At 43.9% G+C, this 288,358-nt stretch overlaps 2 protein-coding genes across 4 annotated transcripts; one reads left to right on the top strand and one right to left on the bottom strand.

The window, feature by feature from the left end:
* Positions 1 to 34,136: 34,136 nt before the first annotated feature.
* SQD2 (sulfoquinovosyldiacylglycerol 2) lies at positions 34,137 to 46,783 on the top strand. Of its 2 annotated transcripts, XM_087396128.1 has the most exons (11): positions 34,137 to 36,086; positions 36,799 to 36,865; positions 36,956 to 37,026; positions 41,990 to 42,107; positions 42,230 to 42,303; positions 42,476 to 42,531; positions 44,672 to 44,755; positions 44,846 to 44,933; positions 45,642 to 45,719; positions 45,826 to 45,882; positions 46,056 to 46,783. In XM_087396128.1, the coding sequence occupies exons 1-11, from the start codon at positions 35,647 to 35,649 to the stop codon at positions 46,546 to 46,548; spliced, it is 1,626 nt and encodes a 541-aa protein (XP_087252254.1). In that variant the 5' UTR covers positions 34,137 to 35,646; the 3' UTR covers positions 46,549 to 46,783. The 2 variants fall into 2 exon arrangements, with proteins under 2 accessions (XP_087252254.1, XP_087252253.1); XM_087396127.1 differs by having other exon boundaries at positions 44,672 to 44,933.
* Positions 46,784 to 74,856: 28,073 nt separating this feature from the next.
* On the bottom strand, positions 74,857 to 273,848 carry ATXR2 (histone-lysine N-methyltransferase ATXR2). Of its 2 annotated transcripts, none has more exons than XM_087396398.1 (15): positions 273,501 to 273,848; positions 271,131 to 271,209; positions 225,684 to 225,769; positions 190,426 to 190,829; positions 190,017 to 190,129; positions 187,797 to 187,858; positions 187,265 to 187,413; positions 186,978 to 187,065; positions 168,547 to 168,595; positions 168,317 to 168,371; positions 154,293 to 154,362; positions 154,136 to 154,205; positions 131,832 to 131,908; positions 86,798 to 86,854; positions 74,857 to 75,268 (listed from the first exon to the last, which is right to left on the bottom strand). In XM_087396398.1, the coding sequence occupies exons 1-15, from the start codon at positions 273,606 to 273,608 to the stop codon at positions 75,158 to 75,160; spliced, it is 1,578 nt and encodes a 525-aa protein (XP_087252524.1). In that variant the 5' UTR covers positions 273,609 to 273,848; the 3' UTR covers positions 74,857 to 75,157. The 2 variants fall into 2 exon arrangements, with proteins under 2 accessions (XP_087252524.1, XP_087252525.1); XM_087396399.1 differs by having other exon boundaries at positions 187,827 to 187,858.
* Positions 273,849 to 288,358: the final 14,510 nt, after the last annotated feature.

Below are 288,358 nucleotides of genomic sequence, written 5' to 3'. Positions count from 1 at the left end.
TTTATTTTCGTGGGAATTTTCGATCACAAAGAACATAGGTAGTGGCTAGCTATGTTTGACATGCAATCTAAAAACAAATAGGTACTTTCAATGCAATCACCACACCAAACTTTAAATAACCCATTTCAAACTAATAGCTATGAGAAGAAAGTTTCCCTCAAGTCAATCAATGCCATCCCAACAACCATGACATTACAATGCATCCTCAAATGTAATGTCAGAAGATCACCTAACATTGATGCGGGAGTCAAGAAGAGCCCATGTAGTATGTGGCAACTTGATGATGTAAAACCAATTAATTCTCCACATCAACGAGCGCGATGCACTCCAAAATCTGATTAAAAAATAAGTCGTATCCACAACAAAGACATAAAAGGGAAGAATGCCCTATCCCAAGACATTAAAGGACATAGATATGGCTATTTCTCTAAAGCAGTGACATCCACATTGATGCAATAATTTTGTCTCTTTTTTAATTTTGCCTCCATGTGCCTAGACATATTTTCTATAGAACAAGGCAAACCACTATTGTAACTATCCTTTTGTAGTGCATGTAAAATAAATTGTAATTCAAAAGAAGGGATCTTCACCTGTCTCCATCAAGTACCCATGCCCCACAAACGCATGCGGTCATGAACATGGGAACACCATGTCTCCCAATTTGCAACTCCGTCTCCCATCTATGAGTGGTAGAAAAGATCAATAGCAACCATCAGGAGTCATCCAACATGACCACATTTAGTCTGAGCACTGCCTCAAGCATATGACCCACTTATTCCGATTAGGCAAGCCATCGAAACCCTCCATTGGCATGCCAATGGGCACGTTCAAAAGAATTACATCTGCGCTATAAGGGGTTTGATGCCTCTCGATATTCTTCCATCGTTTTCGCATGCAAGGCCAAGAAATCTTTAATAGAGTTAATTTGTTTTGATTTCTTCTTTTTTCACAATGCATCGAACAATCCCACAACATCAACACAAATTACAATAGACCCAACAATTGTACTTTGTGATATTTCAAAGAAAAAATTCTTCTCGTTTGAAAGCTCAACCCTTCGCAAATGATGCAACTTCTCTAGTGTCATTCTAAAACCTATGGCTTCAAAAGTATTTGTTGTCACCAATTGGAACCACGCGAAAGCTTGCTCATATTATTAGTATGGTAACATCTAACAATCTTCTCAATCTTATGCTATGAATCATCAGCTATTTCTCCCTTCCTAATGCCCTTCTTCCTTTCAGCCAAGAGATCGTTTTCTATCTCTTAATGCTACCCTAGTTTCTTATGTGGTTCATATAACAGTTTACCACTCAAGTCCATGAAATCCCAATATATATGCATTCTTTTAACATGGGATTTCATGGATTTGAGTGGTAAACTATTATATGAACCACATAATAAACAAAAAGAGTGTGGAATAGGGCCGACCTAGAATAGAGTCTGTGTCAACATGTAAACGGGTGAGAGGGTACCAAGGCAATCCACCATGCCTTTTTAGCTTTGCATCTCTAGCAACTCTAACCTGCACAGTGAAATGAAACAAATGCATTCATGCTTAGAGATAACTCCAACCAATACGCTACATTGAGCAAGTTTTGGTTTGAACTTAAAGTCTCCTTGAAGTTCTATAGTGTAGTATATGGTGTAGAGTGTATAATTGAAGTTTTAATTTTCCATGAGTGCTCTAGAGTAAACTTAAGAGTCATTCATCTCACTGGATTTCCTAATGAATTACAAAATATCCTTCAACTCCATTTTGACAAATGCCTCTTCATATAATCTTTTACAAACAAACATAAAATAAACCAATTATAAATTGTAATTCAAAAGAAGGGATCTTCACCTATCTCCATCAAGTACCCATGCCCCACAAATGCATTTCACCTTCTCTTTAGGAGTCTTCATGACTAGTGGACTAAGTTTCTTGTCCCACTCGCCTTGAAGCTCAGCAAGAGGAGGTCTTTCAGAAGTCGGCCCAACTAATTCTAGGCCTATTAGGAGGGAGTACCCTCATAGTTGGAGTAGCAGGTGTAGCTATTAGCGTTACAAAGGCTGATGATTCCTTGGCAATCAGTGAGGGTAATCATGCAAAGTGCAGTGCCTCCACATTAGTAGTCCAGTCGTCTCAACAACTCATGAGGATAGCATGCACTTCATATTCTTAGGAGCCTATTAGAGTGGCACACCACTCGTTGATCAGGAGTTCGCAATAGTAGCATGGTGGGATGATTGGCCACAATAGTTTGGCTTCTAATTTCTGGCAGAAGAAGTTCTCAGGAGTTTTTACTGACCCGTTGTCTTATCTTAGCAGAGCATTCGTTCCTCAGTAGCTACCATCATCCAAACTTCAAGTAAAAGGAAATATCGCATGCACCCTTGCACTAGGGTGCATTGTGACACACAGTCAGACCCAAGATATTTTGTCATATGCCATAACCCCTTTGTGAGTCCTATACGTGTGTGTGTGTGTGCACGTGTACATGTGTGCACGTGTACATGTGTGCTTACACATGTGCGAGTGCGTGTGCATGTGCGTGTGTGTTTATGCATGTATGTGTGCGTGAGCATGTGCATGTGCACGTGCATGTGTGTGCGTGTGCATGCATGCATGCATGCGTGCGTGTGTGTATGTGCATGTGAAGACTCGACAAAACCTAGTTTCATAGTGAAATGAAAACAATTTTGGTAATAGAAACAAAATAGGAAATTACTATGAGACATTACCAAAAATCGAGAGGAGCACAATTTGCAAAAGACTTATAGAATGCATGACTGTACAAACAAGTTCTACTTTGATAAGTTGTCACAAGCATCACTTTTATTGAAGAGGGGAGTCTACATACCTGCCACCATCAAACAAGAAAAAATGATAAGAACCATATTTGAACTTAGTTGGGAAGACAAGTGTCATAAACACCCCTCCCTTGTTATCGGTATTACACAAAAAATAGTTGCTCATGCTATATACTTATAAAGCTAATTTTTTATATTATGCTTTAAGTGTAAATATAACTAGGGTAAGTTTAAGGAAAAGTAAAGAAATGGTTATGTAAGGTGGTGTGTGAATGTAAAGCAAGGGAGAAATTAAGGATTAGAGCAATAAATGTAATTTTAAGGATTAGAGTAATAAAGTAAGGATTAGAGCAATAAATGTAATTTTAAGATTTAGAGCATCAGGGAATAAGAATTTATAAGAAAGATGAGCTTAAAGGAATATGGAGAGATAGAGAACAATTAGGGGGAAATAGGAAATTAGGATAAGAATTAAAGAAAAAAGGGGGGAAATTGGGAGAATAGGAAAAATCTAGAAGAAATTAGAGAAAAAAAGAAAAAAATAGGAAGAAATAGGGAACAATTAGGGCAAAATAGAAAAATGATAAAATAAAAGAAATTTTGAAAGAAAGGGGGGGGAAAGAGGAAAATAAAAATTTAGGAAAAAAAAGGGAGAGGAGAAGTTTGAGAGAGTTGAACTTAGGGAATTTGGGAAAAAGAGAGAGGAGTGATTAGTGAGAGGAGGAAATAGGGAAATTGGAAGAACTAAGGGGAAATTGAGAGAGAGAGAAAGAGAGAGAGAGAGAGAGTAGGAAGACAAAACATATAGAAATATTAAAAAAAGAAAATTAGACAAAATAGGTAGAAAATAATAGGAAATTTTGAAAAAACATGAAAAAACAAGAAAATTTTAGGAATATTTTAGGAGGAAACATAGAGAAATAAAAAAAAGAGAAAATTAGACAAAATAGGGAGAAAAGAATAGGAAATTTTAAAAAAACAAGAAAATTTTAGGAGAAAAATTTTTTATATTTAAAAATAGGCTTTAGATTATGAAAAAAAGGGGGGCGGGGGGGGGGGGTTGAGAAAGTGTGTGAGGGAAATTAGAAGAAAGAGAGGGGAAGGGTAGAGAGTGTGAGAGGAAGTTTTATTTGAAGAGAGAGAGAGAGGCGAGAGGTAGTTAAAAAAGTTTTACCAAAGGGGGAACAAGGGAAATAATGTAAGTTGCATGAAAAAAAGGAAGAAAAGGATTGTGTGGAAAGAGAGGGGAAGGGTAGAGAGTGTGAGAGGAAGTTTTATTTGAAGAGAGAGAGAGAGGCGAGAGGTAGTTAAAAAAGTTTTACCAAAGGGGGAACAAGGGAAAGAATGTAAGTTGCATGGAAAAAAGAAAGAAAAGGATTGTGTGTATGTGTGTGTGTGTGTGTGTACCCACCTTTGCCCCAGTAGGGTTACACCACACTAGGTGAGACAGTAGGTCATCACCTAGTGTGATGACCCACTGTCCACCCGAAAGAGACAGAAGTATCTATAAGCCCAATTTAAGAATTGAGAGAGAGAGAAGTGAGGGGGAAGGGAGAGGTTTCAGTGAGGGTTTCAAAAGTAAAAGGAAAGGTTATAGAGTGAAGCTTTAGATGATAGTAATGCCAAGGAAGGGAAAGGAAACAAGGGAATGAAAAACGGGGAAAGTGGTCTATTTTGAGAAGTGTTTGGATACAAGAGTAATTGAAGATGTGAAACTCAAATGCTTGCTGAGAGAGGGGTTTTGACATTTTGTGAGTAAATTCTATTACAAGTTTGCGAGTTTTTCAAGAATTTTTATGTGTGAATTTTATAGCTCGTGGCTAGTTATAATTCTTACATATCACCATGCAAGTATAAATAATAATAAAACCAGGCAATATATTTCTTAAACATAGGAAACACTCAATGGAAACCATGGAGCTAGTTCTATTAGAGGACAAGATCTCATCATAAATACCTCGAATCAATAGCTCACCATTAAGCTACAAAGGCAAGCAAGCATTAGCCAATCATCCTTCCATTCGTACATTTGTTGAACCAAGCATAAATAGCTAGAAACAATAGCTCACCGGCGAGCTAGAAAGACAAGGTGCCAAAAACTTTTTTCCTAGATGGCATTTTGGAGTTTCATCTAAAGGTACCCATGTTTGCAGTCGTTTTCAAGGTTTTTGGGCTTTTTGAGCTCATTTCTCATGTCAAAGAGATAAAATTGTGGACGCATCAAAAGTTTTGTTTTGTTCCAAGGAATTATACCCCTCTAGCAACATAGTTCAAGTTTTGTTTTGTTCCAAGGAATTTGTACCAATGGAGCCAAGTACCGATGGTCATCCATAGGTAAATATTTGAACATCAGTAATTTCTAGTTTTGTGGGAGATGTGTCTATTTGTATTCAGTCCTCTGCATGTAAGAATACAAGTATAACATTATTTTAAATTTCTCCAAATGCTAAATGAATAGTTCTGCTTAAATTTTCCCATTAAGAAAAACATTATGGTTGAGTCAAATCAATCCTTGTTGTAGCTAGAGATCTAGGTCATTTATAAGAGTTCTACACCATACGTTCTTTAATGCCATGCCATACTCGCAAAATGCCAAGCCCCTTGAGAGAGGAAGTGTTGCTCTAGTGAGCAATGAATTGAGTCAAAGAGGCAAAGAGCCATAATGACTTAAATGTACTATGTGCAACTGTCCAGAGTTACAAGGGAAACATGATTGTGTGTGTGAAGACTCGACAAAACCCTATTTCATAGTGAAATGAAAACAATTTTATTAATAGAAACAAAAGAGAAAACTGTCATGAGACATTACAAAAAACCGAGAGGAGCACAATTTGCAAAAGACTTATAGAATGCATGATTGTACAGACAAGTTCTACTTTGATAAGTCATCACAAGCATTACTTTTATTGAAAAGGGGAGTCTACATACCTGCCACATGATCCAACAAGAAAAAATGATAAGAACCATATTTTAACTTAGTTGGGAAGACGTGTCATTAACACCCTTCCCTTGTTATCATGATCACAATAAAAATAGTTGCTCATGCGATAGACTTGTAAAGCTAATTTTTGTTATTATGGTTTAAGTGTAAAAATAATTGGAGTGAGTTTACGGAAAAGTAAATAAATGGTTATGTAAGGCGAAAAAACTTAGTGTATTTAGGTGTGTGAACGTAAATGAGAAGGAGGAGGGGAGAAGTTAAGGATTAGAGCAATAAATATAATTTTAAGATTTAGAGCATAAGGGAAGGAGAATTTATATGAAAGAGGAGCTTAAAGGAATTTCAAAGGTAATTAAAGATAGATTTTTAAGAATTTTAAAAAAGAAGAAAATTAAAGAAAGAATTTTAAAGAAGGAATTTCAAACAAGGGAAAATTAGAAAATTTGGGAAGAATTAGGGAAAATAGAAAGGATTTGAAGGAATTAGGAAAAAAAAAAAGCAATTTGGAGAAACAACAATTAGGGGGAAATAGGAAATTAGGATAAGAATTAAAGAAAAAAGGGGGGAAATTGGGAGAATAGGAAAAATCTTGAAGAAATTAGAGAAAAAAAGGAAAAAATAGGAAGAAATAGGGAACAATTAGGGAAAAATAGGAAATTATAATAAAATAAAAGAAATCAGGAAAAAAAGGGGGGGAAGAGGAAAAGCAAAACTTAGGAAAAAATAGGGAGGGACAGGAAAAATAGGGAGAGGAGATGTTTGAGAGAGTTGAGCTTAGGGAATTTAGGAAAAAGAGGAGTGATTAGTGAGAGGAGAAAATAGGGAAATTATAAGAACTAAGGGGAAGTTGAGAGAGAGAGAGAGAGAGATTAGGAAGAGGAAACATACAGAAATATTAAAAAGAGAAAATTAGACAAAATAGGGAGAAAAATACTAGGAAAATTATAGAAAATTTTAGAAAAATTAGGGAAATTTTAGAAAGATTTTATTAAAAATAGAAAAATAGGAAAATTTTAGGAGAAAAAATATTTTTATTTTAAAATAGGCTTTAGATTAGGAGGAAAAGGGGGGGGGGGAAAGTTGAGAAAGGGTGTGTGGGAAATTATAAGAAAGAGAAGTGAAGGGTAGAGAGTGTGGGAGGAAGTTTTATTTGAAGAGAGAGAGAGAGGGGAGAGGTAGTTTAAAAAGTTTTACCAAAGGGGTAACAAGGGAAAGAATGTAAGTTGTATGGAAAAAAGGAAGAAAAGGATCGTGTGTGTGTGTGTGTATCTTATACTGAGATCTTCTCGTGATGTATTTTTCCACATCCCATTTTGGGATAGTGACTCTGTAATATAAAGTAACACAATTTTCACCAAACAAAAAAAATTTGTGTGTATCTAGTCCAGGCACGAGGTACATGGGTCCATTTCTATTTCCCAAAGTAAGAAGCCATGATGGAGCAATTTGGGCTGGTAGGTCAAAGTGTATCCACCTAGCAGTGGGTTCAAAATAGCAAAATATCACATGCACCAGTGCTAGGCACATGTTGTAGTAACACGTGACTATACTGTCACGTATTTATAGCATATATTAGAGTATTTGGGTAAGGATTCAGGGCCTTTTGTGGGCTTTCCCCAGCAACCCAACCAAGCCTTAGATGCATCACCCTTGGTCAACATGTGTTGTTGACTAGGCCATGTCAACCAGTCAAGTCGATTGGCCCGACATATAGGTTGGTCAACCAGTTGGTTGTTTCTAGGCCTATAAAAGGGGCCTTTGCTGCCCCTTATTTGGCATTCAATTCCAAGCCTACCAGTAGCATCTTAGCCCCTTATGCAGCCCTCTACTCTAGAAATCTAACGTACAATAGTAGGTTCCATCCATACAAATCACGATCCAAGGAGATGGTGACCCAACAAAACTTTCAGCCTGGTGTTGTCAAAGTTTGGCATTCTATTTCGGCAGTGTAGCTCCATCTCCCACAGTAATATTTTTGTAAAAAACATTTTTGCCAGAAAAATTGGAGCTTGGTGAAGTCCTAATAAGCATCTCTTTTATTGAAGAGGAGAGTCTGCATACCTGCCACGATCTAACAAAGAAAACATGGTAAGAACCAGCTTAACTTTAATTGGGAAGATAGGTGCCATAAAAACCCCTCCCTTGTTATCAAGGTCACAATAAAATAGTGGCTTATACACAAACTTAAATAGCTCAATCTAGACTTTAAAGGTGAAAAAAAAAATAGGGAGTGTTTGTGAGATAGAAGAAAGAGGAATTAGAAAAAATAGGAAAACGGAAAATTAAGAAATTAAGTGGATGCAAAAGAAAAAGGAGAATAGTGTGTGTGTGTGTGTGTGTGTGTGTGTGTGTGAGAGAGAGAGAGAGAGAGAGAGAGAGAGAGAGAGAGAGAGATGGACCATCTCTCAATTGCAATAGAAGATTTGATTTGTGCCTTGAGAAAGACTTTTGAAATGCCTTTTATTTTCTAAAGAGGATTCATCTAATTTAGAAATGCATTATTCTCAACATCAATCGAGAAATGAATATCCACTTTTCTCTTACCTTGAGCAGTCACTCTAGTTCCATATATTTTTCACCTACATTAATAATATAAATAATACAAGAAATCAAATTCTAAATAGAAAACAATAGGGCAGAATGCTTATATTTAATGCCTAAATCGATACATGCATTGTCATCTTCCTAAGATTATCTACGTGCAAAAACTAGATTCATGTTTACCCATTTAGGATTAATACAATTAATCTCTTTTCTTCTTTTCAAAGATCTAGCTGGCCAACTTGGAACCTTCAGTCTTGGGTAGATTGGACCAAAAACCATGAAGATCACAAGTATTAGCATCTCTCCAAGAAATCCAATTCTAAATAGCAAATAAAAAGATAGAACACTTATCTTTGATGCTCGATTTGAGGGATTCCTTGTCATATTCATGAGCTTAAATTCTTGCAAAAGATTATTCCTAATTACTCTTTAGGATCAATACAATCAATCTCTTTTATTGTTTTCACATCGGGCTGGTCAAATCTCAAAGAAATGGGCTCAATTTTTAATTAATGAGTTCTTATTCATGATACTTCATTTAGATCACATGTGTGAAGCTAAAGAATTGGTAACCAGGGTTGGATTAATGCACGCCTCTACTCCTAGATGTTAAAAGATATATAGTTTGTTATCACTCAAAAAAAAATATAGTATGTTGGGCAACATCTTTCGTGCACTACAAGATTTGTAGCTTATGGAATACCAAATTTGCACATTGCTAGCGAGGCTACAAACACTGATGATCATCCTATTTTTGTGATTACATAGCTAGGTGGTGGCATGGACATGAGAGAGATTCTCTTCCATGTATTGGAATCCACAGACAAAGGACCGCTGCTCTAATACCATTTGTTGCAAAAGTATAGGAGAGCCAAAAGAATTCTCCCTCTAATGGGGCAGATTAGCCATGTGTATGGGACATGTATTTTTGCAACAATAGACTCCTCTATATGCGTGGTTACATTGGGAATCGAGAGAATGCAAGGGCTCCAAGGCACATGCAAACCATTTCAGTAGCCTTGGTCCATGACCTACCATTCAAATGCACCTATCCATCTCATTTTCTTCCTTTCAAAAGCTCTCATGAGCACATTAGGAAGGCACCCCATTTGTATGTGTCAGGAGGGACTCAATCTATCCCACAAATTAATTGGCCACCTCACCTTGTCCCACTCGCCAGTTTGTAAAAAAGCTAACTTACACACGTTATGCTCTCCAAATGCCAACTGATCTGTGGGTTTGATAAGCCCAAAGACTACCCTCATTAGCCCATCCAAGGTTGGGATTTATAAGCCCCATGTATACACCTTGGTTGGGCTCCCATGTTCCCCAACATCGGCCAATTTTATTCCACTATGCTAGCCTTTGTCCACATCCCGTATTGGTTGATCCTCTTCATTGGATCTCCATGCTCTATTGTAGATCTGCAAGCCTCTCTAGTTGGATTTTGTTGCCTATGTGGCAACCCATCTTTGAAGCCTCTACTCCAACACAACCTCTCACTCTTTAGACCTACATTAACCCAAAGCCATATCCTACCACATGCATCCTTGCACTAGGGTGCATTGTGACACACAGTTAGACCCAAGATATATTGTCATATGCCATGACTCCTTTGTAAGCTCTAGTCTAGGGATGAGCCACATACGAGCTATGTGGGTCCATTCCTATTTCCCAAAGTCACATGCCACATTGAAGTAGTTTGGGTCACCAAGGCAAAGTGTTGCGAGGTATCCACCTAAAAACAAATTCAAAAGAGGGGAATGTCACATGTACCAATGCCAGGCATAGGTGGCAGTGACACTTAGCTATACTATAAGTATTTGTTTCATGGGGAATGTTGCGAGGTATCCACCTAGAAACAATTCAATAGAGGGGAATGTCACATGTACCAGTGCCAGGCACAAGTGGTAGTGACACTTGGTTGTACTATCTGGCATTTGCAGCATGTATTAGAGTATTTGGGCAAGGGTTTAAGGCTTTTTAAGAACTTTCTAGGAGCCCAAGCAAGCCTCAATTGGGTCTCCTTTGGTTAGCATGTGATGTTGACTAGGTCGAGTCAGTTAACCTGACCAGTCAAGTCAATTGACCCAACCTACAAGTTACTCAACCAGTCGATCATTTCCATGCCTACTATAAAAGGGGCCTTTGTTTCCCCTTATTTAGCATGTAGTTCCTATCCTCCAACCATAGCATCTCATCCCCTTGTATAACCCTCATTATGCTCAAGAAATCCGCCATTCACTAGCAGGTATTAGCGGTACACATATTGCAACCCAACAGGGATGAGCTAATAATGCCATTCATTCATAACTCCAAGGTGCAACTCTTTGCCCTCTTCACTAGTGCACTCATAAAATATGCATCTTGGAGAGATGCTACATATGCTAAGTCCTCACAAAGCTAATTTCATTGATCATCCTTTTGGGTCTAGGTGACAATAGGAGGCCCGCTACATAGGTGGAAATAGAAGTCCCCATATTAGAGTGTCAGGCCCTAGGTGAAAATACACCTCCAAGAGTCCACACTCATGAATTATCTTAGGTGAATAGGGATCCCCCTATCTGCACCCCATCATTCACAGTAGTAGGTGTACCGCGAGGTTGGTTAGTCAGCTTCAGACATGATCCTCCACACTATTAAGCAACTCCACTAAACACATCCTTCATTGATATGTCCCGTACACACTCTTAGAAATGTCAAGGAAATGTCCAAAAAGTCAGGAAGCACTCCAGAATGGCTAAATAGGAAAAAACGATGCATTAAATTTAATGCAACAAACTCACTGGGTTATTAACACAACGGGTCACCGAATTGCTAAGGAAATGCACGGAGGGATAGTAGCCGCTAACACCATGCAAAGTGGGTTATTGATAAGGTAATACATGGGCCTTGTCAAGGTGGCACACAGTAGGTTAGCTAATGCAGTGCACACCAGGTTAATTTTCTATAAAACTTGGGCAAAAAATATGTTGCATTAAAGTTTGTAACAAAACTGAATCATAATTCCCCCAAGAATTCTCCAGTTGTCAAATCTAGCTTCCAAGCTACCCAACCTACCTTCTAGCTCCTCATCTTGCATTTCCTATATGAGCTCGACTGCTGAAAGCTCTAATGACTCTCAAGAGACCTCTTTGCCATCCACCATTCCTTTTGGCCGAATGGAGTCTAGCCACACCCATGTCGACACTCCCTGCCTCTCCAACCCATCCACCACTGTAGTGAATCCAACATCCCCTCTCTCTACCATGTCATCTACTCTCCCGACCTCTGTGGTCATGTCAGATAGGACTAGCTTGTAGAGGAGACCCAATTCCATCCCCATCCAAAGAGTCCGGCCAAGCCTCAACGTCCCGCCTAGCCAAGAGAAGAACAGACACACCGTCTATTCCCCTCTATATGGAGCATTCCATCACAATCGCCAACACATCCCCACTAGGCCACCAATGGCTCAACACTCTCAATGGCCTCTCCATTCACTCCTCCTTCTGCTCTAAGACAAATCTTGATTTTCATGTCTCCTATCATAGCTACACTTGCTATTAGGCTTTCCATGATCCCGAGGTCAAGCCCTCTTTGGGAGTTGTTGAACTAATGCCCTTGGTTGACCATCTCCCTTGATATCTGGACTTAAATTTGGTCACACAGTTTATTGACAACAACAATAATTTTACCAAGGTTACATTCTTCACTGATGATCTTAGCATCACCCATCATTTTCAACTCAGCATCGATGCCATCAAGGTAGTATTCGGATTCCCTATGATGACCAACGAGCCCTTCATGAAACTCCACAATTTGGAGTAGAAGCTAGCCCGATTGGTCAATTGGGATGGTAGATGCCACAAGGGAGGAATTCCATTTGATGACATCAAGGACCTAGCATATGTCAAGCCGACACACGTGTTGCGGTTCCTTACAAAGGTGGAGATGTCAAACCACCATAATGTGGTAGTGGCCAATTTTCTCCTCTAATCCTCAAGCCCGTACAATTCAAAACAAGCCCCAACTTGGGAATCCAATGCTATTTATGCCTTTGATCAAGAATATTATGAAGCCCAATCATTGGCCCACTGATCATTATAGGGTGGCACACCGTATAGCAAGGAGGATACCGCCAATCCCAGCTCTAGTAAGCTCAACGGCCAAAGTAGAAGAGTGCCACTACAGGCAGCAGGGGGAAGCAAGGGCTGCCTCTATTTGGGCACAACATAAGTTGGAGAGGGCCAAACGAAAGACCATGAGAATAGTTTAACAAGGTCTTACAATGCCTCTTACGGCACCGCAAGTGGTCACCCCCTCTATCATGGCCACACAAGTGTCAAAGCAGAACCAAGGGAAAGCTCAAGAATAGCAGTAAGAGCAACAACACAAGGTAGGGTAGTCAAGGCCATAGGAGCCACTCTATGATGATCTCTTCAACTTCAATGACCCGGTTGGCCATAATACTCAGTCTCATCAATTGCTCCCTTACCTATTTAAGAAAATTGCTTCAAACACACATTTCATTAATTTTGGACTCGAATGTCTATATTATCATTCCCAGATGGAAAGTCGACTTTATGAAATGATCCCTTCCAAACCAAAAGTTTATTTTATGGCACTATCCTTTCCACATAAAAAGTTTCTTTACTCAATCCTTTTGCACTAAAAATTGAAAAATTAGGAGATTTTGCAAGTTTTCAGAAGTGCAAAAAATGAAAATTGTAAAATTCATGGTCCATGCATGACATTAATTTACCATAAGAGTCCTCTAAAATCTTCAAGATATCATAATGATATTGATAAGCACCTTTTGACAGTTTCAAAACTCTAAAATCTAGAGTCATTGGACATTGCACATGCACGCATGACACAAACATGCATTTGGTTTATCATTGGAAGGCCATTGGTACATATGATGGGATGGGTGCACTGCATTTGTCCACGTGGCATTTCAATGGAAGACCATTTGTACATATGGCGACACTGCCCTTGTTGACATAGCAAGGACATGTCGGCGGGGCTTTTAGCTCATATGTGTTGGTGTAGGATTCATGCTACGGTTAATGAAGGGGAGGGAACGCAAAAGAGAGAGAAATTGAGGGGGAAAGGAAGGGGAAAGGAAAGGGGAGGGGGAAGGGAAGGGAAGGGAAGGGAAGGGGAAGGGAAGGGAAGGGAAGGAAGGGGGAAGGGAAGAGAGAGAGAGAGAGAGAGAGAGAGAGAGAGAGAGGGGGGGGGGAGGAAGGAAGGGGAGGGGAGGGGGAAGAGAAGGAAGAATGAAAAGAAGGGGAGGGGAGGGGGAAGTGAAGGAAGGGTGAAGAGAAGAGAAGGGGAGGGTGAGGAAGGCAGAAGGGGAGAGGAAGGGGAGGGGGAGGGGGAGGGGGAGGGGAAGGGGAAGGGGGGGGGAGGAAGGGGAGGGGAGGGGGAAGAGAAGGGAAGGGGGGGGGAGGAAGGGGAGGGGAGGGGAGCAGAGGGGTGAGGAAGGGAGGGAAAGGTGGATGGAGAGGAGGGGAAGGGAGGTAAGGAAGGGAGGGGGAAGGGGAAGGGGAAGAGAAAAGGGGGGGGGACATGGCCGAGGCCGGCGGGGGTGAGAGGGGAGAGGAAGGGAGCAGAGGGGGAGAAAGAGGAGGGAGGGGAGAGAGAGGGAAGGGGAAGGGGGGGAGAGAAAGAGAGGGGAAGGGGGAGAGGGGAGGGAGGGTCCGTGGCCATGGCCATGGCTGCACAATCCCCCTTTTCCCTTCCCCCTTATAATTTCTTGCATGGCCATGGTCCCTTTGCAGGCACATGATTTTGTATTTTGGAAGGGAAGGGGAGCAAACATAGAAAAACAAAGGGAAGGAGAAGAAAAGGGAGAGGGAGAAGGGAGGGAGAGGGAGAGGGGAGAGGGAGAAGAGAGAAGAATAGAGAGGGAGAGGGAGAGGGAGAAGAGAGAAGAATAGAGAGGGAGGGGGGAGAGGAGGGGAGGGGAGGGGGAGAAAGAGGAGGGCAAGGAGAGAGAGAGAGAGAGAGAGAGAGAGAGAGAGAGAGAGAGAGAGAGAGAGAGAGAGAGAGGGAGAGAGAGAGAGAGAGAGAGAGAGAGAGAGAGAGAGAGAGAGAGAGAGAGAGAGAGAGAGAGAGAGAGAGAGAGAGAGAGAGAGAGAGAGAAAGAGAGAGAGGGGGGGGGAGGCGGAGATGGGGGGAATGGCCATGGCCATGGCTGCACACTCGCTCTTTCCACTTCCCCCTTATAACTTCTTGCAAGACCACGGCCGTGATCGCTTTTTTTGTGAGCAGCCGCCGTAGCCGCACAATTTGTGTTTTGGAAGGGAAGGGGGAGGAAAATTAGAAAATGAAGGGAAGAAGAAGAAAAGGGAGAAGGGAGGGCGAGGGGGAGGAAAAATAGAAAACGAAGGGAAGAAGAAGAAAAGGGAGAAGGGAGGGGAGGGGGAGGGGGAGGAAAAATAGAAAACGAAGGGAAGAAGAAGAAAAGGGAGAAGGGAGGGGGAGGGAGAGGGGGAGGGAGAGGGAGAGGAAGAGGGAAAAGAGAGAAGAAGAGAGAGGGTGAGGGGAGAGGAAGAAGAGGAAAGAGAGAGGGAGAGGGGGCGATGAAGGGGAAAGCAAAGCAGGGAGAGGGGAGGGAAGAAGGAGGGGAAGTCGCCTTTGGGTTATGGGAGGTCAATGTATAAGCCACCAAACCCTAAAAATTTCAAAGTTCTCTTTCTTTTCCCTCTCCCTCTCCCTCCCTAGAATTCAAACTTCCCCCTCTCCCTTTCCTTTCTTAGAATTCAAACTTCCCGTTCCTCTCCCCTCTCCCCTCCCCTCCCCTCCCCCTCCCCCCCCTCTCCTTCTGCCCCTCCCCCCTTCCCCCTCTCCCCCTCACCTCTCTCTCTCCCTCTCCCTCTCCCTCTCCCTCTCCCTCTCTCTCTCCTCCTCCCCTCCCCTCCCCTCCCCTCCCCTAGCTTTCCTATCCTTCTCTTCCTCCCCTCTCCTCCTCTTCTTCCATTCCTCTTCCATCCATTCCCTTTTTCCCCTACCTTTCCACAACCGTTGGCTACCTTATTTTTAAACAAAACAATAAACAATCCATTTGCGGCCTTGGATTATAGTCACTCTTCTCTTTCAATGGCCACAAACCTTTGCACATGCACATCAAGACCACCTATATTGAGGTATGTGCAAAGTATCATTACCATCAGATATGGTTTACATAATCAAACTTGTAGTAGACCATGTTTTTTACAAAGTCTGATGCATAATGGTAAAAAAACACCCTTTGAGTTGTGTTATTCAAATGTACACTCTTACCTATCTTGAGACACTTATAAAGGATTGTTGCCATCGAAGATGGTTTGCATTGTGGAAATCGCATTACACCATATTTTTTCACCAATTCTCATGCACAATGGTCAAAAAACACGCTCCAGGTTCATTTATTCGAACGCGCACATATCCGATAGCCACAATACTTTTTAAATGTGTCAATACCACCTACTTTAAGGTGCGTGCAAAGTATCATGTTCATCAAATATGCTTTGCATGTTCGAATAACACACATCAGATACTATTTTTTTACGGTTGTGCATAACACTTGGTGAAAAAACGGGGTTTGTGGTGACTTTGACCATCCAAAGCATAATCAATTGGCATGATACTTTGTATGCGCCTCATCTTAGGCAAGATTGATGCACATGCAAAGTATCATTCCCATCGGCTATGTGCACATACGAATAAAACACCTCAATGCGTGTTTTTAGATGGGTGTGCATAACACTTGGTGAAAAACGAGATTTGTGGCGACTTTGACCATCCAAATCATATCCGATGGGAATGATACTTGGCACTCACACCTCAATGTAGGTGGAATTGATTCACGTGCAAACTATTGTTCCCATCGGGTATGTGCGCATATGAATCACACACATAAGAGCGTGTTTTTTTATGGTTGTGCACAACACCTAGTGAAAAATGGGGTTTGTGGCAACTTTGACCATCCAAAGCATGTATGATGAGCATGATAATTGTAACTTGTCTCAATATAGGTGGTATTGACATGCATGCAAAGTATTGTTCCCATCGGGTATGTGCGCATTCAAATAACACACCTTAGAGCGTGTTTTTCACACGGTTGTGCATAAGACTTGGTGGAAAATGGGGTTTGTGTGGCGAGTTCGAGCATACAAGGCATATCTAATTTGCACATGCTTCAAAATAGCTGGTATTTATGCATGTGCAAATCATCCTTCCCATTGGGTATATGCGCATTCAAATAACACAAGTTAGAGCATGTTTTTTGAGGGGTGTGCATAACACTTGATGAAAAACGGGGTTTATGGTGACTTTGACCATCCAAATCATATGCGAGGGACATGATACTTTCCACACATCTAACCATAGGCGATATTAAATTGTGAAAATTATTGTGGCCATCGGGTATGTGTGCATTTGAATAACACACCTAGGAGCATGTTTTTTTATAGTTATGCACAACACTTGCTGAAAAACAAGGTTTATGGCAACTTTGACCATCCAAAGCATATATGATGGGCAAGACATTTTGCTTGAACCTCAAAATAGGTCATATTCATGCATGTACAAAGTATCATGTGCATCGGCTATGTGTGCCTATGAATAACACACCTCAAAGCGTGTTTTTTGACAGTTGTGCCTAACACTGTGAAAAACACGGTTGATGGCAGCTTCGACCATCCAAATCATATCCAATGGGAACAATACTTTGCATATGCCTCAAAATATGTGTTATTCACATGTGAAAAGTATCATGTCCTTCGGGTATGTGTGCATTCAAATAATACACCTCAGAGTCTATTTCTTGACAAGTGTACATAACACTTGGTGAAAAACGGGGTTTGCGATGATTTCGACCATCCAAAGCATATCCAATGGGCACAATAATTTGCATGCACCTCAAAATATGTGGAATTGATGCACATAGAAATTATATTTCTCATAAATTATGTGTGCATTCAAATGGCACACTTTAGAGTGTGTTTTTTGATAATTGTGCATAACACTTGGTGAAAAACGGGGTTTATGGTGGCAACTTTGACCATCCAAATCATATACAATGGGCATGATACTTGGCACACATATCAACATATATGTTATTGATGCATGTGCAAAGTATTGTGTCCATCGATTATGTGCACATTCTAACAATACACCTCAGAGCGTGTTTTTCACACAGTTGTACATAAGACTCTCTTGAAAAACGAGGTTTGTGGTGCGTTCGACCATTAAAAGCATATCCAATGGGAATGATACTTTGCACATGCCTCAAAATAGGTGGTATTCATATGCTTGCAAAGTATCCTTCCCACTGGGTATGTGCGCATTCGAATAACACACCACAGAGCATGTTTTTTATAATACTTGGTGAAAAATGGACTTTATGGCAATGTCAACCATTGAAAGCATATTTGATGGATACGATAATTTGTATGCATATATAAATAGGTGATATTTATGCATGTTAAAGTATCGTGCCCATCGGGTATGTGCGCTTTTGAATAACACACCTCGGAGCTTGCTTTTTGACGGTTGGGCATTACACTTGGTGAAAAACAAGGTTTATGGCGACTTCAACCATCCAAATTATATTTGATGGGGAGCATAATTTGCATGAACCTCAAAATATGTGGAATTCATGCATGTGCAAAATTTTTAGTCCATCAGGTATCTGTGCCTATGAATAACACACCTCAAAGCGTGGTTTTTATGGTTGTGCATAACACTTGTTGAAAAATGGGGTTTATGGTGACTTTGATCATGCAAATCATATCTGATGGACACAATACTTTGCATGTGCATCAATATATGTGGTATTAACACACGTGCAAATTATGGTGCCCATTGGGTATGTGCACGTTCAAATAACACACCTCAAATACTATTTTTTGACAGGTGTGCATAACACTTGGTGAAAAATGGTGTTTGTGGTGACTTTGACCATCCAAAGCATATCTAATGGGCACAATACTTGGCATGCATTTCAACATATATGGAATTGATGCATGTAAAAAGTATCATTTCCATTGGGTAGGTTCACATTTGAATAACACACCTCATAGCGTGTTTTTTTATGGTTGTGAAAAACACTTGGTGAAAAGCAAGGTTTATGCCAACTTTGACCATCCAAGGCATATTTGATGGACACAATACCTAGCACGCATCTCAGCATAGGTGTTATTGATGCATGTGCAAAGTATATTTTTGATTGGTTATGTGTGCATTTAAATAACATACCTCAGGGCGTTTTTTTTAATGGGTGTGCATAACACTTGGTGAAAAACAGGGTTTATGGTGACTTTGACCATCCAAAGCATATATGGGGCCAGGGCCTTAAGAAGGATAGAGCCCGAAAACTGATTAAGAACGCAGCCCCATATCAACTGATAGCGGACCAACTATACCACATGGGCAAGGATGGCATCTTGTGAAGATGCGTGTGCGAACACGAATACATCGATGTGCTTGAACAAGCCACTCAAGAATCACAGTGGTCATTTTGCCACTGATGTTACAACACATAAAGTGTTGCAAGTTGGTCTTTGGTGGCTGACACTCTTTGGAGATGCAGCCGAATTCATCAAACATTGTGACCCCTGCCAACGTATCCAAATCCCACACAAGGCAAACACGATGCCCTTGACCAAAATCCTGATCGATCAACCCTTCGAAAAATGGGGTATCAATTTCATTGGTCCCATAAGCCCAACAGCTAAGGGGACCGGGGCCAGATACATCATCTTGGCCACCTATTACTTCACCAAGTGGGTAGAAGGAAGAGCCACAGTGAAGGCCAATGCGAGATCCACCGCCAAATTCTTATATGAACAAGTCATTACGCGGTTCGGATGTCCATTGGAGTTAGTCAACGACCGAGGAACTCACTTCCTCAACAAAACGATAGCAATCTTGACTAGTGAGTTTATGATCATACATAGGAAGTCAACACCATAATACCCTAGGGCAAATGGCTTGGCCAAGGGCTCCAACAAAACATGTTGTAAGATCATCACCTGTATGGTAGAAACCAGTCGTATTGACTGGGAGAATAGCATTATGGGCCTACAGGACCTCCAACAAAGTGGCCACGTACTATACCCCCTTTAGACTAGCCTTCTAGGTGGAGGCAGTAATGCCAATGGAGGATGTAGTGCCTAGCCTCCATCTTGCTGTTAAGGAAAGACTCACAGAGAATGCACTACTAGAATGGCTAGTCGACCTCAAAAAGTTAAAAGAGACAAGGTTGCATGTAGCCTACATATTCTCCTTCTCCCTTCTCCTTCTCCATCTTCTTCCCTTCTCCCCTCTCCTCTCCCCTCTCTCCCTTCCCTCTTTCTCTCTTAGAGACACATTGCAACAATCCGGAGGCCACTTAAGTGACACATGCGGATGACTCGTGCCTTGCATTGCTCCCACAAGGAGTAGCTCAGAGTGGAGGCTCCATCGACATATCTTCAGCATCCCCACAACATGTGAGTCACCATCGAGACCCACATAAATACTCAGACATATTGAAACATGACTATCAACCCAAAAGGAGAGCTCATAACATGTTCTTCAACCAACCATTGGATTCCCCTTGACTCCTTCACTCCCATGAGGGCACCACCTCCTTCTAGGATGACTCTTATACCTTGGAATCCTCCCCTGAATGCAACGCTTCCCATGTTGTCATCACTTGAGTTGATGCCATGTGTCCCTTATGGACCTTATGCCCTCCTTTAGGCCTTTGCATTGCACTCCATCTTATTGCCTAGGCCTAGTAGGATTGTCCCTAGAACTTGACCTTATAGTCTTCCTTAGATGCAAGCATTGTCGATCCCTATGGTTTCTTGCCTCACCATAACCGAGTTGTGGCCTCCTTTACAATTTCCAAGAGAAGTCACTAAAAATCAAAAGATTATGGTTAAGCTACAAGACTCATATTACAACCTCAAACCTAGAAAAGTTCCCCAAAATCAAGGATTTCCTAATCTAATATAATATAAAATCAAAGGGTCATCCACTCAAGCCCCAACCTACCAATTAGTGTATTTAGAGTAGCAAAAACCCCTATATTGTCAAGACCTATACGTGAGTGAAAAGGGAGACATCCACAAAAATTTCCTAAAAATTAAGTTGCACGCACACAAGAGTGCCATAACCTGAAAAAATGGACTCAATACCTATACTCAAGCACATTTATGACTAAAGACCTACTTGGATATAATCAAGACTAAGCTATGCCATATAAAGAATTTGGGAAACCCCTATGCAAGATAGGGAGCTCAATCCACAAAACTTTTCATAAGCAAGCCTAAAACATCAAAATGGAATACGAATTTTAGCATCTGAGTGCCCTCTCTTATTCCTTCAAGAGTGCTGACCATGTGACCTACTCTCCAAATCTCGATTACATTCTCCCTTTCCCTCTATTCACATAATATCCCACTAGTTCATGTCTTTCTGCCTCAAGTTCTTTCAACTTGATGACTATTGCTTCTTTGACAATCAAGTGAATGTATGCTTTGGGTTCCCCTAGCATACATTATGCCATGTTTAGTATTAATCCATAGCAACTCCCATGTAGGATAATAACAATTTGCACTCATTTTTGTGGACTATGCTTGCAAGTTTGGCTACAGGGTCATTTCTAACTGATGTTGATACAACCAATCTCCATGAACATTGCATTTTCAATTGCTTGTGGTTGCATACCTCTGAGAAATAATCATCTTTTGGTGATGCATGAAATCCCTTGTCTTCTACTACTCCCCAATTCATTAGTCTTATTAGTGGAGTACTCATCCTATTAGTGGAGTATTTGTCTTTATCTCTAATAGTACCATCTAGTATTGTGATATGTTGCCACAGAGACAGGACTCCACAACCTAAGAGATGCTAGGTCAACCCCCTTGCATTGTACTAACAACAACCTTGCTCTCCATTTTGAAATGATCTCTGATATGCTTAAAGTATCAAGGTATTCCATGCATTTTGGGGCACATTCGCTTTATCTCATCATGTATCTAAAAGTATCTCTCCTTTGAGAGGTATTGGAGCTATTGCATGGTGGTTAAGGGTCTCCATACTCTAACACACACGTGCATGTGCGTGCACGCATGCACATGCACACACACACACTTACACATGCACACACACATGCACACGCATGAACCCACATTGGCTTACTTGATAGCTTTCCCTTCGATAATTTGGCCCATTGTGTGTTCAAAGAATCCCTTTGGAAATTCCGTTTTTTACTCTTTATCATCCATTGACATTACTATTGCTATGGTCATGGCATTAATGGTGGCTATCATCCTCTAGGATGGTGCTCTTTGCCATGGTTATTTGCACCTCTTTCCTATGAATGGAAATGGAGACTATCTCATCTCTCCAATTGTGCACTACTTGGGATCCCTTTAGCAATGGCATTTCTAATAGAATAGGCTATCCTTACTCATTTCCCATCTTTACCATGATAAATGTCACCCTCAAGTAAGCACTATTGATACTTATTCTCACATCTTTAAACATATCTGTCAGCATCATCAACCTCTAATTTGCCATGCAAATCTTGGAAGATGATGGCTTTAAGTTCTTGGGCTTGAGTAGTTATTGATGTGAATGTCAAGGCCTCCATCAATGAGGACTCCTTTCATTGTGTGATTTGAAGTATTTACATTGATCACAGGTGCTTCTTTGTCTAAGATTTCCATTGATATCCCTACTATAAGTTGTTCACAAATTGGGGGATTTTGGAAGAACTTCATCCCAGTGGTGGGATCCCACCATTCATTGGTAGCCACGAAGTTTATTAGACTTCTTGTGCACCTCTTCCACTTAAATAGAGACAAGCTCCTTATCTAAAGCTTAAAGGAAAAATGAAGAGCTCTTTAGGCACACAAGTTTAGAAGGAAGTAAAGAAGCAAGTTGAAAGGTAGCTCAAATCAAAGAAAATAAGGATTTGAGGACTACCAATACAACTAGAATGTAGCAGAAGATAGTGGGAGTGAGACCTTTGAAAAACTCAACAAATCTCTAGTAGGCATTGAGTGGGGAGATGCAAATTTTGACATTGGACAAGAAGGAGCTCACAAAATTATCACTTTCAAAACGAGAGGCGAAACATGAACTCTTAGGTAGTCTAACAATTTTAGAGGACTTCTAGTGTCAATTTGAAAGGACTTCTAGTGTCAATTGCAGAGAAACTCACAAAAACTTAGCTAAAGAAACAGCCTCAGAGCTTGCAAAGGTGAAGGCGACTAGAAGCAAAGAGGAATAGGCTATCTATTGAGATGGCAAGGCATTGATCAAGGACTTCAAAGGAAATTCAACAGACCTTGAGTCTATAACTAATGTATGATCTTCATTTGCTTTCTCTTTTTTTGTTTTGGTTTCTCAAATGTACTGGTGGAACCAGTTGTAATTGAAACTATATGTGATTATCTATCTTTTGAGACATGATATAAAACCCTTTTTTAGACTTGCATGGAAGGCAAGTGATAGTAGAATTCATTGCCAATGTTGGCCACCAAATTGTGCCATGGACTCACTCCACTTGGTTCACTCAAACATCAATGGGCCAATACCACAAGGTCGCTTGTCGAGTCTATGTGCTTCCTCACTTTCATTTATGGATGCAACTGGCCGACATGGATGTACATTCTATCAAAGAAGTCTCAGCCTTTGACAAGTTCAAGGAATGGAGAGCAAGGTGGAGTATGATATTGGGATGAATTTTAGGATACTTCATATTAATAGAGGAGAGAGTTTGATAAGCATTATAGAGAAATAAAAATCAAATAGCCGTGAATCATAGCTAGGTCATCCCAACAAAATGGGGTGGAGTGGAAAGAAAAATTAGGGTGATAGGGAGGTTGCACATGCTAAAAGGGAAGCCCCTTCAATGTTCATTTGAGAAAATGGCTTTCAATGCAACTGTACACATCCTAAACTAGAGGAATTGAAGCAAAGGCACCTAGGGAAGCATATTTTAAAAAGAAGCCCATCATGAACGATCTTCTTTGGATACACATACATAGGGATACCCAGACTAAGCTAGTTCTAAGGAGCCAAAATTTTATCTCCATTGGATATAGAAGAGAGTGCAAGGCCTACCAGTTGTTTGACCCAATGACAAAAAAAGTGGTGATCAATTGGGATGTATTCTTTAATAAGACAAGCTCCTCCCTCCCTACATAGGGAGTAATCCAAGATTATATTCCAATATAGAACCAAACTAAGTTCCACTGCCAAAAAATTATATATGAGATACGAAAACCTTGAGTAAAGGACAAATTATGCTAGAAAGAGAGAAAATTTGCAATAGAGAAGCGAAGCTTGCTATGGTATGCAAACATACTTGAAGGCTTTGAGAATGCTAAACTTTTGGAGACTAATTTAAGGTGGTACAATGGTTAAGGAAATCTTGTAATATATCTCAAATGAACTATGGTTTGATGGCCCATAACAAGATGACCTAGGAATCAAGATCCTTTGATGAGGAGGGAAAATGTCATCTACCAGTGCATAGCTTCCACATAGCACACATGGAATCATTTGTTTTTTTATGCCAATGGGAAATTTGGGCATAGAGCATAGAAGCGCTAGAGGCTAGCTTTTCTATATCTCCTTTGAGAGAGGATCCAAGGATGGCTAGGCATTGCCGCTACATCCTTTTTTGGTATTGGTACCATATGCGGAATGGTGGCTTGACCTTCTCTCTATCTTAATGTTCTTTTAAATCAACAGATATTACATATTGTTGACAATTAGTTGAGGGTATACAACATCTAGCCAATAACTAGCCCAATATTGTGTTCTCTATTAGATTGCTCAATTCATTTACATTTGCATGTTGGATACCATTGAATACGAAATCACCTACCAAAGTGTAATTATGGGTATTGTGATGGACATGTAGTGATGGTCCAATTCTAGATATTACTTTGTGCTAGGTGTTAGGGCCATCTCATGGCTCAATAAGAAAGCACTTCATAGTTGCACTATCTTAAAGAGAGGGAAAGTACCGATAAGCCTCATGAAATTCTTTATGGTTCAATAGGATTCTAGAAGACATGAAGGTTTTCCAAAGTGATGGAGTGAAGATCTACTATGATAGAGTTGCATTGTGATCATGAGTGATGCATGTGCTCCATGCTATGATGAAGCATTTCGGGACTCAGTACCACTTCATTCATCAAGGACCTAATCAAGAATGATTTGATAGAGTTGATCTACTACCCAACATAGGAAAATTCATTTGATAGTATTATCAAGGATTTGTCTCATGAGCAAATGGAGCATCTCATTCAAGCTTTGGCCACATTGAGTCAATGAGAGGAGGTTTATAGATCACTAACTCACATGTGAGTGTTTCATTATCAGTGCCTCACTTGTGAGCCCCCATATGAGGAAGACAATGTGGTAGATGATAGACCAAATTCTGATTTCTTAGCAAAGACACCTTTAATTAGGTAGATTAGGCTTGTTTTGGAAGGCAAGGTGCCCAAAATGGAGATGGAGGACATATAATTTTTCATCTATCCTAGAGATTGATTAAGAGTAGTTCAAGTATGACTATTAAGGTGTAAGTTATGGGAAATCACCTTCACTACAGGAGGAAAATCAGGCAGCACCAATCATGGAATAGAGCCACCATTGAATCCTAGGTTGCCAAGGATGTGAACTCACTTGATAAATAGTCACACACGTGTGAGCCTATGGTGAGACGAGGCAATATAACATAGTTCTCAATTGAGCCTAGAGCCAAGGAGTTGTAGAGGCATAATGTAGTTGCATAGAAGGAGATACAACCGAAGCATGGAGTAGTGAGGCTTAGCAGCATAGTGAAGTCGTTGTCAAGTCAAGCCCAACCAAGATAAATGTTGTTAATGATTTAACATAGTTTCATAGTGAAGCCAATCCTAGATGAATGGCAGAGCAATGTAACATAGTCACAAAACATAGCCTAGCTGAGACAAAGGTTGAAGCAATGTAATGAAGTTACACAATAGGAGGCAAAGGCAACAAAAGGGTGAAGGATTTGCATAGTGATGGCAAGATTAGAAGCCTAAATGCTAAAGAAATGTAAGAAATTTGAATTGTAGGGGCAAGTTGCAAGGTCAGTCGAAGCAACAAAGAGCTACAAATCAAGCGAGCATACGAATCCCATTAAAGCCCTCACAAGATCCACCCTCCCTTGAGTATCATACTTGTGACCAAAATGCTATTGAGCATTTTGGCAAGATCAAAAGGATTGAAGCTCCTTGATGGGCTATGTGTAATCAAGGAATGGCTTGGTGTGATCTCCCATAATGAATTTGGTTTGATCTTTTGTAGTGAATTTGGCAAGCTTGGTTTTGCATTTTTGTCCAAGTTGACATAAGGCTAGAGAGAGGCTCTCATTCTATTATGTACCCAATATGTACCCAAATTGAAAGAGTTTACACCACTGGGGATGGGAGATTGGTATTGAGCTCTTCAACATGCAACTTGTCGTTGGCTGTCTCCTAATTAGCAGTAACCTTGTAAAATTATGCACAAACTTATCGAATAGGCTCATAGCAATTGGAAACATAATCCAATGGGATTACTTCATTGACCATGCGAGCAAAATTGGTCATTATTACTCTCTAGGAAGATGGCCAAGGAGGCATATGACTAAGCTTCACTTGGATGCTTTCTTTTTTAGGGACTAATGACAATTTCCAGCTTTCCTTCTCAGAATTGCTAAGCTCAAGGGGCCTTGCAAGGATCCCCAAGGATAAAACCTAAGGTTCCCTTGTTCATCGACCGCTATTCTTGTGTATTGTTAGAGCTTCCACCTCTAACCCTTGGGGGCTTCTGCATAGCCCAATTATCCTAACTCATTAGTCTCTAGAGATCATTGCACCCAAATGTGATCTTCGCCCTAAGGCACCACTTGTACCATCTCCATTTTGAGTGCATTATGAAGATACTTGCGTAATTAGCAAAGGACACTTTTGATGGCATAATTAGGTCCATACATTTCTACATGGTAATTATAATTCTCCAATATGTGCTCTTAGCCAATCTCCACTTTAGGGTTCAAAGCTTTGATCACATTCTTCAATCTAAAAGAGTTCCACAAAAATCTTGCATAGTGGTTTGGCTATCATTTCATACTTAGAATGAACCTTCTATAATATCTTACATGCCCCACAAAGACTTGTAAATCTTTTCCATTCATTGGATGTGGTAACTAGCATAATTTTGACTATGTCCATGTTTATGGAAATGCAATGTCTTGACACTACATGGACAAGACAACACCATGTGTCACCAAAAATTGTCATTTCATTGAATTTAATGACATATCATGTTATTTAGACTTCTTTAATACTCCATCTAAGCATTTGGTGTTCCTTTTTTAATTTGAGTGTATGCATAGGTAATCTAGGAATAACAAATATGGGATCTCTAACCGTATGTCTTTTCATTATGGAGTAGTTGTAGAGCCACATTGTAGTGGATAAATGCATATGAGGACTACTCGTATAGTGGCCACTTATAAAATCTTTGCCCATGTCTATTTCTTGGTAAATGCAATACCATTTTCTCACTTTGGTGTCTTCTTAATTTGTCATGAGCATCTTGGTTGACAATCATTAGTTTTGTGACTAAGGCAAATACTTGGAGACTTAGGAGAAGGTAATGGTAGATCTAAAGGCACACAAACTTCTTACAAGACATGATTGGGGTGGCATGTTTGGATGATACACAACCTATTTTGTACCTAGATTTTGAATTGTCTATGCCCATCATGGTCATTGAGCATGGGCATCTTGATTTGGATGATTGTTTTACATGGATCTTAAAATATGCTAGCTAAACTTAGCAACTTCAAATTATACATTGTTGTGTTTCTTGTATGTGTTATATTGATCTAGATACCTGAGTGGAGTAGTAGAACGTTTATATGGGTGAAAGAAGATCATATTTTATACAAAATGATGCCTAACAACCTACATAATTACTACTTGTGACTCGAACTAGTGTTTCAACGAGATAGCATTGAGGGAACAAATGCAAACCTAATTTTGACAGGAAATTGTGGACTAAACGAGTGAAGTAACTTTGTGAGAAATCATTCAAGTATCCATTGTCGTTAACATAAATTTCATGTGAAGTGATATTTCACAAGACCAAAGCATCCAAAAAATTCATTTTCCTTTCTTCGTTTCTTTGATTTTATCGTGGCTTTTGTCTAACCTAGGTATGGTCATCGTGAAAATTTGGTTTGTTCTCTTTTAGTAATTGCTTTAGTGTCATTTTAAGGCTTTGTTTCTTTGCTTGGTCATCTTTGTTGTGACCGACGTTAGTTATGGTCAGGCATTTGCTAGATTTGTGCATGTTATCTTTGCAATTATGGTATATGGTGGTTATATGTGTTTTGTTTAACCTGGTTATGGTCATCACGGGAAGTTGGAGTGTTGTATTTAGGGTCATTCTAAGGATTTTTTTCTTTGCTTCGTCATCTTTGTTGTGAGCTATGTCAGTTACAGTTAGGCATATGCTAGCTTTGTGCACACTATCTTTGCAATTATGGTATATGGTGGCTCTATGCGTTTTGTCTCTAACTTGGGTATGGTCATCATGGGAAGTTGGTGTGTTCTCTTTTAGTAGTTGCTTTAGTGTCATTCTAAGGCTTTGTTTCTTTGCTTGGTCATCTTTGTTGTGAGCTGTGTCTGTTATATGGTTAGGCATATGCTAGCTTTGTGCATGTTATCTTTGCAATTATGTGCAATCTTCAAGCTTCCTTTTTTTGGGAACCACCATCATCTAATATTAGATATATTTTTCACCAACGATAGTAAGTTATTTTTCCGCTTTTCGAGGCTTGGTCTATGAGTATATGAAGAGTTCATTGGTTTCATTGTCGATCTATTATTGGCTTGTTATGCTGATTCTATTGGCATGCCATTTATTTGCTTTGTGTGGTAGTAGCATTCCTTTTTTGCGTTGATTGTTCTTTCTTCAAGGCTTGATTAGTGGGTCCATGAGTAGCTAATTGTAATAGGGTGAAGCGGTTGATTGGTAGTGGGCTTGGTATGTTAGTTTGTTCGGTGTGTTAGTAGTATCTTTTGTGTGTTAATAGTATTTGCATGGGATGTTTAGATTGGATTGGTTATATGATCATTTCTTTTGTATTATTGTCTTAGTTTGGTGTGAGAATATATGTTGGTCTAACAATGGCATATTACTAGGTGTATTGGTGGTCATTGGGATTGGTGTTATGTGAGTGTAAGTTGTTTTTGTGTTCATGCGGTGGAGCTAGGGTTGTTGTGTGGCAGCTTAGGCTAGTTCTCAGCGGCTATGCTTCTTTTTAAAATAATAGATTATTTTGCCTACGTTTAGAGAAGAGGATTGCTATTGTGAGGGAGTATTTAGATTAGGTGAAATTGATTATGGAATCTGCTATGCTCCATCTGATGCAAAAATTGGTGCGGTTGGTGTGAGGAGGTGCCAATTCTTTCACCTTTGAATGTGTGCCAATGTGTTTTTTATGCAAAAGTTGGTGCAGTTGGTATGAGCAGGTGCCAATTCTTTCTCCTTTGAATGTGTGCCAAGGTGTTTTTTATGTAATCCACTCTTGATTGAACATCTAGACCCTCCCACTTAGTGTCACAAAGAAACAAAAAGAGGAAATGCAAGCTACCTTACCAAATATAGATAAGTGGGACAGCCCCATGAGGTTGACATGAACGATGAGCTAGGCAGGTTGGACTTCAAATTGAGAGCAAGTCCTTGTTGAGGGTTAGAAAAGAAGTGGTACTTCAGGATTTCCTCGTAGAATTTTGCCAGAGGAAACTACACTTGTGGCCAAAACAATTTGACCTTCATTCCATTGATTCACTTTGGTAGTTCATTCACTTCTAAGTACTTTAGCATGATGGCCCCATTGTTGAAGAATTTTCTGATCCAATATGGACCTATCCATGCACGATGTAGACTTCATTTCATCACACCTAGTGGGGCACTGTGCACTTATACAAGCATTCTATCTTGGGGTTCATTTCTTGATGTGGTGGCGATGCCATGCCTTCCTCCTTCACTAGTTAACACCTTGTGTCCAAGCCATGTCCTTAGCCTCAATTCTCGAATTTTGACTTCTTGTCCAATCTTTTCAGAATGGCTTGTTCTTGGCTATTTGTGTGTTGTATAGACACCTTGAGCTTTGGCACAAGAAATTCCACTGGTGTGATTTCCTTGAGACCAAATGCCAACAATAATGGAGTATGCTTAATGTGGCCTTGAATTCCATTTGGTAGGCCTATAGTATCCCAATTCTTTCAATACTCATTCAGAGAATCATTTTCAGCACCGTGTCCATTGCTTTGTACTCTTGAAAAGTACTTTGGGTTCCTTGAGGAAACCATTGGTGAGATCTTCATTGATCTAGACCAAATTTGGTGCTTCACTTGATCCCACATTGATTTCTCTAATTGCTTGGTGTCTCGTGATTTGTCCACTATTATTGGCTCACTTGACTGATTTGGTTCACTCATTGCTCTTGGATTTTTATTTGTCCATCTTTCATGGACCATTTTGGAAGTTCCATGTGGATCTCTTTGGCTTCTGTTAGCCTTTTGATTACCACTCGCATAGCATCAACAATCATAGCAACAAGAACAATGTTGAGTGCGAGTAGCTTTTCCTAAATGCCCAGGACATAGGACTCTTTCACCTTCAGGCATTCAAGTTTACAATTTATCTAGATTGTGTGATTACCCATTGGTTTCTGCATGTCCTTCCCATCTTAAGAAATTGTGAGGGTCTCTCCTCACCTAATTGTGGAGGACCTTGGCACCCTTCAACCATGAGCACCCTTCAACCATGATTGTCCCAATAGCATCAAATACCCTTCTTGGATTTCCATCTTAACCACGACAACGTGACCATGAAGTAGTCTCCACTAATCTTGATGTGGACATCCTTGGAGCATGCTTATAGGCATCATGAATCTTTGATATGTTATACAAATTTACGGCTGAATCAAGCTCTTCAAATTTATCCACTTTTGCACTTCATCACAGATTATGTATATTGCTATGCCTCCATCAAGGAGCGCTCCCCTAACTATGTGATTCTAAAGTTTGATGTCAATCATGGTAGTTGTTCATTTTAGATTGCCATTTTGGTTTGCTATGAGGGGTGTAGCTATAGATTGTTGGCCAATGAGTGCACTTTGAAAGAATTTTGCATAGTTGGGAACGTTTCTATCAATTGGTTGATGGAGACACATCTAATAGGACCCAAGGTGAGTTGATCTATTTTTTCTCCAATGATCCTTTAGATTGGGTTTAGATTAATGGTCCTTTAGATTGGGTTAGATTAATACTCTCTCCAAAAATTGTTCCCCCCCTCCATTCATTCATTCATATTATCCCATTGGTTGGTCATTCAATGGCTGTTAACATGACAAGTCCTCTTTGGTTAGGGGTCCTTTTTGTTTTGAGGTCATCCTTGTTTCCTTTACCATTTTCTTTTCTTTTTGTCTAGTAAAGCCCTCACTTTGCTTGCTTCTTTTGCTCATCTAGAACACTCCTTGTGATCTTGTAACAATATTTGGAAATACCTATGTCAATACCACACTTGCTTGTAGTGGGAAATCATCTTGATCGCATGTCTATTGAGCAAATGTTACAATACCTTCCCAAACAACACTCATTTGCCACATGACTATCTACTTTGTACATGTGGCACTATGCCTCACCATTTTTTGGAACACCTATAATTTCTATTTCTTTAGAATCCACCTTCTCAACCTTTGTGTCTATATTGATCACCACTTTATCAGTATCTTCTTCGTCTTGATGTCCACTTCTAGAATTAGCACTTTCTTCTTTTCTCAGGGAACGGGCGTGGTCAATCACCACAAATTGTAAGATAATACTTTCATTAAAGGAAGGGGAATTGCTTATTTGCAGATGCATGTGCCATTTTCTTACAAGAAGGGGTTCAAAAAATACTTACCAATATAATTATGGTTTGTACATGTGTGGAAGGGGCTTTTAAACTCCAAATTAAACATGAATATGTATGGAAGAGGGACAAACAAAAAATATGAAAATGTGAATTTAGGGGTATTTTAAATATGCACTTGCTTGCACTTTTTTTAAAAGCTTTTAGAGAAAGATGAGTAAGTCGAAACATCGAGCGACTGTGTTCGAGCGATGATCATGAGGAACTTGACTAAAACTATAGTAGCAATCGATTTTTACTTATTGATCACCTTATGACCATGATGCTAACTAATCATGGATCACCTTCATATGACCATATACCTCTAGGATGGAGGGAGGAAACCAAGGACCCACAAACTCTATTTGATAAAAATCCATGGTCATAAGAAAACGTAGAGTTTGATAAGGTCTACCTATGAAACAAAGACAAGTACAAAAATTCCTAAAATCTATAGAATTTTGACGCTTTAACATGAGAAATGGCTCCATTCATATCCTTCCAATCATTTTGACTAAAACATGACCATATTTGAAGTCCTATCACCCAAGTTATGGCCAAAATAAAATTGGCAGGAGGAGCCTCCCAAGAGGCCGCGATATCGCGGCCTTCAGGGAGGCTCCTCCTTGAAAATGGCAATGGCACAAGAAAATTTTGTCGGATTTTGTCTTGCACATACCTTGAGCCCTTTCTTCCACTCCTCCTTCCTTGACTCTTGAAAAACCATTGCCAAACATTACATTTTGAAATTGTTGTTTGTATGTAAGACAACCGATTACTCACAATATCATGGGTAGGACAACCCCATAAAAGTAAGTAGTGCAAACATAACCATTATACTAGAATTTCAAAATTTACAAAAGTCCTTACTTGAACCACCGCCTCACTCAAATGCAGTCGCTCAAATTTTGATAATCCTCGAGAAAGACCACCCCAAGCTTCTTTTTTTGGCGTTCCATGTTCCCCTTATCAATTGAAATTACTCTATTAATCCATTTATTGTACATTCTTTTTGAGTAAGTTATCTCCATGTTGCGTGAGGCCACTCATCAACTAGGATCACAATGCCATCTTGTCTTTTGCATTGTCAAGCTAATTGGTCAGCTCCCTCATTCATGCTGCATATAATTCACCAATTCGCCTTTCTATTTGTTGAGGTCAATTAAGATTTAGCAATACATATTTCTTGCCAAATTTGTGTTGGAACCTTGTGTAATTCAGCGGTGACTCCACCTGTTGAGGCGATCTTGGAGGGATGCTGAGAGAACTCTCCACCGCCTACCACTCCTTCTGGGAGCAACGCAAGCACATTTAGTTCAAGATTGTCATGCCAATGGCTTCTGGAATTGTAGCAATATGAATCCTCAAGAGAAGAAAGGGGGAGAAAGAGGAGGGAAAGAGGAACGAAAGAGGGGGGAAGGAGAGGGAAGAGGGGAGGAGATGCATGAAGCAAGAAGGGGGTGAGAGGCATTCACAAAGGCAAGAGCAAGAGAAACATTGACAACACTTCTTGGAAAAGAAGGAGATATTCTATTTCTCAAACTTGCATACAAATAGCTAAAGACCAAAGTCAAACTTTCTAGCTTTTATACATAGCACCTTTTGCAGGGAGGGCCAACCCTACTCCTCCTCACCACTCTCCTATTTCTAATGTTACAAGCACTTGGACCATGTTCCAAGGTGAAATTCCATTCTCATCCTAACCTTCTCTCTGCTCTATCTCATGGGGTTAACATGCCCCCTTCCTAAAGTTGATCCACCTTGATCAACTAATGTGAAGTAGCCTGGTGGTCTACATAGATTAGACGAGGGAGTGGAGGTCAAAAGTCATTGTGGGATGTGGCAGAAAGGAAACTGGGGATCCCAAAAATGCATGTCATGCATGTCCTAGAAGGTACAAATATGGTGTGCATGAAGATTACGGATGCAAATGTACATGTAGATGACTTGCTTGCCTTCATCCAAGTTAAAGATGAGCTCATGATGGATATTAAGTTGAAGTTATTTGAGTGTTGGCCACTGCTCTAGAATGTCCCTCAACAAAATGATCAAGAGGCGGAAGAAATGGATCAAGGCGACCACCACTAGACTAGGGACTTCTGCATACTTATCAATATAATCCTTCATTTGTGTAGTGAGGCCTTAGGCGGTAGTGACTGGAGGGAAATTTAAGCGGGGGAAAATTGTATATTACGTTAGGATCATTCTCCCGCATTTGTCTGAAGAGGTTCCATTTCCACTAGTGAGGCACATGCATATAAGTGGGATGTATGTGGTAGGAGCGGCACACATTGTAGTAGCTGGCCCAATACTCCAGCTTCTTCAATAAAGGGATCCACCATCCAGGCTATAACCCGACATCTACATCAATACGAGACACTCCGTGGGAACCTGGGTCCATGTAACCTCCTCGATCTTTGGGCTTGTTGGTGGCCTACCACTTTTGGAAGGTACGCTCAATAATGCCGTTAAGGCTTGGACATAATGTCACCAACTTTAAGATCAAAGCTTTGGAGCTGCCTTTCCATAGGATTAAGTTACTCAGGTCCTCAAATGGTCAACACTTGTGGAGGGCACGGTACCACTTCAGCTCATGTGCTAGAATCTCATGTTCTTGGTCCTCTCCATCCATTGGGAAGTGGTTTGGCTTTGTGGAAGGCTGATGTTGGAGCCTTGTAATCACATGGTTGGAATACACTTGGTGTTGCCACCTGTTATATTTCTACTCCTATCATTCTTATTATCCAATGGCAGTCAAGTTATGACCTGGAGAGGACAATCCATGCAAGCATGTCCCACGCATGCGTGTGTGAGGTACCCTAAGAGTTATGAACAACTTAAAAGAAGAGAAAATCAACATGGGAGAGTGTATCCAAAGGGCCACTACATGCGTCTACTCTGATGCTGTTTAGGCACCCAGCATATGCCAAACAACTTTTCTGCCCATGTGCAAGCCCAGAATATGCTCTGTCTCCACGGATGCCCAAAAATTTGCACGAGTTTTGCTGGACTCTTGTATTTTTAACGCGTGCAAATCTCATGTCGGTTAATCTGGTCCACTGATCGTGAAAACTCCACCTCAAATCTCTCTCTCTCTCTCAAAACCGCTTTGCCAAAGATGCTAAGACTGCAACCCCTTGAAGTGTATACCTTGAGGACGACCCCTTGAAACCAGACGGGTGAATACCAGAGGGGAGAGAGAGAGGTCTGGACGGATGGTAGAGGTGGGGGATTGGAATCAAATGGGATCATGAGGAAGAATCCACGAAAGGGACAGAGAATATGCGAATCAACTGAAAAGAAACCAGAGGAAGAGAGAAGGGTGCTAAGAATATGCCACAGATGCTAAGCTGCATATCAAAACAGAGAAATTGGAATTGCTAGGGATGCTGAAAGAGCAAGTTAATGCAATTGAAGTGAGCCAAAATTGGAAGCAAGAGGTTGGAGTGAAAAATTGCAGATTGGTTGGTGGGTGAGAGATGGGAGGAGGAGATCTGGGAGAAGATTGGCAGAGAAGTAAAATTATCTTGATCCTATTTTATCAATTGAGTTTTTTGCCCACAATCTTTGGGGCTCTCTTGCTACAAACCGAGCTCTACCGAGCTCTGCTGTCTCCTCTCTTCTTGGGTTTGAGCTTCTGATTTTTGGCCCTTTTTGCAGCTCTTGATTTTGAAGCTTCTGCTGAGTTTGCATCATATTTTAGGGGCTCCTCCTTGCAACCTTTCACTACCCTATTGCTTCTGCTTTCTTGCTGAGGATGCTCTTGTTGTTGGGTTTTTGAGCTTCTGATTTCGACCCTGGCAGCTGTTTGATTTGGAACCTGCTGCAGAGATTGAAAACCATCTTTGGGGCTGCCCACGAGCTCTCCTTGCGTTGTGTTGCTTGGTTGCCCGGTGCTTTCTTGCTGAGGCTCTTGTGGTGAATTTGGGCTGTGAATTTGAACCTTGTGCAGAGATTGAATCATCATTGGGGCTCCCCTGCAAACCAAGCACTGCACCAGTTATCCGGATTTGCGTTGTGTTGGTTGGCCTCTCCTCGTTGCTGAGGCTCCATTGGTGGGTTTGAGCTTGTGATTTTGGCCCTTGGCAGCTGTTGATTTGAACCTTCTGCAGAGACGGAATCATCTTTTGGGCTCCTTTGTGCAAACTGAGCTACTTCTTCACTGCACGAGCTATTGTTTGTTTCGTTGTGAATTGGTTGGCCTCTGAGGCTCCTCTGTTGTTGGGTTTGAGCTTCTGACTTGGCTTTAGCACCTGTTGATTTGATCCTCACAAAGAGATTGAATCTCCGGCAGAAAGGTGGTTTCTGCCTCAATCTATCTGTTCCATCTCGTCAACCCACAGCAGCAACATCCAAGGCACGTAAAGTCGGCAGAGCTCGCAAGTTGCAGCTTTGGATCTCCCTCAATGGCATTCCTTTCCCCCCCTCCCCTTTCTTCCTCTCCCCCCTCAGCCTCCCTCTCCCCCTCCTCTTTCATTCCTCCCAGCCCCTGCCTCGCCCTCCGCTTCCCTCAGTCCTTCAATTTCTCCTTCACTGCCCCTGCACGTGAGGATTACCCTGACGACCTTGGCCGCCCTGCAGCTTCGCAAATCGTTGGGCGATCCCCGTCTTGGGCCGTCCGTCGGGCCTCTCTAGATCTAGCGGCCTGTACACACAGAGAGAGATTCCTGGGCGGCGACGCTGTTAAAGGTTTACGGAAGAACTCGCTTTCATGGAGGAGTACGAAAATGGAAATGTTGTGTTCAAGCTCGAGCACAGCTCCGGTGCCTCTGGAAACGCCCTATCACGACAATGTAGCCCATAAGCCGCGGAGAATCGCCCTATTCGTGGAGCCCTCTCCATTTGCGTACGTCCGTCTCCTTAAAAGTTGCAACTATTCTCCCTGTTATCATTTCCTTTGTAATTAGGCGGCTCTGGCGAGCTCTTCGTAATGCTTATATATTTTTTCACGCCTGGAATAGACTCAAGAAAATAGGGGTCCCTTTCTAATTTATTGCAGGGAACTAGATACATTCCTTACAATTTTGATCGTAATCTTGCCATCACTTATTCACTCTCGTATTGCCGAGTACTTACTTGGAAATTGAGCATTACGCTGAGCACAATTGGAGTCCTACTTCCTACTCACAATCTCTGAACCCAAAAATGGCTTTTGTTTCCCTGTTGTTCCCCTACCAGAGCTCTCATTGACCAAAAACATGTTCTTTTACTATCTACACCGTTCAAAGTTAATGTGGCTTTAACCTTTTGTTTCAAATTTGAACTTAAAAGTAGTTTAGGCTTGGCATTGAGAAGATGAAGTTAGATTTCTAGCCATATATTTCAGGAGGTTAGGATCAATGTGTTATTGTGCCTATGATGAGTATGTATGGGTAAGCATAATTAATGTACGATCTTTTTTTGTGGTTGGCGGCAACAAAGCAAAGTTGTATAAATGTTCGATCATTTCTAATCTGGACACCCTTTCTATGATGAGTATGTAGGGATAGGCATACTTAATGTTACTTAATGTACAATCTTTTCTATTGTGGAAATAATTTGACGTTCTTTTCATGCAGTTATGTTTCAGGTTACAAGAACCGGTTTCAAAACTTTATCAAGTATTTGAAGGAGATGGGAGATGAGGCAAGGACCAGATTTGGCAACTTCAGCATGTTTAATTTGTCTTATGCTCGGTAGATTTTGTTTGACAAGGTCTATTGCTTGCCACTACAGGTTATCGTGGTTACAACACATGAAGGGGCACCTGATCACTTTTATGGAGCAAAGGTTGTCGCTTCATGGAGGTAAATTTGAAGCCATATGTCGATTGTAGTATTGTAGTGAAATCATAAGGTCAAACTGCTACTTATGGACTGGAGAGAGTTTTGTAAATTTTGAATTGAAGTGGCTGAATGAATTGGTAATTTTGCTAACTTGGGTCTCATTTTAGCCATTCGCCTACCTGCCTCCGGTCATTCTTATACTAGCAACGAATGCTCAATGTAATTGTACAAAACCTTAATTTTCTTTTAGATAAAACATTTTTCCTACAGAAGTTAACTATGAAGCTTCAATCTAATTGACAATGTCAAAATAAATATCCTAGGAGCTATTCTACAAGGAAGTAATAAACTTTTGGTAGGGTGACGTCTCCTCCAAATTCTTGAAGTAGTAGTAAGAACAATGTTTTGTGTTGTGAGGACATGGTGTAATTGTATTCATATGTGCATATATGTACCCCCCCTCCTCTCTCTCTCTCTCTCTCTCTCCACACACACAAACACAGCTGAATTTGTAGTGTGGGTTTATAGTCTGTGCAATATCTTATTCCATCCCCTTATTTTGGCATCTTAAACGATTTGTGGGAGTATTTTTTGAATAACAAATCAGCCTTTTTTTTTGGGGCAGATACTTGTGCCCCTAGAGCTGTGTGATTTTCTAGCTACCATTATGAATTTAATCATGGTAAGTTTCCTTTTTACCACCTTGGCCCTCCTATCCCTTCGCCCTATATTCAAGAGAATAGTACAACCCTCAAAATACAAAGACAGCTAGCCTTAAGCACGAGTGCATCTTCCACTTTTGGCACTACCACTCAGTCTTCTACTACCGCTCCCACGAAGGATCAGAATTCCTCCAATTTTGCTCCTTACAGTAATCACTAATAGTAACCATCAATTTACAAAACCCTTCTCCTTTAGTGCTAGCCTTTGTCACAGCTGAATCTGCCCTTCACCTCCGGAATGTCAACAGAAACTCAGTACAAAGACCTTTGTATAAAATGGGTACTCAAGTATGTGTCGGTGTATGGATTTTTATGTATGAGAGCCTATGTTCATACTATGTTCTACACCCACTGTTCGGGGCTGATGACGTCAGTGGGGATGTTATAATAGTTAGTCCCTGCAATGCATGTTGGACTATATGGTTTCAACCTCGTCATGAGATTGAAGCTTCACTATGTGTTGTATTTTTACTGGATGAGTTTGGGCATGTTCCTGGATTCATCTAGATATATAAACTACGAAATCCTTATTGCTAGGTGAGAGATATTAAATGTATCTCTTCATTCCGTCTAAGAAGTACACAAATATCATTCACCCACTAACAACTTAGTTCTTGCATTCTTGTCTTAAGTCTGACCCGTTGCTATCCTGTTTGCAGTTTGATTAGTTGAACTTACCTCCAAGACGGAGTTTTAGGTTGAAAGCAGATTATTTGGATAGTTCCTTTAGCCTAAAGGAACTGAAATTTTGTTTGCAACACAGCTTAAGGCAAAGCTAACATGTCTTCTATGAGTCTATCATTGGAAATCTATTTTTTTGGTGGAAAATTCCATTTGCATATAATATTATATGTATTATTATACATGGTGTTTAAATAAGTAACCATATTTTTAGGTTTCATGTAGATGATTAATTTATTTGAGAATAATAGGGCTGAATGAAAGCTGCTTTTTTGTTGTGGCTGAAGCTCTCAAGGAGAAGTTCAATGATTTGCCAAATAACAACGTGTAAAAATCAGACCCAACATGATGGTTTACTTTTGAGTGCGTTACATGGATACGGTAAGGAGGTGTGTGGTCCTTGTACTCACGTGTTGGACTCGATTTACCTTTTCATAGTCAACATTTCTTAAGTCTGGATGGATATAGTGAGGGTTACTCATGATTTGATGGGCATGGAGTAGTCTAGAATATGTATCTCAACAAGATTTTGCCATTGGTTGCCATTGGTGGCAAGTTTTATATAGTACACATGTTAGGGCAGCCTTAATATTATTTTATGGAAGAGAAGGGAAAATTGGGGTTGATATTCTAAATAATTGAAGTTGGAGTATCTAATGTTGTCACATGTCTTTGTGTGTTGGGCTAGTTTCTTTGTGGTTAGTCTATTCCAAGGATAAGAGAAGAAAGAATTGAGAGTGATTAAAGTTCAACCCCCATCATCAAAGTTTGGTGACCTTTTGAGAGAATTGAGGAGAGTTCAACTAAAGTCAGCCTTAGGTTTACCAAAGATTGAATTTGGTAAAGGTATGTTGGGGACATCACATGTAGTGATGGTAGTTCCTATGGTGTGGTTCTTGGATATTTCATTTTGGAAAGAGAAGCCAACAAGTGAAGCCAAGAGTGGGTGTACATCTTCATTACTTAGCAATAAGATCTTTTGACCATTGGTAAATTTAGCATTGTGGGGCTGAATAGGATTAAGTTAAGCATGCTTGTCTCATAGGTAGTAGTGGACATGCAAGTTTCACCTTGTGAAGTTTTCGTCCATGTTGTGGCCTGTCGATATTGCTATAAGTTCCATCTTATGGCAATAAATACAAAATACAAAAAAAAGTCTTAGATAGGATATCCCTTTGTCTCAAGAAAGAACTGATACCAATGTAGCAGGCGATAGACTATCCTCACTCTCTCTCCTGCTCACTAATTGCAAACTGCAAGATGATGCACTCAGTTTGAAGCTCTGATACAAATGTAGCGGGAGATAGACTATCCTCATTCTCTCTCTAGTTGACTAATTGCAAAGTGCAAGATGATGCAGTCAATACATAAAGTGTTGCTGTCAACAATTGGTATTTCTCCCAAGAAATAAACAAGAGTCTTTATCAGATTGACTATGGTAAAAGAAAATTGACTTTGGTTCACTAGAATAAGTTTTGCTGCTTTTACTTTTGCTTTGCATTTGTAAAAGAGAATTGTGGGGACGCCCACAAGGGACTAGGATTAGTCCAAGAACTAGGAATGCATGCATTTCGCTAACCTTTAAAGGGTTAAGGTTTGTGTTTGTGTAGGACTTGGAAGAGTGACAAAAGGCTTAAAAAGTTGGAGCAAGTGGCAAAACGTAGGTCCCACAAGGCTAAACGCAATCGGTAGATGATGCCATCAACGAAGATCCCACGGGGTTCAAAAAAAGGCTTAAAAAGTGGCCCCACGGTGGGCAAAAAGCAAGAAAGTCTATTCTTATAAAAAGTAGCTATTAAAAGCGGGTCTAGCTTTTTGCTAGCCCAAGTCTATGAAAGAAGGGTCTCAGGGCTCCCAGATCATTCAAGAGTTGTACTCAGCTTCATGCTCTTTTCAGAGCCTGTTGTACAATGTAATATTTCATTGCAATAAAGACCTTCAGGGGGGGTCTAACCCTTATTTCTGGGCCCTAGTGTTGCGCGTGCTGCGTCTCCTTCTTCTCTCCCTATGTTCTATTGCGAAGAATCTTTGAGATAAGTGCTGCAATTCTGATTTTCAGATTTCAGTTTGTGTTCTCCAATATCTATTGCAAAGCAATTCTGATTTTCAGATTTCAGTTTGTGTACTCCAATATCTATTGCGAAGTTCTTGTAAAATATTGCAAAAATATTGCGTGGAAGTAGCAATCTCTGTTCTTTCTCTCCCTCTCTCAGTTTGTTTTGATTCCTAGAAGAAATCTGTTGCTGCTCTTTCCTGATATCTGTGAAATTCGAAATCTATCGTGGTGATTATTTGCTGCGAATTGAGGATCCAAGCTGCGTTTCTATAAGAACTGATTCGTTTTTAGGGTTTTTGGTCCGGTTTTAGGTGCTGTGGATGTGAGTGAGAGAATCAGAGGGAGAGATTATGACTGAAATGTATGAGTGCCCAAAGGGCTGAATACAACTGTATGGAGGGGCTGAAGCCCTCAAATGCAAAACTGGAAAGAAACTAGACTACCTAGAGGAGGTGAATCCTCACTAGATCCTTGAAGAGGCTGAGGCTACCCTAACGGTCTACTGCGGCGAGGCCTAGGTGTTGCTTCACTGAAGGCTAGAAGGCCTGAGGTGGGATGAGAAATGAAGGCCAAGGGGCTGCATTTTATAGGCCCCCTTGGGCCTCCAAACTGACCGACCAGCAGCCTGTTGCTGACCGACCAGCTGCTCCCTATTCACCGATCCCTGCTGGTGGTCCAACCTGCTGACGTGGTAGTCGGCTGTGCCGCCACGTGGCAGCCTGCGACTAGACCTGTGCTGCTGCCGACATCTGCATCTTGCTGTCTGATTGCGTGACTGTCCAGTTGAATGAAGAAGAATTTGGATTACTTTTTTATTAGCCTTCTCCTTTAGTGGTAGCCTTTGTCACGGCTGAGTCTTTCCTTCAATCTAGAGTGTTGATAGAAATTCAATATGAAGACTTTTGTACGAACGGCTAAAGTGTGTGTGGGTGTGTGGACGTGTATGTGTGAGAACTGTTGTTAATATTATGGTCTTCACCCACCATTGGACGCTAATGACCTCTGTGGGGATTAGGAGTTTATGGTCTTCAACTGTTGTGAGATTGGATCTGTACTATTTGCTGTGTTATTAGAGGACAAGTTCCAGCATGTTCCTGGATTCAAATATAAGCGTAGCTTTACTTACTACATTATGTTTATTTTACATTTTTCTCATTTACTCATAATTGTGTCTAAAGTTGCTTACAGACTCCTTTGCTTTGTAAAGATTCAATATGTTCTAGTCTTATGAAGGTCTATGTTCTTGGATTCATGCAAATATGTGTATTCTTGTTGTTTCTTTTAAAGAGAAAAGAGTTTTCTATCAGTGCTTTGAAAAACCAACTATACAAGTTAGCAATCTGCATGGCGCTAAATGAAAGGATAAACTGTTGTCTGTCAACCAGCCTGTTTTCAAAAGAACTGAGCTCTCTGCATAAGGAATCTCTGAAACAGGGGCCAACAACCAGGGTGGGAGACTATACATCATGCGAAGAGAGAGAGAGAGAGAGAGAGAGAGAGAGATCCTAAATTTGCGTGTTTGCAGCTTTCCTTGTCCTTGGTACACAGTAGTCCCTCTTTCTTTGGCTTTGAGTCCTCGCATCATCATGGAGATAGCTAAATTCAAGCCTGATATCATACATGCTTCATCTCCTGGCATTATGGTAAATATATTTTGGCAGTTTTCTCTACTTTTCTTTAGTAGTTACTTGAATTTGGTTTTGAATGGGTTTGCTGGATTGTGTTTCTTGAAATCTAACTAGAAGGAAGAATGTATCTTTTCAAGGTGATTGGTGCTCTTATTATTGCGAAGCTTCTTCGCGTGCCGTTGGTTCTATCATATCATACACATGTTCCATTGTATGTATAATCTCCTTATGTTTAGGCTGAAGCCCTAAATTTATTTGTAATTTTCCCAAGTGCACACGAATAGTCTTTTCTTGCTTGAAAGGTTTAAGTCTCAAACTGTATTGATGTTTTTCGCTCGTCATTTGCTTGTAAACGTTTTTTTTGGCTCATTTTATTTTTGTAGGTACATTCCTAAATATACCTTCAGTTGGTTGGTGAAACCAATGTGGTTGATAATAAGTGAGTGGCCCTTGCACAAATTTAAGTTCTTAGTCTCTTCTGTTATGGGTTTCTGGGGGTTGATAATCAACGGGGATAATCCTTAGTCCTAATGGTCTGGAAGTAAGAAAATTCTCATATTGAGGGAAAAAATAAGAAAGCCTCCGATGAATCCTTTCTAGTTGTAAATGCTCTCATATTTTCATTTTGGTTGGGTGTCAATTGTTAGGAGTGCCAGTTACTGTCTCAAAGATCATTCAGGTTTCTCTTTTGTAGGCAATCGTGGTGTCTCTTTTTCTTTCACAATCTCTTGTCGTGTGAGCTTAATTCAATTCGTATTGTAAGGTTGTATTAAAATAGGGCCTTTTTCCACTAGGAGTTAGCAAGGACATTTAAGATTGTTATGAGGGTATTAACAGAGGTGCGCATTCCAACTGTCAAGTCTCTTAACAGTACGTAAAAAGTGCTTGAAAATTTAATTCTCTTGAAATATGTACTTTAAAGAGTTTCTGTGGAAAGAAACAGGCCGGAATATAAAAAATAAGGCTTAAGCTATTCGTGGGCAGTGGGAATGCTACTTCAAGCAAGATTTAAGCTTAAAGAAGGAACTTCACAGTAAAAAGTGGATCATTTTAAGCGGGTAAAGATCTGAATAATTGTTAAGAGCAGTTTGTGCATAGCGGTGGTACCAATGTTTATAGAATGATGTTGTGAAGGCAATTTTAATGCAACTGAACAAGTTGTATTAAGCTTACTAACATACCATAAGTAGGTGGGAAAGGGCCAATAACAGTAGTTCAAAGGATGAGCGGCCCAGCTATCTGACCATGTTTAGGTGACCTGCACTTCCTTCCCTTTAAGCCATTTTCTGGGACCGGTATGATGTCATAGAAACTGCCCACTATTACTGCAGATGTTTTCAAAGCTAAAATATTGATACGATTTTTGAAGTTGCTAGCATGAGGCATTGTTGGGTTGGAATTCGATGTGGAATTTGCGGAAATTCCTTGATTTGACTGACAGAAGGAATGGAATTTCTGTTCATCATGAGGAGTAGCCCAGGTGATCAAGAACTTCATGGTGGGAACATGTAGGAGATGAGGGTGTTCTTGGAAGATACCTTTTGGAAGTTTATGAATGTGTTTTTGCTAGATGTAAGATGACTGTAGCATTTCTAGGGCAAAAGATTGTACAGAGGCTGGACCTAGCAAACCTCTTGCATAAATTGAAGACTAGACAGAATACTCAAACAATACATCAATGCATTCATTTTATTGTATGACTCCCTCATTCCAATCAAGTTCACGTTCATGGTTCTTTTATCTTATGTGTATGTCATGGATGAAATTGATGGTCGAAGCTTTCTGATTGTGAATTTGAGAATAAGGGTGGCATCTGTAAGCCTCTATGTTGGAACTTCAATGTGCTTACCAGTTTTTTAAATTATAGCGTACTTTCTTTTGCCTTACCTTTGGAAAGTGAAGCTGTTGTAGATGAAATCCATGGTGATTGGGACTCGTGCATGTACTGGCTTTATTAAATGTAGGATGCTATGTCAATCAGTGGCATATAGACATATCTTGTTTGGCATGTAGTCCACATGTCATTTTGATTAGTCTTCTTCTTTAGTGCTAGCTTGTGTTACGGCTGAGTCTGCCCTTCACCTCTGGAGTGTTGACAGAAACTCAGTACGAAGACCTTGTATAAATGGACACTCAAGTATGTGTGGGTGTGTGGATTTGTATGCATGAGCATATGTTTATACTATGGTCTACATCCACTGTTGGGCGTTGTTGATGTCTCTGGGGATGTCATAGTAGCTAGTCCCTACTATGCATGATGAAGGGTTTTCAACCTTATGAGTTATTATCAGGAGATTGAAACTGCACTATGTATTGTATTTTTAGAGGATTTTGGGCATGTTCCTGGATTCATCTAGATATATAGCTGTTCGACCTAGCAACAGTATGGATGAATCTGTACACGGGCATTGATTGTATCCCTTAGCTCATATTAACTTTCGGTTCAATGAGCTTTAAATGTGTATTTGATCTCTGTTCGATGTGTATCTTTCTGCTATCTTGACCCCACCCCTCGTTCTGTTTAGGTTTTGGATTTCGTGTCTCAATCTAATGAGTGTTTTTTAATGAAATCTCTCCAGAGATTTTGCACAGAGCCGCAGATCTTACACTTGTCACATCACATGTGCTTGGGAGGGAGCTCCAAGCTGCAGGAGCTGCTGCTGGTAGGTTGGAAGGACATGTTCTAAGCCTTATTTGGAATTTTAACGTCTCACAAGATGTAGATTTCTCAAACATTCAGAAGTTTTGTACAGCTTACAAGATTCGGGTATGGCGAAAGGGCGTTGATTCTGATAGCTTCCACCCACGATTCAAGTCTCCTGAGATGAGAGCTCGTCTCACGTAAGGCCTTTGTCTTGTTTTTGTCTGCTTCAGAGTCACTCATCACCTCAGATTTAATGATTTGATTGCAATAGCCCTTTTTACCAATGGACCAAACGGCTGGATATTCTTTTGTTCTTTCGTTTCAAGGCAAAGAGTATAAATAGGAAGAAGCTGACGAAAAACTCTCATTTGGTATATGATTTGTTAACAAATAGGAAAGGTTGATTCACGGTTACAAGTAGGGGGAACAGGAACATGTGAAGTTTGCCTTCATTAATGTAAAAATCAGCATAGTGATTTTTGAAGGAAACATGAATGGTAAACTGGGGGCTAGATGATCCGTCAGCTTTGGGTATGGGTTTGGTGCAAAGGCATCTTGAATCCCGAAATGGCCTTTTTGTTATTTTGGTGTACTGCAAAGTCCTCTCTTGTGTTACCTGGCATTATCCTTGCACCCTCTCTATCTCCCCATGTCTTCCAGGTTTATGTGCTGTGCGCTGGCTGTGAAGCACCTGGCCTAGTCAATAAAGTAATTGAAAATGATTTTCTCAAAGTATTAATCCACATCCGCCAATTTTCTTAAATTAATGCATTTTGGCATTTCTGGTTGAGAATTGAATAATTTCTGATCACCTTTTTCCTATTTTGACTAGTGAGTGTGAGAGTTCCTTAGGCTCATAGCTGTTTTGGCTCTTCAACCTCAAATGTGTTGAATGAATTTTTCAGGGAAGGGGAAGTTGACAGACCACTTATAGTACATGTTGGGCGCCTAGGTGCAGAGAAGAGTCTTGAATTTCTGAAGAAGTGAGTAACCTTTATATTCAACTCTTTACTGATTGAGGGCTGGTAATGCGATAGATTCGTGTCAAACATATTTTCATGTTTTGAAATATGATTGATGGATTTCCAGAGTAATGGAAAAGATGCCTGATGCTCGGCTTGCATTTGTTGGTGATGGTCCATGGAGGTAAGGAGTATGGTTCATGTTGCATTCAATCTTTTCTTCCTTTCATGTTAGGACAGAAAACCCCCTTGCTTTTCCTAGTGCACTTTTCAGGCTCAAGTTGAGCCCTGTTTCTGGTCAGGCTTCTGTCACATTGTTTGATTCTGATTTCTTTTTTGTTTGTGCTTTGGAAATAGGCTAGAGTTGGAGAAATTATTTGAAGGGATGCCTGTTGTATTTACTGGCATGCTTCATGGGACAGAGCTGTCACAAGCATATGCAAGTGGAGATGTTTTCATCACACCTTCAGAATCAGAAACTTTGGGGCTAGTTGTCCTCGAGGCTATGGCATCTGGGGTTCCTGTAGTTGCGGCTCGAGCAGGTGGAATTCCAGACATAATTCCAATCAGCCAGGAAGGAGAAACAGGTTTTCTTTTTACTCCAGGTGATCTTGATGATTGTGTCAGTAAAGTGAACGCTATACTGGCATCAAGCGAACTTCGCCACAAAATTGGAGCTGCTGGTCGTGCGGAGGTGGAAAAGCATGATTGGAGAGCAGCCACAAAACATATAAGAAATGTGGAGTATAATGCAGCAATCTGGTTTTGGCAGAAGAGACGACATCAGCTTTCTCGATGGCTCGCATGGTTTTTGAGGCGCAATCCTGTGCGGGCACTAGAGTCTTCCTAATTTTGGGCCTGTATTTGTGATAGTGAGCCATGTAGTATAATTATACATGAAAAACCGGAGTGATCTATATTGGTCCATCTGCCCTTGCATCTATAGATAGACAGATGTGGGTGCTTTATTGTCATGATTGGTACATGCCACGTCTCATGAGATGTGCTGATTAATTTTGCAGCCAAACATTGAACTGCTATCTCTCCATTTTCCATATGTATTTTATTGAATGGGGCACTCTTTTAGGGTGATGTAAATGCAAGCTTGAAGGCGTGAACAATGATGTTTTGCAAGATCTCATTTTTTCCATAATGAGTACAGATTTGGGTGGCCATACCAATTCCAAGAATCTCAGACTAGTGTCTTGTATGGGATGGCTTGTACTTGTAAGTGCACCTTCCTCCTGGATTTTGCAGGAGATGAACTTCTGTATTACGTGGACCACTTCTTCGATGTTCTCAATTTCTTGGTCTTCCTCCGCTGGTCTATCTAATATGGTCTTTTCTCTTGGACCCTCTATGTTGACTACCTCCATTTCTGCCGCTGGATTTGGATCCTTCTTCTGCGGGGAGTTCTAGGCCAGAATGGTCATGGAGAGGATTATGTATGGGGGTTTCTTGTGGCAGAGGTCTTGGTGCTGTGATTTGGAGCTTGTTCAACTGTGGGATACTTTTGGACTTTCACCTACCATTGTTATTGTCTTTACACTATACCCTGTCATATTGAAGATCATGCACAAGATTCGAACAGGCCTATGTTCATCTAGGGAATTTACTTGTGTGCATTTAGTATTTTGTGTGTGCCTGATGCACCATATTCTTATATATGCAATCCCTGTTGATATATTGTATTTAGCGTTCAGGTGTCTACTATAACCCTTATTGAGAATGGTGGTCTATTATGCAATTTCTTGAATAAAATACTCTTTGATGCATGTATGCTATGCTTTGAGATCCCAGAAATTTAAACTGAAACCTAAGTTATTAATTGTGCATTCTATTGTGATTGTGCTCAGTAACCTTTGAATGTTTGTGGAACAAATCCCCATGTCCACTTATGCGAGTTTTGTTATATTTAAAGATGTAGTACACCCAAATCTTTAGAGCGGCTGGTGATAAAGGCTGAGGTTTGGTTGTATCATTTGAATACTAGATTGAAACAGTTGACGATGTCCGATTCACATCAGTGATCGTGTGCTTTAGAAAAACTTTAATTTGTAAGATTAGATATATTCTAGTCTTATGAAGGTACATGTATACTAACGACCTTGTTCAATCCCCTTAACCTTGAGATTACATCAAACCATACTCTAGTCTTCTTTCTCTGTCATGGGATGATAGAGCGTAGCCTTGTTGATGATGTAATCAAGAGAGATGTTGTCAATCTTGAAAGCTCTCTTTGGATAGCTAAAGTTTTCATATGGGAATTATCCTCTATTACTCTCAATTTCGTAGTCATTATCAATTATATCAAATAGTTCCTGCTGCAAAAAGCAATAAATTCTCCTTCCAGTGTATCAAATGCTTTGCTATTCAATGGTGTTAATGAGAACAATTGGTGCCAAATCATCAATGGACTATTGTTTAGTGATGTTAGATCATGAAAAGGCCGGTCACCTAACGGTACCAACTCAACGAGTGGCTCAATTTACTATCGATGGATTGCACAAGAGTGGTGCGATGGATACGAGGTCTTCTAAGTGTTGCTCTGATTGGAGAGTGTGTCTATGTTGATGAACAGCTTTTGCATCAAGATCGCGGGCCGATCGAGCAATCGTTGTACATGTGGCAAATGAATTAAATACATGCACAATTTGGTTTGGAGCCATCATCCAAGCTTCCAAACAAAAGAGGTTATTGTAGAAGCCGTCATTGCCTATCCCCTTCTCTCTCTGCCCACACACGTGCACCACTCATGTGGCACCACCTGGCAATCCTTCTTGTGGTCTCTGCGTTTTCCATGCCTCATGTCCTTTTGTCAACTGCAAGTATGGGACTCGCAGAGTCGCACCGCCTTGATGACATGGTGACACAGGGTGAGACTGATGATGTGGCAATGCGGACAGGAGTCTATACTATGGGCAGTGTGGGGCTAGTGGAGGCAATATTTATGACCAAAACGTCCTCTATATACTGTCAGCACATAATAGTGACTCTGCACTACACTGCCACGACTCTTTCTCTGCTGTATGACTCTCCTACTATCTGCTGTGCGGACTAGACAATTGTACTGAGTTGGAGGAACTGCAGTTCCTTATGTGTGATGGAAACTCATAGTTCGGTGACTGCACCCTCGCAGCCCTCATAAGGGCAAAATAGATAAGCTATGGGCATTGATGGGAGCCCTCAAAAGGGAAAAAACTATAAGCAAAGGGCCTCATAAAGGCTATGTGCATGCACTCCTCCTCTGGCGTTGCTGTGTGCATAACCTTGCCTGTAATGTTTGCCTTGCTTTTGACGTTTTCTACCCCATAGAAACTGTGTGCATGCGCCCCTCCGGCGATGCTGTGTGCAGAAACTCGCCTTTAATGTTTGCGTTGCCTTTAAGGTTTTCAATGGAACCGCCCTTTGCATCATAATTATCTACCTTGCCATCACCTGTGTTACAAAGATGCAAAGAAAGAACTAAAATGGATCAACATACGAGTTCATAACCATATAGTACATAGATGATGTAGTAGGCATTTTGAGTGACTAATGACTCGGCGGGTGTACGTGATCTTTAGTGCTGAGGTCTCCCCGATTTATTTCTAGGTCGTAGAGATTCCATCCTTGAACCCCAGAAGTGCTCGATGCAATCGTTAATAGCATCATGATTCCTATCGAGAGGAGCCAGGGGCAACACACACTAAGTAGTGCTACCATTCAGTGATGAGAAACTGATCGTTACAATTAGCTTGAGATGATCATGATGCAAAATTTCGGCTGTAATAGGCAAATCTTGAGTCTCTTGAAGGCAAAATAAAAGGGTCGAGGGGCTCCCAGGAGGCGCGCGGCCTCCTGTGAGCCCGCTCGATCCATTTTGCTTGGCCTTCAAGAGACCCGCGATTTGCCCTTAAAGGGCCTAATGCATGCTGAAGAGGTTAGGTCAGAAACAAACATTATATGCTATTAGACACGAGCTTTATTTAGGTATGTCCTACAAGGCTACAGAAGCGGGTTCTAAGGCGATTGTTTGGGCATATGTGAAACACAAAAAAAAAGGAGAGAAGGGCTTCATAGGAGGCCGTGATATTGCGGCCTGCTGTGAGGCCCCTCTACCCTTTTTTTGGGGTCTTTAGCGGGACCTTATTTTGCCATTCAAAGGGCCTTAGGATTTCACTTCAAAGGGTGTTTCAAAGACTTTTTCAATATGTAAAAAATATTGCAAATGCTCTAGATTCTCCTTGTCTTGCGCTGTTCTATATGAGAACCTCGAGCATTACTTTTGGTTGAGGTCATTATGACAAGCATAAAACTACCATGGAGAACTGAAATGGTCTTAGTGTGGGTTCGAAAATGATGGCCATGAGACTACATGGCAGTTTTCATATTTGAATGAAGTATCCCACCCAAGGATAGATAAGCTATGGGCATTCAAGAGAGCTCTCATAAGGGCAAACAGAAAGCAAAGAGGACTCCAAGGAGGCTGCGATATCGCGGCCTCTTTGGAGGCTCTTCCTGCCAATTTTAATTCGGCCATAACTTCATCAATAGTATGGTCATGTTTGTAGTCAAAATGATTGGAATGATATGAATGAAGCCATTTTTCAGGTTAAAGTGTGAAAATTCTACAAGTTTGAAATACTTATCTTTGTTTCATGAGAGCTAGACGAGATCAAACTCTATATTTTCTTACGACCATGGATTCTTCTCATATAGAGTTTGTGGGTCCTTGACCAAAGATTTTCATAAGCCAAAATAGATAAGCTAAGGGCATTGAAGGGAGCCCTTATAAGGGCAAAAGAAATAGGCAAAGGGGGCTTCAAGGAGGCCACGATGTTGTGTTCCTCTTGCCAATTTTAATTTGGCCATAACTTCATTGATAGGACTTCAAATATGGTCATGTTTGTAGTCGAAACAATTGGAATGATATGAATGAAGCCAATTTTAGATGTTAGAGAGTGAAAATTTGACAAGTTTAGAAAGTTTTGTTTAAAATATTTATCTTTGTTTAAAATCCTACGCTACCGATTGCTGTTGTTGCATCAGCAACTCCAATGGGCATTCTTCCATTACCGTTTGGGCATTGCTTCAGCTTCCATAAGGGCCAAAAAAATAGGTAAAGGGGGATTTTTCTAGGGGGCCGCGATATCGTGGCCTCTTGGGAGCCCCCTTTACCTATTGTTTTGGCCCCTAAGGAGGCTGAAGCAACGTCCCTATGGAGTCATTGTCACTATTTAGTAATTAGTCATAATTAGTAGGGTCCATACAACTAGTAGTAGTCATTGTTTACTATTTAGTAATTATAGGGGTCCATCTAGTTGGTTAACTAGGTAACACGATAGAAACTAGTTAGTACATTGTCAACTTGTTAGTTATAGTTAACTAGTTTACTGACTAGTTACAAGTTAGTTGGCACATTGTTAGCTCATTAATTAGAGTCAAATAGTTATTTCCAAGTTATGTGTTAGTAAAGGCTAAGTCAGAGCGTTAGTTAGAGTAAGTTAGTAAACACTAAGTGTTTAGCATGAGAAGGAAGCATAAGCCTCAACTCCTGTGTCTTTCTATCTATCCTCGTACTACCCACCCATGTTCCAAACTCCCTCATGCATGTTGTAGAGGAGCAGATCAGGAGCAAAATTCTTTGGAGTAAATGGACATGAGCTTTGTTTAGGGAATGTACCACAAGTCAACTGGTGTTAATGATTCATTACGTGTATGAAAGTGCTTGCAGTGTACATTTTTTCGCATGTAGGAAAGACAGAAAACATGGCAAAGAGGGCTCACACACCGATGCATGTGCTCTTCCGGCGTTGCTGTGTGCAGAACCTTGCCTTTAATGTTTTCACCCACAAAAGAATAAAAATTGTGAAATGCCAAGGGTTCCATGGCCTTACATATGTTTTGACGGTCGAAGCTAGAGTGGTTGCAAGCTCATAAAGTCTCGGAAGGTTGAGGGACAACTAGATTGTAGAAGGGGGATCACCAACGGGGATATATATATATATATATATATATAGAGAGAGAGAGAGAGAGAGATGTAGGTGTGTGATATCCACTACTATGAAATGAGACAATGAGAAAGATAAAGAATACTTCAAGACACACACACACACACACACACATGCACGTGCGCACGGTCACTTCACAATGTGGTATTAGAGTAGATTGATTGAGTCTTTTAGTTGATGTAAGGAGGCTTTTTTATTGACCGGCCTTCAAAATGTAGGGCATCCCTACTCCGAGGAGTTTATCTCTAGTAGTTTGCAATCAATTGTAAAGGATAAATTTTTGTGGTCACGTTTGAAAGGCTTTGCTTTAGATAATCTAGTTTTGATCCCAGCAAGCTTATGTTTCTTTGCTCTCTGATAAAGAGCTGTGTGATTCCATGTCAAACTAGCAAATAGCTCATAGTAAGTTTCATGTCATGTTGTGTCATTAATAAGAATATGTTTGTGGAGGACATGTTGAAGAGATACCAAAATCTATTAGAGAAGAATGCAAAGGCTGTCACGTTTTAAATACAATCCAAAGACAAAAGAAGAAAGGATTTCTTGGAGGTCACAAATGGTTGAAAGCCAGTGGGGGGACTCAATATGTCCCCCTGTTGGATGCGTCAATTTTACGAGCAAAAACCTGTGAGCAAGTTTATCTGAGCGTGTTTTTCAAGAGATTTATAAAATTGTATTTCTTTAGGAAACATGGTTTTTACACTTTTATTTTCACTAGAACTAAATCCCTTTATCATAAAAATATACAGAATTGTCACTCATTTTATTTTACATAACATAAATTTTCTTCTTCATAGACATCCTTTGTACCTCCGTTATTACCTAACAAAAGTGTTGAAAAATAATTCCTTTAAGAAACATCCCTCATAATCACTCTCAATGTAATAATATTAAACATATATAATTACTTCTTAAACACATTTATATTAATATGACGAGAGCTTTCTAGTGTTTTAATATCATAAATAACAAGATATTTATGGATATGTTTCTAAAAAGGTTTAAATTACTATAAATAACTATTAACTTGATCTTATATATCACTCTCACAAAATATATGTAATATTTAATACTATGTATGCAAGATTTTCCAAAATATAACCCCGTAGATGTGCTTAAATGGGGTTTTCCGATCAATTTGAGTGGCTAAATGACTATATTTGGACATTGGATGTGAAAGCTATGCCACTTTTAAAAGTGCTATCCATGGTAGTTTCGCCAGCGAAACTATCTTGGAAGGCCGACTTCAAAGGGGTTTTGCTGGCGAAACTACCTTGATGGCTTACTTCAATGAGGTTTCTTTGGATAAACCCTTTCATGAGGCTAGGTTGAGAGAGGGTTTTGAATGTCATCCCCTATTAAGTAAAAGTTGTAAGAAGGATCATAAGGGAATTTTCATAGAGAAGTCTACTCTACATGTGGGTTTCTTCAAAAGCCATACCATTATGTTACTCACCATTCCCAAAGATTCCTATAAAGATTTGTGTATAAAATAGGCATTGCTATAATACTTTGCATATTTCCAAGTGAAACTATGTTTTGTTCCGATCTATTTTTGCCATATTTTTACATAGTTGGAAGCTTTTTTTTTCCTTCGCTCGGAAAATGCTCGTCCCTCTATTGTCAATAGGTACCATTTTCTTATTGGAGAGGAATTGTCTCGGAAGCTAAGAAAGCAAGAGTATCCTAGAAGCATCTTGCCAATTCATCCCTAAAAATTGATTGCACTAGGAATACAAAGATATTAAACACTAGAGATTGGAGTTTGGTCTCATAAGAAACTAGATTCATTGGCTATAATGTGCGACAAATAAAGCAAAGTGTAGCTAGTGCCCCAATTCCCACTCCACAATACACCTCAAGAACTTCTTGCATAGTAGGATTAGGTACAGACTAAATGTTTATGACAATAGCTATATAAATAGAAATTACCCATGTTGGCAATGTACCATATGTTACAAAAAATTCACGCAAAATGCACTAGGTGATTTGCTATTATAGCTTCATTTACCTGTGCTATTACAGTGGTTTCCTCCTCAGCTACGACTGTTGAATTTCTCTCTAGATTAGAGGTAGATGGCAAAGACTCTAATATTTCTGTTGAATTTTGCATCGATTGAGCAAATGATGGATAAAGAAGGTGCTCACTGCTCTTTAATAGATATGGTTGTTTCATCAAGGAGTTTCATCGAAAGATGAGTTGCGCTATAAGAACATCAAACATGTGAATTTAAAGCCATGCATAAAAAGGGGATTGTACATGATTTTCCTTGATTTGGGCACAAACTTTGAGCATGTATGTGAGTTTGGCCACTTTGATAAGCACTCACAGTTTCCATTTCCAAAGAGGGGGAGAGAGCAAATATCCATTGGGAATAGTGATTTTGACATATGGGGACACTAACTGTGAGAGAATGTTACACCCTTAAGATCATGCTACTACATGACATAGGATGACTTCAATAGGATGACATGGTGTATTTCATAAAGGCAAACAATGGTGCCTTTGACAATTTTCGTGAGTACAAGAGAATGGTAGGGAATGAGTTGGGATGCTACATAAGATGTCTGCATATGTGGAGGGGGAGAGTGCCTCTTGCATGAGTTTGGTGCATACTTGAGAGAGCATGCGATAAGAAAACACGTGACATGTAGGTATACACCATAGCAAAATGGAGTCAAGAGAAAGAATCATGTCATTATGGAAATTGCCTATGCCATGATGAAATACTGTGCTCAAAGAAAACAATGCATACATAAAGTTCTACAGGAATCATGCATGATCAAATATTACAAAATGAGTTGCATTTATCACAATAAAGAGAATTTATGGCACACAGGGCATGCAGATGGTCCATGATGCTAATTGGAGTATCAGAAGAATAGTGCCATATGGTACTATGGCATGCTTTGGGTTCATCCTTGTGACAAATACTCAATGTGGAGTACTCATAAATCCATTGAGTAGAAGCTGCTCAAAATTTCCAAATTTAATAGGAAAAGGTTACATTTTATTAATGAAAAATTCACAGATAAGGTATGTTACAATAGGACTTGAACGCATGCAACATATATATATATATATATATATATATATGTATATAAATATGTACATACAAAAAATATATATATATATATACACATACATACATACATACATACATACATACATACATACATACATATATATATATATATATATATGTATGTATATATATATATATGTATGTATATATATATATATGTATGTATATATATATATATGTATGTATATATATATATATGTATGTATATATATATATATGTATGTATATATATATATATGTATGTATATATATATATATGTATGTATATATATATATATGTATGTATATATATATATATGTATGTATATATATATATATATATGTATATATATACATATATATATATATATATACATACATATATAAATATATATACATACATATATATCTCTACATACATACATACATACATACATATATATATATATATATATATCTATATCTATATCTATATATATATATATATATATATATAGATATATATATACATACATACATACATACACATACATACATACATACATACATGTATATATGTATGTACACACACACACACACATTCTCCTATTTTCCAATGTTAGGGTGGACATGCTAGGTTTTATACATAGTGGCCCCTCGATGGTTTTTAAATACATCTATAGCCCGTACATCGATTGTGGATCAATCTATCCTTGGCATGCTGGTCATTCAACTAGACTATGAAATTTTTTTATCAGTAGTTTCATTAAAAAACATGAAAAGGATCAGTTGCAGAAAGCAGGCTTTATGGTTGAGGAGAATGAAAGTTTGCAACAAGTACCCTTCCAAACATATAGCAATGATTCATGTTTGGCCTAATCATTGCGATAATATAATAGTAGAGTGGAGATTTAAGTTGAGTAAAGCCTTTCAAGAGAGGATTCAAAAGGCTCAGTGCTTGAATACTCACGTGATCCAAGAGAAAAGACCGAGTACAAATGAAATGCATCTTTATCATGTTTTTCACTATATTCAAACATATAGGTAATTTGAGTAAAAGAAATGCTTATTCAGTATTTCAAGGGTACTACATCAATAATAAAAGAAAGGAATGCATGCTACTTTTGCAGCATAAATCTTGTATTGGATTGTGAAAATCACCAAGAGACCTTGCTCAAACTGCCACCTCGCTCGAACGCAGTCCCTCAAATTCTGGTAATCCCCAATAAACTGTATTGGATACAATATGTGCATATATTAAAATCCAAGTGTTAAAGCAACATGTGTTGTACAAATTAAAATGCATGGGACAAAGTGCATGAAAAAAACCCCCAACAAAAACCACCTCCCTACTCAAAAGAGTCTAGGGATCTAACACTTATCTAGCTCTTGTGCCTTGTGAGAACTGGGGCAAGGAATACCCCACAGGTCAGGCCTTAGCATGGGGCTACTTATAAGAGAGGAGAGTAGCCTTTACTACTATCAATTATTTGCATATTACTGGCGAGTGAATTTTGCATTGAATTTTACCTTTGGTATTATTATTATAACCATAGGTAATATGAACTTTCATGAAGGTTTATTGCTTATTACTAAAAGTATTACCATCTAAGTACTAGTTGTCAGCTAGCTACTACTACTAACCAAATAGCTACTACTTAGATACTAGTTGCCAACTAAGTATGTCTTACTATGGTAGTTGCCAAGTCGGTACTAGTTGCCAGGTAGTTACTAGTTGCCATCTAGGTACCTCTTACTAGTTACCATCCAAGCACAAGTTGTCAGTTCGCTACTACTAACCAAATAGCTACTACTTAGATAGATACTAGTTTCCATGTAGTTACTAGTTGCCAACTAGGTGCTACTTACCATCTAAGTACTAATTGTCAACTAGCTACTACTAACCAAATAGCTATAACTTAGGTAGATACTAGTTTCCAAGAAGTTACTAGTTGCTGACTAGGTAGTTCTTACTATGTAGGTACTACTATGAGTTACTAGCTACCATTTAGCTACTAGTTCTCACTTAGGTACTAATTACTAGTTGTTGCTAGCTAGCGACAAGTTACCAGCTAGACACCAACTACAATCTAGCTACTAGTTGCTAGCTAGTTATGAGTAACATGCTAGACACTACCTAGTTATGAGTAACCTGCTAGACACTAGCTACCATGTAGCTACACCATCTAGCTTGTTGATGGTCTTTTTACTACCCCTTGGTTTGACTGCTAACCCTGTGTCCAACTTGGTGTGAGTCCTCGAATGAATAGGAAGATGCCCTCTCTTGCAATCCTGAGGTTGCTCTGCCAGGCTTTCCTACGTCACAAGGGATGAAAAAATAAGTGCCAATGGAAACACTAAGAACAGAGTTTGTGCTATGTGTGAGAAATCATATGGAGATGGGTGGTTAAATAATCAAACAGTATTGCTTAAGGAATGCAAATAACAATATGGCAACACAAACACACTTGTATTATTCTATAAGATCTACTTGAAATAAAAATGGCCATAATTATAAAACCAGCACTGTAGCACTCCTCACTCTCGCTCACCTTCGGCTTGAGGCACAAGACTCTATGAAAATATAATCTCTACTCAATCCTCCTAGCCTATTCACAACAAAACAATACTAGAGCTAGCACAAGAAAGAGTTTGTTACAATCTACTAGCAATTCCTATATACTACAATCTCAAACTCAGACTTAGGCAATTGAGCTATGCCGCCTCCTATTGGTTCCTTCAAATAACTATGATTGGTGTAAAAAAAAGCTATAATTGGCTCATCGATGCTCCTAGATTTTTCTCTTCCTAGTAACTTGGACATGCATTGACTGGCCATCGGTGTTGCCCAAATCCCCAATCCTACTTGTCTGTGTGGTCTTAACCCTACTTATCTATGTGCCCTTTGGTGTCGGCCGGAATCCCACTCATACTTGTCTGACCTATGACCTGAGTCGTGTTAGCTCAAATTTAACATTCACCTCCACCTAATGTGTGATGTGTCCTCACAGCTCTTTGGGCATTCGAACAAGTTGTTTCTTGAACATTGGTGGTCCACTAGTGGATCGTGGATTCTAAGGCCCAAAGTTGATTCTCCTCCATTTGAGTGCCAGGATTTGTTGCTACAGAGCCATCGGGGGTCATCTAATGAAAGTTGGAGCAAAGGATGTATATAGAGCCCCATAAGTGTTGATGAGCATTGCTTGTCAGTGAGGCTCAAGTTCTCTTGGCAGAGGTGATGGTGGTGTGGGTCGATGTGATGGCCATGGGTGGAGGTCACTAATATTAATAAGCACTTTCTCATGATATTTGTGCCATGATTCAATCCATTCCCACACTATCTAGTGTAACTCTAATCACTACCTGACCCTATTCTCAAAATGTGGCTAGTAGTGTAGCACATTGGATGGAGGCTCCACCCATTTCTCAATTGAAGTCTACACACCATCAAAATATGATTGTACATGGTGGTAGCCTTGGTGTAGGTAGTTGAGAAACTATTCAAGAAGTCGCAGCTACTGAGAGAAATAGGTAGGGAGATTGGCCATTGTAGGAAGAGGTATTTTTATGAGTTGATTTGATATCTTATCATGCTTGGTCACAAAAGCTTCCTGCTACCTAGTGTCATTGTCCTTCACTACTGCTAAGTCAAAAGCATTAATTTCCCACTTGTACTCATGGCTGGTTTATAGTATTGAAATAATATGGGGGTGAAGTTTACATACATTTGTAAAAAATGCACACCTTGGAAAGCAATTAATCTCTAGGGGACTGAGACTCAAGATCCAAGAGGAGTTCTTGTGTTGTGGTATGCTCTTCTGGGTCAGATCCCACGCTTTGATAATTGCTTCCCTCGACTAAAATCTTTGCTCTTGTGACTAGAATAGTTGTGGTTGCACTTGATTGGTCCATTGGCTTTGTTCCTTATTCTTGTGCACCTTGTCTAGTAGCATCCTCATCATCATCATGATCTTTTTGTCTTGGTGGGATGCTCAGATGCTCTAGGAGCCTTTCAAGCTGGTGGATCAATTCCTAAATCTATTTCAATGATGCCACCTAATGGCGAAGGGTGGCATTCTCCTAGTTTCTCCATTGTACCTCAGCAATAGTAGTATCAAGAGATCAAAGCCGCTCATCCTATTGCACCATCATATAAAGTTGGGATTCAATGGTCTGCTGAGCGATCCAAGGTGACCCCATAGCTTCTTGATACTGATGGGTCAATGCCATGTGCTCATGAATAAATCTTCATGAGCCAATTTCAAACTATACAACTTTGCATTGGTCCACCTCTCATGTTCATGAGCTTATAGTTCATAAAAGAGCTCTCGAAGCTCTAGCTAGTACCTTCTAGCTAGTTGGTACCGAGTAGCCACCTAGTAGCTAGCTAATACCTAGTAGCTAGTTGGTACCTAGTAGCTAACTATCACCAAGTTGGTGCCTAGTAACTAGCTATTACCTAGTAGCAAGTTGGTACCTAGTAGCTAGACGGTAGCTAGGGTCTAGCTAGTTGATACCTAGTAGTTAGTTGTTGGTAGCTAGCCATTACCTAGTAGCTAGTTGGTACTTAGTAGATAGTTGGTATCTAGTAGCTATTTGGTAGCCAGGTAGCTAGCAATTAGCAACTAGGTGCCTAGTACCTAGTTGGTACCTAGCTAGCAATTAGCAACTAGGTGCCTAGTACCTAGTTGGTACCTAGCTAGCAATTAGCTAGTTGGTGCCTAGCTCTAGCAATTAGCAACTAGGTGCCTAGTACCTAGTTGGTACCTAGTAGCTATTTGGAAACTAGCCTAATAGCTAGCAATTATTAACTACCTAGTGGTTAGTAGCCACCCAACTAGTAGCTATCTAGTAATCTGTAGTATGGGCTCTTCCCATATGGCCTTATTGTGGAGTATAGGATAAGCCCCTTGATATATCCTGCTTGTGGATTATATTGTTAATTGGCTAATGGGTAAAAAAGGGGTTTCTTATGGTGGTTGGACACATGGGTTTGTGGCATATCAATCCCATAAGTGAAGTGGGAATATTGGTGCCTTGAATAAAGAGAAGATTATAGCCCCCTTCTCATGTCCCTGCAGCCCTATTAGGAGTGGAAGAGGGCTTCACATGGCTATGGGGTGGGGGAGTGGATTCCTTGTACCTTGTGTCCTCCTACCATGTAGCACTCTATGGGTTTATTGAGTTGGTATTAGAAAAGGTGACATCATTTGTTTAGCATCTGCTCTATTTGTAGGAGGAGGCGACTTGTGTAGATTGTTTGTTGGTAGTGGACTATGATTGCACGTGACAGTGTCGTGATCTGTGTGGTAGCATAAATGTAATGCTTTTAATGGCAACTTGCATGCACCGATGGCTGGATACCTTTATTTGGTGGCGACAGTTCTTTGTATGCACTTTGGGAGGAATCAGTTGTGCCCTTGTAGCATCTGATTTTGGATGATTGCATGAAATTGAGAGACATTTATCTCCATTTCACACATAAGACCAAAGCACATGATATGGTTGGGGTATTTGCATGATAGCATGCAAACACCCACCATATCATCATCCCTAAGTCTAAGGCCGCACCCAACATACTCATGTGTTATAATGAACAATGGGAGCCAGTAGGTAGGAACCTTGGGAACAATTGGGATGACTAATACATGCTGCTTGGTTTTTACAAATGAAGTATGCATGATGAAAAATCCACTTGTGATTGAATTATTTTCATCTCTAGTTCATGTAACTACAATTGCTCCTTTAAATTCAAGCATATATTAAAGACCACACTAGGATTTAACTTTATATAAAAAAAAGAAAATGTTGAAAGTTTACTTGTGCATCAATAAATTCTCTCTCAAGGTCATTGGAAAGGTTGCCCTCGGTCATATTTCTATTAACACTTTGCAACACTATCATCAATAGTGTCTTCAAGGATTTTTTTCAAGTCTTGCAATCTTTAGATTCACACTATCCACAGCCATGAACATGCCCTCCCTTAGATGAAGCATGCGTTTAGCCTCCTCCATAAGCATAGTTTACTTTTTACATTCTTCAATTTGCTATCATTATCAAACTTTCTTGTCAGCCAAGAGCAATTGTGCATTCTTTGTGTTTAGAGGTGCTTGTTCATCAGCCTTAGAATATAGCCAAAAATGTGTACCACTATCTAACACATTGCTAGGTGTTGTCCATGAACTCAAATTTGTTCCTCTAGATAGACCTTGTTGGTCAGGACTATCTTCATCCATAGAGATTCCATTGGCAATAGTCCAACTCTGTAATTTGTTCTCCAACTTAGATTTTTTGATTGAGGCCTTCACACACTTGGTTTATGCCATAAGCTATACCATTTGATCGATCTGGGCATCTCTTTTACGATACCGATATGCAAAGCCCCTTGAAAATGCAAGGCCTCTCTATAGATGGTCCACTCTTGATAAACTTTGGAGTGCCATCACATCTTTGTACACTTCTTTATGCACCATTTTAAGGCATTACTCACCATGGAGGTCCTCTTTTATTCTACCAAATGGCTTTTAGTGTAGAATTTGCACATGGGGTGCATGAAACTAGGACATGACTCTCATACAATATAATAAAAAAATAAGAGGTCTAGTTCATATGCCTATTTTGATGACAATAGCACCAACAAGTTTTGACATGCACTGAGCTAAAAGTTGAATTTGATTTTACAAATTTTGAAGTTTTGTTCATGTCATGTTTGCAATGGCAATAGGTTTATGTTCAATAGTTCAAGAAATGAGAGGCTAACGTACAATGGCACAGTAAATTTGATCACCAAGCCATACAAAAATCATGAAAAGAGTGAAGCTGATCTACTAACATGTTAGACTCATTCACTTAGGCATTTATTCCTGCTGAGGGTGACCTCTCCACCCACGTGGGCTTCACCCTAGGAGGGTTAGTACACCCATAGTAAAGGGAGGTTATAGTACGGAGTAGTGGATAATTTTAAAACTATAGGGACAGTTATAACTGTCCCTAATAGCCAGTAGTAGTGGACTTATCCAACCACATTATGTTTTGGACTATTTACTGTTTCTGACTATTACTCGACTGAAGTCGGATGATGTTATAAGCTCATATTCACCTCTTGTATGGTTGTTGTTGTTGTTGTGATCTGCTAGAATACAAACTAATAGTACCATTTCTACTGTGTACACAACAATCTCAATTCTTTTTATGTCTTGAGTTATCTTTGCATCTTTCCAACATTAGTCAGATGTATGACCCTAGCACTACCATTGCTAAGTGTGGATATGTGAGGTTGTTTTCTAGCTTTTTGGAGACACCATTAACACTATTGGTGATCCTCTACTGTGTTGCTGCTACATAGCAATTCTGCAAAAAAAAAGCAAACAGTAAGATCTACAAAGCCACACAAAAAATAGATTAGCAGATGCAACAACTTCCACAAAATCAAGCATACAATGAAGCATTGTCACATCGACAACTTCGCGCAAAGAAGAAGGCTACAAAACCACGTTCAACAAAACAAATCTCTCAAAAGCACTTGAAGGCGGGGACTACAGTCAAAATTCCTTCAAGGCTTCTATTATTGACTTCATTCAAGGAAAATCAGTTGGATAGCTGCCACACACTTTGGACAAGTGCATCACTATGACGAGTGGGGTGCCTAAGAAGCTGTAGCTCGAAATCTGCAATCAGCACTAAGCAGAGCCTAGTTCGATTCCTGTCCAACAATACAAGAAAGAAACAAGCGGACCGACATCCTACTACGCACAAAGCACAAGCAACTACTGAAGACCGAAAGTTCGAGAAAGTGCTAGTAGATTACTCATGAAAATGCACTAGATGCAACTCTACAGTAGCCAAAGATTAAGGTGCTGTATTTTTCTCTTACATGGCGAGTACCTTGGTCCATGTCAGATAACTCTCAAGCCCAAACTTCGCCTCGCTAAATTGGCTACACCTACTTCACTAGAAACCGTGCAAGCACATAGACGGATAATCAAGAGGATATTTTCCACGATCCCGATTACACATTGAGTGGAACCAGTTCTTCCAACAATTCTGTGCATAGCATAGAAATAAATGAAGTACAGCTCGAACTTACCCAATTGGTGGTGCAATCACCTACTAAAGAATTAATCATGAGAATTATTGTGAGAAATTTTGCACCATAATTATTTGTACGAGCTCAAAGGAAACTCAACTTCAATCCACTGCCTCCAACTCCAAAAAGACGACAACAAGTTCCACCTCAAAGACAACAATAGCACAGCCAAGGATGTAGAATCCCTTGGTGAAATCAGCTAAATTCATAGGCAAGAAAGGACAAGATCTCGAAAAGTTCAAGACAAGATGGGCTGCAAGCGAATTCGGACAATTGCCGGACCTCATAAAAAAGGAGCATTTTGCAGCAACAACATTTAATGGTAAGGCAATGAATTGGCTTATGCAATACAGTGTAGCTCATTTTCAATATTGAAAACTGCCTTTTTAAGTCGTTTTCGTAAAGAAAAAACTCTAGAAGACATACTTAAGAAGCTTCAAAATATGAAGCAAAAGCATCTGTTAGTTGAAGACTATGCACAGATGTTAAAAATCTGAACAGGATGTTGACAAACAATAAACAACCCACTGATGAGCAGTTGGGAGATTATTTTTGTAAAGGACTCAACAAGGAATTACAAACAACATTAGCTGGTAAAGATCAGCTTGGGGGAGTAAATGATTTCAACAACATGGTTGATGCTACACAAAGAGCAGAAAGAAGACTTGGCACTAAGTCAAGATCCAAAAAACAAAAGAAGAAAAGACATTCCAACTCTGACACAAATTCTGAGACAGAAATAGATACTGATGCAAAGGAAGAAGAAAGTGATGCAACAGCAGATGACACATCAGATAAAGAGAGTGATGAGGAAGAGACCTCCAAGAAAAAGAAAAGACAAAGCAAGGACAAAGACAAATCAAAAGGCAATAAGAAAATAGACAAGCTCTTTAAGTTAGAGCAAATGATGAAAGAACAATTGGAAACTTTAAAGACACCCCCACCTCCACCTCCACCAAAATTTTTTTGTGCATTTTGTGGGAAGGACAATCATGAGAAAGAAAGATGCTGGTATAATCCAAATTATAGGGGAAGAGTTCCTCCTCATGTACAAAACTCAAACAACCAAGTTGCACCAGTGGCAGCCAATCAGATTGCAATAGGCAACCAAGGACAACAAAGACTCAACAATCCACAACAAAGAAGACCCAATCAGTAGAATTGGGAGAATCGACAAGGGCAAAACTAGAATATAAACCATGCACATACTGTGGCATGGAAGGACATAGACAGCGTCCTCAGTGTGAACTTTGGTGCAAGCACTGAGGAGAAAGAGGAATCCCCATTATCAACTAGAATGCACATGGTAATAAGAATCAACAATAGCAGGCCACCACCAGGCGTTCACATGGTGTACTTGGATTCTATAAATGAGGATTACAAGCAATAAACTCAAAAAAGTCAAAGTAATATACAAGCACTGGCAATGACCAGATCTAAAGGTACAAAGCCCACATGCCCGGCCTTGGAGATGCACAAGAATGACAACAATGCCAATCAACTGGCCCAATCAGGCACAGGTCAAAAAGCAAGCTCTACAGTAAATACTAGAGAATAATGCAGCATCAAAAGCACGAAGATCACTACTCCAGGTAAGGCTAAGCTTGACCTCAGACAAGTCCACACACAGTCCAACAGTCTTCCGACAGAAGATGTCCGACATCAGGCTACAACTATTCGACTTCAGCATAACAACGTATAATTTAACAAGACCCCAAATACACAAATAAGAGTACAAGCCTCCCCCAACCAGAAATATATTCCAAAAGACAAACAAGAGAGGGGGACGAGCATTTTCTGAGCGAAATCTTCCGAGCGTCCGAGCGAAGGGAAAAAAAAGCTTCCAACTATGCATAAATATGGCAAAAATCGATCAGAAGAAAACATAGTTTCACTTAGAAATATGCAAAGTATTATAGCAATGCCTATTTTATACAAAAATCTTTAGGTGAATCTGTAGGAATGGTGAGAGCATAATGGGATGGCTTTTGAAGAAACCCACATGTAGAGTAGACTTCTCTATGAAAATTCCCTTATGATCCTTCTTACAACTTTTACTTAATAGGGGGTGACATTGAAAACCCTCTCTCAACCTATCTTCATGAAAGAGTTTCTTCAAAGAAAACTCATTGAAGCAAGCCATCCAGGCAGTTTCGCCAGCGAAACCCCTTTGAAGCAAGTCTCCCAAGGTAGTTTCGCTGGCGAAACTACCTTGGACAGCACTTTTAAAAGTGACATAACTTTCATATCCAATGTCCAAATATAGTCATTCAACCACTCAAATTGATCGGAACACCCCATTTGAGCACATCTATGGAGTTATATTTTGGAAAATCTTTCATATATAGTATTAAATATTACATGTATTTTATGAGAGTGATATATAAGCCCAAGTTAATACTTATTTATAGTAATTTAAACTTCTTTAGAAACATGTCCATAAATATGCTATAAAAACACTAAAAAGATATTGCCATATGATATAAATGTGTTAGTAAGTAATTATATATGCATAGTATTATTACATTGAGAGTGATTATGAGGAATGTTTCTTAAAGGAATCAACACTTTTTTAAGGTAATAACAGGGGTACAAAGGGATGTCTCTAAATAAGAAAATTATGTTGTGTAAAAATGAATGAGTGACTAGTCTGTATATTTTTATGATAAAGGGATCTAGCTCTAGTGAAAATAAAAGTGTAAAAACCATGTTTCCTAAAGAAAAACATTTTTAAAAATCTCTTGAAAAACACGCTCGGATAAACCTGCTCATAGGTTTTTGCTCGTAAAATTGACGCATCCACAAGAGAGTTGTTGGCCAACATAGAAGCAAAATACTGGTGACCAAATCAAGATAACACAAATTAAAGAGGAACAGATAGTTCCAATTCTAGACACCATGCTCAAAAACAGAAGTCAGCTACAACAGAAGGACAAGCAGGAATAGGAAGATCCCACACTCTTCTTTCAAGAGATTTTGGAGTCCAAAGTACAAATAAAATTGGATCTACTTCTGAATCTTGTTCTAGCTTTTAAGCATCGATTATGTCAGAATTTGCATTTTATAGATAATCCTCTACCCACAAATTAGCCATAGAGTAATGATCAAGAGGAAACCCCCGACATCTACACATCCAGTATTGAAGATGTGGATTATCAAGTCCCACTCATAGATGTGGATTATAGAAGGCAAAGGATCCCTGAGGTACTAATTGATGAGGGTCAGGAGTGAACATCCTCTTTGAGGATCTCTTAAAATTTTTTTTATTGCAATGAACTTGCACCAGCACCATTTAAGGTCAGAATGGCTGACCAAAGGAGGATACAACCTCTTGGAATACTATGAGGACATGAAATTACTATTATGGGACTCTCCTTCACAGTTACCTTTGTGGTACTCTGGATGGAGGAAAGAGATTGTGCATATTCCATGTTATTGGGAAGACTGTGGTTGAGAGCTACCAAAGTGATACAAGACTGGAGATCAGAAAGAATTACAACCACGAAAGGCAAAAAGAAGTTCAAAAACAATCTCTCTTCAAGGAGAAGCTTCCCAAAACAAGCTTAGCCACTACAAGCAGAGGGTATTAATATGATAGCAGAATTTGAGGAGGATGAAGAAGAAAGTTTCCTTAGGAGAAATCCTACAGTTTCCCTATCTGTGAAATTGATGTAATCAAAATTATTAATCAATAGACGTGCTCAAATCAACAAATAGCGCCATCCAACCTACATCCGACCATGGTAGAGCAGAACACAGTCGGAACCAGATCCTATCAGCATCAGCATCCAAAGTGACAAGCAAGCCCACCCAGATGACCCACTACATGAGGATACTCAAAAATCAGTTGTACAGGCCATCCTAGAAGCTGAAGCTCACTTTGAAGAACATATGTAAAAGAGTGCTAGAGTCTGACAAGATGACTTGGAGGAAATAAACCTTGGAGACCCCCACAACCCAAAAACAGTTTTCATAAGTATAGATCTTCCTCCACCTTTCAAAATGGCTTCAAAAGACTTATTGATAGAGTATGAGGATGTCTTTGCTTGGCATTATACTGATATGAAAGGAGTAGACCCCAAGTTCTATTAGCACATAATCAACCTAAAGCAAGATGTTGTACTAGTGATACAGGGAAGATACAGAATGAATCCCAAGTATGCCAAACAAGTTAAAGAGGAAATTGATGAGCTATTGAGAGTTGGTTTTATTTATCCTCTCATACATGTTACGTGGCTTTCACCTGTTGTGATTGTGTCCGAAAAGAATGGAAAACTCAGAATATGTGTGGACTACAAAAAGCTCAATGTTGCCACCATTACTGATCCTTTCCCTCTACCATTTTGTGATTCTTTACTAGATGCTGTAGTAGGACATGAAATCTATAGTTTTGTTGATGGTTTCAATGGGCATAACCAGATCAGAATGGCACTTGAAGATAAAGACAAGACAACATTTGTTACTGAATGGGAAGTGTTTGCTTCAAATCTGATGACATTTGGTCTTAAGAATGCTCCTCCAACATTTCAAAAATACATTCAGGAGGTATTTGCTGAATATCTTACCTCTTTCATGAAAGTTTTCCTTGATGATTTTTCAGTATTTGGAAAGAAAGTGAAGCATTTACAACACTTGAGCTTATGCTTTGCCAAGTGTAGAATGGATTGTCTAAGCTTAAACCCAACCAAATGTGCATTTGCTCTATAAGTAGAGGAATTCTACTAGGGCATATCATCTCCCAAGATCGAATGGAAATAGATCCAAACAAAGTTTCAACCATTCAACACGCTAAACCACCCAAGAATATTAAGCAGCTTCAAAGATTTATAGGGAAAATTAAATGGCAATGCAGATTTCTTAGATACCTTGCTGACATATGCTATCCTCTCACCAAATTAACAGGGGAAACAGAGCCATACATTTGGGGTGATGCTCAACAATATGCTGAAGAAAATGTTGATGATAGATCCTATGGGCATTAGAAGAGCGGCCCAAGAACTTGGGATACTTTTCTGTCATGATTGGTTGAAAACACACTGTGGATATGAGAAACACATGGGTAGAACTGAAGTGGATGGGGGCGGGACCGAGATAGCTCGCCCAGTATTTGGGACAAAATACAGACAAGTGCTAGAAAAGACTGTCTTTCAAAACAGCGTTGTTGCTGGCTTGCTCGAAATCGAGAGACTCAACTAAATCAATAGAACGACGTCATTCATGACAAAGATAACGTGCTTTTCGCGCAGACATAAACCATATGAGTTCTTAGAACATTTGTTGTTGCCAAAGTGTTACCGGAAGGAACCTTTGTTAACTAGAAACATATTGACATCAATGGTTACACACACAGCCACGAGCTGAAAACGCAGCAAATGAGTTGGGGCGAAACAAAGCATCCAGGGCAAGTCAGAACACAAACAAACATAAAAACTAGAAAAGTATATAGCATAAAGTAGACAGAATGATGGAAGAAGAGCCAAAATTTTAGCTGATGAAGAATGCTATACTTATGGTGAGAGTGCAACTACTCAACATTCGGATCAATGGAAGAATCGTCAAATCGGGAAATTTGACTTCCTCCTTGGAAGATTTTACTCCATTGGACACCTGTGCATGGGAAACTGGCGCGAAGAATAGCAGTGAACCCACTATGCCCCCTCTATGAGACTGCGGTGGAATCAATGCTGCATCTTTTCTAGAGTTGCCCCGTTTCTCACCAAGTGTGGAGAAAGCTTGAGGGAGCCTTCAAATCATCGGGGATGTTGACTGGCCTGAAATTGTTCTGTGGCCAAAGTTTTGCCAAGGGTCTTGTAGGGGACTACCCCCCCCCTTTTTTGGCGCTTTATCGCCCCTTTAATACCAAAGCCGACATTTAAAAAAAAAATCCATCTGGATCAATTGAGCAGAATACTTTTAACAACCTCTGTACAACTGGGTGATAAGCTCTTTAAATCCACCTTTCCTGCCATTAGTCGTGTGACGATGTAGAGCGACTAAACTAAGAGATGTTTAAACTAATGACAACTAAAACGCTAAAGGTACTAGTGTATTTAACTGCCTGGTTTGATTATGTGCATGGCCATGGCTCCAACTACTGTCGCATTACAAGAGACGGCGGACCTTCTAGAGTCAGGTGGATTGAAACAATAACAAGTTACAACCTTCATATTGACCAACTTTGGCGAAATCGAGAGCGAATTAATGTATTGTGACATCGAGAGGGAGGCAGAGAGGGAGTGTAAATTAATTAATAGATTTTTGCATAACAGCGATTACGACTATTGGGATCCACAATACAAATAGTGAAACAAGGAATGGGAATGCCTACATTGCCGTCATTGAGAGAAGATGAATATGCTATATCACAAAGACACTTGACAACCCTGTAATACTAGAGATGGGGACGCATTCTTGTGGATAGGAACAATGGTCCCTATCATCCAAACTATCAAGAATCCTCTGCCATAGCTTTGCTTAAGAGCATGGAATCTGCTTTGCCATTTCAAAGATTCTTTATTGCTTTTTTTAACAACCTAGTGGTTAGGAGAGCAAATGCTATGAGATGGATGCTTACCATGGCAAGGGAGGGCTAGTAAAGTATACTAGAGAGGGTTCGTACACAGGTGCCCTAGATTATTGGGTCTGTGAGAAGATGAACAAATTTTCTCAAAAAACTTGAAAAAATAGTATTTGGAGTTAGTGTTTTGAGGATATCAATTAATCCTTATTCATGCATGAAGAACTATTGTGTTACCATGGTGGGTTACCTAAGCTCAACACTAATATTATACATTCACAGCAAGGGCTGTTATCGAGGAGGATAGACACCAACACCATAACCTTTTTCGCTTTTTGGGTTTCAAGGAGCATTTAGAACAAACACTAAAGCACACTTTTACACACAAACTTTCAAACATATGATTCATGACAATGTGATTTGGGTAAGTCATGGATTCATATGAGCAAGTAATGGGCTAAGTCACAAGCTGGGGTAATATTAGGGTAAAACAAGGGCATCCCTTGTTGCCCTTCTCGTTTGGAGTGTACATTGACAATTGGGGGGAATCCTTGTTAGCTTCAAGGAATGATCTAGATTATTATCTTTGCCAATGATATAGTGCTCATTTCTCGAACCACAAAGGGTTACAAATTATGCTTGCAAGCCTTACATGCCATTTGTAAGAGCAAAGCTCGAAGTTCAACATTAGTAACCATCTTTAACACAAACTCCCCAAGTTTATAGGGAGGGCCCTCCAATTTGAAGTTGAACGAGCATATATAGTCATTGCCATGACTCATCATGACACCGACACACACTTTAGAGGCAACTATTTCCCTTAAATGCAAACCTAATCCCTCCTTTTGGATTTTCTAGTTTCGATAATTGTTTGTATCACACATTTTTCTAGTCATGGACATAGTAAACCAATGAGTAGGGGACTCCAAAATGATATTTTTCAGAAAAGTCGTATCACTTGAAAAAAAAAGCTATTTGCTAGAAAAGACGGTTCACTTGAGAACTAATGTTTGCCTGTTGAACGGGCTTTATGCTTGCCAAACGGGCTTTATGCCTGCCTAATGAGATTTATGCCTATCAGTGAAAGGATCGTTTATGCCTATCAGTGAAAGGATCGTTGTTTTACTGAGACTGTAAAAGGAAAAAAAAGTTAAATAAAGCAAAAAAAAAGTAAAGTTGCCATCAACACTTTGCATAAAACTACTAGTCTAGGAGATATCATTTATAAAGCTTTCATTGTTTTAGTTATTTTAAGTTATCTTTACTAAGCTATGCACGGCTTCTAGAGGAACATCAAAGTGATTCATTTAAAACTATAAAGATAGCTTTGTTGACAAATTTTTTATCTTTTAAGAAAAAAAAGGTGAGCCTAGCGTTCAAAACAACAACAATGGGCCCAAATAAATCAATCGATAACATCTTGCTCAAACAAAACTTCATTTGTGTCATGCATTATAGTTACACACCAAGTGATTATTTATTTGACGCAGTCATGTACCCATTGAAAAACGGGATGCACGATATATACCTTACACAAATGAGTGTCTCGATATCACGTGGTGATCTTTGGGGGGATAGATTTTCCATTGCATGGCTTTCAAAGTTCTTTCAAAGATAAATTCAAGTGCGATCATCTACAATCAAAAAGATATGTATGCAGTGTGACAATGAAAACGTATCGACCCCATTACGGATGACAGTTCTATACACCCTTACTGCTTTGAGCCAATTGTTGAAACGACAACTCAATTTGATGATGAAGTTGTAATTCTTGTAGCAACTACAGACCTAGATCTCGCACCTAGTGTTGAAAACCAACACTCAATCGTTGAAATGACAACTCAATTTGATGATGAAGTTGTAATTCTTGTAGCAACTACAGACCCATATCTCGCACCTCGTGCTGAAAACCAACACTCAATCGACGTCGTCTTGCGTTATCAACATAGTCCCAATGATTGTTTATTCGATACAATAAAGTACTTAGTCGATACTATTGGACTCTAATATTATCGATGTTGCTTCATCCTGAATTCTTACAATATTTCTCTCTAGATGCAAATAAGATTCAAAATCAGTTGTAGAATGCCACATGGGATGCAAGGTCAAAGAATGACATTTCATATGGTTGTATCCATGACATAATATTATTTAGGTTGCAACCAAGGTTGAGTTATGAGCTCTTGTGAGCATAGTCTTATTCATGTATTCGGTGGGATTCAATTCTTAAAAGGCCCAAATCTTTGCACATCACTTAGGCAATAATAAAATACTAGACATTTGCAAGGAGAATCGGGTCTTGATGGACCCTGTCGTGTCTCATGTTTATATTTTTTTAATTCTTTTTTTTTCTCCTTATGATCTATTTTCATTAACGGTAGAATCCAAGTTCGAGTTTAAGGTTGTAGTTATGTGCTCCATGACAAAAAGAGGAACTTTGAAATATAGAGAGCTATCAGTGACAATAAGCAAGTCTCTCAAGGTTAAGTAGAGGCTGCTTTGAACTTTGAAGTAACCTTGTCATTTTTCAATTCCATGGATGCAGAAATTATCTTTAAAGTTCTTTTAGATAGAGCCTCATAAGCCGAAAGCCAGTGCAAACATGCACTCTTGTTTGAGTAGTCTATCCTCTCTCTCTCCCTCTCCACCATGTGCCTTCATGTGGTATTAGAGCCTCGCCATGCTCATAGCCATCCCTCCTTCCTTCATTTCTTCCCCTCTTCTTAGCCTCTACACCGAATTTGGAAGTTGTTGTCCACGCAGTTCTTTCTCCATCTGCTTCTCACCATTTTGGAGAAGGCATTTTCTCTTTCTATCCTGCACATCTCTAAGGAGCCGAGAAGATCATGTTGGAGGTCGTACTCGTTGAGGAAGAATCTGTGATGCTAGTGGCGCAGGTGTTCAGGTCGCCAGCATAGTGATCTCCTTTACTGTAGCCGAGCACAACTAGCAACATGGTAAAGCAACGATTTGCTATGGAAAACAAGGAGTGGAGAAGATGTCCAGAGATTGAAAAGCTATTTTCAAACGGCATTCAAGTGTGGGAACGATGCAACAGACGTCAATGAGCAGTTCACTGTTTCTCGTCGCCTCCAATCACTGTTTGTGATCCGTTTAGACTGCCTATAGCTCCACACCCATCTCCCACAATGAGCAGTTGTGCAACGTCGAACAACTTCTAGCCGCCAGTCAACCGGCAAGATCACGAAGAGCTTTTGATCACAAAGAACTTCATGAGCACGCAGATCACGAAGAACTTCTGATCTCCCTGACCTTCCCAGATGCGACCATCATTCATCTTTAAATGCGTCTAGAAACAACCGCCCTTGCCCGTAGAATGATTTCCTGCCCTACATAGTCCCCGTAATCCTAAAAGACGCCATCTATAATTTTTGCTCTGAGTTTTATATTTATTGGGTGATATCATGCTCTGAGGGTTCTTGAGTGCTGTAGGAATACTCTGATACAAGAAATTTTAACAAGCCCCAAAACATTTTGAACCCCTATTTTCTACTAAACCCTAATTTTTAAATTTTAGGGCAATTCTGCGTTTTGCATCCCTTGAGCTGTATTGAAGTCTCCTGCATATAGACATTTGGGGATTTCATAAAAATTTTGTAATTTCATCACTATATTGTACATTCATTTGGGAATTTTGTCCCTCTTGGGCATATTTGCCCAAATTTGAAGTCTCCAACCCAACCTCGGTAATTCAACATTTTCAATTTTTTGAGTCATGGGTTGATTGCCCGTGGTAATTGCTCCCATGGCCAACATCGACATATCTTTAGGACATTCTCACCATGATCTTCATCGACACATAATTGACATGAGGGATGTGCACACGTGTGCAAGCAGCTACTCGGGGAACATCTCTCATTTCGAGAGATATACATTTTTTATTTTGTGTGACTGTTTAAAGGTACTCTGCCCTAGGATGTCCCCCAAAATGAATGCAAATAAATTATGTGTGCTGAGTCAATAAAGGTTCTCTGCCTTGGATAGTCCTCCTAAAATGATTTATGGGATTTCTATGGTGTGTGGCTCCATGTCCCTCATTAGTCTGTGAAGCCAAGAGGGGGATGTACTACGAGAGCCATATATTAGGCCTGGCATGTGAGTTCCAAGATGTTGGTGCATTGGTCTCCTAGACCTCTGAGTTGGTCATACATCCATGCATGATGAGCCTCTGAGCCATGCCACTTGAGTCTCTGAGTCTATACCACGCTTACTAGTTGCCGCCGAGCCATGCTCACTTGCCTCTGAGTTAGCATGAGAGCCATGTCTACTTCTAGACCGTCATTGCACAATTCGACGACCGTCATTGCACAATTCGATGACCGTCATTCTCATGTTATTGGTTCTATTCTAGTAGTCAGTCACCTTTTCTCTATGGAAGGGGTGTTAGATTGGAGTCAAGTTGAGTCAGTTTTGGTATGTTCTAGGAAGTCTTAGTGTGAGTTTTATAATACTAGATGTCTAGGAGTGCCACGTGTCATATTGGGAGTTATCCCATATACATTTGGTACTAAGTGTGTGTGTGCCTATCCTATAAAGGCATTATACTTTCACTCGTCAAATGAATAAGTATCAAGCCTTTTTGGTCATGTAAGTTCCTTTTGGTTCATTGTTCTTGCTATTTCATTTCCATTCCATTGTCTTTATTTGAGTATCATTCTCTCTCCTTAGCCTACCCTCTCTCTCTCTCTCCCTCTCCATTACGTGCCTTCAAAATGATCTTCAGAAACTATCAAATCCTTTTTATACTAAATCCAATGTCCCTTAGTATGAGCCAACAAATGGCAAAAAGTAGAGTGCCCATCCCAATAACATCCAACTTATGCATGACGACGTGGTTTTCAACCATCCATCCCATCTGATCTGTCAAAAGTCTTGGGTTTTTGACTACCGATTGTTAATTTGTTATTCCATTGCCCACTAAGAGAGGCTGTCATGATGGAGGAACACATCAGCTTAGTTGTAAGAGTTGCTAGTAGCCACATTTTACTCATATCCTTAAGGGCACATGACAAACGTCTAGGCAATTTTCAAGCAGCTGGAAAGTTGTGTGATACTCTATTTGCAAAACTATGTAAGATTTCTTGTTAAGAGGTCCCATGTTGCTTTGAGTGGCATCATTCCATTCTTTCTTGAATAATTACCATGGAGAGTTTTTTGGTTCGTTTATCGTGTTCACAACAATCATGTTGAGTTTTTTGGATTGCTGCAAAAATCATTTGGGTCGAGCTGTACAAGCACTGTTTGGTTGTTTTTCAAATGCCTTCTGTTGATTTGGGAAGAGACTAGCTAGGCCATCCCAACAAGCTGCCTTTTTTATGTTCTCTCTTACATCTTCTCTCCACCTGCTCCATGATAACTTGCCATCTTATCATTTGTGGACATAATTTAGTTCATTTTAGCATATTCCATGACAACATATGCCAGTGCTATCTCATTGCAACATGGTCATATATATTCATTTCACAAATTGGATACAGTCAGCATTTACAACATTTGCAAAGGTCTCAACACAAATAACGCTAAACAATTTTCCCCCGCTTTATTTGAGGAAATTTTGTTGACACATATGAAGGAAATTACTTTGTTCTCCACTTGATTTTTCCTTATTTACATCCTATCTTAAGGACAAGACATTCTCAATAACAGGTGCATTGCTTATCCCATAGTGTCACCCACTTTTGGGTTTGTAAATCAATGATCCTGTGCTACAACTACTTTGTGAAACTTGTGTTCCATTTTAATGATAAAGATATATCAGACACAATCCTCATCACTCTTCCATTTTGATCGTAAAGACATTAAACACGTTCTTCCTCACACTTGCAGCACTGGCACTTGAAACCATAGTCTTCCAGCATTGCCTGCCTTTCTTCCACTGGAGAACTTTCATCAATGTATGAGATTGTTATCTGGGAAAAATATTTGGCCAAAGAAAAACAGCAAAGCAACAATGTTCAGACTTATTGAGAGGAGTCTTCCAACAGCATCTATTGACACAGCAGTTTTCTAACAGTAGGAGAATACACCTATCATACCTTGAAGCACACACCAAGAATCATTAAACGATGCAGGAGGAAATGCATGCCATCTAGTCCCAGCATGCATTGCTCAATAATTTAAAAAAACAAATATGAGAGATAACAAAGAAGAAAGAGTCACTAGTTTCACCCTTCCTTCCCCTGAAAATTTTATATATAGAATGGCTTTATATCAATATATATATATGGATTGGAATGCCCACACAAGCTAGGAAGGAGGGACACCTCCTCTGCTGGTCAACAAAGAAGAACAGAATAATATGATAGTGGGAGCCTCTGTTATTAATTAAATAGATGCACATAAAAAAACAATGATGGCCGCTATAGCAGTCCAAGCCTGGTCCTGTGCGCAACTGCATGCCCAACTGTAGCAGATATCATTTATTTTACATGAGATCAAGTGGAGAGGAGGACAAGAAGTAGCAAGAGCAAGCAGGAACAGAGATCAGATAATATAATTGATGTCCACTGGAGAGACCCAACAAGATCTCTGGGGTAGGCGTAAAACTTCATTAATGCAATTACAATAAACAGCTCTAAAACTAGCTAGGCAAAGCTACCTCAAAGGTTCCCACAAACAGGACATGCATGACTGTTGTCTGTGGACATGTCTGAGTAAATTTCATGCCACTTTTGGGACCCATCTCCGGTATTCCATCAGATACACGCGATAGGAGCCCATTTGTTTTTTGGATTGTCCAAAGAGGCGATGCAATCTGCTCAGTGTGAGGACCTCAAACATTGCTTTTCTCTTTGAAGTGCTAGTATGCTTTGCAATTGTAACAGGCCCTCACTTTTTGCATGGAATCTTATTCCATATTGTTTCATTTTCAGCTGAATCACACTTCGAGTGTCTTGTGCGTGTTATCTGTACAGGATCTCACACCCCTAGCCGCTTATCTGCTTCCAATGCATGCAGTGGTCATTTTCAGCTTCACTGATATCACTTTTCCATGATTTATACACCATGAGACTACACCATCCTACTATAGTTATGGCATCTTTCACGATGGTAGTCACAGTTGAGACTTCATATGTATTGCACAGCAAGTCACATTGTGATAGGATGTTGGGACCTATTGCATCGGGTGGACTCCATTGCCACTGGAGTTATTTTACCACCCGTAGGGTTATCTAGGTTCGTTGGGCTTGGTATATTACTTACCCGACCACCCTCCAACTATAAACATCGACCTATTAACATCCTTGCAAGATTGGGATGCTCCGCACATCCCACATAGTTTCCATACTCATTCATATTGGGTCCTGTGGTGAGCCTTGGTGGGCAGGGGGATAATGCCGCGTTTTTACAAGGACAAAGTGAGACAACGTAGATTTTAAACCTGATTTGGACATAATCTCTGAAACCAACAATCTTTGAGTGTATTCATTGTTCATCTAATCACTCACCTAGCCGTTGGTTTCAGGGTGGGTTAAAGAGGAGTCTAACCTGACATATGGCCCTAGCAAGCCTATACCTAGATGAATCTAGGAATTTTCCCGAACTCATCCTCTAAAAACACAACATAGTGCAGTTTCAATCTCATGATAGTCACTCACAAGGTTAAAAACCATAAACTCCATCATGCATAGCACGGACTAGCTACTATGACATTCCCACTAACGTCATCAACGCCCAACAGTGGGTGTAGACCATAGTATAAAAATATGCTCTCACACATACAAATCCACACACCCACACATACTTGAGCATCCATTTATACAAAGTCTTCGTACTTAGTTTCTGTAGGCACTCTGGAGGTGAAGGGCAGACTCAGCCATGACAAAGGCTAGCACTAAAGGAGAAGGCTAATCAAAAGGTAGTTCAAAATCTCTTCATTCAAGCTACAACTGCTTGTGAAGTCTAAATGTTTTCATTTTAGTCTCTCCCCAACGAGCATCTAAATCTAAATCTAGCTGATAGGGCAACGCACCATTTAAGATAGAAAGAATTATCACAATACCAACAGGCTGCAACTTGGACGAAAACTTCACAAGGTGAAATTTGCATGTCTGCTAATACGGCAGAAGCATATACCTAGATGAATCTAGGAACATTCCCAAACTCATCCTCTAAAAACACAACATAGTGCAGTTTCAATCTCATGATAGTCACTCACAAGGTTGAAAACCATAACTCCATCATGCATAGCAAGCACTAGCTACTATGACATCACTGACGTCATCAGCGCTCAACAATGGGTGTAGATCATAGTATAAAAATATGCTCTCAGACATACAAATCCATACACCCACACATACTTGAGCATCCATTTATACAAAGTCTTCATACTGAGTTTTTGCCGGCACTCTCTGGAGGTGAAGGGTAGACTTAGCCATGACAAAGGCTAGCACTAAAGGAGAAGGCTAATCAAAAGATAGTCCAAAATCTCTTCATTCAAGCTACAACTACTTGTGAAGTCTAAACGTTTTCATTTTAGTCTCTTCCCAACGAGCATCTAAATCTAAATCTAGTTGATAGGGCAACGCACCATTTAAGATAGAAAGAATTATCACAATACCAGCAAGCCGCAACTTGGACGAAATTTATCTAACAACATTCTCAATTCCCGGTGTTCAAACACACTTAATTCATTCTTGTTAATTACCGAAACAACAAATGAAGAAAGTGGAATCAAAACACACTGATAGACATCATAATGAGAATTGTTTAATATATTCCGAAGGTGCATCGCAGATACAATAGGCCCCTGAGAAGGGGGATTTGATCACATTGAATACAAAATTGGGTGTCCTTATCTACAAAAGAAAGCGTATGCTCCGTCCATCCGATCTGAATATTGTGGGTTTTAAACCACTCTATCCCGATCAACAAGACTACATGCTCCAGATGCATAACATAACATGTAAGAGCTCCCGTGTAGGCCTGAATCCGGATAGGAAGCGCTTCAACCTTGCGATCCCAAAACTGCTTCCCAGTTGGAAGCTGCACCTCATAGGTGTGGTCGCTAGGTACTGTGGACAGCCCCATCTTCTGCACAAATTTGTAATTAACAAAATTGTGAGAGCTGCCCGGATCAAAGAGAATGTGAACCTGTTGGTCCCTAACTTCTCCATAAACTCGGAAAAGATCATGGGAACCAAACAACGAAGTATTGAAAGTACAATTACAAGAAAGGGGGCAGGTAATGACATTTACTGAAATACCTGTCATCGTGACTTGGTTTGCTCCCTTGGCTGCGGTACGTGGACCCGCCTGGAGCTTCGGTCCTAGCACCAACTTTTGGTTCTTCCGCTTAGGACACTCATTCTTTGTGTGGCCCCGCTCCTCGCAATAGAAGCATCACCCCTCTTTCTTGAGCCTCAGAGTGCGAAGGAAACGGGCTCTACCATTCTTTGCTAGAGTTAAGCTTTTCCTGGAGGTGTTGTCCGTAGACTTCGTCTCCGTAATACCAGTCGTATGCTGAAAGAACTTGCGTTTGTTCTTTCCACTCGTATCGGTAACTGTGGTTGCCTTGGTACTGGCCATGGTATCATCATATATGCGTGCATATGTCATGGCCTCCTGCAACGTTGTGCACTTGTTGTTCTTTATCTGCAACTTGTAGGAGTCTGGCAAACCATCCACGAAGAAACCTAACAAGGTCACTGGATCCATTTTAGTGGCCCTGGTTTGCAGATCCCTAAATCTTTGAAGATAAACTTCAAAGGTCAAGTTTAATTTTGACATATCGAGGGCCTTGAGCTTGCCAACGATATCGTAATCATCCTCCTTCTTTAGGAACTCCTTCCTGAAGATGCCCTCAAAATCTGTCCATGTATCAGGCTTAGGCTGGAGTTCTTTCCACCATAGCAAGGCTTTACCTGACATAAACCCTGCTGCAAGCTGAATCTTTTTCTCATCTGGATAGGGGTGGAATTGGAAGTGTACCTGCCACTTGTGCAACCAAGTGTCAACCTCTTTTATAGACTCGGGCCCTGGCGCCAAAAATAGCGAAGACCTATAAATAGTTCGTACCCTTGCCACTCAACCCGAGAATCAAGCCTGCTAGCTCTAAGCCTCCCCAGGCTAACCTGAGCTAGTTCTGTGTACCTAGTACACGTCAGATACCAATCCGTGCACATGACAATCTTTTTCCCTGATACCATGGTTTTACAGTTGAGGACACGGAATCGCCCATCATGTGCCCTTCTTTCTGCTGATGCTCCACTTTTCAGGGCTCCAAAGGGAGTACAGGGCCATCCCTCCTTCCATTGGTCGCACTTTTGGCACAGTGATGGAGTCTCCACCAGATATAACCACCTCGATCATGGCAGATGACAAGGTTTCTACACTCAAGATGTGGTTGTCGAGAGCCCAGAGTCCCTTCCGAACGAGATCTACCCCAAGACCTTGACGAGGGAGAGCTTCAACAGAGGATTGAGGTCTAAGGGTAACCAAGGAAATGCCCATGATGTAGACAAATGGGCCACTTTGCATGTGATTGCCCCAGAGGGGTGAGACACCCCCCCCCCCGACTCAATAGAGACAATAGAGGAGCCTTAGGTGGATAAGGCTCAGCGTCCTCGCAGGCAGCAGAGTAGCAAAAGTCCAATACCCCTTGGGTGAAGCCCTCCAAGGGGAAGTGGACCAAGGTATACAAGAAGCCAAGCAAGAAGGCCGCGAGAAACTACAGGTAGCACACTAGACTTTGAGAGAAGGCACAAGCAGAGCGAGAGGCAGCTTCCCAGTTTCATGAGGAGCAGTTGGGGAGCACCTTCTAACATCATTCCAGACCCCAAAGGATAAGACCTTCAATTTTCCATGAACTTTACCCATGGTAGAGGCCCAAAGCACCCACATGCAACTTGCACAAGAGCATGACACAAGGGTTCCCGCCAATTCTATGGCCGTTGCACCTCGGTCTGCCTTTCCCCTCATTTAGGGACATGAGTTCAAGCACCCAAGCACCTGCATGGCAGCAAGACCAAAGTTTTTGCTACATCTGTGCGGTTGATGCCCCTCCCGTCCGCCCTCCCCTCCCCCCCCCCTCTCTCCTGCTCCCCACACTCCGCCCGCTCCCCTTGCAACAACAATCACCCTCACAACCTACCCCCCACCATCTACCTCTCCCCTTCTCCGTATTACAGTAGGTCTGGCCAATTCTTCCACTCCTCGTGTTTCCCCCAGCCTTAGGCCTCATCCCCGGCCTTCTTTCCCACTCCCTAGGCTACAACTTCCTCCTCCCGCTCACAACCCAATCCCCCCCCCCTCTTTGCAACAAATACCCTCCTCGAAGGCGGCAAGGAAAGGGGGCTTGTTCTCCCATCTTCAAGTTCGAGGCCCCATCCTAGGCTTGGACCGCAGAATTACCTAGAGATTCTAGATGCGTATCCTATGGCTCTAGAGATGACCATGTTGATCCTACATCCCGGAAAGGGGGATACATTGATGCGGTTGGTTCCCGCACTCGCCCTCTCTAGGGTTTTCGTTTTGCTTCCATAGGGAAGGGGCAGTGGACCCATTCTTTGTTTGATTATATGATGAAAGAGTAGATGTATGGCTTGATGGACGAGTGGATGGGCCCACAGAGGGTGTTCCCGACTGCATACAAATATTGCCCAAAAGGGCTCTACTTTGCATCCCCAGCCCTCCCTGGGACTGGAAGCATGCACCACAACCTCGAACTTCTATGTTTGTGACGGGGCCTTGGAAGGAGAGTCTATGTGGTGGCATACCAAGGGCATGACAGGCGTTATGCCAACCTTTCGAGCATCATGAAGGAGATGTTTGTCCCAAACCTGTCAATGCATTGCTGGAGCATCCAGTATGTCACTTGTGTGAGCTGCTCCTTTAGCTCCAAACGGATCACTCCTACTGGCATGCCTATGCGCGGTCTCTTTGTAGTAAAACCAAGCTGAAAGATAGATGAATCACCATGGAGGACACTAGATTTTTTGAAAGGCCCTCCTCACACAAAAAGGCTCCCCCCTAATGAGGAGCCTTATTAGAATTTGAAGATGCTTGTCTGGGGGGACTCATCTGCGTCAGCAATCCCACTTGCAGGGAGGAGTTCAAGAGGCAGCTGCTCATGTGGCACCTAAAGGTCTAGGATCCAGAGGACACGTGCTAGGGCAGCTGATACATATCGGCTGGGAATAGTGGGACAGTAGCCCAACAAGATCCTTTGGGGTTTGGAGACATCTTGTTGTAACAGAGGCTAGAGTGCAAGCACTCTCACATTTGAGGGGAGCAAGTATACGGATGGTAGAGATCATAGTTGCCAGACGTTTGGAAACGCGTTTTCAAACGTTTGAAAACGTTTGGAAAATTTTCCAAACATGTTTCGATTCAAAATTTTCCCCAGGTGCCTGTTTTACCAAAAATCATATGCCTACTATATAAGTACACATTCCTAGGACCTAAAATGCATGATTTCATGCACTAATGGCACCCAGACCACTGAGGAACATAGAGGAAAACATTTCAGCAATCGAATATGTTCATACACTTAGAAGTGAGCCCGGGAAGGCATTTTCCAACAAAGCGTGATGGCGATAGCTCCTTTGACTGTTTTGATTAAAAATAGGGCAAAAAATTGACCTTAGGGCCTTTTGCCCCAAAAACCACTGCCAAAAAAACATGTTTTTTATTTCCAAACGTTTGGCAACGTTTGAAAACGTTTCAAAAAAAAAAAAACGTGTTTCATTGCAACTTTGGCAAAGATTGACAATGCAATCGATGTGGCAGAGGATAGGGTACTGCTAACGTGGCAATCTGGATAAGGTGCCATGTGGCAATTTTTGGCGGTGCCACGTGTTGATGTCTTGGTGGAGATTAGATCCACCAGAATCTAGAAAAGATTCCATCGAGGCTACTGGAATCTATGGAGATGCCGATAGAATTTGAGGATTCCATCGATGGATCTTTTCTCCTCTGTCGTTGCACGTAGAGGTCGATGACACTGTCAGCCGCTTTGAATTAGTTGATCGGCCAGCATGCAACAGAGGTAGCCAAATTTCAGCAGGAGCTCACTCAATTGTAGGACTTGTTGTCTTCATCAGATTCTTGGGTAGCTGAATTGGAAGTGAAGCTTTCAGCCATGGAGGAGGAGTTTACAGAGCTTCGGACACAGCTAACCACCCTTCAGACTTCTCATTCCACTTTGCAATTGCAACATGATCATTACTACTGGCGATACCACCGGTATAAGACAAAGTCCCAAGCGACTCGTGGTGGGAGGGTTGCGCAGTACCTAGACCCCCCATTATTCGTCTGGACAGAGTTCCTGAGAACAAGGGCACCTCTCAGGATTCAATTTCTACTACAGTCTCGTGGATATTACCGTCGCAGATACTACACAGTAGGGTCAGGGGGCCTCTTGCAAGCTAAGACGGAGAGGGAACATGGGGACGATGAAGCCTTGGATGGGATGGAGTGGCAGAGGATGAGGGTAGTGGGCCATCTGGCCAAGGTTTGGACTATTGACTCGAACACAATCTTATCAGGTTGGGAGGGAGCACATTGGTGTTTGGCTTTGGCAGGGCCAACCTCTTCAGGATATCCAATGGGACCTAGGTGAGTACTTTTGGCCTGCTCAAGTAGGACACTCAGACTAAGTGGAGGAGGTGCCCTTTTTCTCATACACGACCTGCATTAGCAGACACATTCAGTTAGAAGAAGTAGCCTTGACCCCCATGAGGGAAAGCCATTGGGTTGAGCAAGATGTTCCCCTATGGACTCGCTTGAGGCCATGGAAGATATCATTCTTCTACTCGATGGTGGCACATGGAGGCTGGCCCATCGTCCCTTGGTTGGAGCATGCAAGTGGATGGAAGATGTCTTTGCTATATAGACAGAGTTTTGAGACGATCTTGAATTGCCTTTGGGGTTGTCTAGTAGTGAAAAGGATATGGACAACTTTCAGGATTGTGGTCAGCACACAGAGGATGCAACATGAATTCACATGGGTGTATGTGTGCCACTTAGCCAGAGAAGTTCCGGCCTTATTGGAGGGTGATCACTGATCCGGGCGTGTGGCACACTTATGCATGCTCCCTATATGATGTCACGAGGCAGACACCGCCAGACATGCCCTCTATGCCCAGGCCCACTACTTGTCATCTATTCACTACACAGAATGTGTAGGTTGCACTTCGTCGGCTCCACAACCGAAAAGCACAGGATCACGAAGGCCTTCAGACAGAGAACTTCGCACATGGGCTCCTGAGGTTGTAGCACCGATCCTTGCACATATGTTTAACCTTGCAGTTTGTCACGGCTTCCCACCAGCATGGAGTACCACCACTATCGTACCGATACACAAAGCAGGAGACCTCATCGACACCGGGAACTATCGCACGCTTATGATTGCCAACACACTGGCCAAGATCTATGGATCGGTACTAGAGAGAGAGATTAGTAGTCATACAGCGGCACGGGGGCAGCGAGCACTAGGGCAGGCAAGATTCAGGAGGCATCACTCTACTCTAGACCACATTTTCACCCTGAGGGCTATCGTTGAGGAGGCGAGGTTCACGCATCAGAGAGTCTACACATGCTTCGTAGACTTTCGAAAGGCCTTTGACACTGTTCCACGATCCTGCATGATCAGGAGACTACAGGAGATACAGAACCCAGAGATGCTGACCATATCATGCCTTCTCTTCTATGTTCCTGTTGTAGAAGGGTGAGGTCATCATCCAAGTAGATCTTGGTCCCCTTCAAGGATGCTCGCATGCTCATAAGGTTGGACCTATCAATTGCAGTCCGGAGTTTCAGCACTAGTCTTGTTTGTATCTCCGTCTTCCTGACCCTCCAAGCTATCTCACATGTGAGGTTGACTCCCATCTTGGCAAATAGGGCTTGAGCATCTGCCATTGGGGTGTCTCCCACTGTGAAACATCTAACTAGAACATTCATTGCTTTACTGGCCCGTCTCTTCTCTTCCTCTAGTGTCTCAGAAATGAGTTCTTTTTTGGGAGCTGCTGATCCCTTTTTAACAACTTCTGTCCATTCAATCATCACTTCTTTCCCCTTGTTGATCTGTTGTGCAAAGTCAGCATGCTTACCATTCATGGTAGTCTGCATGGCCTCCATCTCTTTCTTAAGAGCTGCATTTTCTGCTTTGAGCTCATCCATAACTTTGCAGCCACCATCCGATGTTATTTGTTTGCCCTTCATTTGTTGTAGCTCAAGGTGTGTAATTGGTCTTGTAACCTGGTCTTCTCATTTTCCCATTCTGCTCTGTCCTTCTCCCATTCTTCTTTCTTGGCCTTTTCAGCTATCCTTAGGGGATATTGACCGAGGCGAGGCATCACCCTTGACATAGCTCATCGGATCCAGAGATCGAGGAGACCACGTCCTCCACCACCACGGGAGACATCCCAACAAATGCAAATACATGAGCTCTTTGCATCTCATCAAAGAGCCATCATGGAGCCTGAATACGTGGAGCCGGTTCATGCACTTGGGACTCTAGCTCTGAGCACTCGATATCTTCATGCCACTCTCATGCTATTTTGCTACTTTTTTTTGCTATTTTGTACTAGTATAGCATTTTAGTACTTAGCAAGGGCCTTAGTCAGCCCTTTGCCCCGGCCCATGATCGTGCACGCATACCTCTTTAAGTCAAGTTTTCTCCTAGTTTCATCAAAGCCATAAACAAAAAGAATCTAGAGAGAACACACTCATAAATTATCAATGACAGTGAGGAATTTTATGCTAGTTGTTAAAGAGAGCGTATGTATTTACCCTTGCAAGTCAAGACTCATAAGCAACTAAGTGAAGCAATAACTTGATCTTTGCTTCCCAAGCATGTCCATTGTTGCTTGTTACTCTTGCATGCCTCACACATGTCGTGTGAGTTATAAATCGCTAAGAGAAGAAGTGAGGTAGTATTGAAGTGTCCAAACCTCCTGTGCTGGAACTTTCCGAGAAATTCGAGTGTTGGAACAGGAACGTTCCGAGAAGGGGGAACAGGGGAATGGGAACTAGAATGCCATGTCATCCATGACACGTCATCATATGACATAAAACTATGTTAGAAAATAGAATGCCATGTCATCCATGACACGTCATCATATGACATAAAACTATGTTAGAAAATGAAATAAACTTACATTTTATAGCTTTAAACTTTCTATATAAGCTCTTAAATACTCATTTGAAACTTTCAAAGAGCCAAAAAAAACAAAAGGACGTTCTGGGGCCATCTGACCTGCTTCTTGGAACGGCGTTCCAGACGTTCCCAAGGTCGAAACGCCATTCCCTGGTAACTATGCTTTGAGTTGACCTTGATTGTTGACCTCATGCTCACGTTGACATCGTTATTCATTAGATTGATAGAGAGGAGCCAATCCAGATTAGTCATGTGTCTTGGAGTACCACCTTGCTTGAGCCACTAGCTGGATCTCCTCTATGGAGATGTAGAGCTTATTTGTCCTAACAATGAAAGCTCCTCTATTGAACAAGATTCCTCTGCTTTGTCTTGGACTCTTTCTTGGGCTTGAGAGTATCCTTTCTTTATTACTTCTTTCTATTAACATTGGCATGATTATCGATTTTGTTGCAATTAAATATTTACATTTTTGGCTTTCGAGATAGAAGAAGCTGAAGCATATATCCTCAACAATTATCCCTTGCACATCTTCTTTGAAGCTCCTTTTGGATCAACATAGCTTCTTAAACATGAGCGGGTGGTTTGCCACCCTATAGTACTATTATCACAAACTGTTCATAGCTCCATGTAACAACGTTGAGATCCATCAATGCCAGCGCTTTCGTATTTTGAACTTAATGGAGGCCAGCCAATGGATAATGAATGATCCTAAATGTTTTCAATGAATTCACCATAAATTCATGTTCCACCAAATCACGCAACAGGCCTCAACTGGCAAAGAACATACACACAGTCTAGTTACATCTTGAAAATGAGGTCCATATTTGTCCTTGTTAAGGTCATTCACCTAAATGACTAGTGCATTCATCTAAATCTCCTCTTCACAAGAAATTGGGGGACTTATGGAGCAGCTTGACTCCATCTGACAAGGAGGAACACCTCCAAGCCTGCTCTGTTCGAACTAAACTCCCTCTTATGATACTCTTCACTCGTCAAATTAAAACATGCCTCCAAGAAAGCTAGGAAGAGATTTTTATGAGTGCCAATCATGGCAAAAAAATCGCAAAGCAAAAGAAATGGAGACAACTTTCTTTGTGGAGTCGAGTTATAAGGTCACCTTTGGGCATCCTATTTGTGACTTGGAAAAAACATTCCATCTATAGTCAGACGGTGGTTCTCAGAAGACACTAGAAGCAAGAGAAACAATATGCATGACCAAACAAGCCCAAACAAAGAGGACTGAATACTCGTTAGAAATATGAAATTCATACTTATGTTAATTGAGAGAAAAATGGAGATATGCAGAGCATGCACAAGGACCTCAAGAATGTCAACCTACCTGCTCACCCTTTTTTATAGGTCTAGTCGCAAGTAGCACAGCTTGTCCATCTTTATCCTAAAATCAGAAAACCAAACTTAAAAGCTCAAAGACACCTCACAAAAATTAATTAACAAATGTTAACATTTGTTGAAATATCTAGAAATCCACCTCTCGAAATTGATATCTTGAAAAAACCACCAGCAAGTACTAGCTTGACTTTACACTAAAAAGTTTTCACTCAATGGTCATTTCTTCCTACTGTAAAGAACTGTTAAATAGACCATGTAAGGACTCTTTTATGGTATGAGAGGTGCACTCTCAACTTCAACACAATAACAGATCGAACAATCACATACTTCATTTCAGCTGTGTTTACCATTCAATGAAATATATGCCTCTTCCATAAACTTTCTACGAGTTTGTAGTGAGTTATATCTATCTTCAAAAGCAATATGACAACATCTTCTCGAATAATTTCATACTGAGAACGTCTCTGTACTTAAGTTCTGCTGTATTTACCACTCCATAAATTTGATACATCTCATAAAAATCACAAAACATCTTGTCACCTCCATAAAGCTTCTAAAAGTTTGTACTTATTTTTTGAAACAATATGACAAAACAATTTTCAAAATAAGTGTATATACTTGGGACATCTTTGTAACTTTATGATCTAATAACAATGATAAAATATTGTGCTATGACTTCAGTTTCGTATTCCTTCATCATATTATCGCTGTACAAATTCTCGTCTTCCCTTATTTCAGTACGATAAATATGATTCAAATATGAATTTCCTTTTTCAATAAATCAAGAAACAACTTATTGCTCCATCTCCTCTCCTTCTCATCTGGCCTCCAAGTTAACCACAGTTTGGGGCGATGGCAAGCTTTGGCTTGCTTTCTGCTTGACTCCCCCGGTTCTCCTTCCTCTCTTCCACCTCCCTCATAGTTGAGTAATGAGGTGGCACTTGTAACACCAAAGATCAACAGATAAGGGAAATACGGTGGCATCTCTTGGCTACTAGGAGTACGGCTTTGGTCTCAATGCCTATTTCTCCACGTTTTAAAAGGAGCTTGTTTGTGGCTGGCCATTTCATCTGGTATCCTTGGTTGTGGGGCTATGACATTTGCTTTCAGATTCTCCTAGTGAATGGTCTGACGTCCAAGCTTCGCAGATGCTGCTCAAGTGGGTACCAATGGCAAGTTGGCATTGTCTCTCTTTTCTGTGCACTTTGTCCCATAGGCCCACGAGGTCTCCTGTGGACGTTAATAGATCTTTCTTTCTTTCTTTCTTTCTTTCTCAGTTTGCTTTTGGTTTTAACAGTTTGTCATTGGTTCAAGTTTGGGCATGTTTATTGTTGTCATCATTTCTATAGGAAGAATAGGCCCCTTGTCCGCTCTAATTTCTACTTTGGCATGGTATGGACTCCTTACATGTGTGGTTAGCTTGCTTTGGTTGCTTCTTTCGCAGCACCTTGGCTCAGTATATGCGTGGATCATATCTTCGGCTCTCCAATGGCTGCATACAAGTGTTATTCAAGCAGCGTATGGGCTCATAGGTTCCAGAGATCCAATTTGCATTTTCATCTGTTTCCTAATGTATGTTTGTCTTCTCAGGTGGTTGTTCATAATATGCTCAACAGTTTTCACTAAAGGTGGTTTCAGCAAGCAACTCATGCAGTCGGTCTACAGGGGATTCACTATTTGTGCAGATTCCATTTGAGCTTTGTGCTCCATCTTATTCTGCATCAGGTTGCTCACCTGCGGCCCACCCTTGGTCTAAATATAGTTGTGGGTGGGTTTCCAGTTAAGGCACCCTTAGATGCTTTATGCAGTTTGCATGCCCTGGTGGAGGGTTGTCTCATCCAAGAAGAACTTGTGTTACAGCACCACCATGTACCAAGTGGATGGGGATTCAAATTTTTATTTAATCTTAACAGAAAACCTCATTTAACAACTAATAAGCATCAATAAACAAATACATCTTAGATCTCTAGAATATTTTCACAAACGAAGAAATATAACCCTACATAACAAATTGCAATACTCTTCACACACCTTGAGTCATACATAAATTTCATCAATTGATCATGGTTAACACACACACACACACACACACACACAAACTTTTTTTAAGTGGAACTTTTTATGTTTTATATTACACATTGGCGTCCCCTAAATGGGGAGCTCAAAAGTACATCAGCTGAAGATCTCACTATATGACAAATATAACTCATAGTCTATGTAATTGGTTTGCACACAATCAAAAAAGATTGCTGCAGGGAGCATCTGAAAAAAGAGAAAGTAGAAATAGGATCACCAAAGACTCTATGATTTCTATTCTTCCATAGAGTCCAGAGTGCCTAGTAACAACCCAAGTGAAGAATAAGTCAAACCCCTCTCTACATGGGTGAATCCCAAAAAGCCATAAATGCTTCCCGCAGGTAGCAGAAGGAAAGCTAGCTCTCAAACGCTGCTGTAGAAGTCTCAAGAAATTACAAGTGTGTGGAAAGGAGATGGGGCATAGATTCCCGTGGAGCCATATATCTGTGACAAACAACTGGAGCAATATGTCTTCGTGTCAAGAGCTGTCCAGATGGAAGAACCCCTAGCATCACCCGCCACAAGAAAACCTGCTATCGAAGAGGAACTTTGGAAGTCCAAAGCAGCCGTAATCTCTTCCGCCACCACTTTGCTCAGTGATTGATGTGCCAGAGTCGATTTGCCTTAGCTGAAGCCCAAGGTGGGGAGAACAAAACTTTATACAAGGAAGATGTCGTAATGTGAGATAGGCTCAAGGGATGGGCCGATGAACCTGGGAATGAAGAGTCCAATCATCAAGCCTATCATGACGCTCAAGTGATGGGAATGGCAAAAAGGGTCGAAGCATTAGAGCAATCTTTTGCCACAGGACGATAATGCATGCCTAAGCCATATTGTCTCACACTTAAAGGAAAAGATATCATGGTACCATCAGTATGAATCACATCAGCCACAAAGTAGCTCCCATTGAAACTAATAGAGTAGGAACGTCTGGGTTCCTGCAAAGCCAAAGGAGGGTCAAAGGCTTTTGTCTTCCAATCAAATAACATTTTGGAGACCAAAGGACGATCTTTGATCTTGCCATCAATACAGCCAAGATTAAAATCCCCCTGAGTTGGCTACCAATAACCAAAAGTAGAGGTGTCAATTTGCAAAAGAAAATAAGGCATCATTGCAGCCCACGGTCGATCTCCTTGCATAAATTGCAGCATCATTTTCCGCTTATGAGCAAGCATGTACACGTGAATGTTGAGAATATTTAAACCCCATGCATTTTTGGCGAGCAGAGACGTTGCACAGAAAGCAATCTCAAACTTTTCCGGCCATGTTTAGACCGCCAAAAAGTTTCCATAATCGCTTACATAAAGTATGTAAGATCTCCCTTACTAAACATGATCAATGGCAGGTAAAACTGAATGTATGCCACCAAAATAGATTGAACTATTCTTAAGTGAGCATGCAACAGCCAAGTTGCTAATTTCCAGTATTCAAGGTTTTTCTTCTATTTTGCAAGCGACCATAGCCCGACTTCCATGAATTTCCAATCCATGCAACATGTCTGTAGCCACAAGATAATCCATGTATTGCAGCATTGGGATGCACTGGCTATGGCTGACAGTGCACTAAGTGGACATCCTTGGCAAACCGAACAACGAAGAGTCCAATTTTCACAAATATCCCAAGACAATATACAAGCAACTTTACTATCATTCTACAACCAGTAAATAACATGCTGCATTTTTGTGCCAAAACCCAAAGCATCCATGGTCTGTGAGATGAAATCCCATTGAACTGTATTAAAAGCGTTGGTCTGTGAGCCTTCTTCTTGGGCACTCTTGGTCCGCCGGTAGGTGATAGAGCCCTGCTCTCTTCAGAATGTACCACGTACTCCCTTCAAAGCTTCTCATGTTTCAGTGGACACCTCTTGGGAGATTTTGGCTAGCATTTCCTCTTGGCACATTTGGAGAGCCAGATGTACTGAGGCCTTGGATGGCACCCAGATACACCCATCACAGGTGTTCACGGGTATTTGGACTGACACGGTTCACACTTTGACAGCCATATGGGCTAGCATGCAGGGCTCTTCACAGGCAGCCTCTTCTAGAAGGACTATATTTCTTCGAGTTTGGAGGGGTTCTCCCTTTTTCTCGGAGGTTTCTACCGGATTGAGATGGCACTATCAGCCTCAATCCTTTCTTTTTGGCTCTTGAGCTTTTCATGCATTGCATGATGTATCCCGTATGGAGCTTGCTCTAACGGTTTTTCTTTAATACTTAATAGAAGTCTCTTTTTGCCAAAAAAAAAAAAAAAGGCATTGGCAATGTCAACTTGCAACAAAAGCATATCCTGCTTCCTGTATCTTGCATATTATATCCCAACATAGGCATTTGCAATATTATCAGTGATATGCCTGGGAGGAACAAACCCATATTGAGCAAGATGAAGGCATTATGGTTATGATCTTATAAATAATTGGTATGAGACTGATAGGTCTCCAATCAGCCAATAAAGACCATTGTTGGTTTTGCCAAGCACCATTGATCATATGTAATAAAGTAGACTTGAGGAGATCCCAATATGCGAGGAAAAATTCAACAGTGAGACCATCCCATCCTAGGGATTTCCATCCACAGGATTTTATTGCATCAAATTACTCCCTTTCACTAAAAGGTTCCTCTAGCTCCAAAGCCTATGTGGGAGAAATGATGGGAAAGTCTGTCGTCGTGTAGACACAACTTCTTGCGAAGGGAGATCTGCATGCCCAAACTGTCAAGCAAAGTGACACATGTTATAGCAAATTGTGATCAAGAGGAAGTCCAAAAACCACTAGGCATAAGGACTCGGTAGATACTTGCAGACTACCACTTGTGACGTAGGCTTTTAAAAAACTGTTTTAAAGCTTTATCCAAAAAAACCGTTTTCTTGCTCATGTCTCCCATTTAGTAATTTTTGTATGATCATTGCATTGTAGCCTGGCATAAAGACATGTTTTCTTCCAAAGATAAAGGGCGAAAATTACTAAGCTCAGTCAATGTTTGGCAAGGGTTTTTGGCCTGAGCAACAGTGTCTCTCAAACTTTTCATGTAATTCTTACCATAATCACAAATGATTGCTTGCATTCTAGCAACAAAAGCATCCCATGCATAATCAATATCAATATGACTAAGATGTGAAAGAGGCTTAATGGATTATGGAATCATAAACCATCGCCTTGTATGCATCATGCTCCAAGTAACTATTATTGATAATAAGAGGCCTTCTTTGTGACAATCTGCCAACCGGCATTTAATGAAGAGATATCCTCAACAACCATAAAGGGGCATGATCCGAATGCGTAAAAGCATAGTCAACCCACCATTTGCAAGTGACATTGTCATAATGTTATGGATTAACCCTATACCAACGATCCAGGAGAGCCTGATAAGAGGACTGTGCATTATGTTGGAAAGTATAGCCTGGCAACATGGGCTGTAATTCCTTCCAAAGATCAACAAGACTGAGCTGAAGCAATCACACACACACATACACCCCCTTTTTTTAGTGAAAACTTTGAATTCTTTATATCACAAGATAGCTATCCCAGAAAAAAATTGGTAAGCCGAAAGATTACTTCAACAGAAAATCTCCATGTAGGACGAATATACATCCTGATCTATGCAGTGAGTTTGAAAACAATCAAAGAGCGATTGCTCCAAAGAACGACGGAAGAAAACAAAAGTAGAAAAAACTGGATCATCGAAGACTCTGTGGTTTCTAGCTTTCCAAGGAAGTCCAGAGTGCCCAATAGCAAACCCAAGTAAAGAACAACTCAAAATCCGGCCGTCAACGATAGATCCCAAATAGCCAAAAAACCTTGCCAAAAGAAGCCTGAGAAAATCTCATTCTCAATCTGTGACGAAGGATGCCCACACACACACACACACACATTTCTTTTTTTTAGTGAAAAAATTGAATGCTTTATATTACAAGATAGCTATCCCAGAAAAAACTGGTAAGCCGAAAGATCACATCAAGAGAAAATCTCCATGTAGGACAAATATACATCCTGATCTATGCAATGAGTTTGCAGACAATCGAAGAGCGATAGCTACAAAGAACGACAGAAGAAAACAAAAGTAGAAAGAATACACAAACACACACACACACACACATTTTTTTAGTGAAAACTTTTGATTGATTATATTACAAGAGTAGCGATCTCAAATTGAGGCAACTGAAATTACATCAGCTGAAAATCTTAGTGTATGCTAGATATACATCATGATCTATGCAGCGCGTTTGCAAACAATCAAAGAAAGATTGCTGCAGAGAACGCTTAAAAAAGCCAAAGAAGGAAAATATAGGATCACCAAAGACTTTACAGTTCTTGTCTGTCCATAAAGTTCAGAGTGCCCAATAGTGAACCCAAACAAAGAAAAGATGAAACTCCGGTCTGGGTGTATGAAAACCAAAGAGCCAGAAAGATTTTCCAAAAGGAATAGTCGGGAATCTCGCTCGCAAGCGCTGCCGAAGAAGATCAATGAGCTCACGAGAACATGGACAAAACCAAAATAAATGAGGCATAGTCTCCTGAGAACTCAAATATTTGTGGTAACAAGCAGGAGCAATGTGTCTACGAGCCTATTCTGAAGTTCCAACCGAGGTACCGGCAAGAATGGTTGAAGCATTTCTGAAATTTGATGCCATAAAGGACGATAATGTGCTCCCAAACCATATTTGCTAGCAGCCATAGAAAAAGATAAAAGAGTGCCATCATCCTGAAGTACATCCGCCACAGAGGAAATGCCTTTGAAAGATAGAAAGTAAGAACGCTTGGGTTCTTGTATAGCCAAAGGAGGGTGAAATACTTTGGACCAATAAATATTCTCAGCGCTGAAGGAATTTCCTGACAAAGAATTCCTGCCATTCCATTCCAGGTGGGATAAAATATGCTTCCAATCAAGAAGCAAACGAGAGACAAAAGGACAGCCTCTGATCTTGCCTTGAATAGAGCCAAATAGGAAATCCCACTGTGTTGGCTGCCAATGCCCAAAAGCAGAAGTATCAATATGCAACAAAAGAGAGCGGATCATGAAAGCCCAAGGCTGATCCCCTTGCATGAATTGCAACATCATTTTCCCCCTGTGAGCAAGTATATGCATTTGAATATTGAGTATGTTCAAACCCCCGTGCATCCTTGGAGAGCAGAGACGATGCATAGAGAGTAATCTGAGACTTTTCTTACCATTTTTTGAACACCAGAAATCTCCATGATAGCAGACATAAAGGAAACCAGATTTGCCTTAGTGAACATGATGAGAGGCAAATAGAATTGTACGTATGCTATCAAAATGGATTGCGTTATTCACAAACGAACATATAATGGCCAAGTTGCAAGCTTCCAATATTCAAGTTTTGCCCTTGACTTTATAAGCACCCAATCAATTTGTTGAGAACGAGTAAGCCCCCAACCTAGAGGATAGCCAGGATGTCGAATCAGTTCAGAAGTTGGAACAATTTCCCCAGGCTACAAAAGACTATGCCAGTCTTTAGCATGCAACGGCAATAATTTTGATTTCTCGAAATTGACACGAAGACCAGCAACCAAACCATATGTAGAAAGAGCCTGCATAATCATGGAGAGATCGTTGCGAGTATTTTTTGGGGTAAAGAAAGAATCATCAGCATATGCTTGGGCGATCACGCTACGGCTGCCAGGAATTTCCAATCCATGCAACATGCCAGTGTCCAAAAGGTGGTCCATATATTGAAGCATTGGATGAGTGGCTATGGCAAAAAGTAAAGCATTGAGGGGACATCCTTGCCGAACAGAACAACTAAGAGTCCAGGTTGTAGAAATATCCCCTGAAAGTATGCATGCAGCTTTACTATCTTGATATAACCAATTGATAACTTGCTGCATTTTTGGGCCAAATCCCAAGGCCTACATAGTTGATGAAATAAAATCCCACTTAACAGTATCAAAAGCTTTGGCAATATCAACTTGCAATAGCAAAACATCCTGTTGCATATATGTGGCATATTCGATTCCAACATAAGCATTAGCAATGTTATATGTCATTTGTAAATGACTGACATAAGCGTGATAGGTCTCCAATCAGCCAAAGATTCACAAATTTGCTTTTTTGAAAGGAGTTTAACAAGACCTCGCTTCCATGTGTTTGGCATTTTCTGATTTTGCCAAGCAGAGTTCACCATATGCAGCAATGTATGCTTCAATAGAGGCCAATATTCTATAAAAAACTCAACTGTAAGACCATCCCATCCTGGAGATTTTCATCTACCATAGGATTTGATTGCATCTGACAATTCCCTCTCAGTAAAAGGTTCCTCCAATTCCAAAGCTTGAGTAGTGGAAATAATAGGAGAAACATGCTGTAAAAGTAAATTTCTGGCAGACAAACCTGCTACGAGAGAGGATCTGCAGAGCCAAACTGCTGAGAGAAATGATGTACACAAACAGAAGCAAGCTGTGACCGTGATGTAGTCCATGAACCATCAGGCAAAAGCAACCTGTAAATGTTTGTTTTTAATCTCTTCTGATGCAAGCTTTTAAAAAATTGTTTGGAAGAGCAACCTTTATCTGTAAAGGCTCTTTGTCTTGCTCTAGTCTCCCATTTAGCCAGTTTCCTGTGATCATTGATTTGAAGACAATGTTTACAATGACAATGGACGAAGATGACTAAGTTTAGTGAGGTCTTGACAAGTTAATTTGACATGAGCGACAGTTTCCCTCAGAGTCTTCATGTAAGACTTGCCATAACCTCTATCTACAGCTTGCATTTTAGAAACAAAAGAATCCCATGCATTATCAATATCAAAGTGGCTCTGAGAAGATAGAGAGTGAGATGCTTCAGTAACCATGGCCTTGAAAGCAACATGTTGCAAATAGCTATTGTTCATAATCAGATGTCGCCTTTGAGGCAGTCTGTCATCTGGCATATCATAAAAAGATAACCTCAACCATAAAGGTGCATGATGTGAATGCACAAAGGCATAGTCAATCCACATTTTGCATGTGAAATCATCATTTTGTTGCAAAGCTACACTACATCAACGATCCAAACGTGCCTAATAAGAGGAAAGGGCATTATGTTGGAAAGTGTATCCTGGTGACAAAGGCTGCAATTCCTTCCAAAGATCTACCAAATCAAGGTGCATTAGTAATTGAGACCATGCATGCCTTTCACGGGTTAACATATGAGTATGTCCTGATGTATTGTCACCTTGTTGCAGAGCATTATTGAAATCCCCACAAATAAAGGCATGATATCTCCATGGATATTGCTGCATGGCATCCCAAATTGCAGATCTATTCCGAGAAGATGGAGGTGCATAGAAAGAAGCAAATTCAAACACCTTGCCTTGAATGATGCATTGAAGAATAATCCATCTGCCTTGATTGTCATTTAAAGCAATAGCTGGCTGAAGCTCATGCTTGATCAGAAAGACTACTCCTGAGAAAGAGTGCTCCCCAGCATAAAAGATATCATAGCAACAGTAATGACCTATCTTTCCTACATAGACATGTTGATTGTGTTCTTGGAGTGCCACTATATCAGGCTGAAATCTATTGATATACAGCCACACAGATTTCCATTTCCTACTGTCACACATCCCCTGAACATTAAAAGTAAAGCATTTGATATGAGCAGTCATATTTACAGATATTTATAGGAGAATAACAGCTATGTACAGCAGCAACTTTCAGGATATCAACCCTGCATTTCTACCTTACGGTCAAGGCCTCTTCCCAAAGAAGAAACATCTGTCTAAGGAGTAGACAGCAAAATACACACACACACACACTTTTTTTTTTTTTTGGGTGAAACTAAAAACATTATATTATGAAACATCCACTTTACAACAGGGCAGTGCTCAAGAAAAGAGCCAATGCCCTATCCATCAAAAACAGTAAAAGAAAAGCTGAATGCAAGAAACATTCAAATCTTCCTCATGCAAGGCATCATATAAGGACTGTTGCAATGAGGCCCGGAAGAACTCATAAGGGTGCTGAAGAGATGAATTGAGAAATGCATGATTTCGCTGAAGCTAGAGGGTCCATAAGGCCCAGTATTTGATCCAATGAAAGAAAAGAGAATACTGTGACAAAGAAGCTGATAATCTGCCAACGTCCAGAAAAATCTCGAGAACCTGTGTGCTGGAAATCTGAGAGATAAAAAATAGGAGATCTTGTCCAGAAGGTCTCTGGAATTTGAACAAAACCACAATAAGTGCTGAATACTCTCAGGAGTATGATGACATCGTGGACAAAGAGGAGAGGCAATCCTTCTTTGAGCCAATTTCACTCCCACTGGAAAAATACCAACAATACATCTCCAAAAAAAGAGTCTCTGCTTTAATGGCATTTTCAACTTCCATATCAATTTCAATTTTCCTTTCCACCAAGTTAAAGACTTATTCACATGCCAAAGAGCGTTTGCATGATGAGCAATCCATGGAAGAGGTAAAATCAATCGATAAGCCTATATGGAAGTCAATAGATGCAAAGGGTGAGAAGATAATCCTAGACTTCGAGACTGAAGATGCCAATCTTGAAGCCTGTTTCTTACTTCCAAAGATGGAATCAGAACAAAAGGGAGTAAGAGATCTGCAATAATTTTCCATATGGGTCTATGATGCATCCCAAGATTGTATTTTTGACATGCTACCGGAAAAGAGAGAATACGCCCCTGAGTATCTACCACATCATCAATGAACCGGATGCCCAACTTCATGAGACTGTAAGCTCTGATTGGTTGTTGTATAGCAAGAGAAGAGTAAAAAACAGCACTCCAGTGAAGGCTTTCCAATCAAAGAGATGAAGCAATAGAAGCAGGATGGGGAGACCATTTGATGCGAGAGAGCACCTGCTTCCAATCCTGAATCAAGGCAGTAGAAAATGGGCAACCACGTATTTTACCTTGAAACTTGCCAAGTACTACTTCCCATGGATTAATTAGCCAATGCCCATAAGCATTTGTGTGCATCTGGCCACACAAAAATGCCAGCATAATAGCCCATGGCTGCTCTTGCTAGAAAAAAACCCTAAGCATAGTGATCTTTCTTGCCAACACATGAAATTTGATGTTTAGATTATTCAAACCTCCATGCATTCTTAGAGAGCAAAGCAGGTCCATTTTGAGCAATCTCAAAGCTTTTTCGTGAAGCTTAGTTTTCCAAAAAATCTCCATGGCTTGAGACATAAAAGAAGAGAGATCTCGAGATGACCAATGTAATAAAGACAGGTAAAACTGGACATAAGCTAAAACAATGGACTGGACAAAACATGCAAAGGCCAAGTGGAGATCTTCCGATATTCTAATTTGTCCTGAATTTTATTGAATACCCAAGACATTTGTTGTTTATTTCTGATTTTCCAGCCAATTGGATAACCCAAATGTCTTACTATGTTCTCCGGAGGAATAATATGACCTGGCCAAAGGAGAGCATGCTAGTTACAATGCTTGAGAGGCAAGAGTTTTGATTTCTGAAAATAAATAATTAGACCAGCTGCCAACCCAAAATCAGAAAGGGTATCCATCAATAAGCGAAGCTCTAGAGGACAATTCTTTGGCATGAAGAAAGAATCATCTACATAAGCCTGTGCAATGAAAGGCCGCGAGCCAGGAATCTGAAGCCCCACTAGCTGTCCAGTATCAACCAGATGATCCATATAAAGAAGCAAAGGATGTGAAGCAATAGCATAGAGCAAAGAGACCGTCCCAGAGTCCAAGACTCAGACAAATGATTCCCTATAAAACATTGAGCAATGGAATCTGAGTAAAGCCAATAAATGACATCAACTATCTTTGGCACAAAACCAAGTCTAGTCATGATTTGAGAGACATAATCCCACTGTACGGTATCAAATGCCTTTGCCACATCCACCTGCATGACCAATACATCTTAATCTGAATATTTGGCATATTCCATTGCGATGAGAGTATTGGAGATATTATCATGTATATTCCTTCTTGGAACAAAACCATATTGCCTGGGATGAAGACCATCATGAAGAATATCCTTTATCCGAAGAACCAACATTTTAGCAATAAGTTTATATATAATAGGCATCAAAGTGATTGGCCTCCAATCAGCCATAGTCTCACATAGGAGTTTTTTGGGCACAAGCTTGACCAGACCATGCTTCCAAGCTGAAGGAAGATGTTGATGCTGCCAGGCTACATTAATGAGCTTCAAGATTGGACCCTTCAATTCAGCCCAGAAGGCTACAAAAAATTCAACCGACAAACCTTCCCAACCAGGGGATTTATGTTTACCGCAATGTTTGAGAGCATCATCCAATTCAATATCTGAAAAAGACACTTCCAACAATGAAGCTTTTGGCAAAGAAACAATAGGGGTAACAAGATCAATAAATTTACTCCGAGCTAATTCAACCTGAGGAGTAGGAGAAGATGGTTGAGAAAAAAGCATCTGAAAATGCTCCAAACATTGTTTTTCAGGGTGAGATAAAGTTTGGGTCCAAATACCATCTGATGTTTTGGTTCTCATGATAGATTGACTTTGTCGATATGCATGTAGATTCCAAAAAAAAGATTTTGAGGAACAGCCCTTATCTAGCATAGGATTAACTCTAGCCCTTGTTTGCCATTTGGAAAGCTTGCGTTTATCATTAGCATCAATTATGGAGGAAGCACAAGACAATGAACTCTGTTCAGAAGCAGAAAGGGACCTTTGATGGCTAATCTGTACCAAGGACTGCTTGTGTGATTTTGCCCACTGAATATGATGCCTGGTTTCTGCCATGTACCATCTTTCATATTCCTTGATGACATTTTGAATGCGGTGTACAATAGAGTTCCAAGCAAAATCAATATCCTCCTAAGCATGAGATAACAATGGCTTGCAAGCCAATCGAATCATTTGTTGGAATTTTTCATGAGAAAGATATAATTGATTGACCTGTAAGTGTCTGACTGAAGAGAGCTGCATATCATCCAGAGGCATGCCAAATGAAAAGTTTAGCCAAAGTGAAGAGTGATCAGATAGTTGTTGAGAATAGTCAGTCCACATTTGACATGTATAATCCTCATATTGCTGAGCATGAATAAGATACAATCTATCAAGCCTAGCCCAATATTCTGTAAAAGCATTATGATGATATGTAAATCCCAAAACTGAAGGGTGAGTTGCTGTCCATAAATCTGCGGCACGAAGTGATGAAATCATATGTTCCCATTGCTGAATTTCAGAGGGCAGCGTATGGGAATTATGTGTGGTATTGTCCTTCCAGCTAGGAGAACTATTGAAATCACCACAAAGTATAGCATTTGTGGACCAAGGATATTGTTTTATGGAATCCCACATTCAAGCTCTACAAGCTGAAGTTTGAGAAGCATACAAGGAACCAATTTCAAAAATCTCTCCATTGATCATGCATTGGATAATCATCCATCGGCCACATAGATCATTATATGCTACACATGGCTGCAAATCATGTCTGGCTAGAATGCACACCCCAGAGAATTGATCAGAGCCTGCATAAAATATATCATATCCTGAAAAGAACCCATGTTGGCCAGCAAAAGAATGCTGATTATGCTCTTGCGGACACACAACATCTGGATGAGTTTTATTTATATAGTGCCAAAGGAGCCTCCAATTATTCTGGTTGCAGAGGCCCTGTATATTGTAAGAAACACATTTAAGAGAAGCACGCATGAAAATATGTACAAGAAATGAGTAGTCCTCAGAAAGAAAAGGAGGCATCATGCCTTTGCCATTGCCTCAGGGTCTTGCTGACCCTCAGAATCCAATTCCCTGACCAAATCATCTTCTTCACAAAGCGGAATACCCTTCTTGACTGCATTAACCCATGCCTTTGAGATGGGGCTGTTAGAAGAGGTTGATGGTTGACCAGGAGAAGGAGCAGAAGCATCCCAATTCCGAGATTGGAGAGGTCTTTGTTTGAGAGGCACTGTCTTCTTTGCAGTCTGCCAACCCTCATGAGAAGATGAATTATTTTCCACTTGCTTGCCCTTTCCTTTATCCTTGTTTTGAGCTGAAATGACTGGACTCCCTGTATGAACTTAAGGCTTTGCTCCTTTGACTTCTATCTTTTCCACATAAGTCTTCTGACCTCCTTTATTACATGGCGGGGGAATGGCAGCTGGACGAGGAGGATGAAGTATAGAGGGACACTCAGAAGCTAGGTGTCCAAACTTGTGACAAGAGAAACAAGCTCGAACAAAAATTCCCTATTTCAAAGTGAAATATTTCTTTCCCAAATTAACACCCTCAATCTCAACAGCAATAGAAGGAGGGGTTGGTCTATCAGTATCCCATAAGATGCAAAAGCGATTTTTATTACCTGTGGGACGAGGGAAACAGATCACTTGTCCCAATGTCATGGCTAAACTAGGAAGCTCCGTTCTCATGTAATCCGGGAAATCAACCACTTCAACCCATACAAGGCAATGGTGCTTGATGAGATTCTGATAATCTTTTTTAGGAGACCAAGGCATGATGCACCATCTGACAGCCAAAAAATAAAGGGGACATTTCCAGCATCTTTTGTTTTGTCAAGGCATCCAAGAGATGAACTTCATAAAATCCTCGAGAGGCAAAATAAACTCCTTCCACATAGTGGCCACCTAAGAGGGAATTCACCCATTGGCCCACATCATTAGCTGAAGGTATTTTTCCTGGGAAAAAGATGATGACTGCAGTCTGAGAGAGCTTCTTCAGAGGATGCACAAGAGAAGGCAACTTCATTTTGTAAGTGAGTTCCGGAGCAGGTAGCATCCATTCTCTTCTACTTTGTTGAAATTCCTCATTCAACATGTCAAACACATAGGAAGCATCTTCAGATGAAGGGGCTATGGGGGGGAGATTCTCCCTTGACTGTCTTTTGGGTTCTGGAGAGAGCGCTCTTTTTACATAATACTTATTTGTTTCTGTCATTGAAGCTAGTAGATTCAATAGAAAGATTCGAAACTAAAATTGCAGGTAGGTAACAAGCCATGAAATTGAGGGGGGTGAGGGCCAAGATGAAATACAATGACTGGACAAAAAATTCTGTTGGGGCAGATAGCAAGCAGAAAAGGAATAGACAAGTGAAGCATGAAGCAAGCGAGAGAGGGAGCGACCAAACAGTACGCGAACTAGATAGGTTGGGTTGAAGCCAAAATAAGAACGGCAACGTTGTAGCAACTGGGCACGGGACCTGGACAAAAGGGTACGAGACCTGGACAAGAGGGCAGGAGAACTTGTTGCGACTAAAATCCTTGCAGGGAAATTGTCTCACACACAACTTACACTAATCCTACACACTTACAGAGTGAGCAAAACTGAGAAGAAACTAAAAACGAGGTGCTGAAGGTGGCTTTAGAGAGCACGCAGGATTGCAAGCAGTGACAAAGTGTCCCGCGAGCAGAGGTAAGGGCTCCGCACAGGCTGCAGACAGTCCAAAGCGAAGGTGGAGCAGGTCGCCTCGCTTACGTACACACCTGTGTGCAGCTCTCTCGCACTCACACTTGCGCGCAGCTCTCTTCTGCTCCACACACACCGCACCTGGGGCAAAACACACACAGACACACACGAAATGTACACACACACACACACACACACACGCACGCACACCCCCCCCCCCCCCCAAAATCATCATCATCACCATATATCTGTGATGCTACATTCAACCCGCTACTAATCCTGCTTATTCATCATTTCTTTGCAACCTTCGTTGGGGTATTCAGGCTACATGAGGTGAACACAGATCTAATCTCCCTCCTTGTACAGCCTCGTCCTCGTAGCTTTTCACTCCTGGTTTATCCAGATCTTTTGCGAGTGCGGTCACAGATTTTGCTCAGTACCCAGACAGGCGTGAGGATTGGGAGATCCTAGCAGCCGAGATCGAGCAAGATTATCAGTCACCCACGCGGACAGGCATCTCGTCGCAGATTCTTCCTCTCCTTCTCACCTATTCCAGGAGCAGAGTCAGGACGGCTCAGTCCTTTTCAGCTCTTCTGACTCCTAGACTTGACCCTAGGATGGTTGATAGAGATCTGCCCCTTGAGTTTTGGCCCTTTTTGGCTCGAGGGGTTATCACAGACTCCCTCACTCGATTGGAACTTCTACCGGTGTTTTGCCGACGGTCAGAGGACGTAGAGGAGTACTTGGGATCTATTACTCTCTCCAGAGAGGGGCACGTTCTTCGTTTCTCCACAGGTAGCTTTCGATCTCGGGGGAGCGAAAGCTGGTCAGCTGAGTTACTTGACAGCGAGATTGCTGGACAGCTCATGAGCATGACTCAGTTTTCATCGGTTCACCGTATTGTCGGCTCACAGATTCATTCTTGCCCTAGGACTCTTCAACCTGGCTTCAATGGCAGGGCCTTTCTGTTTCTGTTCTTTGAGGTTCAGGGAGACTTTGATTTGCCTAGGAGTGCTGGTTGGTGCCAGAATACTATTCCCTTGGATGGAGCCATTTTACATGAGTTGGGGCAGATTTGGAGTTTCTGACTTTGGATTGTGCCGTCAGAGAGAGAGTTTTGTGCAGTTGCCACTGGCACGCCCTCACTTCCATCCAATGTCTAGGTTGTCCATCATTTCTTGGAATGTGAGAGGACTGAACGGCCGCAGATTTACCTCAGATGCAGATGGTTGTAGATTAAGAGTTCCTAGATTGCAGTTGCTTTAGGGACTCCCTTCGGTTTATTTCCTCAGGGTCCCCTCCAGACATTGTGCTTATCCAGGAGCATAAGCTCTCCCAGGACAGGATTGACAGATGCAGATCCTTACTCAGAGGACAGAGCCGGATATATTGGAGCCCATCGGATGGCACGAGGGGAGGAGTTTGCATTTCAGTTTCAGCTAGGTGGGCCTCAGAGATCACCCAAGAGGGTACACTAGTGGAGAGCAGAGCATGCTATGTTATTCTTCAGATTGAGAGCACAGCAGTTGGTGTTCTCAATGTGTATGCTCCCACGGATCCAGCCCACAGACGTGCTTTTTGGAGATAGCTCAGAGAGTCCCTTCCTCAGGCAGACACCTGGATTGTTGGAGGAGATTTCAACATGGTTGAATTCTCTGAAGACAAGTCGGGTCAGACAGAGGGTGGCCTTTCTGATAGGGAGAGAGTGGAGTGGGATAGTTTTGTTTTGCATGCTGGACTTCATGATGCAGCTCGATTGGACGACTTTCGTCAACTTGGCTGACAGTCTTCAGTTCTCTTGGTTTGGGGTTTTTCATGGCTCTCTTTCTTTGGTCAGACTTGACAGGTTTTATGTTGGCCAATGGGGCCAGGCCAGAGGAGGACAGATTGGGATCCGCCCGAGTTAAGTTTTATCTGACCATGCTCCAGTCCTATTACAGATTCTTCCTACCTCTCGATTGGAGAGCACAGGCTCTATGAGAGTTCCGGACTTTGTTTTTCAGGACACAGAGTTCGTGGAACGGTTGAGAGGGGCTTGGTTGTCAGAGGACACTCCTGTGGATCAGGGCTGGTTGATGTGGGTAGAGGGGGCTTTGGCTAGAGTCAGCATGGCCTGCCAGTTGAGGGCAAAAGAGGAGAAGGAAAAACTCAGAATTAGAGATCGGAACGCAAGAGCGGAGGTATCCAGACTTCAGAGATTGATTCAGAGTTTTCCTCATTCTCTTTTCATCAAAGGGCAGCTTTCAGAGGCTCAGGAGAGACTAGAGGAGATTCAGGGCAGGAGGGCCCACTTCAGGTTTTACTCCCAGCAGACTTTCTGGATTCACAAGGGGGATAGATGCTCTAGAAAGTTCTTCATGGCAGTGGGTCAGAGATACTCTTTGGACAGTCTTCATAGACTTGTGGATGAGGCCGGGTCTCTTCAGACGGACCCTCACCGTCTTGTTGAGATCACTTTTGATTTCTATTCCACTCTTTATACCGCCGATCCAGTCACCGAGGAGATGATCAGAGCCAGAGAGGAGATTTGGAGCCATGTCCCTCTGATGGTCTCAAACAGGATGAGTCATGTTTTGGATAGCCCACTATCACTTCTGGAGATCACGGACGCGTTACATGAGCTGCCCAGAGACGGGTGCCCGAGGGAGGACGGTTTGTCGCCACTTCTTTTTACAGCTCTTTGGGATACGATTGGGCCTCATCTACTCTCTGCCTTTTCAGAGGCTCTCGATACAGGATCTTTGGGCAAGACATTATGCACAGGTATGATTTGTCTCATCCCGAAAGGGGGACACAAGATAGTCCTACGTAATTGGAGACCCATTACACTTCTAGGGATAGCCTACAAGATCCTAGCGAAGACCTTGGCTCTTCGCCTAAAGCCTATGCTATCAGATATCATCAGAGCTACTCAGACAGGATTTGTCCAAGATCAGAGTATCTTGGATAACATCTTCACTTTTTGGGAGGCCACTCACTGGGCGAAGGAGAGTCAGTAGGAGATTGCAGTTCTTCTTCTCGATTTTGAGAAGGCTTATGATAGGGTGGACTGGGGTTTCTTGGAGGGCACTATGAGAAGGCTAGGCTTCAGTGATAGATGGATTTCTTGGGTCTCCTCACTTTACTCCCACTCTTCTAGCAGGATGGTGGTCTGTGGAGGCAGAAGACCGGCTTTTCAGCTATCCAGATCGGTACGACAGGGATGCCCGCTTGCACCTTACCTTTTCCTTTTCGTAGCGGAGGCTATGGGATACTTTATGCAGGCTACCAGTCATGGCACTTTGGGCCTTCATCTGCCTATCCGGCAGGAGCAGGAGCTTCTGGACACTGAGTTTGCTGACGACACGGCGCTGACAGTCAGAGGAGATGCATATAGTCTTGCTACTGCTGCGGATTCAATTGACAAGTTCTGCCTAGCCTCAGGGGGACTTGTCAATTGGAACAAATCAAAAGGCATCTGGACTGGAGCTCAGCAGGATACCCCAGCATGGGGAGGAGACAGAGACTTCGTATGAATTCCCAGAGGCACCTCCACGAGATATCTAGGCTTCCAGGTTGGCATTGAGGTGTCCCCAACGCAGCAGTTTGCCCCAGTTCTTGAGAGCATCCGGAGAAAGCTAGCCTACTGGAGTACGGCTAGACTTTCTTTGGCCGGAAGAGCGCTAGTACTCAACTAGGTTCTACTAGCGACTATGTGGTACGTTGCGTCATGTTGGTGCTTTCATGTTGACTCGATCCGTCAGGTGAGGAGATTGCTCCGGAATTTTCTGTGGAGTGGTGGCGACGGTTCTGAGGACACTAGGGCCAGGGTTTCATGGGATACTATCACTTTACCCTCCTCGCAGGGAGGACTTGGGGTTCTTAATCCTAAGATGCACAGCAGAGCCCTTTTAGTCAAACTTCTTGTTAGAGGTTTGACTCCAGGAGATCAGCCGTGGAAGCAGTTCCTACTGCATGGGATTCACCAGTGCACCCCCAGAGCAGCAGGCCAGTGGGCAGGTAGAGTCAGTTGGATCTTCCTGACGGACCAACATTCTCAGCCTTCCTCACCACTTGTGAAAAGGCTTATTCAGATTTGGGATCATTTTCGACAGCACCTCATCAGAGCAGTTCCCTCTCCAGAGAGGAAATTGCCCGACAGCCACTTTATCATAACCCCCTGGTTCGGTATCAGGGATCTTCCCCTGGTACAAAACTTAGGACTCCCTTGGCCAGATGGCATGCTCAAGGGGTTGTGACAGTTGGAGATTGGTTCAGGGGAGGTGTGGAGATGTCAGAGGAGGAGATCAGAGATAGACACGGACCACTTGGACAGATTGCTGCCACCAGATTACTAATCATGAGAGCTATTCCTCAGGAGTGGAGGGATATGCTTACAGATCCAGCCTATGTTCATCCCATCTCTACTTGGTTAGGTTGTTTTAGTGAGGCAAGGCTATGCATTGGAGTTCGTTTAGGATCGGCACCGTTTACTTATTTTGAGACGGACTCCTCTCATAGATTGTATCCCACTTAGCCCCTGGATCGACAGGAGGTCAGGGTCATTGGTTGCCTCTTCCAGGTTGACCATTGTAGAGGATCCTAGATGGAGACTTTGGATTTTTCAGGGTCGACCTCTTGCGGAGCTCGACTAGGACCCAGGTGAGTGGGCGTGGCTTGCTCTGGTGGCAGGCGTTCGTCCACTTTCCTTTTTCCAGTAGTCGACAAGGGCAGGTTACAGGCTTCAGCAGAGAGACTCTCATCACCTACCATCTGCCTCGCAGCATTGGCACACACAGGGACTTACTGCAGAGCTCTTGCTGAGCTACTGGACTCACTTTGGGGGCATCAGTAGAGCCAGGAAAGTCTCCTACTTTCTTTGGCTCACTATACATAGGGGTATACCTGTGGGTACTTGGCTTCAGCAGATGGGTAGACCCTCCTTGTGTATGCGTTGTCAGCTTGCACAGGAATCTAGTAAGCATTGTTTATGGAGCTGCCCCAGATATGAGTGGTATGGACATGTATCTTCAGGTTGTTCTCATATGTTACATCCCTTTCTGATGACATGGGGCGCTGCCCTTTGGGGGAGAGGATCTGGAGCCTTTGCTCTCTTTGAGTCAGAGCCAGGAGATCATGGTTTCTTCATGCAGTGTCGCCAGAGACGGGGTCCCACAGAGGTCAGCATCATGGAGCCGCAGGATTTACTTTTGGTACCTGTACCAGCTCACGATTCCATGCCTACTTCACCTACAGGGTCAGCCTGGGAGGTGATTTCCAGCATTACCCTATGGCGGATATGGTGTTCGCGATGTTCTTTTGTCCTTGGGGGCCATTTATGCACGGAGGCTGACACTCTCGCTTCCATTTGTGCGGAGATTATCTTCACTCTCAGGAGTCAATGGGAGCGGTGTACAGGCACCTCTTTGGCAGCTCGTGGGAGACTGTTATCCTTCATGAGGACATGGGACTGCTCATTATTTTTTCATTTGACCCCTTTTGGGATGTCGTGGCATTTTAGACCACCACCATGGCTTTTTTGCCACATTGTTGAGGCTAGGGATAGAGTACTTTCTCTCCCACCTGTTGTATGATTCGTTTTGAATGGAATATATCACTTTTATATTTTACAAAAAAAAATCTAATCTCCTGCAATACAACTGCCACAGAAAATGTACATTCTTCATCGATAAAGCTTCTTTATATAGTCATTGGTAGGGCCTTGCAAATTGGCCAGTTGGCCTCCAACTTACGTTATTTCTGAAAATACGTCTGACAATGCACAAACACTAGTGCTTGTACCTTAGCTAATCTCTACTTGTCCTGCATATCCCCTCTTGAGCTAGAGATGGAAACTCTTAAAAAAAAATGAGTGCTTGTAAGGGCCACCAACAGGTGCTATACACCATCAATAGGTATGAAATTCATCATTACTCTATTCTTTGTACAATCAATATGATGAATCAAAAAGGCCCTATCCAAATTTTTTGTGGGCTTACTATGTTTCAAGAATCCCAAATTTGATTCAGTTTTCATGATTTGGATGGGCGCACTGCCCGATGACAGGTGGCAAAGCTGTGACAAAATGCTACGTAGTGACAGGTGGTTAGGCTAGAGATTGCGTTGAATGAAGTAGGATAGAGCTGCACCTTGTAGTCATGCCCAAGACTGCGCTACTTGAAGCAGGGTTGAGCTCTGTGGTGTTCAGAATGATAGATTGTGTGTCCTCAAAGCTCTAGGCACTCAGCATTGGCCAAGCACATTCTCCTATACATCCTTGATGCCGTCCCTTCCATCTTCTTCACCATCGATCTCTCCGTACCTAGGCGAAGAAACCAGTACCACAGTCAAAATTTGGAGCTTTAATCCTTCACTGGAGAGAACACAAGATTGGAAAGACACTTTGTATATTCGAGAGCTTCTCGAATTGAAATGTGACGGTTTTGAAGAAGCACGAGAGGTTTGCAGGTAAGAAAGATGCTGTGCCGATCCAAAGAGAGTAGTGCAAACACTATGTGCGCATCTATCTAGTCTATTCTTTACATAGACTAATCCCATACCTGATGATGTGGTAGGTACGTGGAGGCTCGGGGGAGGAGAAGGAGATTTGCAAGGAGCATTGTGGAGGTTCGAGAGGGAGTGGAGGTTCGAGAGAAGCTGAAAGGCAGAGGGACCATATGCCATGCAGTCGAAGAGAGTACGTTGTCACGAGAGTGACACATGGCACCCATCAAGGGGACAGGCAGTGGGCTGAATGCCATGTGTCCACTCGGGCTGCTCAGCATGCAAATTTAGGGGGACGGAGTGAACGCTGGCACAGAAGGGACATTACAAAAAATTTGGACTCAAAAAGGGACCCTTTGGAGAATTACTAAAATATTAAAGGCTTGGATAAGCAAATATGGTATCCATGAAGGAGATTATGCCATATGGACTTCTTTGTAATAGAGGCTCCCCAAATCTAGTTGAAATTTTAGTTTTTTTTCAAAATACCGCAAAAAATGTCATTGGTGCTTCATAATAAAAAATTATCTTTGGCAAGCCTGCCCTGACCATGTCAAGTCTCCTTGTTTTCCTCCCATGGCAAACTATCGCCTAGCTAGAACTAAGCTCACATTTTCCATTTGGTTCAACCATTTGGCCCAAACTTTGACTTCCTAACCAACTCTCTCCCAATTCTCTCTCTTCCAAAACGTTTCAAACATTCATTCCCGCTCACATTTTCCATTTGGTTCAACCATTTGGCCCAAACTTTGACTTCCTAACCAACTCTCTCCCAATTCTCTCTCTTCCAAAACGTTTCAAACATTCATTCCCAAGTCTCCTTGTTTTCCTCCCATGGCAAACTATCCCCTAGCTAGAACTAAGCTCACATTTTCCATTTGGTTCAACCATTTGGCCCAAACTTTGACTTCCTAACCAACTCTCTCCCAATTCTCTCTCTTCCAAAACGTTTCAAACATTCATTCCCGCCACTTTCTAGCAGTTGGTTTCAAAATATCTTCATTCCACTCTTGATTAGTCATTCTCTCTCCTCTTTACTTATGTTTTTCTTTCACATTCAAAAATCTCTCAGAGAAACTTTTGCCCAAGCTCTGTTCATCCCTCTTCTCTTCCATTCATTCTCTATTTATTTCACTCTCTCTTAGAAACTAAAGTTGCGACCTAAATCTGCTTGGAAGGAGTGAGAAAAACAGGTGTTCTCTCATTTTCGGTTCTTTCCCTACCTTTTTGGAGTATAGAGAGTCAACTCCTGAAGTTACGACCTAAATCTGCTTGGAAGGAGTGAGAAAAACGGGTGTTTTATCATTTTCGGCTCTTTCTCTACCTTTTTGGAGTATAGAGAGTCAACTCCAGAAGAAGGAACACATACTTTCTAGGTAATTAAGTGATTTCATCTTGAAAGTTTTGTCAATATTAAGTAGATACGTTTTTGTATCAGACTTTGTCTATATGTTTGTTACAAAAGACAAGGAAGAGGGAGAGATTGAGGTAGATGATATTTAAAACTATAAGACTATTTTTGACATTTTTTTCTTCACTAGTATAGGAGGGATAGATAGAGGAAGGGGGGGAGAGAGAGAGAGATAGATAGAGAGAGAGAGAGAGAGAGAGAGAGAGAGATTATTTCGAACTGCTATGTTTTCTTCGGCCAGTCACTTGTCCGTCGCTAAACCGTTCAGGCCATCCGTCGCTAGCCAATCGCTCCTCGCTGCTCTCTCTCATCCGGTCTGCTCACATCTGTCCTCAGCTTGTCCATTCCTCTCTCTCTGCCCATGCTATTGTTCACCCGTCATAGTCTGCATCATAACCCCACCATTGGTAGTGCCACCTTAGCCTTAGCTCTAGCCACTCTTGTTGGCGACTGCTACGGCCTTAGCTGCTATTCCGCCTCCCCCTAGCCACCTCGACTAGTTGCTAGGCACTGCTCCGCCAAGCCGCCTCTACCACCGACAGCGCCACCTCCTTGCCCCCTTCCTCCACCACCTCCAACATGGCCCTGCCGCCTCTGTCTAGCCCTACCACTTGCATGGTCAACGCTACCTACTGTCCTTACACCATGTGGGCCGTGAAGAACCACCCCTCCAAGCCATGAAGCTCGTCGTCTCAGCCCCGCTCTCGGAATTGGCTGTTTGTTTAGTTAGTTTAGGTTTAGTTAGTGGGGTTTGGGTTGAGTTAATGGGATTAGGTAAGATCAAGTTAAAGCACAGTTAGGTTTGACTAAGTACTGGTGATCTAAGTGTGCGAACTACCTCAGGTCAATTGTAGGTGACTTAGGGGGAGAGGGGAGAAAAAAAAAAAGCCTCCTCATGAGGGATTACAGCCCCTAGATGGTATTGCTTCACGTACCTGCAAAAAAAGAAAGAGCTTAAAATCAGCGCCAAAGCATGGGAAAAGAAGAGCGAGAGAATGACAAAGACAAAGGGAGAAACAAGAAAGAGGACAAGATTCCAAAGCAACTGAATATAGAGGACGTGAATACACGTGTCAACAAGAGCGGCCTAGGAGTGGACAACAAAGAGCAATAATGAAGAACGCTACATCATCCATTTCGGCGATATCATCATTGTCACCATCCTCATCAACATCCACCTCAGGGTCATCGACTTCGACTTCGACTTCAACTTCGACATCCACATCGATCGGTACATCGACTACAATTGTTACTCTAGGTTCACCACCTACGTAACAGTCTCTGGATACCCTTGCTAGCGTACATTACTCTTTCTCTTCCCTCTCACCCCTCCCTGTTAGCTAGCCCTCCTTTCAGTACTCTACTGAAGTCACCTCATCATTGGTATCCCTCTCTCTAGCACACCTGCCTCACCGCCATCAAGAGCCACCCACACTGGGACACAATATCCCTCACCTTCTCTTTCATACGTCCCTCTCAGTCAGCCACCCTCATACAAGACATCATACAGATAAGGGAGAAGGTGACCACCTTGAGGTCAGCCCTTGTAGGTACTACATGGACGACTCTAGAGGCTTAAATTGCCACTATGCAGTCTACCATTGCAGAGATGACCAAGTCGGTAGATGTGGCAAAGCGGAAACCTGCAAAGGCAACCGTTTCAGCCACCCTCTTGGAGCTGCAGCAGAGGGCCAGTAAGGCCCTCAACATCAAAGTTCGTGGTATTCCCCGCACAAATTCCATTCTCGTGGGTGACACGATTACCTTTGTGACCACCACCTTGGGAGTCTCAGAGCATGGGATCGAGGGGACCTGGCGCGTAGGGAGAGATCCTAACCGAGAGCAACCCCTTGTCATACACTTCCGTGAAACCGAGGCATGATTGGCAGCACTCCGACGTAGACACGCCTTGCGTGACCACCCTACGATATCCATGGATGAGGACTTGACACCCTTGCAAGTCGAGGAGAGGCAGGTTCTCTTACAGCAGCGGGATGTGGCCCGCAAGGAGGGGAAGTGGGCTGTGGTTTGAGACGGCCGACTTACGACAGGCCCCCGTAGGGCACCCACCCGCTCTTCCACATAGGGAGGCGGGGTCTATGAGACCCAGGATACCGCGTCCCTTTCATGTACCATCTGGAACTGCAATGGTACCTTGTGGTCTGATCCAAGGAACTTCTCAGAATCCTTTACAGAAGGAGACATAGTCGCTTACACAAAGACAAACCAGAGCCCAGAGCGCCCATTGGCAATCGTCATCTGTAAAGAACCATACTTTTTGAGAATGCAAATGTGTGCAATGCATGCAAAACTTGAATGCCAATTGGCCCTTTAATGGGAACGAGCGTCCTCGTGAGAGTACTTGTTTCTAATTTGACCTACATGCAAGGTGGGAGAGAGAGCGGATGAATGCAATGTGGGAGACCTGCTTGAATGGGCAGAAGTCCTCTTCTGGATCCTCTCTTCTTTCTCATGCGTACGCTTCTCTTTTACTTCTGCATTTACATCTCTTCATAATCTGCAAATAATCTTCTCTTGGTAGTACACGATCTCTTCTGAATTAGAACTTAAATCTCATCTTCAAGTTCTGGTTCCTCTTGATGCTGAATATTCAAAATGCAGAAGTACCACTGCAGTGCCTCTTCAATATCTCTTCATACTCAGAATTCTCTTCTGAATACCAAGCTGCTGAAATCTCTTTATAGTAACCTGCTCCATAAGTTGAAACATATTCTCAACAAACTGGTCAGAATTCAAAAGATGTTCTCTCACCCAAATGTGTTATTGAACTAGGTAGACCTTGGCTATAGATGATTTTACGATGGAGATCTACTTAGTCTATAGAAACTATAGACCTTCAATCTCTTTTTCCAACTCTTCTATTTCAGCCCTATTCCTCCTATCAGACGCTCTACACGGATTTTTCTCCGTCTATACTCTATAATGAATACGCCTACTCTCTATTCAGTTCACACATCCATACACCAGTGTTGGTTGAATGGATAGCATTTACTCTTGGTTCTATGTTCACCGTGGAGTGTTGGGATGAGGAGGTAGAAGCCTCACCCTCTGCTTGGATGCATTGCCTTTTCCTTTTACAGAATTTGTTTTGGCAATTATGGCTAATAGAGTAGGACATTTATGCCATGGATGCCCTAGCTCATGTTTCTTACATCCGAAACATTTACCCTCCTTAATTAGCTTTTTCTTCTCATCGTCAGTCATGGAAGGAAATGGTATCCATCCAGGACGTGATTGGCTGTTAACATTTTGTACAATAGCTTTCTTCTTTCCTTTGTTGAGGTCTTTCAAGGTGGTTGAGTTGAACATCTCAACCTCATATCTCCAAATTAGTATGCTAATCAATGGGATTAGTCAAGAGAAGGATGTTCGTTCAAATGGCTCTGAAATCAGAGACATATTGAGTGAGATAGGAAGGAAAAAGGGTTATGTTAAGTTATAGGTCAATGCCTAGGGCAAAAGAGGATTAGAATAATTAAAGTGTAGGAAGAGGGGTCAAGGAACCTTAGAAACCCTAGTACCTAAGGTCTAAAGGTTAACCTAGGTTTTAGGGAGAATTGAAGGGGCACATTTATGAGATGTGACCATTCGTATGGTCACATCCCATCTTCCACCCCTTCTATTGGAAGGAGGCTCCTGTCTCATAGGAAGAATAGTACCGACACATAGGATAGGTCCTACACATGTAGGTAGGTCAGCCTAGAGTAGGAAATGAATAGGATAGGGAAAGAAATACCCACCATAGAGGTCACGGGGGCGCTTACAACAGCTTCAAAGCTGTAGGAGGGCCTGTAAATCAGCCATAGAGTTGTAGGATGAAGGGAAATTAGAGATTTAGAGATGAACCCGGAAAATCGGTTCATTACATTTGGTATCAGAGCTACTTTCCAAGCAAAGCAAAGAGGAGATCACATGTGGATCACCCAAGTATTTATCTGCAAAAGGGAAAGACATAGCAAGGCCTTCACTGATTAAATGCGATGAGGGAGTGGGCATTGAGTTTCAAAGGCTAGGAGAGTTGGACGTTGGACAGTGTTCGATCAAGCACAAAGGTTCAAACATGAAGAAGTCATGCCCACTCAAGCTTGTCTAAAGTAGGACGATACAACATATTTTTCGACTGTTGCAACAGCAAAAATTAGATCGAGACCATGACCGAGATCATCGCAAATGGAACTAGAAAGTGCAAAAGGGAAAGACATAGCAAGGCCTTCACTGATTAAATGCGATGAGGGAGTGGGCATTGAGTTTCAAAGGCTAGGAGAGTTGGACGTTGGACAGTGTTCGATCAAGCACAAAGGTTCGAACATGAAGAAGTCGTGCCCCCTCAAGCTTGTCTAAAGTAGGACGATACAACATATTTTTTGACTGTTGCAACGGCAAGAATTAAATCGAGACCATGACCGAGATCATTGCAAATGGAACTAGAAAGCATGAAGCCAGTGACACTGAGATACGCAACCAGATGAGGTCCAAATCGAGGTGGATGCTACACGTAACGGCATACAAGGCCTTTGAGAGGGTTAATGCAGCCGGAGTGCCTTCCCTTGAATATAACAAAGAAATCAAGTGTTGGGGGCTCAGTCCACGAAGCTGCCCTATATGTATTTCCGTACACCACACGTTCCACTAGACCTCCACCTCTTGGTTTTGTGCCTTGCAATAGTTGGTACGATGACGAGTGTAAGGATTTTCGCAAACAGCTCCGACTCGAGGACAAATTGAAACGACCAACATAACTAGCAACCGAAGTGTAACACAAAAATACAGTCTCTCCTTTTAATCACAGGCGATCGCACTCAGATAATCCTCCCAACCAATCTTCGTCATAACGAGCTCAACACTCAGTCATACATTAATTCTCCTGCAAGCTGTACAGAAAGCCCACAAATCCCTAGATGGTTCTACATGCCACATGTCACATTCCTAGGGCCATCCTTAGGTGTACCATTTACCCCTCTCTTGGACTATCACTTAATTCCATTTGCCCTTTGGCAATTACACATTTGGTGCACCTAGGCCCCTGACCTTAGAACCATCTAGTCAGCGCCAGTTCACCCTCACCAAGGACCTCGACATTGATTCCTTTAACCATATACTTGAAGCGCTATAAAATAAAATATAACAATTGGCCCTCTAAAGGAAAATAATTACCGACCCTTCCAAGGTCATGTTATCTCAGCTTGACCATAACATTCCTTCTCTCTTCAGGCATCAGCGTCCTCGATGATAAAATCTAGGAAAGCTCTCCACATCTGGTATACGGATTCCCAAGTAGCATCAGATAGAGGTAGACCATGCCATCCAACCAACACCATGGGTATCTTCCGATTGAGTACTTGCATTGTTCCTCGGTCCAAGATTCTTGTTGGTTTGCGTCTTGCGTTATCCTCTATCTCCTGAAACAAAACAACACCCTCGATTAGTGAGTCACCTGCGTGCAAAACCTTCTTTAAACGAGAAACATGAAACATTGGGTACCTTACAACCCTGTGGTAATTCTAATTTATAGGCCCCCATCTATTATTTTTAGAATTAACCATGGCCCACAATTTCAGGTGATAACTTAGCACACTCTCTTGCAATCAAAGACTTGGAGTGTGAAGGAATTTTGAGAAAAAATCTCTCCTTTCTTATCCGCATACACCTTAGCTCTATCCATAGCCTGGCGGATATTAGCTCTCGCAAGTGCTAGCATCTCCCGCATCTGAACCACAAAGTTCGCGGCACTAGGCACTTTTTGAGGTATTCCAACTGTAGTTGGATTTCCTGGTCTATAACTATAGTTCAGTTCAAACGGGCTTATCCCTTTAGAGGAATATTTTCTATCATTGTAGGCAAATTCTAATAGTGGCAACTACTTGTCCCACGTATGTTGCCTAAATGAAACGTATGCTCTAAGCATATCCTCTAAAGTCTGGTTGACTAATTCTGTTTGACCATCCATTTATGGATGATCCCCACTACTCAGTCCTTAGCGTCTCAAACATTGCAGTCCAAAAATGACAGGTAAATTTAACATCCATGTCTGACACTATGCATCTCGGTAATCCATGCAGACAAAATATATGTTAATAAACAAATCCGCCACTTGCGGGGTACTAACAAACTCTCTAGTCGGAATGAATTGAGCCATCTTAGTAAGACGATCAACCACCACAAGGATATAATCATATCCACCCTGTGTCATAGGAAGACCTACAATAAAGTCCATGGAAATGCTCTCCCACCTACCTAGTGGTATTTCCAAGGAATGTAAAAGTCCGAGTGGCTTCACCCGTTTTGCCTTACTTGACACGAAAAACATGTTACATATTCATGAATATGTTTTTTATATTTTCACAAGATCATACGTCTTCTTGACTCCTGGATGTCCCGCAGATGGGCTATCATGGCACTATTGAATGACTCTCTAACTCAGATCATTCTGATTAGGTACTACAACCTTGCCGTTTCTTTTCAGCAAACCATCCCTTATGGTATATTTTGCATAAATTTGACCTTTTCTGGATGCAAGGTCGATCTTTTGAGTTTCTCTAATCTCAGCTATTACAGCACTTTCTAGTACTGTGAAACTCGTATTATGCATAATGCGTCACAATGCATCATCAACTTTATTAACCTTCCCTCTTCGGTACCAAATCGTTAAGTTAAACTCCTACATGAGCTCTACTTACCTAGCTTGGCAGCCTCTCAAGTCAGGTTGTTTACAAAAATGTTTCAGAGTATCATGATCAACATCAACATAAAACTCTGATCCATACAAATAATGTCTCCATGTTTTGAAAGCATGGACAACGGCATACAACTTTAATTCATGAGTTGGCCAATCTCGTTGAGAGGGAGAAAGTTTCTTGCTTTCAAAGGCTATTGGCCTTCCCTCTTAGAGAAGAACTACTACTACTGCAATGCCACTTGCATCGGTTTTAATGAAAAAAGGTTTTTTTTTTTTTTTGCAAAAAGAGACTTCTATTAAGTATTAAAGAAAAACCGTTAGAGCAAGCTCCATACGGGATACATCATGCAATGCACGAAAAGCTCAAGAGCCAAAAAGAAAGGATTGAGGCTAAAAGTGCCATCTCAATCCGGTAGAAGCCTCCGAGAAAAAGGGAGAACCCCTCCAAACTCGAAGAAAAATAGTCCTTCTAGAAGAGGCTGCCCGTGAAGAACCCTGCATGCTAGCCCATATGGCTATCAAAGTGTGAACCGTGTCAATCCAAATACCCGTGAACACCTGTAATGGGTGTATCTGGGTGCCATCCAAGGCCTCAGTACATCTGGCTCTCCAAATGTGCCAAGAGGAAATGCTAGCCAAAATCTCCCAAGAGGTGTCCACTGAAACATGAGAAGCTCTGAAAGGAGTAAGTGGTACATCCTGTAGAGAGCAGGGCTCTATCATCTGCCGGCGGACCGAGAGTGCCCAAGAAGAAGGCTCACCCTCATATAACACCTGGGGCCCGGTAAGAGATAACCATGCGACCGAGCCCCAAGTCATGAAGAAAGGGGATGTGTGAAAGATGCTGAGTATCCGAGCAACCCCTTTCCAAACAGTCCTCGCCTGACTGCAGTCCCAAAGGCAATGTCGCACTGACTCCTCTGCAGAGTGACAACGAGGACAAGTGGGATCAGCCCCAAAACGTGATCTCCACAGGTTCACTGCAATCCCTCCATGAATAGAAAGCCAAAAGAAAAGAGTGATCTTTCTATTTCTGAGGGATTTCCAGAGCCTCCTCCAGAAATTTCTACGCAAGTCTGCGGTGATGAAGAAGCTTTCCCAATGGGGGGTTCTGGAGGGAATCCAACCCCTACTGTTCAGCTGAAACCTCCTGGCATTACCAACCGTGAAACGAAAGAAGGGAATCCCCCTCTCTCGGTGCCCATGATCTATCCATTCCCACTCTCCTGGGTCCCACTGCAAGCACCTGATAGGTGCACCTCCATATAACCACAACCTCCAGGATCCCAAGGCCAAGAGCAGAGGGTCGGGGTCTAAGTACCACTGCAGGCCCGCTCCAAGGTCCACAAAACCAGCAATCCTGACAGGCTGAAAGGCAACCTCAAGAAGAATGCCATCCCTGGATGTAGAAAGTAAACCTCCATCCCCAACATCAAATACCAGAGCGTCTTCCCCGAGACCTCGGAGAGCGATCACCTGTAAAGGAACTGATGTCCGCGAAAAAGCTCCCATCCAAGTGGTGGAAGTAATAGGCAGCTCAACTGTCCATTCCACCGGGATGGCTGCATCTATCTGCTGAATCCTGCGTGCTACCCCTCTGAGGTGACTCACGGACTGCAGTCTCTGATCCACAGGTAGCCTGATAAAAGATTTCCAAGTGCCTACTGTGTAGGCGGGGCCTCTCTCCCATTTAGACCACTGCATGTAATGGGAAGTGCCCAATGGTCTGGCATGCTCGTCAAGAATACTATCATTCCAAATGATCGGCTGCCTATCAATCTCTTCGACGGTAGAAGGAGGAATCCTTCGAAGAGTGTTCCTGAAGCTCCCCCAAGCTTTCAGGATGGCAGTCATGAGAGGAGAGGCAGGAGATCTGAGAGGGGCTGATGTGAAAATCCAGCGAGGGCTGTCTACCCAATCATCTCCCAAGGTTGGTGTGCAAGCCTGAATGCATCCAAAAAAGAAATCCTTCCAAGGTTCCTGCCCAGGCATGAGTCCCCTCACCACCACCTTACAAAGCAATGCCCTGCACTGCAAGTCCGGGTCAATGACATTAAGGCCCCCTTCACATGTAGGGAGAATAATGGTCTCCCAGGCCACCCTTGCTGCAACATCTGCTGTGCCATCAAGTCCACTCCATAAAAAATTCCTGACTGGTCTGATGAGCTGAGTGATGCAATCCCTAGATCGGCACCAGCAAGAACACACGAACCAGGAGGTGGCCAAGAGAACCTGATTCACTACCACAACTCTAGATGCAAGGTCGAGTTTGGCAGAGCTCCAGAATAGGAGCTTTTTCCTTATACTTTCTAGTACTGGGGCAAACTGCTGTGCTGGAGAGATGTCCAATCCTACCTGGCATCCCAAATACCTGATAGGAACACCCCTCTGAACCCAGGAAAAACCAATGTCAACACCCCAGGCTGGAGTGTCCTCATCACTGATCCAAAAGCCAAAGGATTTATGCCAGTTAATGTGTGCCCCTGCAGCTGAGCAAAAAATATCCAAGGCTGTCCGGAAAGAAACAAGTGACTGCAAGGAGGCCTGAATAAAAATAGCAGTGTCATCAGCCAACTCACAGTCAAAAAGCTCCTGCTCCTGTCTCAAGGGCAGTCTCAGCCCAAAAAGCTCAGCCTGAGATCTAAGGAAGATACTCATAGCTTCTGCCACAAAAAGAAAGAGGAAGGGGGCTAAAGGGCATCCCTGACGAACAGATCTGGAAATCTGAAACCTGTCACCCCTTACCCCACCAATCAAAACCTGGCTGTGGGCTGATCTGTAAAGGGAGGCCACACCTCTGATCCAAGCATCTGAAAATCCAAACCGTAAAAGAGTGCCCTCAAGAAAACCCCAATCTACTCTGTCATAGGCTTTCTCGAAGTCCAAGAGTAAAACTGCTAGCCTCTGCCCACTCTGCATAGCCCACTCTGTGGCTTCCCAAAAGGAAAAGATATTATCAAAAATGCTCCTGCCATGCACAAAGCCTGTCTGAGTATCATGGATCAGGTCTGGAAGAAGGGGCTGTAGTCGGACGCTGATCGCCTTGGCAAGGATTTTGTAAAGTGTGCCCAAAAGAGTGATGGGTCTCCAATGGGATACAAAATTCCTGTTGCCACCTTTCGGGATAAGGTGAATGAGTCCCTCGGTCAATGAGTCAGGCATCTCACCCGAGTCCCAAATGCCCTGCAGGGCTGAAGTAATATGATCACCTATCATATCCCAAAAGGCTATAAAAAAAGGAGGAGTAAGACCATCAGAACCAGGGCATTTGCCCTTATGAAGGGCAGAAAGAGCAGCCTTGAATTCTGTGTTGGTAAAGCGTGCATCAAGTGAGCATAACATCTCTGGGGTGACCAACACAGGTAAACTCTGCCAAACTTCACCTCTAGCCGCCTCTCTGGCCTGTGAGTTCGGATCTGCGGAAAGAAGGGAGGTATAAAAATCTGTCGCTAAATGCATGACGGTTTCCGGATGGGACTGCAAAACGCCGTCAGAGTCAATAAGCTGCCTGACACTCTCTCTACTATGTCTGGGGCCAAGTGTAGAGAAAAAATGTTTATTGACTCTCCCTCCCATTTGTATCCAAAAGGACTCCCGTGCATGGAAGGCATACTCTGCTCTCTGATCAAGCAAGGTCTGCAAGTGAGCCCTTGCGGCAGCAAGGCGCTCCTGTACCCAAGCATCTGATGGTCGTTTCTGCTCCTCCCTCTGAAGGGCTGCCAACTGCCGGCGGATACCGATCTCTCGCCTGAGTACCTCATCTCGTCGAGCACTAGCAACTGAGTGATAGAAGTCGCTGATACTGTCAAGTGCTGTGGCCACATGTGAAGGACCGGCCACCCCCCCCTGCATATGAGAAACCCAGATCTCCAACACTACCTCTGTGAGAGTCTCATCCATGTATAAGGCGTCTGGGATCCTGATACTGTGAGACCGTCCTCTCAGATGAGGCTCTGAAATGGACAAAATTACCGGAAAATGGTCTGAAGTGGAAACACCGGGTGCAATGCAAACTGTCCCCCCTCTATCAAGAGCCCAGTCATCCACATAGAATCTGTCAATCCGAGCATGGATAGGCATCTGCACCCTATGGTTCGACCATGAAAACAAAAGTGACTGAGACTGAACAAGAAATGCATCATCTGACCAAGCATCTCTGCCACTAAACCTGAACAAGAAGGCATCCCAGGCTGCTCTCTCAAGGGAGTGGATACCACCTTCTCTGCCCCCTTTCTTATCAGAAGGTGCCTCAACCATGTTGAAGTCACCTCCAATAATCCAAGAATCCGCAATGTCAGCCCACGAGAGCAACTCTTTCCAAAACAAAACACGGTCCCCTCTGTTGTTTGGAGCATAAAGGTTGAGGAAACCAACCTTACATCCGTCAATCAGAAGTAAAACCCACTGTGCCCTGGAGGGGGTTATGGTACCGTGTCCAATGACCAGAGGGAGAATAGAGTCTGAAACTGAAATGCATGTACCTCCTCTGGTTCCCAAGGCAGGAAGCCAAAAAGTCCGGCCTGAAAGCAGCTTACCTGACTTGGAGCAATCTCTGAAATCCAGTTTGTGTTCCTGAAGAAAAAGAATGTCTAGGGAACCACCTGAAACACCTGGATGGAGCTGATTCCTGATCAGCTGTCTGCGACGGCGATGAGGGATGCCGCCCAATCCCTGTATATTCCAACTGGCTATCCTCATCGGCGGGAGGAAGTGGGTTGGAATATCTTACCCGACCTGGTGGCGGAAACAGAAGCCTCTACCGGAGCAGACCTCCTGCCATACACACGAGGTCCGAGGGGAGGAAAATCCACAGGTGAGAGAGAGAATGATCTCTCAACAGGGATGCCGATAACTGGCTCTCCAAAAGTAGAGGGTACAAAATCATCATCTGGGAGGCAAGGGAGGTCCTCCAAAGCGGAAAAAGAGTTCCGCTGAGCCAGTCCTGGGGAGGGGGTACGAAGGATTCCTACCGAAGCAGGAAGAGAATGTAAAACCCCCTTCCCTCTGTCGAAAGAGGGAGGCACCTGTACTGGATCCTGATCAACAAGTGGTGCAGACGAGGTGCCAACTACCTGCGCTGCTGAGGAAGGTACAGCCTGATCCAAGGGTGGAGTCGAACAAGGCTCCTGAACAGTAGTCTCCTCCTGAGGCTCCAAGGGGGTAGCCTCCGAAGAGGTGGAGGAGTGAACTAGAGTAGAGGGCCTAGCCGCGACCGGAACCCACCGTGGGCCAGAGGTGGGGTGGGGTGCTGAAGGGACTCGAGTAGCCCTAGGAGAGGGGGGAGCCCGAGTCTGAGGCCGTATCTGTGGAGCGGTCGGTCCTGCTCCAGCTCTCTGTCGTAAGCGAGTACGAGCTGGTTGCTTTGTGGGCCTCTTTTTCTTCTTTGGGCAATCTTTGGCGAAGTGCCCCGAGGATCTGCAAATCCTGCACTGGTCCTGCCGACCTGCAACCTCAAATCTCTGGCGGAAAAAAGACCCATCAGGTCGCTGTAGCATGATATGATCATCTGAAATACTGGGGTCCTGGACAATGACCCTAACCCTGGGTACCCCGTCCATCCTGACCGCCTCAGCAGCCGAAGAGGGCTCGCCAGGGAGAGGGGGGATCTCTGCCACCACACCAAACCTCTCGCCAATAACTGAAAGAAGCCGGTGATAGACTGAGGGAAGACCAGGGAACCTGATGAAAACAGAAACTCCCTGCTTGTCCTCTTCAACCGGGTCAAATCCCAGTTGAAAAGGAAACAAAAAGATCCTCCTGTAGCCTAGAAGTAGAAACCCGGCCTGTAGCAGGTCTCTCGTGACGTCCGGGGAATCTAGGCACACCTGAAAGAAACCCCGTCCCAACAAACGAACATCCTTGAGGTGGGGGGCGAGGTCCTGAGGAAGCGCTGACAGCATCCAATCTCTAGCTTGTGACCTGGAGGGGTGTGAGCCATGAATGCGTGCGAAGAAAGTCGTGGAACACTCATGTTCGAAATCCTTTTGCAACTGCTGTAGCTCGTCTTTTGAAAAAATTACAGTTCTCGCGGCCGGTGTGAGCGGAGACGGATTGACTGAATGGGAACCCATTCGTCAATCGAGGTGTGTTGGCCGATTCAAACACAAAAATAAAAACTCCGTCCGCTTTCCTGAATCCCAGGAGACCCCTATAAGAAAATAGGGGTAATCCAGAAGAAGGAGAGGATGAAGGAGAAGGGAGAGAGAAGAAGAAACGAAGCGAGGAGAAGGGAAGGGGAAGGAGAAGGGAGGAGAAGCAGCAGCAGGCTGCAGCCGGGGGGAAGCAGCAGCAGGAGCGGGGGGGGAGCAGCAGCCTGCAGCGGGGGGGGAGCAGCAGCAGGTGCGGGGGGGGAGCAGCAGGCTGCTGCGCAGGGGGAGCAGCAGCAGGCGCGGGGGGGGAGCAGCAGGCTGCTGCGCAGGGGTAGCAGCAGCAGGCGCGGGGGGGGAGGAGCAGCAGGCTGCTGCGCAAGGAGAGCAGCAGCAGGCGCGGGGGGAGGCTGCTGCGCAGGGGGTGCAGCAGCAGGCGCGCGGGGGGGGGGGGAGGCTGCAGCGCAGGGGGGGAGGCTGCAGCGCGGGGGAAGGGGCAGAGTAGGGGAGAGGGCAGGTAGGAAGGGGCAGCGAGGAAGGAGGGGAGGGGGTAGCGAGGAGAAGCAGCAGGGAGCGGGGAGAGAGGCAGCAGGGAGCGGGGAGAGGAGCAGCAGCAGGGAGGAGGAGCAGCAGGAGGGAAGGGAGGGGACAGCGAGGAGGGGAGCAGGAGGAGCAGCAAGAGCAGCAGAGAGCGGGGAGAGCAGCAGCGAGGAGAGCAGCAGTGAGGAGGGGAGCAGGAGGAGCGGGGAGCAGCAGCAGCGTAGGGAAAAAAGGTTTTTGGGGATCAACTATTTTTAACACTAGTCCTGAGACCACAACTTGTTTTATGGCGTTAAAACTTTCTTGTTGATTCTGTCCCCATATAAAATGTACTTTATCTGAGGTTAGATTAGTCAATGGTGATACTATCTCGAAATATCCTTTGATATGCCTTCAATAAAATTGGACAAATACCAAGAATGGTCGCTAAAAGTGATCAAACTCTGAGGGATAGGCCAAGTCAGTATCGCAACCACTTTCATTGGATCCATTTCCATCCCCTCAGGAGTAATAATGAACCCTAAATATTCAATTCTCACCATGCACAGCACAATTTTCTTTTCATTTACATACAGATTGGTTTTCCTCAAAGTACTGAACACTATTCTTAAGTGTTCGTGATGAGATCATATGGGCTGTTATGGCACTCTATGAGAGAGTCTCAGGGCGATTTTGGACACGTGCTGGATGGACAGAGAAGATCATGAGCATCATTGGGGTCAAACAACACAGCAACGGGATATACAACCTTTAACGATACGGAGTTAATTAAGATGAAGGGGCCAGTAGGCAATCATGACGTCATTGTGTTGTTTGACTCAGCGTCAACGCACAATGTAATTAACTCCATGCTTGTAAAGAGGCTGAAATTAAAGACTAGCCCATCTGACTATGCATGTACAGTCAGGATGGTAGATGGAAGTTCAACTGAAGTATGGGACCAAAGAGTTACTCAGTTGGAACTTCGAATTCAGGACTATGCAGAGAAGCTTGGTTTTCGAAATAACAAAGCTTGCTCACGTAGATATAGCCCTCAGTAAGGCTTGGCATTCTAGGAAGAATCCAACCATAGATTGGAAAAGAAAATTTATCAATTCAAAATGAATGATGTGTTGTATGTCTTACGAGGTGAAAAGGGTACACCTCAGGGACCATTGGTTTCTATAATGGAAGTTCTAAAAACTCAAGAAGAGTTTTTGTTTCTTTGTACAGCATCGGTAGAGCCGACATTGATGTTGCCCAAGATGGGAAGATGGCCAAGCTCCTGATCAAATAGCATAAGAGTTCTCTGACTGTTGTAGGGATGAGTTGCCCTATGAGTTACTTCCAAAGTGGAATGTTCAACATAAGATTGAACTAATCCCGCGGGAAGAACCTGTAAATAGATCTCCATATAGGTTAAGTTTTACAAAAGAAGCGGAGGTGCAAAGACAACTGGAAGAATACCTCAAGCTGGGGTAGATCCAGCCCAGTTTCTCTCCTTTTGCTTCGCCAGTGATATTGAAGAAAAGAAAGATAATACTTTTCGCCTTTGTATAGATTACAGAGCACTGAATAATATCATTGTTAAGCATAGGTATCCGATGGCTCGGATCGGCGACTTGCTAGATGCATTACATAGAGCCATAATTTCAAGCAAGATAGATCTTAAGTGTGGCTACCATCAGATCCGTATTAGAGCCGAGGATGTGCATAAGACCGCTTTTAGAAGCAGAAGTATTTGGTCATACCCCAACATCTACAAGCGTCTGATGAGGCAAGCTCGTGGGACCGTGTCAAAGGTTTTATGGAAATCCACAAAGCAACATTATACTCTCTACTTCTGTGATTTGGCCTCCTCTATGACACCCCTGAGTGCAATTACGTGATCCATGGTCCCATGGTCGTGCCGAAATCTTGCCTTGCCTTCGGCTTTAAGTCCCTTCATCTCTGCAAACTTGTGTTTAGTATTGATGCATAGATCTTGGACATGACATGCCCAATCATAATGGTCCTGTAGTTTTTCGGGATCATGGGATCTCTTGCCTTGTGAATGGTGTGATAGTATTAAGGGTCCACGTGTGTGGGAAGCCAAGGCAAACTGCGTCATTGAAAAGCTTTGCTAAGATCAAGGCTAGGACAACAATCCCATATGCGATAAACTCAGTCCATAGCCCCTCGTGATCTTTTACTTGGCCATTGTGGAGCTTCAATGCCGCATCCTTGACACCGCCGCGGGTGAATAGAGTACAAGTGGTAGGGCGCTACAACTTGCAGGAGAATTAACGTATGACTGAGTATTGAGCTCGCTATCACGAAGATTGGTTGGGAGGATTATCTGAGTGCCATCTCCCGTGATTAAAAGGCGAAACAATATTTCTGCATTTCACTTCGATGGCTAATTATGTTGGTCGTTTCATTTGGTATCAGAGCGCAGGTTGTGTGATGATCGTTGTGATTTGGTGGATAAAATAGCAGAAGGATGGAGTGGCATCCACTACTTGGGAGGGGTTCAAGCAAGAATTTAGAAAACACTTCTTACCTAGTGACGAAGCATCCCGAGCTTGGGATCAGTATAGAAACCTTCATCAGAGAAATTTATCAGTGGCTGAATACACTGATAAGTTTAGAGAAAGTGTAATGAAAGTTTATGAACCCCTACCTTAGTCGGTGCAGTTACAAGATTTTATCTTCAGATTGAACGATCGGATCACGATGGAAGTTCGGGCTCAGTATGCGAACACGCTAGATGAAGCAATTGCCATAGCCTTTGTGAACCAACCTTCTCGAGAATGCAAATGTGTGCAATGCATGCATAATTTGAATGCCAATTTGCCCTTCAATGGGAAAGAGCGCCCTCGTGAGAGTACTTGTTTCTATTTCGACCTACATGCAAGGTTGGAGAGAGATGGCGAATGCAATATGGTAAAGAGAATGCTACGTGAGAGTCACAATGAAAGGGTGATAGCCTTTCATTATTGTCCCTTTAAATCACTCAAGTTTCGTCTTCCCATTTACGCCTATCCTTATCCTATGACCCATTCATCGACCATTCAATGCACCTTAATGCACCCTTCCCTTCCTATTGCCCCTAGGACCTAGATAGGTGTATGCACATTTTTATTAATAGAATAAGTGTCACATGTCCAAACTCGATGCCGTTTGAAGCAGTGGCTCCAGCTCGACTAGTCCTATCTACTGAGATGATCACCGCCATAACAAATGGGTCAGTGTCCATCATAAATACAAATACATGTTACACCTTTGGCGCATAATATATAATAATGTTTTAATGTCTACTAATCATAGATTAGTGAATTCTCTTGTCATGACACTCCCTCCTAATACCAAAGTAAAGGTTTGCAGTCTATCTAACGTCCAACGAGGAACCCTTATATATTATGACCACCATGGTTCAATTATGCCTATAGTCTCAAATTTCTTCAAGACACCTCGAAGTACTTTAGGTATCTACCCTCCTAAGGCCCGGGATACCCAAGGAGAGACGCCTATACACATTATGTGATCGGCAGGAGGTGGAGTCGGAGGAGCACTTTGCATTCAAATGCCCTGTGTACCACGAGATCCGCGGTCGATACCATTGCCTTTTTAGGGCCGGCTTTGGGCCACTATCCAGACTTCTCTCATACCCAGACTCGGGATGCCTCGCTGCCTTCATCCATGAGGCGGTCTACCACAGGGCGCACTTACTCAAGACGCAGAGGCAGTCTTCAGGCACATGGCCCGACAGAGCAAGATCACGGAGTTCTTCCAATCAGATCACATGAGCCTCGCAGCCATTGATAGCAGGCGCAGCAGAGATCCAAATCGTGAGACATGCCGCACTTGTCAGCGGACGGACATGCAGATCACATTGAGCAGCCTCCCAGCCATGTTCAAGCCTGCAACACGACCCGTAGGAGTTACAATAGCCTAGGTCAGGAGCACATTCATTGCCCGGAGACCAAGATAGGGAGCACCTACAGATAGTCGCAAGCACTCCATCACTGGCTACACATCAGTACATCTCCACGATTGTGGGGGTGCATTGCATTAACCAGAGCCAACCAGCCATGATGGTGATTCAAAGAGGGAAACCCGACCTCTCAGTGGCTTGCAAATAGGTGTGAGAGTGCACGGCTAGACCTCTAGACCATTGAGATCCACAAGGCAAACTTCTCTTATCACTCCTCTAGGGCATGTTGGTCCCAATAGGGGCACAAGACTACCAGGCAGTTTTTTAAAACCACTGGCCAGCACTCAGGACTCAATTACAATGTTTGCATGATGAGACCAACCAAATCCACTTCGACCCTCACTAGAGACGACCTTCCATCGACAATTATTCATGTCTAAGGAGGAGCCCTCGGAGGTCCTTGCAACTAGGGAGACAGTCTAGACACACACTCCATCAATGCTCTCCCCAATCATGAGCCAAAAGGTGGATGCCTTGTACAAAGGTGGATGGATGCCCAATCATGAGCCAAAAGGTGGATGCCTCGTACAAAGATGAGAAGCTCTTGAATGTCCTTAAGGCTCTCCTACCACAAAAGGAATCGACTGCCAGTACATCCATACTCCCTTGCGGTTGGCCTTCTAAGAGATCTTGTTCACCCCCCCTAATAAGTCAGTCGGGGCTGGATTTGTTCAATCTTGAAAGGGGGAGACTGCTCAAACACTCAACGGTGGCACCCAATCACCTTTCTAGATAGTGCCTACAACATATGTTCAGGAACATAGTATCCTCGACAATACCTTCACCTTTTGGGATGCAATGGATTGGGCTCGAGAGGAGTCTCAGCCTATCAAAGTCCTCCTCTCGGATTTCCAGAAGGTTTGCGACAAGGTGGAGTGGCCTTTTTTGAAGAGCACCATGTGGAGGATGGGTTTCTTAGACAAATGGATTCTAGGGGTGTCTATCCTGTATACTTAGCATCATGCGACCCAAATGCTTATTAAAGGTCATGCGGGGGAGGCTGTTTCTCTTTCTTGCTCCATGCGCTAGGGCTGCCCTCTTGATGCATTCCTATTCCTTTTTGTGGCAAAGGCTCCGAGATATTTTCTATGCTCTCAAGCAGAGGGATGTGCCTCGTGATTCGAGAAGGGGAGTTACTTGACTCAAAGTTGGCAGAAGACGCATCAATTTCTTGGAAGGCACAATAGCGAGTCTAGAAAGAAAGAAAGAAAGTCATATTAACATCCGTGGGGGGCCTCACGGGCCTATGGGACAAAATGCAAAATGTCAAAATGAATTGCAACATCTGGATAAACTAGAGAGTCAAGGAGTGCACATGGCATCTCAGCTCGAGGTTATTATAGCATATATCTAAATTCTAGTCCTATCATAAAATGGCCTTAGTACATTAGCTTGAGGGAGTCTAGTGAGCCCTTGAGATGCACTCTCTGGCATCCAAAGCTAGGATCAACTGGACCAAATCCATCAACTTCCTTAACAGTGACTGAGAAGATTTAAAAGATCGCTCTCAGTTTCCACTGGATCCCGCGTGGTCACACAGCGAGGCACTAAGATTATCAGGTGGGCATTGGCATTTCAGCTGAGCAACAGATACCCCTTGTGCAGGAGAGTGTACAATGCAAGCTACCGTATTGGAGCTCAGCCAAATTCTCCTTAGCAGGGCGGCTCTCATGGCCAATCAAATCCTCCCATCCACAGCTTGGTACATACCCTCCTACTAGTTTCCACAAGGGTTTCCTGGGGCAAGTTAGGCGCTTGGTTCGTAACTTACACTAGAGCCAGGATCGCTTGGTAGATGGTGATCCTATCTCACACGGAGGGGGGACTTGGCATCATTGAGCTAGAGATGCAAAGCACCCCAGGTCATTGGTTGGGTGCATTAGGACAATGGCTTGGCTAGTTCATTCAGAGCATGGAGTTGACTCCCCCGTGAGACAGAGACATTTGCGAGAGCCCTCTCGCACTTGAGAGGGACGATCATGAGGACACTAGAGATAGGTGATGTCATCCCCGAGTCTTGAAGGGTATACTTACCAAGAGCCACCACTCCCTTAAGCTAGTATGGCAGCTCTTTAGGATAGAGGTGCCCTTGAGTATTTAGTATATGCATAGAGACCTTATTGCCTTCCTCCGCATGATTACCAAGTGTGCCTCTGAGGTTTTCTACAGCCAGAGATAGAGGGAGACCTAGAGTCGGGATGGGGACCTAGAGATATTTGAGTGGCAGCAAATCAGAGCAGAGAGTCGTCTAGGCAAGAGAGTTTTCTACAGAGTGTTCCTGGGAGGTTTTCTACAGCTAGAGATAGAGGGAGACCTCGAGTTGGGATAGCGCCCTAGAGATACGTGAGTGGCAGCGAATTAGAGTAGAGGGTCATCTGGGCAAGAGATGGGGCAAGAGATGGTCCATCAACCCTACACCATCCACTTTGGGAAAGGACACATGTCAAGTTGGTGGCTTTGGTTATGGGAGGGCTGTCGCCTTTCGAGAGGTTTAGGGGATCCGAGACTGGTTCTAGCCTTTGAAAATGGGGCACTCATAGACAATTACAAAGGTGCCTCTTTTTCTCATACACTGCACATATCAGTCGATATCCTCAGCTAAAGGCAGCTGCCTATACCCCTTCAAACTCCAGAGAGTGGCACTGGGTAGAGCAACATCCGCCTCAGGAGGTGATTTCCATATTTTGGTCGCGGTTATGGTGGACAAGCCTTCAGCCACAGAAGATTACATATTTCTTTTGGAATGTCCATTGGCCCATGGTTGGAGCAAATGCGACTAGATGGGAGGAGCCTCCAATGTGTAAATAGAGACATCAGACGATCCCGCACTGAGTTTGCAGCTGCCCATAGCATAGAGGATCTGGATTGGAGCCCTTTGGATCGTGGCTAGGATGCAGAGGATGCAAAGGAGCTTCACTTGGGGCATGGCAGCCTTGCTGACAGAAGGGGGTCATGCCTTCTTGATCGAGACGTTTACGGTAGCCTATAGGATTCAGGGACAGATGGTGCTCCGGATTGAGGTTCAGAATGTGTCTCCTTCCCGCTAGTGGCCAGTATCCTCTCCAGAGGCCAATATTTGGGACACGATGTCCAACATTACTGCTTGGAACATTTGGGTCACCTGTTGGATGGGTGGCCAACAAGTCCCCCAATCATCCTCACTGCCATTTGGCAAGAGATCATCTACACATGGGAGCAATGGACAATAGGATCTAAGGCAAGTGGCACACACGTTTTTGCTAGGCTTGGCCTGTAGGTGTCTTCTACAGTTTCGTGGAGCGAGGTATTCACTGGTTGTAGAATTCTCCAACCTGGTTGTTGGCCCCTATTTCAAAGATTCCCTAGGCAGTGAACCGGGTCCTCTATGAAAAGTCTGGTATTTTCTTATTTGCATGGCTTCCGTGATTAGCGCCACACAGACAGCTGGTTTGTATGTTTGGTTTTTTTCAAAAACTTAACAGAAAGTTTCTTTTCTCTGGGAAAATTTTGAAAAATATTTGGGCACAGCGGCAGGTTGCCTCAATCCTTCAGTGGATGGAGCACCAAACTTGTTGCCCTTGCAAACAAATCTGTAGCCCATGTATTGTGCGGCAGAGCTACCATTCTCTCCCTGGTCACGAGATAATTGGAAAACACTAAAGATCTTGGATCATGCCCTCTACATATACCGCTATGCATGTTAATTAAAGAGCCCATGCTCAAGTCTAATCAACGAGTGTGGACCTGCCAGACCAGGACACTGCTACTGATCACATGGCAAATTTAGGTTATTGATCTGAGGGAGTTTACTCTAAGACACAGAGACAAGGGCTTCAAACTGAGGCTACCGGAAGCAGACAGTATGGTAGAATGACCAGTAGCTTTCCCATCTTCCTACAAGGAAATGGTAGCAGTCACTAGGAATTGAAGTTCAGTTCTAGGCTAGCAAGAAGGCAACAGGAGAATTGGTGACTAAGAAATGGCAGAGATAGTACAGCCTGCCTCATGATGCAACATGACAAGAATAAAACTTACCTCCAATGTGTCCATATCAAAAGGGAGGAGTGTGCAATGAAAATGTAACAGGAATGGCAACCAGAAGGGGAAGATGAGTGTATGACTACTAGCAAATAATTGAAAACCCTCATTGAAAACCATTCTCTACCAGAAAAATGCATTCACGTTCTCAACAGTTGAACAAAATATCACCTAACACATTATTTGATGCAAAAAATGACAAGCCCAGTTGAACAAACATTTGCAAGAGAATTTGGTAAACCCATTACTGCTGCAAACAAAAACTTGCGAAGAATCATCTCTCTACTTTGTGATTCTTGTACTCCTGTTGCCAGCCGCTAGTCTAGATCATCATATCAACAGAACATACTACATGATGACAGAATTAAATCAACACACAAGCATGTTCTTTGGTTTGAACTCCTTAATGCAAAGACTCACCTCGTCCCTCTTAAAGGCTTTGACATTTGGACAGCACGAATGATTTATGCAACTTTGTAAGGGAAAGAAAGCTGTCCCTGAAACAAAGTGGCAAGAAAAATTCCAGATAAATTCACTTAGAAAAGTATGCCCCTCCAAGAAGGCAATTAAACCATACAAATAATTGAAAGTCTCCAACACAATGGATAAATACCACCATTGCTCGACTCGTATGATTTATAATGATTCACAATAAAACAAATGTGGATGATGAATAATTTACTTGAAATGCAATTTTTAAATTCTAGCCATAACTTCAAATCTAACATGACAAAAATGCGATTTTTTCTCAATTGTCACATGAACCAAATGCTCATATAAAAAGTAAGATTAATCTTTTACTTGGTTTTACTACTAAATCAGATTTATGCCACATAATGTGTGCTGTTTGGCTGCCAAATCGAAAAAACAAAAAAGGGACATGTTTGACATTTAGAACTATATTTCTTCAAATAAAACTTGGAGCTAAGGTTTTTACCATTTTTGTATAGAGTTGGAGCTAAGTTCAATTTGCTAGATACAACTTTATAAGACTAGATTAAATCCAACATTACAAATCGACAAGCTTCCCTGAAGAACAAAACTAAAAGGGAAAGAAACATGCACGTGCACACCCGTGCACCCGCAACACACATTACACACACAATTTTTTTTTGGGGGTGAAATCTATCACGCTTTATATTACAATGAGCAGTTCCCAAACAAGGGGCTGACAATTACAAGATCAGAAAATCTCATTATAAGATAAGAAAAGAGTATGATCTATCTGACGAGCACGTAGGCAATCAAAGAAAGATTGCCTCAATGACGCCCGGAAGAAGTAAAACTTGGAGGAAGTGGGATCTCAAAAGACTCTATGATTACGGTCTTTCCAGAACACACACAGTTTTTTTTTTGTGAAACTAATAACATTATATTATGAAACATCCATTTTACAACAAGGCAGTGCTCCAAAAAAGAGCCAATGCCCTATCCATCAGAAACAGTAAAAGAAAATCTAAATGCAAGAGACATCCAAATCCTCCTCATGCAAGGCATCATCTAAGGACTGCCGCAATGAGGCCCGGAACAACTCATAAGGGTGCTGAGGAGATGAATTCAAAAATGCATGATTTTGATGAAGCCAGAGGGTCCATAATGCCCAGTATCTGATCCAATGGAAGAAAATAGAATACTGGGACAAAGAAGCTGATAAGCTGCCAAACATCCAGATAAACCTCGAGAACCTGTGTGCTGGAAATCTGAGAGATAAAAAATAGGGGATCTTGTCCAGAAGGTCTCTGGAATATGAACAAAACCACAATAAGTGCTGAATACTCTCAGGAGTATGATGACATCTTGGACAAAGAGGAGAGGCAATCCTTCTTTGAGCCAATTTCACTCCCACTGGAAAAATTCCAACAATGCATCTCCAGAAAAAGAGTCTCTGCTTTAATGGCATTTTCAACTTCCATATCAATTTCAATTTTGCTTTCCACCAAGATAAAGACTTATTCAGATGCCAAAGAGAATTTGCATTAATAGCAATCCATGGAGGAGGTAAAATCAATCTATAAGCCTGTATGGAAGTCAATAAATGCAAAGGTTGAGAGGATAAGCCTAGACTTGAAGACTGAAGATGCCAATCTTGAAGCCTGTCTCTTACTTCCAATGGTGGAATCGGAACAAAAGGGAGTAAGAGATCTGCAATAACTTTCCATATGGACCTATGATGCATCCCAAAATCGTATTGTTGACAACCTGCCGGAAAAGAGAGAATATGCCCATGAATATCTACCACATCATCAATGATCCGGATGCCGAACTTCATGAGATTGTAAACCCTGATTGGTTGTTGTACAGCAAGAGGAGAGCAAAAAACAGCACTCCAGTAAAGGCTTTCTAGTCGAAGAGATGAAGCTATAGAAGCAGGATGGTGAGACCATTTGATACGAGAGAGCACTTGCTTCCAATCTTAAATCAAGGCAATAGAAAATGGACAACCAGGTATTTTACCTTGAAACTTGCCAAGTACTACTTCCCATGTATCAAAACAAGCCAATGCCCATAAGCATTTATGCGCATCTGACACACATAGTTTATTAGAGTCTTTGAAAGACTGAAGAGTCTACAAGACTAAAAAGACCAGATACAATGACCTGAATGGGTGGAGCCTCTAAGCGGGTATTTGCACGAAAATCCGTACAGTCGTACGGACTGTACGGACAGATTTATGTGCGAGTGTGCGGACGGGAACAGGCAGCTAGTACAGAATCCGTACAGTTGTACGGGCTATACAGACGACAAGTCGCAATGGAGCTGTATAGACAAACAGGAGTTGCAGCTTGGCAATGGAGCTGAAATGCGGGAGCTGGAGGAGAAGAGCAAGGAGCAGGGAGCAACTCCGGGAAGGAAGTGCTCTGATACCAAATGTGAGAAAATGCAAGAGAGCAAGAGTGAGCAAGATGGAGAGTGAGCTAAACTTAGTTCACTCCCAAAGTGTACTGAACTGTAGTGTCTGAAGTGAGAGTACAAAGAGAGAGATAAGACCCTATCTAATCACTAACCGTAGTTAGAGATTAGACCGTGGTTAGGGGAAAAAACCTCTAAGAGGAAAAAGTGCCCCTAACTCACTCATTACATTACATCAGCCACTGCCTAGAATATAATAATAATTCTAACACCACATACAGCCATCAATGAGCATCTGACTAGAGCTCCCTGCATGCAAGGCCGAGATCCTGTTGATCCATCTATCTGAAAAACGTAGTCTCTAAATGGTGCCCTCCAAGAAAGACCACTTCACCCTATCATAAGCATCTCAAAATCCAAGAGAAGGACATCAAGAGGCTAAGACTCCTCCTAGGCCCCCAATCCAATGTCTCTCAAAAAGTGAAGATATTGTCCAGGATGTTACGCTCCTAAACAACCCCTATTTGCATGTCATCGATGATGTCCACTAGACAAGGCCGCCAGCAGCAACCGCAAACTCAAAATCTTGGACAAGATCTTGTATGCGGTGTCCAATAGAGTGATCGGTCTCCACTGGTGCAGATCCATGCTATTGCCCACCTTTGGAATCAAACAAATCCATCCGCGATTCAAAGACTCCCAAAGGAAGCCGGAGTCAAAAATCTCATGAAAAGCTAGGCGAAGGGGGTTGAGGGCTCCCAAAATCTCCTCGTCTGTGAAAGGCATCTCCAATTGTCTCCTCATGCTCTGAGAAACCATTATCGGAATGTGGATCCAAACCGAGTGCCGAGTTGCAAATACACGGGGTGACTCCTCGCCTGAAACAAACTCCTATATAGAAATATGTTGTCATCTCTAAGATGTCCTTGGAGTCCAAGTGCATCTAACCGCTCAACTCCTCACACTCCACAATTGCGTCCCGCAGACCTAGGTCTTGTAGTCTGATAGAACCGCTTGGTCATCCTATCACCCTGATGTACCCACCACGCCCCTGGCTGAGTGGTAGGAAAACTCAGCTCGATGTATCTTTGTGTCCTAGCGATCAAGCCGGATGCACTTATGTCCATCTGCTAACCAATGCAAGCCTAGGTCCTACTCCTGTCATCAAGTTATAAATATTCTGAGTAAAATACAAAGTTAACCTTTTATTTGACCATGGTCACAGAGTTCTTCATTTGTTTTGCCAAGACCAAAGAGTTTCTCTATTTGATCACAGATTTACTTCGGTCAAGGAGTCTAAGATTCGACCAAGGAGGATTGATTTCGGTCAACCAGAGTATTTGTGCTTAATACAATCAGAGAGATTTCACTAGGGTTAACTATTTTGACCTCGGTCAAGGTTCTTAACCACGGTCAAAGAGGGTTGACCAACCAAAGTGCTTCTATTTTGTGTGCACCAGTGGGAACGCCCACCGAGATTAGGACTAGTCTAGAGATTTTACTTGCATGCAAGAGCTAACAATTAATAGGTGCCATGGTTATATGCTACAATTGATTGTTGCAGGTACAAGAGAAAGGTAGATTGCCCTACTTTTAAGGGGCTAAGGCTGCCTACAAGGAGTTTTCAATAGCATGTAACCAACCGCTTGGAAGGCTCTACAGCTATCAATTCATTGGCATGTAACTAGTAGGTAGCTAGGGATTTGACACGTGGCAATTGCCATGTTGGGAATTTCCATCTCCTTGTAGTTTTCTTCTAGCCTGTGGATCCTGTGACAGCCAACCACGAGCTGAGAAGCTTTGTACTCAGATCTCCTTCATTGAATAAAATATATTTTGCGAGTTTGGGTTTGGGGGGGTTTCCAGCCTGTTGGTTCTGGGGCCTAGTGTGTCTGAGGGAGAATATATATATATACATATGTGTATATATATATATATATATATATATATATATGTATGTATATATATATATATACGTATACATACATACATACATACATACATACATACATATATACATATACATATATGTATGTATGTATGTATGTATGTATGTATGTATACGTATATATATATATATACATACATATATATATATATATATATATATATACATATACATATATATATATGTGTGTGTGTGTGTGTGTGTGTGTGTGTGTGTGTGTGTGTGTGTAGAGAGAGAGAGAGAGAAAGAAAAAGAAAGATATATTAACGTCTGCAAGAGGCCTCGCGGGCCTATGAGACAAAGTGCAAATCCAAGAAGTACCTCATACAAGCCACGGAGGGCCGACACAAAGGGTTCACTAAGACCCTTGCTAAGAACTGAAAACTGAAAGCAAAAGGTAAAATGCTAGCATGCTCATCTAGTGAGCAAAATACTAGAGTAGCAAAGTAACACAAGCGTGTCAGGCGCTCAGGGCTAGCACTCCTAGTACGTGCTCAGGTTCCATATATCTAGGTAACCTGGTGGCACTCTAATGAGATGCGAGAAGCTCTTGTATCTGTGTTTGTCGAGCTGCATCGCAACGTGGGGGAGGGTGTGGTCTCCTCGATCTCTGGATCCGGTGGACTACGTCAAGGGTGATGCCTCGTCTCTGGCGGTCTCCTCTGAGAAGGGATGAGATAGATCGGACCTCGATCGTGCGTACTCTAGGCTCTCTCTGTGTCGCACGTGGAGTGTGTGTCACTCGTCTGGCCGCATCGCGGTGGACAGTCCTACTACTGATCCACGATGCTCTCATCTCATCAAGCTCCTCTCCCTCAGCTACACTGGCAGCTAACTCCGATGCATAGAAGTCTATAACAAAAGTCTATGATCTGTCGATGGTGACCTATGGCATCAGTCCATGCTGCTCTCTGGCCTGTTGCATCAGTGTGTCTCTCTGTCGGCGCATCTCAAGCAGGTAGAGCCCAACATAGACCTGATCGTAAAAATGTATCAATGGTGTGAGTGAACCAAAGCCATGTCCCTCCTGAAAGAGGCAATGATATTGTCCCCGGCTCTCATAGTAGACTAGGCAGACACACAGAAAACGCTCCTCTGTCTCGATCTCCCCCATCTCGCATAGTGTGCAAGTCCTCTACTCTCTGGGTATGCCTCCAGCTCTCCCTACCTCAATCCGTAGCTGATGTAATGAGACTCGTAACTGACCAATGGCGATCCTCAGTGCATGTGAAACTCTCCTGTCCTCAAGATACTGAGGTCTAATGACAACATCGTGCTTTAAGATCCTCAAGAAGTGATCATGGTAGAACTAGATCTTGGTGGAGAGCTCCAACCGTATGACACGGTTGATCTCATCTCGTGGGATCATCTCGGGTGGTGCATCCAGACTGTACTGAAGGAGGGAAGTCTGTCCATTTGAATGCCGTGACTACCAAAACATGTGGATATCCATGCATACCATGCCGTATCAACACCACTCTCTGCTAGTCGCCTAGAGGACTCTAGTTCTAACCGGTAGTCTCCACTAGGGTAAGGCCCAAACTCTGTGTAGAAACGTCACTGTTTGAAAGATGGCATCAACCTAGAGAGGGGTAATGGCGAACTCTGCCTGTATAATCTGATGGGGGGCTGAGGGTTTACTCCGAATCATCCTAGATCCCATGGTCACCTACAGTCTCTCAAATCTCTTCCACTCCGTCGCTGAAATATCACTCCCCCAGAAAGAAAGAAAGGAAGAAAGTCATATTAACATCTGCAGGAGACCTCATAGGTCTATGGGACAAAGTACAAAGACTTACAACATCTAGATAAGCCTAAGGGTCAAGGAGTGCGTATGGCATCTCAGCTCGATTATTATATCACACAGATACATACTAGGACTATAAAACTAATAGAAGTGGCCTTCATAACATCAGTTTAAGAGTGAGAGTATTTAGGTTAGATTTGAAATCTCTAATTAATGTTGTTCCATCTCGATATACAGCCCATTTTCCAGCTTTACGTGCATCCTTCAGTTTGGTGAGCTCGACACTCCTTTGCTTGAGCTGAGTTAAGGTGACTTCCTTAGAGATCCAAATCCTTGTGCCCTTCAACTTTACATGCATCCTTCATTTTGGTGAGCTCGACACTCCTCTACTTGAGCTGAGTTAAGGTGACTTCCTCAAAGATCCAAATCCTTGTGCCCTTCAACTTTACGTGCCATTTTCCAGCTTTACGCGCATCCTTCATTTTGGTGAGCTCGACACTCCTCTGATTGAGCTGAGTTAAGGTGACTTCCTCAGAGATCCAAATCCTTGTGCCCTTCAACTTGTTTGTCTAACGAAGAATCTTAATTCTCCTTGCTCTCTCCTTGAAAAACACTTGTACTTGCATTCCTGTTTGGGGGACACAAACCTCACGTGCTGAGAGAGAGAGAGAGAGAGATTTTACATTTATGGAGGTCTCGTTAAGGAATTTGATTGTCGGTTTTGTTGGCATTCATGTAAAAAAATGACGACCAGTGGCAAAGAGAGTAATTTGTTTGTCGTTCGCATAAGGAATTTCGTTTTGCATTGGTATCAAACCTTGGCACAATTTCTTTCTCAAGAAGCGATAAAACAAGATCAGATAATTCCATGGCTAGTCTAGTATACAGTGGTGGTGAGTTCAAAGGAGAAACAAGATCCGAACGCAGAAAGAAGGGGCCGCGTCTCATCAAATAATTCCATGACTGAGTAGATGCAAAGGGATCTACGACCCAAATCATGAGTAGAGATTGCCTCTTGTGAACAGACAAACTCACCTTGGTAGGACGACGTCGAAGCTAAACAAGGCGAGTTGACTTTATTTCAACAATGTCGGTGCCAGTGGTGAGAGTTTTCTACCAGCGCCTCACCTATGTGCTAAGCTAAGGCATCGCGAATCCTTAAGGAGCACGCTGAATGGATTTTTTTGTGCGACTGATATCTTTTTGTATCGGATGAAAATGCCATGTAGAGCATATGTAAGAGCACTCATGCATAGGAGAGAATAGCACTAATAGATGCACATGTAACTATCGTGGACAGGCTAGAAGATAGTAGCTAGAAAATAGCATGACCGTGGCCTCCTCTATTTTTTGAGATGATTTTTGTATTGAACATATATGCGCTTTTATGGAGAACCCTTATTGCAGCAAATGATGACGAAGACCTTGTAAAAAAATAAAGAATGTGGAAAGCTGTGAGAAAAATGGAAGCAAGAGCAAGAGTGATCAAGAAGAGAGTGAGCTAAACGTAGTTCACTCCCAAAGTGTACTGAATGAAGTACAATGAAAGAGATGAGGGGTTTTGTCTAAGTGACAAAACCCTATCTAATCACTAACCATCGTTAGAGATTAGACTATGGTTAGGGGAAAAAACCTCTAAGAGGAAAAAGTGCCCCTAACCCACTTACTACATTACATTGGCCACCACTGCCTAGAATATAATAATAATTCTAACACCCCCCTGCAGTGCCAATGTGGTGTACAAGGTAGTGATCAATCACCAAAAGGAGATAAGTTTAGGGCACTGCGAAGTGCCTCAAACTTCTCACATGGAAGTGCTTTGGTGAAGATGTCTGCAACATTGTCATGTGTTGACGCATCCTGCATGCAACTTCTCTCTGACATAATGATAATGAACCTAAATGTACTTCGTGTGAGCATGAAACAGAGGATTCTTTGCCACTCCTATAGCACTCTCACTATCAATGAGAATTGAAGGAGGACCCTCCAATAAGAGACGAAGATCAACGAACAAACATCACAGCCAAACACACTCAACTGTCACTGTGAAAGCTGCCATGTACCACAGTTATGCTCAAACGCGTTTCATGTTAGAAAACAGAAGGAAAGAATCACTCTAACCTCCAGCCAAGACCTCTCCCACTCTAGCAACACTCAACTCAGATAACTGATCACAGATACAATACTCACTCAGAGAAAACTTAGGCAGAGAGAGAATATATTCATCCACCGGATGGTGGGCAGAAAACTGGCTCCAGGAGAGCAATACAAAACTCAGCCAAGTGCTGAGACAAACTCCAGGAATTCTCTCTGTCAGAAGATGCCAAATCTGAGTGCACAGCACAGCCCAAATCAGAGGCTTTCTGTCCTGCACTGGATGACTGAAATGAAGGGAAGTGTGGGCCTTTTATAGGCACTGCCCAGGCCTGTTGGTCTGACCGACCAGCAGGGTCGGTTCCCTGACTGGGGACCGACCAGGGTCGGCCCTGGTCGGTGGCCCTGGTTGGACCGACTGGTCCTGCAACAGGGCCCTATAAAAGGGCGCCCTGTGCAGCCAGTCCTTTGCCTCTAGGAAGGCATGGAGCCCCCCCAAAATGCTGCTGTTTGCTGAGTCTCTCTTTTCCCATCCCATCTTGCCCTCACTGCCCCTTGTCCCCACAAAACGGGGGCTCACAGGTGGGAACAGTGAGTCTCTAACACCCCCCCTCAATGTCACAACTGTGGGCCAATCCCCATGCGTTTGATGAGGTGCTCCATCTGTTCTCGAGGGAGTGCCTTCGTGAAAAGGTCGGACAAATTGTCGGCGGTCGGGCAGTAGATAAGCTCGATCACGTCGTCGATGATGAGCTCTCGAACAAAATGATAATGAACTTCGATGTGTTTGGTCCGCGCATGGTACACTGAATTCTTTGCAATAGCTATGCAACTCTGATTGTCGCATATCAGCACTGTCGCATTCTCCTGACACACATCCATGTCCTCCAAAATCCACCGCAACCACAATGTTTCACAAGCGGCTGTACACGCGGCTCTGTACTCTGCCTCTGTAGATGAAAGGGATACTGTGGGTTGCTTCTTACTTAGCCAAGAGATGGCTCCAGATGCAAGTAAGAAACAATATCATGTCGTCGACCTTCTGGTGTCCACATCACCTGCCCAATCACTGTCACAGAACCCGCCTAGTTCAATGCCTTTGGTGTAGCTGATCCCAAAGGTGCAAGTACCCTTCAGATACCTCAGCACACGTAAACCTGCATTCCAATGATTCTTCCTGGGAGAAGCAGAAAACTGACATAACCTTATCGTGCATACTGATGGTGGTAGTGATCTGTTGCCCAAGGTTCTTACCCATCTGGGTGATAGCTGTATCGTGCATAGCCATAGCAGTGGTAAGCTGCTGCCCCAACTGCTGACCCATCTGCTGAAAAGCCCCCTGAAGCATCGAGGCCAATGCATCTAGAAACTGTGTGTCGGTAGGCATAGCAGAAACTGGCTGTGAAGGAGATGCACCCTTTGGGACCGGCATCTGCTCCTGCTGAGCAACATCGTCACCGTGCTGAGATGACTCATCCGACCGGGGTGCACATTTGGGTGCCATGAGTGACACGAGGAAAATGTGCCAAGTGTCGAAGGCTCGATGTAGAGGCTCGAGAGGTGTCAGTAAAGAGGCTCAAATGCAGTCGTTGAAGAGGTTCGAAGGAAACTCGGTGAAGAGGCTGGAAACGGGGCTCAAAATGAGCCACGAAGGTGGCTTAGAAAGGCCCAGAATAGGGCTGTAGGAGTACCCTAAAAGAGGGCTTTTTTTTTTTTTTTTTTTTTTGGGAGCTTAGGACAACTGAGACACCTAGGGTAGTCTCATCTAAACCAAACTGACTAAACCCAACCTTATCCAATCACTAACCTAACTAGACCTAACCAGACCTAAACTAACCTAACCAACCAAACCCAAATAGCTAACCAACCCCCCCTAAACCCTAGCTAACGGACGACGATGCCACGAACGGTGTGGAGAGAAAGGGCGACGCTCACGGACGACGATGCCACGAGCAAGATGCCACGGACGGTGTGGAGAGAAAGGGCGTCGCTCACGGACGGCGATGCCACGAGCAAGATGCCACGGACGGTGTGGAGAGAAAGGGCAACGCTCACGGACGGCGATGCCACGAGCAAGATGCCACCGAGGTCGAGATGCCACGGGCGACGACTTGCAGCTTGGGCCTGCTGGGTTTGCAGGGCTGCTTCGTTACGGGACGCCTGCAAAGGAAAAGGGGCAACGAAAAGCTGAGTAGTGCATGAGCGTCGTGGACTCTTCTCGGCTCCCAGCCTGGTCGTGGGCTTGTGGAATATGCGAGGATAGGCTTAGATAGGCACGTAGCAACGAGTATCGGTGGCCTTGCGTCTGTCAGCCGACGAGCTGGTGGTACCTTGCTGCGTCTGGCAGCCTACGAGCTGATTGTACCTTGCTGCATCTGTAGACGTCTCAACGTACTGATTGCTTTAAGGCACGGTTGGGGAAGCCAACGGAAGCAAGGTGCCAGAGAGCGGTGCTCTGATACCAATGTAGTGAAGGGGGAAGGGGCAGATTTGGAGATGGGGAGAGAATAGCAGAAGGAAGGGAGAAGAAGGGGAAGGAGAGAGGAAGAGAGAGAAGAATGAGGGAATAGAGAGAGGGAGAGAGAGTGTGTGAGCGTAGGCAGCAGGTAGCAGGAGGGAGAGTAGATAGGATTAGATGTCACATCAAAAAGTCCCTTACAATCCTTTTGGGTTGACTTATATAGTCCCCCACAGTTCCCACATTTCCCCTACTATTCTCCCATCTATTTCCCCCTTAAAATCCTTCTTTTTCCCACCTTCATTACAATCACATGTCTGTACTGAGTTAGGGAATATGGGGATTACACCTCGCGGCGTAGCAAGCTACCATGGATAGCTCTATCCTCTTCTATGGCACTTGCAGCAGGAGGGGACCAAAGGTGCTGGTATGCACGTACAGAGAGATGGTTTGAGCGACTAGGGCTTCACATGGATAGACTACCTCCCTTCCAGTACAGCATGGATGCTCCGTTTTCTCCCCTCCTATCACACGAGGTCAACCAGGTTATCCGTGAGGATCTACTACAACTACACGCATTTCGGACCTGGTTGGGACCGAGTGAACTCCCAGTGAAGCTTAGCTTCTACAGAGATCACTTCTTACATATCACAGCGGAGAATTTCATTGACTTACGAGGATACACGCAGATTCACCTACCCCTCTCGCCGAGGGTCTCTCTTGGGCAGTTCTGGGTCTCTTCACACAGACTTCGCATCGAGAGTGGTAGAGCAGAGCGACTACCTAGGGAGAGGCGCATATGCACACTGTGTGACATGCAGGAGGTTGAGACAGAGGAGCATTTCATCTTCAGGTGTCCTGTTTACTATGAGATTCAAGGGCGTTTCCACTGTCTCTTCAGGGATAGCTATGGGATTTTGGCCCATTTCCTCTCCTACCTAGACCAGCGGTGTTTGGCAGGTTTCATTCATGAGGCACTTAGACTCTGCGAGAGGATACTCCGAGCAAGGAGACAGGAGTAGACTTCTTCCTCGGCTGATCCCTCTCAGAGCTCTATCATAGAGTTCTTTTAGCTAGATCACATGGACCCCCACGCGACGAGGCCTCGACATGACCATGACACGGAGCGTGTGACCCGATAGCTCAGACAGAGGATCGACACACACATCGCACTTGGGGACATCTCCTCCTTGTTTAGAATCGGAGCCTGACCGACGAGGGTTACAGTAGCCTACCAATCTCTACCGTGGCCTACCCATGATTAGTGGAAAGGCTTCCATTCTAGTTGGCATAATGTGACAATCAATCTTTACATCAACACAAAAAACTGTCACATCCAAATCATTCAAAATCCCCAAACATCTTACCTTCACATGATTTGCTAACCAAATCTTGTACCCTGATACTCCATTTAGGTCAAAGCCTAGCTATTCGACACATGATTGTGTAATTACGCACACCTCAGCTCCACCATCAACATAAGCTTCCCCTATGGATTTTCCTTTATGCCAAGCATCATTTATAGGGCAAATGTCATGCAATTCTTCCAAGGTTTGAACCCTTACCGTCTTCTTCCTCTCCTGCTTAGGTGGGTTGACTAGTCTCTTCCATTCTCTAGTCGATGGCAAAGCTGACCATATGAAATGTCCACTTTCTTACTTATCAAATCCTTTTGGAGAGAGTAATTTTCCCGAGCTCCCCCAAGCGGTAAATCCCCTATTTGGAAATGCCTTCGTGGTCTTGACCTCTTTTTGCTTGAAGCAGAATCCCCTTCCTTCTGTTTCCCCCACTTCGCATCACCATGTCCATTTTCTGGTTGTTTTTTCTCTTGCCCTTTTAACCGGCATCACTTCAAGATCTTCTAAATGTATTGGAGAAACATCGGCCTGCTTCTCATCTATCTTTCCCTTCCTTTTTCCTCAAGTGTCAAACCACTTGTTCCAGGTATTCCCTTTATCTCTATTCCAAAATCATTTCCGCGATGATTTAAATTGCTCGTGGAGGCTTATCACAATTTGGACTAGTATGGCCCCAATCCCCACAATTATAACAACGATAGGTTTCAAACCTCCTTTGATCTCCTCTACCTGCTCCTGGATCCTGTCTATTCCCTAGATTATAGTATGGTAGCCTGGGTCCTCTGCCTTCCTCTTCCATCTCCACCCAACTGATTCAGACTGAGATTTTTGAACAAGTCCACCACCTCATGCATTTCTTTACGAACGTATCATCCTTAGTATTCTTTGTTTCTTCCTGCGAGACAAAGGTGTTTGCAGAATGTTGTTCCTCTCTCCTAGGCAATTGTTGCACTCCCATGCCCATCTGCTCCATTCTAATCATCTTCCACTCTTTTTCCTTTGCCAAATCAACAGCTTTCTGAAAACTAGGTACAGGTTTGAGTTCCAACTTCATCCGCAGAGGGCCTCTAAGTCTAGCAACGAACTTCTTCTTTTTTAGCATGGAGGGTTTTTGCTAATCCCTAGTGACACACACCAGCGATCCACAGGTGGCTGAAGTCCTGAATATATGCATCAAGGGGACCCTTTTGCACGAAATTTGGTATTTCATGCCACGGCTTTTCCAAATCTTCTACCCTCCTGTAGTGATGTAGAAAGGCATCCCTTGCTAATTCAAACGTTACCTCTACTGGTGGGCTGTTTGCCGCTTGGGTGGCTTCATAGGCATGAAACCCTCTCCTGGCTTCATCTTGCACACAATATGTAAAGATCCATAACGTGAAGGCTGGGTCTTGTTGATTCTTGATCAAACAAGTCATTTCCAACTGTTCCATAAAATTTTCGGCATCTTGCTGATTCTTGATCAAACGTTACCTCTACTGGTGGGCTCTTTGCCCGCTTGGGTGGCTTCATAGGCATGAAACCATCTCTTGGCTTCATCTTGCACACAATATGTAAAGATCCGTAACGTGAAGGCTGGGTCTTGCTGATTCTTGATCAAACAAGTCATTTCCAACTGTTCCATAAAATTTTCAGCATTTTCGCCCGACGTCCCATGAAACAATGGGAAGTCTTGAGCCATAACTTCTAATGATCGACGACCAATGATTCGGGTCTTTTAAACTGAAGGTCCGGCCCCGATCCTGCGAGGTGGCACAAAAAACGTGATGAGATTGGAAGAGCTAGCTAGAAATGCCTTTATAGCTGGGACAACAGTCATGTTTGCAAACACATCGAGAAAAAATGCAATCACGATTCCCAACACAAACTCAAATCACCATAAACTGGAAACACTATATGCTGATAATTGCAAATAATTGCTATGAAATACAAAGATGACCAGAATATAGAACAATCACAACCTTCAAAAAATCATAATCTCGTAGATAGAACCCCTTGTAGGATCAAAAAGACTTGTCACCAAAATGATCGACTCGATGCCCTGGAGCTCAGATGGAACCTTGGATATTGCTTCCAATGTTCTTCTTCTTCCCTCTTTAGATTATTTTGTAGCCAGCATCTCGTAAGTTCATGAATAACCCTGCCAACAACCTCGAACCCCTGCCTAGCAGATTTTCGTGATCATATGTGATCCATAGCAAAAATCCTCCGAAACAAACTGTTCTACTATCCTTCGTACTATGCTCATGGGAGGTCGCTGCTGATTATCTTGTGTGTAGCTGCCTTCAATTCAGCACTCACTGGCCAGACATCCCCTTCTTTTTCATCTGGGCATGCCTCTAAAAAGAGTAAGAGATCCCATCAGAAGAGCAAGAAAAGGAAGAAAAAGAGTAACAAGTCTTCTCCCTCCTCCAGTTCCTCTACTACTTCAAGCCCTCTTCTTGTAGTTCCAATTCTTCATCTTCCCCTGAGCCTATACGGTCCGAAGCAAGCTGCAGAAAAGGCTTTTGAGCCTCAGGAGTTCAGTTTGTCACGTATAATGGCTAGTATGGCTACACAAAAAAGGCCATGCAGTTCATTAGACGATTCGATGCAGCTTTTGGCTCTGAGAACTTATGAATCATTAAGTTAACAATGGTTAGTTTTCATTTGACTAGGACAGCTAGTGCATGGTGGAGTGCATAGGCCACAAATGGCTCAGCTCTAAAAGATTGGAAGGGCTTCAAGAAAGCCTTTTACAAGCAGTTCATGCCAAAGCAATTCATAGACCATATCCTCCTTAGCTAGAAGAGCTTGCATATGAAAGCAGGAGACACAGTAAAGACCTATGAGCAAAATTTTGGGATGCTTATTTGCAGATTTCTCCTTTCAAGAAGGTCTCTAAAAAGACTCAACTCACGAAGTACATGGCTTGCCTTCCTCAGATACAAGCTATGGTTAACACCCAACACATTAAAGGCATACAAGACATAATGCATTCAGCCTTTGTGGCTAGTCTCAAACTCCGATAGTCAACACATATTCTAAGTTTGCCGGTCTCTCTTTTGGGTACAATGACAATTCCACTGACCCAATCGGAGTAATCCACTGGGTAGATTAATCCTGCTTGCTCCATTTTCTGTATATCTGTTTGGACTGCCTTGCCGTAGTTGGGATTCATGCGGTATGGACCTTTAATCACAGGGTCTGCATCGGGATATAAGTCGATGCTATGCTCCATGAAATCAGCGGGCACCCCCTTCAGATCCTTGTAGGACCAAGCAAAAACATCCACAAATTCTTTAAAAAGGTCGGTGACTGCAGCTAGAAGATAGTCATGTTCCCAGACCCAAGTGGCTAACTTCAAATGCCTGGGTTGGTCCTCACTTCCAATGTTGAGATACCGCCAGTTCCGTGCCTCATCAACAGGGGCAATGCATTGGGATGTTGAGGTACTTGGTTCACCCATTCTCAGTCCTGTATGTGCTGGAGTATCTTCAAGGGGAAAGTCCCCCTCCACTTCTCTCAACCAAGATGAGGGGTAAGTAACTGGGGGGTTCTCAGGCATTGACTGAGATGTAGAATCAGTAGATGTTGCAGATGTTGTGTGCCTTCAATGCCTCGGTGACTGTTTCAGCATGCCCCGGTAAGGTAAGCCTTCCACCTCATAAGTGGTTTCCGGAAGGTCTTGAATTGAGGGGTGGTCGGCTTCTGATAAGAAAAGGTCAAGCAAAGTGAGATCGGCCATGTCCTCATCTCTGTATCCGGTATGCACCCTGGGTCCGCCCAAGACCTCAAGCTGTTGGTGGTGATTCTCCTCAAGTTCAGCAATGTCTATATCACTTTCTTCTAAATCACTATCATCATCAGTCTCGTCTTCATTAGTGTTCCTGTTTTCTCTATCACCATCATTGCACTTAGCAGCACCATGGTTGTACACCGTAGTACCATGGTTGTGCACCGTAATACCATGATTGTACTCTGAAGTACCATTGGTGGGTTGTGCCCTACTAGCCTCGTCCCTAGTAGATCCTTCATTGTATCCTATAGTATTGTCAGCATCATTTTGACCAATGTCCTCCATGTCGGCCACTGGACGATCCTCAATGTTTACTGCAGTACCATCATTGTCCTCAGTACGATCTGTGGTGTCCACTGTAGTACCCCTAGTGACCATTCTCTTATACATGTGTGGACTATTGCAAAGTCCAAAGGGCATCCTTTCATAAACTAGTTCAGCCAGACCCTGTCGTTCTGGGTGGATTTCTGATACTGCAAGTAGGTGTTCTTCTTGATCTTCTTGTTGGCATAGTTCCACCATGTTGACCGCTAATGAGCCCAGGGCTCCCATCCAATCCAAAATGACAGCCTCCTCGTCTTCTTGATCAGCCCGATCCAACAAGTAGGTCAAACTTTCAAATCCTTCTAGGGTTGTCTCCTCATTGATACCTTGGTCACCACCCCTGGGCCAGTCCCCACAGGCCCAATGCTCCTCTTCGACTCCGGCTTGTTCTTCAAAATCCTCCTCTCCTAGTTCTATTGGTATGTGCCTTGCCTACCCTGTGACCATATCTATTTCGAGGGATGTCGATCCCAGGGGCAATCGAACTTCATCAGTTGACCAATCCTGAATGGCTTTTGAAGACCGCAACCATGGCCGACCAAGAAGTAGAGGGTAAGTTTGTTCATTTTCGGTCATATCAAGGACAACAAAATTGGAGAGAAAAGTTACTCCGCCAATCTTCATGTGAACACCTTGGACTGCACCCATTGGTTTTACTCTGCGTTGATCAGCCATGCGTACCTGAAAGTGAACATCACTTGTCAACTTCAACCCTAGTTTTTGGAGTGTACCTTTTGGCATAATGTTCACAGCCGCCCCACCATCGAGGAAGACGTCCTTCAGCTCCACTCCATGGATCTCCACGGTGAGCTTGGGGCTTTGTTCACAAGTGAGGGCAGCGTAGGCAGAGAAGTGGTCCGGTGTAGACCCATGCTGAGCTGGTAATGTCTCTGGTGGTGGCTCACTCGGAGTAGATCCCTTGTGTCGACCTCCTGGGAGGCGATTCAGAAATGTAATAGTCTGATGCTTGATTTGGGGGGACAATAGACAAAGTTGTCGTAGAGTGAGGTTGGGTTTGAAATTCATAAGATCTTCAAACAAGGAGTAGTGGTGGACACTAGCATTAGCCTTTTGCAACTTCATCCTCCTAGCCTCTGGCCGAGGGTCGAAGCTTACACGAGGATGTGGATGTAGGTCTGAACTGTGAGTCATTGTCTCCAGTGGTTTCTCTTCCATTACTCCTTTCCCTTTTTCCTGGGCAGAACTAGGTCTTGTCCCCATAGCCTCTTCTCTGTTGAGTGCTGTTGGGGACAAAGTGGGTGGACCTACTCGTGCCTCCTTATCCCGGTACTGTCCGAGGGTTGTCACTTCTGTTGCAAACCTCACAGTTCTGGACTTGCGGGATGGAAGCTGAGGTGTGCTACCTTCATCTTCAGAACTTGTTTGAAGATCTCTCGTGACACCCTTTACTACCTCCTGATACCTCAAAGGCATAGAGTGATCCCCCGAGGATGAGGCACTCCCAGAGTTAGTGGTTGACCTTAATGGCTGTGGGCCCTTCGAGTTGGTTTCTGAATCACTATCAGAAGCCAGCATGGGTGGTCTATTCCTGGGCGTACTGTGTACCTTGGAGGAGGAGAATGACCTCGGTGGGGGAACACTTGTCGAACTCATTGGTGCTGAGGTCTCCGGTGCTGACTCTGTGTCACCCTTACATTTGTCACCTTTTGTATGTGACCGTGTCACAGCGCCCAACACTACGCCAATCAAATGGGGATTGTTGCCCTCCCCCGCCACTACTACATCAACCATATTCACTTGGGATGCGGGTTCCACTCTTCTATTGGGACAATCTCTGGTGTAGTGGTCGTTTGTGTTGCATTGTGTACAAGAGGGTCCCCCGAACGGCTGTGTACAATCATCTTGGTAGTGGCCGTACTCACCACATCTGTAACACATGATGGGTCTTCTAAAGTTTGTACCTCTGCCTGCACCTCCGCGTCCACCTCTGAAACCACCCCTTCGACCGCGTTGATAAGAGGGTCCATAGCCACCTCCTGACATAGGTGGTTGGTACGGGGCATAGTATGACTGAGGATAGAAATAAGGGGAACCAATTGAATTGGGGGCAGGAGCTTGGAGCAAAGGGGGAGTCGGAAGCAATGGAGGTGGCATGACAGGAGGAGGAGGTGGCTCAGATGCTCGTGCAAGAGGGGGAGCAGAAGATACTTCTGCTGGACCAGAAGTTATGGGTACCGTTCTGTTGACTGCAGCAACTAGAGGTTCCCCCGAGGTATACTCTGGAAGAAGCTTCCTTAATCCTTTGAGGTACCTACACTCAGAGGCATCATGTCCATGGATCTCACAAAATGTACAAAATGAGGTAGAAGTAGGTACCTTTCGCTTGGAGGGGCACTCCCAGTAACCATGGTTAGAACCCTTGCATTCGGTGCACCAAAGGCCACTTCGAATTTGGGCCTCAAAGGACGATTGGCCATCCACCTTTATTCTATCTTTCAGGCCTTCTTTGATTTCTTCTAACTCCTTCTTGAGTTGCTGCCATGCGGATGATCCCTCCTCTCTTGGGAGTTGGGTGGTCGTATTCGTTGATGAGGCAAAGCTTAACTGTGACCGTTCCATCTTGACAGCTTCTTTTAGGAAGTCTTGAAGTGAGGCATGTTCAGGGAGTTTATCCACCAACCTTATAGCAATGGAAGGGGGTAATGCTTTCAAAAACCATCCCTTCATAACAGCATCATTAGGTGGCACAGACATCTTTGCCGCCAAGACCCTCATCCTTGTGTACATCTCAGAGATGCTTTCTCCAGGCTTCATGGTGTCAGTGGACAACTCTTGGACAATCATGTGTTCGAATTTTTCCAACTTGAAAGTGCGTAAGAATTCCTCCCTTAGGTCTGTCCACGTCTGGAAGTGGTCCGGAGGAAATTGACTGTACCATACATCCGCTGCATCCTCCAATGACGAAGGAAAGATGTGAAGGAACGCATGCTCATTCTCCACACCTTTAGCTTTACATGCTGTGAGGAACTTCCTCACATGAGCTTCCGCATCCTCATGGAGGTGGCCTTTGAACTTTTGAGTCTTCACGTGGACCTTGTTGAGTAGCTCAAGAAGTCTAGCTCTGTCTGGGGGACTGAGAACGGCCATCCCCACCCGAGAGGTTGGAGAAGATGCAAGAGTTGGAGGGAGTCCCGATGGGGCTGTAATGAGTGTTGGTGTTCCCAAGGAGGAGACCACCCCGACAACTCCTCCTGTGGAGGACCACAATGGGGAAGTCACTACTGGTGTAGTCATAGAGGGAGTGTACCCAGATGGTAGCGCGTAAGTGGGGGGTCTCGGTGTCGCAGAGGGAAGGGGTGAGAACATGGAAGATGTGGGGGTGAAAGAGGATGGGAGAGCATTTGGGAAAGAGAGGGACGGAGCTGAAGTCATGGATGAGTAGGCAGAAGGGAAGGAAGGAGGTGGTGGAAAAGGCAACACCGGTGTGGATGGAAAGGGAGATGAAACCATCATGGCAGGTAAAGGCATGGCCGGAGCAAGAGTACCCCCCAATGGAATAGATGTAGAAGAAGGATTAGCCAGGAGCCCGGAGCTATGCATAACAGATGAGGTAGCAGCTTGTCCACACGAGGTTGAGGCGGGAGCAGATGGAGTCACCACTCCGGTAGAAGAGGTGGTTGATGAAGACATCGTTGCACGAAGAGAAGAGGGGCTTCCTTGACCTTGATGAGTCCCTGAGGAGCCCTCGTCCTTAGTACCCTCTTCTTTCACCTGTTCTCCGCTTTGCACTTCTTCTTCTCCGGAGTCCGGATCTGACCACCAGGGTTCCTGTTGATCCAAGTCAATGAGAGTGTCGATGAAGTTACTTGCTCTGGCTACTGCCCCAGTGGGCTCACTTTGTGCTCGAGTTGAGGGCTTCGCAAACTTACGTCGCACGTAATACTTCTTGTACCTAGTTTGGTCTGCCGGAAGTCTTTTCTCCACTCTCCTCAAGTACCTCCTAGTTCTCTCACTAGCTCTTTCAAAGGTTTCAGAACTACTCGGCATAAGACCTCTCTCTAGGACCTTAGATCACCACTTCACTTGTGCTACTCAATACCAGCAGAGTCCCACCGTGATCGCCATAAACTGTTTGGGGGGGAGGGGTTCCTATCCTTCCGGAAGTGTTACCGGAGGCCAAAGGCCACTGGCGTGAGAAGCATGAGTTTTGCAATGCTCTAATGCAATGGATCGTGCAGAGCGCACGGTGCAGTAGTGTGCGAGTGTCGTATGCTATACTGCAGTGGACAACGACGTACGAGTGCACTATGCTAAATGACAATCACCGGTGAACTCCACAACATAAGCAAAATAAGAAAATCCTACACTGGTGAACAATCCCCATATCCGGAAGAGACAAGCGAGATGAGAAAGTGACCGAGTTGGCCAATGTACATATCACTGGACGTGTCCCCAGGTCACAAGTCGCAAGTCACAAGAATACACAAGTCGCAAATCAGCAGAATACACAGGTCTATCCCCATAGTAGACAAAAGGTGCACACAAGTCTCTCCACATTCTCTCCTTGGCGAGCTCGTAGCTCTAGCCTCTATCTCTCCTCACTCTCCTCTCTTTCGCTCCCCTCTCGAATGCCGAATGCCCCCATGCCCAATGCGAATGCCTCCTCTTCTCTCTCCCTTCTCCTTCATCCTCATCCCCCGCCTTGGAGGGTCCCTTCTTCGCTGAGAATTCCCCTCTTTCTTCCCATTGGTCATCCTCTTATCTCCTTAGCTGTTGAGGATAGCCGTTGCGCCGCTGGCTCTCTTGATGGCTTCGGCGACTTCCTGACTCCCTGACTCGCCAGCCTGATGGTGTAAATTCTCCATGTGCAGGTGAGCTGGTTCACCGCACCTCTTGATGGCTTCGGCGACTTTCTGACTCCCTGACTCGCCAGCCCGATGGTGTAAATTCTCCATGTGCAGGTGAGCTGGTTCACCGCACCACTGCACCACTGTATCACTGAACCACTGTGTAACATAAATACTCCTGACTGCTCCATGTGCTAAGCTCACTCTCCATGTGCGCAGCTCTTGATGAGATCACTTTGGACACGGTAACTCCTGGTTGACCTGTGTCGACCTGTGGTTGACCTGTGTCGACCTGTGGTTGACATGTGTCGACCTGTGGTTAACATGTGTTCACCTGTGGTTAACATGTGTCGACCTATGGTTGACAGCCTCGGACAGTACTCCTGATGAACCCGTGTGATTGCGTGGCTAACTTGTGTTGACACATGGTCAACATGTGGTCAACAGATGTCGTCATGTGGTCAACGCCTGTCGACAGGTGGTCGTGTGATAAGGTAACAGTAGCATCTACAAACAATTTGTTCCCCCCAACCGTATGTTTTCTTTTGCTTTCATTCCACCTTACATCCCCTTTTGTTCTAGGAGTGCATGCTTTCAGGTATTGAGGACATTAAAATAAGTGATGTTGATGCAAGAGAGGTTGCAACTCCAATATGCTCACTGGTATAGAGGACGTGTCTTGTGTTGCAAGTGACTCGAACATGCTCATTGGTATAGAAGACTTGTCTAATGCTCACTCGTATAGAAGACTTGTCTTGTATTGCAAGTGACTCAAACATGCTCACGGGTATAGAATACTTGTCTTGTATTGAAAACAACTCAAACATGCTCGCTGGAATTGTTGATATTAATGATCATGATCATAATGTTGTCATTGGAATGGAGGACAGAGATGGAAGAACATCTAAGAATTTTGATGGTCCTAATGTACTTACTAGCACAAAGCATATGGATGGCAGAACATCTAATTGTGAAGGAGAAATAGTTCAATCACAAAATTCAAGAGGCATTGGCAACAAGTTGACTTTACTGAACAAGTTGTCTACTAGATAGCCAATTCCAAGATATTATAAAGTGACATCAACTAATTCCCAAGGTCACTCTGCATATACAGTAATTTGAATATCCAGATCTCCATTATTATCTTTACTGTAAAGTCTTCATCCACACCTACTTGGATACCAGTCCAAATCTAAAGGTTGAGGGTTTTACATGATAGAATAGGAAGCAATGGAAATTGAATGTGTTGATCATTAAAACTTAATCTCAGTGTAAGGCAACTTGTAGCCATGGTCTGGTAATCGCACAAGCACCTAGGCAGTCACTTTTGAAGGCCATTTTCAAAGTTAAAGCTCATACCTTGGCAAGGTACATCATATTCATTGCCTAACGCATCCAAAAAAGGCCTTGTCACTTTATATACCTCCATCTGCTCACATATAAAACTAACAGGATATTCAAAACTGGTCACAGAGCAGCTGTGATGAAGGCATCCAAAAGAAAAAGTTATTGATACCTTTTCTGACAACGGAAGCTCATCAATGAATATGAAATAGTCTTCAACTGGCGATGCAACAACAAGATCCCTATAAGCAATCCTTATATTAGAATAATACATGATCGGCATACTACATTCTGTAAAATTTGGATAAATTTGGTAAATGTTGACACATGTCAACAGATTACCCTTATCGAATGAACATCAAACATCTTGTGATAGAAAATGGAATTTAGAACAAGACCCAAAGAAAGGAAGAGAATCATAAAATAACCAAATAAACAGGAGTTCACAATTGCAACATGGGTAAAGCAAACCTAGTATAGCGGTACAGCAAGCCCTTTTGGATGCAAAAGAGAAAGCAAACAAATTTTGAAGGGCTTTGGGCTATTAAAAGCTAATTTTTTTCCATAAATGGCAATTTGAAACAGCGAGCTTTTTTTCCTTTAAAGATGTGGAAATTCACAAAAGAGTTCCAATCCTCCACTATAGCACTACCTTTAAGGAGGCAGTGTTCAGAAAAGAATGCTGAAAGTTCGAGTAAAATATAGAAACATCAGCCCATGTTGGTCACCTTGTCATAAAGGGAAAACAGAACTTGAAATGAGACCAAAGACGCATTCTTTCCAAATGACTTGCAGTGCATACATTTCTGGAATGCAAGATAGTCCAAATTCTTGAGAAAATTATACTGGTCTTAACAAAAATACTTAATTTTTTAAAGAAGGCATGTTTTATTGAAAATTAAAAAAACAGCACTCTAGAAGAGGGATAAATGGAAGGACATGTTGGAAAAAGTGATGAACTATGGACTTAGCTCACTAAATTACCCTTGGGGTAATTTTGGGTTAGGATAAATAAAAGGTCAAAAAGAGCAATACGTAGACCTTAGGTCCTAGGGGTATGTCATTAGGTCATCCATGACCTTATGTCATGGACAAGGGTTAGAGATTTTCAAGGGGCCACATGGTGGTAAGCCCCCACATGCATCCACTAGGATACAGACAGATCCACCTCCCCCACTCCCTGAGGATATCTATCGGGCAGTTTTGCATCTCATTGCACGGTCTTCGCAGAATGAGCAAAGGGTATACCTGGAGAGGGTCACGTCTGCACCCTATGAAATCATCAGTAGATCGAGTCAAGAGCATTTCAATTTCAGATGCCTAGTGTACTATGAGATCAGAGGTCGATATCACTGTCTCTTCAGAAATGGTTTCCGACCTCTATCTAGCCTTTTGTCTTACCGAGATCAAAGGTGTATAACGGCTTTCATCCATGAGATCGTCCGATGCAGGGAGTATTTGGTCAGATTGTAGAGGCGATACCAGGACGCACAACCAGACTCCACTCAGAGCACGATCAATGAGTTTTTCCAACCAGACAGCACTGACCAATAGTGCTCAGGGGGATGGCAAAACCTCGAACCTGAATAGGAGGCACGTAAGACTTGCCAGCAGGTTGAGACACATATCAAACTAGGGGACCTTCCTTCCATGCTCAATAGATCGGAGGCTGTTGGAGGTGAACATCCCCTGATGTCACCGTAGAGAGAGAGGGCCTTTGTTGTTGGTGTGCCCACCCAGAGAGAGGCTATATTAGGGTTCAAAGAGAGGACCTTTGCTTGTGGGTGTGCCCGCCCCCATGAGGGTAGTCTAGGGTAGGGCGGACATGCAATTGGGTTGTGTGGCCATGCTAGGGCCCTTTTGTCGTCTCATGGCAGCCCTCATGGAGGCGCACCCTCCTAGACAGCCTCGGAGGCCTGCGTGGCTAGGTGTATGCTACAGCCCAAGCCCCTATAGGCCCTTTATAGACTGAGGTGGACCGTCCTGCTCGTCGGCCAGCTAGGCATGTTGGTCAGGGCATAGGGAGGGGGAGCAGCCCCATTATGTAGGCCTGGGTGCAGCCCTTGTGGAGGGCATGAGGTAGTCGGCCCTAGAGCCCTTGTCGGGCTGGAGGGCAAGGGAACAGCCCCTTCTAGCCGGCCCTTATGTGGAGCAGGAGGGGTCGGCCCCTAGGGCTGCGGGTCGGCCCACATTGCAGGCTGGTCGGCCCCCTAGTATGCTGATCGACTAGGGGGGGCTGGGGCTACATATGTGCCCCCCCTCCATTGTTGTTGGCATCTCAACAGTGGAGCAGTTCAGCATATCTATAGCAGAGGTTTTCCCCACCGCTTTGGGGGTTTTCCCTGAGATCGCTTGCAGTTCTCTCATTTGGTGTGTGTGCGGTGATATGTCAAAAAATGTAGTAAGCTCTCGTGCACTATACATAATAAGGCGTAGGCACATAGATATGCACTTTTATGTTTTGGTTTGGGTTATGGGATACAAGAGACTACTTCTGGAACTATGATGAATGGCTGTATATATTTCAAGATAAATAAAATACGTTTTTTTTTCAGGGGCACATGGAAAATGATGAGAAGCAGTGTGGGTACACCCATATCCAGAGCATTTGTGGTATCCAATGTGACGAAGTTTTTGTGTGTGACTGGATGATTTTTTTCATTTATAACTGAATTTTGGGTTTTCTTTGTCATGGGTGGTATCAAAAATTGAGGATGGATATGAGTCTTACTATGTGTCAGGATTGGGTAAAAAATTGTGGTTGGTTGTGATTTTTCTTGGGTTTGAAGGAATGTGCATTGAATGTGTGGGGTATTAATTGCTTGGTGTATGTTTTTTGGTAAGGGGAAATGCATGAGATGAGGTGGCTAGCAAATGTGGGAGTTCTGCATGGATGTGCAAGCTAGCTACGTGATCAGGTGAAACGCTCAATGGAAGAGGGGAGCTACCATGTTACGTGGTGGAAGATTGCTAGAGTTTCCAAAAGGGTGATGGATCCGTGGCTGTCTCAAGGAGGGGGTTGGCATGCAAATGGAAGGGGGAGCCTAACATTGTAGGGGAGAAGAAGTGCGAAGGAAGAAAGAAGAAGAGTGGTAGCAAAGAAACACAATTCAGCGTGACATCTTTTTCTTCTTCAACGATGGAGTCCTAAGGGAACTCGACTTATCGTGAGGGTAGTGAAAGGCTGGTTGTTGATTGTAATTCATTCTAAGGGAACTGGACGACTTCTTTGCGATACGTTCTTGTTGTGATCATTTGCTGATTTGATCATGGGACATTTCCTGAGAAGAAAGCTTTGCTGCTGGTGTCTTTCGTCTGTTGGTGTGGCGTGAGGACGATCAGTATGGCGATTGATTGATCGAATTGCATTGAGACAAGAGTTAGTCAGTTTGCTAGTTGGTTTTCTAGATTCGAGAGTTCATTCGAGATTCTCCCTGGCTGCTCTTATGAAGTGACTGGATGGTGATAAGGCAGAGGCAGTTTAATATATGCACTGATTTGTCTATGGATCTACCTAGGACCTCGTGATTGGTGGGTTGCTGATTTGACGAGGAAGCTAGATCGCTGACTTATGTTCGTCATTAAAAGAGTTTCCCTGGCTCCATGTGCAACTAGACTTGAGACAAGAAGACATCTGTGAAGCAGTACGTGGTTGTTACCTGATGCAAATACAGAGAGACTTTTCCCAGTGAGCTGTGGGTTCGTTTCTTATATTTTGCTGTTTCTTGCGATGTCAGAAGGTGCTTGTGGGTGTTATGTTATCCTGAGATTGCTATTTTATTTTGGTATTGGTGGATCATGGGCCTTCTACTTTGTATCTAGGAATGATTGCAATGAGCTTGTGTATGACTCGATTCCTTTATTTTGGATCCATGCTCTAGATGGTGTGCTAGGCCACTGTCTCTTGGAGCCAGTACACTCTGCAGGCCTGATTCCATGATTGCCCCGGCCTCAATATCTTCCAATCTGAAGATTACCTGTTGTTTTTTAGCTGTGTTCCTCTTTTGTTTTATCAGTGGTTGGCTCTGTTTCCCTTCATTTCCGTTTAGTTCCGCTGCACTTCTCACATGGTATTAGAGCCACAGTTGGCTAGACCTGAGGTGTGGAGGGATTATTGAGCCAGCACACAGAGAGAAGGTTTAGGGCTGTTGTTCGGATGTGTTCGTGAGGAGTATGTGAGGTGTGGACTGTTTGGGAGTCAAGGAAGGTACACAGACTTTGAAGGGTGTTTTCAGATTCGAAGGGAGGTTTTCTCAAGGGCAGGGCAGCGAAGTGTGAAGGTCTTGTAGGCTGATAGCCTCTTCATCACCATATCCAGGCCTCTTCTCCCCTTCTTTCCATCCATCCCCTTCTCTCCTTCTATCCCATCACCATCTCTTCTCAGTTTCATTCCCTCTTCACTCCAACATGGCGGCCCTATCCGAGATGGAAGAGAGCAAGGCAAAAATTTCCAGTTTTGCCCACCTTCCTGATCGAATGTCAATTGGATGGACTCAATTACCATAATTGTCCGATCATGATGGAGTCTGTGCTACAGTCGTATGATCTGGCGGATTTCATTTTGATGGAAGTTGACAGGCCCACTCCCGTTGTGTCCAATCAAAGGATCCTGTAGCAAAAGGAGACTGAGACCTTGGCTCAGCTGTGGGACTGTCAATGCTAGGGTAAGGTCGTTTATATTTCTTAACTGTACTCCTCACTTGATTAATCATGTGAAGCATATGATGGTGGACAAGAGTATTGGGGAGCACTTGGTGTCCATGAAGAGGGTTTGCCTAGAATTCCAGATGAGATTGTTGGATCCCAAGAAGTTTTCATCGATGCGGAAGCACATCAACAAGTTACAAGAACTTCAGCAAAAGATCCTCCAAGCAGGGAAGCCGATATCTTCCAAGGACATGGCCATAACTCTAGTGTCCCAGCTATCCTCTCAGTATGGTGCCTTCTATTTATCATTGATAACCAGTGGAAGGATGGATGCATTGACATTTGAGGAACTAGTCCCAATGGTGCTTGACCAGGAGGAGAGATTTGTAGGTTGTACCTATGAGAGTCAGCCTGAGGCTTTCGCAGCTAAGCAAAAAGGACGGAAGCATCAGCTGAAGAACGGGAAGCACTCAAGGCATCATGTACACGTAACTAATGTGGCCAGAGAGGTCATTATTGGCAGCAATGTCCTCAAAGGAAAAGTGAGAAGACCGGTAACTAACAGGAGGGTGTTACCGTCGCTACAACATTTACTCCAACCTTCTAGTAGCAACAACAAGATATCAGGATGGATGAGGCAGTGGAGGCATGAAGTCGGCAATAAAATGCTGTCGGCCACTCAGAGGTGCGGTCCTGGCACATCTCCTAATCGTAGCTCTGCGTCTAACCAGGGCTACTGTGACCCCCGTCGATCGGGCTCCAACTCTAAACAAGGAGGGGATGTCTCCAAGTGTGATCTGTGTGTCAACACTCTGTCTGAGCTGTCGGGTCACGGGCTCCGGGTCACGATCATGTCAAGGCCTCGTCTCATTGGGGTCCATGTGATCTAGCTCAAAGAACTCCGTGATAGAGCTCTGAGAGGGATCAACCGAGGAAGAAGTCTACTCCTCTCTCCGTGCTTAGAGTATCCTCTCGCGGTGTCTAAGTGCCTCATGAATGAAACCTACCAAAGACCGCTCGTCTGGGTAGGAGAGGAAATGGGCTAAAATCCCATAACTATCTCTGAAGAGGCAGTGGAAACGTCCTCGGATCTCATAGTACACAAGACACCTGAAGATGAAATGCTCCTCTGTCTCAACCTCCTGTATGTCACATAGTGTGCATATGCGCCGCTCCCTGGGTAGTCGCTCTGCTCTGCCGCTCTCGATGCGAAGTCTGTGTGAAGAGACCCGGAGTTGCCGAAGAGAGATCCTCATCGAGTGGGGTAGGTGAATCTGTGTGTATCCTGGTGGGTCAATGAAACCCTCCGCTGTGATATGTAAGAAGTGATCTCTGTAGAAGCTAAGCTTCACTGGGAGTTCACTCGGTTCCAACCAGGTACGAAAAGTATGTAGCTGTAGTAGATCCTCACGAATAACCTAGTTGACCTCGTGTGATAAGAGGGGAGAGAACGAAGCATCCATGCTATACTGGAAGGGAGGTAGTCTATCCATGTGGAGCCCCGGTTGCTCAAACCATCTCTCTATACGTGCATACGAGCACCTCTGATTTCCTCCTACTGCAAGTGCCATAGAAGAGGATAAAGCTATCCATGGTAGCCTGCTATGCCCCGAGGTATAATCCCCATATTCCCTAACTCGGTACAGATATGTGATGACCTGAAATGCAGCATCTAGCTGTAAAGGGGGTGACCAAAACTCAGCCTAAATGATCTGGTGAGGAACGGATGACTTACCACAAATCATCCGTGATAGCATGAGAACCTGTAGCTGCTCCACACAGGCCCACTTTGTATCTGACAAGTCTGGCCCCCAACAAGGACTGCCGTACATCCCCGCTGGGCGAGCCAAGGAGTCAAAAAGCAACCCCTTGGTATGTGGATCCTAAAAGTGTGAGCGGAAGCACTGCCTCTCTAGCCTGGCCAATGAGGCATACCCTCTACTCAAGCGTGCTTGCATCGCGGGTCTCATAGTGAAGCTCGGTCCAGAGAAGATAACCCCAAGATAAGTGTATGATGAAACTATCTCAACAGATGACCCCGCAAATGTGAACTGCTCCTGGGGCATGATGGCTGGAGATGTATTGAAGATCATGACCTTGGTTTTACATAGGTTGACCTTCAAATCATGAGACTCACAAAAGGACTGTAGTGCATCTAGGTGTCTCTGAAGCCCCTCTGCTGAGGAAGACAAGAGAGCCACATCATCTGCATAGAGCAAAATCTAGATCAGCGTGCCCGCAAGAGAGCAACCTACACCCCCCTGTGTCTGCATCACTATCTCAAGCTCGTCAATGTAGAGGCTAAACAAGGTAGGCGACAAAGGACACCCTTGTTTGACCCCGATGGTACTCATGATCTCGTCTGTCCACCCGAATCCTGCCCGAACTCTGCCAAAAACTCTCTCGTAAAGTGCCATGACAGCCCAAATGATCTCCTGGTCATAAACCAAGTCTTGTAGGTGCCGTATGAGGCGGGCTCTCGGGACCGTGTCAAATGCCTTGCGAAAATCCACAAAGCAACAATAAACCCTCTGCTTTTGTGACCTCGCCTTCTCGATGATACATCTGAGCGTCAGAATGTGGTCCATGCAATGAACTCAGTGCATAGTCTCTCATGATCCTTCGCTCGGCCATTATGAAGTTTCATTACAGCATCCTTTACCCCTCCTCTAGTGAAGAGGGTGCAGGATGTGGGACGAGGCATGTGTGAGAGGCTAGGGACTGGCTGATTTGGGATGTCATAAAGTGTGCGTGCATAATCAAACCAGATCTGGGTGTCAGTGAGTGGTGGAGGGGACCATCCTTCTAGAAATCTCCGCTAGAAGTCCTTAGAGTTGTTACTAAACAAAATGTTCAGTAGCTCCTCGTTTTGACGAAGGAAGTCTAGTTTCTTCCTCCATACCAGTCTACGGTATTCACATAGCGTATCTGGTGCGCTCGGAAGACTGTTTTTGGTTTCGAATCTGAGTTGACGGCGTAAGGCCTTACACTCATCATCGTACCAACTATTACAGGGTACGGTTCGAGGGGGTCGTGGGCGGGTGGAGCGGGTGGTGTGGGGAAAAGCATGAATCGCAACCTCGTGTAGTGAGCGAGTGACAAGGGTAGCACGATCCTCTAAAAGGGTATGCAGTCAATATAAGCGAGAAGTATGTACAGACGGCCAGAGTAAGAAGGTGAGTGATCCCGATCAAAGCATATATAAGCGTATATCGTGGTAGGTGGAGTAAGCACTGAGTGGGGTGGAAGGTGCTGTGCGAAGGGAGGTGGAGATGCGAAAGAAAAGGTATGTGTGATCAGCCCCTGGGGGGAGAGGTGCTACAGGAGCAGATTCTCAGATTCTCCTCCATAAGTAAAGGGTCACGCAATCGAAGTTCTAGATGAAGTTTCGAGATCGTGGAACCCATGAGGCGGTCTAGTTGGATGAAAGTTTTGTTAGGAGTTCCCATAGATTTTGGCCTACTACTTGGAAGCAATGAACCTACCGCCAGGTTAAGTAGAAGGAAATGGTACATCATGACACACTGGACTCAACATTAAGCGCAGAAATATACAATAGTAGTTGCCTTGATAAGTGCTTTTGTTGTATTCCATGCCTCGATGTGAGACCTTTGTCCACGGGCATGTCAGGCATGAGCTGTGTAGGTCAAGTCCTAGCCTTAGTTTCAGTCGCAAATAACTTGTACCCACTAGAGAGCTAGTTAGAATAGTTAAGAGGTAGCATTCAAGGCCAGCGTTGGGACTGCCCTGGCAGCCAGAAATGCTCCCATGATGTAATCAACAACACTGGAGCCCCCCCCATGTGGAAAGCATGTGAAACCACCTGAAGCGGGCCATCTGTCAAGACCATTATAGATAATGAGATCATGTATTCTGCCTACGTCTAATAGGGCCTGCCCATAGGATCAGAGTGGACCTTGCCTGTCAGCCGAAACCCGTGGCATACCTGCCTCCTCAAGGTCAACATCTGCTAGTAAAGTGGAATCATCTCTGAAATCAAGAAGTGGTACCTGACAGGTCCTTCTCCTCGAGTTGAAGTCCCCCACTAGAAGGACTTCTCTGCGGCTAGAAAAGTCAACGATGGACTGATAAAGGGCAGCAAATGGGGATGTCTCATCATCACCTCGAATATCTCTGGCAAAGTGGGAGGTCTCCAGGGAGAAGTAGCAAACTGCGACAAGCAGATCCTAGCTGTCCATGTGTCATATCCGGATCCAAAGAAATCTAGAATGTGTATCTCTCTGCTCTAGTGAAATGATTCCCCGAAGTGTGGATCTAAAAAGGACTGCAACTCCACCTGAACCTTGAACTCCTCCTGTACCCCTCGTCTCATCTCTGTAGGCAAACTCCCATGTATATCCGCTGACTATTGGGAGAGGGCACTCTGGACTCTGATGTGTCTCTATATAGAAGACTATGTCGTGGCCTGTATAGGATTCCGAGAAGTTCCCTGATTCTGACCATCAGGTACCATTACAATTCCAAATGGTGCAGGACAGAGTCTCGAATATCTGAGTCTCATAGGCCCCGCTTCCCTATGTAGGAGAAGGGGCACGTGTCCTACGGGAGCCTGTAAGAAGTAGTCCCTCTCGTACCACTGCCCACTTCCCCTCCTTTCGGGCTTGATCCCGCTGCTGCAGCAAAGAGCGCCTCTCCTCAACCTGTAGAGGTGTGAGGTCCTCATCCATAGATATCGCTGGCTGATCTCGAAGGACTGACCTGCGTCGTAGAGCTAAAAGTCGTGCCTGAGTGTCATGAAATCGTATGATCACGAGTTGCTCTCAGTTGGGATCTCTCCCCACTCGCCATGCCCTCTCTATCCTGTGCTCAGCCACACCCAGGGTAGCGGTCACGAACGTAGTCGCATCTACCATCGGTGTAGCCTCAGTGCGTGGGATCCTGCGTACTCTGATGTTGAGAGCCTTACTGGCTCTCTGCTGCTGCTCCATGAGGGTAGCCGAAACGGTGACCCTTGCGGGTTCCCGTTTGGCCACGTCAACCCATCTGGAAGTCTCCTCAATAGCAGATTGCATGCTCGCAATCTGTGCCTCGACCACCGGGGTACTCCCTGGGGCATTGTGTATGGCTGTGACCTCCTGTCGAAGCTGCATGATATCGTGTATAAGTCGCTGAATAAGACCCGCTTGCTCCCGAATGGCCCTAGACTACTCTTGTATGATGCGGCTCTGCTCTTGGTTGAAGCGGACCTGCTCCTGTGTGAAGCGAGCCAGCTCCATCTCACGCTCATGAAAACTATGTATCTCCGTGAGTAGGGTCTCACGGGCCTCTGGTGTGTCAGTCCACCCATGTCCATGCTGAAACTGTGGTGACTGTGGCATGAAAGAGTAGGACTGAGTCCAAAAACTGGACAGTGGCTGAGTGAGAAATGGAGAGAGAGAGGGCCTTTGTTGTGGGTGTGCCCGCCCAGAGAGAGGTTAGGCTAGGGTTCAAAGAGAGAACCTTTGCTTGTGGGTGTGCCCACCAACCCCGTGAGGGTAGCCTAAGGTAGGGTAGACATGCACTTGGGTTGTGTGGCCATCCAAGGCCCCTTGCTTTCCCATTTGCTATCTCATAGCAGCCCTCATGGAGGCGCACCCTTCTAGATAGCCTAGGAGGCTTGCGTGGCCAGGAGTATGCTGCAGTCTCAGCCCCTACATGCCCTTTATAGGCTCAGGTGGACCGACTTGCAGGTCGGCCACCTAGGCCTGCCTGCTAGTCAAGGCATAGGGAGGGGGAGCATCCCCATTATGTAGGGCAGGGTGCAGCCCTTCTAGAGGGCATGAGGCAACTGGCCCTAGAGCGCTTGTAGTCAAGCTAGAGGGCAGGGGATCAGCCCCTTGTAGGGCTGCCTAACATCCCCTTATGTAGAGCAGGAGGGATCAGCAGCCCCTAGGCTGTGGGTTGGCCCACATTGTAGACTAGTCGGCCCCTAGTATCGTGACCGACTAGGGGGGGCTGAGGCTACATATTGCCCCCCCTTCCATTGTTGTTGGCATCTCAGCAGTGGAGCAATTCAGCCTATCTGTAGTAGAGGGTTTCCCCACCACTTAGGGGGTTTTCCCTAACATCACTTGCAGTTCTCTAATCTCTCTCGCTCTCTCTCTTTCCTGTTTGGTGTGTGTGAGGTTGACCGACCCGCATAAGGGCACAATATCTTGGGCTTGGGGGCTTAGGGGCTGACAAGTGTACCGCTCCTCCCAAAAATGTGAAAGATACTTGTCGAAGATTGCAGGCAAAGGCAGCTCTGAAAATGGCTACAGCTCAGATTGTTGCAGATGTGGCTGCTTTGGGGGATGCCTCGGTGAGTGGTACTGCAAGTGGAAATGCATATGCATATGATCCAAAACAAAAGAAACAGAAGATGTCAAAGGGATCCTTGGCCAAGCCATGGGATTCACAGGAACGAAAGGGTGCGTACATTGCTCTCCGTCACTTTTTCTTTGCAGAGGATATTCCTTATTAAAAGGTGATGAGCCCTTATTTTTTGGAGATGGGTTCGTGCCATTGGCCAACTTGGTGGAGGGCACACTACGTGGAGTCTCGGTTCTATTGGTCCATGCAAGAGATGCACACGTGATTGGAGGATACTGCGCTCACATATACATGGCTAACACTTCTGAGGTGGTAGCGTGGTAGAGAACGTTCGGGTGGCAATTCGTGGCTTCTACAAGTTGAAATTGCTGCTCACTGTTTCCTTCTTCATCTCCAACCGACTCTAATGAGAGTTGCTTAGGGTGTAGAGCTGGTCGAGTCTATCTAGTGTGTGTGTGGGTGGGTGGGTGTGTGTGTGTGTGTGTGTGTGTGTGTTGATGTCTCGTTTAAAGGCATCACCTCGGTTGCTGATGTTATAGATGATGCTGGTACTATGCTCCCCTTTTCTCTAGCAGCCACTTCATATGGATTGGGTTCTCATTAATGTCCTTTGTGGCGACAAATTACTTCTATGCTTTCGCCTTTTGTTCCGATTCCTCCTTTGGAACTCCAGCACCGGTTGGAAGATTGGACTTTGACTTCTCCAGGATCCTCTTCTCGTCCTTTGAGGCTATCTCAGATTACTGTACCTGCATTGTATAAAATCCTTTTGTCTCAGCCTTGGGTTTGAGAGAGAGGTGATTCTGTTTGGCGAATGCATTGCCCAGCCAAGTGGTGGAGGAAAAGATTATAGCAACTTTGGACCTATCAAGTACCGCTTCGGTAACAGGTTTTCTTTTGGCAAGTTCTTTTGGAAGTGTTTCCATCTGGACAACTATTAGCTCATCGACACATTGCTCCTGCACTTTGCCATAGATGTTCTGCTTCTTCGGAGACCGTGCCTCACTTGTTTTGGCATTGTCCGTGCTCTCGTGAGTTTTTTGATCTGCTTCGACAGCGCTTGCGAGCGAGGTTCCCATCTATTCCGTTTGGGAAGTTCTGCTGGCTATTTGGGTTTCATTCATCCAGACCGGAGTTTCATCTTTTCTTCGTTTGGTTCGCTACTGGGCACTATGGACTTTATGGACATATAGGAATTGTAAAGTCTTCGGTGATCCTACTTTCTCTCTGTTTGGCTTTTTTAGGCGTTCTCTGCAGCAATCTTTCTTTGATTGTTTGCAGACCCGCTGCATAGATCATGAGGTCTTTTTCGCATATACTGAAATTTTCAGTTAATGTAATTATAGCACCTTTTTTTAGGTTGCTACTCATATAATATAATCAATCAAAGATTTCACCCAAAGAAAGTGTGTTGATGTAACGTCAACGGAGACGAGCATTTTTCGAGCGAAATATTTCGAGCATCCGAGCGAAGGGAAACAAAGCTTTCAACTATGTAAAAATATGGCAAAAATAGATCGGAACAAAACATAGTTTCACTTAGAAATATGCAAAGTATTATAGCAATGCCTATTTTATACATGAATCTTTACATGAATCTTTGGGGATGGTGAGTAACATAATGGTATGGCTTTTGAAGAAACCCACATGTAGAGTAGACTTCTCTATGAAAATTCCCTTATGATCCTTCTTACAACTTTTACTTAATAAGGGGTGACATTGAAAACCACCTAGCCTCACGAAAGGGTTTATCCAAAGAAACCTCATTGAAGTAAGCCATCAAGGTAGTTTCACCAGCGAAACCCCTTTGAAGTAGGTCTTCCAAGGTAGTTTCGCTAGCGAAACTACCATGAATAGCACTTTTAAAAGTTGGTATAACTTTCACATCCAATATCCAAATATAGTCATTCAGCCACTCAGCCACCCATTTGAGCACATCTATGGGGTTATATTTTTAAAAAATCTTGCATATATAGAATTAAATATTATATATATTTTATAAGAGTGATATATAAGCCCAAGTTAATACTTATTTATAGTAATTAAAAATTCTTTAGAATCATATCCATAAATATCTTGTTATTTATGCTATTAAAACACTAGAAAGCTCTTGTTATATTGATATAAATGTGTTTAATAAGTAATTATATATGTATAATATTATTACATTGATGTGTTTAATAAGTAATTATATATGTATAATATTATTACATTGAGAGTGATTATGAGGGATGTTTCTTAAAGGAATTAATTTTCAATACTTTTTTTCGGTAATAGCAAGGGTACAAAGGATGTCTATGAAGAAGAAAATTTATGTTATGTAAAATTGAATGAGTGAAAATTCCGTATGTTTTTATAACAAAGGGATCTAGCTCTAGTGAAAATAAAAGTATAAAAACCATGTTTCCTAAACAAATATAATTTTTTAAATCTCTTGAAAAACACGCTCGGATAATACTGCTCATAGGTTTTTTCTCGTAAAATTGACGCATCCTAACGTCAACAAACCTAGTCGGGTTGAGGCGCATAGGTTGTAGGAGTTTGTCCTTCCATTTTGACAGTAATAAATCAATCATTCTGTCTCGCATCTATTCTTTGAAACGCTATGAGTAGTTTATATCTCAAAGTAAGAACATGATGGGTTTAGTCTTCAAAGCTAGTCATTGTGATCAAGTTGTTTTATGTGCATGCAATATTAAACGAGTTAGGGCAAAGTCTCTATCATTATTTCTAGCAGTGGTATCACAGCGGCGTTATCAGAATCCATGGGCGGTAGAGTTTGTGAGAGGTGGTCCATCCTGTCACTGTATAAGTTAGGCTTTGCGCGCTGATCTTGCATGTCAAAGAAATCACTTAGTGCCAGACTTTCAAAACTAAAAGTTGGTGTTTTCCCTCGAGCTTGTAAACGACCTTGTGGGTGCTCCCATAGTGAGCATCCAATTGCTTGGAACTTCATGCAATATTGTTTGTCTAAAACAAATCATGAAAGGTTATCCAGGACTTCAATGATACTTCTATGGACGAATGAATAGCATGAAATGTGCCGTTCAATTTCAACGGTAGTAAGCAAACTAACTCAGTTCATTGACATTTACAAAACAAGCCGTAAGTGAACTTCGATTGACTCATCATTAATGCATCCACGATAGAAAGCATTGCTATTAGCTTCATATTTCATATAGATCATCATCCATTATCTAGTTTATGTCAAGGTTTAAGAGAGATTTAGAAGCTCACAAATTATTCAACTCGAACATACCAATGATGTGCCCATATACCTGCAGTGAAAATACTTGGAAAAGTTGTTTAAGGAAATTAAATACAAAATTTCATTTTACAACAACCGATATGAAAGATCTAACAAACTTTAGCAAAGGTCACACCCTCAAACCTAGAAATGATTATTTACATTCACTTATGCAAGATTACTCCTTTTGGACCCAACAACATCCATGTAAAAGGGATACAGGGTGCATAGTCTTCTTGGAAAATAGCGCCCTTGAGCAAGTCCAGTGACTGTAACACCACAACAAAGCCACACCCAATATATGGGTACTCAGCCATGTTGAAAGTTAGCTTTTCAAGATTGAATGAAAGAATCAAAAGTGTTCTAATAAACTATCTGATTGCAAGTTAACTCTAAGGACAATTTCATGAGGAAAAAAGAACCCTCCCCAACTTTTTTGTCGTCCAATGCAAATGGCAAATTCAAAAACTGCAATGTTTGCCAATGACATTGTAAACATATATGTACATTATTATATGGAGAGCAAAAAAATCCCATACCTAAATCGTATAGCATACACAAAAACTTGACATGTAACAAGAGTGAATCCTCTTTGATAGCTTATGTTTTTGTGCTTATTGTTGTTATAAAGGATTTGATGTGCCTAAGTTCCACATAACAAGGCCCCCAAGTATACTAATCCAGGCCTTATTGGTATCCTAAGGACACCTAAAGGTAAATGTAGAGAAATGTACAGGATCATCTAGACCGACTATCACATATTTACAGAAATAGCCAACATGTACACTCAACTAGATCTCGTAAGAAGGAGCGGTCCAATTTGTTTCCCATGAGCTCTTGCCTGCTCATTGAACAAGCTCCCCCTCGCCATCTTCCCTCTGCCCTCATTTGCCTCTACTTTCTTGCCTCTCAGCCCCCTCACACTCGGTGATGTAGCTTCAAGCCATCCACACGGGTATTTTAAGCCTAGCAGGGGTTGTTACATTTCCATCACTCAGGTGAAGTCACTACTGATGTAGCCATAGGGGAAGTGTACATAGATGGTACTACATATGTGGAAGTCCCCACTATTGCAGAAGCTCAGGGTGAGAACATAGAAGATGTGGGGGTTTTGAAAATGCAAGAGCAGCTAGGAAAGAAAGGGACGGAGTCAAAGCCATGTATGATGGGTAGGTAGTAGGAAAGGACATAAATAGTGGAAAAGGCAATGTAGATGAAAAAGGAGGTGCCACATTCATGGAAGTTAAGGACATAACTAGGCAAAATGAGTACCCACGGGTGGGATGGATGTAGAAGCAAGACTTGACTGGGAACATGAGTTATGCATAACAGATGAAATAGCAACTTGACCAGTGGATGTTGAGTCCAATGGAGGAGGAGTCACCACTCCCATAGAAATTGTTGTTGATGAAGACATCGTTGCAAGAGGAAAAGGGGGGCTGCCTTGACCTTGATGAGCTCCGAATGAGCCCCCGTCCTTATCTTTCTCTTTCACCCGCTCTCCACTTTGCACTTCTTCTCCGTCAGAGTCCCGATCTGACCATTAGGGATCCAGTTAGTCAAGATCAATGAGAGTTTCGAGGAAGTTACTTGCTCTGGCTACTGCACCAATGGGTTCACTGTGTGCTCACCCTGAGGACTTCGGAAACTTATGCCGCGCGTAATGCTTCTTAACCATCCTCCCATATGGACCTTCCCCAAATCAGCCCCAAATGGCATTCAAGAGGAGGTGGGACGTCTTGAGTGAGTTTCTCTGTAGGTGGTCTGGCCTCTTTCTCTGGTCCAGTGTTCTAGTCTAGCCTATTTCTCCCTCCATTTTTGGAATATGGGCCTTAACTCTCTTGTAATTACCCCATGTTTCTCTACCCCCTCTTGCTCTTGCCCCTCCTCCTCTGTTAATTTTGGCTAAGTAGCACCTCTATGTCTCTCTCTATAGCAATTTCTCTTTCCTACCCATCCCCTCTATCTCTCTGTCTCACTCTCACTCTCTCTCTCCCCTGTCTCTGTTGGAGTTTCTCTCTCCTTCCAAGTTACACCACTCTTAGTAGGATTCTCATTCTTGATGTTGTGATCTTTGCAAGTGTGGTGAGAAATAGGGCTACAAGCCCATGCAATGGTGTGACCAGGCTTGTATCTTCCACAATACCCAAAATACATTGGATGAGTGGATCCTTTGAGCCTACAGCTTGAATGACTAGATAGTCATGAAATCCACTCTGATGTGTGAACTACTAAAGCTGCATCTATTGGCGGCTGTCATTATTTTGTCACTTTTATTGATGACTGCAGCAGAAAAGTTTGGGTGTACTTTATGAAAAATAAAAGTGAAGTGTAGTATCAAGTTTGGTTTGCAGAAAGACTTCTCTCCACTCTCCTGAAGTACCTCTCACTAGCTCCTTCAAGGGTATCAGAACTTCTTGGCATAAGACCTCTCTCCTCTAGAACCCTAGGATACCTTGCTACTCAACACTAGTAGAATCCAACCGTGATCACCATAAACTATATGAGGGGAGATCCGATTACTGCCGGAAGGGTTACCATAGGCCGAAGGCCACTGGTGTTCGTTGCAAGGAATGCGTGGTGGCATCGTGCGCTATGGTGTAGTGATCGCGCAGTGATGATGCCACTTAAAACGAGTGCAGAGAGTGAACCGTGCTGCCAGTGATGGTGCAGTTGCTAGTGCGGAATTGAACATAGAAGTGCTAGAATAAGAAGAAATGCTCAAGGATCAATACACATGCTAGTGAGAACCATAGCAAGGGTGTGCCTACTGAAGTGGAATCACAAGAGAACTAGACTACGAAGCAGCCCAGAGTATACAGATCCACCTCTCTACAAAGATCACTTACCCAAAATCCCCAAATACAGCAAGTCAGCTCGTAGCTCTAGCCTCTCCTCTCACGTGCTTCCCACATGGGGGAGGCTTCAACGTTGTTGATTACATCATGGGATCCCCTGCCTTCACATCTCGCATCACTGACTTCACTGTAGCGCCTCTCCCTCCAGGGGCTGATCATATCTATTTTTTATTTAGTATCTCCTCCCCCCTTCACATAGCACCTTCCCACCCCACTGAGTTCTTACTCCACCTACCACGATATACGCTTTGACTAGGATCACTCACCTACTTACTCTAGCAGTCCCTACATACTTCTCGCTTATATTGACTTCATACCTCTTTTAGAGGATCGTGCTGCCCTTGTCACCCGCTCGCTACGCAAGGCTGCTCTTCATGCTTTCCCCCACACCACCCACTCCACCCGACACCACCCCTTGGGACCGTACCCTGTAATAGCTGGTACGATGATGAGTGTAAGGCTTTACGCCATCAGCTCCGATTCGAAACCAAAAACAATCTTTTGAGTGCACCAGATACGCTACGCGAGTACCGTAAACTAGTACGGAGGAAGAAACTAGACTTCGTTCGTCGAAACGAGGAGGAGCTACTGAACATTTTGTTTAGTAACAACTCTAAGGACTTCTAGCGGAGATTTCTAGAAGGACGGTCCCCCTCACCACTCACTGACACTCATATCTGGTTTGATTACAGACACATTGCTCCGACTGTTTGCTGTAGACGTTTGGCTCCATGGAAATCAGTGCCTCATCTTCTTTGGCATTGCTCTCACACTTGTGATTTCTTGGGCTTCCTTGGACAGCATTTGAGAACTAGATTTCCAAATGCTACTTTTAGGAAGTTTTCCTGGCTTTTCAGGATGCACCCACCTAGACAAGAGTTTCACTTATTTTTCACTTAGGTTCGCTACTGGGCACTCTAGACTCTATGGAAGGACAAAAATCATAGTGTCTTTGGTGATCCCACTTTCTCTATTTTCTCTTCTTTCACGCTCTCATTATAGCAATCTTTCTATGATTGTCTGCAAACTCAGTACATAGACTCTGATGTATACTTGTCATATACTGACATCTTCTGTTGATCTATTTTGGCACATCCCATTTTGGGATAATGACTCTGTAATATAAAGCAAAAAAAAATATTCCACCAAAAACAGAAAAGTGAGTGTGTGAAGGGCCAAAGTTTTGGGACGGTTTCAAGATGACAATCAATACCTTACACCAACTGGAAGCAAGGTTTATATGGTTTCGAGGGGAACATCTAGAGGCAGCTACATGGCTTGGTCTACAGCCATATTCACACATTGAGGAATCCACTGTTGTATTCCCCCCGCACTAGTTGGCAGCTACTTCTAGGGTGCGCTTGCATTGAGATCTAGGACCCTGCGAAGCAGGCTACAGGAGGACAGCTGGCCTTTTTCCAGTGCCTCATGGATAGTTGACTCTTTTTATTGTGTTTTCCACGATTACTTGATGGTTTTTTTCTCTAGGGAGAAAAAAAGATCAGACTCATCATCATAAAGCACATGAGAGTTCGAATTATATGTTGGGTTAAATTTGCTTACTATGTGGTACCTCTTTGTTTCGCTAGGGGGATGTGGTTGCTAACCTTTTGTCAAGAAGAATGGAGAACGATCTTTTATTCTAGATAGTGATCCGCGGTCAAGTATTGTTTTTAGGCACCTATGAGCTTTCTTACACAAGCGGCCAAAGGCTAGTGGTGGTAATACCTCCGCATGTGATGTCGGTGTGAAGAGTATGGCCAAGAGTAAGATTATTGCCTTCAGCCAAATAATAATGCCCCATGCGAATATGACCCAATCACACCATAATCCTCAGGGAGCACTGCCAAATCTCCTGGGCTGCTTAAAGGCAGTGTGGGATAGTCTCCAAGTCCCCTCCTAAGCAACAATGGCAAGCACCATCCACCCACATGTGCTCCTAACCAAGCGTCCACTGGGAGGCATCCATGTGCCACTAGCAACGTGCTGCCAGCCAAAAGAAGGAGATTTTCCCCAACTGGAGGCTGGTCCACATGTGTGACCAAAACCCCTAAGAAAGCTCCCCACCAGGTGGACTCTGTGATCGGCATGTCATCTGTGTCTATCCACTCTGCCGGATTGGCTGCCTCTATCTGTTGTATCCTGACTGCACTCTATCTGCTACGAACCTTCTGAGGCACCTATTGTTCAAACTGGTGTGTCTCTCACAATGGATCCAAGGGGAGCAACTCCCACATGAAAACACCTCCCCAATACAGGTGGTGTAGGAGAAGAATGGAATCTACTTGATTCTTGTTACGCTCAAGTTGAGGTGACATGACCTCGGAAGGGTCAGTAGACCTTTTCTTTTGAAGGATCAATGTTTGTATTATATTTGTTTGGGCTTTACATAAAGGATCACAAAGGAATCAAAGTCAAGGTCCTTGGTGAGGGTGATATGGCACTAGACTAGGTGGATCTAAGGCTAAGGGGTATAAATGCACTAAATGTGCCAAGGGGCAAATGATTTCCATGATATCCCAAGAGAGGAGTAAATTATGCATTTAGGAGGTACCCTAAAATGTAGACATGTGGCATACTAGATCCATCTAGGGAATTGGGGCTCGTTGGAATTTGACAAGCAGGAACTTTCACGTAAGAGATTCTGTGAGCTTGCTACCATTGAGGTTGGCTGGGAGGAAAATATGTGCCTATGCCCGTGATTGGGAAAAGAGAGTTAGGCCTTAGAATGTTTATACGTGATATTTGGTATCAGAGCAGCAGGCAATTGGGATGAGGGGGATCAAGAGAGGTCTTGGGCTTTGGTATTCAACAGGCAGAGCGTGGCGGAACGTCGGGCTGTTGATCTTATTCTTCGTTAAGCCTTAGCGTGCTACCACCGGGAAGCGAATAGAGGAGCGGGGATCTTGTCTTACAGGATCATAGAAAAAGACTAAGAGTAGCGCATGCGCTGGTTTACAAGTGGTTACCTTTAGGACTAGCTGACTATAATATTTTGGTATCTTTCGTCGTTGATTGAAGGCGTCGAAGAAAAAGACTAAGAGTGGTGCATGCGCTGGTTTACAGGTGGTTACCTTTAGGACTAGCTGACTATAATATTTTGGTATCTTTCATCGTTGATTGAAGATGGGATTGTAGGAGCCTGTGAGTACGGGCTAGTTTTATAATTATTGTGATTCCGTTTGTCAATCTGTAGCTAGCCTAGGGCTAGCGAAACTAATCTAGATATCCACGATGAACCACTTAAAAGAAGTCTATGTTTTGATATCTGCGCTACGTGGAGATCCTTTAACGTTATCGATGTTGGTACTTCAAAGATGAGTGTCTTGTTGGGTAGTGCCGCAAGCAGGAGCTGGGTGTGAAAAAAAGCGTAGTATTGTGAATTCTGCAAGTAGTGGATTCGGTGGCTAGTAGAACTACGTACGTTGCTGTGGACCGCTATCAGACGAAGCACATAGTCTATTAGATGGTGTCGTGACTGGTTGGTGGAGCGTTGGTTAACACCAAAGGCTGGAGCGTAACAGAGATTGTGGGTCAATTACTCTGCAAGGTTCGGATGTTATGACAGTGTAAATGGCTTGTTAGTCGTGGACTCGACTATTGGGCCTGATAGCCCGTAGAGCTAGGCCTTCATTGGTTGCACTTAGTCGCTGAACATGAGTTAAGACTGCGCTTGGTTGTGAGCTCATGGAAAGGGGTAGACAGTACAGCATGTTCGTGGTCACAAGGCAGGTCATAAATGCTTGGAACAACCTTACAGGGACAAGTTAATCTCTTCATGCAGCAGAAATATGACTAGGGAGCTTTCTATGCCTTCTAAGTTTTGTTGAAGTATATGCTCGTTTATTTGCCTCGGTGTTTGAGTTATTTCTGATTGCAGATATTTCCCTAGTATAGGGAAAAGATATTTGGTTTGGTTCTCAATTACTTTCAATTGATAGTTACGCCTGGTTAGATACCTTTTGGGGTTAGGAGATTGAAAAGCCGTTTGTAAATACAGTTTTAGGCGGTGTTTTATTTGTTTTTAAAAAAACACCTATCGACCTAATGGAAGTAGAAGAAAAAGCTTCTAGGGTGGATCCCATAGAGTCGGGAGTCCGGCCAACCCCGCAGGTGTCACGCCCAACAGGCCATACACTATCTGGTAGAATTGCATTATTGGAGGATGCCTTGCAACAGATTTTAGCGCAATTGTTACAAGCAAATGTAGGGCAATCCAAGCTCAGGAAAATGGTTCATAGTATGTCTGCTAGACTATCTCGTGAGGACAAAGGTAAATCTCCAATGGAGCCTGAAACCAATGTTCATACAGTCGAGCCTAGAAGGGCCAAGGTGCCTAATATTGCCAATTATAGTCTAGAAAAGTATTCTGGTCGGATGTCTGACCATAGTTCCGATATCATAGAGACCTGGTTACACAAATGGGATGAAGCCTTCGCCATTTGTGAAATCAGGAATGATATGAAGAAAATCCACGAGGCCACCCATATGTTTAATGAGGCAGCGGATAGGTGGTGGATAAAACAGCAGAAAGATGGTATGGCATCGACTACTTGGGAGGGGTTTAAAAAAGAATTTAGAAAACACTTCTTATCTCCTGACAAAACATCCTGAGCTTGGGATCAGTATCGAAACAGTCGTCAGAGAAATTTATCAGTGGCGGAATACACTGATTAGTTCAGAGAAAGTGTAATGAAAGTTTATGAACCTCTACCTCAGTCAATCCAGGTAAAGGATTTTATCTTTGGATTGAATGATCGGATCAAGATGGAAGTTCGGCCTAAGTATGTGAACACACTAGATGAAGCAATTGCCATAGCCCTGAACTATGAAGATGCCAAAGGGAACAGACCAAGTGGGTTTGTGCAGGTTGGGACTCGGTATGAGTACCCGAAGAAAACTGGATTTAAGAAGAAGTGGATTAGCAAAGGGAGTGCCTCACAACCTAGTGGTTCAGCCAAGCAGGCGAAGCCAGTGGAGACTCCTAAACCAAGTAACACCATTGGAATGAAAAAAAAAGTAACACCAATGGCAGCCCGAGCTTGGTCGAAGTCTTCTTTGAACCCAGAGCAAAGAGAAAAAGCGAGGACAGGAGGCTTGTGTTTTGGATGCCTTCAGTCTCATCAGTGGAAAGACTGTCCACGAAACAAGGATCGTCGGATGGCTGAGATGGTGATCTTAAAATGCGACGTGGAAATGAAGGGAAGTCCCAGAGCAGGAACAGATGCAGATTCAACTAGCGGGATCTTCTCAAAGGTCAGTAACTGTTTTGTTATGTGTCTGTTGCTAAGCTAGTAACTAGTGCACCTGATCACGTCCTATCAAAGCCCGCAAAAACGGGGTATACAGCCTTTAACGATACGGAGTTAATTAAGATGAAAGTGCAAGTAGTCAATCATGATGTCATTGTGTTGTTTGATTCAGCGTCAACACACAATGTAATTAACTCCAAGCTTGTAAAGAGTCTAAAATTAAAGATTAGCCCATCTGACTATGCATATACAGTCAGAATGGCAAACGGAAGTTCAACTGAAGTATGGGACCAAAGGGTTACCCAATTGGAACTTCAAATTCAGGACTATGCTGAGAAGCTTGATTTTGAAATGACAAAGCTTGCTCGTGCAGACATAGCCCTGGGTAAGGCGTGGCATTCTAGGAAGAATCCAGCCATAGATTGGAAAGAGCACATTTATCAATTCAAGATGAATGATATGTTGTATGTCTTACGAGGTGAAAAAGATATACCTCAAGGACCGTTGGTTTCCGTAATGGAAGTTCGAAAAGCTCAAAAAGAGTTTTTGTTTCTTTGTACAGCATCGGTAGAGCCGATTGATGGTCCTTCGGCTAGCACTGATGTTGCTCAAAATGGAGAGATGGCCAAGCTGGCTGATCAAATAGAAGAGGAGTTCTCTCACTGTTTAGGGATGAGTTACCTTGTGGGTTACCTCCAGAGCAGAATGTTCAGCATAAGATTGAACTAATCCCGGGGGTAGAACCTGTAAATAGGCCTCCCTATAGATTAAGTTTTACTGAAGAAGCGAAGGTACGAAGACAACTGTAAGAATACCTTAAGTTGGGGCAGATTCAACCCAGTTTCTCACCTTTTGCTTGCGAGTGATATTAGAAAAAAAGAAAGATGATACTTTTCACCTCTGTATAGATTACAGAGCATTGAATAACATCACTATTAAGGACAGGTATCCGATGGCTCGGATCGATGATTTGCTAGATGCGTTACATGGGGCCATAATTTTCAATAAGATAGATCTTAAATGTGGCTACCATCAGATCCGTATTAGAGCCGAGGATGTGCATAAAACTGCTTTTAGAAGCAAGTTTTGACATTATGAGTTTCTGGTAACGCCATTTGGACTTACCAATGCTCCAACTACATTCGTCATGCTTATGAACGATTTACTACGTCCGTATATCGGAAAGTTTGTGATACATTTTATTGACGATATTCTTGTGTTCAGCAAAAGTATTGCTGAGCATTACGAACACTTAAGAATAGTGTTTAGTACTTTGAGAAAAGCCAGTCTTTATGTAAATAAAAAGAAAACTGTACTGTGTATGGTAAGACTTGAATATTTAGGATTCATTATTACTCCTGAGGGGGTAGAAATGGATCCAAAGAAAGTGGCTGCGCTTGGCCTATCCCTCTGAGTTTGACCACGTTGTGATCATTCTTGGGATTTGTCCAATTTTATCGAAGGCTCGAAGGCATATCGAAGGATATTCCGAATAGTATCGCCATTGACTGATCTGACCTCAGATAAAGTACCGTTTATATGGGGACAGAATCAACAAGAGAGTTTTAGCACCATAAAACAAGCCGTGGTCTCAGAACCGGTGTTAAAAATAGTTGATCCCCAGAAACCGTTTTTCCTTGAAACTCATGCAAGTGGCATTGCGGTAGGAGCAGTTCTCCTCCAAGAGGGAAGGCCAATAGCCTTTGAAAGCAAGAAGCTTTCTCCCTCTCAACGAAATTGGCCAACTCATGAATTGGAGTTCTATGCTGTTATCCATGCTCTGAAAACATGGAGACATTATTTATACGGATCAGAGTTTTATGTTGATGTTGATCATGATACTCTGAAACATTTTTCTAAACAACCTGACTTGAGAGGCCGCCAAGCTAGGTGGCCATGCAGGAGTTTAACTTGACGATTCGGTACCAAAGAGCGAAGGATAATAAGGTTGCTGATGCGTTGTCACGCATTATGCATAATATGAGTTTCGCGGTATTAGAAAGTGCTGTAATGACCAAGATAAGAGAAACTCAAAAGGTGGACGAGTTCGTCGTCCAGAGTCTTTGGCCTAAGGCTCATGTATTCAAACCCGGGGAAAAGGGTGACCTGGCATCCAAAAAAGGCCAAACTTATGCAAGATATACCATAAGAGATGGTATGCTGAAAAGAAATGGCAAGGTAGTAGTACCTAATCAGAATGATCTTAGGCAGAGAGTCATTCAACAATGCCATGATAGCCCATGTGCGGGACATCCAGGAGTCGAGAAGACATATGATCTTGTGAAGCGAGATTTCTTTTGGCCAAAAATGAAAAAATATATTCATGAATATGTGACACATTGTTTTTCATGTTAGGTAAGTAAGGCAGAGTGGGTGAAGCCACCTGGACTTTTACAGCCTTTGGAAATACCACTACGTAAGTAGGAGAGCATTTCCATGGACTTTATTGTAGGTCTTCCTACGACACAAGGTGGATATGATTCTATCCTTATGGTAGTTGATCGTCTTACCAAGATGGCTCACTTCATTCCAGCTAGAGAGTCTGTTAGTGCCCCGCAAGTAGCGGACTTGTTTATTAAACATATATTTCGTTTGCATGGATTACCCAAATCCATAGTGTGTATCAGCTTCCTAAAATTGATGGCAATCACAAGGGCACAAGAGCATCATCGGCTGCTGCTCCCCGCTCAACCTGCTGCCCTCCTTCTTCCTACTCCCCCTTGCTGCCCCCTCCCTTCCCTCCTTGCTGCCTCTTCCCTCCCCTCCCCCCTACCTGCTGCTCCCCCCGCCTCACCCCCCGACTCCCCCCTCCCCCCTACCTGCTGCTCCCCCCGCCTCCCTCCCTCTATCCCCTTCTCTTCCTCCCGCGCTGCTGCCTTCCTGCACAACCCCCCGCGCTGCTGCCTGCACAGCCAGCCCCGGCCCCCCGCCTCCCCCCCCCCTCGTTTTTTTTTTTCGTTGCCTCCCCCCCCCCTTCTCTCCTCCACTCCTCTCCTCTATCCTCCTCTCCTCTCCCTTCCTCCTCTCCTCTCCCTTCCTCCTCTCCTCTTGCTGCCCCCCCTTTCTCCTTGCTGACTCCTCTCCTTGCTCATTCCTCTCTCTCCCACCTTCCTTTCACTCTCTCCCTTCATCTGGAGTACCCCTATTCTCTTTTAGGGGTCTCCTGGGCTTCAAGAAAGCAGACGGAGTTCTTTTTTGTGTTTGAATCGGCCTATCCCACCTCGATTGACGAATGGGTTCCCATTCAGTCAATCCCTTACCGCACATACCAGCCGCGAGAACCGTCACTTTCTCAAAAGATGAGCTGTAGCAGTTGCAAAAGGATTTGGAGCATGAGTGTTCCACAACTCTCTTCGCACGCATCCACGGCTCCCACCCCTCCAGGTCACAAGCTAGAGATTGGATGCTTGCGGCCCTCTCCCAGGAGCTCGCCCCCCACCTTAAGGATGTTCGTTTGTTGGGACGAGGTTTCTTTCAGGTGTGCCTAGATTCCCCGGACGTCACAAGAGACCTGCTACAGGCCGGGTTTCTATTTCTAGGCTACAGAAGGATTTTTTTGTTTCCCTTTCAACTGGGCTTTGACCCAATTGAAGAGGACAAGCAAGGAGTTTCTTATTTCATCAGGTTCCCTGGTCTCCCCTCAGTTTATCACCGACTTCTTTCAGTTATTGGCGAGAGGTTTGGTGTGGTAGCAGAGATCCCCCCTCTTCCTAGTGAGCCCTCTTCGGTTGCTGAGGCGGTCAGGATGGATGGGGTACCCAGGGTTAGGGTCATTGTCCAGGACCCTAATATTTCAAATGACCACATCATGCTACAGCAACCCGATGGGTCTTTCTTCCGCCAGAGATTTGAGGTTGCAAGTCGGCAAGACCAGTGCAGGATTTGCAAATCCTCGGGGCACTTCGCCAGAGATTGCCCAAAGAAGAAAAAGAGGCCCAGAAAGCAACCAGCTCATACTAGCTTACAACAGAGAGCAAGAGCAGGGCCTACCACTCCACAGGCACCGCCTCGGACACGGACTCCCCCCCCTCCTAGGGCTACTCAAGTCCCTCCTGCACCCTGCACCACCTCTAGCCCACGGTGGGTTCCGGTCGCGGTTAGGCCCTCTACTTCAAATCACACCTCCACTGCCTCGGAGGCTACCCCTTTGGAGCCTCCGGAGGAGACTAGTGTTCAGGAGCCTTGTTCCACTCCACCCCAGGATCAGGTTGTACCTTCCTCAACAGCCCAGGTTATTGGCACCCCGTCCGCAGCACTTCTTGATCACGACCCAGTAGGTGCCTCCTTCTGTGGATAGAGGGAAGGGGGTCTTACATTCTCTCCCTGCTTCGGTAGGAATCCTTCGTACCCCCTCCCCAGGACTGGCTCAGCGGAACTCCTTTTCCGCTTTGGACGACCTCTCTGACCTCCCAGATGATGATTTTGTACCTTCCACTTTCAGAGAGCCAGTTATCGGCATCCCTTTTGAGAGATCTTTCTCTCTCTCACCTGTGGACTTTCCTCCCCTTGGACCTCATGTGTATGGCAAGAGGTCATCTCCGGTGGAGGGTTCTTTTTCCACCACCAGGTCGGGTAAGGTATTCCAACCCGCTTCCTCCCGCCAATGAGGATAGCCAATTGGAATATACAGGGATTGGGCGGCATCCCTCATCGCCGTCGCAGACAGCTAATCAGGAATCAGCTCCATCCAGGTGTTTCAGGTGGTTCCCTAGACATTCTTTTTCTTCAGGAACACAAACTGAATGTCAGAGATTGCTCCAAGTCAAGTAAGCTATTCTCAAGCCGGACTTTTTGGCTTCCTGCCTTGGGAACCAGAGGAGGTACATGCATATCAGTTTCAGATTCTATTCTCCCTCTAATCATTGGACATGGTACCATAACCCCCTCCAGGGACCAGTGGGTTTTACTTCTGATTGATGGACGTAAGGTTGGTTTCCTCAACCTCTATGCTCCGAACAACAAAGAGAACTGTTCTGTTTTCAAAAGAGTCACTCTCGTGGGCTGACATTGCAGATTCGTGGATTATTGGAGGTGACTTCAACATGGTTGAGGCACCTTCTGATAAGCAAGGGGGCAGAGAACGTGGTATTCATTCCCTCGAGAGAGCAGCTTGGGATGCCTTCTTGTTCAGGTTCAGTGGCAGAGATGTTTGGTCAGATGATGCATTTCATATTCAGTCTCAGTCACTTTTGTTTTCATGGTCGAACCATAGGGTGAAGATGCCTATCCATGCTCGGATTGATAGATTCTATGTGGATGATTGGGCTCTTGATAGAGGGGGAACAGTTTGCATTGCACCTGGTGTTTCCACTTCCGACCATTTTTCAGTAGTTTTGTCCATCTCAGAGCCCCATCTGAGAGGACGGTCTCACAGTATCAGGATCCTCGATGCCTTATACACGGATGAGACTCTCACAAGGGCAGTCTTGGAGATTTGGGTTTCTCACATGCAGGGGGGGTGGCCGGTCCTTCACATGTGGCCATAGCACTTGCCAGTATCAACGACTTTTATCACTCCATTGCTAGTGCTCGGCGAGGTGAGGTACTCAGGCGGGAGATTGGTATCTGCCGGCAGTTGGCAGCCTTACAGAGGGAGGAGCAAAGACGACCATCCAATTCTTGGATACAGGAGCGCCTTGCTGCGGCAAGGACTCACTTGCAGACATTGCTTGATCAGAGAGCAGAGTATGCCTTCCATGCACAAGAGTCCTTTTGGATACAGATGGGAGGGAGAGTCAATAAACACTTTTTCTCTACACTTGGTCCCAGACATAGTAGAGAGAGTGTCAAGCAGCTTATTGACTCTGACGGCGTTTTGTAGTCTCATCTGGATACCGTCATGCACTTAGCGACAGCTTTCTATGCCTCCCTCCTTTCTGCAGATCCTGACACACAGGCCAGAGATGTGGCTAGAGGTGAGATTTGGCAGAGTTTACCTGTGTTGGTCACACCAGAGATTATATGCTCACTTGATGCACGCTTTACCAACACAGAGTTCAAGACTGCTCTCTCCGCCCTTCATAAGGGCAAATGCCCTAGTTATGATGGTCTTACTCCTCCTTTTTTTACAGCCTTTTGGGATATGATAGATGATCATATTACTTCAGCCCTGCTGGGCATTTGGAACTCAGGTGAGATGCCTGACTCACTGACCGAGGGACTCATTCACCTTATCCCGAAAGGTGGCAACAGGAATTTTGTATCCCATTGGAGACCCATCACTCTTTTGGGCACTCTATACAAAATCCTTGCCAAGGCGGTCAGCATCCGATTGCAGCCCCTTCCTCCAGACCTCATCCATGATACTCAGACAGGCTCTGTGCATGGCAGGAGCATATTTTTCCTTTTGGGAAGCCACAGAGTGGGCTATGCAGAGCGGGCAGAGGCTGGCTTTTCTACTCCTGGACTTCGAGAAAGCCTATGACAGAGTAGATTGGGGTTTTCTTAAGGGCGCTCTTCTACGATTTGGATTTTCAAATGCATGGATTAGAGGGGTGGCCTCTATTTACAGATCAACCCACAGCCAAGTTTTGATTGGAGGGGTAAGGGGTGACAGGTTTCAGATTTCTAGATCAGTTCGTCAGGGATGCCCTTTAGCCCCCTTTCTCTTTCCTTTTGTGGCAGAAGCTATGAGTATCTTCCTTAGATCTCAGGCTGAGCTTTATGGGTTGAGATTGCCCTTGAGACAAGAGTAGGAGCTTCTTGTTTGCTGATGACACTGCTATTTTTATTGAGGCCTCTTCGCAGTCACTTGATTCTTTCCAGACAGCCTTGGATATTTTTTGCTCAGCTGCGGGCACACATTAACTAGCATAAATCCTTTGGCTTTTGGATCAATGATGAGGACACTCGAGGCTGGGGAGTTGACATTGGCTTTTCCTGGATTCAGAGGGGTATTCCTATCAGATATTTGGGATGCCAGGTAGGATTGGGCATCTATCCAGCACAGCAGTTTGCCCCAGTACTAGAAAGTATAAGGAAAAAGCTCCTTTTTTGGAGCTCAGCCAAACTCGACCTTGGCTCTAGAGTTGTGGTAGTGAACCAGGTTCTCTTGGCCACCGCTTGGTTTGTGTGTTCTTGCTGGTGCCGATCTAGGGATTGCATCACTCAGCTGATTAGACCAGTCAGAAATTTTTTATGGAGTGGACTTGATGGCATGCAAGATGTTGCAGTGAGGGTGGCTTAGGAGACCATTATTCTCCCTACATGGGAGGGGGCCTTAATATCATTGACCCGGACTTGCAGTGCAGGGCATTGCTTTGTAAGGTGGTGGTGAGGGGACTCATGCCTGAGCAGGAACCTTGGAAGGATTTCTTTTTTGGACACATTCAGGCTTGCACACCTACCTTGGGAGATGATTGGGTGGACAGCCCTCGCTGGATTTTTACTTCCGCCTCTCTCAGGTCTCCTGCCTCTCCTCTCTTGACTGCCATCCTCAAAGCTTGGGGGAGCTTCAAAGGTTCCGCCCTCTACCCTTGAAGAGATTGATAGGCAGCCGATCATTTGGAACGATAGTATACTTGATGAGCATGGCAGACCACTAGGCACTTCCCATTATATGCAATGGTCTAAATGGGAGAGAGGCCCCGCCTACACAGTAGGCACTTGGAAGGCTTTTATCAAGCTACTTGAGGATTAGAGGCTACAGCCCGTGACTCACCTCAGAGGGGTAGCACGCAGGATTCAGCAGATAGATGCAGCCATCCCGGTGGAATGGACAGCTGAGATGCCTATTACTTCCACCACTTGGATGGGAGCTTTTTCGAGAACATCAGTTGCTCTACAGGTGATCGCTCTTCGAGGTCTCGAGGAAGATGCTCTAGTCTTTCACGTTGGGGATGGAGGTATACTCTCTAGATCCACGGATGATATTCTTCTAGAGGTTGCCTTTCAGCCTGTCAGGATTGCTGGTTTTGTGAACCATGGAGCTGGCTTGCAGTGGTACTTAGACCCCGACCCTCTGCTCTTGGCCCTGGGATCCTGGAGGTTGTGGTTATATGGAGGTGTACCTATCAAGTGCTTGCAGTGGGACCCAGGAGAGTGGGAGTGGATAGATCATGGGTACCAAGAGAGGGGGATTCCCTTCTTTCGTTTCACAGTTGGTAATGCCAGGAGATTTCACTGAGTAGTAGAGGTTGTATTCCCTCCAGAGCCCCCCATTGGGATAGCTTCTTCATCACCGCAAATTTGCGTGGGAATTTCTAGAGGAGGCTCTGGAAATCCCTCAGAAATAGAAAGATCACTCTTTTCATTTCGCTTTCTATTCATGGAGGGATTGCAGTGAACCTGTGGAGATCACGATTTGGGGCTGATCCCACTTCCCCTTGCTGTCATTTTGCAAAGGAGTCAGTGCGACATTGCCTTTGAGACTGCAATCAAGCAAGGACTGTTTGGAAAGGAGTTGCTCGGATACTCAGCATTTTTCATACTTCCCCTTTCTTCATGACTTGGGGCTGGGTCGCATTGTTATCCCTTACTGGGCCCCAGGTGTTTTATGAGGGTGAGCCTTCTTCTTGGGCACTCTCGATCCGCCGACAGGTGATAGAGCCCTACTCTCTTCAAGATGTACCACATATTCCTTTCAGAGCTTCACATGTTTCAGTGGACACCTCTTGGGAGATTTTGGCTAGCATCTCCTCTTGGCACATTTGGAGAGCCAGATGCACAGAGGCCTTGGATGGCACCCAGATACACCCATCACAGGTGTTCACGGGTATTTGGAGTGACACGGTTCACACTTTGATAGCCATTAGCATGCAAGGCCCTTCACGGGCAGCCTCTTCTAGGAGGACTATATTTCTTCGAGTTTGGAGGGATTCTCCCTTCTTCTCGGAGGATGCTACCGGATTGAGATGGCACTATCAGCCCCAATCCTTTCTTTTTGGCTCTTGAGCTTTTCATGCATTGCATGGTGTATCCCGTATTCCCTTATGAAGCTTGCTCTAATGATTTTCTTCAATACTTAATAGAAGTCTCTTTTTTGCAAAAAAAAAACCCATAGTGTCAAACAGGGATGTCAAATTTACCAGTCATTTTTGGACTGCGGTGTTTGCGACACTAAGGACTGAGTTGGGAATGAGTAGTGGGAATCATCCAGAAACGGATGGTCAGACGGAAAGAATCAACCAAATTTTAGAGGATATGCTTAGAGCGTATGTGTCATTGAGGCAACATACATGGGACAAGTGGTTGCCATTGTTAGAATTTGCCTACAATGATAGAAAACATTGATCTACAGGGTTCAGTCCGTTTGAGCTGAACTATGGTTATAGACCAGCAAATCCAACTACAGTTGGAGTACCTCAGAAAGTGCCTAGTGCCGCGAACTTTGTAGTTCAGATGCGGGAGATGCTAGCACTTGCGAGAGCTGACATCCGCTAAGCTATGGATAGAGCTAAGGTGTATGCGGATGAAAACAGATTGGTTAGAGAATTTAAGTAAGGAGAAAAAGTTTTTCTCAGAGTTCCTTCGCACTCTTAGTCTTTGACTACATGAGAGTGTGCTAAGTTATCACCTCGATATTGTGGGCCATGGTTAATTCTAAAAAGAATAGGCAAGGTAGCCTATAAATTAGAATTACCAAAGGGTTGTAAGGTGCATCCAGTGTTTCATGTTTCTCATTTAAAAAAAATTTTACATACAGGTGACTCACTAATCGAAGGTGTTGTTTTGTTTCAGGAGAGAGAGAATAATGCAAGACGCAAACCAACAAGAATCTTGGACCGAGGACCAATGCAAGTACGCAATCGGAAGATACCCACGATGTTGGTTGCATGGCATGGTTTACCTCTATCAGAAGCTACATGGGAATCCATATACCAGTTATGGAGAATGTTCCCAAACTTAATCATCGAGGACGCTGATGCCTGAAGAGGGAAGGAATGTTACGCTCAAGTTGAGGTGACATGACCTCGGAAGGGTCAATAGACCTTTTCTTTTGAAGGATCAATGTTTGTATTATATTTGTTTGGGCTTTACGTAAAGGATCAGAAAGGAATCAAAGTCAAGATCCTTGGTGAGGGTGATATGGCACTAGACTAGCTGGATCTAAGGCTAAGGGGTATAAATGCATTAAATGTGCCAAGGGGCAAATGATTTCCATGATATCCCAAGAGAGGGGTAAATGATGCATTTAGGAGGTACCCTAAAATGTAGACATGTGGCATACTAGATCCATCTAGGGAATTGGGGCTCGTTGGAATTTGACAAGCAAGAACTTTCACGTAAGAGATTCTGTGAGCTTGCTACCATCGAGGTTGGCTGGGAGGAAAATATGTGCCTATGCTTGTGATTGGGAAAAGAGAGTTAGGCCTTTATATGTTTATACGTCATAATCCACTCCATCTGCCCCATCCTGGATGTGATGATGAGTCTGTTACACATAGGCATTGAACAATGAAAATGGGGTTGTGTGGACCTCTAATCTGGTTCACACCAACAAAGTTCAATGGGTCAGAAGAGGTGCACAAAAGACAATCTGCTATATGAATCAATCGACAGAGTCATAATTCAATCTATTATATTTAAAACATTTAACTCACATTTGCAGAAAGCTCTTTGATTTGCTTCCTGAACTCAGGCTCATCGTCCAGTCCAAGATCAGCAGGCAAAGCTAAAGAATCCCACCACCTGAGAAAACAGTAGCATATACCAGATTGTTAATACCGTAAAACAGATCGAAATCCCCCAATCATCTGTCTGAAAGAAGATCATTTCCCTAAAACTAAAACCTCTTTGTCAGTTACTAATCAAGGGACTCTTACGTGTTTTCCTTTCTAAATTAAATGGCAAACACTTAGCATTAGAAATATTTTTGGTTTCACCGTACAAGCATTTATAACCCATGGAAAATGGCTCCCATGCCTTGAGTAATGGCATCGTCCCGTTTTCATCATTAGGCCAAAGACAATTTTCACCCCTTGTTATGTGTGCTTCGCTCTTGAACTTTGAAGCCTTGAGAATTGTTGAACATATCACCTACCGTAAGACAGCCATTACAGCACAATGATTATCACGAATCACGATATCTTATCTTCAATGCAATTTCTATAATCATAAGATTGCTCCACTCACAAACTTCTCTCTTTTCTTCGACTTGTTTCATTGCTTTCCTGAACTGCATAAACTGACTGTATAAGTCACCCACAAGCTACTTTTGCTAACTAGCTAGTTTTTTTTTGCCTATCAGTCTGAGAGTTCATTTTCAGAGTGATTTTTCTTTTCTCCAACTACCTCCCTGTAGGTGGTCTGTAGTTACAAAGGGACTCTTATCTCCAACTAGATTCATATATTTAAAGAATATTTAACAAGGGTACGTTAGTTTTGCTTTTAGAATTACAATAAAGGACAGAGATTGTAACCAGACGATGAGTTCCAACTTTGCAAGGTACCTTGGCAGCTACATGGAAGATATCATTTGTTTCTGCAATGCAAACATCCAGTCAGGACACTAAGAGTGAATTTTATAAACCACTCTCTTTATTCTCATATAATATTGAGTAAACCATTCAGTTCTTTTTCTGCTTTCATTACATTATTATACTTCTCTGCCCAATTCATGTGTACACAAAATGAGAGTCACCTTATCACAATCATCTGATACTTCTATTTCAAATCCAGAAAGGGGGAATCTTGTTTATTTCAACTCTCATAGCAAGGTAGCATTGCAGCCCATGGATGCTCCTTCCACCCAGATCTGCCCATGTGGCATCCATATCTGATGCATACACAGCTGCCTCTCATGCTCCCCAATCCTCTACAGGCTACATGTAGCTTACAGGTAAGACAAGGAACCATCTGCTCCAGCAACCCCTCTCAATGTCACACAATGGACCCACAATTACCCAATCTCATATCCAATCTATCTAGTTCCTTTCAAAAGCTCTTAGGAACAAATTCAAAAGTTTGTCGAAATCCAGTTCAAATACTTGCATCAAGGACAGCATCAAAGGCTCAACTCCCCACCTTCATGGGTCTGACATGTCATCGTTTCCATCCCAAGGAAATTAATATTCCTTGCTCATCTCAAGTGGCTTCTCCTTTTGGTTGTTTCCTTTGTTTTGTAAATACAACAAAGGAGTACTTAGCTTCCCCCATGGTCCTCAATTACCATTCTAGTGTCCCAATGATATCAATAAAGCTCTCTCTCTTAAGACTGTCCTAGCTAGCAATCGTTTCCTTGCATATACTCCACCAAGGGGGGCAGGGGATGTCTATAGTTGTCAGTATGCCTAACTTGTCACTTGGTTTGGGACTCCAAGTTTTTCTATATGACCTTCATAGCCCAAGAGCCACCAAACATGACTTGAAGCATTTGAATCATAGGACTACGGTACCTACGGACTTCACTCACAATCCTTAGAAATATGACCCCTTGGTTGCTGCTTATGGCCACATTAAGATTGGCAGATCCCAAACAGGACTTGAAGCATTTGAATCATAGGACTACGGTACCTACGGATTTCACAACTCACAAGCTTTAGACATATGTCCCCTTGGTTGCTGCCGATGGTCACATGAAGATTGGCAGATCCCTTAGAGCAACACAAGATCGGACACTTAGGATACAACAATGGGTATATGGAGTCTCATGCAGTGCATGCCAAGGGCTGAGGTATGTTGCTTCATGTCAGCTGGCTGGCACGCCAGTCAGTTGCCTTATCAACTGACCAGTCAGTCCCACCCAGTCACCCATATTACAACCTTCTCCCAATGCTATATGAAGACCATTGCATAGACCAAATGGCAGGGCCTTTAGCAGCAAGTTCACCCTCAAGTCCTCCTAGCCAGCAGGAAAAGCAGGCCAGCCATGTTGGGCAATTCCACAATTCAAGCAGAGGCAGCATTTGAGGTCTTTGTCCCTGCCGAGTGTGATTCCTCTCTCCGCTGATTCTCTTATCTCTATTCAGTTTATGTAAATAATCTGCAGTCAGTAGCCAATTAGCAAGAAAGTCTTGTGCATTTTGCTCCTTCATAAAAGTCCAGAACAGTCATGTGGGCACCCTCCAACCCAATATACACTCTGGATTCTGTCACAATGAGCTAGAATAAACCCTGGAATTGTGCCACAATGAGCTATGATAAAGAGAACCTTGCAAATCTCACCCAAGTTTTAAAATGATCTTACCTTCCTTCTAAGCTGGATATTTCTGTAACCTTGCTCTTGATTTTCCTTGTTTCGCGCAATATTTGTTTGTAACCACATTTCCATGTATCGTGTGCACTATAGTAAAAATCCCTCACTATGTGAGGTGCACCACATTGTAATAAATCCCTCACTACGTGACATGCGCACTGCCATTGTAGAAATCACTCACTACATGACGTGCGCACTGCAATAGTAGAAATCCCTCACTACGTGGCATGTGCACTGCCATTGTAAATGGTGTCAACCAGCTTTTGAGGCCTTACATCTATATTTAAATTTATTCCCAATTACAACCTCCAAGTATAGTCAAAGAGCATACCTTCATAATTGTATTCTAACAGCAAAGAAGACTAGAGAACAAACTCTTTCCGTGCATATAAAAGGAAGGTAAGCTATCCATAATATGAGAAGATTGCAACATACTAACACATACCATCAGCATGATTCTTAAACTTGCAGAGTTGATCCTTCTTTTTGCAATGAGACTTTGGGCCAGTGCATAGTAAAGAATGGTAAGATTCCCAAGCTGCCTTTGCACATATATCACTGGAATGCAGATTTAAAAGTGAAAGAAAAAATCATTGTCTGCACATCACTGGGTTAATTTGTTGAGGGCGAATCATTTTAAATATACTCAGACACTTACAGAAAAGCATTAAACCACTACAAAGAGAAACTGAGATTGAAAAGCTATCATTGAAACATAAGGTAATTAGAAAGTCTACGAAGTGGAAGACAGTCAAATGATACTACACTCCAAAATCGCGTGAAGGCAGAGGTTTAATGCATAGGCTGCAGAGTTTCTGAAAAACAAAATGATATCTTCAGATTGTAAACTTCACCTGCAGAAAAGTTCATCTAAGCAGCCACCAAAACACTTGACAACAGGTGGCAGTGGAAAGCGGTCTGCATAAGGGAGCTGAAAATTGTCACTTAAAATCAATTCCACTAGATCTGGAAGTCGATTAATCGTCCTCATGTTCTCTTTCTTACAATAAATATGATCAGACCCATCACATTCAGCAGATTGGAAGCCAGTTTCCGTGGTCATTGCTGAATCATTGTCCTCTTGCACTGCATGGGTGGAGCCAGTTTGAGGAGGCTGACTGCCCGCTTCATGTACCTCAGCACAATTATCTTGCCTCTCATCAAGCACTTTTTCCTTCTCTAAGAGAAGGCGCCTTCCAATTTGCAACTCAATTGAGCCGATAAAACAGAAGCAAAAGCTGCAGACCAAAGCATCAGCCTGCCCAAGCGAAAAGTGAGGACAAGGTTAGCCATTGACCACCGTGCTTCCGATAGAGATTTGTTTGGTGTGACTTTACTAAAACCAAAACAAAATTGAATTCCTCACTTTTGACAGCAATCCTGTATTAGCAAAGAGCACACCTTCTGAACCTGAGATAGGGCAAGAAACACATCATAAATGTATACAAACCTGTGTGGACAGTATTTGCAAAACTTTCTCAGCAAGGGCTCGTAAAATTTTGGACATGAAAATTACATAACTCAAGGCTTGAAATGGATCATTTTAAACGGTTTGCATGATGTATATGACACCACAAGCAACAAAACACAGAATGTTACTGAGACAAAGGTAAGCTAGAGCAAGGGCAAGGGAAAAAGACCATGTCATACGATGCAAGAAGTTTTCCAATATTTTGCATCTTTTTAAAGCACAGTCACTGCGAATAATCATTGGTCAAGTGCTAAGCAGACATTTAACCCAACCCCTTTAGGAAAAATGGTAAGGTATGCGAGATCAACTATAGTTGACGATTAAGAAAGAACTTAATGAGCAGACGAAATCTGGAACAATCTTGTATGAACAGCACACTACTGAGATTCCCTCAAGGTATTGAATTGTTTATGCATGAATGGCCTCTCTCATAGAGTGTGAAGAGGTACAACAAGGGAGTAACACCCACCAAAGGGTGGGATGTGTACCCCTTGAAAGTGTGTGACCATTCATGAAAGGTGTACACATAGAACTGTAATAGATGTGTCTCTCTATGAACGGAACTGAGTAGAAGTGTGTGCCTCTTGTGAAGGGTTACGCCTCATGAGGTGTTCTATTCAAAGAGTAACACGCATCTACACATCACAATATACACAAGTCTCAGGTTAGAAAAGGAGTCAGGTTATGGACCCTGAGAACCCCTCCATTCAAAACAAGCATTTGGGTCTGGATCGGAATCTGAGATGGATAACTACAACTATTGTAGCAAATTCAGATATGGCTACATGTCCTCATGTGCCTGCTAAAAGCAATCATCGAGATCTCTCCATTGTACAAGGAGCTACACAATAGGATGTGGTCCAATATCGGTTCAAGAATACGTAGCACATAGACGTCTTGAATTTAGGAACATGTGAATTTGGAATTGAGTGCAAGTTCCTCACCTACAAATTGTTTCAACCATAAAATGTGAGAAGACGGAAGGATCTAGGATGGAAATAAATCCAGCTTTTGTAACTTACATATAGTATTTTGTTATGATCGGGAACATTTAGCCACAGCTCTGGAAACACCAAACTTGTACCGAAAAGAAGCTAAAAATAGAAGAAACATGTCGCTTTCTTGAACTCCCACCAGTAACCTCTCTCTCCATTAGCTGAGCGTAGATACATGTGCTTTACTCTTTACCACACAAGAGCTAGCGCAGATATTTATTTATGATTTCAAAAAAAAGGGCTTGCATCTCTTGTACTACTTCATCAGCAAAGGCCAATCTATCTTGAAGCTTGGATAAAAAAAGTTCAATGGAACTATAGGAGTGTAACATATGCTGCCTCAAAACGTGTTATTGATGGTGCTATGGTGATAGTTGTTGTATGCAGATTCTTATCAAAAGTAGAAACTCTTTCCAAGATGACAATTACCATTGGATGTATTGTAAAAGCATCAAGCTATTCAGTTTGTCCATGCACTTCCCAATCATAGGCTGATCTCTAGCAATGCTACACCAAGTCATTGAAAAGAGAGAGGTCTAGACGTTACTTGTGAGAGGTCCTCTATCTTGATAAAGTGTTTCGATACACTGAGTTCTGAAGATATATTCAACAAAGTTTCATGCAATATGTCACCAAGCTGTAAATATTCCAAGTAAAGTTGATCTCTTAGTTGATCATAATTTAAGAGTTCCTCATTATTGTTATTATGGTGACAGAGTTCTTTTAAGTGGTCAAAGCATTGACTTCGGTCAAAGACACTTGACTTCCGTCAAGAACCCCTGACTTCGGCCAAGGAGACTTGGTTTAGGCCAAGAGGGTTGACTTTAGTAAATCAAGATATTCCGACCTCTGTTGGAGATATTTAGTCATAATTAAGACGCCTTGACTATTGGTCAAAGCCCCCTTAATTGTAGTCGAAGAGGGTCCACCTCAATAAACCAAAGAATTAATGTTTGGCGTGCGCATTGGTTTGCTTGGTGGGGATGCCCAAAAGACTAGGACTAGTCTAGAGTTATTATCTTGCATGCAAGAGCTAACACTTAATCGATGCCACAGTTATGTTCTTCAATTAATTGTTGTAAATTTCAAGTGTGATTAAATACCCCAAGCTTATGGACCCTAGCAAGCAACCAGAAGATATTCATGTGTGACCAAGGGCTACAAAGGCTCTCCCCACGAAAGGTTAGGTTCTCTTCATGCCTCGGTGGCATGAAATGGGCTTTCAATTGCTCCACGAACTTAGCTCATTCATGGATAGGCTCTTTTCATGTTTGTGACAAAGACCACCACATTAGAGCATCATTTTGTAGATGCAATGTAGCAACAGCAAGCTTCTCTTGCTCGGTCTTGTCTTGATGGGCAAAGTATAGCTCAAAATAGCGAATCCAATTGAGGATTTTGTCAGCCTTCCTTGCCCCATCAACTCGATTCTCTCTCGGGGTTGGAATTCGGATCTCTTAGAAGGAGTACTTTACTCTTCATCCCCAAAGTTTAGAGCCCTCTTAGTCGCTAACTTGTCATAATGGACTATTTAATCATATTGCTAGGCTAAAAAATCAGCTTATCCGCAAGAGTCTCCTCTCTTCCTCTTGCACTTGGATTATAATCCACGTGTGCTGGATTTCGAGTTGAAGGCGTAAACTCATCACCTTGTTCTTGGATGGCCTCATTCCTTCTTTCATTACGAAAGAAGAACTCCCTATCAAGAGGTTCTTGAAGGAGAGACTGATATAGATCTATTTGTGGGTTATCATACTCAAGATGTGTGTAACTCTCACCTAATCCATCCTCTTCGGGAGGGGGTGAAGGTGTTCTTTTTCTCTCTCCTTCGGGTAATGGAGGAAAAGGAATAAGTTCATTGTTATATCTCCCTTCCCCTTCCATTCTTTCCTTTTAGTAATACAAGAGAGAAATTGACTTCCTGTAATTTCAGAAAAGGGACTTATTTCATAGCAAAAGTCAAGTGTTGTAAAGTTGGTGGTACTTATCTGACTCCCGCTTCGCTTGTGTCCAAGAACCACTTCAAATGACCTCTTCTTCACTCTCATTTAGGCGGCTTCTTGCAATTCTGCTGTAAACTGGTACACTCCGTTTGGGCTACTTATTTTGAGTGGATTGGAGCTCTAGATACCGTTATAGGGGGTACTTGGTGGGTGGATCACCCCCTTAAAATCTTGTTCCGATCCGACTCTCCGTTGGGGAGAATTGGGGGGTCTCTTTTCCTCACAGTTTAAGGATTTTAAAGGTACGTTCACACCGCCGGGGGGGGGGGGCGTCACCCTGTTAGGACACCCCGTTCCCTGTCCAAGAGCAACAAATTTCAAAGAAAGCCCTTGTCTCAGACCCTCAAAATTTCAGCCTTTGGAGGACAAAAAAAATTGCTTGCAACACAATGTTCGGAACAAAATGCTGCTTGCTGGAAATACATACCAGAGAAGCATTCCTTTTCTGATTTGTCGCTCCGCCGCGGTTTCAAATTGCTATCATTGATAGCACGTCGTGCGTCGCTTGTCGTCGAGCGCCTCCGCACACCGTGCCGTCCCTCATCCGTGCCTTCCCACCATCGCGTTCGCCGATCTTTGTCGTGCCACGCTCTTCTTCGCGCCACCCTCTACCCTCCTCTCCTGCTTCTTGTCCTAGTCATGGACTGTCACCGCTCTGATACCAAATGTAAAGAACCAGACTTCTCAACAATCCAAATGTGTGCAATGCATGCAGAATTTGAATGCCAATTGGCCCTCCAATGGGAAAGAGCGCCCTCGTGAGAGTACTTGTTTCTATTTGGACCTACATGCAACGTGGGAGAGAGAAGGCGGATGAATGCAATGTGGTAGAGAGAATGCTACATGAGATTCACAATGAAGGGTGATACCCTTTCATTAATGTCCCTTGAGATTACTCAAGTTCCATCTTCCCATTTACACCTACCCTTATCCTATGACCCATGCACCTACCATTTGATTAAATCTAATGCACCCTTCCCTTTCCCATTGCCCCTAGGACCTAGACACGTGTATACACATCTTTATTACTAATCATTGGCCAATGTTACATAGTTTAGCGGTACTATTTACATCGCTTGATCAATCATAAATACAAACATATAAACGCACCATCAAATTGGCGCCTAACAATAATAAAGTTCTAATGATTATTAATTAACTAAATAATCATTTCTCTTGTCATGACAAGGTGGATCACGAACTATGACTGGCAATGAAGTCAAGATACTAAATGAAAGTGGTCCGCGCCAAGAAGGGGGGGAGAAACTATAAAGTCCTCTAGCCATGTCACAAAAGTCGGTGAAGGATAAGTAGTCTACAGTGCGATTTGTCCCCTCCATGTGGGAAACATGTAAGCCCTCTAGAGAATGGCCATCGCTGAATCCATATATCTCTCATGTCGACTAGCTCCTCCTCCTCTATCCCAGAGTGCCCTGGGACCAAGTCAAATGCATAGAAATCTGGCCTATCTCTACGCTCGGTCTACCTCGGTACCCTATGGTGCGGTGGTCCCATCCTCCTACTCTTTGATATGTCGTAGTAGTATCTCCCTGTGTCGTCGCATCTCCATCAGGTAGAGCCCAATGCAAACCTAGTCTTGGAAGTGGATCAGTCGTGAGAGTGGGCCAAACGTATCCCTCCTCAAAAAGGCAGTGGTAGCGCCCTCGGATCTCATAGTAGGCTCGGCAGACACATAGAAAGTGCTCCTCTGTCTCCACCGTCCCCATCGTGCACAACCTGAAAGCGGCCTCTAATCACTCAGAGGGCAGTGGAACTAAACCTTTAATCACTTCAGCACTTATTTACAGCTCACAAAGCATATATCACAACCATTAACCATTGCATGATCACCATTTGGCATTTACCCATTTGTTCACAAACAAAACCACTGAAAAAGGAATGGAGGTTAGAATGCCCCTACTCAACAAACATAGACAAGTGCACCCAATTGGCCCCAAACACCGTGGCACCCCTTTCGGTATTTCTTTATATTTCACAATGTAATGATTACAAGTTGCATCTGGGAGACCTTCCCTGCAACTGAGCACGCAGCCCCAATTCATTGAACCTTCGCAAGGCTTTCAAGCATAGAACACCATCACATAAGTGCACTTAACCCATAGGCTCAATCCAAAGGCATTCTCTTTTCCGAGTACAATTCCATTGGCTGTCCCAATGCAATCACACTGCACCCCCCAGTTGCACTCTCTTTGAGTGGTTTCCAGATGGCATTCACAAAGCTTTTCAAAGCTCCAAAATAAAATCAGCAAAGTACCCAACCAAAGAATGACTCATGTAGCACTGCCTGGGCACCTGTGAACCAAGAAAGAGGCGGCACACGAGGCCAACCAATAGCTTATGGCAAAAAGAAATTGCAATAGCAAAATCACAACTCACCAAGCTCTGAAAACTCGAACCAAGGGGTAGCTCCTACGAGCCCCCTCCCTCCCTTCCGCAGCCTCTACCTCCCTACCCTCCTCTGCCTCTCTCCCTCGCCCTCGCCCCACTCGCCCTCGCCTTACCCGCTCACCCTCGCCGCACACCCTCACCCCTCGCCTCATCCCGCCTCCACGCCCTCACCCCTCGCCCCTCCGCCCTTCGCCCCTCGCCTCACCTCTCGCCTCGCCCCTCGCCCTCACCCCCCCGCCCCTCGCCTCGCCCCTCCGCCCGCCCCTCGCCTCGCCCCCTCGTCTGGCCCCTCTGCCTCGCCTCGCCCCTCGCCACGCCCCCGCCCCTCGCCTCACCCCTCGCCCCTCCACCTCTCGCCCCTCCGCCCTTCCGCCCCGCCCCTCGCCCTTCACCCCCCCGCCCTCCGCCCTCGCCCTTCACCCCCCTCCGCCCTCCACCCTCGCCCCTCGCCTTCACCCCTCCCCCCTCCGCCCCCCGCCCTCGCCTCCGCCACCGTCCCTCTCCCTCGCCTCGACCTCCGCCCTCCGCTCTCGCCTCCGACATCCGCCCTCCGTCCCCTTCCGCCTTCCGCCTCCGCCCCCGCCTTCGCCTCCGCTTCCCCCGCCCACCTCGATTCGTCTCGCCTCATCCTCTTCCGTCACACCCAGGCTCCATCCCTCGTCTATCTCCCCCCCCTTTTTTGGTGGCAGCCTCTTCTTCATCGGAGGTCTCGCAGTTTGTCTTGGCGGTATGGCGGCTTCCTGCCCGGAACCGGAGGCCCAGCCGGACCTTCCCTCTCCAGATGCCTACCGCGTGATCTTGACAGAGCAACAGTCGTCTCGGGTACAACAGGTTGCCAATGACTTTGCCCTTACTTCCGTCTATGGCAGAGTCATTGGACACTCTCCCTCCAGATCAGCCATCAGGGACTGGCTCCAGTCCACTCTCATGCTAGAGGACAGCCACATCGAGGAGGTGGCCCTTATGGGAAGGGGCATCTTCTGGCTTAAACTCTCCTCTGCGAAAGCTGCGAGCAACCTGATTGCTGGTTCCCCCACATCTGTGGATGGAAAGATCATCATGATAGTCCCTTGGTACCGTGGTTTTAGCGCAGCGGACTTTGATGCTCGTTTCCGCATACCTCGCCACCCAGTGACGCTAGTTTTTCCAGGCCTTGCTGCTGAGTTGCGGCCGATAGTCAGGGACCTGGGTTCCCACTTTGGCTGGGTGATGCATGACACTTTCGTCGACACGGTTACTGCGGCAGGAGCGCCCCGAGTCCGTGTGGTTGTGGCAGACCCTGCGACTCTCCCTGCAGTGATTGAGATCGTGACAGATGCTGGCAGCATTACTCACAGCATGGTAGTCACAGGACAGCCAGGCCAGTGCCTGAGGTGTCACGGCTTTGGGCACCTGGTTGCTGCTTGTCCACGATTCTCCAGATCCTCTCGGCCCTCCCCGCCCCCCCCTCCGTCCCCTCCCCCCCCCCAAGGGCAGCCACGTCAGGAGGAGCAGAGGCAGCCGCAGTCCGGTCCAGAGGTGGCTGGCGACTGGACAGAGGTCAGAAGGAAAAGAGGAAAGAATAAGAAGATTTCTGACAAAGGCAAGGAGACAGAGGTTACCCAACCTGCAACAGCGCCTCAGAGACCTGACAGGAAGCCGCCCCAGGGTCCTGGGAGAGCTTCTTCTTCGACTGTAGCCCGCCCTCCGCAGCCTCAGGTCCCCCTCTCTTCCGCTCCCCAACCCCCTTCCACTCAGTTCTAGCCCCTTCCCCAGCCGCAGCCCCCTCTTCCCGACCGCAGCATCAGCCCCCGCCTCTTCCTCTTCAGCCCCCTCCTCTTTTTACTCAGTCCCAGTCCCAGTTTCCCCCGCCCCTCTCAGCTCTCCTGCAGTGTCAGCTGCACCGATGGTTCCTCAGCCGCGGGTAGCCCCCACTCCCCCTCCTCCACCCCCCCCGCTAGTCGCTTCTGTGGAGTCTGAGTTGCCTACCCCTCAGCCTCCTTCCCCTTCCCCACCCCAGGCAGGGCACCCCGAGTCTACACCACCCCTAGAGCAGTCTTCCCTGTCTGCTAGCCCGACCCCCTCAGTTGCAGACTCTGGCGGGCCTCAGCTTCAGGAGAGAGAGCTTCCTCACGACTTCTACAGATCTGGTCCCTGGGATTACTTGGATGTGGCCGACCCTGGGACCTTCCCTGCTTGCCTCGACATCAGTATCTTCCTACTCCGTAAAGGGGCGGATGGGAAGATCGCAGCCTTGGCCCCGAGGGATGGCCCTAGCTTTGCTTTCACCTTTCTCAGCGACGGCACCGAGACTTGGACAGACGACTCGGTCTGGGAGGCTCTCAAAGAGCAGACGCACGCTCAGATTTGCTCCTGGATAGGCCCGTCGGGTGGACAGCTTCTCCAGACTCAGTGGTCCGAGGGTGACGTGCGCCTGCGGTGGCGTTGCACCGCCAAGCGCTTCAGACTGATTGTGATCCTCAGGCCCCCTCTGTGGTGGCCCCTTCCCAAGGATGTCAGAGCCTGGACTCCGCAGAAACTCCGAGCCTTCTATGGGATGACTACCTCAGAGATCTCAAGTTGGCTCGAGAAAGCGTTTGTCCATGGCACTAAAGGCCTCACGCCTTTGCTAAAAGTTTTGAAGAACGGGCAGGACGACCCCGCCTCCCCCTCCAAACCCTCTCAAAAGCATCAGCGCCTTCATTCCGAAATGTCAGCTTCTTCATCGACATCAACCGCGAGCAGACAGTTGTTCGCAGCCTACCAGTCCTCATCATGAGCTTACACCTTGTCTCCTAGAACGTGAACGGGTTTCATTCTTCTGGCACCCGTGGTCCTAGGAAGCTCATCTTGAGACAGGAACTTCAGCCAGCAGTGATTGGTCGCTTGGATATACTCCTGCTCCAGGAGCATAAGCTTTCAGCGGCTCATTCCCGTAGCTGCGGGAAGATCCTCCCTGGACGCTCTCACACTTATTGGGAGGCCTCGATCGGTGCACAGGGGAGGAGTGGCGGTGTCTGTACTTCCGTTTGCGAGTCGTTTGCCCAAGGAGTTTTTGGTCATAGTACGTTGATCCCAGGCCGTGCACTTTGGGTTGGCCTAGAGTTGGAGGGCACCAAACTAGGAATCCTCAACATCTATGCACCCACAGACCTCCGATGCAGAGCCACTTTCTGGAGGACACTCACAGAGACTCTCCCAGACATGGATTCATGGATTGTTGGAGGTGACTTCAACAATCTGGAGACTTTGGAGGACCAGCAGGGCAGAGGACCAGAGTTTACAGGTATAGCTCAGGCAGAGCAGTCCGCTTGGGACTCCTTTATCTTCGCGACAGGAGGTAGGGACAGCTAGAGAGACCCGTCCTTCCGCCAATGGCACGGGAGCTTGGACTTCTCGTGGGGCTTCCGCAGGGAAGGAGGCAGACTCCTGGAGAGATTGGACAGATTTTATGTCAGTGATTGGGCCATCAGCAGAGGTGGTCAGGTGGGTATAGTGCCAGGGACGACACTCTCCGACCACGCGCCTGTGCTCTTATCACTAGACTCGGCAACTCAGTCCCTTCCTTGTTCGTGCAGGATTCCCGATTCCATCTTCTCTAGGGAGGAGGTGCGCAGTAGATCGGTAGCCTTTGGGACAGAGATTGGGGCGAGTGCGTGGATCTGGTAGAGTCGGTGGCGCAGGCTTTGCAGGAGTCCAGCTAGATTTGCCAGCTCGCAGCCCTTCAGATTCGCCAGGAGTGGTGGGGCAGAGAGAGAGCTCTTCGTAGGGACCTCGCCTCCATTCAGCGACTCCAACAGGCAGCTCCGGGTTCGGAGGAGCTTCAGATCCAGGCCCTTCGAGCCAGAGCCCTTCTTGAGGAGACTCTCCAGCGCCGCTCAGAGTTTTCTTATCACGCCTCCCTCTCCTACTGGGCTCGAAAGGGCGACCAGATGAGCAGAGAGTTCTTCAGGACGCATGGCCAAAGGGCAGCAGGTGATCAGTTCCGGAGTCTTAGGACAGCGGAGGGGCACATCGTTACTGATCCGGAAGAAGTCATGGGGTGGCTACCGACTTCTACAGGACTCTTTTCCAGTAGGAGCAGCTTGCCCCTCGTACTAGACGTTCTCGCGAGGAGGTGTGGAGGCACATTCCAGCCCTTGTTCAGCCCAGCATGCAGGCGACGTTGATGGCACCGTTCACTACTGTCGAGATGCAGGAGGCCTTGATGGCCATCGATGGGCAGAAATGCCCTGGCGAGGATGGGCTCTCTCGCGCTTTCTTCACCTCTTTCTGGGATCAGATCCATCAGCCCCTCCTAGCAGCCTTCCAGAGGAATTTCAGCAGCGGACATATGCCTGAGAGCCTCTCCTCGGGATTGATTTGCCTCATCCCGAAGGGAGGAGACCGACAGCAGATCTGTCAGTGGCGCCCGATCACTCTCCTCACCACTGCCTACAAAATCCTTGCCAAGATGATCAGCGCCAGAGTTCGGCCTCTACTTCCTGACCTCATTCATGACACTCAGACAGGCTTTGTCCAGGATCGCAGTATCCTGGATAATGTCTTTACCTTCTCAGAGGCGACGGAGTGGGCTCAACATAGTGGGTCGCACTTAGCCATCCTACTTCTCGACTTTGAGAAGGCCTACGATCGAGTGGACTGGTCCTTCCTGGAGGGTACTTTGGAGAGACTAGGATTCCCAGTAGGATGGATTCAGGGTATCTCAGCATTATACAGGACAGCTTCCAGCAGGGTCATCATCGGCGGCAGGATGGGAGAGCGATTTCGTTTGGAGAGATCAGTGTGTCAGGGTTGCCCCCTCGCTCCTTACCTGTTTCTCTTCTTCGCCGAGGCGATGACATACTACCTTCGGGCGAGGTCGACCGGGATCCGGGGTGCTCGCCTTCCCATCAGGGAGGACATGGAGCTCTTGGACTCGGAGTATGCAGATGACACAGCACTGTATGTTCAGGATGATGAGATGATTCTGGAGAGGGTGAGGCTGGCCTTAGAGGTCTTCTGCTGAGCAGTCGGTGCGAAAATCAACTGGAACAAATCAGTTGGTTTTCTCACAAACCCTTTTCAAAACTGACCTCATTTTATTGTATCTTGTTTTCGAAGTAATATAATCAGCACTGTTTTTTCGGGAAAAAAAAAAAAAGAAAACTCGAACCAAGTCCTCAATCGCCAAGAGGACATAGTAGCTAATGCCGAATTGCATTCTCAGCCAAAGAGGAGTGCAACGGCATGAAGAAAGAGCATTTACAAGAGCCGACCAACAAGAATTCCACTCAAAAATGCGAAAAGAAGCACTTCTGTCGCGAAGAAGTGGGAGTTCTTGGGCTCAAAAGAAGCGTGCTTCAAAGAGGAATGCATTGAGAAGGTTTTGGAGAAGTTTCATCACTGGAAAGTCCTCCAAAAATGAGAAAAACCAGTCAACCAGCGCGTGGGACCACTCGAAATTCAATAGAAAGCTGTAGCTTTGCAAGAGGAGAGACCCAGGAGGCTGTAGAAGCAAAAAGGTCCAAAAAAAGCCACTTTTGCAAATTCAACCAGCAAAAGAAGTGCTCAGCTCTGCCCGTTCTACCAAACACACGGAGGAAAAAGCATATCACTGCGAAGGGGAGGTAGAGGGGAAGCCATCGGGCCAAACGGAAGTCGAGGAATCCAAACGGGGTGAGGAGTTATGAAGAAAAACGGAATTCAGCTGAAGGAGACTGAAAAACCAGTCCAAAATCTCAAGGGAGAAGATGAGAGAGAAAACCACACGTGAAGTTTAGAAGGCCCAGGAAGGTCCACCGTCCAAGAATGGCAAAGGATCATGTAGAAGGCACTAGAGCCACCTGGAACTCTAGGGGGGCCACTGAAGATACATGGCCCTCTAGGAGGCCCATTAAAAATGCCACGTCATCATTTCCCAACAACCACTCTTTTAATTCTTTGGAATGCCTTTGGGCCTAGGGATTAATTACGCTTATGTGCTAGGCACCATGCCGCATTTAATTACACATTATTAAGCCCACGCTTGGACTTTGAAAACCAAAGTTGTCACAGTCTTGTAGTACATTAAAAAACTTAGAATTTCACGTCCCCGTGACACAACCTGCAAGTCCGCTGCTCTCTAGGTATGCGTGCAGCTTTCCCTGTCTCAATCCTCAGCTGATGGGACAAGACCCGCATCTGTCCAATGGCAATCCTCAGTGCGTGTGAGACTCCTCTGTCCTCGAGGTACTAAGGTCTGATGATGAGCCCGTCTTCCAATACTCTCAGAAAGTGGTCATAGTAGAGATGGGTCTTGGTAGGGAACTCTTGGTCCCCCCCCCAAGTGCGAGATGTGTGCAGCTAGAGGAGATCTGACCATATGATGCAGTTAATCTCATCTTGTGGGATCGACTCGAGCGGTGCATCCATGCTATATTGAAATGGGGGAAGCCGATCCATCTGAATCTCCTGACTAGCGAACCATGCTGTACCTGCCCCACTCTCAAATAGTCGTATGGAGGACTCTAGTGCCAGTCTCGGAAGTCTCTCACGAGTAGGTCCCAAACTCTGTGGAGGAAAGTCACTGTCTGAAAGATGGCATCAACCTGGAGAGGGGTCATGGCAAACTCTGCCTATACTATATGATGGGGGACCTAGGGCTTACTCCGAATCATCCTGGAGCCTTTAATCACCTGCACCCGCTCGAATCTCTTCCACTCTGTTGCTGAAATATCACCCCCCCAAAACGGTGCCGCATACATGGCAGTCGGCCTCATTAGAGTGTCGAAAAGCCAACACTTCGTCGATGGATCCTGGAAGTGTGCCTAGAAGCACTATCACTCTAGCCGGGCCAAGGCACCATGCCCTCGTGTGAGTCGTGCTTTGGCTACGTGGATCATCGTAAAAACTGGCCCTGTGAAAAATGTATCCAAGTATGTGTAGGACTGCACAATCTCCACTGGCTAACTCTAGTATGTAAAGCTATGTTGGTGAAGCACTGTGTAGGAGGTGTTGAAGATCATGACCTTGGTCTTCCCAAGGTTAACCATCAGGTCTCTCTCTCTGCATAACACCTCTAGGGCATCTAGATGTCTCTGTAGTCCCTATGCCAAAGATGACAAGAGGACTATGTAGAATCTGTATCATCAAGTCCGCTAGTGGTGCTCCCTCATCTCCTAGGCGGTCTATGAAAGATGTAATCTCATCAATGTAGAGTCCATAGACAGTCGGTGAGAGAGGGCACCCCTGCTTTACTCCAATCGTGCTCTCAATCCAGTCTGATAGGCCTCCTAGGGCACGAACTCTCCCTCTAACGGACTCGTATAGGCTCACTACTCCCCAGATCAGAACCTCTAGAATCTGCATATCCCTGTAGTCTCTTGATCATGCGGGATCGCGGGACAGTGTCGAAGGCCTTCCAAAAGTCTACAAAACAAGCCTAGACTTTATGGCGTCTCGACCTCACGTCCTCAATGATGGCCCTCAAGGTGAAGATGTGGTCTAGAGTGGAGTGCTGTCTCAGGAAGCCTGCCTACCCTAGAGCACGCTGCCCATGTGTCTCTATATGACTGCTGATCTCCCCTCCAGTATCGATCCATAGATCTTGGCCAACGTGTGGCCAATCATGAGAGTGCGATAGTTCCTAGTATCCATGGGGTCGCCTACTTTGTGTATCGGTACTATGGTGGTGGTACTCCATGTGGGTGGGAAGCCGTGACATAAGGCGTGGTTGAACATCTGTGCTAGTACCGGAGCCAAGACCTCCTGTCCATGATCAAAGTGCTCAGTCCGTAGTCCCTCATGGTCTTGTGCTCTCCGGTTATGAAGCCAACTAAGTGCAGCCCGCACATTCTATGCAGTGAACAAGTGGCAAGTGGTAGGCAGGGGCACAGTGGACATATCAGGTGGTGCCTACAGCGGGACATCATAAAGAGAGCATGCATAAGTGTGCTAAACACTAGGGTCTGTGATGGGTATAGGTGGCTTCCCCTCCGATAGAAGCCCCCATCCAATGGTGGGATCCCCCCCTCAAAATGAACTGATCACCTCGTCCATTCTTCACAGGACGATAATATATTCTTCTCCTTCTTCTTCTATGGATGAGGAAGGCCCACCGCTTACGACGTGTCAGTCGCCATGAAATCCGTTGTGCCTCGGGTGATGTCAAGTGGCCAAGGGCTAGCTCGCGCGTGAGGTGAGCTCTCATCTCTCTGCACTCATCATCATACCAGGGATTCTGTGTCATCTTCCCTAGTGAGGCACGTGCAGATCGAGTCGTGGGGAAAGACCTGATGGCTGCGTCCATGTCTACCGTGGAAAGGGTGTTCGAGGCGTGATTAGGTCTACAGCATCTCCAAGTAGTAGGGCTCCTTCAGTCACGTTCCCGCCTTCGAACTCGAGCAATTCAACCGTCGACGATCTTCCAGTTGTCCCCCTCATAATGAGTGAACAACCTAGAGTCTTCCAGGCACCATGCTCTTAGGGTCTGTTTCAACCCGTCCTTCCTTTGGCAAGGTCTGCAACCAATGAATGTTTCCAGATAACCTGGACCATGAACTCTCGCTGAGTTCTCAAGCAGGTACTCTTCTGGCTTCAGTACTCTTTGTCCATCACCTTCTAGCAATTTGCGTCCGAGATTTGAAGAAGCACCAATACTTCCCCTTCTGCTTTCGAAGAAGGCCAATTCCTTCCAATCTCGTATCACCTGAGACAAATGAAGAGCAAAGTCTCTCCACAGCATGCTATAAAGGCTCCAATGCAAAATATCAAGTACATACCACACTGTTGTACTACCTGTGTGTTTGCCCTGAAAGCAAACCATGTACCTCATTGAGGCACCCACCAAGAGCCTGTGTAATCCTATATTGTCCCCTTCTGAAGTACAGCATCCATCTGACCATGAGAACCCAGGGCCCTCCATGGAATATACCCTCATGTCAGTGTCGACAGCCACACACCTGGAAGGTACCAAGCACTCCATGCTGTCCTTCACCTTCACAAAGGCATCTGACTCCTCGTCGACCCACATCTCTATGTCAAACATCCTCACTGTGATTTCTTGGGTGATGTCACCAAAAACAACTCTTTGATTACCACATTTGCTTTGGCCTCTCCCTCTGAATCTGCTTCGGACACCTTTCTGCTTTTCTGATCCGCCTTTTTCTTTCTGTAGTCCTTTGCAAAATGTCATGGCGCATCACAGTAGAAGCACTTCTTCTTCTGCTTCCTCTTTGAAGTCTCCTTGTCATTAGAGTCGTCTTTCTTGGACTTGCCACTACTAGGCTTGCCCTTTCCTTTGCCAGCATCGCCTTGTCGTCTTTGTCCTCGTTGTAGAGCTTCTCCCACCGAGCTTCCTTCTGTAGCAGTAATGGACCCAACTCCTTAAACATCAGAGGTTTGGTAAGTCATAACAAAGCTCTTGAAACTCCGAGGTAGTCTCCTCAATACCATCAAGGCCAAATGGCATGAGTTTGTCTTCTGACCAGATTGTAGAGTTAATGCTGAAGAAGCAAAATCCGGGAGGTGTTGTCCGTCTCGTACAGATCCTTCAGAGTGGCCCACGCCTCTACTGACGTCTCGGCCATCTAGATATGTGGAAGAACGGAGTCCGCCAAAGTCCCTATGATTAATGCCAAGGCATGGGCATCTTTGTCTTCCCAAGCTTTGAGCTCCTCTCTGTCTACTGCCATGACTATCTCCCCTTGCTTGTCCACCATGTCCTCTGGCTTTGCCTCCACTCCCGTGGTCAGCTTCCACAACTTCCGAGCCACTAAATGACTCTGGATCTTCACTTTCCTAATCGGGTAGTTAGTCCCGTCCAGTTTCCCAGACTCTCCAAAGTTAGGGATAGTGAATGAGAGAAAACTAGGAGAGGAGGAAGGGAAAGCAGGGGCTGAAGAGGCTGTAGAGATTGACATCTCTGCTGTTTATACCACACAGCAAAGTCAACCAAACTCAATTTCAGTAGACCAGAACTCTGAACGCACCTGACTGAACCTGAGTCACCCTCCTTCTTGCAAGGGTACAATCCTCCAGTCGTGGAAGTCGATTCCCTAGAGCTTCTGAATCAGGGTGGTCCTTCAGCAAGGTCCCTGCCTTCAGGCTCCCACACCAGTGAGCCTCCTACTTGGGCTCTGATACCATGTTAGAAATAACCCAACAGAGGGTACGCACAGTGGAAGTCTGATAGTAATGCCCAGAAGCTCACACAGTGTGGTGTGGGTGTGTGGAATCACAAACTTCTTTACTTAATGTGCATCACATAGATGTGCAGACTCATCAATAGACAATGAACCAACCAAATAGAGAAACCACCAAAATAATATATTTCCGTCCAAAGCTATGGACCCCATACAAAAGAGATAGATCCAGAGTCCCACCAATGGTGTGGTCCTCTGATCTTACCACAAGGTACTTCTCCTATCTGCTAGCTATCTCTAGACTCCAGCCTGCGTGCTCCTTGTCGAGCTTCTGTCGACTTGGTCACCATGACTTGATCTCTACACGTTGCTGCCCTGGATGTCAGCCTAGGTGTGCAGCCCTAACTCAGCTTGTCTGCAGCTCTTCAGCCTCCTATACACCTCCTGGATGTAGGCCCTATAGGTGCTGATCTGCTGCTCCAGTCTGCTGAGGCTTTGCTGCTCCAGACGATGATCAAATGAGGGCTGGAGGCCCTCCTTTTATAGGCCCCAAGGGGCCCTGAAATGGACCGACCTGGTAGGGCCGACCCCTAGGTCTGTTTGGGCCAACCTGGTCTGTCACAAACTGACTTGGTTGGCTGGTCCAACCAGCCCTATAAAAGGGCCTTTGGCAGCCCCTTTTGGGCTGCTGCCTTTGCCCCTTCCTGCGCCTATTGCAGGCCTGTTTGTAGGCCTTATGCCTGCCCATAGACCCCCGCCATGCAGCCGTACTGCAGCCGCACAGGTCCGCGCCTTGTTCAGGACCTGCTGCAGGCAATAACCCTGCGCACAAGCCTGCCCAAACAGATCGCCATGCTGCGCCTCCAATTGCAGGTCCATGGCCTGCCCATTGTCTTGACAGCTTTTCATGTGCTGCCCATGTGGCAGCCCCAATATTTCCAGGTCTACCTCCCCCATGCTCTCCTCATGTGGGGGCTTACAGATGAGGAGGTGGCCATTTGCTCTTGTATATTTCTAAGTGAAACTATGTTTTCTTCTAATCCATTTTTGCCATATTTTTACTTAGTCGGAAACTATTTTTTTTCCTTCGCTCACACACTCGGAAGATTTTGCTCGGAAAATGGTCATCCCTAAGTCTGGGCAGACACATGGTGACTAACCTACCCTAGCCCACCCTCACTTGGGGGCAGGCACACCCACACAAGCCCTCACTCATCTACCCTAGCCCCACACTAGGCAGGCACACCCAAAAGCAAGGCCCTCTCTGTCCAAGTGACATCAAGAGATGTTGAGCTCCAACACATATTGGCTTGAATAGCAGCCATCTCCTTTCTAGAAGTTTCTTTACTGATTTGATCTCTTCCAGTGCTTTGTTTGTTTTCTCTTCCTCTTGTGCCTAGAGGGCTTTGACCTGTTCTTTAATGGTATTCAGCTCTTTATTTAAGGGTGGCAAGAATTTCCCTTCTTCCCGCTGCATGCGTGCTTTCAATGCTTCATCCTCTGCTTTGAGGATGGCAATTCACCCCTCTAATTCCTTAATGAGTGAGGCATGGTGGCTGGTTTTTTCTTGAATTTTTGAGCCATATCTGCATGCATTTGTTTTTGCTGAGTTTTCCATTCTATTTGCATCTCCTCTTTTGCATATGATTCCTTAGTTTATGCATAATCTCATCTCTCCTGTTTTCCCCAATCTTTTTCTGTAGTGACTCAATTTCTGCATCTTGTATTTTGAATCTTGATAATGTCGTTAGTTGCAGGTATACAAGCTTTGGCATTTGCATCATCAACCTTCTATATGTTTGGCCAGATGACACTATATTTCTATTGTTTTTGCCCTTGTGTTTTATTGTCTAGTGAGCTGTCCATCTTCAAACTTTGAATCCAAGATTGTTTATTAGTGCTGTGTATGAAAGAACTCTGCTGAATCTGAATGCATTCTACTTACATGTGCTCTGGCAGATCCTTAGAGAACTCCAGCAATATGGTGGCTGCTTATAGATTCGCAATGCTCTAGAAGGTTCTTGGCTGATCCTTTATTGCCGTTTGCAGGTGCGGAGTCCCTTGGGGGCACGTCGCTTGGACAATATGAGCCCAAATAGAAGGCTACAGGCTGAGAGAGCACGTGATGGTAGGCGAGGGGTAAGAAAGCCCCCACAGGTGGAGGCGGGGCTAACACAGCCCTACGCTGTTTAGAGGCAGGAGGGGAGCCCCCACGATGTGTGAGACAAAGGCAAGGGCTGTTGGAACGCATCGCGACAGGGAAACCCCCTAATGTTGCAGAGGGGACTGGATATGGGGTCGTGAGTCATGACGGCAGGCTAGGCAGGGGCGGGTGGGCTGACGGACGGGACTGAGGGGCTGAAGGGTGGGCTGAGGGACTGAGGGCTAAGGGGTGAGAAAGAAAGAAAGAAAGAAAGTCTATTAGCGTCCACGGGAGACCAAGAGGTCTATGGGATAACATGAAGACCAACTAGTACATCAGCGCTCCCAGGTAGTGCATAAAGCAGCTCCAATTACTTAGAGTACCTACATCATGACTTGGAAAGAAACATAATCGGCCATACATCAGTTTAAGACTGAGAGTCTTTTTGCTTGGATTTAAACTCTTTAATGAGTGCTACTGTAATGAAGGGGAAAAAGAGGCCAAGTTAGAGGCCCTTTAGGTGGAAAATGTCGAGGGACTATATAAGTCTCCATCCACCCCCTACTATGTACCTTTTGATGCGAGATCTAATCTTATCTACTCTCCCTCCTCCTTCCTGCTTCTTGCTGCCTACGTTCACTCTCTCTCCTCCCTCTCTCTATCTCTCGCCTTGGAGCATTCACACAGGGGCCTCTCCTTGGAGCATTCTCTCTCTTTGACCACCCCCTTGGCTGTGGCTGTATCCCTGGATCTGAATACAATTGCTATTGCCTATCTCTGGTGTAAACCACAACCACCTTTTTATATATTAAAAATCCTCGCCATCTTAGCCTCTCCTCCTTCTCCACCTCTTGGCTGCCTCTCCACTTCAGGCTTCCGCCCTACCTCTCCACCACCTCGCACTGAACGTGCCTCCCATTATGGGGGGGGAACCGGTGCTCCCACTCCCGGCTGAACACTAACACTAAGATCTGCACCCACACCCCAAGAGAAAGGGGGGACAAAGCCAAGAAAGACAAACATAACAACAACAACAAAAAGCAAACGACACGACTGAATTTGGAAAATGGAGGATGTGAACACAAGTTACAAACGAAGTGAACTCGCGGTAGACAGCAAGGCAAAGGTAGGACCTGCCTCAGCTTCTTCAGCCTCTATCTCTACCTCAACCTCAACCTCTACTCCCGCTATAGTGTCAGTTTCGTTTTCAGCTCCAACCTCAACTCCCTCTATCTCTGTCTCTACTTCGACTTCAGTCCCCCCTTCAAGCCCAGCTCTAGTTCCAGTCTCAGCTCCATCTACATCTAAGATCAATGACAGGCTCATGCCCATGGTGCCGGTTGTTGTTCCCTTTCCCTCTTCTCCTGTTACAGCTCTCACACAGCTTATGACCCCTACTTCGAAGGTGTCATACACTGTGCCGCATTACGCTTCACTCTCCCCTGCCCCTCTCAGTCAGCCCACCCTCCCACACCCCATTGGGACTGCCTCATCCATTCCACTGTCATCTCCGTTCCTCACTCAGCCACCGTCTAGTTTCCGGACTCAGTCCCACTCTTTCATGCCACAGTCACCACAGTTTCAGCATAGCCATGGGTAGACTGATACACCAGAGGCCCGTGAGACCCTACTCACAAAGATACATAGCTTCCATGAGCGTGAGATGGAGCTGGCTCGCTTCGCACGGGAGCAGGTCTGCTTCAACCAAGAGCAGAGCCGCATCATACAGGAGTAGGCTAGGGCCATTTGAGAGCAGGCGGGTCTTATTCAGCGACTTATACACGATATCATGCAGCTCCGACAAGACGTCACAGCCATACACACTGCCCCAGGGAGTACCTCGGTGGTCGAGGCACAGATTGCGAGCATGCAATCTGCTATTGAGGAAACTTCCAGATGGGTTGACATGGCCAAACGAGAACCCGCAAGGGTCACCGTTTCGGCTACCCTCATGGAGCAGTAGCAGAGAACCAGTAAGGCTCTCAACATCAAAGTACGCGGGATCCCACGCACTGAGGCTACACCGATGATAGATGCGACTGCGTTCGTGACCACTACCCTGGGTGTGGCTGACCACGGGATAGAGAGGGCATAGCGGATGGGGAGAGATCCCAACCGAGAGCAACCCCTGATCATACGATTTCATGACACTCAGGCACGACTTTCAGCTCTACGACGCAGGTCAGTCCTTCAAGATCAGCCAACGATCTCTATGGATGAGGACCTCACACCTCTACAGGTTGAGGAGAGGCACTCTTTGCTGCAGCAGCAGGATCAGGCCCGGAACGAGGGGAAGTGGGCAGTGGTACGAGAGGGACGACTTCTTACAGGCCCCCGTAGGACACCTGCCCCCTCCCCTACATAGGGAAGCGGGTCTATGAGACTCAGATATCCGAGACCCTGTCCTACACCATTTGGAACTGTAATGGTACCTTATGGTTAGAACGAGGGAACTTCTCACAATCCTATACAAGCCACGACATAGTCTTCTATACACAGACACATCAGAGTCCAGAGCGCTCTCTTCCAATAGTCAGCGGATATACATGGGAGTCTGCCTACAGAGATGAGACGAGGGGTACAAGAGGAGTTTGAGGTTCAGGTGGAGTTGCAGTCCTTTTATGATCCACACTTCGGGGGATCATTTCAGTAGAGCAGAGAGATACACATTCCAGATTTCTTCGGATCGGGATACGACACATGGACAGCCAGGATCTGTTTGTCGTAATTTGCTACTTCCCCCCAGAGACCTCCCACTTTGCCAGAGATATTCGAGGTAATGATGAGACATCCCCATTGGCTGCCCTTTATCAGTCCATCGTTGACTATTCTAGCCGCAGAGAAGTCCTTCTAGTGGGGGACTTTAACGCGAGGACAAGGACCCGTCAGGTACCACTTCTTGATTTCAGAGATGATTCCACTCTACTGGCAGATGTTGACCTTGAGGAGGCAGGTATGCTACGGGTTTCAGCTGACACGCGAGGTCCATTCTCATCCTATGGACAAGCCCTATAGGCAGGATACATGATCTCATTATCTATAATGGTCTTGACAGATGGCCCGCTTCAAGTGGTTTCACATGCTTTCCACATGGGGGGGGCTCCAATGTTGTTGATTACATCGTGGGATCCCCTGTCTTCACATCGCGCATTACTGACTTCACTGTAGCACCTCTCCCCCCAGGGGCTAATCATACATACCTTTTCTTTCGCATCTCCACCTCCTTTCACACAGCACCTTCCACCCCACTCAGTGCTTACTCCACCTACCACGATATACGCTTTGATCGGGATCACTCACCTTCTTACTCTGGCCGTCTGTACATACTTCTCGCTTATATTGACTTCATACCCCTTTTAGAGGAGCAATCTGCCCTTATCACCTGCTCACTACACGAGGTTGCTATTCACGCTTTTCCCCACACCACCCGCTCCACCCGCCCACCACCCCCTGGAACTGTACCCTGTTATAGTTGGTACGATGATGAGTGTAAGGCCTTACGCCATCAACTCAAATTCAAAACCAAAAACAGTCTTCTGAGCGCACCAGATACGCTACTGAATACCGTAGACTGGTACGGAGGAAGAAACTAGACTTCATTCATTGAAATGAGAAGGAGCTACTGAACATTTTGTTTAGTAACAACTCTAAAAAACTTCTAGGGAGAAGGACGGTCCCCTCCACCACTCACTAACACCCAGATCTAGTTTGATTATGCACGCACACTTTATGACATCCCAAATCAGCCAGTCCCTAGCCTCTCACACATGCCTCGTCCCACATCCTGCACCCTCTTCACTAGAGGAGGGGTAAAGAATACTGTAATGAAACTTCATAATGGCCAAGCGAAGGATCATGAGGGACTATGCACTGAGTTTATTGCATATGGGATTAACCTCCTAGCCCCGATCTTAGCAAAGCTTTTTAATGAAGCGGTTTGTTTGGGATTTCCACACTTGGACCATTAACACTATCTCACCCATCCAGAAGACAGGGGATCCCATGAGCCCGGAGAACTACAGGACCATTATGATTGGACATGTCATGTCCAAGATTTATGCATCAGTACTTGACTCCGAGGTTAGCAAACTTGCAGAGTGTCGAGGACTCAAAGTAGCACGACAGCGGCGTGATCATGGAACCATGGACCACATTCTGATGCTCAGATGTATCATCGAGGAGATGAGGTCACGGAAGCAGAGGGTTTATTGTTGCTTTGTGGATTTTCGCAAGGCATGTGGCACGGTCCCGAGAGCCCGCCTCATACGGCGCCTACAGGACTTGGGTTATGACCAGGAGATCATTTGGGCTGTCATGGCACTTTACGAGAGAGTTTCTGGCAGAGTTCGGGTAGGATCCGAGTGGACAGACGAGATCATGAGTACCATCAGGGTCAAACAAGGGTGTCCTTTGTCGCCTACCTTGTTTGGCCTCTACATTGACGAGCTTCAGACAGTGATGCAGACACAGGGGGGTGTAGGTTGCTCTCTTGCAGGAACGCTGATCCAGATTTTGCTCTATGCAGATGACGTGGCTCTCTTGTCTTCCTCAACAGAGGGGCTTCAGACACCTAGACGCACTATAGTCCTTTTGTGAGTCTCATGATTTGAAGGTCAACCTGAGTAAAACCAAGGTCATGATCTTCAATACATCTCGAGCCATCATGCGTCAGGAGCAATTCACATTTGCGGGTTCATCTGTTGACATAGTTTCATCATACACTTATCTTGGGATTATCTTCTCCAGATCGAGCTTCACTATGAGACCCGCAATGCAGGCACGCTTGAGTAGAGGGTATGCCTCATTGGCCAAGCTGGAGAGGCAGTGCTTCCGCTCACACTTTCAGGATCCACGCACCAAGGGGTTGCTTTTTGACTCCTTGGCTCGCCCAGCGGGAATGTACGACACCCCTTGTTGGGGGCCAGACTTGTCGGATATTGATGATGATGCTGAGATTGATATATAGTCGACCATCGACATGACTATGTTGTACTTGGAACTTAGTATTGCCATTCTGCAGTTTTGCATTTTTTTGCATTTTGCATTTTGCATTGGTATGGACGCTCGTTTAGTAGCTCCACTACCACACCTGGTTGTATCAGGATTTTCGCAGTCTCATAGACCCATCGGCCTTCCGAAGACTTTAATAAACTTTCTTTCTTTCTTTCTCCGTGCTCAGCCTCTCCCCACTCAGTCTCTCCTCTCCACTGGACTCCCCGCTGACCTCTCCGCTAGCCTCTCCGTATAGCCCGCCACGTACAGCTCTCCGTACCCCCTCCGTATAGCCCGTCATACAGCTTCGTAATCCCTCCGTACAACTCGTCGTACACTCCCCTTACAATCCCGTACAAGTCGTCGTACAGCACCGTACAGTCCCGTACAATCCCTGTACAAGTCTCCGTGCAGTCCCATACAAGTCGTAGTACAGTACCGTACACCTCTCCGTACCCTTTTCGTACATTTGCGTACATCCTGTACCAATCCATCGTCCCTGACCGTACCTTCTCACAGCAAAGCCCCTAGGGTTTCTAACCCCGAGTTGGGCTAAACTCCCAGCCCAACTCAGCGGTTAGGTTCAGCTAGGGAGTTCTAAGAAATAGCCAATATGGATTGGCCTACCCTCTCCTCCAAATCCTCCTCAACTCCATCAACCTCAACTATCGAGACTCGGTACTCTACAATTGCAGCCATGACACCATCTCCGTATGCACGCAATTACCAGCAAGAAGGGTCCAAACGACCTATCATTGGACAACATGAACATATTTATTATTTGCAGCAAGCAATCAGAGAGTTAAGGCTTGAGCTGGCAGAAGTAAAAGCTCAACTTCAAGCTCTAGAGAGACCTGGCAAGCAGGCAGTAATCGCTGAGGTTGTGGACTCATGTAAGAATTCTCCTCCTACTCCTCAACTAGTCTCTACAGAAGTACAATCAATCAAGAAAGAAGTGATTGAGGAGTTTGACACAAAGGCAAACAAGACTGATATCCAAGAAGAGATCAAGGAACACGAGGCCAAACGTGATAATGCATTGAAGATTAGAGTGGAGGGGCTCCCTGAAGGATGGTTCAAAGATGATGACTCTTTCAATGAGACTTTAGCACATGTCAAAGCAGCCATGCCTAATATTAAATGGAAGGTTGATGATGATAATGATGATGATGATGATGATGATGACAGGGCAACTAATATCCGGCATTCCAAAGGACATGCTATTCTTACACTCAAGTCGCGAGATTTACGGATCAAGCTTCTTCGACAGTCTTACAAGTTGAAATGGACTAAGATATGGATAGCTTAGGAACTTACACAAGCTCAATTGAAGAACAAGGCAACGGAATTAGCTAAAGTCAGGGCTGCTAGGAAGGATGGAAAATGGGCAGTTTATCGTAAAGGCATAGCACTAATCAAAGAGTTTAAATCAAAACCGAAAGACTCTCAATCTTAAACTGATGTATGGCTGATTACTTCTTCAGACTATGATGTAGATATTCTAAATAATTAGGGTTGCTTTTGCACTCCTTGGGATCTACCTGTTGGAATGGTCACCTCCCCATCTATAAGCCCCCATATGAGGAGAGCGTGGGGGAGGAAGACCTAGGGCACGATGTGCCCCAAAAGAAGAGAGGAGGGTACCTGGTTGATCTGCAGGAGCATAAGGCGGAGCAGAGGACAGCAGTAGGGACCCAAGAGAAGAGGCCATGAGCTCACGGATGACGTCAGCAACAGTACGGAACAGTACGGAGCTGAGGCGCACACGTGTGGGCAGATCAGGGAGCCAAGAAATAGGTCTATGGGCAGGTATACAGCCTGCAGCAGGGTCCCCAGCAGCAGCAAAGGGGAGCCTAGCAGCAGCCCAAAAGGGCCTGGCTAGGGCCCTTATATAGGGCTGGTTGGGCTGAGCCAACCAGGTCGGTTGGGCCAGCCAACCAGGTCTGTCCAGTCGGCCCATTTAGGGCTGGCTGGTCGGTCCATTTGAAAGGGCCTTGAGCCCTATAAAAGGAGAGGCACTTGCCTCATTTCATTATCCAGCATAGCCAGCAGTTCCAGGGCAGAAAGGAGCAGCAGAAAGCCTACTCTCTGGGCCTATGTACAGGAGGTGAGAGAGTGCAACAAGTGCTGCAGACTTAGCTCTAGGAAGAGGCTGAACCTAGACTATCTTCTAGGGCAGAAGGCTGCTGAGATCATCATCACTTGCAGCAGCAAACAGCCAGCAGATAGGAGCAGCAAAGGAGCTTCCCTTGGGCCTATGTTCAGGAGGTGAAGGGAGCACAAGGAGCTGCAGACTAAGAGCTGAGAGAGTTGCCCACCTAGGCTGGTGCAAAGACAGCAAGGTGGAAGGGATCTGGACGGATAGTCTACAGAAGCTCGAGGTGGAGCACGCGGACTTGAGTCTAGAGATAACTGGCTGATAGGAGGACCTTGTGGTAAGATCAGAGGACCACACCATTGGTGGGACTCTGGATCTATATCTTTTGTATTGTGTCCATAGTTTTGGACGGAAATATATTTTGGTGGTTTGTCTATCTGTCTGGTTCATTGTCTATTGATGAGTCTGCACATCTATGTGATGCACATTAAGTAAAGAAGTTTGTGATTCCACACCCCACACGCACACTATGTGAGCTCCTGGGCATTACTATAAGTCTTCCGCTGTGTGTACTCTCTGTTGGGTCATTTCTAACACTACCATGTGCCCTCCCTAAAGCAGATGTACTAGACGGTTTTTTGCTGTCCCATAGACCTGTTGGTCTCCCCTGGACATTAATAGACTTTCTTTCTTTCTTTCTTTCTATCCCCTCATCCTTCTCTCTCCTCCTCTCTCTTTCCACTTCCCCTCTCTTCTCCTCCCTTCCTTCTGCTATTCTATCCCCATCTCCAAATCTGCCCCTTACCCCTTCACTACATTGGTATCAGAGCTCTATCTCTAGCACCTTCGCTTCCCCTTCATCCTTCATTCCAAATCCCAATACTATACCACCACCAACCGATAACACTCAGACAAGGCTGTAACAACGACCGACTTATGTGCAATAAAAGACTTGTGTGCTAAGCTAGCAAACGAGTAGCGCACACGCCAGTCGCACAACCTATAGCCTAGAGTAAGAACTTGAGAATTGAGCGCACAAGGTGTGGCTGTGCAACGCTAGGCATGCAATTGACAAATCAGGCCAGCAAGCTTCGACGCCAGCATCGCCAAGGGCTTCAGAATCATCAAGCTGTGGCAGGAGATAGCATTTGCCAAGCCACTCTACAACTAGGTCTCCCGAAACAGCATCAAAATACATGCTTTTGTGAGCTCAAAAAGGGCTTCTTGTTCCCAAGACTGTACGCGACTGCCAGACATATCGATCGTGAGCAGCCCATCTGTTCAGGAGCTGCTCCGCAAGGGTTTACCAAACGGTCTCAATCTGCAGCCCATCCGTCGCTCAAGCCCTCAGCCCGTCAGCCGCCATAGCCTGCCATCTCGTTGCGTGCCTGCAACCCATCGCCATCCTAGCGCCCACGTCACCCTTTCATCGACGCTGTGCCGCTAGAGACTTTAGCAGTTGCTAAGGTTCAGCTAGTTGGGGTTTAGGTTGGGCTAGGTTAGTTACTTGGTTAGGTTAGTTTAGGTTTGGTTAGGTCTAACTAGTTAGTGGGTTGAGTTACTTTGTTTAGATTTAGTTAGTTTGGTCTGGTTAGGTTGGGTCAAACTAACTAGGGTTGAGTACCTCATGGGTTGGTTAGGTTAGACTAACCAATAGTCCTAACTGCCTTAGGAGTCTTAGGTTATTGTTGTACTAACTGTCCTAGGTGACTTAGGGAAACCCCCCCCAAAAAAAAAAGAAAAGAAAGAGAAAAAAAAAGAGGGTAAACAGTTCACTTTCAACCTCTTTTTAAGGGCCTTTTAGAGCCCGTTTGGAGCCATTTTGGCTCCGTTTTGAAGCTTCTTCAACGACCTTTCTTCTGGGCCTCTCCATCGACATTTTCGTGTTTTCCACACACTATCTCAGGGGCTCATTACAGCAAGGTTTTTGTTATCCATTTCTCCTTGCCTACATTCGAGCTCTCTCTCCAGGGCCAATCACCATGGCACCGAAGCATGTTCCTCGTGATATATCGCATGACTTTGATGAGGCTGCTCAGTATGAGCAAGTGCCTGCCACAGTGGTTGTATCCACTGGTGGTGCAGAGGTTCCTTCCACTCAGCTTCTCTCTCCTGCATCCCGAGAAGTGCAAGCAGCACAAACGTAGTTTCTGGATGCCCTTTCCTCTATGCTCCAGGGTGCTTTCCGCCAGATAGGACAGGAGTTCAGCCAGCAGCTTACCACAGCCATGGCTATGCAGGATACGGCTCTTGTGCAGATGGGACAGCAAATCACATCTACCATTGCTATGCAGGGTAAGGGTAAGCAGCCCGTACCACAGCAAGGGGACCATTCAGACAGTTAGGATGTTTTGTCTGCTCCACGCAAGGGTTTTATGGTAGATGCCCATCGTGCCTATGAGCATCAGTCTTCTGGACCATTGCATGTATGCCAGCTTGGGATTATCTGGACATAGATGATGCATTTTTTGTGCCACAGAGCACCTTCTTGCAGGATGTCAAGCCATCTTTTGGCTCTCAGCTTTCTGCATCTATGTAGGCTGAGTCGCCTCTTTTGGTCCGACCCGTTGGTGTGCATCCGGCTAGTGCTCCTTTCACCACACCAGTATGCCTGGAGTTGGCTTGGGTTTATATGGCAGCCCACATCCCTGGGAGAGAGGTCAATCCTCTTCTCAACCCTTTGGTATGCCATCATTTCCGAGAGATGCATTTGGCAAAGAGACCCAGCCCGGAGTTCATGCACCTATCGCTCCACCAGCGAGCAAGACGCAGCCAGTGCATCAGATGGCAACAGCTTCTATGCAGGAGGGGGTTGGTGGTGGGCAGCAAGCCACTTTTGATTACATGTTGGCAGATTCTTTGCGTTCAAACAGGGCCCTACCTGAGGCCATCAAACTTGAGATGCCCTTCTCCAATTATGTGAACCTCAAGCGTGATGATGCCCGCACTTCTGGAGGTTACACACACAAGAATTATGCAGTCAAGGATATGAAGGACAAACTCACAGTGCATAAGTTTAAAGGGGACACTCGCACTCCCAATGAGTTGGAGGAGTGGCTCACGAAGCTGGAAGACTATTTCCGCTTCTACCCCAAGTCTGAGGAGGAGCACATCATTTTTACAAGTATGCATATGTAGGACTATGCCCACACATGGTCGCGATACATGAGGGATTCGCCTCAGAAACCAACCACTTATGCCTTGTCACAGACCGGTACGGTCTAAGAGTACTTGCAACGCTTTTGGAGGCTTTCCCTGTTTGTGCAGGACGTATCTGAAAAGGGAAAGCTGTTGTGTTTCATCCTTGGGTTAAATTCTTCTCTCGCTGCAGATGTGAAGGCACATAACCCTCAAACAATTGAGAGGGCAGCTCAGCTTGCACAAGTATTTGAGCCTAAATATGCTGGCAAGCACAGAAATGCCATGGGCAGCTCGCATGCTACGGGGTATGACGCTGAGTCGAAGCCTAAGTTTGCTGAGTGGACTGACAAGAAATCTGCAGCAGCACCATTTCCTCGCTTTCCTACTGTCTCGGGTAGTAAGATGCCGTATGCCAGGCCTTACAGGTATCCTGATGCCAAGCCTGGAGGCAAGCCTACTGCTGGAAATGAGCAGGCTGAGATAAAACAGCATACACGGGCAATAATGGACAGCAGAAAGAAGGCCAACTTATGTTTTAAATGTGGCGAGAAATGGACTCCTGAACGCAGGAATGTGTGCAAGATGCGCAACAGTGGTACTGCCAAGCTCAGCATGATCATTGACCTCTCAGATGACGAGGAATTGTTTGATGCCCCAGGTTCTTTGGATATGTCTTAGGATGAGATGGCAAATACACATGATGCAGATGAGGCTCCTGACTCTGGAGCCACGAAGGGCACCGACTTTCCTTTTGATCCTGGTGGTGCTACTGCGCATGACACTCATGCTTCGCATTCGTATGAGATTCTGCCCATTGGTGGCATGAGAGGCCGTAGGCCAACACTCTTTTCTGTGGAGCATCAGGATGCGGTACCTTTTTATGCACGTGAAGATGCAGGTGGCAATGCTCCCGTGAACGAGGATGAGGTTTATTGGGATGCCCAACCAACACTTTATACTATTTCCATGCATGCCCTGATGGGTGCCAAAAGTGCTGATACTATCACATTAACAGGAATGATTAATGGTAGGATTGTGCATGTGTTGGTGGATAGTAGTAGCACCCACAGTTTTGTTAACTGCAAGACCTTACAGAGGGTTGGACTGATTGCTACTGAGATAGACCATGGACTGAGAGTAGACGTGGCCAATGGACAGCATATAATCAGTAGATCTTCTTGCCAAGATGCAAGGATTAAGTTCTCTGATAACTATACTTTTGCAGGTGATCTCTTGGCACTTGACATGGGCCCAATGGATGTTGTCCTGGGCTGTCATTGGTTGCACTCACTGGGCAAAATCAGCATGGATTTCAATGCCTTAACACTCAGCTTTGTCCACAGGGATGGATCAATTGCATTGCATGGTATTGCAGCTCCTAAATTGCAGGTCATTTCAGCAAGGCAATTGGCCAGAGAGCTCAAGAGGGGCAGCCCCATATATGCATTAAATGTGTCAGTAACTAAAGAGGGTGGCACTCCCCGTGTTGATGATTGTGATATACAGAGATTGCTCTCAGAGTTTGCAAATGTGTTCGCTGATTTGCCATCCCAGTTGCCTCCGAGAAGAGATGTAGATCATGCCATAGTCCTGGAACCTGGCAGTCAGCCAATCAATAAAACCCCATACCGACTCTCTAAGGTAGAACGGGAAGAAGTGGCAACTCAAGTGAGGGACTTACTTCAGAAGAGTTTCATCACTCATAGCACTTCTTCTTTTGCATCCCCTGTGCTCCTGGTGAAAAAGAAGGATGGTTCTTACCGTATGTGCATTGACTTCAGAGACTTGAATAAGGTCACTTTCAAAAACAAGTTTATTAGATGAACTCAAGGGTGCTCAATTTTTCACTAAGATTAGGTCCGGCTATCTTCAGATTAGAATGAAAGCTGGGGATGAGCACAAAACAGCCTTTCGCACAGAGAGGGAATTGTACGAGTTCAAGGTGATGCCTTTTGGATTGGCCAATGCACCAGCTACCTTCCAGGCACTCATGAACAAGATTTTGCAGCCTCTCCTTTTCAGATATGTGCTGGTATTTTTTGATGACATCCTCATTCACAGCAAGGATAAGCAATAGCACATCAGACATGTCAAGCAACTGTTGGAAATTTTGAGGTTGCATCAGCTTTCTGCTAAAGCCAGCAAATGCACTTTTATGGCACAAGAGGTTGAGTATCTTGGTCACATTGTGAGCAAGGATGTGGATCCTGTAAAGGTGAAATGCATTGAGGATTGGCCGCAGCCACGCAACCCTACTCAGTTGAGGGGATTTCTAGGTCTTGCTTCCTTCTATAGGCACTTTATTCGCAAGTTTGCCAAGAGAGCAGCCCCTCTGACAAACCTTTTGAAGAAGGATGCTTTTATGTGGTCTACAGATGCACAACGCAGCTTTGAAGACCTGAAATTCACCCTCACTCATGCTCCTGTGTTGGTATGCCCTGATTTTTCACGTACTTTCATTGTGGAGGCAGATGCTAGTGGCAAAGGATTAGGGGCTGTGCTAAGACAGGAACACGGGGTAATTGCTTTTGAAAGCAGGAAATTGGATGCCAAGGAACTAGATTATCATGTGTATGATCAGGAAATGTTGGCTATCCTCCATGCTTTCGAAAAATGGCACCACTACCTATACGGTAGCAAAATCAACGTTAAGACAGATCATAGGACACTCAGGTATTTCCTTACGGAGCCCAACTTTTCAATGAAGCAGAAGAAGTGGCTGGCTAAGGTTCAGTCTTATAATTTCAACATCGAGTACAGGAAAGGGAAAGAAAAAGTGGTTGCAGATGCCTTTATCCCGTATGTGGGCTTGCAGTTTGTCTGCCATTTCTACCATCTACCAGGAGTGGATTCATGGTATTCAAGAGGAATACATGCAGGATTCTAAGGCAGCTCCCATATTTGTGAAGTTACAGAGACCATCAAGCCAGGGGCATGCTGAATTTAAGCTGCATAATGGGCTGTTGTGGTGCAAGGAAAGAATTTATTTGGTGCCAAATTCAAAGTACCGACCGTTCGTCTTACAGGAAATGCACTCATCTCCTATGGCAGGACATGCGGGTATTACTTAGTCATATGAAAAGGTCAAACATAGCTTTATCTGGGATGGCTTGTGGCAGGATGTAGTTAAATTTGTCAGTGAATGTTTGCCCTACCAGCAAAATAAAGTGGACAGCCGGTTACCCGCAGGTCTCTTGCAGCCATTACCTATTCCAGAAGGCAAAAGGACTCACATTGCTATGGATTTCATCACAGGGTTGCCTTCCACAGAGCGGGGATGGGATAGCATTTTTGTGGTGGTTGACAGAATGACAAAGCAGGCCCATTTCATACCCACTAAGACCCGTTATTCAGCATCACAGGTTGCTTGGCAGTTCATCGAGCATGTTTTTAAGCATCATGCTTTCCCTCGGGAGATTGTCAGCGACAGAGATGCAAAATTTATGGGTCACTTTTGGCAGAAATTATTTACAGCAGTGGGTACTTCTCTTACACCTAGCACTGCTTACCACCTTGAGACGGATGGAAAGTCAGAAAGTGTGAACAAATGGCTGGAGGAGTATTTGAGGCATTTCTGTCATGACACACAGAAGTCTTGGGATAAGAGGTTGGCACTTGCTGAATTTTGTTACAACAGTACCAAGCACATCTCTATTGGCATGAGCACATTCGAGGCTATGTATGGACGCACAGTGGGTATGCCATCTTTAGTTGCAGACATGGCTGTGAAAAATCAGCAAGCAAGAAATGACTTGGAGAGTATGGATGCCCTTCTGCAATTGGCTAAAAAGAATATGCAGGATACCCAAGCCAAGCAAAAGTAGTATGCAGATGAACGCAGGAGGTATCTGTCTTTTGAAGAAGGGGATTATGTGCACTTACGCCTCCATAAGAACCGTTATGCCTCGCTGAAGGGTAACACCAACACGAAGCTTGCTCAAAGGTATTACGGTCCCTACAGGATCATCCGGAAAGTTGGCGAGGTGGCGTATGAGTTGGAGCTACCTAGGACCTCCAATATTCATTATGTTTTCCATGTATCCTTGCTGAAGCCACATATCAGACAACATGTCCAAGTCCTTCCTGAGCTACCACCTATGGATGAGGAGGGCCACATACTCTATGTTCCGGAGCGCATCATGGGTTTCAAGGATCACGTACTCCGAAACAAAGTCTACACCGAGTATCTTATCAAGTGGCAGGGACTTCCTGAGGATGAGAACTCATGGCAGCCAAAGAGCGTTGCCCTCTCCTACCGGGCTAATTATTATTTGCTGTTTGCTGCACCTATTTAACAGCCCGCATATGAAATTTGAAGGCAAAATTCTATGGGAAGGGATGGCTGTAATGAAGGGGAAAAAGAGGCCAAGTTAGAGGCCCTTTAGGTGGAAAATGTGGAGGGACTATATAAGTCTCCATCCACCCCCTACTATGTACCTTTTGATGTGACATCTAATCCTATCTACTCTCCCTCCTTCCTGCTTCCTGCTGCCTACGCTCACACTCTCTCTCTCCTCCCTCTCTCTCTCTCTCTCTATCCCCTCATCCTTCTCTCTCTTCCTCTCTCTTTCCCCTTCCCCTCTCTTCTCCTCCCTTCCTTCTACTATTCCATCCCCATCTCCAAATCTGCCCCTTACCCCTTCACTACAGCTACGCCCTCACGGTACACTGCCCATTTTCCATCATTCCTAGCAGCCTTGACCTTAGCTAATTCGGCTACCTTATTTTTCAATTGAGCTCGTGTAAGTTCTTCAGCTATCCATATCTTAGTTCCTTTCAACTTGTAGGATTGTTGGAGAAGCTTGACTTGTAGATACAGTGAGTTAAGCATAATGATAGCATGACCTTTAGACTGTCAGATACGAGTTGTTGCCTACTTCTGGAGGTGATTGGGGTTGGGGGGGGGGGGCTTTGAGGAGAGACTCGGCCATTCCTTGCTGCCCATGTCTGTTGCTACCCCTTGGCTGAGCTAACCCCCTAGTTGGCTTGGGGGTTCAACCTAATTAGGGTTTACCCTTGGGTTGGGTTAACCTCTGACAAGGTTCGGTTAGGTCAAAGTTAACCTAGGTACCTAGGTTAGATTAAGTTAGGGTTTTCGAGAGGGGCTGTTGTCGACGAAGTTGGAAGGGGGGTCGAATGTCCTAGTTGTCGAAGATGATGGTTGCTCCTGTTGGTGGCTCTGGTGATGGTTACTACTAGTGGCGGGTGCTACTAGTGACTGCTACGGTAGGCAGCTGTCAGTGGCTCTCTAAAGAACAAAAGGAATGAAAGAGAAAGAGAGAGAGAAAGAAAGAAAGAAAGAAAGATATATTAACGTCCACGGGAGGCCTCGCAGACCTATGGGACAAAGTACACAGAAAAGCGTCCAGGACCTGCAGTCCTTGTCGATTCTTTTGTTGTAAAGAAATCTATAACCTCTTGCTGTCGGGGGCCATGTCCAGCAAATGGGCATCATGAACCTAGATTGAAGTTGGGTGGCTAGTCGATTACCCGCCTTAAGTCCATATATCCGTGAGTAAGCTAAATCATAGAATCTAGAGGACCTTATCAGTATGTTGGCATGTGCTCCTCCGTCTTCACTACTCTCTTGTTGGGCATAGCAACTAACATAATATCCATGTTGTAAGGTCTGCCAGTCTGCACAGCCTTTTCACAGAGCCACAAAAGACTGGGCAGAATGGGCTCCTACCATTGAAAAAAGATTTTACAGACACACACAATCTGGCCCACCTTGCCTTGATACAAATGCATAGCCCTCCACATCCCTCTGTTTATAATTTTAAATATGTACCAATGCTATTCATAGAATCACAATCAGTAACTGATGATGAGGGAGAAGGATCGTTCTTTTGCACAAATCATGTTGGGTGCTATTAATAAATCCATATTATATATGCATGCCAAATTATTGCTACAAATGATCAAATATCACCACAAGCTTATAAGCAGAGCAATACAAGAAGCATATCATATTTTGTCACATTTTCACTGGTGAAAAAGCCTGCTTGAAAATTGTCACTGAACATGACGATATAAGCCTCGAACTTCTGACTATCCCTTCATTCCTCTCTAATGATTATCATGTAGATTTATAAATTTACCTTGTGATAGCAACTTTGTGAGGATATTTATCCATGAAGGATGATTGAGGGCTCAAACAGATTTGCTACATTGAATGTTGTCATCTGTAGTTGCTCCAGAAGAATGTCAGCTTCTCTTAATACCACGTAGAAGTGTTGGTGGTAATATGAGAGATTAAAACCTGGGCAGCAGAAAATTCTAACTCATTTCTGCCTTAATGGGTATTATGGTTGCATCTTTATTCCCAGATACCAAGGGAGAAAGTCACCTTAAGGTGACCTCTCTAGCTATTCACTGGATGGTCCAGATCTATCCCCTGCTGCTGCAAATATGTGGAAGTCCAATCATATGTCTTCTTTTATTTTCCCTTTCATACCCTCATACAGAAAGAAAAGGTCACATGTTTTGCTCTCCAAAGCTAGAGAAACACATTTTTTAATGTTCCAGTTGCTGTATATGGGTGAAATTTCAGCAGATTGAATTTGCATCACATAATCTTTAAAACAGTTCAGCCAAAACAAGTGAATGAGCTGAAAAAAAAAGAACTAACTTCTAAAAATGTTAAATTAAAACAAAGAATATGAGCTAAAAATTTAAAACGGTTAATCAAAACAAAGCACATGAGCTAAAAATCAAAGAATTGCAAAAGAAAACAAGCAAAAGAAGTAGACCTATGATATTTGCATCCCTAACTTACCTTATTCTGTGTATGCTGCGACCCAACAAGCATGTGTTCTTTCAGAACAAGTTCATCCATCTCAAAACTCCTTGAAGCAAACATACCTAGCAAATAAAAGACTATAACAGTCAGAATAAACTTCAAACTGAATTATGTACTTTTATCTCTAAGCAATATCTCCCACACAATGGACAGAAAATACAATACAAAAGTATTCAAATTCTTCTGTCAATATCCCACCGCCTCCGACAATCTCTACCCCAATTCCCCCCCTGAAATTCAATAAATCTCTTTAACTCCTCCACGCCACAACATGGCTAGACGCCATCGTAACGATGATGGGGATATTGACCTCGATGCAGAGGCTGACAATTTCTTTAATCGCAAAAATAATAACAATCAAGGTAGGCGCCCTCTCGGAAAACTGGAACTTCCCAAATATAATGGTAGGGGAGATCCAGCCCGATTCCTCTAACATTTTGATGCCACATGCTAAGTGGGTGGAGATCAATCCCATGAAACCAAGGTGGCATGGTTTCCCATGGCCTTAACTGATGAAGCGTCTGAATGGTACCTAGATCTTCTAGTGGAAGAGCGAGCCACATGGGACCTGCTTCAAATAGAATTCAAAAGGTGCTTTCAAAATTCGAAAGGATATGAAAAAGATTAGTAGAGCTATGAAACATTTAGTGCTGCTCATGCGGCAACCATTGACATCGAAGATGGCATGACCGCAACTCTGACACTAGCAGTGATGATGGCAGATCCAGTGCATGAGATAAGCGCTCTAGAAAGGTCAAATCCAAGTCCACTACCAAAACATCAAATGAAGATCACCTAGAGGACATAAGCAAGCTGAAAGAAGACATGATACAAGCCATGGAACAAAAGCTTCACTTGTCTCAGCTGCCACCTTAGCCTTATCCATGGCAAGAAAATGTCTAGTGTCCACACTGCATGGCCAATCATACAGCAAATGATTGCCCGGTCCTAAGAGCCACGATCACTACACAAGCAAATTCACCGCCAAGAAGCAACCAATCCACTAGCAGCAGGAGCAGCAACAGAGCTACCTTTGGGCCTACATTTAGGAGGAGAAAGAAGTACCTTGTGCTGCAGACCTAGCTCACAAGAGGCTGCCCACCTAGGCTGGTTACCAAATGGCAAGGTGGAGAGGATCATTCTGGACAAGAAGTCTACGGACGTTGGAGGTGGAGCACCCACGCTCGAGTCTAGAGATAGCCGACAAATAGGAGAAGGACCTTGTGGAAAGATCAGAGGACCACACCATTGGTGGGACTCTGGATCTCTCTCTCTTGTATTGTGTCCGTAGCTTTGGACAGAAATATATTAGTTTGGTAGTTTCTCTATCTAGTTGGTTCATTGTCGAGAGGAGCTCGAAGCTTGGGAAGACAGAGATGTCCATGCCCTGGCATTGATCATAGGAACTACGGCGGACTCTGTGCTTCCTCACATTCAGATGGCCAAGACGTCAATAGAGGCGTGGGTCATTCTGAAGGATCTGTACGAGACAAAAAACACATCCCGGATCTTGCTTCTTCAACATCAGCTCTACAACCTTGATATGGATGAGGGAGATTCGATACATGACCACTTGACGAAGGTCAAGGTGGTGAGGGGTCAACTGGCATCAGTTCGTCAGAAGGTAGACTCATGCCATTTGGCCTTGATGGTATTGAGGAGGCTACCTCGGAGCTTCAAAAGCTTTGTTACGACTATGACAGCAGGACAGAGGACCAAACCTCTGACTTTTGAGGAGTTGGTTCCATTACTACTACAGGAAGAAGCTAGGAAGAACCTCTACAACAACGACAAAGACGACAAGGCGTTGCTAGCGAAGGGCTACGCTAGCAAAGGAAAGGGTAAGCCTAACCATGGCAAGTCCAAGAAAGACGACTCCAATGACGAGGACACTTCCAAGAGGAAGCAAAAGAAGTGCTTCTATTGTGACACGCCAGGACATTTTGTGAAGGACTGCTAAAAGAAGAAGGTGGATCAGAAAAACAAGAGCAAGGAGTCCGCGACTCACATTCAGAGACCAAAGCAAATGTGGTAATCAAAGAGTTGTTCTTGGTGACATCTCCGTGTGTTACTGAGATCAGATATGTTGACCTAGAAACCACAGTGAGGATGTCTGATATTGAGATGTGGGTCAACGAGGAGTCGAATGCCTTTGTGAAGGTGAAGGACACCATGGAGTGCTTGGTAACTTCCAAGTGCGTCGCTGCTGACACTGACACGAGGGTGGATTCCATGGAGTGCCCTAGGGTCTCATGTTCAAATGGATGGTGTACTTCAGAAGAGGATAGTACAAGATTACATAGGCTATTGGTATGTGCCTCGATGAGGTGCATGGTTTGCTTTCAGAGCAAGCACACAGGTAGTACGACGATCTAGTATGTACTTGATGTTCTTCATTTGAGACTTTATAGCATGCTGTGGAGAGAGTCTGCTCTTCATTTGTCTCAGGTAATGCGAGATTGGAAGGAATTAGCCTTCTTCGAAGGCAGAAGGGGAAGTGAGGGTGCTTCTTCCAATCTCGGACACATATTGCTGGAAGGTGATGGACAAGGAGTATTGAAGCCAGAAGAGTACCTGCTTGAGAGCTTAGTGGGAGTTCATGGTCCAAGTTATCTGGAGATATTCATTGGTTACAGACCTTGCCAAAGAAAGGATGGGTTGAAACAGACCCTCAGAGCATGGTGCTTGGAAGAGTCTAGGTTGTTCACTCATTATGAGGGGGACAACTAGAAGATCGTGGTAGCTGGATTGCTGGAGTTCAAAGGCGGGAACGTGACTGAAGGTGGTGCCGCCAAGAGGTGCTACCACAGATGGACCTGTGTACCAAGATGGTGTGCGGAAGCAGACCCAAACTTGGCAGAGCAAGAGCCACTAGATGAAAAGCCAGGAAAATATTTCGACATCGAAATGTTCCAAAGGACTACGACCAGGGAGTTATTGGAGCATCGTCATCGACGTGTTGGCATTGGGCCTGGACGTGTTAGTGAGAGGGGGTGTTGGAATGGTCACCTCCCCATCTATGAGCCCCCAAATGAGGAGTGCATTAGGGGGGTGGACCAGAGATGGAATGGCCTGCCCCATGGACAGCATCTTGGCTGTCAGTGGGCAGGGGACTCATGGTGAAGAGGGGGCTCCCATATGAGCAGCACCTCAAAGGAAGAAAGGCGGAAGGGCTGCCATGTGGGCAGCACACAGTAGCCTGCCAGAGGCGCATCATGTCGTGGATGTGCGGGCTGGAACAGGCCCCTAATAAAGGCGTGCATATAGATAGATGCAGACAATTCATGAACCATGCACATGAGAGTAGAAATAGTAAATATGTATTTGCTCCAAAGATGGACACAATCTTGCACAAAGGTGTGCAGTGTGCCACCATCCAGCAGCTAAGATACTGCCTAGTAGATGCCAGCAAAAGGTGAGGTACTGTTTGTACCCTGATCCTTAACCTTCTTGCTGCTTCCGTCTGCAGACAATGGTGAGGCCCGAGCTCCCTGATTCCTAGTCTCTTCGCTGCTTGAACCGCAGCCAAACCATGAGGATATGCATGCATTTCTGAACCTCCCTGCGGCTGGAGCTATAGCCTAGAGCTGATGCACCAAAAGACCCTGAACTGAATGATTGAACTGCCCCTCCAGGGACCCTTTACGTAGGGCTGGAATGAGCCCTGCAGCATACTGACCAGGTCTGCAGACTGGCCTGACCAGCAGGCTTTCCGGTAGATCTGACACATGACAAGCCGACAGGCCTGCTCTTCTTCTACTGCCTGACATGCTCTGCAATCTGCCGCCTGGCAGTCGTTGTTGCTGCCACTGTCTACAGGGTCTAAACTATGGGCCTGGCAGCCCACGTTGGTGGCTGCCATATGTGCAGCCCTTTCAAGGCCTTCTACTCCAGCTATGTGCTGATCATCCCGCAGCCTCCTGTCTGCTCCAGCCACCAGCATGTGCTGCTGCCGACCAAGTACGGGTCCTAGAATGACCTCGCACAATCTGTACTTGATGCTGCCCTGCAGTAGTCCTTCCACACAGTCATATCTACTGCTCGCATGGCAGCCGGCATGCTGCCCATGGTGGCAGCTGCTTCTACTGTCAGATCTGCCCCTGTGGCAGCCTCTCTCTCTGCCCACGTGGCATCTCTCTTTCCCATAAGATGCTGCTGGTACACCTCCCCCATGTCCTCATATGGGGGTTCACAGGTGGGGAGGTGACCATGATAATCCCAACACCCCCTCTTGTTAGAATTATTGATAAATTCTAGGCAGTGACCAACGTAAAGTCAATAAGTGGGTTAGGGGCACTTTTCCCTCAACTAGAGGTTTTTCCCCCTAATCACAATTAGTTCACTAACTACGGTTAGTGAAGGATAAGGTTTGTCACTTAGACAAAACCTTATCCCCTCTTTGTATTGTTTCACTTCATTCTATTGCATATTCGACGTTCTGCTCTCACTCTCTTGCTTCCTACTCTCTCAGGCGACGGGGCTTGGCCACACCACCAGACACCTCTCAGAGCAGGATCACAGAGTTCTTCCCATCGAGTGATATTGATCGTCCAGTCTCTAGCCGCACAAGTGACCGACGACCGCAGCACAACACATAAGGCATTGAGGGAACACACAGATCACTCTAGGGGACCTCCCGTCATTGTTTAGACCCGAGGCACATCCCATGGGAGTCACGGTGGCTTTGGTCTTGCGTCAAGCCTCCTCCAGGAGACCGAGACGCACAGCACCCCTTGACAGACGCCAGCGTCCCATCACCGGCTATGCACCAGCCAGGGGGACATGACATACGGAGGATTCCGCTCCACTCCAGTCTTTTTTCTTTTCAATGTCACACCCAGATGTATTTGATTATGTATGATCAGACTTAGGACTCTGCACGGGTGATGATGCTCGTTTAGTAGCTCCACCCTTACTGTGATTTGTATCAAGTTTTCTTTCAGTCTCATACACCCATCGGTCTTCCAAAGACTCTAATAAAATTTCTCTCTTTCTTTCTTTCTTTCTTTCTCCCATTTCTATCATTTGGTATCAGAGCCTACCTTCGCTTCCGGACCTAGAGCCCATCATCAAACTCCTGCCTCTGGACTTTTGTTCATCGCTTGCTCCACACGGGAATCCGTACAAAGCCTCGACCTGCTCATCCATACAATTGTACAAACAGTCGTATTGTTTGCTGCCGTACATAACATACAGGTCTTGCGCCACTCGTCCGTACAACAGGTGCCACATTCCTTCTGTACAGCAGGAGTTACTCGTCCGTACAACGTACGCTCAGTGCTTGTACATATTTGCAAGCGTCGTACTTTGTCCGTACAGTCGCCATTCCAAGCTATGGTGTACACTGTATGATGCCCGTACAGATTAGTCAGAGCCGTCCGTACAGTGCTTGTAATCTACTGGTATGTTGCCGTACACAGCCCGTACAATAGATTTGCTACTCTCCGTACATTCTCCATACACCTAAGCCGTACATGCCGTACAGCTCAGACCGTACCCGCGATAGCACTTTGCATGTCCGTACCTTCGCACCCGTCTGTACATTCTGTATCTCTCCGTACATTCCATACGATCTCTTTGTGCAGGTGCATTCAGGATTTCAGCTAAAGAATCAAGCAATTTTGGGGCAGATATTTGCTTTGCAAGACAAGTCAAGCAAAAATTTGGGGCTTCTTGTGAATTAGTCCCAATTTCAGCTCAATTTCTCCCCAAAATTTGGGGCTTTTGTTTCTACACTGCAATTTCTTGCATAATTGGGGCTTTCAGATACTTTGCCCTCTTTTGGATGCAACTTCCCTGAAGAAATTGGGGCTTTTGGCATTCACATGCAATTTGGCAATGTACTAGCAGTTTGGGACTGTTGCAGGCAGTTTTGGACTCATTTTGAGTGACATTGCAGACATTGGCAAATTTTGCGGTGTTTTTTGGCAGATTGAGAGCATTTGCAAGATAATTGAAGTGCATTTTGAGCCTTTGATAGGCTGTGACAGTATTTGTCACTGTGAGCAGATTTTTCTTTGCAGATTTCACTTGTGCATTTTACATCCCAGGACGGGATTTTACTTGGTCAGTTTGCTGTATTTTTTTGAGATTATTTGGTGAAAATGGCTCAGAACAACCCCAATGAGGTGTTCGGAGTTCTCACATAGGAGGATAAGTTGGATGGCACCAACTACTACTTGTGGAGTTTCATGATTCGCAATATCTTGGTTGGAAGACATCTTTGGGATTATGTCAGTGGAGATGAAGCAAGACCAAATACAGCGACTACACCTGTCACTCCTATAGCTGGAGGCAAGGGTAGAGGTGCAAATGCAGCACAAGTAGTTGGAGCAGCCGCTCCAAGAGCTCCCATAGCAAAGCAGAAAAGATGGGACTCTAGAGATGGACAAGCTCTTTCTGTCAAGAGGTTCATTATACCTCATATTCGGTCATACAAAACATTTATGGCAGCTTGGGAGATCCTAGAGAGTATGTTTGCAGCTAGAAATGATGCCAGGGTTTCCTTTCTGAAGTGGGATTTCATGAATTCTCACCTCACAAAGCTTCAGGACTTGAAGAAACAATTGCTGAATATTGATGAACTCATTCCGGATATCTTGCACTTCAGATTTTTCAATGGGTAGTTCAGATGCTACAGCCACTAATGATGATGACCCATATACTTTCTTGACTTGCAGTTATGATTCTTCAAAGGATGCATGCTCTCTTAGTGTCGATGAGACACTTCATACTTGGTATTTTGACAGTGGTGCTTCAAAGCACATCACTTCTGAGAAGAGTCTGTTTGTATCTCTGCATCCTCCACCCACCAAAAAGAAGGTGACTTGTGCGAATAATTCTTCTTATTCAGTGTGTGGAGTGGGAGACATTATTCTCACATCCACTGATGGCACAGATTTCAGAATTTCAGATGTTCTCTATGTGCCAGGAATAAAGAAGAATTTGCTTTCAATGTCCTCACTCAATAGAGGAGGATTTCAGGTTGTTTTTGATGATGACAAGTGCGCAGTCAGAGACAAAGAGAATGACTATGCTTTGATGTTGTCTGGCACTTTGTATCGGGGTCTTTTTCAACTTGATCTATATGAAAAAAGATCCGATCTTGCATTACTAGTTAGCACTCCCACTGTTGCATGCCAGGTATGGGCACATGAGCTATGGCAGCTTAATGACACTTCAGAGGCATGATATGGTTGATGCATTGCCTTCTTTGGAGTCGCCTCCTCCACATGCATGTGAAGGTTGCATCCTTGGCAAGATGCATAGACTTCCCTTCAAGAAGGATGGTGCAGTGAAAGCTACACGGAAATTACAGCTTATTCACAATGATGTCTGCGGTCCCATGAGGACACTTGCTTTTGGTGGTTATCTCTATTTGGTTACATTCATAGATGACTTCACCAACTACAAATGGGTCTATGGTCTCAAGGCAAAATCAGAAGTGTTTATGCATTTCAAACATTTTGTGGCTATGGTTGAGAATGAAACAGGACTCAAGGTGCAGACACTTCGCATAGATCAGGGAGGAGAGTATATGTCTCATGAATTTGAGACATTTTTGAAGGAGAAAGGCATCACGCATCAGCTTACAGTGAGGCTTACACCTCAACAGAATGGCAAAGCTGAGCGGAAGATTCGCACTGCCATGGAGATGGATAGATGTATGCTCACAAGTAAGAAGTTTCCTCACAGGTTTTGGCTTGAAGGCCTCATGTGTGCCAGCTATATTTTGAATCGGGCTCCTACAAAGGCTTTGAAGACAATCACTCCCTAGGAGGCATGGCATAGGAGAAAGCCTTCAATGGACCATTTCAGAGTTTCGGGTTGTGTTGCATATGCCCTCGTGCCTCTGGAGTTTAGACACAAGTTGTCAGATAAGGCACTCAAATGCATTTTTGTGGGATATAGTTCACAAAGCAAAGGCTATCGTCTCTACAATCCTACTACACGCAAGATTTTTGTTAGTAGAGATGTTATATTCTTTGAAAATTCAGCACATACACATGCTGAATTTCAGATTCCAGCTTCTTCAGATGATGTGTTTGAGGGGATGCTTCCTATAGCATTTGGCTCCCCGGCTGAAACTTAGAATTTACAGCAACCTCCTCCAAATCCACATGTCTAGATTCAGCCACCGGCTGATTTAGTACCACCTCAGGGTGTGGATGAAGTTTTCACGCAAGAGATTCAAGAGATCCACGCAGCCAAAACAGTCCCGAATTGGTAGCAGAGAGCTTATGAAGGGACTCTTCTTGATGAAGAGGAGCCTGACTCTTTTGAAGAAGCAAAGGATAATGTGCATTGGATGCAAGCCATGCACAATGAGTTGCAGTCCATAGAAAAAGAAAGATATATTAATGTCCACGGGAGACCTCACGGGCCTATGGGACAAAGTGCACAAAAAAGCGAACTCATACAAGCCTCAATGGGCTGAAGCAAAGGCTACGCTAGGACCCCTGCTGAGTACTGTTGAGTACTGGTCTGTGCTAACAGAATCATAATCATAATCATAATCTATCCGGGCGTTGGGACAAAACCGAAGCCTGGTACAGTGATGGCTCTCTCTCTAGTGGGCTGCAAAATATCTCGTATCTGTGTCTGTCGAACTGTCTCGCGCTGCAGTGGGGGCGCAGTCTCCTCGCTCTCTAGACTCTCTGAGCTATGTCTAGAGTGATCCCTCATCTCTGTCGGTCTCCCCTGAGGAAAGCTATGATAGGTCGGACCTCAATAGAGTGTACTCTGGGGGCTCTCTATCGCACATGTGGCCTCTACGCCCCTCTCTCAATAGTACTGTGTCGGCTGCTCATCCAGACTACTCTCATATCGGCTAGCTCCTCTTCCTCCACTCCATTGTGTCCGGGGGCTGACTCAAATGTATAGAAGTCTGTGACGTGCCACTGTGCCCGGTCACCCTCTATGTCCTGTAGTGGTCTGACCATCCCCTGCTCCTCTCTGATCTGTTGTAGAAGCGCCCCCCTATGTTGCTGCATCTCCATCAGATAAAGCCCGATATAGACCTGGTCATGGAAATGGATCAGTCGTGACAAAGGACCGAAGCCACTCCCCTCTAGGTAGAGACAGTGGTAGCGTCCCCGAATCTCATAGTAGGCTCGGCAAACACAAAGAAAATGCTCCTCTGTCTCAACCGTCCCCAGCGTACATAGCGTGCAAACCCGCTGCTCTCTCTAGGTATATCGTTGCTCTCCCTGCCTCAATCCTCAGCTGATAGGATGAAACCCGCATCTGACCAATGGCAATCCTCAGTGCATGAGATACTCCTCTATCCTCGAGATACTGAGGTCTGATAATGAATCCCTCCTCTGATACTCTCAGGAAGTGGTTGCGATAAAACTAGGTCTTGGTGTAAAGCTCCTGGTCCCCCCCCCAAGTCCGAGATGTGTGAAGCTGGAGGAGGTCTAACTGTGTTATACGGTTGATCTCATCTCGCGGGAGCGACTCAAGAGGTGCATCCATGCTGTACTGAAAGGGGGGAAGCTTGTCCATCTGGATACCGTGCCTCGCAAGCCATGTAGATACACCATGTGTCTACCCGCTCTCTGCGAGTCGTCTGGATGACTCTAGGACCAACCTCAGAAGTCTCCAATGGGGTAGGTTCCAGGCTTTGTGGATGAAAGGCACTGTCTAAAAGATGGCATCAACCTGGAGAGGTGTCATAGCGAACCCTGCCTGTACTATCTCATGTGGAACTGAGGGCTTACATCGGATCATCCTAGATCCCATCATCACCTTTAGTCGCTCGAAGCTCCTCCAGTCTGTCCTCGGAAGATCGCACGTGTTGAAAAGCCAGCCCTTCGTCGGTGGATCCTGAAAGTGCACCTGGAAACAATGCCGCTCTAGTCTAGCCAAATCACTACACCCCCGTGTTAGTCGTGCTTGGGCTGCTTGTTTCATCATGAAGATGGGTCCTGTAAAGACTACTCCCAAATATGTGTATGACTGCACTATCTCCACTGGTTCACCACAAGATAGGTGAAAGTAAGTCGGTTAGTCACTGCTCGTGAGGTGTTGAAGATCATGACCTTAGTTTTCCCAAGGTTGACCGTCAGATCTCTCTCTCTGCAAAACACCTCTAATGCCTTCAGATCTCTATGCAGCCCCTCCGCTGAACAGGATATAAGGACTATATCATCGGCATATAACAATATCTGTACAAGGAGATCCCCTAATAATGAGCCCTTGCCACCTAGGCGATCTATGAAAGATGCCATCTCATCAATGTAGAGTCCAAAGAGAGTCGGTGAGAGAGGGCAGCCCTGCTTCACCCCAATGGTGCTTTCAACCCAATCCGATAGACCGCCTGGGGCACGGACCCTACCTCTGACTGACTCATATAAGCTCATCACACCCCAAATCAGCATCTCTGGGATCTGCATCTCATGTAGTCTCCTGATCATGCGGAACCATGGAACAGTGTCGAAGGCTTTTCGAAAGTCTACTAAGCATGTGTAGACTCTTTGATGTCTGGACCTCGCCTCCTCAATGATAGCCCTCAGAGTGAAGATGTGGTCTAGAGTAGAGTATTGCCTCCTGAATCCTAGTGCTCGCTGCCCTCGTGCCTCTATATGACTGCTGATCTCTCTCTCTAGTACCGATCCATAGATCTTGGCCAGTGTGTGTGGCCAATCATGAGGGTGCGATAGTTCCCAATGTCCATGAGGTCTCTTGCTTTGTGTATCGGTGCAATAGTAGTGGTGCTCCATGATGGTGGGAAGCCGTGACAAACTGCAAGGTTAAACATATGTGCAAGGATCGGTGCTAGGACCTCCTGCCCATGTGCGAAGTACTCTATCCAAAGGCCTTCATGATCCTGTGCTTTCCGCTTGTGGAGTCGGCAAAGTGCAGCCCGCACATTCTGCGTAGTGAATAGATGACAGGTAGTGGGCCTGGGCAGAGAGGACATGTCTGCCGGTATCTGCCTCGGGACATCATATAAGGAGCATGCATAAGTGTGCCACACGCCCGGATCCGTGATGGGGATGGGTGGCTTCCCCTCCGAGAGGAATCCCCACCCTGTGGTTAGGTCTCCTCCGTGAAATTATCTAATGATCTCATCCATCCTATGTGTGAGGAAGGCTCGTCTCTTGCGGCGTGTCAAGTGCTGAAAGATCCTGTGTGCCTCATGTGACGTCAACTGACCCAAGGCTCGGATGGGCTCGCATCTCTCTGCAAGGGGTTTTGAGGTATCTTCGTACCCGTGAAGATCGGGTCGTAGGAAAGGATCTGGTGGCAGCATCATGTATCACTGTGGCAAGGGTGGCTGAGGCATGGGCGAGGTCTAAATCAGCCTACACTAAGGCCGGAAGCTCTCTGGCTAAGTGACACACATACACTGGATCAAGGGCACGGTCAAAGTGGGTCTGGATCCAGGTAGCGGTAGGAACTCTCCCTGTGCCTGGTGTAGTAGCAAGAACATCAAAGGCTAGATATGAGTGGTCGGCTCCAAGTGGGGGGGGGGGGGGGGGTATGGTGAGGTCATGTATCTGTGTGACAAAAGCCAATGGGCCCAGTAGGTAGTCCACTGTGCTGGTTCTGCCTCCATGTGGGAGGCATGTGAACCCCACAGATGATGGCCATCTCTGAAGGCCATTGTAGATGATGAGGTCATGGACAGCTCCCAACTCAAGCAGGTGTTGCCCATATGCTGTCACATGTGAAGTATCGGCTGAAAGTCTCCGAATCCCAAGTTCTGCTGCATCTAGCTCTAGCATCATGTGGGGGTCTCTCTCATATGTGAAGCCAAGTAAGCCCACTTGCTTATCCCTCATCCTTGCATTGAAATCTCCCAGAAGGAGGGTGTCTCCCTCTCTAAAGAACTCTATGATATCATCATGTATCGTCTCATAAGGACTGTGCCCCTCTATAGTGACATCATGGGCATATGATGACATGTGTGGAGGGAGTAGCTGCACTCGTATCCACATGTGATGTGCATGTTCCTCTCTCCGTACTACAGATATGAGTGGTCTCAAGTGTCCCTGTCACCGTGGGCAGCCCTCTCTTTCTGGGCTCTCATGTGTCTCAATGTAGAAGATGATGTCTCTACCTGTGTCTGTCTCCGATAAGCCACCTGGGTCGGACCAAAGGGTAACATTACAGTTCCATACAGCCATACTCAGCTTGTTTTGTGCACTCCCCTCCCGACTCTGACACCGTCATAGTTCCCCTCTTCCTTCTCCCCTTCTCCCTTATCACCTCTATCAGCTCTTTCTCAACGTTAGTGAAGGATAAGGTTTGTCACTTAGACAAACCTTATCCCCTCTTTGTATTTCTTCACTTCATTCTATTGCATATTTGACGTTCTGCTCTCACTCTCTTGCTTCCTGCTCTCTCTCCCATTTCTATCACCTCTCACCAAACCACCTTGGGCCACACATCGATGAAGATGCCAGCACTTACACATCGATGCAGATGCTCCATCAGCTCCCACTGAGAAGCTCTCAAGACTAAGTTGGAGATGTCCTCGATCATCGGTCTTGAACCCACAGCTCCCACTCCTCCACGTGCGGTCACAGAGAAGCAAACCATCCTGGAACACATCCAAGTAGCACCAATAGTTTATGGCACCATCGCTCTCGATCACAAACCTGACAACGTTCTTGAGCAATCTTGGCACAAAAATCAGGTCATCAAGCTGTCCGCCTCTGAATCCAAGGACAGCCTGGATCGTACCAAGCACCATGCTCCCAAGGTCTGTTTCAATCCATCACCAACCTCACATCATCCATAACCAAAAAGTCGTCATTGCTGCCACTGTCTGCAGGGCCTACATTATGGCCCATGTTGGCTGCCCTATTTCAACCCTTTCAGGGCCTTCTGCTAGCCATTTGCTGATCATCCTGCAGCCTCTTGTCTGCTCCAGCCACCTGTATGTGCTGCTACCAACCAGGTACAGGTCCTACCACACCCCGACCTGTTTGTACTTGATGCTTCCCTGAAGTAGTCCTTCCATGCAGCCACATCTGCTGCTCAAATGGCAGCCTGCATGCTGCCCATGCAGTCCTGCTTCTACTGTCTGATCTGCCCTCGTTGGCAGCTTCTCTCTCTGCCCACACATAAGATGCTGCTGGTACACTTCCCCATGTCCTCGTATGGGGGCTCACAGGTGGGGAGGTGACCATGATAATCCCAACATTTTTAACCTAGGTCTGGTCAGTCTAGCCCTACCCATTGAATGGCCTACATAAGTGAGTTGCACTCTCACTCTCCATCACACTCAAGTGTTCTCTTTGCCCCCTATCTCAGGATTTGTGCAAGAATGTTCTCTTTACTTCTGGTCACAGGAGTTCTACAAGAGTGTACTATTTACTTCCCGCCGTCTCAGGAGTTGTGCATGCATTGGACAAGTGTGGCACATTGTCCCTTCATCTCCCGTCTTAGGAGTTGTGCAAGGAAGGCACTGACATGAAACAGAACAGTGTAGTTATATCTGTGATGAAACTTCCATTTTCAGCTTGATTGGCTGTGTTTATATAGACCTACATTGTCTCTTCTATCTCTCTCTTACATGGTTAGCCCCTTGTGAAAATTAGCTTCTACAGAAATCAATATCTACAGATATCAACGAAGGGCTTCATCAAATCGCCAAGCTACACATGGATCCAACCCCCACACTCTATGAGCATTTCGATTCGACAGTTTCAGGTTTTTCTCACACCGATTGCGCATTGAGACTAGACAGGCTGAGGATACCCCTAGAGAGGGCCGCATCTGCACCCCATGTGATCTACAGGAGATTGAGTCAGTGACACGACCCCAGCACTCCTGAAACCTTTGACCTGCAAGCAAACACAAGAACACACCAAACGTGAAGAAACTGAGCAGGCTGCTCACCACCCAACCATGATATCTATGGGATGCGATCCCGAATCAGAAGACGTCCCCTCCGAGCCACGAGCTGAGCTATTGGCACGAACTCCCAACCAGATCCTAACCAGCCTAGTATCCCATACCACCAGGTGGCGCTGTGAAGCCTGGGATCTACTGCTGGGCCTTGGGCTACGCTATGATGCAGGCGCGTGTCCGCAACTCAATCCAGGATCAGACCTACCACCTGGGAACGAGACTTGCTCCCATCGGCTCCCTAAGAACTTAACCTTTGGGCCTCTTGTATAGACTCGGGCCCCAAGCGCCAAAAATAGCGAAGACCCCTAACTGGTTCATACCCTTGCCACTCAACCCGAGAATCAAGCCTGCCTAGCTCTAAGCCTCCCCAGGCTACCTAAGCTAGTCTTGTGTACCCAGTACACGTCCGATACCAATCCGTGCACATGACATACTTCCCCTCCTCTAAGAACTCACTCCTAAGTTTGCTAAAAAACCCGGGAATGTCCTCTGGAGGTTTTGTAATGTCTCCCATGTTGCATCCTCCTCAACACGATCCTTCCACTTCATCTTGTATTCCGTGATATTACGAATCTGTCTTTCACGAGATTCAAGAATACTCTCAGGTTCGTGTGGAATAAAAGTCAAATCTATAACTTCTATTATTTCTTGAGGAGAAACAAATTGATGATCCGCACCCAATAATTCTTTCAGTCTACTGACATGAAATACTGGATGTACTTTAACATCAGGAGGCAATTCTAGTCTATATGCAACTGGTCCAATTCTTTTAATAACCTTGAACGGACCACAGTATTTGGGGGATAACTTCGAAACCAAACCAATACTTAGGCTCTTAGATTCCTTGGGAATACGCAAATATACCATTGTTCCTTCAGAGAACTCTCTAGGTGAACGATGTCTATTAGCATAAAATCAGTCCCGATCTTGGGCACTTCTAATAGACTCCTTGGCAAACTGCAACATTTCTTGCATGTCTTGCAAGAATGTCTTTGCAGCATCATTTTGGATTCCCTTTAACCTAACCATAACTAGTGACTTACTTTGAAACCCATACATAAGCATAAAAGGACTGTAACCAGTACTTGAATGCTTTGCACTGTTATAAGCAAATTCTATCATAGGTAGATAATCTTTCCATGAATACTGTCTCTTAGAAACATATGCCCGAAGCATATCTTCAACCAATTGTTTGACCTTCTCAGTACTGCCATCAGATTGTGCATGATCTGAGGAACTCCCTCATACTTAGGGTAGTTTCCAACTTCTCAAAAACAAGTGTTTAGAAGTTACTTGTGAACTTCAAGTCCCTGTCGTTGACTATGTCAGAGCGCAAACCATACAACTTAAACAAGTGGTCCACAAACTCGTGAGCTAGCTGAACAACTTAGATGGTTGTTCTAGTAGGTAAGAATCTAGCCATTTTTGTCAGACGGTCCACTATGACCCAAATGGAGTCATGACCCTTGCGCGTTCTAGGCAATCCCGTAATAAAATCCATGAAAATACTTTCCCATTTATTACCTAGAATTTGCAATGGCTGTGATAAACCCGCACTTCTAAGGCGTTCTGCCTTAGTAACCTAACAAACCTGGCAACCTACCACATAGTTTTCAATAAATGCACGCATCTTAGGCCAATAAAAGGTATGCTTCACAAGAGACAGAGTCCGATGTATACCTAGATGTCCAGCACTTCAAGCATCATGACACTCCCAGAGAATCTTGGATCGAAGATCCAAAACATCTAGCACACATATCTTTCCATTCTGAAACAGCAAGCCATTCCTAATCATCCACTGACCTCCCGCCGCCTGTACCGTAGGTGGCACAATCCCTAAGTCCTGATCAACCATGGAGCTCCCATCCTGGACTTTCTGCCAATAAGAATTCAAATGACTATCAGTTGTGCAAAGCCCTCTCAAGGATTGAAATTGGTCTAAGGATATTTCCGTAAATGACATAGCATTTACAAACTTCACTCGACTTGAGGCATCTGCCACACTATTCAGCGAACCTTTTCGATGACGTATTTCAAAATCAAAATCTTGCATTAGCTCTACCCATCTAGCCTTCCATCCCCTCAATTCAGCCCATCACACACATACTTGATTGACTGGTGATCGGTCAATACAAGAAACTTCGAACCATACAAGTAGTGTCTCCAAACTTTTAAAGGATACACAACTGCATAGACTTCTTTTTCTAGTGTGGGCCAACGATATTGAGTGTCGTCTAGCTCCTTACTCTCAAAAGCTACAAGTCTGCCCTCTTGGAATAAAGCTGCCCCAATCGCAAAATCACTCGCATCAGCCTCTAAAACATAAGGCCGGGTAGGATCAGGTAATGCAATAACAGGTGCTTCCTTGATAGTTAACTTCAAGGTTTCAGAAGCCTTGTTCAATGCATCATTCCAAGAGATCAGCTGGGTAGAATGTGTTTGTCAGGGGTGCCGTGATGTGTGAATAATCACGCACAGACTTCCGTAGAAATACCGTGAATCCTAGGAAAGAACGAAGTTGTTTCACAGTCTGAGTAAAAGGCCATTCTAAAACCTTCTGGATACGATCCAAATCAATGCTAATACCTTCTGAAGAAATCTTGTGTCCTAAGTAAATGATCTCCTTCATAAAGAAGTCACATTTACTCATCTTGGCATAGAGCTTATGCTGTCTTAGAATAACTAAGACAATCCGGAGATGTCCTATGTGATCCTCTAGCGTTCGGCTATATACCAAGATGTCATCTAAGAACACGACAACGAATTTGCCCAGAAAATCTCAGAACAAATCGTTCATCATTTGCTAGAAGGTGGCAAGAGCATTGGTCAAACCAAAAGGTAATACGAGAAACTCGTAATGGCCATACCTAGTTTGGAATGCGGTTCTATCTATGTGTTTAGCATAGATACGGATTTAATGATAACCCGTACGCAAATCAATCTTAGTGAAATACTTCGCTCCAGCCAAACGGTCTATCAAATCATCGAAACGAGAAAGAGGGTATCGATTCTTAATTGTCACTTTATTCAATCGTTTATAATCTATACACATTCTCCACAAATTATCTTTCTTCTTTCTTAAGAGAAAAGGTGCTCCCCAAGGTGATTTACTTAGGCAGATATAGCCCATATTCAGATAATCTTGTAGCTGTGAAGCTAACTCATCCTCCTCAAGCTGGCTCATCCTATAAGGTGGAACACTAATAGGTTGAGCCCCAGGTACTAAATCTATGCGATGGTCTACTGCCCGTTCTGGAGGTAAACCTTCCAACAATTGAGTAGGGAATACATCCTTGAAAGCATCCAACAACGTTCTCAATTCACGATGTTCAAACACACTTAAATCATTCTTGTTATTAATAAAGATAACAAATGAAGAAAGCAAAATCAAAACACACTGATACACATCAGAATGAGAAGTGTTTAATATATTCCAAAGTTGCATCGCAGATACAATAGGTCCCTGAGAAGAGGGAATATTATCACACTGAATACAAAATTGGGTGTGCTTATCCAAAAAAGAAAGAGTATGTTCCTTCCATCCAATCCGAATATCGTGGGTTTTAAACCACTCTATTCCGATTAACAAGTCCACATGCTCCAAGTGCATGACATCGCACATAAGAGCAGCTGTGTAGTCTTGAATCCGGATAGAAAGTGCTTTAATATTGCGATCCCAAAACTGCTTCCCAACTAGAAGCTACACCTCGTAGGTGTGATCGCTAGGTATCGTGGACAGCCCCATCTTCTGCACAAGTTTGTAATTAACAAAGTTATGAGAGTTGCCCGGGTCAAAGAGAATGTGAACTCTTTGGTCCCTAACTTCTCCATAAACTCGAAAAAGATCATGTGAACCAAATAACGAACTATTAAAAGTGCAATTACAAGAAAGTGGGCAGATAATGACATTTACAGAAATACATGTCATCGAAACTTGATTAGCTCCCTTAGCTTTGGTACCTGGACCCGCATGGAGCTTCAGTCCCGGTGCTTGCTTTTGGTTCTTGTGCTTAGGACAATCATTCCTAGTGGAGCCCCGCTCCTCGCATATGAAGCAACATCCTTCTTTCTTTAGCTTCAAGGTACGAAGGAAACGGGCACGACCATTCTTCGCCTAAGTCGAATGTTTCTTGGAGGCGTTGTCTAAAGACTTCGACTCCCCGGTACTAGTGGTAGACTTGAAGAGCTTCCTCTTATTCTTCCCACCCGTGTCAGCAATTGTGGTTCCCTTTGTGCTAGCCATGGTATCATCATAGATGCGCGCGTAATTCATGGCCTCTTGCAAAATGGTACACTTGTTGTTCTTGATCTGTAACTTGTACGAGTCACGCAAACCATCCACAAAGATTCAACTGAAGCTCCGCCTCAGCCCATCGCTTCACTCCTACGAGCGCTTCTCTCTTGCAATCTCTCTCCCTTGCAATCGTTCTCTATCCCTCCAAGCTACACCTCACTCTCTCTCTCACCTAACGCCTCAGTTCGACTTCGAATTCACTCCCTCTATGCCTTCTCCTACGTTCTTTCCCTAATCTTAACCACTTCCCTTAACCGATGAGCCAAACAAGCACTGGCAGAGTAATGAACATGAATTTCGAAATTAGGGCATACCTGGAGAAAAAATCGTCCAAAATTCTCGCAACAAAAGTTCCTACCTCAGGAGTTGGCTCTGATACCAACTAACACGAGCCCAGCACTCCTGAAACCTCTGACCTGCAAGCAAACATAAGAACACACCAAACGTGAAGAAACTGAGCAAGCTGCTCACCACCCAACCATGACATCTGCGGGATGCGATCCCGAATCAGGAGATGTCCCCTCCGAGCCACGAGCTGAGCTATTGGCATGAACTCCCAACTAGATCCTATCAGCCTGGTGTCCCATATCACCAGGTGGTGCTGTGAAGCCTGGGATCTACTACTGGGCCTTGGGCTACGTTATGATGCATGTCACGATCTGTGACGTATTCCTTTCTCTATATCTTAGACTTATGGATGGTTTGATGAATGGACGCTTGTGGAAGGGTATGCCCTTTCGACAGGACACTTCCTATGAGGCACAACCCTTCATAAGAGACATTCTATGGAAGAGACACTCCTATTGTAATGTACCCTTTCATCAAGGGTCACACCCTTCACAAGGGGTACACACCTCTTCATGCACATACACTTTGGAGTACACACCTTTTCATGTGCGACTCTTCACTCTCTATATAAGAGAGGCCCAACTATATGGATGACACACTACAGACACTCAAGCAATACAAATATTCCTTGTTCTCTGCTATTTCAGTCTCCTTTCTGTTCCTTAGCACATTTCTAAATATAGTAAATCTAGGATTTCTTACAGTGGTATCAGAGCAAATTTCGCTCCTGCCTGTAGGAAATACCCCCACCTTCTAGTGCCTATCTGATACATCTTTTTTCGCTAGAAGAATATCCATGCACATTGTGCATGGAATAGATGGAGAGAATGAGCGTAAAATTTTTTAGCGCCAACCCCACCTAAAGTCATCAGTGGCCTCTCCGTCTCCCTCACATCACAGGTTGATGTGAATGGACACAACAAAAATCGTGTCTTTTGATGTGCTTGGGCTGTCCCAAAACCAAGGGATGCACCTTTCACCATCGGACGTACCTTTTGATGAAGCGTTTTGACTCCTCACCCAAGGGACACACCTTTTCGTGTGGGGATACCCCTTTTTAAAATAGGGTCACACCCCTTCATAAAAAGGTACACCTATTCCAAGGGTCACACCCCTTAGAATAGGCACACCCTTTGGCACCAAGCACCAACTTACAAAAGGGTACCTAGAGGGCCTAAAAAGGGCAACCAGCCCTACACCCAAGGCCTAACCCTAGACTACCCAGGGGTTCATTAAACCCACGTTTTAATTTTTTGGCAACCACCAACCAGCAAGGCGAAATTCAATCGCGATTTCCGTATGCCTTCTCCGCTCCAAAACGGCTGTACGTGTTTCCACCTTCTCCTTTGCAAACAGGCTGCGCCCTTCGTCAGGCTTCCATCCTGCCTCTTCTGGATCGTTTTCAGAAGCTGACTCTCTCTGGTTCATCGCCATACCCGCCTGTGACCAGCAGCCCTTGCTGCCCATCTCTCACGATTCAGACCAGCCTGCCTCTTGCTGCTCATCTCGCCACCCTCGCCATTGAACTGCGGCCTTTTTTGCTGCCTTTCCAATCACACTCAAACAGGCCAAGCCCTGCTCTCCCATGGTACGCAGCAAATAGCACAGCTTCAATGCAGAAGACAGCACCAAGTTCCACGCAATCTGCCCTTTTCTGTTAATCGCCTCTGCCACACCTCAATCAGCCTTGAAAGTCTCGCCAGGCGCAGGTTCGTGCTCTTCTCATAGGGACCTCAGATATGTCGCAAACGTTCGCGTGCAACCTCTCCGGAGATCAGCGACTCAAGTCCAAAAAAGACCCCTGAAGTCAACTTACAAGGCAAAGCACTACTTCAACTTCAAATTTCCTAGCTTCACGACAGCATCTCCGATTTGGTCCAGAAAGTCCAACAACTCCAAGATTCTCGCAGTACCACACATACAGAGGATGACGTGACGCCACCAGACGACTGTGTGGACTCGTTCCCACCTGAAGTAGAAAACACTGAACTCCGTGCCCTCTACCGTTTACTCCAAGCTTCCAAAACTAAAAGACTTGACATTAAACTTCCGGAAGCCTACACTGGTCAACGAAATCGCCGAATAGTTGACCAATGGCTCGCAAAACTACGCATGTACTTTGATATTGTTGACCTCACTGAAGGCAAAAAGATTGCCTTGGCAGCCTCCCTCCTCAAGGATACAGCTTTCCTATGGTGGCAACGACACTTAAAGGACGGCAAAAGTGTGTTGACTTGGGAACGTTTTGAACACGTGCTCCGTAAGCAATTCATACCTGCCAATGCGGACTTCCAAGCACATTCAAAACTCAAACAGTTGGAGCAAACAGGCTCCCTGGCTTCCTACATCTCTCAGTTCACCACATTAATGCTGGAGATTGATGGTTTAACTGATGATGATTGCCTTCATACTTTCATCTCAGGCCTAAATCCCTCGTTACGCATTGATGTCCTCAAAGCAAACATCACCACCACAGCTGACGCTATTGCTTACGCAGAGCACATTACCGATTTCCAAAACACACGGAATCAGAAAGAAAGAAAGAAAGAAAGTTTATTAAAGTCTTCGGGAGACCGTGAAGGTCTATGAGACTAAAGATAACTGATACAATGAGCATAACGGTGGCGGTCTCAAAATGGGCCAGCCAACCGTTTCTAGAAAAAAGAGGTTATGAAGGACGTACAAAAAAGAGGTTATGAAGGACGGTGTGTCTAGTCCTGATACAAAAAATATGTGTCTACCTCCAGATGATACAAAAAAGAAGGGAGGGGGCACCAAAAATGGGGCAGAGGGGGGAGATACAATATATATGTGCAGGTGGTGATCGTCAGAGACCAATCATAGAGGGGCTGTCAAATGGGGATTGCTTTTGGAAGCTTTCCCAACAGCTCGATTTTCCCTCTGCTTTTTGGACTCTTTCCCAGAAGAGCAGAGGGCCTGGATTATAGGAACTCCGCCTCTCTATTTAAAAGCATCTACACTACTAGCAGGCCATAATTGCTATGAAGTGAACCACAGATTGAACAGTTGCGAATCAGTTGCAGCTGGAAAAGACTAGTGAGGAGGCCGAAAAAAACCCTACGATAGATGATTGGCCTCTGACGTCACACGGCCTAGTCGAGCTCAATCATCGGGGGCGGCGGGTGGCCCTGTGGATGAGGGCAACAGTAGCCCCGGTGGGGCGGGCGGAGATCAGAGACGAGATGTCATGGACCTGGATGTGTGAGTCTGTCCGCTGGCACAGCTGTCGTGGCTCTGGCTCTCGCTCACGTCCGCGTCGTCGGCTAGACTGAGGAGAGGTATCCTGTGACTTGAAGAAATCACTGATGGGCCGCTAGGTGTCCTCACGCTGTGTGTGCTGCGTGTGTCGCCGTGCTCAGAGAGAGATATCTCGATGGCGAGTCATCTCATGTAAGAAAACGGCTAGGCATCGCTGATCCGGGAACTGCAGCATGTGTGGGAGGGAGCTGAATCCGTCGCGGAAGAGGCAGTGGTACCGGCCTCGAATGGCATAATAGATAGGACATCTGAAAGCAAAGTGCTCCTCCGACTCGATCTCCTGCAAGTCGCAAAGTGGGCAAAGGCGGCCCTCTCGTGGCATACCCTCTACGCGTCCGCTCTCGATCTGTAATCGGTGTGATGAAACCCTAAACTGACCGAGGGAGATCCGGAGCGCATGTGGTAGATGAAGCTGTGTGTAACCCGGAGGTGTGATGAAGCCTCCTATGAGATCTGGAGGCAGTGTCGGCGGTAGAAGTCGAGCTTCACAGGAAGCTCGCAGTGAAGAAACCAAGTTCGCCAGGTGTGGAGCTGGAGCAGATCCGCTCGAATGAGCCGGTTGACCTCCTGGTCAGTGGGGGAGAGGGGAGATGGTGGAGCATCGAGGCTGTACTGAAAAGGAGGCAACTGGTCTAAGTCGAGGCCCAGTCGGGTGAACCAACTGGAAAGACGACTATACCAGCATCGCTGGTCTCCATCAACGGATAAGGCCATAGAGGAGGATAGGGCTAGCCAAGGTAGGCGGAGGCGACCGTCGGAGGAGGAGCTGAAATCTCTGACTCTGTGTAGATAAGTGATAGCCTGGAAAGCCGCATCGAACTGTAGGGGTGAGGCGCCGAACTCTGCTAGAACGATCTAGTGTGGTACCGATGGTTTGCTACGGATCATCCGAGCAAACATCAGTATCTATAGGCGCTCAACTCGAGCCCACTCTGTGTCTGAAAGGTCGGCTACCCACCACAGGCTACCGTACATGCCTGCTGGGCGGACCAAAGAATCAAAAAGGAGAGACTTGGTCCGCGGGTCCTGGAAGTGGGAGTGGTAGCACTGTCGCTCCAACCTCGCAAGAGCAACGTAGCCCCGGCTGATCCAGGCCTGCATGGCCGAGCGCATCGTGAAGATCGGGCCTGAGAAGACAACGCCCAAGTATGTGTAAGAGTCAACTATCTCAACAGGGTCGCCGGCGAAGAGGAATTGCTCTCGGTGCATAGCAGGTCTGGAAGTGTTAAAGATCATCACCTTGGTTTTCCCAAGGTTGACCTTCAAGTCATGTGTATCACAGAAGACCTGAAGTCCATCCAGGTGCCGCTGAAGACCAATACTAGAAGAGGATAGTAGTACTACATCGTCTGCGTATAGGAGAATCTAGATGACAGCCTCCGCAAGAGAGCAGCCTGCACCTCCGAGTGTCTTGATGGTGGTCTCGAGCTCGTCGATGTAGAGGCCAAATAGAGTCAGTGACAAGGGACATCCTTGTTTGACTCCGATAGTACTCGTGATCTCTGGGGTCCAGCTGGTGCCAATCCTGACCTGGCCCGTCACCCGCTCATAGAGAGCTACTACTGCCCAGATAACCTCCGAGTCGTAGCCTAACTCTTGCAGGCGTCTGATGAGTCGGGCGCGGGAAACGGTGTCGAATGCCTTGCGGAAATCCACAAAGCAACAATATACTCTCTGTCTCCTGTGTTTGGCCTCCTCAATGATCCCTCTAAGTGTAAAAATGTGATCGTAAGTCAAGTGATCCGCCCTAAAACCGGCCTGTTCGGATGCCCTAAGCCCCTGTATCTCTGCACGAGCACTGACCTCGCCATCTAACACTGATGCATAGATCTTGGACATAACATGTCCAATCATGATGGTCCTGTAATTCCCTGGATCCATGGGATCTCCTGCTTTGTGGATGGGTGTGATAGTGTTCTGGGTTTAGACTCTGGGGAACCCGTGGCAGACAGTTTCATTGAACAGCGTTGCCAAGATGGGGGCTAGAGTTTTGATGCCATAGGCAACGAACTCTGTGCATAGGCCCTCATGATCCTTAGCTCGGCCGTTGTGAAGCTTAAGCGCTGCATGGGTGACTCCCTAGGTTGTGAAGAGGGTGCAAGAAATGGGGCCGGGGGTGGCTGAGAGGTCGGGAGGAGGTTGATCAGGGATATCATAGAGTGTACGTGCCTAGGAGTGCCAGAGGGAAGTGTCTGTGAGGGGGGAGGGGGATCGGCGTTCTAGGAATTTCCTCCAGAAATCCTTGGAGTTGCTACTAAACAGAATGTTCAGTAGCGTATCCTCATTCTGGCACAGGAAGGCTAGCTTCTTGCGACGGACTAGTCGACGATAATCCCTGGTGAGATGTGGGTTAGCCCTAGCGTTTCGCTGGGTCGTGAGTCGGAGTGTGCGGCGTAATGCTTTACACTCGTCATCATACCAGCTATTGCAAGGGGTGGAGCCAGCGGGTGGACAAAGTAGTGGAAGGAAAAATGTGGCACGCTGCATTGTGAAGGGAGTGGGTGATAAGGGCAGCTAGGGTATGGTGTCTATGTGTCTGAGGAGGGAGGCTAGGTGACTGACTCCCAGGTATAGCCACTGACCGAGGGGAGAGGGTGCTTGGGGCTCTGATGTGTCTCTGTATAGAAAACGATGTCGCGTCCGGTGTATGACTCTGAGAAGTTCTCAGGGTCAGACCATAGGGTACCATTACAGTTCCATATGATGCATGCCAAGGATACTGTGTGCTGAGTCTGAATCTCATAGACCATGTCTCCCTATTTGGGGGGGGAGCCCGCTACCGTGTCTGGAGTACCTGGTGGGGCTCGGCGGCGAGGGCCAACTAATAGGCGACCATCTCGGACGACAGCCCACTTCCCCTCCTGACGGGCTACATCTCGCTGCTGAAGCAGGGTGCACCGCTCTTCCACCTGCATAGGTGTGAGATCCTCATCCATGAAGATAGTAGGGTGGTCCCATAGTATAGCACACTGCCTGAGTGCTGCAAGTCGAGCCTGAGTATCCCTGAATCGGATGATGAGTGGCTGTGGGCACGTGGGGTCCCGTCCTATGCGCCATGCATGCTCGATCCCATGCTCGACGAGGCCAAGGGTAGAGGTCCCGAAAGCAGTCGCATCCGCTAAGGGGGTGAGTGAATTTGCACGGGGGATACCTCGTACTCGGATGTTGAGAGCCTTACTGGCCCTCTGTTCCTGCTCGGCGATGGTGGCTGAGACTGCTGCTTTGGGTGCCCGTCTCACAACGTCCACCCATCTGGTAGTCTCCGCAATAGCAATCTGGTCCACCTCTGGTGTAGTACGCGGGGCCGATGTGACTCTAGCAGTGAGAGAGACAACCTCCTGACGAAGGTGAGTGATCTCCTGGCGCATGCTCTGAATAAGCTGATCTTGTGCTACGGTATGATCTCGTAGTCGATGTAGCTCCATAAAGATGTAATCTATCGTCTCAGGTGGGACCCGGGGAGGTGCGAACTGGGACATGGCGTAGGGCTGGGGGGGCGCGGGAGATAGGCTGGCTGTATATGGCAGGGGAGTGGAGAAAGGCTGCTCGGTGAGGGGAAGGGGGGACATAAGAGTAGTGGAGACAAAAGGGGGCTGTGTGGGGGGTGAGGAACTGTGACCCTCTCCTGTGGGGGGCAGGCTGAGGGCGGTGGTAACGGGGGTATTTGGTACACTGGTGGGGGAGGCAGTGGTCGGAGTAGAGATGATGGCTACGGGAGGAAAAACTGCATTGGTGCCCATTGTACCCGATGTTTTCTCGACTGGTTGGCTGTCAATTGCTAATCCACTCCTAGAGATGCGCTTTGTGATGTCTCCCACAATTGGCTTCGGAGACTGTTTGGGTTTGTGGGCCATTGTAGGACTTGTTTAGGTGCACGATTTCCTGCAGAGGCAGATCTTGTTCAGCATTGTTGTAGGGGTGCGCAGGCCTGCGCAGGGCCAGTGGCAAGCCAAGGCTTGCAGCTGACAAGGGTCCTCAGACCACGGGGCAGCAGGCCAAGTGCAGCGGGATGAGGGAGGGGTTGGAAGCAGGCAACGGGGGGAAGGAGACAGGCAGCGGGGGGGGCTAGAGGCAGGCAGCAGGGGGGAGTTGGAAAGGCTGGAGGCAGACGGCGGGGGGAAGCTGGAGGCAGGCAGCGGGGAGGAGGTAGCGGGGGGGCTAGAGAGGAGACGGGAGGGGGGACAGAGAGGCTGCGAGAGGGGGAGCAGGGCGGAGAGGCTACGGGAGGGGGGGGGTTAGAGCGGGGAGGCTACGGGAGGGGGGGGTGGCGTAGAGGCTATGGGAGGGGGGGGCAGAGCGGAGAGGCTACGGGAGGGGGGACGGAGAGGCTGCGAGAGGGGGAGCGAGGCGAAGAGGCTACGGGAGGGGGGGTTTGCGCAGAGGCTGCGAGAGGGGGAGCGGGGCGGAGAGGCTACAGGAGGGGGGGGGCGGAGAGGCTACGGGAGCTGAGAGAATCTGTTTCTATGTGAGAATCTGTTTCTATGTGAGAGTGCTAATAGAACACAAAACTCTACTATGGCCAAAGGTGCTCGCTCTCAAGATACCCCCAAGTTTAGAAAAAACTCAGGTAATCAAGGTCAGCGACAATCTCAAGATCCCCACAAGTCTCAGAAATCGTATGCTAGATCCCAACAGAAGCACTCCTCCAAGGATCGTGCCTCTTCTTCTTCACAAAGTCATCACTGTCATCCCCAACATAAAGGTGCGGCCACTAACAAGAAGAACAACTCCAACACAAAAGGACTTTGTACCATCTGTACAGGCGACCATAGATGGTTCGATTGTCCCAAGCGACCAAAGTAAAATTCCAATATGGAACCTAGCACTTCCCAAACAGAAGATGATACCCCAGCACAAGACAAGAAAGGCAAAGCTGTTCGAATGGCAAATACCATCCACATGAGCCTTGCCAACAAACTCGAACCTTCCCTGGCCACTCAAGTACTTTGTGTCCAAGGATCGATTCGTGGAACAACGATCACTATCCTCATCAATAGTGGCTGCTCTCATAACTTCCTAGCTAGTTCTATGGTCAACAAACTTCGGTTGACAACCAGTCCTAGTCCCATGGACTATCAGATTGAGCTCGCAAATGGAACTACCTTCTTGTGCAACACAAGGATCAAAAACTTGTCTTTTCGCATCCAACATTATACGGACAAGTTGAACTTCGACATCATGCCTCTTTCTCGGTACGATGTCATACTTGGACAACAGTGGCTCTACGACTATGATCCATCAATCAGTTTTCGCAGCCATACTATCCAGTTTGTCTACCAGGGAAAATTTATTGAGCTAACTGGTTCTAGGGACTCTCCTTCAACCCCGGTTGCCTCTGCCCTACAAGTAAAGAAGTGCGTTCGTAAACGTCAAGTAAAGACTTCACTTCTGTTGGTTACGGCAGTAGAGGAGACACCAACAAAGGATACTCTTGAATACCTCAACCAACCTTTTTTCCAGCCCTACCTACATATTTTTCCACAGGAATTGCCAAAGCAGTTACCCACCTCGACGACCAGTGGATCACCCAATTGAACTTATTCCCGGCAGTAATCCACCGTTGAAACCTCCTTATCGGGTTTCTTACACTCAAAATGAAGAAATCCGAAGACAGATGACCGAACTACTCGACAAAGGTCACATTCGGCCCAATCGCAGCCCTTTCGGATCTCCTGTACTACTTGTGGAAAAAAAGAATAAGTCAATGCGCCTCTCCATCGACTACCGGGCCCTCAACAAGCTCACTATCAAAAACAAGTATCCATTGCCTCGCATCGATGACCTCTTCAATCAACTTCTACACGCAACACAATTCTCAAAGATTGATCTTCGTTCAGGTTATCATCAAATTCGCATACGAGAAGGCAATGAGTACAAGACAGCTTTTCGAACAAAGTATGGACACTGAATGTTTGGTCATGCCTTTTGGGTTAAACAATGCCCCGGCCACATTCATGACATTAATGAACGACATCTTCCGGCCTATGCAACCAAAAGGGAAATCATACATAATAGCTTGCAATATAATAGAGTGTTGAGTGCTTCATGAAACCAGACCATAATGTATGTGATATGAGCATGTTGATTGAGAAGGAGCTTGGAATTTGGAGATAGCAAGGGATACATGCTATAAGACCCAACCATTCGTTGCATCATCAAGCCATGCATCTTTGCAAAAAAGAAATACTTTTCTTTAATAATTCAAGGGGTGACCTAAATTATCACAAATGTGATCAGCATTGTGCAAATAGGGTTGAGTATGCCTTGAGAGAAAGCAACTACTAAGCGATCTTTACCAAGTTATTGAAGTTCTCCGCGCAAATTCTCTCTACATCAACGTTGAGAAGAGTGAGTTCTTCAAGACCCAACTCGAATATTTGGGACATGTTATTTCAGCTCAAGGCATCTCTGTGGATTCCAAGAAGGTCGAGATAATCCGAAACTGGCCTACTCCTAAGAATGTTCATGATGTCCGCTCTTTTCTCAGATTGGCAAACTTCTACCATACAAAGGTCTATCAGTTTTCTGAAATCGCAACTCCTATGTCCGAATTATTGAAAAGTACAGCAGTTTTTCAATGGCTTCCTGAACACAGTATAGTTTCCAACAACTCAAGCAAGCACTCACTACCACACCATTTATGGCTATTGCTGACCCAAACCTTCCATTTGAGGTCATGACCGACGCTTCCGACATCGCTACAAGAGCAGTCTTGATGCCAGAAGGTAGAGTTATTGCTTTTGACAGCCATAAACATTCCGATATCCAAACCCGATACCCGGTTTATGATAAGGAGTTTCTTGCCGTTGTACATGCTTATCGCTCTTGGAAACATTATCTCATGGGAGCCGACTCAATGGTCAAGACAAACCATCACTCTCTAAAGTATATCTTTACTTAGCCAATCATGAACACTCGACAAGCACACTGGGTTGAGTTTCTGGCCAACTTTCACATGACCATTGAGTACATTCCAGGACTACGCAATGTAGTTGCAAATGCTCTCAGCAGGTTAACTCTAGCATCAGCTATGGTAATCTCTACATTATCTGTGGATGTTCCGAATTCATTCAAAGGGAAGTATTTCAATGATAAAGACTTCGGCACAGCAGTACAAGTTCTTTCAAAAGATCAACCTTCGACTTCCGAACAGAAGATTTTCTCATCCTATTCTTATACAGACAACCTTCTGTATTATCAAGATCGCGTCTGTGTACCACATGACAAGGATGTTTGACGCCTTTTGTTAAAAGAGCATCATGTAGTTCCTTATGCTGCCCATCCAGGCATCAACAAGACTTATAGGTCACTCAGTGCAACATACTACTGGCCTCAAATGAAAAGCGATGTCATCAAAATGGTTACATCTTGCTTATCTTGTCAACAAATGAAAGCAAGCCGACGACTTCCAACAGGACTTCTGCAGCCTCTTCCAGTTCCAACTGAAAGGTGGGAAAGTATTTCCATGGATTTCATTACCACACTACCACGATCCTCTCGAGGTAACACTCAGATTATGGTAATTGTTGATCGACTGTCCAAAATGGCACACTTTGTTGCTTGCAAAAGAAGTGCACAGTCTCCGGACATCGCCAAACTCTTCATACAACACATCTTCCGACACCATGGATTGCCCAAGAATTTCGTATCCGACAGAGATCCTAAGTTTACCTGTCACTTTTGGATTTCACTGTTCGAATCTTTGGGTACAACTCTACTGTCTAGTTCAGCCTACCACCCAGAATCAGATGACCAGAGTGAAAGAATCAACCAAGTTTTGAAAGAAATGCTTCGACATTATATTCAGTCACGCCTAGCAGCTTGGAAAGAGTATCTACCACTCCTTGAGTTTGCTTATAATAACTTTTTCCATAGTGCCATTAGCATGACTCCATTCCAAGCTGCTTATGGACACGCTCCGATTGTACCAACAAATTTTGTACTTCAACATCGAGTGGCCCTAGCTGATCAATTGGTTCAAGAAATGCAAGACATTCTACTCCAAGTCAGGGATCATATGCGAAAAGCGCAAGAGCGGTATCAACGGTGTGCCAACAAACATAGACGTCACCTGGAATTTGACACTGGTGACATGGTGCTATTATTTGTAGCCCCACATCACTATAAGACAGTTAAGTCTGTGTTTCCTAAGTTGCGACCAAGATACTATGGACCTTTCCGGATCGTCAAGAAAAATTTACCTAAGTTACAAATTGGAATTACCACCACCATGGGGTAAAATCCATCCGACATTTCATATTTCTTGGCTAAAGACGTATATTCCAGGCAATGAAGCAGTTCCTCCTGCAGGTGATTATGTCCCAGAAATCGAAGACGATTATGTTCTCCTTATTCCTGAGCGTATTCTAGACCATCGACAGAGAGAGACTCGACATCGACTTATCACGGAATTCCTTGTTCTTTGGCGTGATCTGGACGACTCCGACGCTACTTGGCAATCTGATGAAGACTTACAACAGTACCCTCACATTTTACAGCAGTATTTTCAGAATTTACCGTTATATTTTCTACATTAGTTCATTATCTCCACCAAGGTCTTATTTTGAGTGGGAGGGGATGTCACGATCTGTGACGTATTCCTTTCTCTATATCTTAGACTTATGGATGGTTTGATGAATGGACACTTGTGGAAGGGTATGCCCTTTCGACGGGACACTTCCAATGAGGCACAACCCTTCACAAGAGACATTCTATGGAAGAGACACTCCTATTGTAATGTACCCTCTCATCAAGGGTCACACCCTTCACAAGGAAGCATCGCAAATTCCTAAGAGAGGCCTCAAGGAATATAGTTGTGTCATCTGCAAGCTCACAGTCAAGAAGCTCTGAATGATTCTAAGAATCTAGCTCTGAGCTTGAGTTGTAAAGAGGAGAGATGCCTAGTATCCAGCCCCACCCTTACAGAGCCCACACATCGTAGAGTTCCTTCCAAGAAATCCCAGTCCACCCTATCATTAGCATACGAATAGCCAAGGGTTGATGGCTCTCCTTGGCCCACTCAACTGCTTGCCGAAACAAGATGTTACCAAATATACTCATCCCTTGTACAAAGCATGTATATAAGTGGCATGTATGGGCTGAAATCTGAGGCTTATTGTCTTGGCCAGGATTTTGTAGGCAGTACTAAGAACAGTGATAAGTCTCCACTGAAAAATAAGAATTATGTCTCCCCCTTAGGGATGAGATGAATGTGTCCCTCTAAGAGTGAGTACGGGATGACATCACTGTCCCAAATCTCCTGAAAGGCTGAAGTAATGGAAGTGCCTATGAAATCCTAGTGAATAATATAGAAGGTAGGTATGAAGACAAAGCAAGAACTGACGTTATGAGCTCTTGTGCCCTTAAGAGGGCATCCAAATGTTCCTCATCTCTACTACGACCAAGCTAGTAGGCATGTGCTCCCGAACTCTGTGCTGAGCTCTGCATGTGACTGGGGTAAATAGTTCAGCCAAGTAGAGAAAGGAGTATAAGTTCGCAGCGATCTGTCTGACTAATCACAGGATCCATCTGTGGAGCTCCATAAGAATCTTTAGTTGTCTGATATCCTCCTTGCCATGTCTCTGCTCCATGAATCTTTCATTGTCTGCTATCCTCCTTGCCATGTCTCTGCTCCATGATAAAGAAGAAATATTTATTGCATATTTCCCTCTTTGAGTACAAAAGGGCTCTTGAGGATGATACTGATCTCTAATTAAGAAGTTGATGCTACTCCTAGCATACCAGTGTTGAGATATCAAGCTCCACTCATGATATGCCAGGGTGACCGTTGTGAGAATTTTTCCTAATTTTGAGGAGTTGATTGCTCTTCTAATTTCTGAAGAGCAGAGAAATGGTGGTGCATCTTCTTTAAGAGGAACGCAGAAATCAGAATATGCATCGAATTCAAGAAAACCAGTCCTATGGAGGAGGACGTGGTAACTTTAGAGGCAGGGGGAGCCAAAGAGGTCGTGGTGGATGGTAGAGAGGCCAAAATGCAAACAGCAATGTTGAATGCTACTACTGTGGTAAAATGGGTCATATGGTTAAAGACTGCTATAAAAAGCATAATGACATCATGACTGAAAAATTGCAGCAAGGCAATTATGCATCCTCTAGTAGACAGAGTGATGACAAAAATGAGCATCTGTTTATGATGCAGCACGTGACCAATTCTGTGACAAGTGCAGAAGAAAACAATGATGTGTGGTATGTTGACTCAAGTGCGTCAAACCACATGACAGGTCATGCAGAATAGATGCAGGATGCAAGAAAAATGAAAAGACCAGGATTTGTGGAGACTTGGTGATGATATTGCACATCCTATTGTGCAGATTGGTAAAATTCCTTTGTCTATGCAAGATTGTCTATGCAAGATGGGAAAAAGAAATACCTATCTGATGTATTTCATGTCCCGAATATCACCAACAACCTGTTTTCTATTGGTCAAATGGTTGAGCAAGGCTTGTAGGTCAAATTTAATCCTCATGGATGCTTTGTTGAGGATATGAAAAATAAAGGTCGCTTGATAGCAAAAGGAAAGAAGAAGGGCAAAATGTTTACGTTGGATGTGGACATGCCTGAATTGAGTGCAACAATGTTTGCACATGGGACCGGTGTAGTTGCAGATATTGATATCTGGCATAAACGCATTGGTCATGTTAATATATAGCGACTTAAATTAATGCAAGCCCAAAATATTGTTGCAGGATTACCTAAGTTCAAGGTTGCAGAAATGCACAAGGTAAAGATCCACACTTTTCGAAAATGCAAATGTGTGCAATGCATGCAGAATTTGAATGCCGATTGGCCCTCTAATGGGAAAGAGCGCCCTCGTGAGAGTATTTGTTTCTTTTTCGACCTACATGCAAGGTGGGAGGGAGATGACGGATGAATGCAATGTGATAGAGAGAATGCTACGTGAGATTTCCAATGAAAGGGTGATACCCTTTCATTAATGTCCCTTGAGATCACTCAAGTTCTATCTTCCCATTTACACCTACCCTTATCCTATGACCCATGCACCTACCATTCAATGCACTCTAATGCACCCTTTCCCTTTCCTATTGCCCCTAGGACCTAGACACGTGTGTGCACATCTTTATTACTAATCATTGGCCAATGTTACATAGTTTTGCAGCTTCATTATCCAAGGACCCTAAGGGACACAAATCTTGTTTAGATTGTATAACTATCAATTGTCTAGATGAGAATCAAGATACTTTTCTCTATTATGCTGAGCATGGGCTACTAGAATGCCAAGAACAACATGAAAACCCTATCAAAAATAGAGAGAAGGCCAATGTTCAAAGGCAAAAAGATTGCAATAGATCATACCAACAATGATTCATAAGGGGGATCCTACTTAAACAATTAGCTTGAAAGTCATATTAGAAAGATAGAAGGCCAATCTTTAAAGGCTAGACATTTTCAATAAAGAATACTAATAATGGAGTGGGTAGGAGGCCTATGTAACCAATCATCCTACTTAGTAGTCCCTAGCTTATATTTGATGATTAAGTGAAGGCATTGCATGCAATGTCCAATTCATATGCCTGAGATTTCCAATGCTATGTTGAGTCATCAAATATTGAAGAGGCTATTGGTGTTGATGATGACTTCAACTCCCAACAAATAATGTCACCATTTTTTGAGATATTTGACAAGGTAATAAATTTCCTTGTCATAAGTAGGATATTTCACCATTTCATATGTAAGAACTACACTAAGAAAGCCATACGATCTTGTTGTTTTTTAGCAATACACTATCTACAGCATACTTTCTTGTATCCCATGGAGCTTCAAATGCCAAGTTACAATCTGGTCTTGTCATGACACTCCCTCCTGCTTGAATGAGCAGAAGTCCTCTTCTGGATTATTGCTTGTCTCTTCCTCTTACGTGCACTTTCTCTTGTTACTTCTGCCATTGCATGACCTCTTTGTAATCTGTGAGTATCTGTGGAAAATCTGTAAGGAACTCTTCCTCCATCCATTGTGCATCACTAGCTGACTGGTTTTTAAACTTCAGTAAATACATATATCTCTTCTTTCCGCGAGTACTCTTCTCATTATGGTACACGATCTGTGTTCCGGAGTAAGAACTTCAGTCCCATCTTCAAGTTCAGGTTCTTCTTGATGCTGAGTATCCAAAAACGCAAAAGTATCGCCATGGTATCTCTTCAAATTGCTCACATGAAAGATGTTCTTCATACGCCAGTGGGCTGGTAACTTCAGCTCATACGCTCTAGATCCTTCTTCTTGATATAAAGCTGCTGAAATCTGAAATGGACCATAAAACTTCGGTGCTAGCTTGACATGTTTTGTACTTCCTCTCACTGACTTGATTCTTCTTTTATCAATCTTCAATAAAACCCAATCATCCTCCTTGTAATAAACTTCTTTTCTTTTTTTATTGGCTGCCTTGGATTGTTGAACCTGGGCCTTCTTAATATGTTCTTTTACCTGCTCAATAACCAGTGACATATCCTCAGCAAACTGGTCAGCAGCAAAAATTCGCTCCCCCAAGTGTGTTATTGGAGTGGGTAAACATTGTCCATAGATGATTTCAAATGGGGCTTTCTTGGTGGAAGTATGTACAGTGTTATTATAAGCAAACTCTAACATGGGTAAGAACTCTGGCCACCTTCTAGGTTGGTCATGGACATAAGCTCAAAGTAAAGTAATTATGGTTTGATTGGCATTCTCACTTTGTCCATCTCCTTGAGGATGGAAGGCTGTAGTAAATTTCAGTTTGGTTCCGAGATTCTCTAATAGGGCTGTCCAAAAGTTGCTAATGAAACGGCCATCATTATCGGATACAATGGATTTTGGTAACCCATGTAACCTAAAGATTTCCCTAATGAATAACCTTGCTGTTTCAGGAGCAGACAACTCTTTTTTACAGGGAATAAAATGAGCTTGTTTACTCAGCCTATCTATAAGAGTGAAAATCTGCTCAAACTGACCAACCTTGGGAAAACCGGACACAAAATCCATTGTAATGTGTTCCCACCTTTCCGAGGGAATAGGCAAAGGCTGCAAAAGACCAGCAGTCTTACTTGTGTCACATTTAATGCGTTGACATACGTCACATTGTTGAACAAAGGTCGAAACTTCTTTGCGAAGTTTAGGCCAATGGAAGTATCTCTCAATATTGTCAATGGTCCCTCTAATGCTCTATGTCCAGAATATGGACTCGCATGTAACTCACTCATAACTAGATACCGAAATGTTTTGGGTACACATATGGCACGTCCCAAAAATAAGTATCCATCCACGATGGAATAAGCCTCTAAATCCCCGACCTCATTACGCTAAATCTTCCCATAAATGTTAGCGAAGTCCTCATCTAAAGGATAAGCTTCAACCATTGCTCCTAATGATTTCTCCTTAATCACAGAAACGTGATTAACCCGTCTACTCAAAGCATCAGCTACTAAATTCTCCTTTCCTGGCTGATATTCGATATTTGGTTGCCCAAAAGATTGAATATATTCAGCCCATTTGATTTGCCTTGAAGAGACAATGGGTTGAGAAAACCAGTGCTTGATACTTCGATGACTCGATGGGTAGAGGCCAAGGCCACAGTCAATAGCAAGGCAAGCATAGTTGCAAAATTTCTCTTTGATCAAATTTGTTCACGCTTTGGTTGTACTTTGGAACTTCTCACTGATTGAGGAACCTCTTTTAGAAATGAACTAATTGAAGATGTGGTGCATAAGCTAAAGATAAATCATAGCATGTCCATGCCATACTATCCCCAATGTAATGGCTTGGTTGAGAAAACAAATGGATTGTTGTGCAATTCAATGGGAAAGCTTGTTGACACCAAGAAAAGGCATTGGGATAGGCACTTGGCAGAAGTTTTATGGGCTTACAGAACCACACACAAGCTAGCTATTGGGTTTACACCATTCCAAATACGTGATATATTTCAATTCAGCCCCTTGAAGTTTTCTACTCTCATAAGCAATGGGATGCCCTCCTTGCATCAACACTGCCCCAATCGAGGTACCACTCGCATCCGTACATACAACAAAGAACTCTTTGTCCATGTCCGGAAGTGTTAACACTGGTGCAGTCACCAATGTTCTCTTAAGCTCCTCAAAAGCTACTTGGTGAACCTCTCCCCACTCATACAAGGAATGCTTCTTCAACAAATCTGTTAGTGGGGAAGCAAGACGTGCAAAATTCTTAATGAATCCGCGATAATAACTACACATCCCTAGGAAGGATCTCAGCTCATGTATGTTTTTGGGTATTGGCCATTCAATTATGGCCTTGACCTTTTTAGGGTCAACCCGAATTCCCTTAGCAGACACAATGTGTCCCAAATACTCTATTTATGTCTTGAAGAACTCACTCTTCTTGGTATTTAGGAACAATCGATCCTTCCTTAGGAGCTCCATCACCTTAGCAAGGTGATCCTTATGCTCTTCCTCATTCTGACTGAAAACTTAAATGTCGTCAAAAAAGACTATGACAAATTTTCCCAAGTAGGGTCGCAAAACCCTTCTCATCAGCCTACTAAAAGTGGCTTAGGCCAAAAGGCATGACCAAAAACTCATAATGCCCAGTGAGAGTGCGCAAAACAGTCTTATGTTCATCACCAACTTTCATACGAAGTTGATGATAACCAGATTTCAAATCCAATTTGCTAAAAACTTTAGCACCTTTAAGCATATCCAATAAATCATCCACTCTTGGAATCGGATACCGGTTCTGAATCATAAGTTTATTCAAAGCACGGTAATCTATACACATACGATATGATTCATCCTTCTTAACCAATAATACAGGTGCTCCAAATGGAAAACTGCTTGGTCGAATCAGGCCTTTTTGCAACAGATCTTCAATTTGTTTTTCTACCTCCTCCATTTCTATCCTGTTCATCCTGTATGGGGCTCTACATGGAGGAGAAGCTCCTGGCTCTAAGTCTATGGCATGATCATATTCTCTCTCCATAGGCAATTCGAATGAGTCATCTCTTGAAAATCGATCCTCATAAGCTCTAAGGAACTCATTTCTCTTCCGATCTTCTTTTGAGATATGACGATCTCGTGAATCCCGTATATACACAAGATTACAATCTACCCCTCTTTTTACCAATCTTTTCGCTTGGGTAGGAGTAATCAATGGAATTGTATACACGTCCCGATCCCCTACGATCCTTATGTTTTCATCCTTATGTACAAAGCAACAATGATGAGTATGAGGATGAATAGCAGGGTTAAAATCATACCGCCATGGTTTACCTAGAATCATGTCAACGTCTTGTAAAGGGGCTACTAGAAAATCCCTTTGATCTCTATATTTTTGTATACGAAAATGAATATCGAGTACTATGGATGTGTCTTCTTCATTGTGTCCCCTAAAAGCTCCTGAAAGCGACATGTTTTTTATAGGTTCTGGTTTAAGATGGAGTAATTTTGCCAATCTATCACTTACTAAGTCATAATTATCTCCATCATCTAGGAGAACCACTATTCTTTGTCCATTCACAAATCCATACACCTTAAAAAGATCATGAGGCCCAAAGATATTGGCTGAATGGACAGCATTCACTATTGGCTCAATAGTCACAGTAGCTTTTGAGGGTGACAAGGTAGAAGCTTCACCCTCCTGCTTGGATGCCTTGGCTTTCCCTTTTACTGAATTCGTCTTGGCAATCTCAGCCAAGAGAACAGGACACTTATGCCATACGTGCCCTGGCTTATGTTTCTACACCCGAAACATTTTCCTTCAATCAACTTCCTCTTCTCTTCGTCAGTCATAGAAGGAAATGGCACCCATCCAAGACGTGATTGGCTGTTCACATTCCTTACAAGAGCTTTACCCTTCCCTTTATTATTCTTAAACCGGTTTGGTTTCCTAAAAGTGGGTATATTGTTGGTCTTAGATAATGACCCATCCTCCTTATTGAAGGGTTTACGAGGATTCAATTTCCTCTCGGCTATAACATTTCAACCTCGTACCTTACTTTTGGGCTTAAAGCTGCTAAATACTTCTTTCTCCTATCTTCCTCACTCTTTTCGGGTAACTCTAGAGAGAGTTTCCAAAATCTGGCTGTAAAATCTGCATTACTCTCATTATCGAACGCCTAAACCTCTCCCAACGAAAGGTTAGGTTCTCTTCATGCCTCGGTGGCATGAAAGTGGCTTTCAGTTGCTCCACGAACTTAGCCCACGACATTAGAGCATCCTTCTGCAGATGCAATGTGGCAAGAGCAAGCTTCTCTTGCTCGGTCTTGTCTTGATGGGCAAAGTATAGCTCAAAATGGCAAATCCAATTGAGGATTTTGTAAGCCTCCCTTGCCCCATCATATTTGGGGAACTCAATTCTCTCTCGTGGTTGGAATTTGGACCTCTTAGAAGGGGTACTCAACTCTTCATCCCTGAAGTTTAAAGTCCTCTTAGTCCCTAATCTTGTCATAATGAACTGCTCAATCATATTGCTAAGCTGGAAAATCAGCTTATCAACAGGAGTCTCCTCTTTTCCTCTTGCACTTGGATTATAATCCATGTGTACTGGGTTTTGAGTTGAAGGCGTAAACTCATCACCTTATTCTTGGCTAGTTTCATTTCTTCTTTCATTACAAAAGGAGAACTCCCTATCAAGAGGTTCTTGAAGGAGAGACTGCTATAAATCTATTTGTGGGTTATCATACTCAAGATGTGTATAACTCTCACCTAATCCATCCTCTTCAAGAGGGGGTGAAGGTGTTCTTTCTCTCTCTCCTTGGGGTAATGGAGGAAAAGGAATAAGTTCATTGTTATATGTCCCTTCCCCTTCCATTCTTTCCTTTTAGTAATACAAGAGAGAAAATGTCTTGCTGTAATTTCAAAAAAAAGAGGTTTATTTTACAGTAAAAGTCAAGTGTTGTAGAGTTGGTGGTACTTATCCGGCTCCCGCTTCGTTTGTGTTGAGAAGACACTTAAAATGACCTCCTTTCCCTTCTCTTTCAAGGTTTTCTTCTTGTATTTCTGCTGTAAACTGGTACGCTCCGTTTGGGCTACTTGTTTTGAGCGGATTGGAGCTCTAGATACTGTTATAGGGGGTACTTGATGGGTGGATCACCCCCTTGAAATCTTATTCCAATCCGACTTTCCGTTGGGCAGAACAGGGAATCCCTTTTCCTCACGGTTTAAGGATTTTAAGGGTACATTCACGTCCGCAACTGTCGCCCTCTTCTCGTCCCGTTCGTGGATCGTCACCGCTCTAATACCAAATGTGAAGATCCACACTTTCGAAAATGCAAATGTGTGCAATGCATGCAGAATTTGAATGCCGATTGGCCCTCCAATGGGAAAGAGCGCCCTCGTGAGAGTACTTATTTCTTTTTCGACCTACATGCAAGGTGGGAGAGAGATGACAGATGAATGCAATGTGGTAGAGAGAATGCTATGTGAGATTTCCAATGAAAAGGTGATACCCTTTCATTAATGTCCCTTGAGATCACTCAAGTTCCATCTTCCCATTTACACCTACCCTTATCCTATGACCCATGCACCTACCATTCAATGCACTCTAATGCATCCTTTCCTTTTCCTATTGCCCCTAGGACCTAGACACGTGTGTGCACATCTTTATTACTAATCATTGGCCAATGTTACATAGTTTTGGCGGTACTATTTACACCGCTTGATCGATCATAAATACAAACATATAACCGCACCATCAAATTGGCGCCTAACAATAATAAGGTTCTAATGACTATTAATTAACTAAATAATCATTTCTCTTGTCATGACAATGTGAAGCCTGTCAATTTGAAAACAGGTAAGGAAACCATTTCCTAAACATGTTCAAGAGAGTAAGAGGCCATTGGAATTAATCCACTCTAATGTGTGGACTACTAAAGCTGCATCTATTGGAGGCTGTCATTATTTTGTCACTTTTATTGATGACTACAGCAGAAAAGTTTGGGTGTATTTTATGAAAAAGAAAAGTGAAGTGTTTGGGCATTTCAAAGCTTTTAAAGCTATGGTTGAAAAAGAAACAAGCCTGCAAATAAAATGCCTGAGGTCAAATGGAGGGGAAGAGTACCTCTCAAATGAGTTTGCAAGGTTCCTGCAGGAGCATGGCATAAAGCAGCAATACTCATGCAGTTATACCCACAGCAAAATGGACGTGCAGAAAGGAAAAACATGCATATTGGAGAGGTATCTCGTGCCATGGTCAACGAAAAAGACCTGCCAGATTATTATTAGGCTGAAGCAATTGCTACAACAGTCTACATAATGAACAGGACTCCCACTGCAGCAATACATGGCATGATGCCAAAGGAGAGGTATACTGATAAGAAACCAGATATTTCTCATTTGAAAGTTTTTTGTTGCATTGCCTATGTTCATGTGCCAGATGAGTTGAGATCCAAGTTGGATCCAAAAGCCGAGAAATGCATCTTTATTGGTTATTCTCTACAGCAGAAAGGGTATAGATGCTATAACCCTTCTACTCGTAAGTTTACAGTGAGCAGAGATGTTTTTGATGAGATAAGCAGCTGTTATAAACCAGTAGATGTGATTGATGATGTAGATACGCAAAATGGTAATGCTCGACAGAATTCACAGCAGCAATCACAAAATATTAGTGGACCTGTAGTGTCCTCTAGCAGTGGTTCACATACTTCACCATGGACAGGTAGATTGAGATCAGGAGAATCTCCTCAAAGCAATGTAGATAGTAATATGAAAGTATCACGAAAAGAAAAAGAGAAAGTAGATCAGCCCATGTTTGATGTGAAATTGTGAATGCAGGTCACTCTTATGTGGATGGTGAATCCAATGGCTCAGAACAGAGCCTTGATGATGAGTTGGGTATTTCTTCTGTTGTTAAACCTGGAGTAAGGAAGACAAGGGATGTTTTGAGAGCACCTGGTAGTGAGCCTAATTTGCGCAGGTCTACCAGAGCTAGGTATCCTCTGGATAGGCTGAAATATAATGGATTTACAACCATTCACTATGCCTATATGGTCAAAGTGATACATGAACCAGAATTCACTTCTTTTGAGCAAGCCATGGGAAAAGAAAAATGGGAGAAAGCCATGGATGAAAAAATGAATGCCTTGGAAGCAAATGCTACATGGGAATTGGTGCCTTTGCTTAAAGACAAGAATGCAATTGGCTGCAAGTGGATTTATAAGGTGAAGCACAATACAGATGGTTTTGTAAACAAATACAAGGCAAGATTAGTTGTCAAGGGGTATGCTCAGACATATGGCATTAATTATCAAGAAACATTCAGTTCGGTTGTAAGAATGGCAACCGTAAGAGCAGTCATTGCTATGGCTGTATCAAAGGGATTTTCTTTACATCAGATGGATGTAAAGAATGCTTTCTTGCATGATAATTTGCAAGAAGAGGTCTATATGGTGCCTTTGCCTTGGAAGCAAATGCTACATGGGAATTGGTACCTTTGCCTAAAGACAAGAATGCAATTGGCTGCAAGTGGGTTTATAAGGTGAAGCACAATGCAAATGGTTCCGTGAACAGATACAAGGCAAGATTAGTTGTCAAGGGGTATGCACAGACATATGGCATTGATTATGAAGAAACATTCAGTCCGGTTGCAAGGATGGCAACCGTAAGAGCAGTCATTGCGATGGCTGCATCAAAGGGATGGTCTTTACATTAGATGGATGTAAAGAATGCTTTCTTGCATGGTGATTTGTAAGAAGAGGTCTATATGGAGCAGCCACCAGGTTATGTTCATACTGTTCATCCTGAGTTTGTTTGCAGGTTGAAGAAAGCCTTGTATGGCTTGAAGCAAGCACCTAGAGCATGGTCTGACAAGATAGGATAATATCTTGTCACTATTGGCTTTCAGATTTCCAAGGCAGATTTCTCACTTTATGTGAGAAAAACAGAGAAAGGTATTATGCTGCTTGTCATTTATGTTGATTTGATCATCACAGGTGATAGTGATGAAGACATCCTTCATGTGAAAATGCTATTGAAGCAGAAGTTTAAGATGAAGGATTTGGGAGAGCTGCGTTACTTCTTGAGAATTGAGGTGATTAGATCCACAAGTGGAATATGGTTCTTGCAGAGGCAGTATGGATTGGACATGATGTCCAAATATGGGATGACAGGCTGTAAGCCTATTTTAGTTCCTTTGGAGCAGAATGTGAAGTTGAGCGCAGATGCAGGTGAGCTTCTGGAAGACCCTACTATGTACAGACGCATAGTAGGAAGTTCGATTTATATGACTATTACCAGGCCAGATTCGAGCTATGCTATTGGGTTAGTAAGTTTGTTTATGCAGGCTCCAAGGAAACCGCATTTGGATGCGGCTAGACGCATACTGAGGTTTGTAAAGTCCACATTGCAATATGGACTATTTTATGAGACTGGGGTTCAGATACAGTTGCATGGATACACTGATCTTGATTGGGCTGGTAGTATTTCTGATAGACGATCTACCAGTGGATATGTGTTCTCTTTTGGGAGTGCTGCAGTCACTTGGAGCAGTAAGAAACAGCCTACAATTGCCTTGTCAAGCACAGAGGCTGAGTACAGGGGTGCAGCAATGGCTGCATGTGAGATAGCTTGGTTGCGTAAGCTACTTTATGATATGTATCAGTCTACAGATGGGCCAATTGTCATTTATTGTGACAACATAAGTAGTATACACTTGGCAAATAACCCAGTCTATCATGCTAGAACAAAGCACATTGAGGTGCATTATCACTATGTGCGGAAGAAGGTTCTAGTAGGTTTTATTGATCTAGTCTATGTCAGCACAGAGGATCAGGTAGCTGACAAATTCACGAAGGCATTGGGTGCAGAGAAGCTGCGCAAGTTCAGAGACCTACTTGGTGTGCAGGAATCCGGATTGAGCTCGAGGGGGAGTGTTGAGATATCGAGCTCCACTCGTGATATGCAAGGGTGACCGTTGTGCATTTATGTCACCGACTTGTTAGCTACAGATGCGGTTGGTACACCGCCCACGAATAATAGCTGAATGACCTGCTTGGTGTGCAAGAATTGGGATTGAGCTCGAGGAGTGTTACGATATCGAGCTCCACTCGTGATATGCCAGGGTGACCGTTGTGCATTTATGTCACCGACTCGTTAGCTGCAAATGCGGTTGGTACACCGCTCATGAATAATAGCTGGATGACAGCTATCTTTATGTACTCTAGTTATGAATAATAGCTGAATGACCTGCTTGGTGTGCAAGAATTGGGATTGAGCTCGAGGAGTGTTAAGATATCGAGCTCCACTCGTGATATGCCAGGGTGACCGTTGTGCATTTATGTCACCGACTTGTTAGCTGCAAATGCGGTTGGTACACCGCTCATGAATAATAGCTGGATGACAGCTATCTTTATGTACTCTAGTTAGTGGCTCAGTTAGTATGCCACCTTAGTTAGCTGAGTTTGGTTTGAGACCCACATATAAGGTTCACCTTTTTTTTTGTATTTGGCTTTCACAACTAAGAAGAGGAAAACTGTTTTCAGCCTCCACCTTTGTGTATATTCCCCCATTGTGTATGTGAGAAAGCTGCAAGTGAGACTCCTTACTTCTCTCCCACTCTCTTCACAACCACAACCAACCTCTCATGAATCCAAAGATCTGTAGGGTACTTCTCCTCCTCTCTCTCAAGTGCAGCCAGTCTACATCTCAAACTCTTCTCCTGTAAATTCTCCTGTAAAAGGATGCCTTTCTCCGATCAGTTGTTATCCCATGGTAATCATTATTAGTGAGCTTAAAGGCTGAAGAAAGAGCTAAGAATCCAGTTCCGACACTGAAATCATGGCACCTGCAAATACCCAAGATCCACTATGAAGGCTCGTCATCCATGTAGAGAAAATCCCATATCTGGACTTTGGGAGATGAGGCTGTTTGTATCAGGTTCTGATGAGAAGGAAAGCCGGAAGATGGTCAAATGTGGCAGTATCTCTTGATATGAAAGTGGAGCCCCCGCTATCCAAAGCCTTGTCATAGTAGAATCCTGACATGAATAGTACCCCTAAGTCTCCTACTAGACTAGGAGTCTAGAAGACTGACATCAGTGATCTGAAACTCGCCCTCGCACCAATTGTCTACCTCCGACTCGTAGGATAAATGCAGATCAACATCATCCTCCTGTTGGGAAGGTCACCTCCCCATCTGTAAGCCCTCAAATGAGGAGAGCGTGGGGGAGGGAGACCTAGGGCAGAAGATGCCCAGAAAAGAGAGAGAGAGGGGGCTGCCACATGGGCAGCACCTCACAAGAGAAGAAGGCTGCAACAAATGGCGCGAACTACAGTGTAGATGGCGGGGCATCCAAGTGATGGAGCGGGCCTGCAAGTGGGCAGATCAGAGTGGCGCAGCAGAGGCGGGACAGACCAGCACATGGGTCGGCCAAGAGAGAGGCTGGTTGGGCTGCTTTGAGGCAGCCAACCAGGCCTTATATAGGGCTGACCTAGGGGCTGGGCCCTTGCCTAGATGGAGGGCCAAAAGCCCTAAAAGTGTGGGCCATAAAGGCCTAGTTTTGTGAGCCCTTAAAAGGGCTGGACCAGCAGCAGACTGGTCGGCCAGTATGAGGCTGGCTGGTCGGTTTTCTCAGCAGGCCTTAGGGCCGATACAAGGAGAGGCTCTTGGCCTCATTTCAGCATCCAGCAAGTCAGCAAACAGAGGAGCAGCAGGAGCAGCAGGAGCCTGATCGTTGGGCCTACATCCAAGAGGCAAAGCAGGGCCAGAGTTGCTGCAGACTGAGCTCACTTGGGGCTGAGCTTAGGCTGTCTACTAGGGCAGCAAGGTGCTGAGATCTTTGGACGGAAAGTCTACTTACACTCGAGGTGGAGCACGCGGACTCGAGTCTAGAGATATCCAACAGATAGGAGAAGGACCTTGTGGTAAGATCAAAGGACCACACCATAGGTGGGACTCTGGATCTATCTCTTTTGTATTGTGTCCATAGTTTTGGACAGAAATATATATTTTTGGTGGTTTCTCTATCTGGCTGGTTCATTGTCTATTGATGAGTCTGCACACCTATTTTATGCACATTAAGTAAAGAAGTTTGTGATTCCACACCCACACGCACATTGTGTGAGCTCCTGGGCATTACTATAGTCTTCCGCTATGTGTACCCTCTGTTGGGTCATTTCTAACACCTCCCACCAATTGTCTCTACCTTTGATCCTCAATACGAATTCTTCCCATACAGCTCTCTCAAAAGGGAGAATGCCACCATCTTTTGTCCCCTCTTATCAACTTACCCTTTGCATAAGGCAACAAATGATCATATTCATGTCATCTTCTGTACGTACCAATGTCCAAACCATCAAATAGAAGCAGAATTTTCAAGGTTGCGTCTCGGAAGAAAGCATAGCTAAACCTATCCACATCACTCATTGACTTGATTCGTGTGTCATCTTGTTGTGGCAACTCAAAATTGGGTCTTGGTTCTTGTAACTCTTTATCTTGATTACTTTTCACATTTATTGCAGCTTGTTCAAAACATTGATCTCCAAAAACACCTTTGTTATTGCCTGCATTATTAAAGTCTTCCCAACACGAAACAAAAGTGTGAAGCAGCAAAAGAGAACCTTATTTCAAAACACTGAAATGTATGGCAGAAAATTGCTGCAAGCATCATCGGCACATGCATAAAATCATGAGCAGTGAAGCGTGAGACATTGAGCATACCCTTTCCCATCTCTGACCCCATGTATTTCACTTCTAGTCCAAGATTATTGTGCAAATCTGTCAAACTAGAATAGTATGCCTGGAATTCAAATACAAAAGCAAACAGGGATGTCAAACAATGAACTGTAACTTAAATAAGCATCAAATTGAGATATAAGCTTTCAGCTATTATCATTTGATTTCTACATGAAAACAGGCTTCTAGCTTAACTGAAGGAGCAAAGCCACTAGACATCACACATAGCCATAATGGTACAATAAATAACAACATCAACAGTTTAGGGCGTTTGATGGCACTAGTACAAGTTCCAACGACTTAGGAGTGCCATAATATATCAATGGAGGCCAATTACTCTTTTGGGCAATTTTTATAAAATTTTGGCCAAAGCTATCAGTCTGCGTTTGCAGCCCATCCTTCTAGACCTCATCCACAACATGCAAACAGGCTTTGTTCATGGCCAAGCATCTTTGATAATGTTTTGTCATTTTGGGAGGCTTCACATTGGGCTATGCAAAGTGGCCAAAGGTTTGCCATTCTACTCTTGGATTTCGAGAAATCTTACGACAAAGTATTGGGGTTTTCTAGAGGGCACTCTTCTACGTTTTGGATTCCCAAATGCTTGGATTAAAGGGGTTTCCTCCTTGTACAGATCAGCCCCACCCATGTGGAGAAAGGGAAGAGAGGTTTCAGATTTCTAGATCAGTTCCCTAGGGATGCCCTCTTTCCCTTTCCTGTTTTTATTTGTGGCTAAAGCAATGACTTATTTTTGGGAAGATGTTATTGGGCTTGGACTTCCCCCGAGATAGGATGAAAAGCTCTTGGATAGTGAGCTGGCTAATGATACTACTGTTTTTTTTAATGCCACTCCATAGTACCTCACTTCTTTCAAGGCAGCCTTGGATTTCAGCTGTTTGGCAGCACGTGCACATATTAACTTGAATAAATCCAAAGCCTTTTGGATTAGTGAGCCCCCTTTGAATCCAAGTGAAACCAAAATCAACCCCCCAACCTAGACTGTCCTTGTTTGTGTCCAATATTTGGGCTAGGTTGGTATGGGCATCTCTCCTTTGCAGCAATTTGCCCCAATGTTGGAGAGTATCAAGATAAAACTCCTTTTTTGGAGCTCCACCAAACTTGACGTGGTCAACCAAGTACTGCTGGCCACGGCATGGTTTGTTTGCTCTTCTTGGTGCCATTCTAGGGACTGCATCACTCAGGTCAAAAGGTCAATAAGGAATTTTCTTTGGAGGGGTCTAGACGGTTCAGCAGACACCAGAGCCAGGGTGGCTTGGGAGACATTGATCCTACCAATGTGGGGAAAATGAAAAACACACAAAGAGACACCGACAAATTTGCAAACGTGAGGAGTGAAAATAGAAAGAAGCAAAGAGCAAACAACAGACGCCAAGAGCAAACAATAGATAGAAAGAAACATGCGAAGACAAAATTGAGCCAAAGGCTACTCACTCTTAAGTGAACACAAAAAAGTAACTAAATAGAAAGAGCAAGCCAACAAATTTATAGCCACATGAAAAATCAATTAGCAAGACAAAGAACTAAGGTAGCCAACTAAAATGATTACAGAAGCAAAAGACAAACTATAATAAGCATGATCAACCAAACAGTAGCAAAAACAAACACAATATAGCACACGAGCAAAAAAACAGAAACTAGCAAGAAAGCAGGCTGGGGAAGTACAGGCAGAACAGAGAACCAGACACAAGGGGAACCAAGGGGAGGAAGGTCAATGCAAAAGCGGAGGAGAATGGATCAGGGTCTAAGGGAATACTGTTTTAAGATTTTTCATAGAGCATGATCAATGCTTATTTTATGCAAGAATGTTCCTTACAATGCTAGATGCATTTCAAAGATGCTCTGCATTGGTAATCTGTTGCTAAGGACAGGTTTTTACAGGCCCAAGACTGGTTTCTCCATGCCTAAGGCAATACTTATTTTGCTATAAGTCAGAAATGGGATGATCAGTGGACAATGGTGTTTTTCAAGAAGAAATCTATAATACAAATGGAGACGGATATTTTAAGTAAACATGCTGCCTTAACGGACACGTTGGAGTTTGATATCGATGCCAGATCTTCCACACGTTCTTTCTAATTAACAATACATCCAAATGAGATAGTTCACTGGCCCAATAGTCGCATCATTCAGAGTGATAGCACGCCGTATGATGGTTGGTGTGGCCTATTATGATGGAGTTGGCACGACATAACATTAAATCTTACCACCTAAAGTCAGCGTTAACAAGCCTAAAGCAAGTCCAGAGTAGGCTGCAACCCATTATTCCAAACTGACTGTCCTCTGATTTGATGAAGGAAGAAAGCGGGTAGGGAGGGGGAGGAGCCGGTTCCTGACCTGCATTGCCTCGGGGCTGGGCTGTGCCAGGAGAAGGGAGATAGTGTGTGCGTGCATCTGATCGATCTCCTGGTGGCTGGGGACACCAGGTTGCTCCCTTGAAGCCATCTACCGAGCTGGGTTCTCTATTGTCCCACCGAAACCATAAACCCCGTGAGGTTTTGTAGAAGACTTCAAAGGTTTTTCCCCCCACAAGGGTCACATACACTCAACTCGGGAGGCCCAAGTGCCCAAGCTGCCGTTGCTCTGCATAGTTGAGCCAACATTGGCTAGGATTATGCTCTACTCTTTCAAATTTCCTTCTTGTGCTCAATTAGCAAACCTTATTCTCTAATCTTTCAAACTTCCTTCTTGTGCACAATTAGCAAACCTAGTGCATGATATCTATAGAGTCTTCCCACTTCTCAAACAATGAGCACTAGTAGAAAATATGATTTCCATATGTTGAGAATACCAACTCCAACAACCATGAGATCTAGAAGAAATGTGAATCTACTTTAGACTATTAGTAATGGCATCTCCTTCTTAGATCAATTTGCTTTAGAGGAAAAAAATCGAGAAAAAATGTTTCCATGTCATGCTTTTCCAAATTTTGAAAGGTCGTCAAATAGATTTTGTATTTAAAATTTTTGGTTTGTACCAATTAAATTATCATTATGAATAATCATTGCTATATAGGCTGGCAATTAATTGCATTTTGTTCATCTTGTGCTTGGTTCTCTACGCAGAAGAGATCAAAGAAGGACAAGAAAACAAGGAAGGCCCTGTAAAGGTTTGTAATAAGAAGGAATTTGTGTTTTTGTTTGTGTGAGTTCTTGGAATCTATTTTTTGAGTTCTTAGGATCTATTTGTGAGTTCTTAGGATTTATTTTTTGAGTTCTTAAGGTCTCTTGTGATTTGTTTCAAGTACCTTTCATGTTCCCTTGACCCAATCCCGTTATTACGGCCAAATCACTCGCTCTATAATGCACCCGTCTAGAGTTGTTCAAAACCCCCAGGATCAAGTTCGTGATCCTCACAATGTTGGAACTACTCTACATTCTATCACACACCCTCTGTAGGTATCAAGCCACAACGTCTATCCGACGACGATGGGAAGCACTAACACAATCCTTGATCATGTAAGACCCACACAATGGCATGCTACCGATGGATACCCGCTACTTTTAGTCCCTCATCAACTACTAGATCACCAACTCCACCAACCATGCCTGATCCCGTAAGAACTAGAGTTCAATTGATAGTAGGTGACTTTGCTAATATTTTTTACCATTGATGAATTTAGCCATAAGAAGATCAAATTGGATGCCTAAGAGAATGTTAATGCGAGCTTCTCGCCTATTTCATGTTATAAGAGGCTCAACTAGTTACAGTATACATGTCAAACTGGACAGAATTAGAAGTGATGGACAAGACAACTGGTAGTCTACCACCAAGTTTTGTCCTCTTCGAAGAGGATGAGTAGATGGAGGAGAACTTTTCGTGTTTTGACCATTTCCCACTTGTGCATGCAAAAGGAAAAGCCCATGTGCTCGACAATCTATTTGCCTTCCCTAAACAAGGTCGCATGGGCTTGCACAAAAATGTCAGATGGGCTGCAACAGCACCTCATGCAAGACTTGCATGTGCAGTAAGCTCATTCAACCTACGTGGGAGTCCTTTAGACAACCTACTCCCTCTTCAAAGGTCCGATTGGAAAGAAAGACATGCCTTCTACTACCCTCCTACCAAAAATCCGAACCTAGTTTGGAGCCAGCATTATAATGGCAACATACAAGCGTAGAAGTCCATGTTGGTGCAAGTGGTCAACCTGATGGAAAAGATGGATAATTTGTATTGGGTAATTGTCCTGCCGTGAGGCTCTACATAGGTTTGCTTTAAAAAACTATTAAATGGTTGATGTGAATGTAGTAGTAGGATACATTCACGATCCCCGTCCCCCGGTAGGTTACTTGGAAGGTTGGATTAGAAACACATAGACAAATAAGGGATTTCAAAATGGTGAAGTCTACAATAGATTGATGGAAGAACCTGGGGAAAGTTGTTTGGTAGGGAGCTTTCCTCTTGGTTCAAGCTCAAAGACCAAGTAGGGCTAGTAGACATTTCTGAGGGGTCGAGCTTTACATGGTGTAATAACCAAGTTGGGATCAACCATAGAAAATCTAGATTGGAGAGATTTTATGTATCTAGAGCATCGAGGGTGATGATTTTGAATGAACTTTGTAGGATTTATTGATCTCACTACTCTTTTCACATCACCTCCCCATTGGACTCACTCTTAACAAAGGCATTAGGAAAGTCAAAAGAACTTGGTTCAAGGCAGATCCTTTATTTTTTCAGCTCACCTATGTGCAACAAAAAGTCAATAGAATTTGGGATTGTGCCTTTGCAGGAGCAACCTTAGCCAGTGAGAAATGGGTAAGAGCGGTAAACAGAACTCAATTCCTATTGAAAGGAGTTAAAAAGAGGGCAATAGAAGCAAGAAAGAGGAGGAGGTAGGATTTAGAAGAGAGAATTCACAAGCTACTAGAGGGGGATGAGACAAAAAAGGGTCCAATAGAGTTAAGAGAGGTGAAAGTAAGAAAAAAGAGGTGAAAGAAAAGTTAAGAGAAGAGGAGTGAAGTAAATGCAAACAACAACTAATTTTCTAGAGAGAGGTGTGGGCAGACTGATCAAACAACCCAACAAAAGACAAGTTCAAGAGTCTCAGACAAAAAACACCTCAAGAGTGCATACAAAAGTTGGTTTGGCCTGATAAAGAAGCCTTGTCTAATAAGGAGATAGTCATTGAAGTTCAAGAGCATTTTAAGAATATGTTGGGAGAGGTAGAATGCATAGAGCCAGAGAAAATTTTAGGTTAGTGAGACCCAAGTTCATTTCCAATTTTGACTCTAACTTTCTAGACAAGCTGCTAACTATGGAGATTTGTAGAGATTGTTTTTTGGCCTTGCTTTTGACCTAGGTGTGTTTATACCCATCCCATGAAGGGGGGGTGGGGCGGGGCAATGCCCCCTAGTACTATTGTTGGGGATTCCAAGAGAGGTTGGAAACATGCCTTAGGCCCCCCTTGGCGGGGGTTCGAGGGCAGCGCGAGCCAAAAATACATGAAAATTGGTGCATGAGTTGCTTTTATGAGTTGTGTGGTCAAAATTAAAAAATAAGGGTGTGTCTCACATAGCAGGAGAGTAGTGGATATACTACTTGTATCTTGTAACTTCTCACTTGTTGTGGATAAGAAAGATGCAGTGCTAGCTATTTCTTCATGGACATAGCCCACACTAGGTGAACCATGTATATCGATGTCTCTTTGTCTCTTCCATTCCATGAACTTTTTGTACTCTGTATTTTACGCATTTTGTTGCTCAAATTGTTGCTCCATTATTGCATTTCTCCTAACAAGATATTGTGACTACCATGGCCCCAAGGAAAACTCCTGGAGAGCATGGTCTGCATATCAAATTTTATTTGTTCTTTTGGGATTTAGTGGGGCCTAAGTTGCTGACTTTGTGGGAGGACAAAAAAGAAACTATCTAAGTGGCAAGTTTTTTTACCCAAAAGAAGAATTGTACTGAGTCATTTCATCTCTCCCTCCACTACATACTTCTTGTCTTGTTGGTCTCCATACAAGACAGGACTGCTTAAGTTTATTTATATATTCAGGACTTTTCTATGGGGTAGAGATGAAGGAAGCATAAAAATAGCAAAAACACCTTAATAGCAACTTCAATGGTGTCCCCAAGTAGGCATGAAGCTACTTTGTTGGATGGTTGGCGAACTGTCATGAGCCTTGCTCATCATCTTTCTTTGTCCCCCCATTGTTCTTGCATATGTTAGGATGTTACCCGATGTATCTGCTAAGATGTTCTCCCCCCAATTATTATACAATGTTGTTTCTTGGTACCCGTGTGGTATCTTTGATGATTTTGAACGAGCATGACCTTCATAAACATTTTTCCTCATATGTTTGGAGTATCGTGCAAGCGGTTTCAAACCCGATCTACAAACAGGACAAGCATGGTACGCACTTGTAACAAGTCCTGCACGTGTGCATGAATGTGTTCGTGTAAGACATGTGTGCAAAAGAGAGTCATAAAAGCATAATCCTATATTATACATGTAAAGACACAACCATGTACATGTGCACTCTCCATATCCTGGATAGTCATGCATGGTCCACATCAAGATTCCCCTGAGTAAAATGTCATTGGTATGTCTAGGAACTCTGGAACCACACTCCTCTCCATAAGATCTATAACTCCTCTATCAAAGGTTCCATGTACACGTCTATAGTTTTGGCCTTATACTTCCTTGGCACAAGATGTCGAGCGGGCTATTGTAAAGATTCAAAAATCTTGGTTATAAATATATAATAAAAATCCCTCTTTCTTACCAATTTAAAAAAACCTCGTCATGTTTTACAAAAATGGGAATAGGGAATATATTTGTTTGACCTAGCCACCTAAATTCTGTAGTGTAGGTTGAATTCTTCCCGCCATCAAGCTGAATGTGTCTCTATCCCATTGATTCTTTCTCTCTTGTATTAGTAGAAGGTCAAGGGGGTTCAGATTATAGTCTCTCTGCAATTGTCTACCTTCAATCCAAGACTTTGTCTATCTATCCCAAATATGTTGCCACACTCTAACCCCTTTTCTATTAAACCTCTGAAAAGGGGCCATCTTCTAAAGCAGAATCCTTCCAAATCACTGAAAACCTACAAAAAGTGGTTTAGAACAAACTTTCTTCTTGCTAGTGAAGGCTAAAGACCCTTCCATAAATATATTTTACCCTCAATCTTATTGACCACCCAATTCTATCTGTCCTTCAAGAGCATTTGAAGCCCATAGGAATTCCCAAATGTGAATACTTCTCCTTCTTTTGATTCCATATATCTTGTCTTGTTGTGGTTAATTTTTGACCTTGATGCCAAACAAAAGGTTTCTATGCTCTAGGATGTTCCCTACTGAGCCTTCATCATTGTGGAGAGTAAGATTAGTATCACTAGCAAATTGTTGACATACAATCTTTTTTCCATCTTCCAGTTGAATACCCTTCATTAAACCACTATCCACTTTTCTTTGAACCAATCATCCCAATGTATTAGCTGCTATGGCAAACAGTAAGGGTGATAGAGGGCAGCCTTGTTTGATTGACCTCTTAAGTGAGAAAGGAGGAGTATTCAACCCATTTATCTCTATCTTAGTAGCACTTCCACAAGTCTACAAAAATTCTCTCAAAACCCATGTCTCTAAGTGAGATAATTATGAAGCCCCCCTCCATCCCATTGCTTTTAAAAAGAAGATATCTTGACTTTTTCCTCAGCATATTCTAGTCCTTCCCACAGGGTTAGAATGGATGCAAAAATGTGCCTCTCTCTTATGAAGCTTTTCTATTCCTCTCTTATCCAGACTTGCATTTTATCTTTGAGTGCTAGTGCTTTAGTAAAAAATTTATAGCAACAACCAATGGCCTCCAATTCCATAGTTCCTCATTTCTCTTTGGAATCAGCTTTATCATTCTTTTGTTGATTATGGTGTCTATTTCTCCTTTTCAGTTGATTCTTGCCATAACATCAAAAGAAAAGTCCCCAAATTGGTAAAATTCTATATTAAACTATCCTCTTCAGGCGTTTTCCTTTGGCCATGCTATCCACTGCACCTTTAAGTTCCTTTGGAGTAAGTCCCTATCGAGATAGGTTGACTCATAAGTTGGGGCCGCCTAGGATTGGATTGGATACACTTCTCCTACCTAAAAGTTTTTCTATTGTCCTAAATTTTGGATCTCCAAAGAGGCCCTTGTACTAGTTAGTAAACACCCCAATGATCTCCATCTTGTTTGATATTATTTTGTTGTCCACTCACTCCTAGTTCATTGATGCCCGCTTGTGCATTCTTTTTCCTTATAGTTCTAAACATCTAATTCACAGGCTTTGTCTCCTCTGTCATCCCACCATCCCCTTATGCACTTCTAAAACTATTGTGCTGAATTAGCTCCTCTTTTCTTAATTCTTCTCTAGCCAATTTTAGCTTAAGATGACCCTGCTTTGAACAATTAGAAGATAAAACTTCTAGTTGTGTTTCCAAATTCTGTCTTCTCTTTTTTCTAGCTATCCCTACCCTCTTCCTAATAGATTTAAAATTCGGTCTTCTTTTTTCTTGCTATCCCTACCCTCTTCCTAATAGATTTCAAAAAAAACTTAGTCCAATCAGTGGCTCTCAATAATTTATTGGTGTTATTAGCTGTCCCTCAAAAGGCTTATGTCAAAATCCTTTTTATCTTTGAGCACACATAAAGCAATTGAGAAAATAAAGGTTCATCCTTAAACCAAGATTTAGTTTCTCTCCCATTCCTCTATCCATAAACAATTGAATAGGATTATGATTAGAAAATTGGAGAGGCTTGCAGCTACACATAAGAGATTCATGACTAAGTGCTTTAGATATATAGAATCTATTAATTATAGCTCTTTTATGTGCTCCTCAAACTTGGTTATTCGTCCATGTGAACAAGGTATCTTCTGAAATGTCTATTACTTCTTCCTCCTCCTTAAGACATCACTAGGCATCAAGTTCTCTCTCTTGTAATACCGTATCTAGCTCTTGCCAAATATCTGCTTTCCTTTCCACCATATTAAATCCCCCATCACTATGGATGCATCTTTAAGAGTGCAAGTATTTGCAATCTTGTCATGCAAATTGGCAGACCTAGTAGCCATAGCCTTATCCTTTCCATCATTAAAGGAGGACATCACAAGGTCACTTAAGACTAGTTGCATTTGGCAAACTCTATTTAATTACTCAGTATGTCAGCCCAAGGGCCATCATTTCTCTAACTTGCATGGTGGATAGATGGTTATTGCCTACAGCATCTAATCAATCCGTGATAGTCACCAATGCCAACCTGGTGGTCTAACTACTATATATTCTTTCACTTTGCATGCACTGTGGTGGCTAGATGGTTACATGTGTCCAATAAATCATCTTGGTTGTTCTAAAACTAGCATGTAGCTTTGTACTTGCACACAACTAAGTGGTTGGATGGTTGTGCATGCAAGTTTCCAATCAATCATTAGTATGCTAAGTTAAGTAAAACATGCCAGTCCGATGGACTAACTATGCCCCAGCAATTTGAACCAACTAACACACATAAGGAGTATTCTATTGTCCTTTAATTACCCATGAGAACATCAAGAGTTTGATGGACCTAACCTGTCAAATGGTTGCAGACATGATCAAGGGGAAGACACCGAAGAAAATGAAAAAAATTTCAATAGCTTAATTACTTTGTAATACTAGCCAACCCATTAATCACCAATCTAAAAACCTCAATTAATCATGGCATTAATACTATCAAAACCAAAGTAGAATAGAGGTTGCCTAAGTAAGCAGTACTAATTGAGTACTTGCAATGAGAAGACGTTTTTCTTTAGACAACTAGTAGGTATAGGATTAACAACAACAACATGAAGGTTTCTCACTTAACTATAATCAATAGTTTTATTACTCCATTCAATCATATTTATACAGCATAACCATATAATATTTACTCCATTAAGTTGGCATTTAAAATATGGCATTCAATCATATTTATTCAGCATAGCCATATAATATTTACTCCATTGAGTTGGCATTTAGAATATGGCCACTAGGCATGTCTGTGACCTAAAAGAGTAGTACAAATTGAGTGCTTGCAATGAAAATATATTTTTCTTTAGACAAGCTAGTTGGTTTAGCATTAACCACAACCAATGTGGAGGTTTCTCACTTGACTACAATAAACAATTGTCTTACTCTAATCAATCATATTTAATCAACATAACCATATAATATTTTACAAGGCTAGCATGTGGAATATGGTAGCATGTGGCTTAAATAAGTAGTACTACCTCAGTACTAGCAATGAGAAGACATTTTTATTTAAATGAGCTAGCCAATTTAGGACTAATAGCAACACTATTGAGGTTTCTTACTTGACTATAATGAATAGTTGTGTAACTCCTATAAATCAAATTTAGTTAGAATAATCATGTAATATTTACTTTATAGAGTTGGCATGTGGAATATGTTCATCAAGATGCCATGCGACCTAATTGACTATTATGTTTCTCACTCAACCACAATGAACAGGATCCTTGCTCCTCTACAAGACACACCATGATGTGCTCATGCATTTCCATAGCCATTAAAAAAAAAAAATTGCCCTTAACATCCTTCAAGTTGCATCTATAGCTTAGTGGCACTCTCTAGATGAGTGTAGACATATATTTGTAGACTCTTATGTAACACTATGTAACTGTGGCCTTTATTGGATGCTTTCTTGTACTAGACAAAGCATCGATGAAGCCATCGTAACCCTCCCAAAATTGTGGGTTGACATTGTTTCTCTCTTGGGATCCATCTTCACATACAGGGAAAATATGAAATTGTTCTCATTGGTTCATAATTGCAATGTCCTCAAATTGTCATGGTCTCTTGTGATGCACACTTCAAAAACAGAAAATCTTCTATTTTGGAGAAAAGGGTGGTTGTTTGAAAAGCCCCATGTGCTGTGAAAATTACATGTTTGATCAATGGTCTCACAATCTTGTATCTTTCTCCTTTGCACTTCATCCACTTTTAATGCATGGAACCCTTTTTGCTCTAAACTATTTTGTTGAGGCTCTACTTATTATATGTTGATTGCTCCATGGGGAGAGGTTAGCTACAATACATGTTGTTGCATCATGTGCATTTTGTAACCTATCTCAATTAAATATAGCACAACCCTATCATGTTCACCTCTTATAGCTAGAACTAAAGAAATGGTTTAAACCTTGAGACAAGTAGAAGCTACGGAATGATTTAATGCTAGCCTTGTTTTGAAAAAGCCACTTTTTTGGCTTTTGGGACATGTTTGTAGAAATTTTATTTATCTTTAACTATACTAATTCAAAGAAAATCTTTTTAAGCATTTGTACCTAACATTAGGTTGTAGTTGAAAAAATGTGGTAAGGAAAATGAACATTTGAAAGACCTATTTTTTGAAGTTGTCTTTGAAGGCATTTTAAAAAAAATGGTCACTCAAGTTTTTAGTTCATAAATTTCTCAAGGAGTTTTTGAATTTTAAAAGTGTATCTATATGTATATGGTAGATACATATGGACATAAGAAAATTGGGTAGAATCTGAAAACTATTTGAGCCCTGTAAAGTTGAGATAATGTGAGCTATTTTGGGCATTGTTGGGAACTTTTCAAGTTTTTTATATTTTAAATAAAACCAAAATGGAATTAAAAATCATATCAAATTGCACTTGAAGATCACGATGATGTAATAATATGAAAATTTTGACACCATGTGTAGAAGCTATCATGAAATATAAGAAATATTGCTTCAGCCATTTTTGTGACTCATTTACAAGACTAGTGTTTAATTGAGATGAAGCACCATTTGACCACAGCAAATGGTGCTTTAGAATTTCTTGTACAGGTGATAAGTTTTACTATGTTAAGAATTGTACTAATACTACAAAGACTTTACTTGATTTCAGAACACTTCAAAAATGGATGGAGTGACTCATTAAAACTGGTGTTTAGAAACAATTCAAATCTCAAAATTCATGCCTAATTGATGTCACATCTTTACGATAAAAAGAGTTGAAGGAAGGATCCCTCATAAGAATTGGTGACCCCACAAAAAATCAATTATAAGTCATAGTTTCCAAAGAAGTTGTAAAATTAGTTTTCACATAGGTATTTATTTTGAGTTATATTATCTGAAGCCTTCATTACCATCATGTACATTGCCAATAATATACACTTGATTCTCTGCATTATCAACTCCTAGATCCTCAATGAGCGTAATGAACATACATCCCTCCTAGATCCTCAATGAGTGTAATGAACATACAACCCTCCAATTAGAATATTTGGACTTTGGTCCTCCGTATCTTAAAATAGTTTTTTCGATATCTATGGTTTTGACCATAAATAAGCCAAGGCTAGCTCCAATTTGCATTGAATCATTAATTATGAAATCATGAAATCATCAAAGGAATCCCTCTCACATAGAATTTCTCACAAACTTGGAGTGGCAATGTGGAGAATTTGAATTCATCATGATCAATAGTTTATTTGCATCACATGTACGCTTCCTTTTCCTATCTTCCAATATAGTAAAAATCACAAATACAAGAATGAAATCAAAATTTTAGAGACTAAATACAATATTATTGTATTTGTGTGGACACCACCTTGCTGTCTTAAAGATTGGCCACATAGCCAAATCTTATGTAGGCTTTGTGATATGTGTAGACACAATCTTGAGAGAGAGAGAGAGAGAGAGAGAGAGAGAGAGAGAGAGAGAGAGAGCACTTTGGGATTTTTTTTTGTTTTGGGGGGGGGGGAGAGAGATCTCACCATGTGATCAAAAGTTTTGTTCATGAAAATCTCTAAGCCTGAGATTTTTTATACAAAAAATTATGGAAATTCTTGGCCATGTGGTCAAATCTTTATACCAAAACTTTGAGCATATAGTTAAGAATACAAGACAATACTATAAAAATATTCAAGATATCTAAAACTACAAGACAATACTATAAAAGATTCAATAGTTCTAATATTTAATTTGTTATTTGTATACAATGTACAAAACCTTAAACACATTTATTGTCTTTTTCTATCTCTCACATAATAAGCTCCTCATAGATGACTCCTACTTCCTTTTCAAGTAACGGTGTCAAACTTGAGCTTTGGGGCTAATAGGACTAGGCACAATCTTTGGCTGTACAATTCCATGCTCTCTCCAACTAGCTTCAACACGTCTTTGCTCTCTCTTTGCTCGTGTGTTGCACACCACTATGGTAGTCTCTCTATTATTTACTATTGCAATGGCTGAAGCTTCACCATAAGTGAAGATGCCAAACACAACTCCATGCCCCTCTCTGAATGCCTCTATTATGTTGGTGATCATAGATCTCTTCTTCTTCATTAATTGCCTTGCAACCCTTGCTTCCTCTTCTTGGCTCTCATCCTCATTGTCCTCAACATCCTCAACATAAAAAATACTTGGTTTGTTGGAATTGTTCACATAATGCTCAAGGCTTGCTAACAAGTGTCAATGCACCATATGGATCAATGACACCATTAGAAAAAGTGTCAGAGGATGGTACAAGGTCAATACTCCCTCTTAACATATTATACATGCCAAAGATGTGCACAAGAGTGTCTTCCAATGCAACCATTTGCCTATGAGTCACGAACAACAAGCACATGAATTTCTTTAGAATATATCTCAATCAATGTCTCCACCATCATCTTAAACTTGGAACCATTCCATATCATCCCATCCACACCATGTGCTACATCCAACACACAATGGTGATGGGTTCTTAATGCACATTGCAAATCAAGTAAAATGCTTCCACGTTTGCCCCAACTACATATAATTTCCATTTCAAATCCAAGAAATCGTGTTGAGGGTTGTGCTTCCTACCCATCATAAAATTTCATTTTTGATCATAACGTATTTGCTCATAGAAACATTCAAAAAGGGAGAAGAAAATAATGATTTAGAAAGATTTCATCAACTAATTGACCACAGAGAGAGAGAGAGAGAGAGAGAGAGAGAGAGAGAGAGAGAGAGAGATCTATTAGCATCTTCGAGAGGCCTCGGGGGACTATGAGACAAAGTAAAATATCATAGTAAATCATGCTCATACAAACCACTATGGGCTAAGGAAAAGAGCTCACTAAGACCCTTTGCTAAGTAGTAGACTAAACTAAGTTCAAAAGATCAAACTCAAAGCTCCAAGCTCAAAGCTGGAAGCCAATAGCTAATACTCAATCTCCAAGTCAAAGTCTAAACACATAGCCAACGGCTCTCCTGTGTGCTATGAAAATATCTTGTATTCATGTCTACCTAGTCATTTCGTATTGTGGTACTTGCTTTGGTCTATTACTACATTGTGGGTGGCTCTACCTTAGTCTCTTGTGGTATTGTCCCCTCTTGCTCTCTGATCATTGCATCTCCATCAGATACATGTCAATGTAAACTTGGTCTTGGAAGTGAATCAGCTCAGAAAGGGGCCCTAATCTGTATCCATCTTAAAAGAGGCAATGATATCATCATAAATTGGACAGGTACGTAGGAAATGCTCATCCACTTGATGTCTCCCAAGGTGCATAATCTACAAATCCACTACTCTCTAGGAGTATGTGTGGCTCTCCTTGCCTCAATTTGTAGTAGCAGTTGATGGGATGAGAACCCCATCTATCCAATGGCAATCCTAAGGGGATGTAAGACTTGCCTTTCCTCCACATACTTGGGCTTGATGATCACTCTATCCTCTAACAATATCAAGAATTGGTCGTGGTAGAACTTGGTCTTGGTGGGTGGGGAACTCCTGGTGTCCCTTCCTAGGTCTAATGATGTATAAAATTGGAGTAGGTCCAATCATATAGTACGGTTGATCTCATCCTGTGGGACTAAGGGATTAGGGGCATCCAGCTATATTGAAAGGGGGGGAGAATATCCATTTGAATACCATGGCTATCAAACCATCTAGAAATGCATGCATACTAAGCCATGCAACCCCACTCTCAGCTAGTCATATAGATGACTCCAATGCCACCCTTGGTAGCCTCCCTCTAGCTAATGCCCGAACCTTATGAAAACACTTATTTCATTAATTTTAGACTTGTCAATGTACAAATTCATTTTTACATATACTTTTGGACTAGTTTTCTGATAAAATTTAAGAAAAAACCAATCTTCAAAGCACAAATGAAAACATAAAAACAAGCAATTTTTTTGATATTTTTAAAGGAGATGAAACCAAAATTATAAAATTTAACACAGCCTCAGATAAGTTACACCAAAAAATAAGATTCAGCAGTTGTAAACTCTCTTAATATTTATAATGGTGTTAACAAACACCTTCAAAAGTTACAGTATTAAGGAAACTCTCACAATATTTATAAAGATGTTGACAAACACCAAAAGTTACAATAAGCCTAAGATAAGTTACACAAAAAAATAAATTCATCAGTTGTAAACTCTCTTAATATTTATAATGGTGTTTAGGAAACACCTTCAAAAGTTACAACTGGATGTAGCAAACTCTCACAATATTTATAAAGGTGTTGACAAACACCAAAAGTTGCAATAACCCTCTCACTGGAAGGCAAATCTATTTTCTCTTGAAATCCAACATTCAACCCATTCTGAGTTCATCTCATCATCATCGATGTAGTTAAAACTACAGAATAAAAGTAAAGAATTATGAATTTTCTCCTATATAGCACTTTGTTCATTCCGAGTGGCTTGTGCTTCCTGGGGTGGAAATCTTTCATTATGAGCCACACACGAAGATATCTCATTTGAAAGTCTGTTAGCTCTCTTCTATATGAATGCAATTTATCTATTTTGCTAGTAGCCATACTTATTTTTCCTCTCTCCTCCTTCTCTAAGCTCTTCAAACAAGCAAACTCATCCTTCTCATACTGGGTTAACAGAGCTGGATTTCTCTTTCTCTCCTCCCTCTTCCCCTGGTTCTCGGCAATCCATTCTTCACTGGTGCTAATGGCTTGCTTGACGAAATCGATGACTTCAAAAAGATCCATGGAAATGAGAGGAGGAAGGTAACGAGAGCAAAGTGGAAGAAGTGTTTTGCTAAGGCTGCGGGGTAAGATGGAAAGAGTAAAATTCAGGAGAGGAGGTAAGGCTGTGGGCAAGATGGAAGGAGTAAGCTTGAGGAGAGGAGTAAGGTAATGAGAACAAATTGGAAGAAGTGTTTGCTGCGGGCAAGATGTAGAAGACAAATGACTAGAGAGGGATTTATAGAACTGTAGACTCATAATGTGAGATGAAAGATTTAGAATAAAGAGTTGGGAGAGGATGAGATGACTAGATTATGTGAAGTACAAGATGCAAGACCATAATGCAAGACATGTGAGACGGTAGATTTTGAGTACATTGAAATCTATAAAATAAAGTGATGGAACACAACAATGATATAATTATTAGAATCTCATCATGATATATTTATTTTATATAATAAGTTAGACTTGTAGATGCAAGACCATAATGCAAGACATGTGAGACGATAGATTTTGAGTACATTGAAATCTATAAAATAAAGTGAGATCATATTAGAATTGCTAATACAATTTATGTTTTAGTAGCGAATTCTCATGCAGTGTGGCTCTTATGACTCTATAATGCTATAAACTTTGACCCTATAGTATGATTTGAGTAATCTTATTGTTTTGAGTCACAAATTCTCATCAAGTGTATCCATGATAAATGTCCCTTATGTATCCATGAGAGAATGCCGCTTATGTATTCACATATTTAATAAAATCAACCAAAATAACATTGTGAGAGAAGGAAAACAAGTCATACATTTAATATGTACCCATGATGAATGCCCATTATGTATTCACATTTAATACAATCAACCAAAATAACATTATGAGCAACAAAATCACAAACACAAAGTTTTGCAACTTTGCACTTTTACGTGCATCACTTGTCAATAAAGTTTTTCTACTTCAAAAAATAACTCATGTACATGCTAAACCCCATCATAAAGCTTCACAATGAAGTGGATTTTGATGCTTCCTGTGGACTCCATTTTGATGCTTTGGAAGTAGATTCTCTCTCTCAAGGCTTTGATGCTTTAGGTGTATATGGACTCTTCATTCGTGCATACAATTTGTCTACTTCCAAGTGTGGACTCTGTTGTGATGGTTTAGGCATAGAATCTAGTGGAGGTTGTCATTCCCTAGGCATATATTGAATCTTTGCTTTTGAGTGTGGGGTAGATGGTGATTCCTTGTGCATAGACTTCTCGGGAGGGTGTTTGATGCCCGTGGCATAGAATG

The sequence above is a fragment of the Dipteris shenzhenensis genome, chromosome 25 (genome assembly GCF_047967505.1).
Source record: "Dipteris shenzhenensis isolate YYH24624 ecotype China chromosome 25, Dip_SZ_1.0, whole genome shotgun sequence".
Lineage (NCBI taxonomy): Eukaryota > Viridiplantae > Streptophyta > Polypodiopsida > Gleicheniales > Dipteridaceae > Dipteris > Dipteris shenzhenensis.
Note: the sequence above shows the minus strand (reverse complement) of the source record. Positions and strands in the feature narration are given on the sequence as shown.

Excerpts from the sequence above, each read along its gene's own strand:
- SQD2 (XM_087396127.1), top strand. The coding sequence starts at position 35,647 with ATGGCATTCCTTTCCCCCCCTCCCCTTTCTTCCTCTCCCCCCTCAGCC. Across the intron at positions 42,532-44,671 it reads ACCAATGTGGTTGATAATAA|AGATTTTGCACAGAGCCGCA; the intron begins GTGAGTGGCCCT and ends AAATCTCTCCAG. Across the intron at positions 44,934-45,641 it reads GAGATGAGAGCTCGTCTCAC|GGAAGGGGAAGTTGACAGAC; the intron begins GTAAGGCCTTTG and ends TGAATTTTTCAG.
- ATXR2 (XM_087396398.1), bottom strand. The coding sequence starts at position 273,608 with ATGGCTTCAAGGGAGCAACCTGGTGTCCCCAGCCACCAGGAGATCGAT. Across the intron at positions 187,066-187,264 it reads TCCATGGGTTATAAATGCTT|GTGGTGGGATTCTTTAGCTT; the intron begins GTACGGTGAAAC and ends CTGTTTTCTCAG. Across the intron at positions 154,206-154,292 it reads AGCTTCCGTTGTCAGAAAAG|ATGGAGGTATATAAAGTGAC; the intron begins GTATCAATAACT and ends ATATGTGAGCAG.